The sequence below is a fragment of the Rhinoraja longicauda genome, chromosome 6 (genome assembly GCF_053455715.1).
Source record: "Rhinoraja longicauda isolate Sanriku21f chromosome 6, sRhiLon1.1, whole genome shotgun sequence".
NCBI lineage: Eukaryota > Metazoa > Chordata > Chondrichthyes > Rajiformes > Arhynchobatidae > Rhinoraja > Rhinoraja longicauda.
This window is the reverse complement of record NC_135958.1, coordinates 30,700,100-30,988,457: the sequence shown is the minus strand read 5'-3', so window position 1 is coordinate 30,988,457 and position 288,358 is coordinate 30,700,100. Positions and strand designations below refer to the sequence as shown.

Sequence of the window (288,358 nt, the reverse complement as noted above, 5' to 3'; positions counted from 1 at the left end):
CAGGTCACGGGGAGAACATACAAACTCCTTACAGTGCAGCACCCGTAGTCAGGACTTTCAGACTTGCCGTCCTTACAAACTTGCAAAGAATTCATGATCCCTTCGAAAACTGCTGATGCAATATTTATTCTAGCAGTTCCAGCCTGATTTCTTGTATGTGGTCTAGACTGGAATGATAATTGCAGATAAGCAAACAAAAACCTATTAGGGATATATTGCATGAGGACTTGTACTATCTCCCTGCAGCTTGAATGTTTTACACAACAGATCCATGTGTTCAAAGTTATATTAATTCCTTTCCGTGTTATCAGGTTCCAGTCATGTTTAGCAAACTTGCACTGCAGTTCAATCGTGATGCATAAACCATTTGTATTTGTATTTAGATTATTGCTTTTAAACAGTCGGAACGATGAGAGATATCAAGTCAAGAGTGTTTTATTGTCCTATGACCCATACAGAACAATGAAATTCTTACTTGCAACAGCACAACAGAATATGTAAACATAGAACTCTTTAATCAATATTATAAACGAGACAAAAAAATTCAGTATGTATATCTCTATCTCTCTCTCTCTCTCTCTCTCTCTCTCTCTCTCTCTCTCTCTCTCTCTCTCTCTCTCTCTCTCTCTCTCTCTCTCTCTCTCTCGCTCTCTTTTTTTTCTTTTTTTTTTTCTTTTTTTTTTTTTTCCCTTTATTCAGCACAATCACATGATACATCACATCAAAACCACATTCAGAGGTTACAAAACATCAAGTAATCATTATAATACAATGTTGCCTTCATTATTTACAATGCTCTCAACCCCCCGTGGTGACCAGCGCCCATGGAAGGCCTCCAGAGTCCCCATGGTCACCGCGTGTTCCCTCTCTAGGGACACACGCGCACGGACGTAGGCCCGGAAGAGGGGAAGGCAGCCGACTCTGGCAAGACCATCGACCGCCCGCTGCCTGGACCCGCGAATGGCCAACTTGGCCAGGCCCAAGAGCAAACCGACAGGGAGGTCCCACCCCCCCGAACGACCCTCCCCACCCCCTGCCTTGTGTCCAAACACTAGAATCGTAGGACTGGTGTAACCAAAACTTGAGGAACAACCCCTTCAGATATTGGTACAGGGGCAGTAACCTCTCACACTCCATATACACGTGGAACACGGTCTCTTCGTCACCGCAGAAAATACAGGCGGTCGACGAGCCCGTGAACCGACTCAATAGTTTATTACACACCTCCGCTCTGTGCAACACTCTCCACCCCAGGTCCCCGATGTAAAGGGGAACGACTCCCTTGTAGAGAGACCCCCACTGAGGACCGTCCCCGTCTTCAGGTGGTAACACAGACTGCCAAGATGTGTCAGGACGGTGTACGAAGACAAGGAGGTGTAGAATGTGCAGGAGCATTCTGTACAGTGTGCGTCTCTTCGCATCACGAAACGGCACGCTGGGCATCTCGGAAAGGCGGCTCAAGTTGTGCGGAGCCGGCGCCCGAGAGAAATCCCGGAGCCTAGGCCCGATGAGCAAATCTGACGGAGCGGGGGTAAGCTCAGTCAGAACCACTCTAGGCACACGCCTCTCCTCGACACCCGCCATGACAGGGTGAGGACCGGCTACTCCCGCAGCCACGACGTCCCCCTCCCCTTGTGGAGCAACACGTCGGCTGAAAACAACCAAATTCCTCACTCTAAGCACGTCCCGATAGAAACTAGGCAGACCCCGTAAGGCGGGTCGACTGATGCCCGCCACCGGCAGCCGCGAAACCCCCCCGTAGGCAACAACCCCGACGAAAAAAATACGTGGCCAGAGCGTGCCACCTGGGGGGGTTCTCCGTGTACATGTACCTCCGCAGAGTCCTGAGACGTAGAGCCGCCACCTGGGTACGCACGCATACCAAGGACTGGCACCCTCCTCTAACGGGAGACTCAGGACTGCTGCGGAAACCCAATGCTTCCTATTTCCCCAGAAGAAGTCCACCAGCTTCTTCTGTAAAGTAGTTGCAAAGATGGAGGGCGGGACAAGAGTAGCCAGCCGGTACCACAACATGGAGGCCACCAGCTGGTTTAAGACCAGCACCCTCCCCTGAAAAGAAAGGACTCCAAGCAGGCCTGACCAGCGCCCCAGCCGGGCGACGACTTTCATCTCCAGCTCCTGCCAGTTCGCCGGCCAAGCATCCTCAGTGGGACTCAGGTACACCCCCAGATAGAGGAGGTGCGTGGTGCTCCACGCATACAACGCCATCTCCTCCGGCAGGGAGTCTACCTGCCACTGACCCACTAATAGTCCAGAACATTTACTCCAGTTAATCCTGGCGGATGATGCAGCCGAGAAAATCCTCTGGCAGTCACGCATCCTCCGCAGGTCACCAGGGTCAGTGAACGTAAGGAGCACATCATCGGCATAAGTTGAAAAAACCACTTCCACCCCCGGACCTGGTAGAGCCAGGCCTGTCAACCTCCTCCGAAGAAGACACAGGAATGGCTCTACACAGACCGAGTACAACTGACCAGACATGGGGCACCCGTGACGAACCCCCCTCCCAAAATGAATGGGAGCCAACAACACACCATTAACCTTCACAAGGCACTCCACTGCAGCGTACAAGAGCCGGACCCTGGCTACAAAATGCGGTCCAAATCCGAACGCTTGCAGCGTCCCGAGTAGGTAGTCGTGATCTACCCTGTCAAAAGCCTTCTCCTGATCAAGAGACAGAAAGGCAGCTGACTGACCAGTGCCCTGAGATAGATGAATCAGGTCCCTAACCAGGTGGATGTTATCCTGAATGGACCGACCAGGGACTGTATAGGACTGGTCAGGGTGAATCAGTTGAGACAGCACAGAGCCCAGGCGATTTGCCATCGCCCATGCAAAGACTTTGTACTCTGTACAGAGGAGAGAGACCGGGCGCCAGTTCTTCAACAGGCGGAGTTCGCCCTTCTTGGGCAGCAGGACAACGACTGCCCTGCGCCATGAGAGGGGCATCTCCCCGGTCGCCAGGCTCTCCCCCAGAACCTTCATGTAATCATCCCCCAGGACATCCCAGAAGGCTCTAACAAATTCTACCGTCAACCCATCCAGCCCAGGGGACTTGCCCCTCCTGAGCTGGTGCAGGGCACGTGTCAACTCCTCCAATGATAAGGAGTCATCCAGAAGATCGGACACTTCCCTATCTACAGTCGGTAGACCCTCCCACAGGACCCGCTGAGCCTCCCCGCTGCAACCATCTGCGGAGAACAGGGTCCCATAAAAGGAACGGACTAAAGCACTGATCCTCTCTGGATCTGTGACAGAGGAGCCATCATCCGCGAGCAGCTCTACGAGCTGTTTGTGGGCTCCCCGCCCCTTCTCCAGAGAGAGAAAGAAAGGTGACGCTCGGTCCAAATCGTGCAGCATTTGGACCCGCGACCTCACGTAAGCACCTCGGGACCGCTCAAACAGCAGGTTCCTCAAGGCTTCCTTCTTCCCCTGAAACTCTCCCCATTCACAGGAGTCCTCACCAATCCGACCCAGGCGAGACTCCGCCCCCGATAGCTCCCTCTCGAGCCTCTCAACCGCTGAGTCCCGCCTTCCGGTCGACCCCCACGTATATTCCTTACAAAAGAGACGGATGTGAGCTTTCCCCACATCCCACCACTGCCTAAGTGAAGAAAAGCTCCCCTGCCTCCCTCTCCACTTCACCCAACCCCGTCTGAATGACTCCCGGAAACACAGATCCTCCAGCAGCCTGTTATTGAAATGCCAGTAAGCAGACCCAGCCCGTGTGCGCCCCGGATTGAAGTCCACACGCACCAGACAGTGGTCCGAGCATGGCACCAGCCGCATTGAGGCCGCTGAGACACGGGAGACAAACGCACCGGAGATATACATACGATCAATGCGGGAACCGCCCCCCTCAGACCTCCGCGAGAATGCGTTTGAGTCAGGGTGGAGGTTCCGCCATGCATCCACTAGCTCAAAGGAATCAATCAAGCCTCTCAGTTTCTTTGCTACAGCAGGGGCACACTGAGTACCAGAACGATCTCGCACCTCAAGTGTGCAGTTGAAATCTCCCCCCAGAAAGACACACTCTTCTCTTTCAATAGTGCTCAACAGAGCAGTCACCTCCTGAAGTAGGCAGGCCTGCATCGTGCCACTGCTGGGGGCATACACGTTAACAAAATGCAACGGCATGCCATCCAGACTCACGGCCAGATAGAGCAAACGACCTGGCACAACTTCCTGCACCTTCAGGATCTCTGGCTGAAAAGTCGGGGCCAACAGAAAAGCCACCCCACTCGAATTTGTGCTGAGGTGGCTCATGTAAACTCATGAGTCGATCCCAGTAACTGATCTGGTAGCACCTGCGGAAGGTCCCTGAACCAGAGGCCCATCCTCCGGCCCATAAGTCACCAGTCCGTGGTCACCGACCTCATCAGGGGTGGAAGGTCTCGAAATATCCGTCCCCCTTAATTTGGGCCCACGCTCCTGCTCTTCCTCGCCAAGCGCACGCCTTCTTTTTGTCCCGGTGACATGCGGAGGTACGGTGACCTCCATAAAGGAAGGGTCCTCCGCCTCCACACCACCCGCTTCCCCCTTTCTACCCCCATGTTTGCCCCCTCCTGCCCCCTTCCGGTTCACCTCAGCTCCTTGCTGAGCCACACCAGGTGCGTCCTGGACCTCACTGGGCCCAACAGGCACCCACCCCTTGGGTGGTCTCAGGTCTAGGGAAGAGCCCATCCGCTTTTGATTGACTCCCTTGGAGGGGCTTCTTCTTATTCTTATCCCTAATCTTATTCCTCCCCTTCTGCTTCTCCCAACCTTCCTCCCTCCCTTCGCCCTTCCCCTGCGCCTCGCCATCGACCACCTCCACAGGTTCAGGGCGTAGGGGGCGGGGGCCCTCACTGCTCCGGGTCACCAAGGTAATAATTACAGCCTCTGATCGATTGGCAGTGCCGTCCCGGGTCACCGAGGCGGAGCTAGCAGCCCCAGCCGAGTCAGCAGTTCCACCCCGGGCCACCGAGGCATGGCGGGCCGCCCCGGATGGGCCAGCATTACATTCCTGGGCCCCTGCGTTAGAATTTCTCGCAGCGGCCCGGCTCTTAGGACACTCTCTATGGAGATGTCCAAACTCCTTGCACACATGACGCTGTGCCTCTCCCCAGCTCCAATACACGCGATTGGAGAGACCCTTATGCTCCACAGCGAAGCTCCCCTCAGCACCCAACCCCGCTTCCACCTTCATGAACACACGCCTCTTGAAGCTCAGGACCCCTTTTTCATACGGGTCATTCCCGGGGTGCATAAGCCTAGTAAGCTTAGACCGCACCTCCCCAATCTTCACCAAGTGTGGAAGGAGTTTTGCATCCCGGAGAAACGTGGGACAATTCCGCAGGAGAACCGATTTCACGTTGGACACCCACGGTTCCACCTGTAGATGGACTCCCTCCACCGTCAGCCCCTCCTCCAACACTTGGGCCACTTCCTCCCGGGACTTTAGTATCAACTGAACCTTCCCTCCTGCACTCTCAGAAGAGGCAATGACATCCCTCTTGAACAGATCGTGCAAGCCCTTTGCAATTGCAGCCCTGCTCCACACGAACCCGGTTTGAACCGAGATCCCGTAAATATCCCAGTCCAAGTCAACATGAGGCTCATCCACGAGTGGCCTCGAAGCCGCCGTCGAAGCCACCACTGCGTAGCTCTGAACCTTAGGCCGAGCCCCCGCCATCTTGACAGTGGCACACCCCAGCTCCAGGGACAGCAGCACCTCAGCTCAAAAGCGATCCTCAAAGACAGTCACAATCTGGATAAGCAGCAGAAGCAGTTTCCTCCAGCCGAAGAAAGGAAAGTCCCCAAGCTCACCTCCACAGTCCAGAGCAGCTTTTGGAAGGCTCTTCAAAGCCCTGACGGAAGCAAAAGGTACCCTCTTCCCATTAAGCCCAGGCAACAGCACTGTGCAAAACGGTATTGGGGCAGAGAGTCGGTGCTATAAATGTCAAAGACACCGAAAACATTCCTACCCACGATCTCCAGGCACTCTTGGCAATCCGCCAGCCACAGCCGCTCCCACCGTGGTGCAGAAGAACTCAGGAATTCCAGACTAAATGGAGAAATCCTTAAACAAAGGAAAGTTTCCGCAGTCCGACGTTCGGTCAAACTATGAAATCTCACTGCAACTGTTCCTCCTCCTTTGACAAGAACCTTGAAAGGTTGCTTCAAAACTTCTCAGTCGCCGGAGCAGAGAGAAACACAATCTCTCTCTCTCTCCCTCCCTCTCCCTCCCTCTCCCTCTCCCTCCCCCTCCCTCCCTCCCTCTCCCTCCCTCCCTCCCTCCCTCCCTCCCTCCCTCCCGCCCTCTCTCCCTCCCTCTCTCCCTCCCTCTCTCCCTCCCTCTCTCCCTCCCTCTCTCCCTCCCTCTCTCCCTCCCTCTCTCCCTCCCTCTCTCCCTCCCTCCCTCTCTCCCTCCCTCCCTCCCTCTCTCCCTCCCTCTCTCTCTCCCTCTCTCTCTCCCTCTCTCTCTCCCTCTCTCTCTCTCTCTCTCTCCCTCTCTCTCTCCCTCTCCCCCTATCTACCTATCTACCTATCTACCTATCTACCTATCTATCTACCTATCTACCTACCTATCTACCTACCTATCTACCTACCTATCTACAAACCTAAATAACTGCAGATGCTGGTTCAAATTGAAGGTAGACACAAAATGCTGGAGTAACTCAGCGGGTCAGGCAGCATCTCAGGAGAGAAGGAATGGGTGACGTTTCGGGTCAAGACCCAAGAAGGGTCCACTCCCCATTTATACACTTCTACAAACAGCCATCATTACCCCCACAACCCCTGTGGCCAACCTGACTCTTTATTGTCAAGCCCTCTGCTATCTTCTAGGTGATGTTTTGGGTTGAGACCCTTCCTTTGACTGATTGTTGGGGGGGGGGGGGGGGGGGGGGGGGGGGGGGGGAGCAGAAGAAAGCTGGACCCCAAAATGTTCAAGAAAGAGGCGATATCTGACTAGAATGTCCTGGCTACAATTGCCACCTGTCCAAATTTAACCCCAACTAAATTCAATAAAAAGCAGATGAAAAACATGCAGGTGGCCAATCAGCTCCTGAAAGGTAAAAAGGTGATGTACTTTTTGGGCCTGACTCTTAATCTGAACTGCATTTCACCCCCTTGATGAAGAGTTCCATTCACACCATTAATCTGTCTTCTTGCTGCCAGATATTGAGAATTCATGTGTGTCAATGACTGGGAATTGTTTAACATTTAAAATGGTGTTCGCTAATTGGGGTGGCATACTGTATACTTGTAAAGATTAGGTTTTGCTTAACAAGTGGATTTTCAAGGAAATGCTGGTACATGTTTTTTAATATAAAGGCTTGTATTTATTATGCACTTTTTGCAAAATTTCCACGCTGCTTCACACACAATGAATTGTAGTCATCGGAGGCACTTTGCAGAGAGCCACAGATACAAACTAGCTGTGTGATTATAACTATTCACCTTAATTGAGGGATAAATATTTTCAATACACCAGGTTTAACTACAGTTTCATTTGTGATGGCGCCTGTTAAAAGTTAAAAGCTAGATTTCTAAATGTTTAGATTTTTTAACATTACATAGAACATTGAACAAGAACAGGCCCTTCAGCCCACAATGGCCAAGCCATATGTGATACCAGGTTAAGATATTCTCTTCTGCCTGCTTGTGATCCATATCCCTCCATTTCCTGAGAGAAGGAATCGGTGACGTTTTGGGTCGAGCCCCTTCAGTCTGAAGAAGGGTCTCGACCTGAAACATCACCCATTCCTTCTCTCCAGAGATGCGGCCTGTCCCACTGAGTTACTCCAGCATTTTGTGTCTACCTTAGGTGTAAACCAGTATCTGCATTTTCTTCCAACACATTCCCTCCATTTCCTCCCTGTCTAAAAGCCTCTTCAATGCCCCTATCGTATCCACCTCTGACCTTAAAGCTATGCACTCTAGAGTACGACATTTCCAGCCTGGGAAAAATGTTCTGATTGTTTACTCTATCTATGCTTCCCAAAAATCTATCAGGTCTCCCTTCAACCTCCAACGTTCCACAGAAAATAATTTGAGTTTGTTCACCCTCTTCTTGTAGCTAATACCTTTTAATCTAGGCGGCATTCTGGTAAAACTCTTCTGCATCCTTTCAAAAGCTTCCACATCCATCTTGTAATGGATTGACCATAACTGTATAAAGACTACAAAAAGATTATGGTTATAAAATTAAAATGTATTAATTAAATTAGGCAGTCAGGTAAGGCTGACAGCTTAAGCAGTTCACAGGACAGCTTACACCATTGACACCAACAGCAATATGTGAATCGGCACCTTTTTACCCACAAAAAACTCATTGCTTCTCTTTGTTGAAGAAACATCAAGGAATCTTTTGCAACAGGCTGAGAATGCAGTGCTCAGTGTAATTTTGGACTTTAGAGACAGAAACAGGCCCTTCAGTCCACCGAGCCCGTGCTGACCAACGATCACCATGCACACACTAGGGATAATTTTTACAATATTACTAAAGCCAATTAAACTTTAAACCTGCACATCTTTGGAGTGTGGGAGGAAACCGGAGCACCTGGGAAAAATCCCTGCAGTCACAGGGAGAGCGTACAAACTCCATACAGACAGCACCTGTCGTCAGGATCGAACTCATGTCTCTGGTAAGGCAGCAACTCTACCACTGCGCCACCAGTGACTTCAACATCAAACCATGTTTGTACCACACTGAGGTGGCAGTCTAACCTTTAAGCCCAAGTCACTGTAGGTTGAGTTGAACCAACAACTTTCTTACTTTCTCTTACAACTGAATTATCACTGACATAAATTAACAACTGAAAGTCTTGAAAAGACTCACTAGGTCAGACAGCATCTATGGAGAGAGAAATATTAAAAGAACTTCTGAGGACAGAACTTTTTGATAGAACTCCAAAGACAGGAGATATAACAACTTTTAATCTATACAGAAGTGGGGAATATGGAGAGAAAATGGAGGAATCAAATGAATGTCTGATGTAGATGGAAGAAATAAAAGATGAAAAAGAATGATGGTGAAGGTAAATAAAAGAGATTAGTAATGGAATAAGTAAAGATCCAAAATATAGGGTAGGGGATTTGTTAATCAAAACAGGAAAGCTATTATTTGAAATTGTTATTTCTGAACAAGGGTAATTTAGGAGCAATGGATATTGCTTTCATGGATATCTACGATTTTGATAAAATCATACTTTAAGATGTTGTTAAAATTTTAGATATTAAAGAAATTGTGGGCAAATGAACAATATGATCTCAGAAGTAAGATAACACAATGAAGGGTTTTTTTAAATATTAAAAGTGGCTGGTGATTAAACTGTCTCTTTTGATTTAAATTGTGAGAATTATTTTAACTCAGAAGGAGAAAAATGATGAATAAGGATTTTGATATTTGTTTCCTTGATCTGATAAGGGGGGATTTAAAAAAAACCTGAAAGAGTGCAGGAGGTCAAAGACAAGTGGAGAAAATGGATAAATACAGTGTTCTCCTTTGACAGTACACACATGTACAGCGTACCAACATCTCTAAAATGCTAAACGTCATTATTTCCTTTTCTGGTCGTGTGACATGTAGGTTCATGAAAGGTGCTTAGCAGCACTTTGTGTCTACAATTAAAATAGTGGGTAAATACACTAACACAGTTCAAAGCAGAGAGAAGGGAAGTCGTGAATCTTGAAAAAAAAGATTATGCATGAATAATTTTAGTAGTCTTAACCGAAATAGCTAGAGGTACACATGTATGGATCTTTAAAGATGGAAATTAACAGAAATGCTGAGAAGAGGGTAACCATAATTTCTGATAGACACAAAATGCTGGAGTAACTCAGCAGACCAGGCAGCATCGGGTGGCAAATCAGCGATGGCAGCATCACCAACGGTCTGCTGTCTTTTTGTCTTTTTTGTTATTTTTAGCGTGTTTTAAAAAGTATGTGTTAATGTTCTCTGGTTTGTTTTATGTGGGGGGTGGGGGATCAGAGGAAACTTTTTAAAATCTTTTACCTTGCCGGAGATGCGATTGTTTTCCGGATTATATCTCAGGTCGCTCTGCGGCCTAACATCATGGAGCTGGTGGCCTTGCTCGAGACTGACGTGGAACCCCACTGCGGGGCAGTGGACTTACCATCAAAGTCTGCGATCCCTTGCCTGGGATCGACGCTCCAACTGCGGCCTGCGGATTTCACCATCGAGGAGCTCGCAGTCTCGAGTGGAGACTGATGTCAGGAAGCTTCAAAGTCGCAAGAGGTTCGACTAGCCCCGACCCGGGTTCAGATCGCCCGGCGCGGGGGAACTGAGATTCCCCCGATGCGGGAACTTGATAGCTCCCTGATGCGGAGGGCCCAACCGCAGGCTACGAGAGCTACGATCGTCCCGTCAACGGAAGGCTCGAGGTCCCCGACCGCGGGAGGACAAAGAAGGGACGAGATTTAACTTTTTTTTCGCCTTCCATCACAGTGAGGAATGTGGAGGAGTCACTGTGGTGGATGTTTATGTTAAAATGTATTTTGTGCGTTTTATTACTTTTTATTGGTATGACTGTACGGGAAATCAAATTCCTCGTATGTTGCAAACCATACTTGGCTAATAAAGTAAGATTATGATTATGATCTCTGGATAGACGGAATGGGTGACGTTTTGGGTCAAGACCCTTCTTCAGACCCTTCATCAGAATATTGACTTCTCTAACTGTAACCTTTGCCTTTCCTCTCTCTCTATCCCTCCCCCTTCCCAGTTCTCGGACTAGTCTGACTGTCCTCATTTACGTTTTATCTCTACTTTGTTGTTACCTTCTCCTAGCGAACAATGACCTATCCTACATTTTCCTTGAACTTCATCCCCTTTGTCTCATTTTCACATCTTACATCTCCTTGTCTCTGCATCTCCCTCTCCCCTGATTCAGTCTGAAGAACGGTCTCAACCCAAAATGTCACCCATTCCTTCTATCCAGAGATGCTGTCTGTCCCGTTGAGTTACACCAGCATTTTGTGTCTATCCGGTTTAAACCAGCATCTGCAGTTCTTTCCTAAACTGGTTAGGTCTGTTTTATGCTATTATGTGGAATTTAAGGCACACTCTTGCAGGGAGAAGAAATGGAAACATAAAAAATTCACAAGAATCACATTACAAATGAAGGAATGCAATTATGAATACAATATGGAAGGAGTGCGCTTTATGTTAGCATCTAAGGTTTAGAGTATACAGGATATGAGATCTGATGCTGAACATTTGAGGCCATAATCCAGGATCTATATTGGCCTATATTGTGGCAGGCTGGATTATTGTGGATGCCAATTTAAAAATAGGGCTATGAGACTATTAAGTATCTCAATGTAAAAGGCCTCACCAGTTCTTTATAAATATGAGTAATGGAGATTTTATTCTGAATTTATTTCTTCATAGGACATGGACAAACGTAGATGGGTTGGTTAGTAAGTTTGCTGATGACACCAAGATTGCTGGACTCACGGACTCTCTAAATTACCCCAGGTAATCGTGGCCGGCATGGACTCGGTGGGCCAAAGGTCCTGTTTCCATGCTGTATCTCTAAGCTAAACTAAACTAAACTAAGTTTAACTGAACTAAACATCTTCTTTTCAGGATGTTTGATGAAATGATTGATGTGGCATTTTTGTTTAGTTTAATTTAGAGATACAACATGGAAACAGGCCCTTTGACGCAACAAATCCATGCAGACCATTGATCACCTGTTCACACTCATTCTATGTTATCTAGCATTCCCACTCTCTATACACTAGGGCCAATTTACGGAGGCCAATTAACCTACAAAACCGCACGTCGATTGGATATGGGAGGAAACCGGAGCGCCCGGAGTAAACTCGCAGCCACACAGACAGCATCTGAGGTCAGGATTGAACCCGGGTCTCTGGCACTGTGAGGCAGCAGCTCTACCAGCTGGGCCACTGGGGTTGAGGGGTTGTTCTGGGGTTGTTTCAGCTTCTATGGTTTTGGTCCAGGATTGAACCTGGGTCTCTGGCACTGGGAGGCATTTTCTCATCGGCTCGCCGACTGATCTCCAAACAAATTGGTTACATCGGCCCTGAACCAAAAACGGCTTTCGGCACTGAGCAACACCATTCTGCAGTCCTCATGTCCAATCTTTATATTTTAAGGCCCACTTATATCTTCTCTTCTTCATCATAGCCATTAGAAAGTGTTTTTGCACATGTCTCCTGGCTCTACGACCGACTTCAATGAGGCGCCAGCTCATGGTACGAGCTTATCGAGACTCCTGTTGCCTCCAAATCTTTCTTCAGCTTGTCTTTATCAGATCCATCTTCCAGTTGTTGTTGTTGTAACAGTACAACGCTTACTAATTCTTTCTCATTTCACTGGGATAATGCAATATTGCATCGTTCCTCCAACTGAAGGCAGATTTCACAGAAATCACTGGAAATGAATACCAGGAGAATGAAAAAAAAAGGCCAGAATTTTTTTATGAATATGAATGTATGAATATGAATGTTTATTGGCCAAGTATGCATATACAAGATTTACAGAGTTTCAGGAAAATCTGAGGACAAGTGGTGGACATAGAAATTATATGAAAAAAATTGCAAAATCAGCTTATTGTTCAATTAATTTGCACAAGGATATATTGATATGCTCCAGGATGTTATAGATTCCTCCCCTGAACTCACTACCTTCCATGTCCTTTTCTGTGGTAAATACAGACAAAAGTATTTGTTTAAGACTTCACCCATTTCCCATGGCTCCACATAAGGATTACCACACTGATTTTTAGGTGTCTTACTCTCTCTCTCTCTCTAGTTATCCTTTTATACTGCTTCTTGTCATCCTTTTTAATTCTTAAAAGTTAACATTGAGACAAGTTACCATTTTTATCATAAAATAAATTGAATGAATACAGAACTCCAAACAATCCAGTTACTTGAAGTGCCTCCAGAAATACAAAAGACTCCCAAAACATTCATCATATTCTGTTTGTATTGAACAAGTAAATAATTATTGAATACAGGATGTTATTTGTGTGGCATGGATGCTTGGCTCACATCAAGCATATCATAAAGAATAACAATAGACAATAGACAATAGACAATAGACAATAGGTGCAGGAGTAGGCCATTCAGCCCTTCGAGCCAGCACCGCCATTCAATGCGATCATGGCTGATCACTATCAATCAGTACCCCGTTCCTGCCTTCTCCCCATACCCCCTCACTCCGCTATCCTTAAGAGCTCTATCCAGCTCTCTCTTGAAAGCATCCAACGAACTGGCCTCCACTGCCTTCTGAGGCAGAGAATTCCACACCTTCACCACCCTCTGACTGAAAAAGTTCTTCCTCATCTCCGTTCTAAATGGCCTACCCCTTATTCTCAAACTGTGGCCCCTTGTTCTGGACTCCCCCAACATTGGGAACATGTTATCTGCCTCTAATGTGTCCAATCCCCTAATTATCTTATATGTTTCAATAAGATCCCCCCTCATCCTTCTAAATTCCAGTGTATACAAGCCCAATCGCTCCAGCCTTTCAACATACGACAGTCCCGCCATTCCGGGAATTAATCTAGTGAACCTACGCTGCACGCCCTCCATAGCAAGAATATCCTTCCTCAAATTTGGAGACCAAAACTGCACACAGTACTCCAGGTGCGGTCTCACCAGGGCCCGGTACAACTGTAGAAGGACCTCTTTGCTCCTATACTCAACTCCTCTTGTTACGAAGGCCAACATTCCATTGGCTTTCTTCACTGCCTGCTGAACCTGCATGCTTCCTTTCATTGACTGATGCACTAGGACACCCAGATCTCGTTGAACTCCCCCTCCTCCTAACTTGACACCATTCAGATAATAATCTGCCTTTCTATTCTTACTTCCAAAGTGAATAACCTCACACTTATCTACATTAAACTGCATCTGCCATGTATCCGCCCACTCACACAACCTGTCCAGGTCACCCTGCAGCCTTATTGCATCTTCCTCACAATTCACACTACCCCCCAACTTAGTATCATCTGCAAATTTGCTAATGGTACTTTTAATCCCTTCGTCTAAGTCATTAATGTATATCGTAAATAGCTGGGGTCCCAGCACCGAACCTTGCGGTACCCCACTGGTCACTGCCTGCCATTCCGAAAGGGACCCATTTATCCCCACTCTTTGCTTTCTGTCTGTTAACCAATTTTCTATCCATGTCAGTACCCTACCCCCAATACCATGTGCCCTAATTTTGCCCACTAATCTCCTATGTGGGACCTTGTCGAAGGCTTTCTGAAAGTCGAGGTACACCACATCCACTGACTCTCCCTTGTCAATTTTCCTAGTTACATCCTCAAAAAATTCCAGTAGATTTGTCAAGCATGATTTCCCCTTCGTAAATCCATGCTGACTCGGAACGATCCCGTTACTGCTATCCAAATGTTCAGCAATTTCGTCTTTTATAATTGACTCCAGCATTTTCCCCACCACTGATGTCAGACTAACTGGTCTATAATTACCCGTTTTCTCTCTCCCTCCTTTCTTAAAAAGTGGGATAACATTTGCTATTCTCCAATCCACAGGAACTGATCCTGAATCTATAGAACATTGAAAAATGATCTCCAATGCTTCCACTATTTCTAGAGCCACCTCCTTAAGTACTCTGGGATGCAGACCATCAGGCCCTGGGGATTTATCAGCCTTCAGTCCCATCAGTCTACCCAAAACCATTTCCTGCCTAATGTGGATTTCCTTCAGTTCCTCCATCACCCTAGGTTCTCCAGCCCCTAGAACATTTGGGAGATTGTGTGTATCTTCCTCAGTGAAGACAGATCCAAAGTAACGGTTTAACTCGTCTGCCATTTCTTTGTTCCCCATAATAAATTCCCCTGCTTCTGTCTTCAAGGGACCCACATTTGCCTTGACTATTTTTTTCCTCTTCACGTACCTAAAAAAACTTTTGCTATCCTCCTTTATATTATTGGCTAGTTTACCCTCGTACCTCATCTTTTCTCCTCGTATTGCCTTTTTAGTTAACTTTTGTTGCTCTTTAAAAGAGTCCCAATCCTCTGTCTTCCCACTCTTCTTTGCTATGTTATACTTCCTCTCCTTAATTTTTATGCTGTCCCTGACTTCCCTTGTCAGCCACAGGTGTCTCTTACTCCCCTTAGAGTCTTTCCACCTCTTTGGAATAAATTGATCCTGCAACCTCTGCATTATTCCCAGGAATACCTGCCATTGCTGTTCTACCGTCTTCCCTGCTAGGGCCTCCTTCCAATCAATTTTGGCCAGCTCCCGCCTCATGCCTCTGTAATCCCCTTTGCTATACTGTAATACCGACACTTCCGATTTTCCCTTCTGCCTTTCCATTTGCAGAGTAAAACTTATCATGTTGTGATCACTGCCTCCTAATGGCTCTTTTACCTCTAGTCCCCTTATCAGATCAGGATCATTACACAACACTAAATCCAGAATTGCCTTCTCCCTGGTAGGCTCCAGTACAAGCTGTTCTAAGAATCCATCTCGAAGGCACTCTACAAACTCTCTTTCCTGGGGTCCGTTTCCAACCTGATTTTCCCAGTCTACCTGCATGTTGAAATCTCCCATAACCACCGTAGCATTACATTTTTGACACGCCAATTTTATCTCCTGATTTAACTTGCACCCTAAGTCGAGGCTACTGTTTGGGGGCCTATAGATAACTCCCATTAGGGTCTTTTTACCCTTACAATTTCTCATTTCTATCCATACTGATTCAACATCTCCTGATTCTATGTCACCCCTTGCAAGGGAATGAATATCATTCCTTACCATCAGAGCAACCCCACCCCCTCTGCCCACCTGTCTGTCTTTTCTATACGTTGTGTACCCCTGAATATTCAGTTCCCAGCCCTGGTCCTCTTGTAGCCATGTCTCAGTGATCCCTACAACATCATACTTGCCCATGACTAACTGAGCCTCAAGCTCATCCACTTTATTTTTTATACTACGCGCATTTAAGTACAACACTTTAACTTCTGTATTTACCTCCCCTCTCACATCGTTCACAATTGGCCCTGCCCTTAATTTCTTTTCCGCTCTAGAACTTCTGTTCCCATTCTTCCGAGAGTCTTTTGCAATATCTCCTGTATTCCCTTTTACCTCATCTTCATATTCACAATTTGTTAACCCCTCCCCCCCACTACTTAGTTTAAAGCCACAGGTGTCACACTAGCAAACCTGCCTGCCAGAATGTTTGTCCCCCTGCTGTTAAGATGCAACCCGTCCCTTTTGTACAAGTCACCCCTAGCCCAGAAGAGATCCCAGTGGTCCAGAAATCTAAATCCCTGCTCTCTGCACCAGTCCCTCAGCCATAAATTCATACCCTCTATCTCTCTGTTCCTGGCCTCACCAGCACGAGGTACCGGTAGCAGTCCAGAGATAACTACCTTCGACGTCCTACTTCTCAGCGTTTTTCCCAACTCTCTAAACTCCCGCTGTAGCACCTCCTTCCTCTTCCGCCCGACGTCATTCGTGCCCACGTGCACAACGACTTCAGGTTGATCGCCTTCCCTCGCTAGGATTTTCTGAAGCCGGTCTGTGATGTGTTGAACCCTGGCACCAGGGAGGCAACAGACCATCCTCAAGTCCCTCCTGCTGCCACAGAATCTTCTGTCCGTCCCTCGGACTATGGAGTCACCGACCACTACGGCTCTTCCAGACTTCGGTCTCCCCTGTCGTGTATCCTTGCCAACAGGTCCGCCACTCGGACTGGAAACGTCTTCTGCCCCGACAGTTCCCAAGAGGGTATACCTATTTGCAATAGGCACAGCCACCGGGGTCTCCTGTAGTCCACGTCCACTCCTCCCTGAAACAGTCTCCCACCTTCGCTCGACCTGGACCCTTGGCGTGACAGCCTCACAATAGGTCCTGTCGAGGAAACTCTCGCATTCCCGGATGGCCCTGAGGTCATCCAACTGCCTCTCCAACTCCACCACACGTCCCTTCAGGAGCTGCACCTGGACACAGTTCTTGCAGGTGTAGCTCCCAGAAGCTCCCGCGACGTCCCTGTCTTCCCACATCCTGCAGGAAACACACCGCACCAACTTTTCCGCCATCACCTTGTGCCTATAACCAGCTCTGGCTTAAAACAATGGTTCTCACTTAAACTGCCTGTTGAACTGTGATTAGCACTTACTTTACTGCTCAGCCAACGGGCGTCCTTGCTCTGCTCCCGGACTTTTCAAATTGACTACTGCTTCCTTTTGGCGCTCTTTTTAAACTGCCTGTTCAACTGTGATTAGCACTTACTTTACTGCTCAGCCAACGGGCGTCCTTGCTCTGCTCCCGGACTTTTCAAATTGACTACTACTTCCTTTTGGCGCTCTTTTTAAACTGCCTGTTCAACTGTGATTAGCACTTACTTTACTGCTCAGCCAACGGGCGTCCTTGCTCTGCTCCCGGACTTTTCAAATTGACTACTACTTCCTTTTGGCGCTCTTTTTAAACTGCCTGTTCAACTGTGATTAGCACTTACTTTACTGCTCAGCCAACGGGCGTCCTTGCTCTGCTCCCGGACTTTTCAAATTGACTACTACTTCCTTTTGGCGCTCTTTTTAAACTGCCTGTTCAACTGTGATTAGCACTTACTTTACTGCTCAGCCAACGGGCGTGCTTGCTCTGCTCCCGGACTTTTCAAATTGACTACTACTTCCTTTTGGCGCTCTTTTTAAACTGCCTGTTCAACTGTGATTAGCACTTACTTTACTGCTCAGCCAACGGGCGTCCTTGCTCTGCTCCCGGACTTTTCAAATTGACTACTACTTCCTTTTGGCGCTCTTTTTAAACTGCCTGTTCAACTGTGATTAGCACTTACTTTACTGCTCAGCCAACGGGCGTCCTTGCTCTGCTCCCGGACTTTTCAAATTGACTACTACTTCCTTTTGGCGCTCTTTTTAAACTGCCTGTTCAACTGTGATTAGCACTTACTTTACTGCTCAGCCAACGGGCGTCCTTGCTCTGCTCCCGGACTTTTCATTAACCACTTGAAAGTTAATGTAATATTAAACAGATCGCTGTATTCACATTTTTATTTATGTCTGATGTCACATTGTATTTTCTGCCATTGATCCCAAGTCTGCAAGATAATGATTAGTCTTAAACCTCAAAATATACAATATATTCCACTGTTCCTGGAAAATGTTCCACAAAGGCATAGAGTATCTATCCTCTTTGGAATGAAAGAGACAATACTGCAAAGTAATGGGTGGTCAGTTAGGATAGGAAGAGTTTAGAGGGCTATGGGCCAAATGGATGCAAATGGGACCAGACCATTATGCCAACGTAGTCGACATGGACAAGATGGACTGAAGGGCCTATTTCCATGCTGTATATCTCATGTTATAACATTTATCCGGAAGATGCATATCAAGTTGGATCATCGAACATTAAGGGACCACAAGAGAGTCAGGGGGTGGGTGGTAGTGGGGAGAATTAGGGAGGTTATATATAGTCATTAAAATGAAATATGTTTCGGAATTATAACAGTATTTTAATATAGCTACGGATTCATGCGTACCTGTAGATTGAATACCATGACATGAAAAAGGATGTGTGATCTCTGTAAACCTCTCCGCTGCCTCCCTCCATTCAGTCTATGTAATGGGAGAGTGTCAAAATGCAAAAGTTAGACTCATAAAAAGGTAACCAAAATATGGGCCAGGTTAAGTCAACTGTTCTTCACCAATTAGCATTATTCCATTATTGATTGTACCTGTCCACGTAGGTCACGGCACTGATTATGAGTCCGATGTAAAGACAAACATGATTCCACAGTACCTGCCAATGAGTGGGCACCATCTCAATGGGGGTATTTATTTGAAGGAAACATTTTCTTAGACAGTATTTCATTCACTATACATCTGCAGTGTTTATCTTGCAACAGAAGGAACTTTGTGCTTTCTATGGGTGTTACCATTAAGAGCATTCCACTGTCAGAATGAAGATCAAATGGAAAATTATAAAATGTTAAATGTGGCTCACTGAAAATGTATAAAGCATTCGGCTGTTTTCTATTAGTAACAATGGCAATCCTCTGTTTAAAATTAAGTTATTGTTTATTTTGGAGTATATATGTTTGGCCTAGTAAAATCTCAAGCCCGAGCAAGGGTTGGAAAGCAAAAAGCCCATCTTGCATGAAGACCACTGTTATGTCTATTTGTGTGTTGGTTCATCCTTGTGGTGTATGGCATTACATTGTGTACCCACAGACATTCCTTTAATGGGCAGTTCAGGAAATTTTATCTATCTCATGTCTGAAAACGTAGCCAATTTTGATCGCCCAATGTCAAACGTTCCAAACAAAGCAGGAATGAATAGCACTGTTGGTTCCCCTCACTCACCCTGACACTCTGGCAGAGCACCAATAGAATCTTTCACACTACTTCACTCAACCAAATACATTATTTGGAATTTTGGGTGAAGTTCAACCAAGTCGCTTCCCTCTAAAAGAATTTCAAGGAATGATAGATCTGAATCAGACTCATCTTTCAAATAAAGATGCAAGGCGCTGGAGTAACTCAGCAGGTCAGGCAGCATCTCTGGAGAGCATGAGCAGGTGGCATTTCGGGTCGGGACCCTTCTCCAGAATTTACCATCCAGAGTTATGCTGTAGGGACATAGGGATTGGCCAGGTAATAGAACCCTCGGATTGGGTTACGGTCACGGGGTGAGGAAGCGCGGGGTATTTAAATGCTTGGCGCCAAACGAGAGATTAGAGATTAGATTAGTGAGTGAAGTTAGTGTTTGTCCAGAAAGAAGTCTGTCGCGTTTGTTACGGGTTTTATACTAATAAAGGATTTAGATAATACCACTCGTCTGGACTCACTACATTGGTGACCTCGAACGTAGGAAGAAAGCAGCAGCATGTCGCAGGCGGGAGCGAGCGCGGGCGAAATCCATCTACCGCCGTTCTGGGCCCATCAGCCGCACCTGTGGTTTGTGCAGGCAGAATCACAGTTCCATCTCAAAAAGGTGGAGGAAGACCAGGAGAAGTACCATCATGTGGTGAGCTGTCTGCAGGCGGAGGTGGCTGCGCGGGTCAGCCGATACCTGACCAGTCCACCCCAAACGGACTAGTACGTGGGGCTCAAGAAGCTCCTGCTCCGGACCTTCGGCTGGGCCCAGAGCCAGCGGGCTCTGAAGCTCCTCCATTTGCCAGACCTGGGGCAGCGGCTGCCGTCGGAGCTGATGTCCGAGATGCTGGCTTTGGCGGGCGACCATCAGCCGTGCATGATATTCGAGGCGGCCTTCCGGGAGAAGCTACCTGGGGACGTCAGGTTGGTGTTGGCGGACGTCCCTTTTGAAGAGCCGGTAGCGTTCGCCGAGAAGGCAGACACGTTCGTGAGGGAACGCAACGCCCGAGACGGCTCCGTTAACCGGGTCTCGAGGCCCAGCGGCAGTCGGGAGTGCGGCCGGGAGAGCGACGCATCGGCCGCTATTGCGCAGCCGGCCCGCCAAGAGAGGGCGGTGGCGCCTGTTCATTGGCAGCGGGCTCGACCAACAGAGCCGGATAGGCGTGGCTGGTGCTCTTTCCATCGGCGGTGGGGCAGCGAGGCACGAAGCTGTAGATCCCCGTGTTCATTTCCGGGAAACGCCTGGGCCGATCGACTGTAGAGGCAGTCTCGGTTGGCCGTAACCACCGCCTCTACGCTACGGATCAGAGTACCGGGATCGTTTTCCTGGTGGATACGGGAGCGGTCGTAAGTATTGTGCCCCCCTATGACTGTGAAGTTCGAGTGGGGGAAAAGGGCCCGCCCCTAATTGCAGTGAATGGTAGCACCATCCGTACATACGGTAAAAGGACCATGTCCCTGTCCTTCGAGTCCAGGACTTACCGTTGGGAATTCATCGTTGCGGATGTGGGCCAGGCAATATTGGGGGCAGATTTCCTATGGGCGTTTTCCTTGGTCGCAGACGTCCGAGGGAGGGGCCTACAACCCTCGGCTGATGTACGGCCTCGGGATACTGGGCCAGAGGCTTCTACAAGCGCCGCCCCACCCAGCCTAGTCATCCAGTCCATTACCACGGCTCCTGGTCAGTTCGATGCGGTCCTGGCCGACTTCCCGCAGCTCCTCGTCCAGCGTTTTGATTCACCTTCGGAGAAGCACGGGGTCGTCCATTTTATTCCAACCGAAGGGCCGCCGGTTTTTGCCCGGGCACGGCGCCTCCCGCCCGACAAGCTGGCCAGGGCGCGAGAGGAGTTCCTAAACTTGGAGAGGTTGGGAATTATTCGGCCTTCGAGTAGTCCGTGGGCCTCCCCCTTGCACATGGTTTCCAAAGCATCTGGGGGGTGGAGACCATGTGGTGACTTCCGTCGACTCAACGCGGCAACACGGCCGGACCGCTACCCGATTCCACACATTCAGGACTTTTCAGCTAGCCTGGAGGGGGCGACAATATTTTCAAAAATTGATTTGGTGCGGGGATACCATCAGATTCCGGTCCACCCGCCGGATATTCCGAAAACAGCGACCATCACCCCGTTCGGACTGTTTGAGTGGTTGCATATGCCTTTCGGCCTTAAAAATGCAGCTCAGGCATTCCAGCGTCTGATGGACCGGGTGGGTCGAGGGTTGCCGTTTGTCTTTATTTATCTAGACGATATTTTGATTGCCAGCCGTTCGGTCCAGGAGCACTTGGTCCACCTCCGCACCGTGTTCCAGAGGCTGCAAGACCATGGCCTGATTCTCCATCCGGACAAGTGCCAATTTGGCCTGTCTGCGGTGGATTTTTTGGGTCACCGGGTTACTCCGGCCGGTGCCACTCACTTACCAGCTAAGTTGGACGCGGTCCGCTCTTTTCCCCGCCCGACTACCATCAAGGGCTTGCAGGAATTTGTGGGCATGGTCAATTTTTATCATCGGTTCGTGCCTGCAGCAGCTCGGGTTATGCGTCCCCTTTTTCAATGTCTCGCAAGTAACCCCGCGGAGTTGGTATGGTCCGTAGCTGCGGAGACGGCTTTTGTTGCGGTCAAACAGGCCCTCGCCAATGCCACCATGCTGGTGCACCCGCGCTCCTCCGCCCCCACAGCTCTGACGGTGGACGCCTCAGACGTGGCGGTGGGTGGGGTTTTGGAGCAGCAGGTTGACGGTGAATGGCAGCCTCTTGCGTTTTTCAGCAGGAAGCTCTCTCGAGCGGAGCTCAAGTACAGTGCGTTCGATAGGGAGCTCCTGGCCCTTTATTTAGCAGTCCGGCACTTCCGTTACTTTTTAGAAGGCCGTTCTTTCGTGGCCTACACGGATCACAAACCTTTGACATTCGCTTTTGCTAAGGTTTCTGATCCGTGGTCGGCTCGCCAGCAGCGGCACCTAACCCTCATTTCGGAGTTTACGACCGATGTCCGTCATATTGCGGGTAGGCTGAATGCCGTTGCTGATGCCCTGTCCCGGCCGGCCATTCCCTCCGTAGCCGTGGTTGGTAAACATGTGGATTTCCAGGAGCTAGCGGAGGCTCAGCGCCTGGAAGGAACTGCCGCGGTGTACGCCTCCACAACCTCGGGACTGCGTTTAGAGCAGGTGGCGTGTGGCCCCACAGGTACCAAGTTGTGGTGCGACGTTACTCTCCCACGCCCTCGCCCGGTGGTGCCTGCCGCTCTGCGGCGTAAGGTTTTTGAGGCCATTCATGGCCTGGCACATCCGTCCATCAGGGCGACTTCAGCCATGGTGGCCGACCGGTTTGTCTGGCATGGCCTGCGAAAGCAGGTGGCAGCCTGGGCACGCGCCTGCATTCCGTGCCAGACCTCCAAAGTCCATCGTCATGTCCAGCCCCCGCACCAGACATTCGAGGTTCCCCCCGCCCGTTTTTTCCACATCCATGTGGATTTGGTGGGTCCATTGCCCTATTCTAGGGGTTTCACTCATCTACTGACGGTGGTTGATCGGTTCACTCGTTGGCCGGAGGCGCTCCCGTTGTCGGACACCTCGGCGGCCTCCTGTGCACGGGCCCTGGCGTTGCATTGGGTGGCTCGTTTCGGGGTCCCGGCTATCATCACTACAGATCGGGGAGCCCAGTTCACCTCGTCTCTTTGGGCCATGCTGGCGCAGCTTTATGGTGCTCGTTTACAGCAGACCACCGCCTATCATCCCCAAGCCAACGGGATGGTTGAGCGTTTCCATCGGCAGCTGAAGGCGTCCCTCTGTGCTCGCCTGACTGGCTACGATTGGGCTGACCAGCTGCCTTGGGTCCTCCTCGGCATCCGTACGGCCCCGCGGGCTGAGCTGGGCACATCTTCGGCCGAGCTCGTCTACGGTTCGCCCCTGCGGGTGCCGGGCGATATTCTCCCTTCCACTCCCGCTTTGCCGCCATCCGTCACGTCAGTCTTGGGCTCCCTCCGGGAACGGGTGGGTTCTCTGGCTCCAGTCCCCACCTCTAGTCACGGAAGTTCACGTTCCTTCGGAATTGCGGAGCTGTGATTTCGTGTTTCTTCGGAAAGATTGCCACCGTCCCCCTCTTCAGCCGGTTTACCAGGGCCCGTTCCAGGTGCTCAAAAGAGGGACTGTAACCTTCACCTTGCAGGTAGGAAATCGTCAGAAGCTGGTTTCAGTGTCCCGTCTCAAGCCGGCCCATTTAGACCAGGACCTCCCCGTGTCGGTGGCTCAGCCGCCGCGCCGGGGCCGGCCTGTGGCTGCTCGACTGGTCCCGTCAGCGGCGCCCAGTTTACCACCTCTTGGGCCTCTGCCGCCTATGGTTGGTCCCGGGCTGCCGTTGGTCATCAAGTGCCCCACGTCACCTGCACCCTCCGCTCCAGTGGACCCCCCATCGCCTCCAGCGGCGGCGTTCCCCCCGCCTCCTGTCACGCTGGGGGTATCGGTTTCCCCCATCCGTACACGTTCTGGGCGGGAGGTTCGGCCGCCCGTGAGGTATGGTTTCGAGGGTTCTGGGGGGGGTCATGTAGGGACATAGGGATTGGCCAGGTAATAGAACCCTCGGATTGGGTTACGGTCACGGGGTGAGGAAGCGCGGGGTATTTAAATGCTTGGCGCCAAACGAGAGATTAGAGATTAGATTAGTGAGTGAAGTTAGTGTTTGTCCAGAAAGAAGTCTGTCGCGTTTGTTACGGGTTTTATACTAATAAAGGATTTAGATAATACCACTCGTCTGGACTCACTACAATGCAATGATTGCCACAGAGCAATAAATATCTGTGAGCTGGGTGCATAATGCATTCATCAAGGTGTATGGGGGTGGAAAGCCAATTATGCTGGATGTTTTTAAGCTTCTAGACAGACAAAATCAATCTTAAGGCAAACTGGGAAACACCTACAGTGAATGGAAGACTGCCAAGAAGGAAAATTATGGAATTGCACAACCAGGATTCCAGCTGCTTTATGGTGCAGTAGTGCTCCATTTCAATTGCCAACATCTATGACAGGACACCCGTTAGGTGTGGAATGCTTGGAAGGAATAGGTGACTTTTATAAGTTCATAAGTTCATAAGTGATAGGAGCAGAATTGGGCCATTCGGCCCATCAAGTCTACTCTGCCATTCAATTATGGCAAATCTATATTTCCCTCTCGACCTCATTCTCCTGCCCTCTCTCTTTAATTCCTGACTTTAGATTTTTCTTTTCAAAAGCTTTCCACGTCTGCATTTCTACGTCTTGCACTGCTGTGAGTTAATTGAATTGTTATCGATAGCTGTGTTTAGGCAATTGTTCACTTTGAGGTGTGTTATACCTGCATGTCAGAAGGCAGATCTCATGACTCTGCCCTTTCAGCTTTTCCCATCTTCCTGGGCTTGGTTCCTTCAGCAGTCACCAAGGTTAACAACTTCATGTAAGTTCTCATAGCGTTGGCACATCCCCAGCACTTAAAATTAAACTTTAAAAACCCATTTGTTGTTACAGTCAGATAGAAAGAATCTGGGAAAGAAAAGGCAAACATCCAGGGATTTCTGGCCCCAGTGGGCTGTACAGCCCCGTACAATAACCTACACACACTAGAGACAATTTTACAATTTACCGAAGCCAACTAACCTACAAACCTGTATGTCTTTGGAGTGTGGGAAGAAACCGGAGCACCCGGAGAAATCCCAAGTGATCACAGTGAGAACGTACAAACTCGGTACGGAAAGCACCCATAGTCAGGATCAAACCTGGGTCTCTGGTGCTGTAAGGCAGCATCTCTACCATTGTGCCACTGTGCCACCCCAACATTTGATATTCCAAACCTGGGAAAAAGACTTTGCCTGTTTACCCCATCTATGGCTCTCATCATTTTATTCTATCAGGTCTCCCCTCAGCCTTCGACGCTCCAGAGAAAACAATTCAAGTTCGTCCAACCTCTTCTTATGTATGTCTGCTAAATACCGAATGCTTTTGATTAGTGTCACCTTGACATTTCTGACTTAGCTGCTTCTGTTTAATTCTGGCTATAAAATTTGATTGAACAAGTCTCAAGCATGTTCTCAATATTCCCTTCACCACTTGTAAGTGGTTATCTACATACTGATCAATACCTGTTCAACATTTCAAATGAAGATAAACACTAAAAGCTGGAGTAACTCAGCGGGACAAGCAGCATCTCTGGAGAGAAGGAATGGGTGACGTTTCGGGTGGAGACCCTTCTTCAGACTGCTTTTTGTGTCTATCTTCTGGTTTAAACCAGCATCTGCAGTACCTTCCTCAACATTTCAATCTATGTCCGCAGATATTAATCAACACAGGTCTTGTGTGAGTTCAGAAGCAATGACTGCCATGCCATTGATTGTATTTAACAATTGATGATATTTACCATCCAGAGTTATGCAATGATTGCCACAGAGCAATAAATATCTGTGAGCTGGGTGCATAATACATTCATCAAGGTGTATGGGGGTGGAAAGCCAATTCTGCTGGATGTTTTTAAGCTTCTAGACAGACAAGATCAATCTTAAGGCAAACTGGGAAACACCTACAGTGAATGGAAGACTGCCAAGAAGGAAAATTATGGAATTGCACAACCAGGATTCCAGCTGCTTTATGGTCAAGTCGAGTCAAGTCAAGTCAATTTTATTTGTATAGCACATTTAAAAACAACCCACGTTGACCAAAGTGCTGTACATCTGATTAGGTTCCAATGGGAAAAAAAATGAAACATACAGTAGCACGCAAACAGTTCACAGCGCCTCCTCAATGAGCCTCAAACGCTAGGGAGTAGAAATAGGTTTTGAGCCTGGACTTAAAGGATTCAATGGAGGGGGCAGTTCTGATGGGGAGAGGGATGCTGTTCCACAGTCTAGGAGCTGCAACCGCAAAAGCGCGGTCACCCCTGAGCTTAAGCGTAGACCGTGGGATAGTGAGTAGCCCCAAGTCGGCCGACCTGAGGGACCTGGAGTTAGAGAGGGGGGTTAGAAGATTTTTGATGTAGGGGGGGGAGTGTCCATTTAGGGCTTTATACGTGAATAGGAGGAGCTTGAAGTTGATTCTGTACCGTACAGGGAGCCAGTGGAGAGAGGCCAGAATCGGGGTGATGTGGTCCCTTTTACGGGTACCCGTCAGGAGTCTCGCTGCGGCGTTTTGGACCAGTTGCAGGCGGGACAGGGAAGATTGGCTGATCCCAGTGTATAGGGAGTTGCAGTAGTCTAGGCGGGAGGAAATGAAAGCGTGAATGATTTTTTCTGTGTCGTCGAATTGGAGGAAAGGTTTGATTTTAGCTATGGTTCGAAGTTGGAAGAAGCTGGCTTTTACCACAGCGTTGACTTGCTTATCAAATTTTAATGCAGAGTCAAATATCATGCCGAGGTTTTTGACATGCGGTTTGACTAGGCAGGATAGACTTCCAAGACTGCCTGTTATCAATTTGATGGAGTCGGGGGGGGCCGAATAGGATGATCTCAGACTTGCTCTCATTTAATTGGAGGAAGTTCTGTGCCATCCAACATTTTATGTCCTCAAGGCAGTGTAAGAGGCTGTTTAAATTTGACTGGTTGTTGGGTTTCAGGGGGAGGTAAAGCTGAGTGTCATCGGCATAGCAGTGGAAAGAAATGCCGTGCCTTTGAATGATTTGGCCAAGGGGGAGCATGTATAGAGAGAAGAGAATGGGGCCTAGGATGGAGCCTTGTGGGACTCCGCAGGAGAGGCTAGCTGGAGCAGAGGAATAACTGCCTATGTTGATGGCGAAACTCCTATCTTTGAGGTACGAAGCGAACCAGCTCAGGGCAGTGCCATCAATGCCAACCGCGTACCGGAGACGGTCAATAAGGATGGTGTGGTCCACTGTATCGAACGCTGCGCTGAGGTCGAGAAGGAGCAGGATTGCACAGTCGCCGGTGTCGATGGCGAGAAGCAGGTCGTTGTGTACCTTCAACAAGGCAGACTCTGTGCTGTGGTGGGCTCTGAAACCTGACTGGAAACTTTCCAGGATGGTGTTTTGGTGCAGGTAGGGCACTAATTGGTTTAGGATTGCCTTTTCAAGGACTTTTGACAGGAATGGCAGTTTGGAAATGGGTCTGTAGTTGCTAGGCAAGGTGGGGTCTAGGTTAGGTTTTTTCAGTAGGGGCTGGACCACCGCGTGCTTGAAGCTGGTTGGAACAGTGCCATTGGCCAGAGAACTGTTGATAATAGAGAGGATGCTGGGACCGGCTATTGCAATGACATCCTTCAGAAGGGCAGTGGGGGCAGGATCAAGGGGGCAGGTTGCAGGTTTCATAGCGGAGACAAGCTTTGCAAGGGAGGATAGAGTGACGGGTTGGAAGCAGTCCAATTTAGATGAACAGACTAGTGAGACAGCTAGGTCACGGGTGGAAGGGGAAATGTTCATTCTAATGTTCTCAACTTTGGTGCAGTAGTGCTCCATTTCAATTGCCAACATCTATGACAGGACACCCGTTAGGTGTGGCATGCTTGGAAGGAATAGGTGACTTTTATAAGTTCATAAGTTCATAAGTGATAGGAGCAGAATTGGGCCATTCGGCCCATCAAGTCTACTATGCCATTCAATTATGGCAAATCTATATTTCCCTCTCGACCTCATTCTCCTGCCCTCTCTCTGTAATTCCTGACTTTGGATTTTTCTTTTCAAAAGCTTTCCACGTCTGCATTTCTACGTCTTGCACTGCTGTGAGTTAATTGGATTGTTATTGATAGCTGTGTTTAGGCAATTGTTCACTTTGAGGTGTGTTATACCTGCATGTCAGAAGGCAGATCTCATGACTCTGCCCTTTCAGCTTTTCCCATCTTCCTGGGCTTGGTTCCTTCAGCAGTCACCAAGGTTAACAACTTCGTGTAAGTTCTCATAGCGTTGGCACATCCCCAGCACTTAAAATTAAACTTTAAAAACCCATTTGTTGTTACAGTCAGATAGAAAGAATCTGGGAAAGAAAAGGCAAACATCCAGGGATTTCTGGCCATAAATATCAGAATGACAGAAAATGAAAATATAAGTGCCTCATTGAATTTCCTGCCTCTGCCCTGGTTCGATTTTGTTCAAATAATATTGCATCAAGATACTTTTATTGAAATTATTGCAACATTGGGATTGAGTGCTGCCATTGTTTTTTCTGATGATGCACAATTCATTTTGGAAGAAATTTCAATCTCAAGATGCAATCTAACATTCTAGCATGCCTCATACCAGTCATCAAATGAATTGTGCTAATCCATGCAATTGAAAGTATGCAGAGTGGGCAGGTAATGATGCCAATTTTGCTGCAATGCTGAGTTGACACTTTTCCTGACAAACTGAGACATATAAATTCATCATTGTACTGTTATTGGTAATCCTAGTCATAGAGCCAAAGAATCATATGGTATTGAAGCAGGCCTTATATACTGCTTCTATATAAGACCATTCTCATTGCCTCGCTGTTGACCATCGATGACCCATTCACACTAGTCCCATCTGCCAGCACTCGGTGTGTAGCATCCTATGCTTTGCAATGTAAGTGCTTGTTGAAATACTTCCCAGTCTCCATCTTCGCATGTCCATTTCACCACAACTCATGAAGTAAGGTACAGCCTAACCAACACATTTCACCTCTCGGGGTTCCTAGGTCAGCTACAGAAGACACCCTGGCACATGGGAGTGGAGTGGTGGCTACGGCAGGTGCAGGACTATCAAGGTGTGCATATTAGTATAGATCAATGAGGTGAACCTGGGTGTTGGCGGCCAATGGCCAATGGTACAGGGTAATGACCATCTGCATTTTGTATTCCTGTTTTGTTTTGAGCCAGATTGAAGTCTTGTCAAGTAGCAGTGAACTGAGCAGAGCAGTGGAGGTTCCATCATTAGTACAGGGCATTCAGAAAGTATTCAGACCCCTTCACTTTTTCCACATTTTGTTACGTTACAGCCTTATTTTAAAATGGATTAAAACATTTTTTTATCATCAATCTACACACCCATAATAAAAAAGCAAAGACAGGTGTTTAGAAATGTTTCCACATGCAGCTCCTGAATGGACGTGTGGTGGAGTTGTAGAAGCAGTTGGGTGACCTCAGGGCCATCCGGGAATGTGAGAGTTTCCTGAACAGGACCTACTGTGAGGCTGTCACGCCAAGGGTCCAGGTCGAGCGAAGGTGGGAGACTGTTTCAGGAGTGAGTGAACGTAGACTCCAGGAGACCCCGATGGCTGTGCCTATTGCAAACAGGTACACCCTCTTGGGAGCTGTCGGGGCAGAAGACGCTCCCAGTCCGAGCGGCGGACTGGTTGGTGGCTCTAATCCAGGCAAGGAGACTCGACCGGGGAGGCCGAAGTCGGGAAGAGCCATAGTAGTGGGTGACTCCATTGTCCGAGGTACGGACAGTAGATTCTGTGGCCGCAGGCGGGACTTGAGGATGGTCTGTTGCCTCCCTGGTGCCAGGGTTCAAGACATCACGGACCGGCTTCAGAACATCCTAGCGAAGGAAGGTGATCAACCGGAAGTAGTTGTGCACGTAGGCACGAACGACATCGGGAGGAAGAGGAAGGAGATACTGCAACATGAGTTTAGAGAGTTAGGAAGAAGACTGAGAAGTAGGACGTTGAAGGTCGAAGGTTGTCTCTGGACTGCTACCTGTACCTCGTGCTGGTGAGGGCAGGAACAGAGAGATTGGGGATATGAATGTATGGCTGAGGGGCTGGTGCAGGGAGCAGGGATTTAGATTTCTAGACCACTGGGATCTCTTCTGAGGTAGGGGTGACCTGTACAAGAGGGACGGGTTGCACCTTAACAGCAGGGGGACCAACATTCTGGCAGGCAGGTTTGCCAGTGCTACACGTGTGGCTTTAAACTAAGTAGTGGGGGGGAGGGGTTGACAAATTGGGAATATGAAGATGGAGTTAAAGGGGAAGCGAATACAGGAGAAAATGCAAAGGACGCTCAAATAAACGGGAAGGGAAGTTCCAGAAGGGATAAGAGAGTAAGGTCAGGGCCAATAGTGAGCGGTGTGAGAGGGAAGATGAATACCGAAATTAAAGTGTTGTATTTAAATGCGCAAAGTATAAAAAATAAAGTGGATGAGCTTGAGGCTCAGTTAGACATTGGCAAATATGATGTTGTGGGAATCACTGAGACATAGCTACAAGAGGACCAGGGCTGGGAACTGAATACTCAGGGGTACACAATGTATAGAAAAGACAGACAGGTGGGCAGAGGGGGTGGGGTTGCTCTGTTGGTGAGGAATGATATTCACTCCCTTGCAAGGGGTGACATAGAATCAGGAGATGTAGAATCAGTATGGATAGAAATGAGGAATTGTAAGGGTAAAAAGACCCTAATGGGAGTTATCTACAGGCCCCCAAACAGTAGCCTCGACATAGGGTGCAAGTTGAATCAGGAGCTAAAATTGGCATGTCGCAAATGTAATGCTACGGTGGTTATGGGAGATTTCAACATGCAGGTAGACTGGGAAAATCAGGTTGGTAATGGACCCCAGGAAACAGAGTTTGTGGAGTGCCTCCGAGATGGATTCTTAGAACAGCTTGTACTGGAGCCTACTAGGGAGAAGGCAATTCTGGATTTAGTGTTGTGTAATGAACCTGATCTGATAAGGGGACTCGAGGTAAAAGAGCCATTAGGAGGCAGTGATCACAATTTGATAAGTTTTACTCTACAAATTGAGAGGGAGAAGGGAAAATCGGAAGTGTCAGTATTACAGTATAGCAAAGGGGATTCAGAGGCATGAGGCAGGAGCTGGCCAGGATTGACTGGAAGGAGGCTCTAGCAGGGAAGACAGTGGAACAGTAATGGCAGGTATTCCTGGGAATAATGCAGAAGTTGCAGGATCAATTTATCCCAAAGAGGAGGAAAGATTCTAAGAGGCACCCGTGGCTGACAAGGGAAGTCAAGGACAGCATAAAAATAAAAGAGAAGAAGTACAACAAAGCAAAGAAGAGCGTGAAGCCAGAGGATTGGGACTCTTTTAAAGAGCAACAGAAGATGACTAAGAAGGCAATACGGGGAGAAAAGATGAGGTACGAGGGTAAACTAGCCAATAACACAAAGGAGGATAGTAAAAGCTTTTTTAGGTATGTAAAGAGGAAAAAAATAGTCAAGGCAAATGTGGGTCCCTTGAAGACAGAAGCAGGGGAATTTATTATGGGGAACAAGGAAATGGCAGACGAGTTGAACCAGTACTTTGGATCTGTCTTCACTAAGGAAGATACAAGCAATCTCCCAGATGTTCTAGTGGCAAGAGGTCCTAGGGTGACGGAGGAACTGAAGGAAATCCACATTAGGCAGGAAATGGTGTTGGGTAGACTGATGGGACTGAAGGCTGTTAAATCCCGAGGCCCTGATGGTCTGCATCCCAGGGTACTTAAGGAGGTGGTGCTAGAAATTGTGGATGCATTGGTGATCATTTTCCAATGTTCCATAGATTTAGGATCAGTTCCTGTGGATTGGAGGGTAGCTAATGTTGTCCCACTTTTTAAGAAAGGAGGGAGAGAGAAAACGGGAAATTATAGACCAGTTAGTCTTACATCAGTGGTGGGGAAGATGCTGGAGTCAATTATAAAAGACGAAATTGCGGAGCATTTGGATAGTAGTAACAGGATCGTTCCGAGTCAGCATGGATTTACGAAAGGGAAATCATGCTTGACTAATCTTCTGGAATTTTTTGAGGATGTAACTATGAAAATTGACAGAGGAGAGCCGGTGGAAGTGGTGTACCTCGACTTTCAGAAAGCCTTCGACAAGATCCCAAGTAGGAGATTAGTGGGCAAAATTAGAGCACATGGTATTGGGGGTAGGGTACTAACATGGATAGAAAATTGGTTGACAGACAGAAAGCAAAGAGGGGATAAATGGGTCCCTTTCAGAATGGCAGGCAGTAACTAGTGGGGTACCACAAGGCTCGGTGCTGGGACCGCAGCTATTTACAATATACATTAATGACTTGGATGAAGGGATTAAAAGTACCATTAGCAAATTTGCAGATGATACAAAGCTGGGTGGTAGTGTGAACTATGAGGAAGATGCTATGAGGTTGCAGGGTGACTTGGACAGGTTGTGTGTGTGGGCGGATGCATGGCAGATGCAGTTTAATGTGGATAAGTGTGAGGTTATCCACTTTGGTAGTAAGAATAGGAAGGCAGAGTATTATCTGAATGGTGTCAAGTTAGGAAAAGAGGATGTACAACGAGATCTGGGTGTCGTAGTGCATCAGTCACTGAAAGGAAGCATGCAGGTACAGCAGGCAGTGAAGAAAGCCAATGGAATGTTGGCCTTTATAACAAGAGGAGTTGAGTATAGGAGCAAAGAGGTCCTTCTGCAGTTGTACAGGGCCCTAGTGAGACCGTACCTGGAGTATTGTGTGCAGTTTTGATCTCCAAATTTGAGGAAGGTTATTCTTGCTATTGACGGCGTGCAGCGTAGGTTTACTAGGTTATTTCCCGGAATGGCGGGACTGTCATATGTTGAAAGACTGGAGCGACTAGGCTTGTATACACTGGAATTTAGAAGGATGAGAGGGGATCTTATCGAAACGTATAAGATTATTAAGGGGTTGGACACGTTAGAGGCAGGAAACATGTTCCCAATGTTGGGGGAGTCCAGAACCAGGGGCCACAGTTTAAGAATAAGGGGTAGGCCATTTAGAACGGAGATGAGGAAAAACCTTTTCAGTCAGAGAGTTGTGAATCTGTGGAATTCTCTGCCTCAGAGGGCAGTGGAGGCCAATTCTCTGAATGCATTCAAGAGAGGGCTAGGTAGAGCTCTTAAGGATAGCGGAGTCAGGGGGTATGGGGAGAAGGCAGGAACGGGGTACTGATTGAGAATGATCAGCCATGATCACATTAAATGGCAGTGCTGGCTCGAACGGCCGAATGGCCTACTCCTGCACCTATTGTCTATTGTCTATTGTGATTATGGCTGATCATCCACATATCATGATTATAGACAGCCTCAGCAACTTCCTCCTTTGACCCCTGCCACTTCCTGCAAACATGAGGCCTAGCTATGGGCACTCGCATGGGCCCTAGCTATGCCTGCCTCTTTGTCGGGTATGTCGAATAATCCCTGTTCCATTCGTACACTGGCCCCATCCCCGAACTCTACCTCCTCTACATTGACTACTGCATTGGTGCTACCTCTTGTACCCATGCAGAACTTACTGACCATACATTTCACCACTAATTTCCATCCTGCACTTAAATATACTTGGACTATTTCCGACATCTCCCTACCGTTTCTGGATCTCACCATCTCCATCACAGGAGACAGACTAGTGACTGACATCTACTACAAACCCACTGACTTCCACAGCTATCTAGACTACACTTCTTCCCACCCTGTGTCCTGCAAAAAGTCTATCCTCTACTCCCAATTCCTCCGTCTACGCCGCATCTGCACCCAGGATGAGGTGTTTCACACTTGGGCATCAGAGATATCCTCATTCTTTAGGAAACGGGGCTTCGCCTCTTCCATTATAGATGAGGCTTTCACCAAGGCCTCCTCTATATCCCGCAGCTCCACACTTGCTCCCCCTTCTCCCATTCGTAACTAGGACAGAGTCCCCCTTGTCCTCACCTTCCACCCCATCAGCCAGCGTATCCAACAAATTATCCTCCAACATTTCCGTCACCTCCAACGGGATTCCACTACTGGCCACATCTTCCCATCTCCTCCCCTTTCTGCTTTCCGCAGAGACCGTTCCCTCCGTAACTCCCTGATCTACTTGTCACTTCCGACCCAAACTACCCCCTCCCCAGACACTTTCCCCTGCAACCGCAGGAGATGCAACCCCTGTCCCTTTACCTCCCCCCTCGACTCAAGGACCCAAACAGTCTTTTCAGGTGAGGCAGAGGTTCACCTGCAGCTCCTCCAACCTCATCGATTGTATCCGCTGTTCCAGATGTCAACTTCTCTACATCGGTGAGACCAAACACAGGCTCGGCGATCGTTTCGCTCAACACCTTCGCTCAGTCCGCCTTAACCAACCTGATCTCCTGGTGGCTGAGCACTTCAACTCCCCCTCCCACTCCCAGTCTGACCTGTCATGGGCGTCTCCAGTGTCATAGTGAGGCCCACCACAAATTGGAGGAACAGCACCTCATACTTCGCTTGGGCAGCTTACAGCCCAGCGGTATGAACATTGACTTCTCAACTTTAGATAGTACCTCTGTCCCTCTCTTCCCCTCCCCCTTCCCAGTTGTCCCACTGTCTTCCTGTCTCCACCTATATCCTTTCCTTGTCCTCCTGACATCAGTCTGAAGAAGGGTCTTGACCCGAAACGTCACCCATTCTCTCCAGAGATGCTGCCTGACCCGCTGAGTTACTCCAGCATTTTGTGATACCTGATGATCATAGACAGAGTAAATATGCCCATGGCCACATCTTCAGTGACAAAATACATCAGATTTGGAAGCTTCCATGATCTCAGCCACAGTAGAGCAAAATAACTTACCTGAAGGTGTCTGATGCTGGTTTGAGCTCAGCCAAATAACATACGTCATTGTCCCACATTTGGATAATGCATACGTGAACATCTCATGGTAATGTCAGTTTACAAACCACATCTCTGGAGCAATTTTCTATTGTGGGCCAGTAGTTTCTGCTCTGTAAGACAGTACAGTTTGGTTACAAAGCTACCTTTTTAATTTCAAAACTGATTACCTCTTATGGTATACATTTGAACAGGTGCATTTGAAGATTACTTCTTGTTTTTATTAATGAATGTAGCCACATAAATCCTTATCTCTGAAATAATCCCGAACAGTGGGGTCGTATACCCAGCCAGTATCTCCAGCTGTACCAGGTGCTCTGCTGGGAGAATTCATACAAAGTTATTTTAAGTTACTTTGATGGCTGTTGTACATTGCCTGAATCAAATCAGTCTGAATAAGAGTCCCAAACTGAATCAACACCTATCCATGTTCTCCAGAGATGCTGTCTGACCAGTTGGGTTCATCCAACACTTTGTGCCTTTCTTTGGTAAACCAGCATCTACAGTTCCTTGTTCTTGTATATTGCCTTGTTTGGGACTGGACAAATGGGGAAATCCTTAAAGGCTGCCCTGTAACAATCTTAGATAAATCAGTACTCTTCCCTTTGAAGTAAGGGAAATCCTTTACCATGAAGGATTGTTCACAGTCAGCATGGGTGGTGATTTTGGGCCCATGTCAGAAACAGTGTTAAACTGCTGATGAAGTTTCAATTACATTTTAATTGTTATGTGGTTGCCAAGGAAAACATCTTTAATTCCACTCAAGGTGTATTCCTTGACAACTATATAGTATTGACTGAAAGTTGTATAACCTGCATGTTAGAATCAATTAGGAACTATTTTTTGCACAGATATTTAGTTTTTGGGTGCATCAGCAAAAATAAGAGGGACAGGTAATGTTTTGCATCAAGGTGGTCATGTCAATGACTAGAAGGCATAGTTTAAAAGTAAGGGGAGTTGACAGGAGATGTGCAGGACATGATTTATACACAGAGGGTGATCAGGCCTGGAATGTGCTTCCAGGGGTGGTGGTGGTGGCAGAAATGATAGTGCTGTTTAAGAAGCTTTTCAATACGATTAGGATTTGGTTTTAACCCTAATCCTAATTCATATGGATTTGTAGGGGATGAAGAGAAATGGATCATTGGTAAGTATGGGAGAATATTATTTTGTGCATGATATTATTTGCTATTATTTTATACATTAGACATTGTTACGGCATTATTTTATACATTGTTGTTTAAGGTTTGTAACTGCTTAGGCATTAGGCGCCTCTCTGTAACTAATTAAGGCGCTCTAGACATCCCGTACCCTTGACACGTCTCTGTAACATAACACTCCTTTGCTTTAGCTTGTACCTTTGCTTTAGCCTAGATGATAAGGGTAGCAGAATCCGAAGGGATGCGGACATTCATCAATGAGTAGGATTTAATGGTGGCAAGAGAAGAGATAAGGAAAAACATAGGCCTTGGGGGGATGGATGGATGTGAGGGATGAACTAGCAGGAAATAAGGGAGGCGAAATATGAAGGGATGTGAGCATTGAGATAAGGATATATTACTAAATGGGATTTAATGGTGGCGGGACAAACAGGTACTACAAAGCAATGAAGGACTGAAGAAAGGGAGTGTGGGAGAAAGGGAGTGTGGGTATGAGGTAATGCAAAGGAGATAAGGTTTAGAATAACCCTATAAAAATAGGCTGCCCGGTGTACTAAGTGGGCAGTCAGATGGTTGACATCCTGATTGTTCCAGCCGTTGTTTGCAAATAAAGGCTTTTAACTTCTTGAAGAATTCTCCGTGTCATCTGCTTCATTTCGAACACCGGTAACCACGACATAAGCAGGTGGTAGTTTATCTTGGTCTCATGTGCGTCATAGATATTGTGGGCCAAAGGCCTGCTCCTGGACCGTACTTTTCCATGTTCTATGTTCCATGTCTTTAGATTTTAGACTTCAGCGTTACAGTGCAGAAACATACCCTTTGGCTCACCAAGTCCGTGCTGACTGACGATCACCTGTACAATAGCACTATCTGAGGGACACTTTACAATTTTTACCGAAGCCTAATTAACCTATAAACCTGTATGCCTTTGGAATGTGGGAGTAAACCGGAGCACCAGGAGAAAACCCACGCGGTCACAGCGAGAAAGTACAAACACCGTACAGGCAGCACCCATAGTCAGGATTGAACCCAGGTCTCTGGAGCTGTAAGGCAGCAGCTCGACTGCTGTGCCACTGTGCCGTCCTTATGTTCTATGTCCCTTCTTCAGTCTGAATAACGCCCCTGACCTGAAACGTCAACTGTTCATCCATTCCCTCCCCGGTTGCTGACTGACTCACTGAATACCTTCAGCACTTTGTGTTTTGCTCAAGATTCCAGTACCTGCAGAGTGTTGTGAGAGCAAAAATGAGATACCTTGTTGGTTCCACATTTTCCAATTATAGAAGCAGTCTATCAGGTGTCGTACAAACGTCACCATGTCTTCATGTTTATGAATCAAAATCTGCTTCTGGATCTAATGGCATAGAATTGTGGATGTTGTAACAAATTTTAAAATTGCTGGAAATACTCACTGGTCATGCAGCAATTGTGCAAGGGGTTCATGTTTCAGGGTGATAAAGGATTCATTAGAAACTTCAACAAAAATTCTTTAACTATAATTTAAAATATAATTTCACTTTTCAACCATGCTTGTTGAGTGATAACTCCCAATGCTTCATTTAATTCTGCCATCATTGTTCCTGTGAAATGTGAACCTCGATCACTATTGCCTGTAGATCACCTCAGTCAATAGCAAACATTTGAGAGTTTGTGTTTCAACGCATTTACAGTGGTACATTTGCTAATAATCACTCAGCATCAACAACATGTGGCATTAAGTCCTCAGTGCTTTGTGGGAGGGAGGGGAGTGATGAAGCTGAAGTGAAAAAGGCATTGCTGTGAAATAGGAAGGACTATGCTGCTGACATCATAAGCAACATCAACAATATACTTTAACCTACTATTTCTCATCGAGCCACCAGGCACATTACTCATTATTTGATGTTATCGTGGCTGAAACTTGGCTGCCTGGAAGACAAGGATATGTAACATTTCAGGTTGGGACCCTTCTTCAGACCGGGTCCCGACCTGAAACATCATCTATTCATGTCTTCCAGAGATGTTGCATGACCCACTGGGTTACTCCAGCACCTTGTGTTTATTTTGTAACCCAGCATCCGCGCTTCCTTGTGTCTGAAAGATATTTCATATCTATTATTATTTTCGTACAACATTGAAGGAGTCCATTCTGCCCAGCAAGTTTGTGTCAGCTCTCAGAGCAATGTTATCAGTGCTGTTCTTCCACTTACTTCCCTCTAACATTCTAGATCACATGCCAATCAGCTCCTACCCCTCAACACTCCTTTAATCCAATCTTCCCAACTACAGCACCCTCATTGTTCAGAGGTCTTAATTTTATGGTGAAATCTATCAGAGCTTCCAGTTCTAATCTGCATTATCTTATATTAGGTTTCATGTTCCTTTCCCAGCCTAAGCTAACCAAAATTTCAGCTTGATCAATACCACCACCTACTTGTGATAGATGCATGTCCGACTCCATTTTGAATTTTAATCTGTCATATAGGAACAATTTGAATTATATTTCAAGTGAGAAAATCCAGGATTTCACCAGAATGGGTTTGAACTTCAGAGAGGAAACCACAAATTCAGAATCAGTATTGCTTCAGAAGGGAATACATAAAATCTAAGACATCTCACTAACTTTCTCTTTTCGTTGAATCACTGCTTTTGTTCGGATTTTTGCTGTTGCTATAACTTGAGTTAACTAGACAGTTGTTATTGACAAAATACCATTCTGTAAACCTACAAACTAGTCCTGGAGAAACGGTAGATCTCTACTTAATGTAGCTCTCTGCTGGTGCTTTCAAGTCAGGACGGCACAGTGGTGCACTAGAGACCAGGGTTCAATCCTGCCTGCGGGTGCTGTCTGTGTGGAGTTTTCACGTTTTTCCTGTGACCCTGTGGGTTTTCTCTGGTTTCCATCCACATTCCAAAGATATGCAGGTCTGCAGGTTAATTGGCTTCAGTAAATTGTATTCCCCTAGTGTATAGGATGCTAACGTGGGATAACATAGGTGATCGATGAATAGCATCAACTTGGTGGGCCAAAGAGCCTGTTTCTAAACTGTATCTCTAATCTCTAAACTCTAAAGAGTCAAACATATACCATATCCAAAGGCCACTAGTACGTATTGAAACATGTTGGAACCTTGGTTGTTACTTTACTGTGAATTTCTAAGTGTTGGCGGATAGTCAAATCATAAGGTTAGGTCGGGAAAAAATGGTTAACAACATCAAACAAGTCTTTTTCTTCTAATAGCCTATTAGTTCTTTCATGGCAACCCGGGTGTTACGTTTTGGTCAATTTCGAGTTATATCGGCCACAAGCCACTTGACTCATTACTATAATAATAATAATAATAATAATAATAAACATTTATTTTTTATAACGCTTTTCCAAATGCTCAAAGACGCTTTACAAAAACAGTCAAGACATAAAAACAAACAGACAAACTATCCTGACGGAGAAGCGGCGAACAAATAGCGCCAGCGTCCTCTCACGTCAGGGTCCGGCAGTAGACAATAAAGAACACAAGACATACAATTACAATTTTTAACACAAACAGCCATCACAGTGATTGCTCCAGGCACACCCTCACTGTGATGGAAGGCAAAGAAAAGTCTTATCTCCTCCTCATTCTTCTCCCGTGGTGCCACGAGGCGATCGAGGCTCCCGACTTTTGAAGCCCCCACCGGGCGATGGAAAGTCCCAGGGCCGAGCCAAGCAGGCCGATGAAGGTCCTGAGCCCCCACCGGGCGATGGAAAGTGCCGCGGCCGAGCCACGCAGGGCGATGAGGGGCCTGCGAGCGGGTCAATCAAACCTCGCGCTTCGGGGTGGTCGAAGCTGCTACGGCTGGAGCTCCCGAAAGCCGGTCGCCAGCCAGGGACCTGCGAGCTCCCGATGTTGCGGTCTGCAGGGCCCACGGCCGAAGCCTCCGAGATGGTAAGTCCAGGCCCTGCGACCGGAGTCTTCAAGGTCGATCCCAGCTGGAGGCCGCCGACTCCACGGTGTTAGGCCGTAGCACGAACGAGGAGGAGATTGGAAAAAAAGGTTTCCCCCACCCCCCACACATAGAGTTAAAAATAAATCAAAAGAAACATTTAAACGATAACAAAGACAAAAACAAAAAAAAGACAGAGAGACTGCTGGTGAGCCGCAGCTGCAGAACGCAGCCATGCCCTCCAATAGGCGCAATTTGTCTTGTTCTTGTTGGTGTGGCAACACACCCCAAATATTTTCTCTTGTAAAGCTCTGCTGATGCAAACAAAAGGAAGATTTGTGGCAAAAATATATTCTGCAAGTGGTTTGTTGATTTATAATTGCCAATAATTAAATTTTACAGCGTGCTCTTAATTCAACAATGTTTTACAATCTTTTTACAAGGTCACACATCTTTTTTGAATTATGACTCTACTTAACTGTTTATTATTGTAGATGTATTATTTTTTTTGTTCAAATATAGACCAAATTATCAAACTTTATTAGGAGTATTTTGAAAAAAAGTATATCAAATCACCTAATTCTGTCAATACATTTTCATGGCTAGTTTTATTTTGAAGGTTTTATTATGTGAATAAAATTATGTCATTGGAATGGATGACTCTAATCAGAAACAACATTTCTGAATTTGTTGAGACAAGATATACAAATGCGGGAATCTGTTGTAAAACAAATGGAGAGCAGCTGGAAAAACGCAATGAGTCAGGCAGCTGTGATGTGCAGATGAAGGATCTCAACCTGAAATGTTGACTGGCTATTTCCATACACAGAGGCTGCTTGCATCATTGAATTCCTCCAGCGGCTCTCTGTTTATTTACTTTCTGAATTTATTATCAGTTAGAGACTAATTTTCCCCATTTGGTCAGCAACTGTCCAGTCGTCATAGCTTTAGCTGTTTTGGCTGGTTACTAAATGTTTGGGCACATATTACATCTTGCGACAATTTTTTTTAATGTATTTTTTCCTGTTATTGTGAAGTGGTGGGAAATCCCAGCCAGCGCTCACTTATAATCCGTACATGCATCTTGTCCACGATAGCATTGAATTTACTGAGCATGTGGAGATGAAGACCCAATTTCCAATGTTTGCAAATATCCTAAATGGGAAAGACTTTATAGAGTCATAGCACAGCATATACCACAAAGAAACATGCACTTCAGCCCAACTTGTCCATGTAAACAAAGGTGGCCTATCTAAGCTAGGCCCATTTTCCCACCTTAGAAAAGACTTGACAGCTAAAACTGGGTATCCATGATCAGTAGAATCAGTAGACTATCCATCTGGCTTAATGAGGAAAGAAAAAGGAGTTACATTGGGTATACCTAAATATAATGAGGTACAGTATTAACCTAGTGGAGCACTCCTTCCAGCTGAGACAGAGGATCAAGGGCACCTTCTCTAACCTCATCTGCATCATGCTAATGAAGAGTGAAAAACTGATGCATTATCACAGATGGGTGACTCACAGGAGCTGGCTAGTTCTGATATAGACAGGGAGAGCCAGTTACCTGAACGTGCCATATTTGATTCAGAGTTCAGATAGCCAGATCATGCATAAACTGTAATTGAAGTGCAGTTCCTGAAACGTATAGTGGGTCTTGTTATTCTTGTCAGGATCTTATTGGGCGACATGGTGGCACAGTGGTAGAGTTGCTGCCTTACTGTGCTAGAGATCCGGGTTCAATCCGGACAATGAGTGCTGTCGGTATGGAGTTAGTATGTTCTCCCCATGATCGTGTGGGTTTTCCCCAGGTGCTCTGGTTTCCTTCCACACATGTACAGGTTGGTAGGTTAATTGGCTTTGGTAAAAAATTTAAATTGTCCCTACTCTGTAGGATAGTGCTACGGATCGATGCACGAACTTGGTGGGCCAAAGGGCCTGCTTCTGCACCGTATCTCTAAACTAAACTAAAAAAACGTATGACAGTACAGGAGGCCACAGGTCAATGGTCAAATGTCCATAATCCCCTGTGACGCAGAAGGAGGTAATTCTGCCCATTGAGTCTATTCTGGTTCTGGTGAAGGAGGTAAAATGATAGATTTCACATCTGCTGCCGTTGCAAGGGAAGGTGCCTCAGATGGGAAGTGGTTGGTGGGGTTGGAAGAATCGGTCAAGGACATGCAAAGGAAATGGTCACTTTGACGTGTAGAAAGGGAAGGACAAGATGTGTTTGGTGTCTGGAATCTCGCGAAAACAAGTGGGATATTGCAAAGGTTGACAGGTTGACTGTGGAGGCTGGTGGGGTAGAACATGAGAACCAGGGAACTATGACCTTGCTCAGTCCAGGAAGAGAGTGGGTGAGACTGAGGTGTGGAAAATGGGTCAAGTGTGGTGAAGGGTTACATTAACAATGGCAGTTTGGGGGCCATAGTTCTGGAAGAACAGCCACATTACATAGGAACCTATTTGGAATTTCAGGTAATAGGAGCAGATTGAACAGAGACAGAAAAACTGGGAGAATGGAATTGAATTCCTTACAGGATAAATGTTTGGAAGAAACATGGTAGAGATAGCTGTGGCAACTGGATAAACATCCAAAGACAATGTGGGTGACCCACTCAACCACTTCCCATTAAGGAGTTGAGGTTGCCACAAGATTTCCAGGGCAACTAGCATGCCAACTATATTTGTATTTATGTTTACAATGTGAACTTTCCAGCTATATTGCCTCAATATTATTACACCCTCATAGATCCTTGTAGAAAGAAGTAACTGGAGATGTTGGTTTACACAAAAAGACAGAAAGTGCTGGAGTAATTCAGCGGTCAGGCTGCCTCTCCAGTAACATGGATAGGCGACGTTTCGGCTCAGGACCGCTCTCAACCCGAAATGTCACCCATCGATGTTCTCCAGAGATGCTGTCTGACCTGCTGAGTTACTCCAGCACTTTCTGTCCTTTTGTGTATTAATCAACATTTGCAGTTCTTTGTTTCTGAAATATTGACCTTACCTGGCCAGTCTTTTTTACGACTTGACACCTACCGTACCGTAATTAATTTTTCAACGCCCCCATAAACATTCAGTTCAAAGGGAGGTTCATGGTGGGTAGTAAATACATTATTGGGAGGGGTCTCTTCCATTTCTGGCCACATGGAAACTTCTTGTACCATTTACTGCCTTGCATAAACCTGTTCATATTCTTTTAAAAACTATTTTACTGTTCAAGATTAATAACTTGCTGGATTAAAGTTAAGCTTGCTGGGGTACCTAACATTTTCAATAACAAGGATATTCAATATGTGTGCAATGGCTTGACCTTCGAATGGCATTTATTTACTGTGCTGCCTTCATGCTTTGATATAATCGCCGATAAGGTTATTAATATCAGTCACAAGGTCTGTGAGCTCTTGGTTCATGCACCCAGTGGAGAAAGAGAAAGCCACCAATTTCTTACAGTTAAAGCGCTGTACAGCATAGAAAAGGGCCCTGCAGCGCACTCACCCACACCCCCTCGACTTTCTATACATCTACAATATTTGCCTGCATTAGGACTATATCCTTCTATGCCTCGCCTATTTAAATGCAATTGTATCTGATTCCTCTACTTGCAGTGCATTCCAGATATCAGCCACAGTCTTGTCACAAAAAATCTCATATCCCCTCTCAGACTCCATCCTCTCACCTTAAATCTATAGCCACTCAGTTTCAATATCAACATTGGAAAAAAATAACTATCTATGCCCCTCATAATCTTACATACTGCCATTAGGCCCCCCTCAGCCTTCTTCAGTCCAGGAAAAAACAAGGCAACAGTAGAGTTGCTGCATCGCAGCGCCAGATACCCGGGTTCGATCCTGACTACGGGTACTGCCTGTACGGTGTTTGTACGTTCTCCTTGTGACCACATAGGTTTTCTCTGGTTTCCTCCTACATTTCAAAGACTTACAGGTTTGTTGGTTAATTGGCATTGGTAAGTTGTAAAATTATCCCTAGTGTGTAGGATAGTGCTACTGCACTGGGTAATCACTGGTCAGCGCGTACTAGGTAGGCCGAGGTGCTGTATCTAAAGTCTGAAGTAAAGTCTAAATCTAATCTCTATAATTGAAGTCCCCCAATTCAGGTGACATGCTGGTGAATCTCTTTTGTACTTTCTCCAGGCAACACGCATCTTTTCCATAAAGCAATGACCTGACCCGCATGCAATGCTCCAAACGTGGTCTAACTAACATATTGTAAAGATGCAACATATTATATTTTATATCCTAACCTATGAAGGTATGTCGTCCTCACCGCCTCATTTACCCTTGTTCCCACTGAGGTCATAATCTGTCACAAAGAGGCCATAATGAGTTATTTGAAATCACTATAAACATCAGTGCTAAATCATAATTGGTTACTTGCAATTGAAGCTTGTCATTACCTTTCGAATAAACATGAATAATTTGTTCTTGTGTAATACAGGAAATACAAGTCAGCCACAGACATGTGATAGAATGTCAAAAGGTCCATTAGCATTGGACTGACCTATTAGTCAGTGTTGGGAACTTACAAAGTCAAGATTTTATACATTGTTTCCATTTCATTGGTAATGGCCATATGTAAATGTGATCCAAAATTTACAAGTTAAAACACACTACACAAAAAAAAAAGGCAGAAAGTGTTGGAGCAACTCAGCGTCTCCTTCAAATGTTCCCCCTCTAACCTCTGGTCATTTCCCCCCCCGAGGAGAAATGTTCTGACTGTCTATCCCTTCTATGCCTCTTCCAATTTGGAAAGACCTCCAGCGGTTGAGCTGCTGCTCCAGTGAGCCAGAACAAAGGGGGACTCGGCGTGGGGGGGGGGGGCACCAAGAACAAAGGGGGACCCAGCATGTGTGGGGGGGGGGCATCGAGAACAAAGGAGAACCTAGCGTGGGGGTGGGGGTTGGGGTGGGGGGGCCTGGAGAGAGATGCTGCCTGTCCTACTGAGTTACTCCAGCATTTTGTGTCTACCTTCGATTTAAACCAGCATCTGCAGTTCTTTCCAACACACAAGAGAATTTTGTTTTGTTTTGCACACAATCCAGTAAAATCATACTATAGATAAGCACAATCATAGATAAGTACAAAAGTGTAACAATTGTAGTATAATAGTAGACTATTAATATGTGTATAATAGTAGACCAAGACAGCACATTCAGTTTGTGAGTGGTGACCAAAAAACAAGCAGGTTATCCTAAAATTAAAACCATTTCCCAACTTCCAACAATAAGTCTGTTCCTCAATTTTCATCCTTGCATGTCTTTGGTTACGATAGATGTTGATTGAGATAGATGATGTGGATTGAGATTTGACATTGGTATTTTCTCGTTTTAAGCTTTTTAAGAGCAATCAAAATCATAGTATGAAAATCAAAACAAAAAAACTTTATATGCTGGAAATCTGAAATAAAAACAGAAAATACAGGAAATACTCAGCAGGTAAGGCAGCAACTGCGAAAACAAAGTTAATATTTCAGGTGAAAGATACTTCATCAGAACACTGTACAGTACAGGTGTCAGAGGTTATGGGGAGAAGGCAGGAGAATTGGGTTAGGAGGGAGAGATAGATCAGATTGAATGATGGAGTAGACTTGAAAGGCCAAATGGCCTAATTCTGTTCCTATCACTTATGATCTTATGAACTGGGAATGTGAGAAAACCAGTTTAATTTCAATTGTAAAGAGGGTGGGAAACAATCAATGAGACAAAAGGTATGTCTTTATGAAGGTGAGACTAAGGTTGTGTTGCAATATACCACACATGAAATATCCGCTATAATGATGGGGTTAGTTAGAGAGAAAGAAAACAAAGGGAATTATAGAAGCTATGAAATACAGATAAGAGCTCTGCAGCAAACAGAAACTATTAGAATCTGGAGAAGAGTCTTGACCAGAATCATCACCTACCCATGTTTAGTTTAATTTAGAAATACAGCACGGAAACAAGCTCTTCGGCCCACTGAGTCCATGCCGACCAACGATCATCGCGCATTAACACTATCCTACACACACTATGGACAATTTACAATTTAGCAAGCAAATTAACCTACAAACCTGTACAACTTTGGAAACCAGAGCTCCCGGAAAAAACCCACGCAGGTCATGGGAGGAACGTACAATGGGGATGTAAGGCTGCAACTCTACCGCTGCGCCACCATGCGACTGTTCCTGTTCTCCAGGGATAGACACAAAGTACTGGAGTAACTCAGCGAGTCAGCCGGCATCTCTGGAGAAAAAAGGATGGGTGATGTTTCGGGTCCCTTCTCCAGGGATGCTGCCTGACCTGCTGAGTTACTCCAGCATTTTATGCTATTTTTTTTGTAAACCAGCATCTGCACTTCCTTGTTTCTACAACCAGAGAGAGAATGGTGGAAATGGTTAGGTAGTCTCTGTGGAGAGAGAAGAACATAGTTAATATTATAGATGGATATACTAAGAGTAAAACTGGGTAGTTCAGATACAGAGAAAATGTGATACTGGAGAGTGTTAAATGCCCAGGAAGGGGATGAGATGCTGTTCCTTAGCTTACATTGGGCACTGATGAGACTGTGAGACAATTGTGTCTGATTGGAAGTCAGGCGAAGAATTAAAGTGACAGCGACTAGAAGCCTCTTATTTGGCGGCACGGTAGCGCAGCGGTAGAGTTGCTGCTTTACAGCGAATGCAGCGCCGGAGACTCAGGTTCGATCCTGACTACGGGTGCTGCACTGTAAGGAGCTTGTACGTTCTCCCCGTGACCTGCGTGGGTTTTCTCCGAGATCTTCGGTTTCCTCCCACACTCCAAAGACGTACAGGTATGTAGGTTAATTGGCTGGGTAAATGTAAAAAATTGTCCCTAGTGGGTGTAGGATAGTGTTAATGTGCGGGGATCACTGGGCGGCACTGACTTGGAGGGCCGATAAAGGCCTGTTTCCGGCTGTATATATATGATATGATATGATATTGTGGGTGCACTGCAAAACCACAATCGTAGTTCTGTTTTATCCAATATAGAGGAGACCATGCCATGAGCATCTTAAGACTTTATATCAACCTTCATTTTCAGTTAACATGCTTTCACTGTTTGTACAGAACTCACCTTTTCTGTTGTAAATTTTCTCTCTGCACCTGGTCTGTGGCTATGTGATTGTGGCTTTAAAGAAAGCAGTGACAAGGATGGTGGACAGGATGCTGTACCTCTGAACTAATCTAGACGACATGTTCCTAACTTTCCTCATTAGATGACTCAATAAAGTCCCGGTGAATACGAGGAATAATCTCTTGCAACCAAAGCTAACCATGTCTGAGATATTCTCTGTTCTATAAAACATCCCCCCCCCCTCCCCTTCCATCTCTGAAACGTAAAATTAACTTTTATACTCGGCATATCAGATCTGACAAAGTATCTATGACTTGAAACGTTAACTTTTGTAGAAACAACAAACTGCTGATGCTGGTTAATGCACAAAAGGACACAATGTGCTGGAATAACTCAGCAGATCAGGTAGTATCTCTGGAGAACATGGATAGATGATGTTTCGGGTCATGTGGGGTGTGGACTCGAAACGTCACTTATCTATATTCTCCAGAGATGCTATGTTAACTTTATTTCCCTTTCCAGATATGAATTGCTCTGTTGAGTGTTTGAGCATTTTCTGTTTCCGTACCACACAGCAATACTAAAGCGTGGTTGGAAGTCTGTGCTCACCACCAGTATGTGAACACAACAGTCAGAGAGTCATACAGCATAAATATAGGTCCTACGGCCCAACTTGCCCACGCTGACCAACATATCTCATCTACACTAGTCCCACCTGCCTGCGTTTGACCCATATCCCTCAAAACCTGTCCTATCCATGTACCTGTCTAAATGTTTCTTAAACATTCCAATAGTCTGCACCTGCCTCAACTACCTCCTCCAGCAGCTCGCTCCATTCAACCATCGCGCTTTGTGTGAAAAAGTTACCCCTAGCACGAGGATAATCTTCCAGCACTGGTGCATTTGCTTATGTCATAGGCATCTGTCTATGCCAACGGAATCAAGGATTCCAGGTAGACTTTGCTTGGTGGATGATCTGTAGATGGGAAGGGACAGCTGCCCTAGTTTAGTTTAACTTAGTTTAATATCATGTGTACTAAGGTACAGTGAAAGGCTTTTTGCGCTCTATCCAGTCGGCAGAAAGACTATACATGATTACAATCCAGCCGTCCACAGTGTACAGATACAGGATAAAGGGTATAATGTTTAGTGCAAGGTAAAGTCCAGTAAAGTCCAATTAATGATAGTCCGAGGATTTCCAATGAGGTGGATGATAGGTTATGACCATTTTCTAGTTGGTGATAGGATGGTTCAGTTGCCTGATAACAGCTGGGAAGAGACTGTCCCTGAATCTGGAGGTGTGAACCCCAAGTTCCAGACAGTTTAGTTCAGTTTAGTTTAGTTTAGTTTAGTTTAGAGATAAAGCGTGAAAACAGGTCCTTCGGCCCACCGAGTCCACATGGACCAGCGATCCCTGTACACTTATGCTATCCTACACACACTAGGGACAATTTACAATTATACCAAGCCAATTAACCTACAAACCTGTACATCTTTGGGTGTGGGAGGAAACCAGAGTTCCCCGATAAAACCCATGCAGGTCACGGGGAAAACGTACAAACTCCGTACAAGCACCAGACCAAAAAAAGGGCAGACACAATATATCTGCCAAATCTTCATGGAGATTACTTTCGTTTTAAAGGAATAGGCACTCCCTAATATTTGTAAAGGGTCCAAAAGACTCAGCATATTTGTAACCATATAATTAATAAATTTGTAATATAAATATTATTATTAATTTGTAACTATATAAATTGAAATATTTTGTAGTGATTTTTGGTAATAAATTTTGCAGTATATTTAAAAAGTGGCATCTTTGAGTTAACAATTCAATAGTACAATTAATTGTGCTTAGGATTTTTATTCACATCTTCCCACGGAAAACAGCTCTTAATGAAGATGTGATGTTTTCAGTGATGTGGCTGACATGTTGACATTTCCCAAAGGGACAAGTACATTAACCAAGATTCTATCTGACCTTCGTTAGATACAAACAAATGAGCAAACAAGCAATGCATTCCAAGACGTATCAGTTATTTTGTTAAAATAAACCTACTACAGACATTAGCACTTGTTGAGATTGCATCTTAAAATCATACTGCCCACTGTTACATGATCATTCAGAATACATGCAAACATGCACGTAACACACACATGTAATGATAGACAATAGACAATAGACAGTGATGAAACATGTGCATGTACGAATTAAGAAAGAATGCCAACACAGTGTGTGAAATGCCTATACATAGAACATAGAACAGTACAGCCCAGGAACAGGCCCTTCAGCCCACAATGTCCATGTCGAACATGATGCCAAGTTGAACAAATCTCCTCTGCCTGCATATGATCCATATCCCTCCACTCCTTGTATACCTAAGTGCCTATCTAAAATCCACTTCAAAGCCATTATTCAATCTGCCTCCACCACTACCACTGGCACCACCACTATGTCCTTTTGTCTTTGACATTTCCACCTTTGGATAAAGGTTCCCAGACTCTACCCTTTCTACATTATGTCTCTCTTATTTTATACACTTCTACAAGATCTCCCCTCAACATCCAATATTCCAGATAAAGCAATCGGTTTGTCCAAACCCTCCGTATAATTAATGCCCACTAATCCAGGCAGCATTCTGGTAAACCTCTTCTGCACCTATATGCATGTACACAATCTGTGTAGATTATATATGCAGGTATTATACGTGTTGGCGCTAGTTCAAAAAACATCTTATCCTGTTTGATTTGTTTAGTTTCGAGATACAACACTGAAACTGGGCCTCTGGCCCACTGTGTCTGCACTGACCAGCGATCTTAATACACTCGCACTATTCCACTCCCTAGTGACAATTCACAATCTTCACCAGAGCCAATTAACCTACAAACCTGTACATCTTTGGAGTGTGGGAGGAAATCAGTGCACCCAGGGAAAACCTTTGCAGTCACGGGGAGAGCGTACAAACTCTGCACAGACAGCACCTGTAGTCAGAATCGATCCCGGGTCACTGACACTGTAAGGCATTGACTCGACCGCTACGCCACCATGCTGCCCTTAATGTCAGAAGTAATGCATATCCGATCTATTAAATGCTTGCTTGAGATTCCATTTGATAATTTAGATTTTAGATTTAGAGATACAGCACAGAAACAGGCCCTTCGGCCCACCGGGTCCGCGCCGCCCAGCGATCCCCGCACATTAACACTACCCTACACCCACTAGGGACAATTTTTACATTTGCCCAGCCAATTAACCTACGTACAACCTACATACCTGCACGTCTTTGGAGTGTGGGAGGAAACCGAAGATCTCAGAGAAAACCCACGCAGGTCACGGGGAGAACGTACAAACTCCGTACAGATGGCGCCCGTAGTCAGGATCGAACTTGAGTCTCCGGCGCCGCATTCGCTGTAAGGCAGCAACTCTACCGCTGCGCCACCATGCCGCCATTTAGGCCACCATGTCACAATCCGAGTATTACTTCCAGTACAAAATAGGTCGGAGCATCTGTCATATCACTATTGATGAAGTGTTGAAGTTTGTATTCATTCAAGGGATGTGGAATTTGCAGGCTGAACCAACATTTAATTGCCCTTGAGATGGTGGTGTTGAGCTGCCTTCTTGAACCGCTGCAGTCCTTGAGGTGTGTGTATACCACAACGCTGTTAGGAAGAAAGTTCCATGATTTTAACCCAGCGACTGAAGGAACAGTAATATATTTCCAAGCCAGGATGATCTGTGACTTGAAGGTCCCATGCCCTTGCTGCCCGTGTACTTCCAGCAGGTAAAGGTTGGAAGGGATTATGAAGATACGGTCTAATAAATCTTGTTGAGTTGTTACAGCGATTCCTGCAGATGGCACAACCCTCCTATCTGTGCATCATGGTGAAGTAGTGAAGGGATGAGGTGCTTTTCAATTAGACTCGAATGCCCTGTGTGCATTTCAAACTTCTTGAGAGTTATTGAAGCTACTATGATCCAGGCAAATGAAGACTATTTCATTACACTTCTTGTAGTTGGTGGACAAGCATTGGAGAGTTAGGAGGTATGTTGCTTGCTGCATTCCTAGCCTTTGTCCTGCTTGTGTAGCCACATTGTGTATATGGCTGCTCCAGTCAGTTTTTGCTGAATGGTAGCCCCGGGATATTGCCAGTAAGGGATTCAGTGATGGCGATGCCATTGAATGCCAGGGCTGGATTTTCCTTTGTTGGATATCATCATTACTCTGCACTTGTGTAAAGCAGCGATAGAGTTGCTGCTTTACAACGACAGAGACCCGGGTTCGATCCTGACTTCGGGTGCTGTCTGTAAGGAGTTTGTATGTTCTCCCCATGACCACATGGGTTTTCCCCGGCTGTGAATGTTACTTACCATCTATTAAGTCAGAAAACCCATGTGGTCACAGGGAGAAAGTGCAGACTCCGTATAGGCAACACCCGTAGTCAGGATTGAACCTGGGTCTCTGGCTCTGTAAGGCAAAAGCTCTACCGCTGCACCACTGTGGAAAAGATAGATCAACCATGATTGAATGGGGAGACGACTGGACCGAATTACCTAAATTCAGCTCCTATGACTTATGAACTTGTGACTGTGACCACCAGGAGCACTCATCTCCTGGGTATGTTCTGTTCTGAGACAGTATATAGAGTAGCCTGCGGGATGTCCAGAACCAGGGGCCACAGTTTAAGAATAAGGGGTTGGCCATTTTGGACTGCGATGTGGAAAAAACCTTTCACCCAGAGAGTTGTGAATCTGTGGAATTCTCTGCCACAGAAGGCAATGGAGGGCAATTCATTGGATGTATTCAAGGGAGAGTTAGTTATAGCTCTTAGGGCTAATGGAATCAAGGGATATGCGGAGAAAGCAGGGACAGGGTACGAATTCTGGAGGATCAGCCATGATCATATTGAAGTGTAAGAAAATAACTGCAGATGCTGGTACAAATCGAAGGTATTTATTCACAAAATGCTGGAGTAACTCAGCAGGTCAGGCAGCATCTCAGGAGAGAAGGAATGGGTGACGTTTCCGGTCGAGGCCCTTCTTCAGATGATCATATTGAATGTCGATACTGGCTCGAAGGGCCGAATGACCAACTCCTGCACCGATTTTCTCTGTTTCTCTACCCAGGGATGGAGGTGGTGGATTTTTTTTTTTTTTTACCAAATACGTAAAAACGCAACGTACAATAACCGTATAAAGAGTACAAGAGAAAATAACTGCAGATGCTGGTACAAATCGATTTATTCACAAAATGCTGGAGTAACTCAGCAGGTCAGGCAGCATCTCAGGAGAGAAGGAATGGGTGACGAGTCTGAAACTTCTTCAGTCTGAAGAAGGGTCTCGACCCGAAACGTCACCCATTCCTTCTCTCCCGAGATGCTGCCTGACCTGCTGAGTTACTCCAGCATTTTGTGAATAAACCATATAAAGAAACATGCGGGGAAATAACTGCGGAGGATGCTGGTTCAAATTGAAGGTAGAGACACGAAACGCTGGAGTAACTCAGCGGGTCAGACCCGAAAAGTCACCCATTCATTCCTTCTCTCCTGAGATGCTGCCTGACCCGCTGAGTTACTCCAGCATATTTGCGTACCCCTTAAAGAAACACGCAGACAAGTTGTTGATTCCTTCTCATTGTGAATGTCTTTTAAAAGGGGAGTGACTAACCACGACACTGAAAGCCAATGCAACGCACCTGACTTGACTTGACTGACGAGTCCCCGCCCGGTGCGTGTACACTCAATGCCAAGATCGCAGAAGGGGAACTTCTCTCCTGAGATGCTGCCTGACCTGCCGAGTTACTACAGCGTTTTGTGAACAAACCTTGGAGATGATCTATCTGCTGTCGATCGCCGCGGCATTCCTTTGCATCTACCTGGTGAAGTTAGTGGTGAGGAGGGAGGCCGAGCCTCTGAACGGTCACTATGCGGTCCGGGGTCGCTTCCACACGCTGAAGAAGCTGGTGATCCTGTGCCTTTACCATTACCGACTGTTCCGAGCCAGGAAGCGCGCAACCTCCTCCCCGGCTGACCAGGAGCGACGGAGGATGGGGCTGGGAAGTCTCAAAGTGGACACCCCGAAGGAGATGAGCGTTGGCGGAGGACTCGACAAAAGTTCTCGGTCCACCGATGAAGAAATGGAAAGCGTGCAGGAGTTGACAAGGGACCCCAATGTAAGTTACGCTTCATGGGAATCAATCGCACATGTAACAATCATCTGGATCAGTTTGGAATAACGTCTCACTGCTGCAGTAACTGGTGCATCTGTGCAGCGCGTAGACAGGTTAACGCGCATGAAAGCTTTGCACTCTGCCTCTGTGGGCTTGACAACGAACCAAACTCACGGGCAGGCGACATGTCGGGGGGGGGGGGGGGGGGGGGTGGGGGGTGGTGTCGGGACCCTTCTTCAAACTCGGCATGTCGCTTACCCATGTCCTCCAGAGATGCTGTCAGACCCGCTGAGTCCGCGTTGTGTTTTAGACAACAGACAATAGGTGCAGGAGGAGGCCATTCTGCCCTTCGAGCCAGCACCGCCATTCAACGTGATTCAATTGCTATTGAGGGCGTGCAGTGTAGGTTTACTAGGTTAATTCCCGGAATGGCGGGACTGTCATATGTTGAAATACTGGAGCGACTAGGCTTGTATACACTGGAATTTAGAAGGATGAGAGGAGATCTTATCGAAACGTATAAAATTATTAAGGGGTTGGACACGTTAGAGGCAGGAAACATGTTCCCAATGTTGGGGGAGTCCAGAACAAGGGGCCACAGTTTAAGAATAAGGGGTAAGCCATTTAGAACAGAGATGAGGAAAAGCCTTTTCAGTCAGAGAGTTAGTTGTGAATCTGTGGAATTCTCTGCCTCAGAAGGCAGTGGAGGCTAATTCTCTGAATGCATTCAAGAGAGAGCTAGATGGAGCTCTTAAGGATAGTGGAGTCAGGGGGTATGGGGAGAAGGCAGGAACGGGGTACTGATTGAGAATGATCAGCCATGATCACATTGAATGGTGGTGCTGGCTCGAAGGGCCGAATGGCCTCCTCATGCACCTATTGTCTATTGATCGTGGCTGATCATTCTCAATCAGTACCCCTTGGTTTTGCTGGGAATTCCAGCATCTCCGGTTTCTTGCACAAACAAGGAACGACAGAGGCTGGGGGGGGGGGGGTTAACGAGAAAAAAAAGCACTTTGTATTTTGCTGAAGATTCCAGGATTCGCCGGTTTATCCAAAACGACACAAAGCGCCAGAGTAACACAGCGAGTCGGGCAGCATCTCCGGAGAACATGGATGTTCCGGGTAGGGTCTGAAGAAAGAAAGGTCCTGACCCGAACCGTTGTCCGTGTTCTCCAGAGATGTTGCCCGACCCGCTGAATTACTCCAGCACCTTGTGTGTGTTTTATTTGCGATTCCTTGTTTCTCTGGAACATCTCCTTCGATATTGCCCGCGGCGTGATTTACATGTTTTTAGTTGACTGTATGGCGAGTCCGAAACTTGTTGGTTGTAGAAGAAGTTTATTGCAGCCGCAATATTCGAATACAGAGTTAAACAACAAGGTAAAGGACAACCATTACAAACTTACTGTCTTCCTTGAAGACTTCGCCGAACTACTAAATCGGGCGCCAAACGCGCACATGACATCGCTGGCCAATCAGCGATGTCGCTCCCTGGACCAATCCCCATGGTCGCGTTCCCACGTGACCTCGCTGGCCAATCCGAGGGTTCGACGACCTGGACCATTCTCTATGGTCGCTACATGACCCCCCCCAGAACCCGAGGTGCGGAACCTAACAGGGAGCCGGATTTCGCGACCATAACGGGTACGGAGAGGGACAGCCTGAACCACAGGAGCCGGAGGTTCCGGACTTGGCGGAACAGCCGGGACGGGAGGTTCTGGAGGAACTACCGGAACGGGGGGTCCAGGAGGAACTGCCGGAATGGAGGGTCCTGGAGGAACTGTCGGAACGGGGGGTCCTGGACTGAGCGGAACTAACGGAGGTCGGCCTCTCCTAGGGGTTTGACCGACCAGGACTGGTTGATCCGGATCCAAATGGGCAGGTTTGAGCCGGGACACCGAGACGAGCTCACTCTTGCCGCACATGTCTAAGGTGAAGGTAGCCGTTCCCTTACGCAAAACCCGGAACGGCCCTTGATAGACCCTCTGCAACGGGGCGCGATGGGCATCTTAACGCAAAAAAACAAACTCACAGTCCTTCAGGGAAGACGGTTCATGTACCATGGGACACCCATGACGTGAAGTCGGAACTGGAGCCAGGGAGCCCACCCGTTCCCGGAGAGATGCTAACACTGATGGGATGGTAGGCAGCTGGTCTGAAGGGTCAGGAAACAGATCTCCGGGTACTCGAAGTGTCGAGCCATATACTAGCTCTGCGGACGACGCACCGAGATCTAGCTTAGGAGCAGTCCGGATGCCCAAAAGAACCCAAGGGAGTTGGTCTACCCAGTCCGGGCCTTCAAGCCTTGCACTGAGGGACGCCTTAAGTTGGCGGTGGAACCTTTCTACGAGTCCATTTGCCTGGGGGTGATAAGCAGTCGTGGGTTGTAACTTGGACCCGTACAGTTCTGCCAGCGCGGCCCAGAGGGACGAAGTGAACTGTGGCCCTCTGTCAGTGGTAATAACTGCCGGGACCCCGAAACGAGCTACCCAATGAAGGGCCAAAGCCCTAGCACAAGACGCGGACGAAATATCAAACAATGGGAAAGCCTCTGGCCACCGGGTGAACCGATCCACCACCGTGAGGAGGTGGGTGTAGCCCCGGGAGGAAGGTAAAGGCCCGACCAAATCCACGTGGATGTGGAAAAAACGAACAGCCGGGACCTCGAAATCCTGTACGGGGGGTTGGACGTGGCGCTGGACTTTAGCGGTCTGACAGGGCACGCAGGAACGTGCCCACCCCGCTACCTGTTTCCGCAGGCCATGCCAGACAAACCTCGCTGCTACCAAGGCAGAGGTGGAGCAGATAGACGGGTGCGCCAGCCCATGAATGGCATCGAAAACCCGGCGCTGAAGGGAGGGCGGTACTACCGGCCTGGGACGGGGAAGAGAAACATCGCACCAGACTTTCGTGCCCTCCGACCCACAAGCTACCTGGGCCAACTTCAATCCCGAAGTGGTGGACCGGTAAGTCGAAACGGTATCCGCTAGGAGCTGTGCCTCCGCAAGCTCCTGGGGATCCACCTCGCAGTCCACCGCCGAAATAGGGGAAAAAGCAGGTCTAGACAGGGCGTCAGCAACGGCATTAAGCTTACCCGCGACATGACGGACATCGGTGGTAAATTCGGAGATAGCAGTCAGATGCCGCTGCTGGCGGGCCGACCATGGGTCAGACAATTTCAAAAAAGCAAATGTTAATGGCTTGTGGTCCGTAAATGCCACAAATGGGCGGCCCTCGAGGAAGTACCTGAAATGACGAACAGCTAAATAGAGAGCCAGAAGCTCTCGGTCAAATGCGCTATACTTCAGCTCGGCCGAATTTAGTTGCCGGCTGAAAAACGCTAAAGGCTGCCAACGTCCACCGACCTGCTGCTCCAGAACCCCGCCCACCGCCACGTCAGAGGCGTCAACCGTCAGGGCCGTGGGGGCGGAGGGGCTCGGATGGACCAACATGGTGGCGTCTGCCAAGGCTGCCTTAGCTGCTGTAAAAGCCGACTCAGCGGTCGGGGACCACAACAACTCTACCGGATTCCCTGCAAGGCATTGGAAGAGTGGGCGCATGACTCGTGCAGCTGCCGGAACGAACCTATGGTAGAAATTAACCATGCCTACGAACTCCTGTAGCCCTTTTACTGTGGTGGGCCTAGGAAATGCCCGGATAGCCTCCACCTTTTCGGGCAAAGGGGAGGCGCCGGCAGGGGTAATTCTGTGCCCTAGAAAATCAAGAGCAGGAAGGCCGAATTGACATTTGGAGGGTTGGATTATGAGCCCGTGGTCTTGGAGCCGCTGGAACACGGTCCGCAAATGGGGCTGGTGTTCCTGCACGGAGGGGCTGGCGACCAGGATGTCGTCTAAATAAATAAACACAAACGGTAAACCCCGGCCCACGCGGTCCATCAGCCGCTGGAAAGCCTGTGCCGCGTTCTTTAAACCGAAAGGCATACGCAACCATTCAAACAACCCGAACGGAGTAATTGTTGCAGTTTTCTGTATGTCCTCCGGTCGCACCGGAATCTGATGGTATCCTCGCACCAAATCGATTTTGGAAAACACCACCGCTCCTTCCAGCCCAGATGAAAAATCCTGTAGGTGCGGTATGGGGTAGCGATCAGCCGTGGTGACAGCATTGAGACGCCGATAATCGCCACATGGTCTCCACCCCCCAGATGCCTTGGAGACCATGTGTAACGGCGAGGCCCACGGGCTGTCAGACTGACGGACAATTCCCATTTCCTCCATTTTCCTGAACTCCGCCCTTGCCACCACCAGTTTGTCTGGCGGTAGTCTCCTGGCCCGAGCGAAAACGGGAGGGCCTTCGGTGCGGATGTGATGGACCACACCGTGCTTAGCCGAAGGCGTGTCAAAACGTTGGACGAGCAGCTCCGGAAACTCTGCCAGAATCGCAGCATACGAGTCGGGGGCCGCGACGACGGCCTGGACAGTAGGGCTGGGCGAGGAGGCGATTGTCGGAGCGACGTGCTCATCTTCGGCTGAGGGTCGGAGGTCGTTACCGCGGACATCAGGAACCAGTGAAAAAGCCCAGAGAATATCTGCGCCCAGGATCGCTTGTTTGACGTCGGCTATGATGAATGGCCATTCGTACGTGCGGAGGCCTAACACAAGGGACATCTTCCGTGTACCGAAAGTGCGAATTGGGCTGCCATTAACCGCGATGAGGGTGGGACCTGTCTTACCCGATCTGGTTTCGAGGTCGGTCGGCGGCACTATGCTGACGATGGCTCCCGTGTCTACCAAAAATTCTGTGTCCGTGAATCGATCATGGACATAGAGGCGCCGGTTCTGGCCAATCGTAACTGCCCCTATGTACGATCGGCCGAGGCATTTCCCGCGAAGGTACAAGGCAAACGGCAGTTGCGGGCTTCGTTACCCCATCGTAGGTGATAATAGCACCAGCCGCGCTTGTGCGGATCTTTTTGGCGGGCTTTTGGAGAATTGGCGGGAGACGTGGCGCCATCTTGCCGTCGCTGTGGCGTGGTCACTGATGTCGAGACTTTGTTGATCGAACCACTTGCCTTGTTTTTTGCCGCTATGAGCGCGTCCGCTTTCGCTGCATATGCTTCGGGGTCCTTAAAAGAACAATCCGTGAGCAGCAGTCGGACATCCTCGGGAAGTTTCTCGCGGAATGCCTGTTCGAACATAGGGCAATCCGTATGCTCACCGGCTAGCATCATCATTTCGGCCATGAGGACGGAAGGCAGTTGGTCTCCAAGATCTGGTAGGTGCAGAAGTTTTGCCGCACCACCATGCTTATTAAACCCGAAGGTTCGCAGTAATACTTTCTTCATGGCCTCGTACTTGTTTTCCGCAGGTGGATCCACGATGAACCGCATCACGCGCTTGGTTGTGTCCGGCGATAGAGCGCTGACGAGGTAGTAGTACTTCGTGGATTCGTCCGACACCTTCTTTATATGAAATTGAGCCTCGGTGTGGATAAACCAAGCTTGCGGTGCGTGCGTCCAAAACAACGGAAGATGAACGCTTCCGGCGCTTGACTCCGGTGTGCCCGGCTCGGTCATCGTCAACGAGGCGTCGGGTTCCTGCTCAGTCGGTGATCGTCCAGATCACGTCGGGGTCACCAATATGGCGAGTCCGAAACTTGTTGGTTGTAGAAGAAGTTTATTGCAGCCGCAATATTCGAATACAGAGTTAAACAACAAGGTAAAGGACAACCATTACAAACTTACTGTCTTCCTTGAAGACTTCGCCGAACTACTAAATCGGGCGCCAAACGCGCACATGACATCGCTGGCCAATCAGCGATGTCGCTCCCTGGACCAATCCCCATGGTCGCGTTCCCACGTGACCTCGCTGGCCAATCCGAGGGTTCGACGACCTGGACCATTCTCTATGGTCGCTACAACTGTGTGAATTTTGTCTGCAGTGATAGTTGTGGTCGCTGAACGACACGAATCGGGCCCTTCGGCCCAACTTGTTCTTCAGATTGCTGAAGAAGGGTCCCGACCCGAAAGGTCATCCATTCTTTCTCTCCTCAGATGGTGACTGACCCGCTGAGTGACTCCAGCACTTTGTGCCTATTATCTTCGGCACATACCCGCATTTGCAATTCCTTTCTACACACTGTTCATACGACAGTCCTGAAGATTGCTGCTGCTGTATCTGTAGATATCTAAGCCCCAGGAACCTGACTGGATCAGCCTGGAGGAAATGTCAGAGAGAGGGTGTGTGCATGGTGTGTCAAATTACTCACTTCCTGATATAGGAAGACTTATTGTCACTGATGAAGAACAAATCAGTACTGTGATAAACTTCCCACCACCAGTCAAGATGTTTGGGGCCCAAACAATATCCAGGAAGGACAAGATATAGAAGCAGAATTAGGTAATTCAGCCCATCAGGCTGCTCCATCATGAGATCACGGTTGTCCTAATTTTTCCTCTCAACCCCATTCTCCTTCCTTCTCCCCCTAACCTTTGATGCCCTTACTAATCAAGAACCTATACATTTTTGCTTTAAAAATATGCAACTCGTGCATATGAACAATTGTTTGGGTGATCGACAGTTTGAATCTGCAGCCACATTTCTGACTTCCAATCTGTACGGGTTATGAACAGTTCACAGATATGAAACCTGGAGAGAACCTGTACTATCTTTTGTACAAATTCTAAGTTTGTGGAAGGAAGTCAGAACAAACTATACTGAACCATTCTACATTTCCTTCATCATTGTCCCTGCATATCCATGTTTTGTTTAGTTTAGTTTAGTTTATTGTCATGTGTACTGAGGTACAGTGAAAAGCCTTCTTGTTGCATGCTCTCCAATCAGCAGAAAGACTATATATGATTACAATCAAGCCATCCACAGTGTATAGATATAGGATAAAGGGAATAATGTTTAGTGCAAGATAAAGTCCTGTAAAGTCCAATTAAAGATGGTCCAAGGGTCCCACTGAGGTAGATGGCAGGTCAGGATTACTCTCTAGTTAGTGATAAGAAGGACCATCTAAAAGTCTCCTAATTGCTACAATCTTATCTGATTCCGCCATTACCTTTGGAAGAATATTCCAGACACTATCTACAGTACTCTGTGTAAAAAAAACTTGCCCCTCACATCTCCTTTAAACTTTCCTTCTCTGCTCTTAAAACAATGGCCTCTAGTTTTTGATATTTCCGCTCTTGGAAAAAGGTTCTGACTCTCCATCTTATCAATTACTCTCATAGATGTATTTACTTCAGTAAAGGCCTCTTCTCAAACTCTGTTGCTCCAGAGAAACAATCCAAGTATGTCTAACCTCTCTTTAGAGCTAGTATCTTCAAACCAGGCAGCATTCTGGCGAGCATCTTTAGTACCCTCTCCAAAGCTTCCACATCCTTCCTGTAATGGGGTGACCAGAAATACACTTAAAATGTCAAACGCGGTCAACCAAAGATTGTAAAGCTGCAGCATAGCTTCCTGACTCGTGTACTCAATCCCCTGACCAATTAACGCACCTGACCGTACGCCTTCCTTACCACTCTATCTACTTGTGTTGCTACCTCTGCGATCCATGCGCATGGATCCCAAGATCCGTGTGTTTCTCGGTGCTGTGAAGAGCCTTGTACTAACAGTATACTTTCCCCTTACATTTGACCTCGCAAAGTACTACTCATCACACTTGCTTGGATTAAATTCTTGTCAGCTATTTCTCTGTCCATATCTGAGTCTGATGCATATAATACTGTATCCTTTGGTAGCCTTTCTTACTGTCCATAACTTCTCCAATTTGAAGGCTTCTGTAAATTTCCCAATCAACCCATCTACATTTATGTCCAAGTCATTTATACTTATATAACACATATAACAGAAGTTCCAGCACAGATGCCAAGATCTAAGTGGGACCTGGCATGGGGGAGGGAGGGTCACTGAGATCTAAGGGTGACCCGTTGGGGGGGTCGCGGAGATCGAAGGGGGCCTTGGCATCCGCAGGCCTGGTTCTCCACTGCACGGAAATATAGACTGTTCGATGGACTTTTTGTAACTTTGTTGGCACCAGAAATGTGGTGACTCTTTGTTTACTGCCTAGTTGAGGTCTGCTGTATGATTCTACTGGAAAAACAAAGAATGTGACAATAAAGTATAATTGAAGATCCTTGATCCCTGCAAAACACCACTGGTCACAGACTTCCAGCTAGAATAACACTCTTCCACCACTACCCAGTGTTTTCTATGGGTAAGCCAGTTGTGAATCCATAATACCAAATCCCTGTGCATCCCATGCATATTAATCTTCTGGATTAGCCTACTTAATCAAATGCCTTATTAAGATACTTGTGGACAATATCCACTGCTCCACTCTCATCAATCAAGCATGCTAAGGTTTGGGAGAAATTATGGGATTGGAATCACAGAATGATTACATAAAGGAAAGAAGCCAAAATAATCTTTAAGTTTAAAATCAGAAATCTTAGAGGTGTAACTGGCTTTGGTCTCGGCTTATAAACTGTCCAAATGCTTCATGCTTCTGTTATTCACAGAGGAAACATGAGTGACATTATAAATAGAACATATCAATTTGATGGAGATGAATGTAGAAACGACACCAAGCGTTTCTACGACGTATTGAAGGCTGTGTATGGACCCCAGTCCTCTGGCTTCTCTGCCCTCCTCAGTGCAGACGGGACCCAGTTGCTGACAGAGAAGAAGCAGATTCTGGAGAGATGGGCTGAACATTTCAACTAGGTCCTCAATCGCCCTGCTAATATCAACGACGAGGCCATCACTCACCTACCTCAGATGGAGATCAACCAGGGCCTTGACAACCTCCCGATAGAAGAAGACGTCACAAAGACCATCAAGCAACTTTCCTGTGGCAAAGCACCAGGATCAGATGCAATTCCTGCTGAAGTGTATAAAGCAGGAGGCCCTGTCATGATGCAGAAGCCGACTGAACTCTTCCAGTCCATGTGGAATGAAGGGAAGGTCCCACAACAGCTGAAAGATGCCAGCATAGTCCACATCTACAAGAGGAAAGGCAACCGCCAGTCTTGCGACAATCATCGAGGCATCTCCCTCCTGTCCATAGCTGGGAAGATCTTGGCTCGCATCCTGCTCAACCGTCTCATTCAACACCTTGAGCAGGGTCTCCTTCCAGAAAGCCAGTGCGGATTCCGTGCTGGACGTGGAACTGTCGACATGATATTTGCTGCACGCCAACTCCAGGAAAAATGCCAAGAGCAGCACAGCGACCTGTTCGTGACCTTCGTCGATCTGACAAAGGCCTTCGGCACTGTCAGCAGAGATGGCTTGTGGAATGATTATGCAGAAGTTTGGCTGTCCCAGCAAGTTCATCACGATTGTCCGGCAGTTCCTTGACGGCATGATGGTGAAAGCAGTAGATGATGGAGACGAGTCGGAAGCCTTTCCAGTGACAAACGGCGTGAAGCAAGGTTGTGTTCTTGCCCCTACACTCTGCAGCATGGTCTTCTCTGCCATGCTGACTGATGCCTACCGTGACTGCCAGGATGGAATACACATCAGGTACAGGACTGACAGCAGGCTGTTCAACCTCAGGCGCCTGCAAGCTGTTACAAAGGTGAAGGAGACCATCATCAGAGATTTTTTGTTTGCTGATGACTGGAGAGGACTCAGCCTTACCACCAAGCTGAAGGTCTACCGTGCAGTGGTACTCACCACTCTTCTCTATGCCAGTGAGACCTGGTCTGTCTACAGCAGACATGCCAAACAGCTCAACCACTTTCACTTGAGCTGCCTACGCAGACTCCTTCACATCAGGTGGCAGGACAAAATTCCCGACACAGAGGTCTTGGAACGGGCCGGAATCCCTAGCGTCCACACCCTCCTACGGAAAGCCCAAGCCAGATGGGCAGGCCATGTCGTCAGAATGCCCAAGAGTCGACTGCCAAAACAGCTTCTGTATGGAGAACTGTGTCAGGGCAAGCGCTCAGTAGGAGAACAGAAGAAACGGTTTAAGTACTGCCTCAAAGTGTCCCTCAAATACTTGGACATCAACCGCAGCACTTGGGAGTCTCTTGCTCTGGACCATCCAACCTGGCGTAGCAAGCTCACCACAGGAGCCCATGCAGCAGAGAACAGACGCACTGCAGAGGCCCAGAGGAAACGCACCGGGCGCAAGGCCCGGGCTAACTCCACTTCCACTGCAGCACCCATCCACTTGTGTCCTACAGGTGGGCGTGCCTTCCGGGCCCAGATTGGCCTCACCAGTCACTTCCGGACCCACAGTCACCAATCCTCCAACTGAAAGTGAAGTCATGGTCATCTTCGAACCCGAAGGACGAACAACAACAAAACATCAATTTGATGGAGATGAATGTAGAAAGAGACCTCCTCTGTTTGCATTTCCTGTGCTTATTTTTCATGAATAAAGAATATATTTTAAAAATGGAAAGTGACCATTTTCCTTTTCAATAGTGCCTCAGCTCCGTGTAAGAACAAACTAATTGGAACCTACGATCCCCTCCCAAAAAGAACCGCCACCATTTTCCCATGAACCTAGAAATTCATTCATTTTGGATAGTTATTGAGCTCCATTTTAAGTGGACTGCAGGAATCTTGTGCACTTGGGAATTTGGTTTGTGGCCCCATTTCCGATTTGCGAACTGGGTTTGGGTTCCGACCAGAAACGTCACCCATCCCTTTTTTCCTGAGATGCTGCCGGGTCCATTGAGTTACTCCAGCGCTTTGTGTCTATCACAGGAACAGAACCCCGCTGTAACTTGTGGATGACCCGAAGTTTGTGGTAATACACCAGTAAATTCAGGTTACAGGAAAAACGTCTTTGCTTCACCAATTTTCAAGAAGCACACAAGCAATGCCTGTTGTTTCCCCCCACTCTAAATATCTTCCACACCCAATGATATTGTGAGGCCTCAAATTAAATCCATGTGCTGCAATGTTCTGATAAGGAATGTTAAACGGCTTGGCTTCCTCTGACTTAATTTTCTTGGAGGAGTTATTCTTCGGAACAGAAGCATGTTAATTTTCTTTCTATTTAAAGAAATATTTTTGTGCAAGCGATATCTCAATAGACAATAGACAATAGGTGCAGGAGTAGGCCGTTCGGCCCTTCGAGCCAGCGCCGCCATTCAACGTGACCATGGCTGATCATTCACAATCAGTACCCCGTTCCTGACCTCTCCCCATACCCACTGACTCCGCTATCATTAAACGCTCTATATAACTCTCTCTTGAAAGCATCCAGAGAATTGGCTCCACTGCCTTCTGAGGCACAGAATTCCACAGATTTACAAATCTCTGAGTGAAAAAGTTTTTCCTCATCTCCATTCTAAATGGCCTACCCCTTATTCTTAAACTGTGGCCCCTGGTTCTGGACTCCCCCAACATTGGGAACATGTTTCCTGCCTCTGGCGTGTCCAATCCCTTAATAATCTTATATGTTTCAATATGATCCCCTCTCATCCTTCTAAATTCCAGTGTATAGAAGCCTAATCGCTCCAGTCTTTCAACATATGACAGTCCCGCCATTCCGGTTGCCATTCCGCCCTCAATAGCAAGAATGTCCTTCCTCAAATTTGGAGACCAAAACTGCACACAGTACTCCAGGTGCGGTCTCACTAGGGCCCTGTACAACTGCAGAAGGACCTCTTTGCTCCTGTACTCAACTCCTCTTGTCATAAAGGCCAACATGCCATTAGCTTTCTTCATTGCCTGCTGTACCTGCATGCTAACGTTAAGTGACTGATGAACAAGGACACCCAGATCTCTTTGTACTTCCCCATTTCCTAACTTGACACCATTCAGGTAATAATCAGCGCCACGGTGGCGCAGCGGTAGAGTTGCTGCCTTACAGCGAATGCAGCGCCGGAGACTCAGGTTCGATCCTGACTACGGGCGCCGTCTGTACGGAGTTTGTACGTTCTCCCCGTCACCTGCGTGGGTTTTCTCCGAGATCTTCGGTTTCCTCCCACACTCCACAGACGTTCAGGTATGTAGGTTAATTGGCTGGGCAAATGTAAAAATTGTCCCTAGTGGGTGTAGGATAGTGTTAATGTGCGGAGATCGCTGGGTGGCGCGGACCCGGTGGGCCGAAGGGCCTGTTTCAGCGCTGTATCTCTAAATCTAAAAAAAATCTTAAACAGATCTGCCTTCCTGTTCTTACCACCAAAGTGGATAACCTCACATTTATCCACATTAAACTACATCTGCCCACTCACTCAATCTGTCCAAGTCACCCCGCATCCTCATGTCATCCTCCTCACCGTTTACACTGCCACCCAGCTTAGTGTAATTTGCAAATTTGCTAATGTTACTTTTAATCCCTTCATATAAGTCATTAATGTATATGGTAAATTGCTGCGGTCTGAGCACCGAGCCTTGCGGTACACCACTAGTCACTGCCTGCCATTCTGAAAGGGACCCGTTAATCCCTACTCTTTGTATCCATGTCAGTACCCTACCCCCAATACCATGTGCTCTAATTTTGTCCACTAATCTCCTATGCGGGACCTTGTCAAAGGCTTTCTGAAAGTCCAGGTACACTGCATCCACTGGCTCTCCCTTGTCCATCTTTCTAGTTACATCCTCAAAAAATTCCAGAAGATTAGTCAAGCATGATTTCCCCTTCATGAATCCATGCTGACTCGGAATGATCCTGTTATTGCTATCCAAATGTTTCGCAATTTCGTCTTTTATAATTGACTCCAGCATCTTCTCCACCATTGATGTCAGACTAACTGGTCTATAATTTTATGTTTTCTCCCTTGCTCCTTTCTTAAAAAGTGGGATCTCATTAGCTACCCTCCAATCCACGGGAATTGATCCTGAATCTATTGCACATTGGAAAATGATCACCAATGCGTCCACGATTTCTAGAGCTACTTCCTTAAGTACCCTGGGATGCAGACCATCAGGCCCTGGGGATTTATCAGCCTTCAGTCCCATCAGTCTACCCAAAACCATTTCCTGCCTAATATGAATAACTCCCATTCGGGTCTTTTTACCCATTACAATTCCTCAGTTCTGTCCATACTGATTCTACATCTCCTGATTCTATGTCCCCCCCTTGCAAGGGACTGAATATCATTCCTTACCAACAGATCGATCCCACCCCCTCTGCTCACCTGTCTGTCTTTTAGATAGGCCGTATATCCCTGAATATTCAGCTCCCAGCCCTGGTCCTCGTGCAGCCATGTCTCTGTAATTCCCACAACATCATACTTTCCAATATCTAACTGAGCCTCAAGCTCATCCACTTTATTTTTTTATACTTCGCGCATTCAAATACAACACTTTAACTGTGGTATTCACCTCCTTTCTCACACCGGTCACTATTGGCCCTGACCTTACTTTCTTATCCCTTCTCAAACTTTCCTTCCCATTCTCGTTCTCCAGTTTCTAAAATAAAATTGAGCTACAGTGCAGGAGCATCTTCAGATAATGTTATGAAATGAAATACAACATATGTTTTCTTGGAAAATAAATAACAAAAAGTTTCCGATATTCAGTTCTTTCTGAAACCTTAGACTCTTCCCAAATCACAGTGACTCTTCATGAAGCAGATGTTATACAATGATTCTGTAAGGGGTTTCTGCACCGAGTTTTCGCCCGACAATGGAATGTTGGCCTTCATAACAAGAGGAGTTGAGTATAGGAGCAAAGAGGTCCTTCTACAGTTGTACCGGGCCCTGGTGAGACCGCACCTGGAGTACTGTGTGCAGTTTTGGTCTCCAAATTTGAGGAAGGGTATTCTTGCTATGGAGGGCGTGCAGCGTAGGTTCACTAGGTTAATTCCCGGAATGGCGGGACTGTCGTATGTTGAAAGGCTGGAGCGATTGGGCTTATATACACTGGAATTTAGAAGGATGAGGGGGGATCTTATTGAAACATATAAGATAATTAGGGGATTGGACACATTAGAGGCAGGAAACATGTTCCCAATGTTGGGGGAGTCCAGAACAAGGGGCCACAGTGTAAGAATAAGGAGTAGGCCATTTAGAACGGAGATGAGGAAGAACTTTTTCAGTCAGAGAGTGGTGAAGGTGTGGAATTCTCTGCCTCAGAAGGCAGTGGAGGCCAGTTCGTTTCAAGAGAGAGCTGGATAGAGCTCTTAAGGATAGCGGAGTGAGGGAGTATGGGGAGAAGGCAGGAACGGGGTACTGATTGAGAGTGATCAGCCATGATCGCATTGAATGGCGGTGCTGGCTCGAAGGGCTGAATGGCCTACTCCTGCACCTATTGTCTATTGTCTATTGACCTAATCGCTTTGCTCTGATCCCTTGACCAGGCCGCGCACACTGGTTCCCCGTGAGTGGTTCGACCCACTCACCCCTTACGGTTCTAGACACTGGACTTAGATGCAGGAGCGTTTATAGTGCAGAAAAATTCAACCAGACCAGATTTGAAGACCAGGATTTAAATGGAAAAGGCTTTTATTGAGCGCTTGGGACTATTGTCCATGAATACTTATACAGTTCTATAAGACATATCTATAAGACACATACCGAATTACATGAATACTTTTGACTATGAATCATAAGACGCACAGTTCTACAAGACATATACATGAATACCTTTTACTCTGAATTCTAAAACGCACAGTTCTACAAGACATATACACGACTGTAAGATGGGGAACGTACGACACATCGCAAAATTGACCAACACATATTCCTTTACACACCCACGTTTATTCAAACCACCCTCCCCTCTACACTAAACTATGTCCAGGATATGCAGGATCGAGGTACATGCTCACCATGGGGCTATTACTGGGGTTACTGGCTGTTCGTGCTGCTTCTCCGCTGCTTTCCGTGAGGGTCGTGCTTGTCCCCTGAGTTTCTTCCTTCCGTTTCTTGCATTCCTTGCAGGTTTTCTTGCAGTATTTCTTCTCGAGTTGCGTGCCGGTTCCTCTCTCTTGCACTTCGCTTCTTCTTGCCTGTCTTTTCTTCCTCCTGCATCCGTTTGACTTCCTTCTTGCGTGAGTTTCTGGCATTCCTTTAAAACCCAAAGGTCGTGGCCAGTTATACTATTCTGACCCGTCCTATCTCCCGCCAGATCTTGGGATCTCTTTGTTTAAAAAGATATGTATGAGTTTTCTCTCTGATCTGCGCTTATGTCCGGGGGTACCGGGGATGGCCAGATGGTGTTAATTGGTATTTCGTTGCGAGGTGATGGGTTTAACTGGTTTCCCATCACCTACCAGGTAGTTTTCTATGGGCTATTGTGCCCCCTTAACGAGATTAACTGTGTAGGTAGGCTTGGGGCATTGTGAGTATGCTGATGTCAGCGCCCCAGTGTCTGGACTTCGACCTGGTTTCGCAGGTTTCTGCTTGGCCAATACCCATCTATTGTTCTGGCCGTGGCTTTGCAGAAACCTAGAGACTGGGCTGTAAGGTTTTTGCTTTTGTGGCTGGTCCCTTGGAAAACTGACCGCAGCCTTTCTCCGCTATCAGCCCCAGTCTCCCGTTTAAAATGTCCAAACTGCAGCTCTTTGGTTTTTTGTTGCTTTCAGAATGAGGGAAAACTTCTCAAATCTTACAATTCGGACTCCCAAAAAGGATGGTTTTATTCAGTTATATTTGCAGATTTGCAATGTTTTTAATCATGAGTTAGGATCAGCCTTTTCATCAGTGTAGTTTATTTCTTCTGAGTTTCTGAAACCCAGATTGATACGGTAATATTAAAATAACTATTATCCAAACATTAGTTGTTTTTCAACCTTAATTGTTACAACTGAGGAAATGTGGGAATGGCTGCCAAATAATCGCTCTGCTTGAGTTAATATAAACCAGCAATACTGTTATTCGAGTATAACCGCAAAGCATTTTCAAACTGATCATGCTTGAATTGCTAAACCCAGCAGCGGGGCATAAGCTATCCTTGAATCTGGTGGTACACACAAGCTTTCAATCCTTTTTCCAGTGGGAGAGTGGAGAAGAGAGAGGGTGTGAGTGGTCGTTGATTATGTTAGCAGCTTTCCTGAGGCAGTGTAAAGTGTAGATGGTGTCAATGAGGGAGCCTAGTTTGCGTGATTGACTTGGCATTGTCCACAACTCTCTGCAATTTCTCGTAGATGTGTCTGGGCAGATTTTTTTGTCACTTGCTGTGCAAGCTGAGATGCCTCGTGATAGGATGCTTTCCATTGTACACCCGTAGATATAGGTAAGAGTGCTGGAGACATGCCGAATTTTCGTAGTCTTTTGAGGAGTTATTGGTGTGCTTTCTTGATCGTTGTGTCGATGTGGTTGAACCAGGTCAAATTATTGGTGATATTCAAACCTAGGAACGAGAAGCCCTCAACCTTTTCCTCTTCAGTACCATTGATGCCGACTGAAGTGTGTACTCCCAGCCCACTTCCTGAAGTAGATGACTAGTTCCTTCATTTTGCTGACATTGAGGGAGCGTTTGTTATTTTGACCCCATGCTGCTCAGCTCTCCATCTCCTCCCTTAAGTATAATAAATTAAACCTAACTCAACACAATTTTGTAAATAGGTGAATTATTTTTAAAGTATTTACATTGCATAGTTTGTGTTTGCCTCCTAGAGTTTGATTTCCAGACCATATAAAGGGCTGTGAATAGCATCTGGGCAGATTTTTCTCTCTGTGGGTATTTATTAACAAGTTTCATCCACTGATTTTTAGCCACCAGCTCAAGCATACTATTTTTACTATGTATTTCACAATGTTTTCATAACAGTCCCCTGTTTAGAACAAAAGGATAAAGCACATGGGTGTAAATAATCTGACTCCTTTCCTTTTGGGAGGTAAAGTTTCTTAAGAACTAAATGAGACAAATGCACAAAATTAGGGATTAACTTTATCTGCAGCTTTATTTCAATGTCAGGGAACATATAGTTTGTTTCAGGAACTTCAAATGCATCTGAAGTATAAACGATAAAAATTAGAAAATGGGAACCAGGAACACAGGGCAGTTAGTATGAAGCATATAACAGTTGTCACTTTGTAGGTGACCCTGAAATATTTTTTTCTGGAGACTTTCAATATTAGATTTACACAAATTACACAAAAATATCTCCTTTGTTATAAATGACACAAAATGCTGTGCTGTGAGGAGATTAAAGAATAATGGATGGAACATTTCATTAAACACCATGGAAAGAAAATCAATGATGACCAATAACTGCTGCAGCCCTTCAATGGTTCAATGGTACTTTATTGTCATGTACACCTAAGTGTAATGAAATTCTTTTTTTTGCATACTGTTATAAATACTGTGACAGTCATGCTATACGTTAGTTACAATCACACTAAGTATAAGAGTGTAAGATAGGAGACCGCACTGAGACGTACACAAGAGACACCAGGTTTTAGGCTCCATTTTGTGCCCTTCAGGTCTGAATTTCCCTTCATAGGGTCTAGCTTTCAAATCACAGGAGGCAATCCTAAATAATGTAAAAATATCTAAGTTTAAGAGATTTACTTGTTTACTAAATTATGTTGTGTTACGTGGAAACTTATGCAAGTTATTGCACAGTTTCTCTCATTACATGTTTTCAAGTACAAACATTGCACTGTATGTCAGATTTCCACAGGCGCAGCCAGGTCCCCCGACACCGGTGAACATCCAGGGAATGGACATTGGGAGGGTGGACTCTTATAAGTACCTGGGTGTTTACCTCAATAATAAATTGGACTGGACCAAAAACACCGATGCGCTATACAGAAAGGGCCAGAGCAGACTTTATCTGCTAAGGAGACTCAGGTCCTTCAGAGTGCAGGGGGCACTCATAAGGACCTTCCACAAAACAGTGGTTGCATCGGCCATTTTCTATGGAGTGGTCTGCTGGAGCAGCAGCATCTCAGCAGCGGAAGGGAAGAGACTTGACAAGCTGGTCAGGAAGGCCAGCTCTGTCCTGGGTTTGCCCCTCGACTCAGTGCAGGTGGTGGGAGAGAAGAGGAAAGTTAACATCGCTGCTGGACAACGACTCCCACCCCATGCAGGACACTGTCACTGCACTGAGTAGCTCCTTCAGTGACAGACTCCTTCACCCCAAGTGCGTGAAGGAGAGATATAGGAGGTCCTTCCTTCCCGATGCTGTGAGACTGCACAACCAGCACTGCTCCCAGCAGACGAGTCAACAGTAACAGCTAAGGAATACAATTTATCCTTGTCTTTACTTTTATTTATAATGAATGATCTCTTGCTATCCACTTTGCTGCTGTAACACTGTAAATTTCCCCGGTGTGGGACAAATAAAGGAATATATTATTATTATTATTATCACCTTGTTTCGAAGTTCTAACTTTACTGGGATATCCACTTTTATCCACTTTTATATTTTTGAAGGCTATCGACTCTGTTTATTTTATGGGATTCACGCAAACGGATGAAACCTTCTTCATTGTCCGTGTTTGTCGGAAGCAAAATGGCTTGTGTGAAATGTGGGTGCTGCTTCGTGTTGATGGAGTTGGATGTTTCCAGGTATGTTTTGGTGGTTTGGGACACGTGCAACTGTTGAAATAATTCACTTTTTTTCCTGAGTATTTTATCCCCCTCTACAAAATCAGCTGCAGTCATTTCATTTTAAACCAGAAGATCAATATGTCAATATGTCATAAAGAACAAGATTGTGAAAGCTACCATCGTGGCAGTCAGGAAGGGGTTAATACAATGATACAGCCCTCTTGGGTGATTTTGTACACTGGAATGTCATCAAGTATGGAATGATTTACTTTAATTGCGACCAGAACCAGCTTTGCAAATAATTTGGCAACTGAGAACTCCCCAGGGGAACTAATTGTTGATTGTGAAGTAGAAGATTTGACTAAGATTTGTTTCACAGTTCCAATGAATTGGCTCGATCTAGATCTCAGATGATCTCATGTTGAGGTCACACAGTATCTCTGTAATCATGTCAATTATCCTCAGTGATTCAGGTCTCACCCACCTCCCCTCAATCTTCCAAAGGTTAATTGCTTTCTGTAAATTATCCATTAGTGCTGCTGAATGGCAAAAGGATCAAAGGGGAGTTAAATGGATTGGAAAGAGTTATGTACATGGCTACAAGAAAATAAGTAGAGGGGGAATGGGACTGAGGGATTACTTTGCCAGGAGTCAGAACTAACTTGATGGGTTAAATCTCCTCCATCTTTAGATTTTAGAGATACAGCATGCAAACACGCCCACTGAGTCCACACCGACCAGCGACCACTTTGTACACTAAAAAAATGTTAAAATGTAAAAAACCTTTATTGTCACTGCACAAAGTACAGCGAAATTAAAGCAGTCCAGACAATGCAATCACACACAGCAGACAGTACAAAGGATAAACCTTTATCCATAACAAGCTAAATAAACCTAATCTACTGAATTAAACAAACTGACCTCTAATACAATATAGACAAAACAATTACAATACGGTCAAGGCAGTGTACAGTGCAATCAAGACAGCTAGTTATTGCACAGCAATGAGAGCTAACATATTGCAAATGCATCGATAGTGCCGTTTTTTAAAAAAATGAAAGAAATAATGTAATTAAATATAAGGTGTGGTCGGGTGTAACATGTAATAAGTTTAGCAAATGTTAAGCAATATAAGTGCAGTAGGATGTAAACATGTATTAAATTGAGGCTTATGTTTTCTGACAAGTAGCTGACAGTGTTCCGATCAGTTCCGTTCCTTCCATTCAGTTTTATGTGAGTGTCTGGCAGTGTTCAGCTCACGTATGACGCTGGGGTAGAAGCTGTTCTTGAGTCTATTAGTCCGTGATGTAATGGACCTGAACCGACTACCAGGGGGCAGCAGTTGGAGCAGCTGATGACCAGGGTGGGAAGGATGCCTCAGGATGTTGGCTGCTCTGTTGAGGCAGCGGACGGGAGTAAAGTTCCTCTAGAGAGGGCAGTGGGCAACCAATGATTTTCTTTGCAGAGTTGATGACCCTCTGAAGGGCTTTCTTGTTTGCCTCTGAGCTGCTGGTGTACCACATAGAAATACAGTACGTCAGCACACTCTCAATGGTGCAATGGTAGAAAGTCACTAGCAGCTGCTCTTGCAGGTTGTTCTTCCTGAGGATCCTCAGAAAGTAGAGCCGCTGCTGTGCCTTTTTGACTGCCGCTATGGTGTTTGTGGTCCAGGAGAGATCCTCAGCAATATGCGTGCCCAGGAACCTGAAGGCAGGGACCCTTTCCACACAAACCCCGCTGATATGCAGTGGTGTGTAGACCGGATTGTGTCTTCGGAAATCTATTATGAGTTCTTTTGTCTTGGAAGGATTCAGAGCCAGATTGTTTTCCACACACCATTCTATCAGTTTTTGGACTTCATCTCTGTAGGCTGTCTCGTCATCTCCTGAGATGAGTCCAACCACAGTCGTGTCATCCGCAAACTTGATGATGGTGTTGGTAGGATGAGTGGGGGTGCAGTCATGGGTGTAGAGGGCGTAGAGAAGGGGGCTCAACACACATCCTTGTGGGCAGCCGGTGCTGATTGTGAGAGTGGAGGATGTGTGGGGGCCTAATCTGACCATCTGGGGCCGATTGGTCAGGAAGTCCTTAATCCAGTTACAGATAGATTGGGAGAGTCCTAAATCAGTTAGTTTAGAAACCAGTCTGTCCGTGATGACCGTGTTAAATGCTGAACTATAATCTATGAAGAGCATCCTCACGTAACTGCCCTGCCGCTCAAGATGGGTCAGTGCGGTGTGTAGGGCAGTAGTAATGGCGTCCTCTGTAGACCTGTTTGATCTGTAAGCGAATTGGTGTGGGTCGATAGTGGCTGAGAGGCTGGCTTTGATGTGCTGCTGGACCAGCTTCTCAAAGCACTTCATAATGACCGGGGTTAGTGCAACAGGACGGTAGCAGTATTCTACACACTAGGAACAACTTACAATTTTACCAAAGCCAATTATCCCACAAACCTGCACATCTTTGGAATGTGGGAGGAAACTGGAGCATCCGGAGAAAACCAAGCAGTCACAGGGAGAACATGCAAATTCCGACCGGGCAGCACCCGTATCAGGATTGAACCTGGGTCCCTGGCGCTGTAAGGCAACAACTCTACCACTGTGCCACTGTGCTGCCCTCTCTGCTGGATTTGATGAGTTAAGAACAAAGACAATGTCTAACAATATAACATAGAACAGTACAGCACAGATACTGGCCCTTCAGCCCACAATTCCCGTGCTGAATATGATGCCATGTTAAACTAATCTCTGCCTGCACGTGATCCACACCCCTCCATTCCTTGCATATCCATGTGCCTCTGCCAGACTCACTCTCCAGCCTTAGAAACATAGAAACATAGAAAAAAGTTGCAGGAGTAGGCCATTCGGCCCTTCGAGCCTGCACCGCCATTCAATATGATCATGGCTGATCATCCAACTCAGTATCCCGTACCTGCCTTCTCTCCATACCCCCTGATCCCTTTAGCCACAAGGGCCACATCTAACTCCCTCTTAAACATAGCCAATGAACTGGCCTCAACTACCTTCTGTGGCAGAGAATTCCACAGATTCACCACTCTCTGTGTGAAAAAAAACTTTCTCATCTCGGTCCTAAAAGACTTCCCCCTTATCCTTAAACTGTGACCCCTTGTTCTGGACTTCACCAACATCGGGAACAATCTTCCCGCATCTAGCCTGTCCAACCCCTTAAGAATTTTGTAAGTTTCTATAAGATCCCCCCTCAATCTTCTAAATTCCAGCGAGTACAAGTCGAGTCTATCCAGTCTTTCTTCATATGAAAGTCCTGCCATCCCAGGAATCAATCTGGTGAACCTTCTCTGTACTCCCTCTATGGCAAGAATGTCTTTCCTCAGATTAGGAGACCAAAACTGTATGCAATACTCCAGGTGTGGTCTCACCCATGCCCTGTACAACTGCAGCAGAACCTCCCTGCTCCTATACTCAAATCCCCTCGCTATGAATGCCAACATACCATTCACTTTCTTCACTGCCTGCTGCACCTGCATGCCTACTTTCAATGACTGGTGTACCACGACACCCAGGTCTCGTTGCATCTCCCCTTCTCCTAATCGGCCACCATTCAGGTAATAGTCTGCTTTCCTGTTCTTGCCACCAAAGTGGATAATCTCACATTTATCCACATTATACTGCATCTGCCATGCATTTTCCCACTCACCTAACCTATCCAAGTCACGTTGCAGCCTCCTAGCATCCTACTCACAGCTAACACTGCCCCCCAGCTTCGTGTCGTCTGCAAACTTGGAGATGTTGCATTCAATTCCCTCGTCCAAATCATTAATATATATTGTAAATAGCTGGGGTTCCAACACTGAGCCTTGCGTTACCCCTTGTTATGTAATTTGTAGATGTAGGCAGTGCTACCAAAGGTAAGATTTGTTTCCCATCCGTAATTGTCATTGAACCAACTGGCTTCCACTACGAAGGACAATAAATAATCAAATTGTGTCTACAGTCACAGATAGAGCAATCCTATTCTGAACAGTGGATCTGCATCCTAATAGACCTTGCAAATGTTGATTTCTTGTCAGTTGTCTTGGTTTTAGTTTTACTATTAGCTATGCTGTTATATTTTATTTAATTTACTTTAAATTCCCTCAGTGTGTGGTGGGATCCAAACTCAAGGTCTCTGGGAGTGCAGAAGCCTAACAACTACTATGGTGACATGTGCTGGCTGATACCTTGCTCAGTCATGTCTTAAACTGACGTGAAATACAACCAAGAGAGATAGAAAAAAAAACCTTGTTCACATTTCACTTTAATAGTATTCTTAATTATGTTGTAAATTCCATCAAACTGATGTATTGCATGCAATGAATCTGGTTAAAATATATATTGGGAACACCAGATGTTTAATTGATTTCTGCAATTATGAGACACTCATGTTTGGTATGCAAAGTGTGTTCATTGGTTATACAGTACGTTGGGAGTTTGCATTCCCAGGATGTGAGGATGGTGAATGCAAATGACTGGGGCTGTGACATCACCATTTGCCCTGAGGAATAGAAAGCTCTGCCAACATCTAATGATGAAATTCTGTGAGAGATTTGCTCCAGTATTCAATAGACAATAGGTGCAGGAGGAGGCCATTCGGCCCTCCGAGCCAGCACCGCCATTCAATGTGATCATGGCTGATCATTCTCAATCAGTACCCCTTCTCCCCATACCCCCTGACTCCGCTATCCTTAAGAGCTCTATCTAGCTTTGAAAAATTAAATATTGCCTGAAGAGCTCAGAATCAGTTCAGAAAAAGTTCTATGATGAGAGCAAATAGGGACAAGATTAAAGTCAAGTCAAGTAGAGTTTATGCACAAGCAGGGAGAGGTTCTGGTACAATGAAAATCTTGCTTGCAACAGCACCACAGGCACATCGATTCAGGCAACACACAAAAATATAAATCGTATACATAAATCACACATACATTCGGTAAAAAGAATGAGACTGTGCAAAAAATAAGATATTAATGCAATACCCAACTACAAATGTTAGTCCATGGTAGTGCAAGAGGTGGCCATTACTGTTCTGCTGCAGACGTTATGTTAGGGTTATGCAGGGCAGTTCAAAAACTTGGTGGTTAGAGGAAAGTAGCACCCAGGTGATGTGGGACTTAAGGTTTCTGTACCTTCAGCTTGAAGGTAACAGTGATAAGATAGCATAGCCAGGTTGTTGGAGGTCTTTGATGATAGATCCTCTTTTCTCACTGCCCTGTACTCTGCAGGGTTCACAGTCTAGGGATCATGGAGTTAAAGGGAGAGTTGCTATTCCCTATACTAATACCCACCTCCAGTTTAAATTCCATTTAGAATATTTTGGAGGACCAAGAACCAAGAATGCTATTCCCTATGTTGCTTTGCCAATTTGGAGTTATTTCAATAGGAAATTAGATCTAAAATGAACAAAGCATCAATTTATTTGATGGTTTTCATTAAATCCTTATTCTATATTTGGAATACCACCATTCAGAATGGTAACTGAATTATTTACTAGTAGCAAAGTTATGGGTTGCTCTCAATATTCTGGTAAAATGCTTCTTTCAGCATCCCATCCATCCAGAAACAAATTATTCCTTGGACAATCCGAACACCTGGAGTGGAGGTGGCTTAAAATTGGAATGTCTGGAACCACATCGGAGATGGCGAATTTTCTTTAATGGACTTCTAAGGTTAGTATCAAAGGTACAATAAATATCATGTTGCTAACAGTGAACAACATCCCTTGGCACTCAATCCAATGCAGAGCTGAAGCAACACTTATGTATGAGAAAGATTGCATACTCTAAGTAGTCTTGAAAGCTCAAATGCCAATTACTTTTACTTTAGACTTTAGACTATAGAAATACAGCGAGGGAACAGGCCTCTCAGTCCCCTGTCAGTGCCGACCAGCGATCGATCATTCCTTTTTTAAAAAATATTATTTTTATTGCTTTTTTGAACAGCATACAAAAACATTTAACATAACATAACAAGCGAATGGTATGTTAGCATTCATAGCAAGAGGATTTGAGTATAGGAGCAGGGAGGTTATGCTGCAGTTGTACAGGGCCTTGGTGAGACCGCACCTGGAGTATTGTGTACAGTTTTGGTCTCCTAATCTGAGGAAAGACATTCTAGCCTTAGAGGGAGTACAGAGAAGGTTCACCAGATTGATCCCTGGGATGGCAGGACTTTCATATGAAGAAAGACTGGATAGACTGGGCTTATACTCGCTGGATGACCCCTGTTGTCCCCCTCCCCAGTCTCAGACCCCGCCACCATTCTCTCTCCCCCAGACACACTCTTAAGGTCCGGGGGGGGGGGGGATAGCGGGGAGAGGGTCTCCCGGGAGTGGGAGAGAGGAGAGAAGCAAGGGGAGAGAGGAGAGGGGAGCCCATACGCACAGACGCACCACGCTGAAAGCCTTCAATAAATCAGTAGGAGGGGGGTTGGGGGTTGGAACATGCATATGTGGGTTGCGCCCATGAAAAATCTGCCAAATCTTCTCTGCCAATGCCAAACAGCTTATTCTGCCATTGACTCTTGTTCGGTGTTGTTTGGTGGATTGGATGATTGAAGTCTGAAGAAACAAGACATATTGGAAATTTAACAATTTATTCATTTAATAAACAGGAGCCTCAGTAGTGTGTGGAAGAACCATACACAGCCACAACAGCCTGGCACCTCCTCCTCATGCTGGTCACCAGCCTGGTCACACACTGTTGTGGGATGGCATCCCATTCTTCAACCAGCATTTGTCGCAAGTCAGCCAACGTGGTTGTATTGGTCACTCTGGCACGAACAGCACGCCCAAGCTGATCCCACAAGTGTTCAATGGGGTTGAGGTAGGGCTGCTGGCAGGCCATTTCATCCTCTCCACTCCCAAATTCTGGAGGTAGTCTCTGAGAAACCCTGCTCTGTGGGGGCGAGCATTGTCATCTTGGAGGATAGAGTTCGGTCCCAGACTGTGGAGATATGGGATTGCCACTGGTTGCAGAATCTCATCTCGATATCTCTCTGCATTGAGATTGCCTCCAATGATGACAAGCCTCATTTTTCCAGTGAGGGAGATGCCGCCCCACACCATCACACTGCCTCCACCAAAAGATGTTACTCTATCGATGCAGCAATCAGCATAGCGTTCTCCGCGTCTTCTCCACACTTTGACCCCATGATCCAACTGCCGTAGGCAGAATCTGGACTCATCGCTGAACATAACGTTCCTCCACATGTTCAGGTTCCAGTGCACGTGTTGCCGACACCAGCGCAAACGGGCCTGACGGTGAAGGGCAGTCATGTCAGGCCTCCTGGCAGCCCTATGAGACCGGAGATCGGCTGCGTGCAGTCTGTTCCGAATTGTCTGGGCAGAGAGCCGTCGGCCATATCGTCCTGCAAACCTTGACTGCATTTCTGTAGAAGACAGCCTACGGTTCCTAAGTGCTGACAGGGTGAGGAAACGGTCTTCTTCGGGTGTCGTCTTCTTGGGACGCCCACTTCGCGGCCTGTCTCTGACATCCCCCGTTATATGGAACTTGGCCTTCACTTTGGAGATGGTACTAGGGCTCACTCCAAATAATGCCGCAACTTGGTTTTGCGGAACACCAGCTTGAAGTTGCCCTATCGCACGGGCCCTATCCAGATCAGTCAAACGTGGCATGCCGATTCTTGGAGCAGACACCTACTGACCGCTGTAGCAGGGCCCATGCTCACAGATGCTGCCAATCAGGTGCCAATCAGGCACCTGATTGTCAGCATCTGGGGGTACCAGAAGCTCAAAACAAGAGTCAATAGCAACGGCAGAATAAGCTGTTTGGCATTGGCAGAGAAGATTTGGCAAATTTTTCATGGGCGTAACCCATATACTCAGCTCTGCTGCTCATCCCACAAATGCATGTTCCTTACAAATGTGGCACCATTTAAAAGAGAAATAAACAGGCTTTCCAACAGTATAAGATTTATTGCCAAGAAGCATTGTTACAACAAAGAAATAATCTACCAAACACAAATTTCCTTACTTTTTGTGCTATGTTTATATATATACATACATATATACATACATATACATACACATACAAACTGCTCCCACCCTTAATAACCTAACCAGACAATAATCACAATGAAAATAAAGACAGTCAGCAGTCCACGACAAGGCCTCAGTAAAATCTTGCTCCTCCAGAAATTTCATAAACGAGCCCCAAATCAGCGATCATTCCATGCACTAGCACTATCCTACATACTTGGGACAAGTTACAATTTACAAAAGCCAAATAACCTGCAAACCTTTATGTCTTTGGAGTGCAGGAGGAAACCGGAGCACCTGGAGAAAACCCACGTGGTCACAGGGAGGACGTCCATCCCCGTACAGACAGCACCCACTAGTCAGATCGAACCCGGGTTTCTGGCACTGTCAGGCAGCAACTTTCCCACCACGCCACCATGCTGCCCCTCATGAGAGTCATGGGAAATTAAACAGGATAATTTAATGGGAGTAGATATCTCAATATTTGGTGACGTGGGAGGGACATGTTGTCTACAATCAATGTTTGGACGTCTTTCTTGATAAAATATACACTGTAATTTGTCACGGAATGGTTGGCAATTCAACTGTAAAAGCACATACTATTGCACCGCGGTGCAGAATAAATAATTCGGCCACTGGTAGGATCCCTTTAAGTATGCCTGGTTGGAGGGTCTTTCAATTCGGTCAAGTCATTATGTGGTGTTAAAACTGACCAGTGTCGTTTGCAAGATTGGCCCTACATCCATATTGTGCACTGATTTGCGTGACTCAACTGTTTGGAATAGTGACCATTCATTTTTCATTTCTGAAGCTGTCTACATACTATAAGTTGTAGGAAGGAACTGCAGATGCTGGTTCAAGGCGAAGATAGACAAAAAATGCTTGAGTAACTCAGCAGGACAGACAACATCTCTGGATAGAAGGAATGAGTGCCATTACGGGTCGGGACAACTTCCTCAGACTCTGAGGAAGGGTCCCAACCCGAAACGTCACCCATTCCTTCTATCCAGAGATGCTGTCTGCCCCGCTGAGTTACTCCTGCATTCTGCGTCTATCTTCTACATACTGTAAGTAATTAGCTTCCCCTTTTAGTCTTCATTTTGGTGCTTCAACTCATTGAGTCATGCTTGGGAAATGGGCCAATATCATCGTCACAGTCGAGGTAAGAATATTTAGTTTTGGAACGTATGTCAGAATTTTTTTAAGACCAAATTTGCAAATAGAATTTTCTGAGACATACTCGTAGAAGTCTACGGAGTCTGGATTTTTTAGCAGTTAATGGACCAATATAATTCTTATGCCTTATAACGAGTGCATTTTCTTCTCTTTTTTAAATTCTCCAGTGTCGTAACCGCCAGAAATCTCTTTGCCATCCCATTTCTGATCCCGTGTATCCAGGCTCAATATCAATGGCTGGTACATGTGCTTTCTGCTTCCTCGAGCTTGGGAGTTCTATGCCTGAGCTTTCCCAACTCTATATTTCCTTGAAACGTGTCTCTTGACTGGCTGTGTCCTAACATCTCTCTCTGTGCCTCAGTGCCAACCTTTCTAACATGCCTAATATTTCTTCTAAGCATCATAGGACGTTTCACTTACACTGCAGTTGTACACATGCATTTATTATAATTTCTGTATCCATCTTTAATGATTCACGATATAACTTGGACAAATATATAACTCTATTTTGTTTTAGGTCACAGTTGTAATAGGTTAATGTGTTTGGAAAACTTTCCCAGAAATGGAAAATACTTCTGTTTGCTACAATTTTTATAACTCAAGTTATCTAAATTGGCAACCTATCTATCGGAAGCATAATCTGTTAATAAAGATCACACAGGGCGTCACAGTGGTGCAGTGGTAGAGATGCTGCCTAACAGCGCTTGCAGCCCCAGAGACTCGGGTTCGATCCCAACAACGGGTGTTGCCTGTACGGCGTTTGTACGTTCTCTCCGTGACCACGTGGGTTTTCGCCGAGATCTTCGGTTTCCTCCCACACTCTGAAGATGTATAGGTTTGTAGGCTAATTGGCTTGGTATGAATGCAAAATTGTCCCTGGTGTGTGCAGGATAGTGTGCTGATCAGTGCGGGCTCGGTGGGCGAATGGGCCCGTTTCCGCACTGTATCTTTAAACTAAACTAAACTAAAGCATGGATCTCCGCGGTACATCTAAATAAAGGCACACTGATTTTTCATTGCCATTATATATTCTGTCACATCATGGATTCTTTGGGAGAATAGATCTTAGAGGGGATGACAGCAGGAATGTCCTTTCTCATCTCAAATAGTCCCTGAATGAAACCATGTTGCTAAGGCAGTTAAAAAGCACAGGCTCCCTAAGATTTCACTTTCATAAACTCACTTATCGCACTTTATGCTTGTATTTTATAGAAAGGGACCATACAGGGACAAATGGACAGAGGAAGATGGCGAGCTTCTGCATGTCAAGATGGCTTTTATGTAAGTTTGGTAAATTCATAGAAAGGAACATGGACTCGAAACTGCATGGTAAATAATGTAGACACAAGGAACTGAAGACGTTGGCTTACAAAAGAAGACACAAAGTGCTGGATGATCTCAACAGGTTAAGCAACATCTCTGTAAGACATGGAAACCTGAAGTTTTTTCTGAAATGTTGCCAATTCATGTACTCCAGAGATGCTGTCTGACCTGCTGAGATACTCAAGCATTTTATGGTTTTTTTTTAACTTGGTATACAAACTAGGCACGATGTCTTCAATTTACAGCCTGAACTCATTGAACAATTATCAAAGAAGTCTGTGAGGTTTATGTGGTGGCTTTTTCATTTAGGCACTCAATTTTAAAATCTGGGCATCACTACTCTTGAACCCAAGGTCTGACTTGGTTATCTACCTCATGGGTTAGGTCAAGAAATGCGTTGGCTAGACCAGGCAAGGGCAGTAATGAATCCTTTAGACTTCTGCACAATTCTGTAGTTTTGTGGTAATTAGTAATCATAATTTAAAAAACATAAAAACTTGAAGATAATAATTCAATTTGGTATAGTGGGATGGTGAACTAGCCTGGTAATTTAATCACTTTGTAACTTCTGTATCCTGTAGGGAATCCTAATCCACAAAGACCAAGTTTTGATTTTTGATGCAAGCTGAATTAATTTATCATACATCAAAACCAAGCTGTTGTTGAAAATCTAACACCTATGTCGATGAGGGATAGAAAAGGGCCATTTCTTGGTCCTGATGGCTTCTGAATGAAAACGGTTACATTGGGACTTCTGAGAAAAGCAGTGCCAAGGGTTGCATTTTGAGAGTATATTTTGCAACCCTCTCAGGAGCTGCCTAAGAATCGCCCAGTCGGTGGAGTAGTTATAGAGTGAAGTAACTGGTTGCATAGGACATGATGCATAGCCTTACCCTGTCTGAGACTATTAGATCCTCTCCCCCAAACTAAGAATGGATTGCAAAAGACAAAGCAAACTAAAGAAATCACTAAGGTCTTGGACTTCGGATTCATTTTAATGTATCCAAAGAGCCTTTGAGTGCTACCACTAAACTACCACAAAATGGATACACCCCCCCCTCCCCCCACCTGCCATGGTTTGTCCTGCTCTCCTCTCCCAGCTGTCTCCCCCCCCCCCCACACCACCACCACAATTAGTCTGAAGAAGGGTTCTGACCCGAAATGTCACCAATCCATGTTCTCCAGGGATGCTGCCTGACCCATTGAGTCAATTCAGCACCTTGTGTTCTTTCTTGGATGTGAATGTATTTGTCATGATTAGTCACTTTGTTGATGACACCAAATTTGGAGGTGAGGTATGTATTGAAGAAGGTTGCCCAAGGTTACAGCAATATCTAAATCAACCGGGAAAGTGGGCAAAATAATTTAACTCAAACAAGTGGCAGGTGATGCATTTTGCTAAGTTAAACCAGGGCAGGGCGGACACAGTAAATGAAAGAGCTCTGGGGAGTGTCGTACAACAGAGACTTATGTGCATCAGTACACACTAGTTCCCTGAAAGTGACAATACAGATAGTAGAGGTGGTGAACAAGTCATTAGGCCCATTTGCCTTCATCTGTCAGGCATTTAATACAGATTATTCTGTGATAACTTAACATCCAATGAAGAAGTTATTGCCACTGATCACAACGCGAGCTTAAAATTGTGTTGTCTCACTTTTACCGTATTGGTAAATTGCTCAGAAAATAAACTCGATTGACTGGAAACCCTAGGACATCATGTCTGTGTTATTTCTCCTTGTTAAATCCCCTTGAAAAAGAAACTTTCCACTTAACACATTTAAAAATTACCTGCTAATTGTTATAAAATCAAATCCTACAAGTCTGTTTGTGCTGACGATGGGTTAATCTAGTTTTTGGAATGTTGCCCTTTGGATGATTGTTTGCCAAAACTATGAGTTCCCTCGGTTCTCTTCAGTGAATGGCGCACAGCCTGTGCAAACCATTATTTAGGAGGAAAAAAAACATTATTTTATGGCCTCAGTGACATATTTGTTGAAATACATCACTTTCTTACATGCAGGCTGGAGCATAAACATAAACTGTGAGTTTAAGTAATGGAGTGAGGTTTCCTGCTCATAGTATCTCACTGAAGGCCAAGAATATAATTAAAATATCTTCATAAGTTGATATTTATTTCACAAAATGCTGGAGTAACTCAGCAGGTCAGGCAACATCTCAGGAGAGAAGGAATGGGTGACGATTCGGGTCGAGACCCTTCTTCAGTCTGAAACTTCTTCAGTCTGAAGAAGGGTCTCGACCCGAAACGTCACCCAGTCCTTCTCTCCTGAGATGCTGCCTGACCTGCTGAGTTACTCCAGCATTTTGTGAAATAAATACCTTCGATTTGTACCAGCATCTGCAGTTATTTTCTTACACTTCATAAGTTGATATGTCATAGGAGTAGTAGTAGGCCATTCGGCCCATCGAGTCTACTCTGCCATTCAATCGTGGCTGGTCGATCTTTCCCTTCAATCCCATTCTCCTGCCTTCTCCCCAAACTCTTGATACCCATACCAATCAAGTATCGGTCAATCTCCGCCTGAAATATACCCAATGACTTTGCCTCCACAGCCATCTGTGGCAATGAATTCCATTGATTCACCACCCTCTTACCAAAGAAATTCCTCTTTATCTCCTTTCTAAAGCTACATCATTTTATTCTGAAGCCTTGGAAGGGTGTGTAGATCAAATAAATGATCTTAGTCCTTGATAGGAAGCACTTAGTTCACTTTTATGGCACTGACAAAATTATTCTTGTCTTGTTTCCTGGATAGATGGACCTCATTTTCCACCATCTTTAATTTTGACACTGATGTTCACCCAAGTGCCATCGCTGAGAGTATTGCCAAAGAAAAATGGAGTTTAAAGTTCTTTAAAGACCTACAAAAGTGAGTAGAAATGGTTTCAAGTTCGTGATAATTTCAAATTATAAATGAGTATCGCAAACATTATGTGTAGAAAGGAACTGCAGATCCTGGTTTATACTGAAGATAGACACACAATGCTGGAATAACTCAGCGGGTCAGGTAGCATCTCTGGAGAAGAGGAATAGGTGATATTTCGAATCGAGACCCTTCTTCAGACTGAGAGTCAGGGGAAAGGGAAACGAGGGAAACTAATTTAATATTCCTTCTCCCCATTCTTTCTCTCCAGAGATGCTGCCTGTCTCGCTGAGTTAATCCAGCATTTTGTGTCTACCATATAACCATATAACCATATAACAATTACAGCATGGAAACAGGCCCGTTCGGCCCTACCAGTCCACGTCGACCACTTTCTCTGACCTAGTCTCATCTACCTGCTCTCAGACCATAACCCTCCAATCCCCTCCTATCCATATACCTATCCAATTTACTCTTAAATAATAAAATCGAGCCTGCCTCCACCACTTCCACCGGAAGCTCATTCCACACAGCCACCACCCTCTGAGTAAAGAAGTTACCCCTCATGTTACCCCTAAACTTTTGTCCCTTAATTCTGAAGTTATGTCCCCTTGTTGGAATCTTCCCCACTCTCAAAGGGAAAAGCCTACCCACGTCAACTCTGTCCGTCCCTCTTAAAATTTTAAAAACCTCTATCAAGTCCCCCCTCAACCTTCTACGCTCCAAAGAATAAAGACCCAACCTGTTCAACCTCTCTCTGTAGCCTAAGTGCTGAAACCCAGGCAACATTCTAGTAAATCTCCTCTGTACCCTCTCCATTTTGTCGACATCCTTCCTATAATTTGGCGACCAGAACTGCACACCATACTCCAGATTCGGCCTCACCAATGCCCTGTACAATTTCAACATTACATCCCAACTTCTATATTCGATGCTCTGATTTATAAAGGCAAGCATACCAAACGCCTTCTTCACCACCCTATCCACATGAGATTCCACCTTCAGGGAACAATGCACAGTTATTCCCAGATCCCTCTGTTCCACTGTATTCCTCAATTCCCTACCATTTACCCTGTACGCCCTATTTTGATTTGTCCTACCAAAATGCAGCACCTCACACTTATCAGCATTAAACTCCATCTGCCATCTTTCAGCCCACCCTTCCAAAAGGCCCAAGTCTCTCTGTAGACTTTGAAAATCTACTTCATTATTAACTACACCACCTATCTTAGTATCATCTGCATACTTACTAATCCAATTTGCCACACCATCATCCAGATCATTAATGTAAATGACAAACAACAGTGGACCCAACACAGATCCCTGGGGCACTCCACTAGATGCTGGCCTCCAACCTGACATACAGTTGTCAACCTTTACCCTCTGGTATCTCCCATTCAGCCATTGTTGAATCCATCTTGCAACCTCACTATTAATACCCAACGATTTAACCTTCTTAATCAACCTTCCATGTGGAACCTTGTTACCTTTGAAACTAATTTAATATTGGCACATTAAATTTGTTTAGTACAATTTGTTCCAGTGTTTACTTTTTCTTCTGTGGTTAATTCACTGCTGCAGGCGTGCCAGCAAGTGGCAGGGACTTGACCACATGCTCAGGTCCTTAAACCCACCTTGTCCATGCCAACTGGCAATGAATAATTTACCAGCAATTTGTCAGTAGCCTTCTAAGCCTTGACAAAAGTCATCCAGATGAAGTATCAATTTGCTTCCACCTCCTCCAATTTGTCTGTCATATTGGATGCTCACAACATGGTTTCTTCTACATTGGATACCACTATCAGATTGAAGTCCCACTTTGCCAAACTTCTCCATTCACTGTGTAAGAATACCATGCACTACTTTCGATATATTTTTTGGCTTACTTGACATAATTTTGAAATGAACAATTTCACTTTGAAGGACTGCGCAGCCTTTTCCAGTGGTTAGAGTTAGCATCCAGTTCAAAGTCAGTGGTCTCTAAGACGTCCATTCAAGACCACACAGGCCAGAGAGACCTGCTGCCTGTGCCGAGTTCACGTTCCCGGTCAGTTGGTTGATAATAATCAGCGTCGGCACAGACTTCACTTATTCGTAGTTTATTAGAGATCTCGTAGACAGGTTTCTAAAAGCACACACAGAGTTGCGGACTCCGGGGCCAGTGGAAACGTGTCTCACCAGCTCCTAGAATTAAGCCCACTTTATTCCCAAAAACCGCAAAATTTGCAGTTATTACAACCAATCAATATTGGAACAAAGTCAGTTTTCCCTTATAAGGCCGAGTATTGGAACATAGTCAGTTTTCCCATGTAAGGCCCGAACATGCTATTATTCAAGGTTTAGCCAGCGTCTGTTTACTGTTTTTTGTTCTTATACATTGTGTTTTTCTCCTCTGAAGACGAGCTGGAACATTCTGCGGATTGGGCTACTGATTACTACTAGCTTTAGCAAGTTCAGCATTTTTGTGATTACGTAGCCTCAAGCAGGTGAGAGAGAGAGAGAGAGAGCCTCAAGCATGTGCTTTAACCTAGCACACAAGGTTGCAAAGCCCATGACAAGTCCAGTGGCCCAAGCAAACAAATAAGATAGATCTGGCTCTGCGTTCCTCATCTCCACACCTGTGGATCACATGTTAGACTATTTGGCAGGAAAATACATTAATTTTCAATGTGTTCACTAGGAAGGCTTTCTTCGTTTTTTCTTTAAAACATAGAACAGTCAATGATGCAGCACAAGGGCAGGCCCACATGTTCAGGCCGAACACGATGCCATGATAAACTAATCCCCTCTGCCTGCACATGACCCATATCCTTCCAGATCCTGCATATCGATATGCCAATCTAAAAGCCTCTTAAATGCCACGATTGTAACCGCCTCCACCATCACCCCTGGCAATAATTGTTTAGTGTAGCTATTGTCACGTGTAACAAGGTGCAGTGAAAAGCTTTTGTTGCATGCTAAATAGTCAGCGGAAATGGATGGAAGGTTTGTTTTGTGTCATGACCTGGGTTGCATCCACAATTCTCTGTAATTTCTTGTGGTCTTGGAAGGAGTTGTTCCCAAACCATGCTGTGATGCATCCCAATAAAATGCTTTCTACGGCGCATCGGTAAAGGTTGGTGAGAGTTGTTGGGGACATGCCGAACCTCCGAAGCATCCTAAGGAAGTAAAGGCATTAATAATAGTTCACATGGAGCTTACCAATGGTCTCACTGACATTGAAGTCTGAAATTTGCAAATGAGACCAAGAATCCACTGAACATTGAAATCAAGAATGGTTGTTTTATTGCTCAGTGTTTTATGATCCTACGTTAATTGCTCTTTCCCCCCCCCCCCCCCCCCCCCCCAGGTACAATGATCAACAGACGCATTATGAGCAGTGGGGTCAGTTTGTTGGAGAAATTGAAATTGAGGGATATGAAAGAAAGGAACTTCTTCTCTGTGGGCTCAGGGACCACTCCTATGGTGATGACAATTGTGCTTTCTAACATTGTTGATGAATGTGAAACTCTTTGGCTAATTGATATCTACTGTCCACTGTTGTGTGTTGATATCTAATTCAATCTCAATTTTTTTTTCACATGCTGGAGGAACTCAATTGGTTGGGCAGTATCTGGGGAGGAATGGATAGGCAACATTTCCGGTCGGGGCCCCTCTTCAGATTGATAGGAGTAAGGGGATAAAGCTGGAAAAAAGAGGTGGGGGTGGGCAAAGCCTGGCAAGTGATAGATAGTCTCTGCTCCTCTTAATTGTACACACCTCTAAAAGATGGCTATTTAGTCTCTCTCCTACACTCCAACAAACACAGTCCTAGCCTGCCAAACCTCTCCATGTAACTCAGTCCCTCCAGTCCTGGAAACATCCTAATAAATCTTTTCTGCACTCTCTCCTTTTTAGTGGCATCTTTGCTAAAGCAGGATAATGAAAACTAAGCAATACTCCAAGTGCACCATCGTCTTAAACAACCGCAAAATAACACCCCAGCTTTTTCCTCCAATGGGCTTGCTGAGCATTTCCACCGTTTTCTGTCTTTGTTTCAGATTTTCATCATCTGCGGTTTATTGCTTTTACGCTTATTAACACTGGCTGCTAAATGGAAGTGGCACTTCTGTGTCAATATAGTGTGTCTTGAGAGCAGTTGTACATGCTTATAATGCAGCTACACATGGATAAAAGGGTGGGTCAGAATAACAGTGAAGTCCGTTGCTGTACAACATATGACCAAAGTTGCTGTTATTAAATTCTACTGTAGTCTAGTCAGAGTTCCTGCCCAGAACAACGATGCTTTAGAGTCATAGAGTCATAAAGGTGTACTGGTCAGAAATGGCCCCAACTCTTCCATGTTAACTGTGATGCATATCGACAATATTCCCATTTGCCCACATTAAATCTGTATTGCTCTGCTCCTTTCCTATCCAAGTACCTGTCCAAAATAATTTCTATCCAAATGTATCCTCAAATAAGCAAGGAGCACTCTTATGGTGATGACACTGTTATTTGACCTTCTGCATTTCTGATGTAAATCTTGAAATGACCGTAGAGAGGAAATGAATGTCTGGTTCATTCAGTTGCCCTATGTATAGTAATTGTGAAATCCTATCCACTGCATTGTCAGCCACCGTGTAATCTCGGAGGGCGAGTAAACTAGATCACAAACTGTAACAAAATATATGCAGAATTCAAAGATTTGTACCAATGAATGGAGAAACCACATCCTGAAGAGCACAAATAACTATTTACTAAAGCAAAATACAAGTAAAATACAGACAAACTATTAATAAAGTAACAATACAAAATAATGGGTCTCATGCCCCTCTGCATATTCAAGCCTCCTGTCTACACTGGCTGGCACCAGCAAACACCATGGTTCAAGCTCTCGCCCAACCCCCCTCTAGGTTAGGTCCTTCTCTCTCTCACCCCGAAGGTGAAGCTCCCCTCTCTCTCCCCAAATGTGAAGCTCTACTCCAATGGTGGAAGCATACACATATATAATAACTTTAACTCTAAGAACAGGTGACTAGCTATCCTCCGTTGTACCATAATGGCGTGAGTTCTGAAGAAGGGTCTCGACACGAAACATCACCAATTTCTTCTCTCCAGAGATGCTGACAGTCCCGCTGAGTTACTCCAGCATTTTGGGTCTATCTTCAGGGTAAACCAGCATCTGCAGTTCCTTCCTACACATGGTGTGAGTTATGAATCCTATCAGACGCCGAGCTAGTCTAGGAAGTTTCTAGGAAGGCAAAGCTTATTTTAGTGACCTCCCAGGTGTCCTCATGATTTTTTGGTCCGTTCAAGTTAGCCTAAGCATTCTTCCAAAACATCTACTTGTTTTCCTAAATAGGCTTTGAAATGTGGTGCTGCTTATTTAGCTGACAACATTTTAAGTGACATAGTCTGTTTAGCCCCCACATTACACAAACCCAACCATTACCGATATTCTTCGCAGTGAATTCATGACAGATAAACTACATAATTATAAAATGGATTGTAACCTTGCTAATTATTTGTTTTCACTCTAGGTATCAGGAATTGGGCAGATATGTATCGATATGTTTTGATTTTTGCACATTTTGAGGTAATCTGATTTCATTTACATCATTGTCTTTAATGATGGAACAATTTAAAGGATCAGAATTCATATAATTTACTGAGAATGGAGATTATTCACAAGCTGGTTAATTTATTGATTGAGGGTAATCAGTTCAAACAGTAGCTCGAGGATTTTAAATTTAAGTAATTAAATGCAGCTATAATTTTAACTGAAGTTGACTGTAAAACTACACCTCTGGTCAAAATTGATGTTCTATTTGTATTGCTGATGTGACAGAAATTACTAATGCCAATAATTCTTCCATGGTTTCTATATGTTAAATTGACCTTCATAACAAGTGCAGTTGAGTACAGGAGCAAAAAGGTATTTCTGCAGTTGTACAGAGCCCTGGTGGGACCACACCTGGAGTATTATGTGCAGTTTTGGTCTCCAAATTTGAGGAAGGACATTCTAGCTATTGAGGGGGTGCAGCGTAGGTTCACGAGGTTAATTCCCGGGATGGCATGACTGTCATATGTTGAAAGAATTAAGTGACTGGGCTTGTATACACTGGAATTTAGAAGGATGAGAGGGGATCTTATTGAAACATATAAGATTATTAAGGGATTGGACACGCTAGAGGCAGGAAACATGTTCCCGATGTTGGGAGAGTGCAGAACCAGGGATCACAGTTTAAGAATAAGGGGTAGGCTATTTAGAACGGAGATGAGGAAAAACTTTTTCACCCAGAGAGTTGTGAATCTGTGGAATTCTCTGCCTCAGAATGCAGTGGAGGCTGATTCTCTGGATGCTTTCAAGAGAGTTAGATAGAGCTCTTAAAGATAGCGGAGTCAAGGGATATGGGGAGAATGCAGGAACGAGGTACTGATTGTGGATGATCAGCCATGATCACAGTGAATGGCGCTGCTGGCTCGAAGGACCGAATGGCCTACTCCTGCACCTATTGTCCATTGTCTATTGATGTTGTTTCATATTATAGGCTAATGTCAAGAATTATGAATTTTACCAGTAAAGCTGTCCTTAACATATCAGATTATTATTAATTGTATTTCCTAAAGTTGACTCAGAAAGAAGAAACTATATCCATATGTAATTAATGGTTGAAAGACCATCTTGAATTAATTTTACAACAGAATTACTGAGCTTGACTTGACAATTACAAGATTGCAGCAGATTGAGATGTTGTACCCCAATCAGCATTTTGTTTTGTCATCAATTAATTTTATGACACACAGTAAATATTTGGTAATTGCTTTCACTTTAATTTTCAGTGACATTTATAGGTGAGCACCTCCAAATCCTCATTTTTATTTTGTGAAATAATATTTTTATTCTTGTTATTTCTGGGAACATGGATATTGCTATAAATTTTACTATTTATTTCCTATCCATTGTTGCCCTTGATAAGATACTGAGGAAGCAGCATTCTCAAATTTGAGATTATGTTGATTATTTCTGGCCCAATTGTAAGTTAGAATTTAGTTCTGTGAATTTCATAATTTGTCACAATGACTTGGAACTGTATGCTGAAACAAAAATTAGTATTAATACGACCAATTGATATAATTAATGTACTAGATTGACCATCCATGATCTGGGTTGCTGATAGCTAGCCAAAGGTATTGTCATTTGTTCTTGCTGATATCATGCACCAATCATTTACCATATCTTTTTCTTCGGTAGAATGGATTATCCGTGAATTTAATGGCACTATCCATTTCTGCAACGACCACAAAGTAAGTTGAGTGCACTGGCATTTTCTGGACAGATTTGCATTGAAAGATTTACAGAGGACATAGGTTCAAGGTGAAGGGGAAAAGATTTAATAGGAATCCGAGGGGTTATTTTTTCACACAGAGGGGTAGTGGGTGTATGGAACAAGCTGCCAGAGGAGGTAGTTGAGGCTGGGACTATCCCATCGTTTAAGAAGCGGTTCGACAGGTATATGGATAGGACAGGTTTGGAGGATTATGGACCAAGAGCAGGCAAGTGGGACTACGGTAGCTGGGACATTGTTGGCCGTTGTGGGCGAGTTGGGCCGAAGGGCCTGTTTCCACACTTTCCACACTGTATCATCTATGACTCTATGACTCTATGAAAGCCAGTTTGGCAGATTTCAAAATGCTTGATGAATGATTATACTTTATGATGATTCTATATTGTCACATGTACCTAGGTGCTGTGAAATGCTTTGTTTTGCATATATCGCGGTAGAATCATGTAGCAGCCCAGTTCAGGAGATTAAATACTATAGACTCTTAAACCAAACAGGACCAAGTGGATCAATCACCATACTCTCCACTACAAGGATTCAAATCAGGTTGTGTTTATTGTATAAGAAAATAACTGCAGATGCTGGTACAAATCGATTTATTCACAAAATGCTGGAGTAACTCAGCAGGTCAGGCAGCATCTCGGGAGAGAAGGAATGGGTGACGTTTCGGGTCGAGACCCTTCTGCGTTTATTGTCATATGCACAAGTATGGGGAGGTACAGGTGCAATTAAAATCTTGCCAGCAGCAGATTTACGGCCACATAGCCTCAGACAGCATGCAAAATATAGACTATACTTTCATTATACATTCTATGAAAGAACGACATTAGTGCAAAACACAATTTGAAATCAAGTCCATAGTAGTGCAAGAGATGGTCTGCAGTGTTCCATTGCGTAAGATTAGGGTTGTGCAGGTTGGTTGAAACTAATGGTTATAGGAAACATTCTGAAGCTGATGGTGTGGGACTTCAGGTGACTGATGGTAGCAATGAGAAGAGAAAAGGGCCTCACTGATGGTAGATGTCGCCTTCTCGAGGCAGAGCACTATGTAGATGCTTTTGACGGTGGGGAGGGCTATGCCTATCGTAGACCAGGCTGAGCGCATGACTTTCTGTCACCTCTTGCATTCCTGTGCATTGGAATTGGCCTTTGAGGCCACGATGAAACCAGTCAGGATTCCTACTGTAGTGCATGTGCAGAAGTTTGTTACAGTAGTTGGTGACATCTGAATCTCTTTAAACGTCTAAGAAAGTAGAGGCCTTCTTCATGGCTACATCTATTGTGCTGGGCCCAGGACAGGTCATCTGAGACGTTAATGCCCTGGAATTTGAAGCTGCTAACTCTCTCCATTGTTAACCCACTAATGAAGTCTGATGTGTGGTCTGCTGGATTCCCCTTTTTGAAGTGAACAATTAATTGCTCGGTTTTCTTGACGTTGAGTAAGAGTTTGTTGTTACAGAACCACTCAAACAGTGTTGCACCTTTCCCCTGTATGCTGACTCATCACCAACTGTGATTCGGCCAACAACAGAGGTGTGTCAGCGAATTTATAGATAACATTGAGCTTGTATTTAGCTACTCAGTCATGAGTGTAAAGAGAGTAGAGCAGGGGGTTAAGCATGCAGCCTTGAGGAGTACTGGTGTTGATGGTCAGTGAGGAGCAGATGCTGTTACTAATCTGAATCGATTGAGGTTTGTCGATGAGGAAGTCGAAGATCCAGTTGCAAAGGGAGGTGCATTTAATATTATATATGGATAAAAAGGGTTTAGAGGGCTAGGAGGCAAATGGGTCAAACCTAGAATGTCAACTCTGTCAGCAGGGACGAGTTAGGTCAAAGGACCTGTTTCTATGTGATATAACTTAGTGACTATACGATTCCACAAAGGCCCAAGTCTTGGATGTTGGTGATGAGTTTGGAGGGGATTATAGCATGGAACCAGTATACTGGATGCCATTTTGAAGCAGGTAGGAGGTTGCAGATGTCTTTGAATACTCCAGTCAGTTTTTCCGCGCACGTCTTCAGTACTTGGGCAGATACTTATTTCATCTGGGGCCAGACTCTTTGTACGGGTTTGTCATCTTGAAGGATGCTCTGATGTTGGCCTCAGAGACTAAGATCCCAGGCTTTCTAGGGACTGCAGAAGCTTGGGATGAGTGTCAGTGTTTTCTTTTTTAAAGTGTGCACAAAAGGCACATCAAATGATTTTGCCTCAGAATTTACAGGCAATTGCCAAGGAATAATATTTAATTACACATGCCGATGTCTAGGAACCTCTTTCTGAATATAGCCTAGCAATTTATAGATAAATAAAGAACACAAACATGGGATTAATGGAAGGGCAATGAGTCTGGTGGGGCAGAAAAAAATGCCTTTCCTCACGAGTACTGACTTGTGCACTGATATTAGCCCTTGTTGGACTTGGGCACTTTCCAGTCAATCCTAACATTTTTAGCAGCGTTCACTTGTCTGTGATTGGTAATAATTGCAAGTGCATCTCTGTTGTGTCTTTTGATGCTACATTTTACAGCAAGCCACCATTTCTAAATGAAAGTCAGTCTTTGTAGTGTATGATCTATTGTTAATTTATGTCTTTAGAACATGGAACAGTTCAGGTAGGGAACAGGCCCTCAGTTCACAATGTCCATGCTGAACATGATGCTAAAGTAAACTAATCTCATTTGCTTGCACATGTTCTACACCCCTCTGTTCCCTGCATATCCAAGAGGCTATCTGACAACCTCTTAAACACCATTATTGTATCTGCCTCCACCACCACCCACTGGCAGCAGTTCAAGGTACCCCCATTGTATTAAAAAAAAACTTGCCTAGCACATCTCCTTTAAACGTTACCCCTTTTACCTTAAAGCTGTCCTCTCTAGTCTTTTACATATCTATCCTGGGGAAAAAAAGGTTCTGACTCTCTACCCTATCTAATTCCACTTTTCCCATTCCATTATAATCTTACAGTAAATAGCTGCACCTGAATCACTGAAAGTATAAAGAGACAGCAACAAAGTAAATAAATATTTGCACGGCAGGTTAATATGATATTTTGGAATATTTTTCTAAAATTTGTCTAGGCTTAACATGAAATTTTCTTGAGACTGTAAGTTACAATTTCATAAAGAAAGCACATTAGAATTGCATTTTTGGATGTTGCGTAATCGGCCCATTAATAGTATACTTCCTTTTCAATCAAAGCAGAAATCAGAATGGTTTATTTTGTATAATGCCTTGCATGTTGAAAAGCTGCCTTAGGTAGTTAAGCTGGTTCCAATTAAGAAAAATTGTAACTATCTTCCAGTATGAAAATCGGCTTTGTGATGTTTCCTGATGGGAGAAAGGCAGGCATTGACTGGTCAGATATCTCTTTGGCGGACATGGCTGATGATGGTGTCATTGGTGACCTGTACAGGGTCAGCTTTACAGCAGGTGAGTTAAGACGAGTCGTTAATGCAAGGGTGGCAGAGCGGCGCAGCTGGTAGAGCTGCCTCTTCACAGTGCCAGAGACCTGGGTTCGATCCTGATCTCGGGTGCTATCTGCGGGGAGTTTGCACGCTCTCCCAGTGACTGCTTGGGTTTCGTCCAGGTGCTCTGATTTCTTCTCACAATTCAAAAACGCGCATGTTTGTAGGTTAATTAGCCTCAGTAAATTGCCCCTCGTGTGTTGGGAGTGGATGAGAAAGTTGGGGTGATGTAGAACCAATATGAGCAGGTGATCAATGGTCAGTGTGGATTCAGTAGGCCAAAGGGCCTGTTTCTATGCTGTGTCTCTAAACTAAACTGAACAAGGGTCCGTTGTTAATTGTGCTTCCTCAGTGATGAATGGGGTAGGAACATGAGAAAGTTGAATCTGTGAATGAGTGGGCAACTACTGTTTGCGTTTAATTGTTTGTGACTGCATAATCTTGAAGAAAATAATTATCAGTTTCTTCTGTAAACAGCCAAGCTTTTTGGAAATTTTTTGAATAACATTTCTGTTGGTGCATTTTTATTAAGTCTTCATTATATCAGCTTAAAGGAACACAGGATAATTCTATTTCCAATACTGTAGAATAAGAAAGATACCATTTTCAATAGGATATTAATAACACACAACTGGGTTTGCTGAGCATTGGTGTAGGTACAAACCTGTCGTATCTGTGAATGATACAGCCGTCACAGTTGTCCTGGGATAACACAGCAATTGAATTACCATTGGAGCAGAGTTGGCTCACTCAGGCGAGAGGAATTAGAGTGAACACCCATCATTTCATCATTTGTGCGATGGATACAGTGTGACAACATATTTTTATGAAGCAGTGACACACCTAGATACTAAAAACACTTTCATTTTCAGGCTGACAGGACCATTAGGGTGGAAATACAAATCAGGATTTGTATGCAAGATAAGGAACTGCTGATGCTGGTTTACATAAAAAGACACAAAGTGCTGGAGTAACTTAGTGGGTCAGGCAGCAGCAAGGAGCCTTCAGGAGTCTGAAGAAGGGTCCTGGCCTGTAATGTCACCGATTCAGGTTCTTCAGAGATGATGCCTGAATGGTCCTGTCAGCCTGAAACTGAAAATGAAAGTGTTTTTAGCATCTAGGTGTGTCATTGTTTCATAAAAATATGTTTTCAGACTGTATCCTTCGCACGAATGATGAAATGATGGGTGTTCTCTCTAACTACCACATTTTGTGTCCTGATTTCTATGCAATTAGTTTAACTTTACAATAATTAGGCCATGGAATGTCATTAGATGTTAAAATGTTGCTGCTTCCTATCACGTGTTCTTTTTTCTCCATGATAGCGAACCAGCTGTTTAACCTGCAAGTGTGCATTGATAAAAATGCTTCCCCAGTGATGTATGGGGGTCTAAAATGGGAAAGTCAAATCCATGAGTGTGTGGCTACCTTCCGTTTGGACTTAACTGTTCGTGGCTGGGGGATAGTTGAGTTCCATTATAGGTAGGTCTCCTGCGAAAAGAAAATCAATATCGTTACTGGGCACTTTTTAAAGTTGAGGGATTCATGTTTTGTTTTCTTTCCTGAGTTAGGAATGAAAGTGGGCGGCAGGCGCCAGACTCAGTAGCAGCTGAAAGATCCCAGGAGCCTGAGGTGCCGAACAGGTCTAGGCTGGTGCTGCCATTGTCTGATGAGGCGTGCCAATGTACTGCACTAGTGGGTGGCAAAGGAGCTCAGCTGGCACAGCTGACAGAAATGCACAAACGCTTTGGAATGCAGGTGAGTAAAATAGCAACAACGCAACTGGAATATTGCAAACATGCCTGATTGGCAGATGAAAAAACTCTTATCATGAGTTCTCCAATCAAGAACTGTTCAAGTAGGGTAACCAAAATAAAAGCTGCAGCTGAGATTCTCTCCACATAAATATACTGAAATAGATTGATATATTCTTGTGGTATTATGAGGATGAGATTTAAGTCAGATGCCTATCTGGCAGGGGAGAATCGGTGGTCAGGATGGCTGATCTCCCAGGACCAGGCTATCCCATTGCACTTTGGGTGTGCTGACACCAGCGATGTCCCCAACTGCAGGATCTCAACCGCAAAATTTGTGGTAGTAGGGGACTGTGTTCGCAAATAAATACATTTTTTTTAAAAGGGGGCACAGCGGTAGAGCGGTAAAGTTGCTGCCTCACGGTGCTTGCAGTGCCGGAGATTTGCAGGTTCGATCCCGACTATAGGTGCTGCCTGTACGGAGATTGTACGTTGTCCCCGTGACCTGTGTGGGTTTTCTCCGAGATCTTCGGTTTCCTTCCACTCTCCAAACACATACAGGTATGTAGGTTATTTGGCTTGGTATTTTTACGTGTAAATTGTCCCTAGTGAGCAGGACAGTGTTAATGTGTGGGGATCACTGGTCGGTGCGGACTCGGTGGGCCGAAGGGCCTGTTTCCACGCTGTATCTCTAAAACTAAAACTTTAAAACTTTTACTAGTTTGAATAATCTATTCACGAAAAGTTAATTTTATCGACTCCTGCACGTATTGCAAATTATGTTGAAATTTGTAAGTACAGTTTCTGATTGAATGTTGAAAGTGGAAGTTCAGGAAGCAGAGGTTATGTCTCGACCCTAAACGTCACCTATTCCTTTTCTCCAGAGATGTTGACTGACCCGCTGAGTTACACCACCATTTTGTATCTATCTTCCAATTCGAAAGGCTTGGCTTCGTCTTGTGAATTGGAATGCATAGAGCCAATTTTATCCATCTGCTGCTACCTTCAGAGATCTATGCTCTCCAAGATCCCTCTGTGCCCTACACTTCTTGCTGTGCCAGATCTATACTCGTTTTCTTTACCTTCCTGACCTCCGCAGTTCATTTCACTTCATTTTATCAGAAATAATTGCATTTGCTGCTTTTGTTCTCATTTAGCCTGTCCATGACATCTTCCTGTAGATCACAACTTTTTGGCCCACGCTTTATATGTTAATGAGCAGTGGATCACATTTAGACATCTCCAGACATTAAAAAAATTAATGCACCGATAAAAACGCAGCCAGGTGGGACTAATGGAGAAGTGGTCGGTGTGGGCAAGTTGGGCTGAAGAGCCTCTTTCCATGCTTTATGACTCTTTGCTTCTGTGACGCTGAAAACATTTGGACAGGTACATGGGTAGGATCGGTTTAGAATGATACGCGCCAAATGCAGGCGGATGGGACTAGGGTTGATGGACCATGTTGGTCGGTGTGGCCATGTTAGGCCGAATGGCCTGTTTCCATGCTCTATGATTCAATGCTTCTATAACTGTGGCGCTTGGAAACTTGGAAATGGTTACTTCCATCACTATTAGGATTCCCTTTGAATGATAGGCAAGCTCGGATTGTTCCAAAACCTGACTAACGTTTGCTATTTTAACCAATCAGTTGTAACAGAAAGATAGCAAGTATTCCATTATAGATCTAGAGAACACGGGCTCCTTCATTGTGCTTAGGAAACAGTTAAGAGTGATTAGTACATGTTCATGGTAATAGTCCAGAAGAAAAATAGCATCTGTGCAGAGTAAGAAGGAGTTGTATTTCAGCTCGATGATCTTTCATGAGAGCAGTTCCACTGAAATATCATCAGACTGAAACATATTCCCTTATACAAGAATAAATATATTCTTATATCTTAGAGTTATTGGTTCCATTAATTACTTGAAAATATCAGGTAATGATGCTTAAAGTGATAAATAATGCTCGTTCATCCAAAATGAAGTGATGTGCTTTGTCTTTTTCTCTGCCAGTTTACTGTACCTACAGGTCTCTGCATCACCACTACAGGCCTGGAACACCACATGAAAATGAATAGTCATCTCCAGCAAGCCGTGGTGGAAATCAATGATGTGGCATGGTATAGTTCTTCCCTTAATTAGTAAACTCCTTAAAACATTGCGAAACAATTCATCTTCGATTCTAACACCCTTTCAAGAATTAGAACATACAGACATTAAGGCCCACAATGTATGTGCCAGTCATGATGCCAAGGTAAACTAATGCCCACTGCGTCTCCCATATCCGAAAGCCTCCATCACCACCCTGGCAGTGAGTTCTAAACATTCACTATGCTCTGTGTAAAAAGCACTTACACTGGTCATCTCCTTTAAACTTTGCCCCTCTCACTTTCAAGCCCTATTCTCTAGAGATTGACAAATCCACCCGGGCAAAACTGTTTTGTCTGTCCATCCTACCTACGCCTCGCATAATTTTATATACTTCTATCAGGTCTCCCGTCAGCCTCCAACGCTGCAGAGAAAAACAATTCAAGTGTGTCCAACCTCTGTTTGTCGCTGATACCCAGGTAGCGTTCTGGTAAACCTCTTCTACACCCTCTTCAAAACCTCCACATCCTTTCTGTAAGCATGCAGGTACAGCAAGCAGTGAAGAAAGCTAATGGCATGTTGGCCTTCATATCGGGAGGATTTGAGTACAGGAGCAAATAAGTCCTTCTGCAGTTGTATAGGGCCCTGGTGAGACCACATCTGGAGTATTGTGTGCAGTTTTGGTCTCCTAATTTGAGGAAGGACGTCCTTGTTATTGAGGCAGTGCAGCGTAGGTTCACGAGGTTAATCCCTGGGATGGAGGGACTGCCATCTGAGGAAAGATTGGAAAGACTAGGCTTGTATTCACTGGAGTTTAGAAGGATGAGAGGGGATCTAATAGAGACGTATAAAATCATAAAAGGACGAGACAAGCTAGATGCAGGAAAAATGTTCCCATTGTTGGGGGAGTTCAGAACCAGGGGACACAGCCTAAGAATAAAGGGGAGGCCATTTAAAACTGAGGTGAGAAGAAACGTTTTCACCCAGAGAGTTGTGAATTTGTGGAATTCTCTGCCACAGAAGGCAGTGGAGGCAAATTCACTGGATGAATTTAAAAGAGAGTTAGATAGAGCTCTAGGGGCTAGTGGAATTAAGGGATATGAGGAGAAGGGATGCACAGGTTACTGATTGTAGATGATCGGCCATGATCACAATGAATGGTGGTGCTGGCTCGAAGGGCCAAATGGCCTCCTCCTGCATCTATTTTCTATGTTTCTATGTAATAAAGCGTGCAGCACTGCACACAATACTCCAAATGCGGCCAAATGCCTCTTTTCCGTCAGGATAGTTTGTCTGTTTGTCTCTATGTTAAATGTATTTGTAAAGCGCTTTGAGCATGTGATAAGGCGCTATATAAAATAAATATATTATTATTATTATTATTATTAAACTAAGTCCTACGAGTTCTTGGCCCTTATACTCAATGCTCTATTGATAGCCCACTAAAATACATTTCCAGTAACATATTAGCATTCATGTTATGTGCCATCTCCAATCACCTCCTAAATTTTAATTGTGGTTTTCTCTGTTTCAACAGCACTCGCAAAACTGGACATCTTGGTGAACTGTGCACAAGGTAAAAACAATCTAACTATTTCTCCTTTGGAATATGATTTTTATATCATTCATATTTCTGGGAATGGTTTGACAAACTGGAATATTTTATAAACTGCAATGCCAAAATTATTCCAATTAAAAGTAATTTATCAGCACTGGAACATCTCCCAAGTTCTGACTAATTAGTAGGAGGACAAGGGTCGATGCTGTAGTCAGAGTCTAAGGGTCGGAAATTACAAACTTTGAAGGAGACCAAAATGACTAATTAGTAGGAGGACAAGGGTCGATGCTGTAGTCAGAGTCTAAGGGTCGGAAATTACAAACATTGAAGGAGACCAAAATGAAAGTTAAAACAAGGATGAGAATTTCGGAATGAAGGTATTTCTCAGCTGGATACCAATTCAGGTCAGATGCAGAACTTGATGGGTAAGTGAGGTGTGTGGAGCTGACAGGGATTACATACGATGATGCCAAATGAGGATGAAGAGGGGGAAACCGGTCATCAGAAATATTCTGAGTCACAAGGGACTGCTAAGCAAGTCTGGAATCTTAAGCAAAAAACCATCTGCTGGAGAAACTCAGTGGGCCAGGCAGCATCTATGGAGGGAATGTGTCATTCAGAGTAAAGCTGTGAAAACCAATTGAGTTAAAAATATGGACACAAAGAACTGCAGATGCTCGTTTATCAAAAATGACACAAGTGCTGAAGTAACTCAGCAGGTCAGGCGGCATCTCTGGAGCCTGAAAAGGGTCCCCATCTAAAATGTAATTTATCCATATTCTCCAGAGATGCTCCCTGACCTGCTGTGTCACTCCAGCACTTTATGTCCTTTTTGAGTTTGAAATTCTGTTTATGTGAAGTTTTCAACTGCAAATTATTATATGTTTAGGCTCCAGGCTACTTATTAAATAAGCATCACAGCGTCAGGGAACGGGGTACAATGCTGACCTCAGGTGCTGGCTGTGTGGGTTTGCATGTTCTCCCTGTGACTGCGCAAGGTTTCCTTCCGGGTGCTCTGCTTCACCCCCACATCCCAAGGGCATGCGGGTTTCTAGGTTAATTGGCCTCTGTAAATTCAACTTAGTGTGAAGGGAGTGAACGAGAAAGTGGGATAACATCAAATTGGTGTGATTGATGGTCAGCGTGGACTCGGTGGACTGAAGGGCCTGTTTCCATACTGTATCTCTAAACTCTAAACTAGGGTTGCTCCATGCCTTGTGATTAACAGCTTTCAATGAGACTTTGGATTATGAAAGAATGCTATGAATGGGCTCTGGTGCCTCAAGAATGTGTAGTTTTGAGCTGTTGAGGGAACCTTTTGGAACGATTGCAAATACATGGTAAAATAGATGTGAAAAAAAGCAATCAGGCAACCCTTAAACATCTGAGAAATGCATCGTAAATAACTTTATTTATATGGAACATGAATTGTCTTTCAATATTCCCTAGATGCGTGGATTTGTTTAGAAACACTAGACTCGCTCCAGAGATAGAAAGTGCCATCCATGATCAGCTAGCTGAGTTGAACCTGCTGGGAACAGGAGACCGATTAGCTGTCAGATCTAGTGCAATTGGGGAGGACACCGAGAATTTCTCTGCTGCTGGACAGCTCAGCACCGAACTGGGATTGAAAGACTTTGAACAGGTGAGAAGATACAATATGGATTTATATCGGCATGATGGTGAAAAGAAGAATCATGGAAAAAATTCTGTAATTAAATTTACCTCTGTCCAGAAGGTTATAATTTTTGCTAATAGTTTGGATTAAGTGATTAATGCAATAGAGTCACAATAAGACATTTAAAATAAAATGCTTTAAAAGACCATTTGTATTCAACAGCTTTGAGTTAATACCTGAACTGCACATCAGTAAAATATGTTCTTGACATGAATATGCTTGGGATAGATTCACTTTCAAATTCAAAGCACCATCTGAGTGAAAAAACAACCTTTGAATTTCCTATCCCTTAAGTTAAATGCACATCACCACAAGGTGCACATCACCATTTATTGATGCGGCTGATATGAAGTAGAGCTAATAGGACTTGATGTTTCAATCCCTGTGGAAAGTTGGCACTCTTGATGTTAGCATTGGGATTGGAGTGGTGAAAGGGAGGGTAGGTACACCATCAGGGTCATCAGGTGGGCACCCTCCTTCTTTGATGTTTCATTGATAAGCCCACAACGTCTTCAGAGGGCTCAACGGTGATACCTGGGATCCCAGGTACACCCCCCTCAGTTCCATACCCTCCTGTCTTCATCTTGCAGCCCGGTTGTTGTCCTTCCTCTTAATCCAAAGCCAATTGCTGCTTTTTTTCTGCTGCATTTGACAAGGACTAGATTGCTAGTGGAGTGAGTGACCCCTCACTCCCCATTTTCTTTATAAATGGGAGGTGAAAAATGGCCAGAACAAATCAGGGTCAGCAACAGATGACTTCAGGAAGGGTGAAGCCCATGATGTTCCAGTATTGGCTGGGGAAGGTGTGATGACAAGAATGCAACAGAGGACCTAGTAGGACGATTCAGGTGGAGGAGATGGTGAGAGGGGGAAGAAATGCAGGAGTTACTTAATATTAGAGATATCAACGTTCAATCAAGGGGTTGTAAGCTGCCTCTGTTTCTGTGCTGTATCTCGCCGTGTCACACACAGAATTTATAGAACCATGGTTCTTCTTTGCATTTTCTTAATTTAACAAGAAATCATCCTAGCTGTGCATCTTACAGTTGAAAACACTAATGGCTTGTATAACTTAGATTTTTTTTAAATGTGATGTCTACACTACAGCGCTTTATTCCCCCAGGTGTGTGATGCTGTGCAGAAATGCTGGGCCTCTCTCTACTCTTTCCAAGCCGTGCAATATCGCAGGCAGAGGGGACAACCAGTGGCGTCGAACATGGGTGTGGTCATCCAGCAGATGGTGGAAGCCCAGACTGCCGGTAAGGATGCCAATTCCATTCAGGAAAACTAACTCGAAGCAATACTCAAGCAAGCGATAAAGATATTCTAAGTTGTTTAGTGGAATGGAAGTGTACTGAATAAATGTAGGAAGGATCTGCAGATGCTGGTTTACATCGAAGATAGACACAACATGCTGGAGTAAACAGCATATCTGGAGAACATGGATAGGTGTTGTTTCGGGTTGGGACCCTTCTTCAGAATGATTATGGTGGGAGGGAGAAAGCTGGAAGGGAGATGGAGGCAGAACAAAACCTGGCAAGTGATAGGTGAGTATATATGTGTGGAGGGAGGGAGGGAGGGGGTTGATTGGCAGAGGGTTGGATCAAGGCTTTAGATCAAAAGACAAATCATGTGAGATTAGGAGATAGTCATAGAGTGATACAGTGTGGAAACAAACCCTTCAGCCCAACCTACCCACACCGGTCAACATGTCCCAGCTATACTAGTCCCACCTCCCTGGTTTTGGTCCATATCCCTCCAAATCTGTCCTATCCATGTACCTGTCTAACAGTTTCTTAAACATTGGGACAATCTCAAACATTGGGGGGGATGGGAATGGGAGAAAGGGCTGTGCATCCCGATGAGGCGCCGGGAAGAGATGAAGATAAAATTTGGGGGGAAAGCAGTAAAGTCATCTACCGATGTTCACCAGAGGTGCTGTCTGACCCACTGAGTTACTCCAGCACTTAGTGTCTATATTCACACTGTGTCTCTAAACTAAACTAAACTAAACTAAACTAAACTAAACACAATTTCATGTTAACATCAAATCTAAAGGAAGGCACTTGTGCCAATGTTGCACTGTGGATATCACTCAGCATTAATCTCCTAGACACATCTATAAGCAATCTGCATAAATAATTGTAGAACACACTCATTGAATCATAAAATTAATTTGCACAATTGCGAAAGCAGAAGAGTAATTAGAAAGAGGGAGTTCGGTGAGAAAAACTTGGAAAACATCATGTATTTGGAGGTGATACTGATTCTCTGATACCTTAATTGGCATGTAGCTGTCAGTTTAGATATCATTGCCTCGTTGTTGTGCAGTTAAGGGGTGCTCCATCTCCACGACTATCAACTCTTCAAGAAAATACGTGTAATAATGCCAAACGAATTTGGTAACAAACATTTTCCCACTCAATTCTATTACATACTCTCATGCACATGAAGTGCTCCTGCAAATATTCTATTGTTATTTTTAGGATGTGAATCATGTTTCTCAGACTGATACAGGTTATTGAGCCACATAGACGCACACAGGCACAATCTGAAATCTCAGCACCAGGCGCAAACAAATCAGAGGAGGGTGAGAGTTACTACCCTGAATCAATACATTGACTACGCTGAAGTTTTAACACAACTTCTTTACTTTTCAAATACAACCAGAAAACACTTGAAGTAACTAGCAGATGTCTGGAGAAAGGATAAAAGGTCACAAAGTACTGGAGTAATTCAGCAGGTCAGGCAGCATCTCTGGAGAACATGGATAGGCAACATTTCGGGTCAGAATTCTTCTTCAGACTTGTATTCTGCAGTGAATGTAAGAGTCTGAGGAGGGGTTCTGACCCAAAATGTCACTTATTCATTTTCTCCAGAGACGCTGCCTGACCTGCTGTGTTACTCCAGCACTCTGTGTCCGTTCGTGTAAACCAGCACCTGCAGTTCCTTGTTTCTACATTACGATAGAAGGTCATAATCTTGAACCATATAAATGCTTTTGGTGGGAGTGGGGGAAGTGATTATATTCCATGGAGCACAGTGAAGTGCAGTTTTAAAATTGGATAAGAAGGCAGCTGGGAAAAGTGGAACATAATTGAACAAGTACAATGTTTAACTCTAAGGATGTATCTGTTAACAATGTTACAGGTGTGTTGTTTACGTGTGATCCTGTCACGGGACATTTGGGCAGAATGGTAATCAATGCAAACTATGGTCTAGGAGAGGTGAGATGCTACAACTTTGTTTCTAAAATATACTTCTATTCCTCATTTTTTACCAGTCTATCTTGTACTCTATTAACAATAATTTATTTTCCACAAAACTATTCAGGCATAAATTTATTTAACTGGAGACATGCATACCCATCCAAGAGCAATTTTGCACCAAATATACACACTATATATTTTTTGCATACATAGACAAAATCATAAATATATGACTTCTTAAATTGTTGCAACAGACCAAGTAATTATATCCATTGTTATCTAGAACTGCCTTTGAGTTTAGCTTTAAATATTGTGTGCAACAAATTGCACTGGGCTAGTAATTGCCCAGCAGGTGAACCAAAACATCCATGGAGTGAGTGAAAAAGACAAGTCAAAGAGTATTTGTGGAATTTACCTAAAATTACAGAATTCTACATTCATACCGTTGGGTTGTACACCATGTGAAATAGTCCTGTTTTATCTAATAAGCTATTTAGAATTAAATGTATAAAAGGCTAAAAAAAGAAAGAAGATTACACTGCGTTACATATTATCCCTTTAGAACAGCCTGCCTAGGTCAGGCCGCAAGATCGAAGTGGATCTGAAAGTGAGACAGTTGTGGACAGATTAATGCTGTATTTTCTGTGCTTTGTTGCAGTCTGTGGTGCATGGCGATGCTGAGCCTGACACCATCACACTCTCGTGCAGCCTGAAAGGGCAGTGTCACATCCTCAAGCAGGAGGTGGGAACAAAGCAGATGCATGTCCGGCAAGCAGGTAAGTGTTTAGTTTAGTTTAGTTTAGAGATACAGCGCGGAAACAAGTCCTTTGGCCCACCGAGTCCGTACCGACCAGCGATCCACGCACATTAACACTATCCTACACACACTGGGGACAATTTACACATACTCCAAGCCAATTAACCGACATACCTGTACGTCTTTTGGAGTGTGGGAGGAAACCGAAGATCTCAGAGAAAACCCACGCGGTCACCGGGAAAACGTACAAACTCCGTACAGACTAGCACCCGTAGTCGGGATCGAACCCAGGTCTCCGGCGCTGCAAGCTCTGTGAGGCAGCGACTCCATTGTGCTGCCCACAGTTGTAGCAAACCAGCACCAGTTGTTTGGTAAAAGTTTGGGAGATGGGGTGCGGGGGAGGGGAGCTCAGTTGGTGGAATTTAAAAAGCTAAAAATGTCAAAGCTGAACCCAAGCCCTTTGGGAACTGCAAAGTCCCAATTTAACAAAGATACAATTCAGGCATCACAGCAAGAAATGGCACTGCTAAACTTCATTCCCAACAAGCTCTCTGTATATCATCCACCCACCCATCCATAATCTCCTAAAGTAACAACCACATCAGCAATTAGCACACCCTGTTAGCAATGAGCCATAATTCCCCTGTGATAAACCACAACCCATCACAATCCCCCATGACTTCTCCCACATTCACCTCTCACTCCATTGCGATCACCTTCATACTCTCAACTGCATGTCACCCCTGAACCGCACACTGTGATCCACACAAAATCTCTCTAACTGCTAACTAAATCACATTAAAGCACCTCGCAATCCCTTCTCAGCCCCGATTCACCAAAAGGTCACATCCAAACCCCCTGCAAAACACTCCCAACTTTGCCCCCTCCCCACAACACGAATAAACAATGGAACCAAAGCTTGAACCTGAATTAAAATGAGATAACGAGAAGTATTCTTCACAACACTGACCAGGGTATTTTCGTAATTGCAGATGAAGGTGGAGTTATGGTTGAAATTACGCTAGTTTCAGATGCTTCAAAATGCTGCCTGGCAGAGAATATGATTCTAAGATTAGGACAAGTGGCCTTTCAGGTTTGTATTGTTGCACACAGAATATTTGGAATTGGTTAACATAGAACATGGAACCAGTACGACACAGGAACAGGCACTTTGGCCCGCCATATCATATCATATCATATCATATCATATATATACAGCCGGAAACAGGCCTTTTCGGCCCTCCAAGTCCGTGCCGCCCAGTGATCCCCGTACATTAACACTATCCTACACCCACTAGGGACAATTTTTTTTACATTTACCCAGCCAATTAACCTACATACCTGTACGTCTTTGGAGTGTGGGAGGAAACCGAAGATCTCGGAGAAATCCCACGCAGGTCACGGGGAGAACGTACAAACTCCTTACAGTGCAGCACCCGTAGTCAGGATCGAACCTGAGTCTCCGGCGCTGCATTCGCTGTAAAGCAGCAACTCTACCGCTGCGCTACCGTGCCGCCATGTTTGCCAATCAAACTAATCTCATCTGCCTGAACATGGTCCACATCCAGTGAATCTTTACCTGCTCATGTGCCTGTCCAACCACCCATTAAACACTCCATTTGTATCTATTTGTACCACCTCCCCTCGCCAGGCATCCATACACTTACCACTCTCTTTGCACATCTTCTTTAAAATTTTCACCTCTCATTTTAAAACTATATCCTCTAATATTTGACATTTCGACTTTCTCCGACTCTAACTATCTACCCAATCTATGCCTCCCATCGTTTTAGACAATTAGCTTCCATTAATTATGATTTAATCATAGGCAGTGACATTGATCATTTGGCCAAACCAGACAGTGACAGAGTTTAAGCTGCATATTTCTACATTGCGTTTGCTCGGGAAGGAATTTTGGAATAATAGAGCAAAGATAAATACACCAGTGGTAGGACTAAGGAGCAGTCGTTAACGCTCCAGGGCCCAACTTCCTCTGACGTTGGAAGTGATTCAGCATGTCGCTGGATACTCTCATTGAACTTGTACCGTGGAGGGCATACTGACTGGTGGAATCACAGTCTGGTTTGGTAATTCTAACGCTCACAAATAAAGGAGGCTGCAGAAGGTGGTGGATATCACCCAGTCCATCACAGATCTACAGGATGCACTGCCTCAAGAAGGCAACTACTGTCACCAAAGACCCTCACCTCCCTGGACAAGCCTTCTTCTCACTGTTGCCATCGGGAAGAACAGTGACCATAGAACAGTACAGCACAGGAACAGGCATTACGACCCATGATGTCTTTGCCAAACATGACGCAAAACTAAACAAATCCCCTCTGCCTACACCGACTCTGTATCTCTCCATTGCCGACATGATCATGTACTTATCTAAAAGCCTCTTCAACACCACCATCATATCTGCTGCCTCCACCACACTTGGCAGCATTTTCCAGGCACCTACCACTCTCCTATTTAAAAAACTTTCTCCGCCATCTCTTTCAAACTTCCCACCTTAAAGCCACGTCCTCTAGTCTTTGACATTTAAACCTTGCGAAAAGTTTTGAATTCACTAATCTATCTCTGTCTCTCGTAAGGTTCTGTGCTGATATCAGGTTTGCCCTCAGCCCTGGGCACTCCAGAAAAAAACAATCCAAATTTGCCCAACATCTCCTTATGAATTTCTTCTGCACTCTCTCCAAAGCTTAGTGTTGGAGGAACTCAGCAGGTCAGGCAGCAGGTCAGGCAGCATCTGTGGAGGGAATGGACAGGTAACGTTTCAGGATCCTTCTTCAGACGGGGAATCCGAAGAAGAAAGGTGCCAATCTGAAAAGTTCTCCTTCCACAGGTGCTGTCTGACCTGCTGAGTTTCTCTAGCACTATGCTTTTTTGCTCAAGATTCCAGCATCTGCAGTTTCTTGTGTCTAAATAAATATCAGATTCATTTGGTGAAAAATCATGAAGATTTTGTATGTTTTTTTAATACCAGGTGCAAAAAATGTACAGAACCCCGAGAGATATTGAGTGGGCAGTAAAAGGAGCACGCATTTATTTATTGCAGGTAAGATGTTTTATTTTGAAATAAAACGACGGCAGAAAACACACCTTGTTCAGTCTGAAAGGATTTTATTCCCCACCTCAGCATATCTTGCACACGGAGCACAGAGCAGCAATTTAAGAGCGCCACATTTCCTGAACCCGAGCTTTTCCATAACATCTCCCAAGCTGTTCTGCGAGTTGGCACTGAACAGTTTATAATTCCATGGAGTAATCAGAACAATTTTTGAAATCAAGTCTTGTTTCATTGATGGTGATTCTTCGAAGCACATCATGGCTCATGATTGTGAATTGTTTGTTATTTATGATTATTATCAGAGGAAAATTTATTTGGAGGACTTTGATCCTCCTTAGTATTTAGTCGGCAAAATATATTTTGGCTTTCATTGTCTTACTTGTAGGTACCCTGTATGTACATTCATTTAGCTGCTCTCTGATTCATAGAGCTAATATTAAACAGTGGGATGAGGCTCTATTTTTGAATGTGTCAAGTCAAGTTTATTTGTCACATACACATACAAGATGTGCAGTGAAATGAAAGGTCACCCACAGTCCGGCAATAGAGCAATTAAAAAAAAAAAATTCACACACAATCACAACCAACACAAAAAAAAAAAAAGAAACATCCATCACAGTGAGCCTCCTCCAGTCACCTTCTCACTGTGATGGAAGGCCAGAATGTCTTTTCTCTTCCCCTGCCGTCTTCTCTCGCGGTCAGGCTGTGGAACTTGCCACGTTCCCGGCCACGCCGGACGGTGAAAGATCCACAGCGGGCCGACCCAAGCCCCGCGATCCGGGATTCGGTCCAACCAGTCCAGAGCATGTATATTCCATTTGGCTGTAGATTAATGTCAAATGTCCAAATCATTTTATTGACTTAAAAAAAAAATCTATTTTGAATCACGACTTCAGTTCTTCCAGGCAGAATAAACCAGTTGGGTTGCAATACTTCCTCCCACTCCCAACTGTTCTGGTTTTATACTTTGTGGGTTAATTGTTTCTACAGACCAGGAAGATTTCTTGCCAGGTAGTGGGCTGGACTTGATGAAATAACAGTAGGAGCTGTGGCAAGATTAGCCCAAGTAATCAGACCAGATTTGCACACACTTGATCACTGTCCTGGTGAAAGTGTGAGTGCCACGGCAGCTGCAGCACTTCTGTCCCTTTGCCAAGGCTCAATCAGTAATGAGAGTCTCTTGCAAGAGATACCAGGAAAACATTGTGGGTGTGAGCCCAGAATTAGAAGGAACCGATTCCAAGCATCGGTCAAAATGAGACATGAGGGACTACAGATGCTAGAAAATACAGTGAAAAACAAACTGCTGGAGTAACTAAGTTAAAGCAGCCTTTATGGGGGAAAAGAAAGTCATGCCGTAGAATCTCAATCTGATGTTATGTACCCAACTATTCCTTTTCTACAGTGCTACCTAATCTGCTGAGTTCTCCCAGCAATTGGTTTAATTTTGGTCCAAGTATTGATCACTATCTTTGGAAGAAGAGGAATAAGTATGTCTGATGATTACACAGACAAAAATTATATCAATGGGAATGGGTTACATAGTTGGGAAATAGATGGGGTGTGGATGGACACAAAAAACAAGACCACAGTAGGTAGTGGATTTTTTCACAGGTATCTATTGACCCAGTCCCTGTCCAAAAGATAATATGATTAACAAAGTTGGCTTCCAAACAGATGGTGGGCACTTAAGGGGAGGACAAAGTAATAAATAGGTCTAATCCATGACCTTGGTACAATGTTCCAATATTGGGTTTGGTTGTTTGATCCTGGATTGGGGGCCAATATGCGTGGGTTTAGTAGTTTGATGGGTGAGAGCTTAAAAGGCCACTAAACAAAAGAAGATTATCTCTAAACTTGGTCTTAGTACCTCCACCTGCAACTAGCTTCTGGATTTCATTACCGGACAACCTTTCAGTCACGATGCATGTTTAGTGTGAAGGGGGGGGGGGGGTGGGGGGGGGGAGATTTAATAAGAACCTGAGTGGCAACTTTTTTCACAAAGGGTGATAGGTATATGGAACAAGCTACCAGAAGAGGTAGTTGAGGCAGGTACTATTACAATGTTTAAAAAACATTTGGGCAAGTACATGGATAACATAGGTTTAGCGGGATTTAGGCCAATCGCAGGCAGGTGGGACCAGTGTATGGGCCTGTTTCCACACTGTATGACTCTATGTCTGTGCTGCCTGGCCTGCTGAGTTCCTCCAACACTTTGTTTTTTGGTGTTAAAATCCAGCACTAAATGATTCTGAGAAGAACAATCAGGAATTTTGATTTGTTCAAAGTTATTAGTTATTTCCCCAAATAATTGGACCTGAAATGTTTTGCAAAAATGAAATCACGCTTTATCACAGAAGTGCTGACAAATCCTTCACCACAATGTCTGGAAAGTTAGCTCATCACAAACCCCTCGCTGCAAGAAAGTCCTTTACTCACCTTGCAAATCCTCACATTGATGGGTTTGCATTTGTTCTCAGTTAGTCTATAACAGCTACAGAAGGTAGTCAAAACAATATATCAGATGTGATATATGCTACACTATGAAGTTAAACAATTTGTTTATTTCAGTCACTACTGCACTGTGGGTTGACAGTATGTGATGGAATTTATTGGCTGAGAACATGGATTGCATTGTACCATGTCTTTGTTTTGGTATTATATCCTTGAGTTTCAATGTTTTTTTGTGTATCAATTGTGTCCTGCTGTGTCAAATGTTAAACTCACGCTGGCTCGTCTAGCTGTAGGAAGCACTCACACATATTGGATTTGTCATATTTTACGGCTTTGGGAAATTATGGGATTCTCACTGGCAACGCATGTTTTTATGTTGTAATATTAACAGCAAGAAGGTTATTAAAGGGTGTGAATAATCAATTGGCACTTCTGCAGTCTGAGATCATGTCCAGTACTTGGGGGGGGGGGGGCAGTCAGAAGGTACCGGAAATTTATCATAGCATATTTGGGTAAAATGCATTAATGGAATTTTCCCATTTATCAGCAATTGAACCTCAGAGTTCTCGTGCTAAAGTTTTAAATTGTGTTGAAAACAACACTGAGATGGAATAACAGAATAATGGAATAAACCCCTCATTGGACCAGGTGTAAATGTTTCCTGTGAAGAATTGCAGAAAGACAGAATTATTTTCACATCTGCGTCCCTGTAACACATAAGGATAATTTCCACTCTGATCGCCAAACTCTGGTCCTTCAGAATAAAATACTTAACCCATGCTTGTGTCACAGCACAGTGGTGCACCATTAATCCATGCAATCAGAGACTTTGCGGGTTGGTTAGGTGACAACACTGTTTCGTTCAGCAGAACAGTTCTTATGCCAAACAGTTTACAAGTATGGAAATGCAACTGCACACGGCAGAAGGTGCTTACAGAGGTTGGTTGTCCATTAGGATTAGCAGCCCCAAAGAAGCATTTTAAATCTAGTTTTGCCATTCTTATTAATAAAGCTTATATTAACAAATTTAACTGAGCCTACAGTATCTCAGCCTGATAAAGATAGTCTTTTAAAATGTTTTACTGCATAATACTATTAAAATGGGAAAAAAAGACACTGCTGCTGGTCCAGACAGTATCACTCTGGATTTGAGTCACAAAATGAACGTCAATGTGTTAGCTAAAATTATTCTTCCTGGGTTCAATGTGGCAGGATTGCAGCTCATGTCAAGATAGTTGCCTGAAGCCCCACAACAGCCAGCAAATCCATCCCACATTCTCTCAAACCTTCATTCGTATGTACAGGCTCTAGGGAAGTCGGGTGTTCATATACTGTATATTTACCCTGTATATTTTTTTCAATGCTTTTCACACAGAGGGTGGTGGGTATATAGAATCAGCTGCGAGAGGGGGAAGTTGAGGCCGGTACTATAACAATATTTAAAAGATATTTGGGCAATTACATGGATAGGTAGGAAAGGTTTAGACACACATGGGTCAAACGCAGACAAGTGGGACTAGTGTAGATGGAGCATCTTGGTCGGCATGGGCATGTTGGGCTGAAGAGCTTGTTTCCATGCTGTATGACTCTATGACTTTACGTTATGATTTGGATGTAACGAGTAAACCAAACCAAATTTTACCCAAACCAAATTGCCCTGAGGGAAAAAAGTGCTGGAGTAAACCAGCAGATTAGGCAGCATCCCTGGAGAACATGGATGGGTGACGTTTCGGGTTGAAACTCTTCTTCAGACTGGTGTTAGAGTCTGAAGAATGGTCTCGCCCTGAAACTTCACCTGTCCATGTTCTCCAAAGATGCTGCCTGACCTGCTGAGTTCCTTCAGCACTTTGTGTCCTTTTGTGTATTAACTTGCATTTGCACTTCCTTGTTTCCACAAATTGCTCTGATTTTGATTCAATTGTGTGGTTTTCTAGTCTCTTCAGAGGACGCCTCCAATAATGAGAGTGCAGGGCTGGAATCACGAATAATTCAGACAAGGTGGTGTGGCAACATCTTCCTTGGCCCGTCAGTGAAGGAGTCCTTTTTTAACAGAGCAATCATATGGTTTCATGCTCACGTTTACAAATATCGGTTATTTCCAGATTTTGAAATTCATTAACTTCCATTTTGTTTTTAAGTTTAAATTTATTCATGGGGATCTTGGCACTGCTCATTACCCTTGAGAAAGTGGTGAGAAGCCTCTGTGATTTTTACGACTTAAGTTGTGTAACCACTTATTGTGCAATTAGGATTTTGTCCGTTTTTGTTGTGCTGCATGAGTAAGGAATGTTTCTGCAGGTGACAAGATCAGGGAATTGTTGGAGCACAGGGGGCCATCCAGCTCATTAAGATGAAGCTGGCTTCTGTTCGAGGAATCATGCTAACCCTATTCCCCTGATCTTTCTCCAGACTCCTGCAAGCTCTCAAGTCTCACCTAACTATCTGATTTCTATTTTTAGAAACACTAATTAAATCTCCACCATGCTGTGTCTGTGTCTGATTATCTAAATATCACATGCAGACATAACATCATTAAACAGGCGTGGAGGCTGCTTCTGATGGTTGTGGTTGGGACCCGACTCCTTACATACATGGTGTCCAGGTCTATCCATTGGCAAAGCTTGGGTCTTGAGACTCAACAGATTAAGCTGGATCTGGGATTTATGGAAACGCGAACTAAAGATGCACAGCCTGGAAATAGGGCCAGAGGGGTGGTACAGTGTGCAGCGGTAGAGTTGTTGCCATACAGTGTCAGACACCCAGGTTCAATCCTGACTACAGGTGCTGTCTATATGGAACTTGTTCTCCCTGTAACCGCTGGGTTTTCTCCGGGTGCACTGGTTTCCTCCTCCTCGCCAAAGACGTGTAGGTTTGTAAGTTAATTGGCTTTGGTAAATTGTAAATTATCCCTGGTGTGTAGGATAGTGCTAGTGTACGGGGTGGTCACTGTTTGGCGTGGACATGGTGAGCCGGTGGACCTGTTTCCATGCTGTATCTTTAAAGTCTAGTCAGAGATAAGAAGCCCAGGGACTATAATGGGTTAAATCTGATTTTCTGTGACTGGGAGCAGATCCAGGTCAAAAATCAGTGGGAGCCTCTTGTTTCAATTAACGCCAGATGATCTTTTGCATCGTTAGGGAACCTTCCCTCAAACCTCTTTGGCTTTGTACCTAAGGGAACCACCCCACTGTAATATTGGTTGTGGGTTGCAAATTGTTGCTCTTGCGCTGGCCCCTCTTTAAGGATTGTGTCAGGTTTGCAACACTGTTTATACAAAGTTCCAAAGTTAGCCTGTGAATATACCTTGAATGAACCACACATGGTTTGTTTGAACTCCTTGTGTGTACACTCTAAATTGGACAATGATTAAGAACTCAGTGAGAACACATATACTTTGCATCCTATACTGGCAAATGAAGAGGCAGGCAAAGTATCGCAGCTATCTGAAGCAAAATGTCATGAAGGACATTGAGTCATTGCTTGGCTACATTGATAGGATGAATCTACAAAGCTTGTGATTTACCAAAAAAAAGTACACATCCAGGAAATTTGAAATCAAATCAGAAAATGCTAGAAACTCTTAGCAGGTGAGGCAGTATCTGTGGGAAAAAGAGACAGCCAACATTTCAGGCTGAAGACCTTTCAACAGCAATATGAGAGAGGAAACAGTTTAGTGGATAGCAGCGATGTGGAAGAGGGGGATAGACAATAGACAATGGGTGCAGGAGGAGGCCATTCGGCCCATCGAGCCAGCACTGCCATTCAATGTGATCATGGCTGATCATTCTCAATCAGTACCCCGTTCCTGCCTTCTCCCCATACCCCCTGACTCCACTATCCTTAAGAGCTCTATCTAGCTCTCTCTTGAATGCATTCAGAGAATTGGCCTCCACCGCCTCCACTGCCTTCTGAGGCAGAGAATTGCACAGATTTACAACTCTCTGACCGAAAAGGTTTTTACTCATCTCAGTTCTAAATGGCCTACCCCTTATTCTTAAACTGTGGCCCCTTGTTCTGGACTCCCCCAACATTGGGAACATGTTTCCTGCCTCTAACGTGTCCAACCCCTTAATAATCTTATATGTTTCAATAAGATCCCCTCTCATCCTTCTAAATTCCAGTGTATACAAGCCTAGTCGCTCCAATCTTTCAACATATGACAGTCCCGCCATTCCGGGAATTAACCTAGTAAACCCACGCTGCATACCCTCAATAGCAAGAATATCCTTCCTCAAATTTGGAGACCAAAACTGCACACAGTACTCCAGGTGCGGTCTCACTAGGGTCCTGTACAACTGCAGAAGGACCTCTTTGCTCTTATACTCAACTCCCCTTGTTATGAAGACCAACATTCCATTGGCTTTCTTCACTGCCTGCTGTACCTGCATGCTTTCTTTCAGTGACTGATGCACTAGGATACCCAGATCTTGTTGTATGTCCTCTTTTCCTAACTTGACACCATTCAGATAATACTCTGCCTTCCTATTCTTACCACCAAAGTGGATAACCTCACACTTATCCACATCAAACTGCATCTGCCATGCATCCGCCCACTCACACAACCTGTCCAAGTCACCCTGCAACCTCATAGCATCTTCCTCACAGTTCACACTACCACCCAGCTTTGTATCATCTGCAAATTTGCTAATGGTACTTTTAATCCCTTCATCCAAGTCATTAATGTATATTTTAAATAGCTGCTGTCCCAGCACCAAGCCTTGCGGTACCCCACTAGTTACTGCCTGCCATTCTGAAAGGGACCCATTTATCCCCACTCTTTGCTTTCTGCCTGTCAACCAATTTTCCATGTCAGTACCCTACCTCCAATACCATGTGCTCTAATTTTGCCCTCTAATCTCCTATGTGGAACCTTGTCGAAAGCTTTCTGAAAGTCGAGGTACACCACATCCACTGACTCTCCCCTGTCAATTTTCCTAGTAACATTCTCAAAGAATTCCAGAAGATTAGTCAAGCACGATTTCTCTTCATAAATCCATGCTGACTCGGAACGATCCTGTTACTGCTATCCAAATGCTCCGCAATTTCTTCTTTTATAATTGACTCCAGCATCTTCCCCACCACTGATGTAAGACTAACTAGTCTATAATTCCCTGTTTTCTCTCTCCCTCCTTTTTTAAAAAGTGGGACAGCATTAGCTACCCTACAATCCACAGGAACTGATCCTGAATCTATAGAACATTGGAAAATGATCACCAATGTGTCCACAATTTCTAGCGCTACCTCCTTAAGGACTCTGGGATGCAGACCATCAGGCCCTGGGGATTTATCAGCCTTGAGTCCCATAAGTCTACCCAACACCACTTCCTGCCTAATGTGGATTTCCTTTAGTTCCTCCGTCACTCTAGGATCTCTTGCCACTAGAACATCTGGGAGCTTGCTTGTATCTTCCTTAGTGAAGACAGTTCCAAAGTACCGGTTCAACTCGTCTGCCATTTCCTTGTTCCCCATAATAAATTCCCCAGCTTCTGTCTTCAAAGGACCCATTTGACTATTTCTTGACTATTTCTTTCCTCTTTACATACCTAAAAAAGTTTTTACTATCCTCCTTTATAGGTTGAGTAAAGGCAGATCTGTAACACTGTGAGAACGGGTGGCAGATAAGGAGCAGAAAGACCAGATCAAGCATCTTTGTCAAATGTGTTCCGAATGTCAAAGTTGTTGAGGTGCACTTTAGACTACTTGGAAAAAAATTGAGCCAAAATGATAACAGGCATAAATATCCAGTTTGAATACACACGGAAAAGGGAGTGACCATGAGTTGAAGAATTTAACATTGAGTCTTGTAGGATGTAATGAGCCCAGGTTGAAAATGAGATGCTGTTCCGCATCTACCGTCTTTAATGTGTTCATAGAAATAGGACTAAATGCTAATACAGTTTTGGCAAACTTGTTTGTGCCTTGTGGGGTGATCAAAGTCCTGTTTAATAAGGTAATAAAAATATTGCAAGGCCATTTTAGCCCAGCTTTACAAGAGTTTCTGGAGAGTTACGGATAGTGTTGCAGATAATATAGTGGGATTTAAGTGGCTCTTAGAACAGATAGAATAATGATGTTTAATAGGCTTTTAGACAGGCACATAGGCATGCAGGGAATGAAGGGATATGGATCACGTGCAGGCAGAGGAGATTAACTTGGCATGATGTTCGGCACAGACATTGTGGGCCAAAGGGCCTGTTTCTGTGCTGTACTGTTCTATGCTCTTTATAAGTGGACTGGTAATCTGAGATCAGGAGAGATGATTAGCAAAGACAAAGCCATTCTAAAATATCTGTCCTGGTGTTGCATTCTTAGATTGCATGCTCTGAGATAGATTTGTATGTGGATAGATGATGAGCCTCTAAATATGCGAATGAATTCTGCCAACACAGTACATGTGTGTAAATGCAGCATTTGGATCAAGGGCAGCAGCTTTGTCCTCAGCTGGTTTATTGAGAGCATGACTGGTAAATGTGGTGAATTGTCTGTCTTTCCCATTTAGCACTACCTGTTGTACGCATGTATGGTTTGATTGCACTGATGTATGGTGCATACATACGGCGGCACGGTAGCGCAGCGGTAGAGTTGCTGCTTTACAGCGAATGCAGCGCCGGAGACTCAGGTTCGATCCTGACTACGGGTGCTGCACTGTAAGGAGTTTGTACGTTCTCCCCGTGACCTGCGTGGGTTTTCTCCGAGATCTTCGGTTTCCTCCCACACTCCAAAGACGTACAGGTATGTAGGTTAATTGGCTGGGTTAATGTAAAAAATTGTCCCTAGTGGGTGTAGGATAGTGTTAATGTACGGGGATCGCTGGGCGGCACGGACTTGGAGGGCCGAAAAGGCCTGTTTCCGGCTGTATATATATGATATGATGATATGATATGGTATAAAAAGACATCTGTTATTACTGCTATCTACTTTCTGCCTTTGAGATGATTTCCTATTCACGCTCCTATTGACCCTTTAATTCCTTGGGCCTCAATTTCAATAATCAACTTTGTAGTGTTATCTAACATCTGAATGTACACGTAGATGGCATTAGCTTTGTTTTAGTTTTAGAGATACAGTGTGGAAACAGGACCCTCGGCCCACCTAGTCCGCACCAACCAGCGATCTCCACACGCCAGGACTATCCTGCACACTAGGGTCAATTTACAATCTTTGCCGAAGCCAATTAACCTACAAACCTGTACGTCTTTGGAGTGTGGGGGGAAATCAGAGCAGCCGGGGAAAAACCACACGGTCACGGGGAGAACGTACAATCTCCGTACAGGCAGCACCCGTAGTCAGGATCGAACCCAGCTCCCTGGTGCTCTAAGGCAGCAAATCTACTGCCGTGCTGCCCTTTTAGACATCTAGTGCCTCCCCTTCATCAACCCTTATATTATTTCATCAAAAGGTTCAACGCGGTTGATCATTTACAATGTGTTACAAGCCTACAGGTGGTGCAACTTCATTCAGTTTATGATGGTCAGCATCGATTTTTGAACAGGAGGTCTGATATCCTAAGTGAGTTAAACTAGGAGTATTAAAAGGAAACCTAAAAGGTGAAAAGTATGAAAACTCATTAGAACCTTGAGGTGCTGTTATTGGTTTATTATTGTCACGTGCACCAAGGTAGAGTGAAAACTTTATTTTGTGTGCTATCCAGGCAAATCACACCATACTTCAGTACATCAGGTAAAACAAAAGATAAAATAAACAGAGTGCAGAAGATAGTGTGACAACTGCAGAGAAGGTGCCGATATAAAATGTAAGGGCCACTGCAGCGGAGATTGGGAATACATCTTTAACAGATGAAAGATCGGTTCAGGAGTCTGATAAAAGTGGGAAAGCAGCTTTTCTTGTATCTTTTGCGACACACTTTCGAGCTTTTCTATCTTCCGCCCATTAGGAGAGGGGAGGAGAATATGACTGTGGTGAGAGTGATCCTTGATTCTGTCGGCTGCATTCCCAATGCAGCATGAAATATAAAGGGAGTCAAAGGGGTGGCTGTTTGGTGGAGTCCTATCAGAGATGCATGCTGGCAAAACAGGCAAGCACATTCATTTAGGAAGGAGAGATGACATGAGGGACCTTTTTTAAATTTAGATTTAGATTTTTAGAGATACAGAGCAGAAACAGGCCCTTTGGCCCACCGGGTCCGCGCCGCCCAGCGATCCCCGCACACTAACACTATCCTACACCCACTAGGGATCATTTTTACATTTGTCCAGCCAATTAACCTACATACCTGTACGTCTTTGGAGTGTGGGAGGAAATCGAAGATCTCGGAGAAAACCCACGCAGGTCACAGGGAGAACGTAAAAACTCCGTACAGATGGCGCCCGTAGTCAGGATCAAACCTGAGTCTCCGGCGCTGCATTCGCTGTAAGGCAGCAACTCTACCGCTGCGCCACCGTGCCGCCCTTAAGCACACAGGCAAGCACAGCCAATTCTGTGAGATCAAATAGTCAATTTTGTTATGCATCACACTGATGGTCATTGTGCTTAACTTTTCAGGCGAGACCAATAACGACATTTGACACCGTGTCAGAGTTTGAGTTGATGCATGAGTTTGATTCAGCCTTGACAACGGACTATGAATGGATGACTACTTCAAATGTAGGGTAGGGAACTTTAATCCAGTTTCCCTTCTTGACAAGTTGTTAATGTATTTATATAGGCCATTGTAATTTATTTTGCTTAACCAGTTTGGAGAGGTGAGTAATTATTTCACATCCATCATTCAGATTTATATCTAAGTGTTCATTTCTCAATGGATTGAGTTCTCTTCTTGTAAAACACACCCAGTAATTGTGTTGCAAGACATTTCAGAGATATGGGGAGGTACTTGTCAATGGCTGTCAACCACTAAACGCTTGTACTAAACTGAAACTGCCATTAATACTGCCGGATGTACTTACTTTCCAATATTCATTTCCACAGAAGTGAAACAATAAACACAAAGAACAACATTTTTACTCCCTTTTGATAGTGTTTAAGGAAGTGACACCTAATCAGTTCCTTCCTCTCTCTACCTTTTGCAAGTTGTCTTTGAAATTCGTCTGACATAAACAGGCATCAACCTGTATTAATTGATGGTTTCAGGTAATTTGATCTGTGTAGATTCAGGTTGTGTTTGTAAGTATGTCAGATTGGAACAGAGAGGGGATCTCCAGAGTCTATGGTAAGACAAATAGACTTGGATACTGCTAATCTTTCAGGATTCATACAAGTGAAATCGAAAATTTAAGACACGGGATTCATAGATAAAAATATGTTTTACAAATATTGCCCCATTGCATACGTGGTCGCAATCATTAACAAACACAGATAGAACCTATTCCTAAACTTTAAACTCAAGCTATCTCAAGTGTTCAGCTGTAAATAACACAACTTTGTTACAAATGAGCTAAATGACTATAAGCAAGTTGATGGGTCATGTTCCCGCACACACTACACTAGAGTTGCTGCCTTACAGTGCCAGAGACTGTTAGTGTGGAGTTTGCACATTGTCCCTGTGACCACTAGGCTTTCTCTGGGTGCTCCGGTTTCCTCCCACATCCGAAAGACATGCGGGTTGATTGGCTTTTGTAAAATTGCCTCTTGTGTGTAAGATGCAAAACTGGTGTAACATAAAACTAGTGTACAGGTGATCGTTGGTCGGAGCGAGGGGCCGAAGGGCCTGTTTCCAAGCTGTATCTCTAAACTAAACTAAACTAAACTAAACCATGTGCTGAGTTTGGCTGTGTTTCAGTGACTTGCACCTACATGCTGCCGTGCCAAATGTGAGTCAGGACAACCATTACACAAGAAGCACAATTTCTGGAAAACACAATCAAAGCCAGTGAAGTGAGATAGTTCAGAACTCACAAAGAAATCAATTGTCTCAGTTTGATAAGAAAGCCCGCTCCTCTTTCTTGGGAATCACATAACCCAATCAAAAATCATTCTCCCTCTTTTCCTGCAATTAGGATAACCAGCAGAATTCCATTACACAAAAGAAAAGGGATACAAAGCTGGGTGGTAGTGTGAACTGAGGAAGATGCTATGAGGTTGCAGGGTAACTTGGACAGGTTGTGTGAGTGGGCGGATGCATGGTAGATGCAGTTTAATGTGGATAAGTGTGAGGTTATCCACTTTGGTGGTAAGAATAGGAAGACAGATTATTATCTGAATGGTGTCAAGTTAGGAAAAGGGGACGTACAACGAGATTTGGGTGTCCTAACGCATCAGTCACTGAAAGGAAGCATGCAGGTACAGCAGGCAGTGAAGAAAGCCAATGGAATGTTGGCCTTCATAACAAGAGGAGTTGAGAAAAGGAGCAAAGAGGTCCTTCTGCAGTTGTACAGGGCCCTAGTGAGACCGCACCTGGAGTACTGTGTGCAGTTTTGGTTTCCAAATTTGAGGAAGGATATTCTTGCTATTGAGGGCGTGCAGCATAGGTTCACTAGGTTAATTCCCGGAATGGCGGGACTATCGTCTGGAGCGACTAGGCTTGTATACACTGGAATTTAGAAGGATAAGAGGGGATCTTATTGAAACATATAAGATTATTAAGGGGCTAGACACGTTAGAGGCAGGAAACATGATCCCAATGTTGGGGAAGTCCAGAACCGGGGCCACAGTTTAAGAATAAGGGGTAGGCCATTTAGAACGGAGATGAGGAAAACAAATTTCAGTCAGAGAGTTGTAAATCTGTGGAATTCTCTGCCACAGAAGGCAGTGGAGGCCGTTTCTCTGAATGCTTTCAAGAGAGAGCTAGATAGAGCTCTTAAGGATAGCGGAGTCAGGGGGTATGGGGAGAAAGCAGGAACGGGGGTACGGGGTACTGATTGAGAATGATCAGCCGTGATCACATTGAATGATGGTGCTGGCTCGAAGGGCCAAATGCCTACTCCTGCACCGATTGTCTATTGTCTATTGTCTATAACTTGCATTCAGTACCCTCAAATCTGCAGCTGCTCCATCGTCTGCCCTTTGGGCCTCTGATTCTCTCCCCACAAGTAGATGAGCTCTTGACCTGATAGACCTTCTTGCATGCCCATTACATCTGGAAGGAGTTGCCTCACAGTTCCTTGTAGGCTGTTGATCTGACAGGCCGCCAGGTAATCTCAAAGCTCCTAGATCCACGCGAGGTTCTCTCCTTGGTGCTCACATAGCACCCACAGTAGGAGGAAGCAATGCACAATGGAATTTTGACACGAACTTAATGTCCATGAAACAAGAATTAATGTTTCAGGAGGGTGCTTCCTTCTAAATTGAAAACCAAACACAGAAGCAGGAATATTTAGTTTAGTCTTTTGAGGCTTTTATGTCTGACATTGACCACGATGAAGGGCTTTGAAAGATTGGGAACGGCCCACGTTCCACAAATCTTCTGGACTATTTAGACATTTGGATACAGGAAAAATCAGTCTTCAATGCTCTTGCACTACATTGAGCCCTGGATCACCTTGACAATAAGAACTACCTGTGTCATTGACCACATTTCAGGTCTTCAACACAAAATACCGAATTAACTCATCCATAAGCTTCTGGATCTTCTTGGCCTTGTGGTCTCCATCTGCAACTGGCTTCTGGACTTCTTGACCAGCAGATCTTTATCTGTTAGAATTGGTCACAACAATGCCACCACCTTGACCCTTAACATTGGTCCCCTCCCTCTGGGTTGTGCACTCAGTCTCTTGCTCTGCTCCTGGTACCCCCATGGCTGTGTGGCCAAGTACTAGGCCGGCTCAAACGTTAAGTTCGCCATGATACTGCTGTCAGCAGCCAGATCTACAACAATGATGGGGTGAAGTACAGGAAAGAGATCGATAACCTAGAGTCATGATGTTTGGAGAATAACCTAGCGCTTAATGAAAGCAAGACAGGAAGATTTTGTTGTTGACCTAAGGAAATGAGGGGGTGAACACAACCCTATCCTCATAAATGGAGGTAGTGTAGACATGTTAACTGTTAAATATTTTAAAAATTCATAAAGATTTGTCAAGTACATTTTTGTTCATTTAAAAAAAAGATGTTTTTTTCTACATTACTGATCAGCACAGTAATATATTGCTATTGTGTGGTGATGTAGAACTGTTGAATTCTTGGACTGTGGACATTAAATCTAGACCATCCCAAGAGGACAAGTAAGTAGTACGATTGCTATTCTTAATATCTGGCCATTTTTAATCCCCTAAAAACATCATAAGACATGGTTAGAAACAAGGAACTGATTTACAAAAGCTGTGCTAGCCAATTTTTACTATGAACAGTTTGAAAAATAAATTAAAAAACATCAAAAAAATAGCTTTACAAAACTTTACATTCTATCAAGTTCGGTGTTCCCAGCGTTCAATATTCTGGCCAAGGGACATCAGTACTTCTAGAGTCCAGAAATGAATATTTTGTTTTAAGTCCAACTTGTTTTTAAGCCACAGGAAATATTATCTCATTTCTGCTTTGGATTTTGCACATATTTTTCTGAACATGGCCGTGCTGTCCATTTAGTCCAGTTGGGCTCCAAGCAAGAGCAAACCAACTTGTCCAATATTCTTGCGTAGGAAGGATCTGCAAATACTGGTTCACACCCGAAGTTAGACATAAAATTCTAGAGTAACTCAGCGGAACAGGCAGCAGAGATTTCGGGTTGAGTCTGAAGAAGGGTGTCTTTGACATTTTGTGTCTATCTTTAATTGGACTTTGTCAGACTTCTATGTGATATCTTGCACTAAATGTTGTACAATCTTTCCTTTATCTGTGCACTGTGGATGACTTGATTATATTTGTGTATAGCCTTTTTTTTTTTACTGGATAGCATGCAAAAAAAAACTTTTCACTGTATCTAAGTACACATGATAACAATAAACTAAACTAAACAAAACTATCCAGCAAGAAACATATTTATCAGGGAAGATAGAAGATCTATTTTATCAGGGAAGATAGAAGATAGAGGAACTATTTTGGAACATCCTTGCCCCTATTGCCCCCTAACTATTGCTGATATGGTTTATATTTGATCAGTTAAAAACACCATCCTGCCTCCGTGCTCTCTGCCATTATCAGTCCTCTGACCTTTGCTCATCTCTAAAAGGTTACTGCAATATTGCTCATCGAGCCCCTTCCCATTAATTGGCAACTAGTAGTGTAATCTATTGTTTATCATTCCTGAATAGATGTTATCCTTGATTATTCCGGGACATCCCCTCTCTCCAACACAGCAATTTTTTTTTCTTAATCAATACTGTCTCCTTCCTTTCTTCACTCCCTGTGCACTTTATGTCCTTGTCAATTTGAAACTTCTTATTCAATTTCAACTCAATCGCTGTTATTACCATGACTGTAATCCCATGAGGTTAATTACATCTGCACATCACCAGCCTTGTATCTTAAGCATCTTGTATCATAAGCATCTTGTATTTATATATATGCTTTGTATACCAGCCAATGACTATCCTGTATTCTCTCTTTGTCTGAACTTGTCTAAAAATCTTTGTTTCTTTCCAGGTACTTTTTATGTCTCCCATTCCTTGTCTTCTCCACCCCTTCCTGCATTTAAATACCTGCTAGATTATTTTAACCCAGCCTACATTAAGTGAATGTTTCCATGAAGACTTTGCTGAGGTGCAATTCATGTGATCTCCACAGCCCTTCTGACCAGCAGTCACCCCATACACAAGCACTATCCTACACACAAGGTACAATTTTTGCCGAAGCCAATTAACCTACAAACCTGCACGTATTTGGAGCTTGCGAGGAAACCGGAGCACCCGGAGAAACCCTTGCGGTCATGGTGAAAACGTACAAACTCCATACAGACAGCACCCATTGTCAGAATCAAACCCGGGTCTCTGACGTTGTAAGGCAGCAACTATACCGCTGCACCGCCTATGGTTTTGGCTCTGGCTGTTGGGTATTCCCCAAGGGAAACCTCTACTCCGGCAACACCTAGAACAGAACCGGTTGGGATACAAGGTACCTTAAGGGCTCATCTCAACAACCTTCCCTGAATGGAAATCACTGCGCCTCTCTGCCGATCTCTCTTGTCCTCAGGGATGAAAACCTTCTGAAGCATGTTAACCGTGAAGCGTTCAGCCGCAAAGAGGGATTGTGGTGGCATCAGATGTTGCATAAGATCCAAAACCTGGAGCTTGATCTCCTCTAGCTGATGGCATTTACTGAACATGTGGCTGGCCCAGGACATTGCCATCACCCTAGAATTTCCTCAACACAAAGGATGTGCCGTCAAGTGTTCCTCCATGGTCTGCTAATGAAATTAATTCAATGAACAGAAAAACAAATTATAAAATAGATTACTTACTGTTTAATCTACCTTTAGGATATCCTTTTAATTCCATTGCTCCTGATTAGGTGCTGTTCCTGTGCTGTTTTATACACAATATATTTCATTCAAGCACAACCCAAACATTTGCGATATCTTCCATTATCGTACAGAGTAGCTTTCGCGAAGTCATGATAGTCTGTTGCTTTTAGAACAGCATATTGAGTCATATTTTGGTTGTTGCAGTGAAATGATGCCTGGAGCTGTTACACCTCTGACCATGAGCACCTTTGCGAAAGCCATTGAATATGCATTACAGGTGAGTAGGGTTGAGGTATATTTGTTGAGGTATTTGATTTCATTTTTATAAGTTACACTCTCATAATTATATTTCAACCAAAGTACAAATGTGATCATCATCTTTAAAAGCATAAGATCATAACCGATTTTTAAAAGCCACGTCATGTATAATAATGCATTCTGAGTAGTTTTGTCCCGTATCCCGTATCCCGTATCCCGTATCACTGTATCTGTATCGCAATTTTCTGTAATACAAAGCTGCATCATTTATACGCATCAAGAAACACAAAAAATGAAAAAAAAGAAATGTGCTCTTTTACATAAATTCTGTGAAAACAAATTTTATCCCAAATCTGAAATATTTGCGTGGTGATTTATGAATTCTGTAAGAACGAATTTTCATCACCTAAACAGATGTAAAATAGGATTCACCTCCAACCCCTCCAGCAAATTTTAAAGATTAGAGGTGTACGATATGTGAACATAGTGACAATAAAATAGTATTAGGTTATTGTGGTGACTTTGCAATTATTATCTCTGCAAAATTTTGGCCACATCTTTTGAAATATCTTCAATCCCATCAGAACTTTTAAAGTGCCTGAATTACCCTGTAATCCTACTGAACCATTTGGCCCAGATTTAAAGCATTACTTTACACATCGTTGGACATAGCTGTGTGTTTTGTTCAACACATGGTCTCGTGCTATTTACTAGTTCCACCAGGAACTTGGAAATGTGCTTCATCTAGATTGCAGGACTTTATTAAGCTGCGGAAATACTGCTGGCCAAGTGAGCTATTCCCAAATCAGTCAAAAATTCCAACCGTTGAATTCTCAGTTCTCCATTTCTGCTTTCTCAGGAGTAGTGTAAGAAAATAACTGCAGATGCTGGTACAAATCGAAGGTATTTATTCACAAAATGCTGGAGTAACTCAGCAGGTCAGGCAACATCTCAGGAGAGAATGAATGGGCGACGTTTCGGATCAAGACGTCTCGACCTGAAACGTCGCCCATTCCTTCTCTCCTGAGATGCTGCCTGACTTGCTGAGTTACTCCAGCATTTTGTGAATAAATACCTTCTCAGGAGTAGGAATGGTTGACTTGGAGAAGGATGGTGATGCAGTTATTGACTAGTTTGATAGGCTTCACAGCAACAAAGTTTAAAAGACAGAAACTAAGGAGCTCACTAACACTACTGGCGGAGTGTTTGGCTCCTTAAAAACTCCCTGCACTCTATGAGTTTAGAGATGGGAAATTTATTTAGTCAGAGGGTGGTGAATCTGTATCATTCATTGCCACAGAAGGCTGTGGAGACCAAGACAATGGATATTTTGAAAGGCAGAGATTGCCAGATTCTTGATTAGTACGGGTGTCAGAGGTTATGGGGTGAAGGCAGGAGAATGGGGTTGAGAGGGAAAGATAGATCAGCCATGAGTGAATGGAGAAGTAATCTTGATGGGCCAAATGGCCTTAAGCTGCTCCTAGAATGGACAAACTTATGAACTTACTTTAATAGAGTGGATTCATTGGATCTGGGCCATTGGTGATGAGCTGCAGATCAAGTGTGAGGAGTGTGGTGCAGAGTTACAAAGACTGGTCAAATGTCAGTTAAAACAAAAGCAATTCTGCCATTAGACAGATATCTAAAATCTGCACGTTTTATTTGCTTACCTTCTTCAACTAAAATAGACAATAGACAATAGGTGCAGGAGGAGGCCATTCAGCCCTTCGAGCCAGCACCGCCATTCAATGCGATCATGGCTGATCACTCTCAATCAGTACCCCGTTCCTGCCTTCTCCCCATACCCCCTCACTCCGCTATCCTTAAGAGCTCTATCCAGCCCTCTCTTGAAAGCATCCAACGAACTGGCCTCCACTGCCTTCTGAGGCAGAGAATTCCACACCTTCACCACTCTCTGACTGAAAAAGTTCTTCCTCATCTCCGTTCTAAATGGCCTACCCCTTATTCTTAAACTGTGGCCCCTTGTTCTGGACTCCCCCAACATTGGGAACATGTTTCCTGCCTCTAATGTGTCCAATCCCCTAATTATCTTATATGTTTCAATAAGATCCCCCTCATCCTTCTAAATTCCAGTGTATACAAGCCTAATTGCTCCAGCCTTTCAACATACGACAGTCCCACCATTCCGGGAATTAACCTAGTGAACCTACGCTGCACGCCCTCAATAGCAAGAATATCCTTCCTCAAATTTGGAGACCAAAACTGCACACAGTACTCCAGGTGCGGTCTCACCAGGGCCCGGTACAACTGTAGAAGGACCTCTTTGCTCCTATACTCAACTCCTCTTGTTATGAAGGCCAACATTCCATTGGCTTTCTTCACTGCCTGCTGTACCTGCATGCTTCCTTTCAGTGACTGATGCACTAGGACACCCAGATCTCGTTGAACATTCCCTCTTCCTAACTTGACACCATTCAGATAATAATCTGCCTTTCTATTCTTACTTCCAAAGTGAATAACCTCACACTTATCTACATTAAACTGCATCTGCCATGTATCCGCCCACTCACACAATCTGTCCAAGTCACCCTGCAGCCTTATTGCATCTTCCTCACAATTCACACTACCCCCCAGCTTAGTATCATCTGCAAATTTGCTAATGGTACTTTTAATCCCTTCATCTAAGTCATTAATGTGTAAAATAAAATGGTAACAATGACTGCACGAGTTTTAATATAAATTCAGACAGCTAAGTGGGAATTTCAAACTTGTATGTGCACCACATTTTGCAGCAAGGTTTGTGAGGTTTGATTTGAGAATTCTTTATGTGTTCATGTTTATTTTTAAAGCTGTGCTGTTTGTTGAAGAATGTTTACATATATCATCAATGTCATTCAACCAGGAAATGTCCATGAAGGCTGGAGGAATTCCCTGCTTTTCACCTTATAACCACAAATACTTGGGCATCTGTTGTTCCCACTTGTTTTTTAATCTAATGGTAAGTTTAAGGTAAAAGTACTTATTACATATTCTCACTTCACATATATTTAAGAAGATGGTGGTCCTATTTAGATTTAAGTTTAGGTTTATTAATTTCTTGTGTACCGAGGTATAGTGAAAAGTTTTTGTTTGCATGCTCTCCAATAAAATTAGATCATACTGTGAAGATAAAAGAACTAGAGTGCAGAATATAGTTTCTCAGCATTAGAAACATAGAAACATAGAAAATAGGTGCAGGAGTAGGCCATTCGGCCCTTCGAGCCTGCACCGCCATTCAATATGATCATGGCTGATCATTCAGCTCAGTAGCCTGTACCTGCCTTCTCTCCGTACCCCCTGATCCCTTTAGCAAAAAGGGCCACATCTAACTCCCTCTTAAATATAGCCAATGAACTGGCCTGAACTACCTTCTGTGGCAGAGAATTCCACAGACTCACCACTCTCTGTGTGAAGAAATGTTTTCTCATCTCGGTCCTAAAAGACTTCCCCCTTATCCTTAAGCTGTGACCCCTGGTTCTGGACTCCCCCAACATCGGGAACAATCTTCCCGCATCTAGCCTCTCCAACCCCTTAAGAATTTTATATGTTTCTATAAGATCCCCTCTCAGTCTTCTAAATTCCAGCGAGTACAAGCCCAGTCTATCTAGTCTTTCCTCATATGTAAGTCCCGCCATCCCAGGAATCATTCCAGAGAACAAGTCTAATGCCCGCAATGACATTGGTTGGATAATTGGGACTGTACCCTAGCTTATGGAAGGACCGTTCAGAAGTCTGATGACACAGGAGAAGAAGCTGTTGCTAAGGCTGGTGGTGCGCGCCTTCAAGCTTCTGTATCTTCTGCTCCAAGCGAGCAGGGAGAAGAAGAAATGATTGTGGTGGAAACGGTCCTTGATTATGATGGCTGCTTTCCCAAGAGGATGTGGATGAGGTCCTAAATTAATACTTTTTTTGTGCATTCACCAAGGATAAAGATATAGAGATGGTGAGATCAGGGAGGGGTAACGTTGATAGTCTGGAGTATGTCAGTATAAAGAAGGGGGAGATTGAATGGAATGCATAAGAGTTGAATATATCCCAGAAAAATACGAGAGGCAAATGAGGAGATAGGTGGGGCCCTAACTGAAATTTATGCATCTTTGTTGGAAACAACTGAAAGATTGGAGGAGACTAATGGTGTTCCTTTATTTAAGAAGAGTAACAGGGACAAAACACGTAACTACTGGCGGGTGTGCTCTATGTAAGAGTTAGGGAAATTATTAGAGAAAATGTTAATAGACAGGATTGATGTACATTTGGAAAGGCAAAGGGGTAATTAGGATAGTCAGCATGGCTTTGTGGAGGAGAACTGCTGTCTCAATAATCTGACAGATTTCTTTGAGAAGGTAACATTGATGAAAGCAGAGCAGTAGATGTGTCTAATAAACTCTGGTGAGGCATTTGGGAAGATTCTGCATGGTAGGCCAGTCCAGAAGATTAAAGGGCCTGTCCCACAGGCGATTTTAAGGCGTCTGCCGGCGATTAGGATGTCGCCGGGGTGTCGCGGGCATGACCGTGAGGAGTCTAGTGAAATTTCTCGGCGACAGCTGGCTTGTCGCCAGGTATCGTTGCTTATTGCGGGCGCTGTCGCATGCTGTCCCCAGGTTTGCTAGGTTCTCTTAGATGCATTTAGAAGCACATAATATTAAAATAAGTAAAGTCATTTCAAGATACCATAAAATACTTGTGTTTAACCAATTTATTTACCGTCAGGACATTTGACAGGTAGATTGAAGGCGACAGTTTGATGGTCAGGTAAGCGTGGGAATTTTCTCAATGTTTATGGCCATCAGCGATTACATTTAAAGTAGGCTCCCCACCCAGATATGCAACCCAGAAACCAGATATGCATCTCCCGTACATTTTCGAAGCATGCCCACATACTTTTCACAAAAATCCATTTAATCACTTTTAAAATTAAATTTCTTAATACTGCTATTAGTAAACTGGGACAGGCTCTCAAAAGGCACATGGGACGAGCTGGTTAATTGGATCCAAAATTGACCTGATGATAGGAGGCAGATGATGTTGATGGAAGGAGTCTGAAGAAGGGTCCTGGCAGAAATGTCACCTATCCATTTTCTCCAGAAATGCTGCCTTACTCTAGCACTTTTGATGGAACGATCGCTTTTTGATTGGAAATCTGTGTCCACAGGGACTCTTATTGGTTGCAATATACATCAACGACTTGGATGAAAACGTAACATGTATGATTAGTAAGTTTGCGGATGACACAAACAATTGTGATATTGCTATTGAAGTTGTCTAAGGGTACAGCAGGTTATATATCTAATAGAAAGTTGGGCAGAGCATTGACAGATGGAATTTAATCCCAACAAATTTGGGTGATAATACATTTTGGGAAGTCAAATAAGGATTGGATATATATGGTAAATGGTAGAGCACTAAGAGAGCCCATTGTTCCCTGAAAGTGACACAGGTAGACAGTGTCTTGAAAAAGATACATGGCAAATTACCTTGATAGGCCATGGTTTCCTAACCTATGTCATGCTTTAATTTACAAAGTGCTGGTTGAATGGCACTTGATGTATTACATGCAGTTTGGGCCACCATGGTTTAAAATGTATGCGGTCACTCTGGTGAGCGTGCAGTAGAAATTCACCAGGGTTTTGCCTGTGTTGGAGGACTTGAGTTATAATGACATTGGACTTTTTCCCCGAGCAAAGGAGGCCGAAGGATTACCTCATAAAGGTATACAAAATCATGAGAGATCAGGTAGATAATCAGAATCTGTTTTCCATGGTAAGAGTATCAAAAACAAGAGGGCATCAGTTTAAAGCGACTGGAAGGTATTATAATGGGGATATAAGATTTTTTTTTGAGTATGAGTTTTTTTAAGAGTATCTGGAACTCGCTACCAGACAAGATGGCGGAATCAGATACTGACTATATTTAAGCGATATTGAGATGAGCACTTGAATAGACAAGGCATAGAACCCAATGGTGGAGGGTGGGGGGGGGGGGGGGGGGAATTGAATTAGTAAATATAGGCAAAAAGGTAAGGATGGATAGAGTGGACTGAAAGGCTGTTTCTATGCTGTACAACACTATGATTCTATAATATCAAGCTCTGTCCTCTGCTTCATGATGCACACATTGACAGAACATCAAGAATGGCACAGAGGTGCAGCGAGTAGACCTGCTGACTCACAGCACTGGGACCCGGATTCAATCCTGACCTCAGCTGTTGTCTGTGTGGAGTTTGCACATTCTCCCTGTGACTGAGTGGGTTTCCTCTGGGCGCTCCAGTTCCCTCCCACACCCTAAAGACGTGCGGGTTTGTAGGTTAAGCGGCCTCTGTTAATTGCCTCTAATGTGCAGGGATTGGATGAGGAAATGGAATAAGGTTTCAAGGTCAGTTTATTGTCACATGTACCAATTAAGGTACAGTGAAATTTGAGTTACCATACAGCTAAGTGAAAAGCAACAAGACACACAATCACATAAAGGCTAACATAAACATCCATCACAGTGGATTCCACATTCCTCCCTGTGATGGAAGGCAATAAAGTTCAATCTTCCTCTTTGTTTTCCCGCGTCGGGGCAGTCAAACCATCCGCAGTCGGGGCGACCAAAGCCCCAGCAGCCGAAGATCAAAGCCCCCCGTCGGCGTGATCGAAACCCCCGCGTCGGGGCGGTTGAAACTCTCTTCGCTGCATGGTGCTTCCGAGTCGGCCTCTTCTTACCAGAGACTGCGGGCTTCACGATGTTAAAGCCCGCAGGCCCTGCGGTTTGAGCTTCGATCCCCAGCAAAGGGATCGTAAGCTCCGCGATGTTAAAGTCCCGCAGACTCCCACGGCTTGGAGCGCCGGTCGGTCTCCAGGAAAGGCCGCCAACTCCACGATGTTAGGCAGCAGTAGGGACGGAGATACGATACGGAAAAAAACCACATCTCTGTCGAGGTAAGAGATTGACAAAAGAAAGTTTCCCCCAACCTCCCCCCCCCACCCCCCACGTAAAACAAACCAAGGAACACTTTTTAACACATACTAAAAATCACAAAAAGAAGAAAGGACAGACAGTTGGTGAGGCAAAGAACAAATAAAGAACTAGTGTGGAGGAAAGAACTGCAGATGCTGGTTTAAATCGAAGGTAGGCACAAAATGCTGGAGGGGGCAGGACAAAGATAGAATGTTGTCAGGGACAGTAGGACTAGTGGGAGAACTGGGAAGGAGGAGGGGATAGAGAGGGAAAGCAAGGGCTATCTGAAGTTAGAGAAGTCAATGTTCTCTATTTGTGTGAATGGGTGATCAATGGCTGGTTTGAACTCAGTGGGCTGAAGGGCTTGTTTATATGTTGTATCTCTAAACACAAATCCGTTAGCTGTAACATTTCAGAAGCAGAATTTTCCTGTGTGTGTTGAATAATAAATATTGTGAACAAAATGTGCAATGAACTAAGTTGATGTTCTTGGAATGAGTGGCAACAATTCAAACGGTATGGCCGTATAAATATTTGGGACTTGGATCCTAACCAATAAAATGAAAAAGAGAACATTCTCTTGTTTGTGAAAGATTAGTAATTAGGGGCTATGGGGAACTGACACAGAAGAGGAGTTGAGGTCGGGGCCGATCATATTGAATGGCAGGGCAGGTTTGTGAGATCAGGATGCCTACCGCTGTTCCTATTTTCTTGTGGTGTTGTGCTTGGAAAACTTATTTTATTTCTCAGGTCAAATGATCTAAATGTGTCAACGATAACTGTCAGCCATGCAGAATTTACACTTCACTTTGATTTAAGAGTGATGTACAAGATTTTATACTTTAAGAACGATATTTAAAGTTTCAAATTCAGTTTTTGGATGAGTAACAATCCCCTATGTTTGTGGTCGATGGTGTAGTTGTTATAACCTGGTAGAAGGCAGTACATCATTGGTGACATGACTTTACATGTGCACATTGATTAAGTGCTTATTTCAATTCAGTTGCTCTTTCCAAAACAAAGGGCGGCATGGTGGCGCAACAGTAGAGTTGCTGCCTTACAGCGAATGCAGCGCCGGAGACTCAGGTTCGATCCTGACTACGGGTGCTGTACTGTAAGGAGTTTGTACGTTCTCCCCGTGACCTGCGTGGGTTTTCTCCGAGATCCTCGGTTTCCTCCCACACTCCAAAGACGTACAGTTAATTGACTGGGTAAATGTAAAAAATTGTCCCTCGTGTGTGTAGGATAGTGTTAATGTGCGGGGATCGCTGGGCGGCGCGGACTTGGTGGGCCGAAAAGGCCTGTTTCCGCGCTGTATCTGAAATATGAAAAAAAAAAGATATTGCATCATTTGACTGAAGAACCAAAGATTTGAAGCACGCAGCTTTCGTTTTTTATATCTAAAACATGCTTAAATTGTATTTTACCATCGGTATTAATATGTTTATACCCAGTTCCACCCATCACAAAACGAGGCCTGGCCCAGTTTCAAGTGTAGCTGCTTTTTATCTATCATGCACATGAAGATATCATCAATGTGCACGGAACTCGTACGTGGTTTTACAGGTAGAGTTGGTGGCCTAGTGGTACAGCTGCTGCCTTACAGCGTCAGAGACCCAGGTTCGATCCTGACTATGAGTGCTGTCTGTCTATGTGTAGTTTGAACATTCCCCTAGTGACCATGTGGGCAACTCTAGGTGCTCAGGTTTCCTGCCACATTCCAAAGACGTGCAGGTTTGTAGGTTATTGGCCATCTGTAAATAGTCTTAGTGTGTAGGATAGAACTAGTGTATGAGAGATTGCTGGTCCGTGCGGACATCGGTGGGCCGATGGGGCCCACTTCATGCTGTATCTCTAAACTAAAGTAAAAGCATGTCCTATGACCTTTGATTTGGCATTGAGTTGGTCGGCAGATTTGAATGGGAGCCCACTAGTATGGCAATATGCTGCACAATACTTCACACAACCCACACTGTACATTCCCCTCACGGTATTCCTGTTGCATCACTTACCTTCTGCAGCCACAGGTTTTACAGTGTCCTACTGGCATTATTGCGGTGGCTGTTCCAAGAGGTTGAAATATTTGAGAGAGTTTGCAAGACTGAGAAACAGAGAAAGGAAATCCATGATCTTGGAACCATAACACATTCACAAATTGTGAGGCAATTAAATTCAGGCCTGGAGAAGGGGGCCAACACTGGGCAGAACCCATACCATGGAGGACTGTTGGAGTGGAGGAGATAAAATGGGATAAAATTGAAGAGGAATTTGAAAGGAACAATGATAATTTCAAAATTGACGCACTGCTTAACTGAACCAGTGCAGCTTAACAAGCAGTGGGTTAATGGGTCACAGGCTGCAAGGGCAGCGCAGTGGCACAGCAATAGAGTTGCTGCCCTACAGCACCTGAAACCCTGGTTCGATCCTGACCACAGGTGCTGTCTGTAAGGAGTTTGTACGTTATCCCTATGACTGCATGGGTTTTCTCTGGGAGCGCTGGTTTCCTCCCACACTCCAGAGAGATATAGGTTTGTAGGTTAGTTGGCTCACAGTGGATAGCAAAGCTCAATCTGTGGACCACCATGATGATTCTCAGTCAAAGGTCTTTCCCAAATTTCATAAATGACTTTGATTTTGAAACATTTGAAAGGTTTTAAATCATTAAGAAAATAGAAAACTGTTTAAAAAAGTAAATTCATACCATTTCAACATGTAAACTAATTAAAAAGTATATAAATAAAATTGAATTTTAGAAAATCATAATACTGCCTATCTTTCGCTGAAGGATGGAAATCCTGTTTAAATGACTGGCAGGCAAAGGGAAGACCATCTGGTCCCTCAGCTCAGGCCAAGTCCAAGGATGAAGTAGGAGGTTAGAGGGTCTGTGCGGGAGCAACTTCCTCATTTTTAGGTTTATTATTATCATATGTACTGAGGTACAGTGAAAAGCTTTGATTTGCATGTCATCTAATCAAATCAGATAATACTATAAACATTAATAGTACAGGCATTCCCCAACTTACGTAATAGGTGACTTCGGTAAATGCGCTGCTACATAAGCAGTTCTTTAGTGGTTTCTGCGTCGGAGCTCCCATGTAATATCTGCGTTGGAGCTCCCACTAGTCCCCACGATGGAGCTCCCACTAGTCCCCACGATGGAGCTTCCCACGTGGTCTCCATGATGGAGCTCCCCACTTAGTCTCCACAATGCTCCCACATGGTCTCTACCTCGGAGCTCCCACGAGGTCTCCGCTTTGGAGCCCCCGCATTGTCTCCACGTTGAATCGTAAATTTACGCATGTGAGGTAGCACTTCCGTGTTTCAGTGACCTGCATAACATCTGACTTGTGCATGTGTCTGTGGGACATAACCCTTACCTAAGTCAGGGAGCGTCTGTATTATATAATCAGATTTATAATACTATAGTGCTTTATAGTGCACAAGAATGGAAGTCCGTAACATGCTGGAACCCGCACTGCCGTGCTCATGTTCACTCACTCAACCAACCCAAATTATATTGGAGGCTTTTCCAAGCTCACGTGCAAAACCTGCTGTGAGTTATCTACAAACTTGGATATCTTACGTTTCGTTGCGACATCATATTTCACCAGTTACTGATGTAAAATCCTACAATTTCCAATACATCTCAGGAGGGATAAAGAACTTTTGCATTTTTTAATATTTCAGCTACAAACCTCCCCCACATGTGGACATGTGCAGTTACCAGTTCCAACAAGTCTTGAACAAGGGAAATGCTTGTTTGGGACAGTGATTGTATTGTTCAAATTGAGGTGATGCCCTCGAACCCTGGCAAGAAAACATAATTATTTTCAGTAATCAGTGGGGGATATATATAAAGAAAATTGAGTTCAGAATATGAACTTTGATGGATGACTTCCAAGATAAAACACTGCTTAGCTCCTCCATGGCAATCTGGGATCTGGACTCAAAATAACATACATCATTTCCAAATTTCCCAATGGGTCTCCATCCTTCTCCATTACAACTATGTGAAACTGAACTAGACTATTCCCAGTGCCTGGGTCCAGAACCAGGGGCCACAGTTTAAGAATAAGGGGTAGGCTATTTAGAACGGAGATGAGGAAAAACGTTTTCATTCAGTGTTGTAAATCTGTGGAATTCTCTGCCTCAGAAGGCAGTGGAGGCCAATTCTCTGGATGCTTTCAAGAGACAGATAGAGCTTTTAATGATAGCGGAGTCAGGGGGTATGGGGAGAGAGCAGGAACGGGGTACTGATTGTGGATGATCAGCCATGATCACATTGAATGGCAGTGCTGGCTCGAAGGGCCGAATGGCCTACTCCTGCACCTATTGTCTATTGTTCTGTTTAATGCTGAACTGACCTTCAAATCTTATTTTTATGCCACTTTTAAATTTATTTCCCTGTCCAAAATAATACCTGTTTTCATCTCTAACCTTGCCTTACCTGCTACTGAAATCCTCACTGGTGTCTTTACCCCAAAATGATTTTGTCAGTGCTTTTCTGACTGCTCTATGCAGCCGCTACCCTCTCTCTGTCTCACACTCATATACACACTCACGCATTCTAATCACTCTCAACAAATGTAAATAAATCAAATCTGGGTACCCTTCTCCTTTCTCATAACCTTTAGAATTTAGAGTGTGGAATCATGCTCTTCGGCCCACCGAGCCCGTGCTATCCTACTTACTGGGGACAATTTGTACCTCCGGTTCTTGGGGGGGGTCCTGTGGCGGATCAGGCCACTCCTTGGGTCAGCCCCCTCGTTACGTGACGGACAGGCGAAAGGGGTTAAAAGCCAGGCCAAGGGAAGGCGTATCTTATCCCTAGGAGAACTACGCTGTGGGCAGGAGCTCACAGCCTAATAAAAGAATCTAACTAAACACTGCCTGGCGTCTTGCCTTTTCTCTGGCCTCCGCCAGGCCACTACACAATGATAATTTCAAAATTGACGCACTGCTTAACTGAACCAGTGCAGCTTAACAAGCAGTGGGTTAATGGGTCACAGGCTGCAAGGGCAGCGCAGTGGCACAGCAATAGAGTTGCTGCCCTACAGCACCTGAAACCCTGGTTCGATCCTGACCACAGGTGCTGTCTGTAAGGAGTTTGTACGTTATCCCTATGACTGCATGGGTTTTCTCTGGGAGCGCTGGTTTCCTCCCACACTCCAGAGAGATATAGGTTTGTAGGTTAGTTGGCTTCTGTAAACGGACAGGAGGGCGCACGAGGCGACCAGCCCGGGTGCGCACCATGACCGGCGCAGTGACCGGCGACTGACCGACAGGTGGAGGGGTCGTAGCAGACACTGGAGGGGGTAGCTTGGACGGGGGGCGACCGCGCGGGCGGGGCTGTGCAACCGGCACCGGCCGATCAATGTCCACGTGTGCCGGCTTCAGCCGTGCGACCGAAACAGTCTCTCTGCGACCCCCCATGTCCAGAACGAATGTGGCCGAGCCGTGTTGCAGGACCCGGAAGGGGCCCTCGTACGGCCGCTGGAGAAGTGATCGGTGTGCGTCCCTGCGCAGGAACACAAACTGGCAGTCCTCCAGAGCGGCAGGGACGTGTGGCTGGAATGTCCCATGACGTGACGTGGGCACAGGTGCCAGCCTGCCCACCGTCTGCCGAAGACGTCGCAGGGCGTCAGAAGGCTGCTCCACTCGACCCTGCGCTGGTGGGATGAACTCCCCGGGAACCGTCAAGGGGGCCCCGTACACCAACTCGGCGGAGGAGGAGGCCAAGTCCTCCTTGGGTGCGGTGCGGATCCCCAGCAAAACCCACGGCAGGGCGTCCACCCAGTCTGGGCCCGTGAGCCGAGCCTTCAGGGCAGCTTTCAGCTGGCGGTGAAAACGTTCCACCAACCCGTTCGACTGTGGATGGTACGCCGTAGTGTGGTGTAGGCTGACACCCAAGAGTCTTGCCATGGCCGACCACAGTTCCGAAGTGAACTGTGGCCCCCGGTCGGATGTAATGTCCAGTGGCACCCCGAACCGGGCGATCCAGTGCGCCGCCAAGGCCCGCGCGCAGGTGGCCGTCGAGGTGTCTGACAGCGGAATGGCCTCCGGCCACCGCGTGAAGCGATCTACCACAGTGAAGAGGTGGGTCATGCCCCGGGACGGCGGCAGCGGCCCCACGATGTCCACATGAATGTGGTCGAAGCGCTGCCGAGGGACACGAAACTCTTGCAGAGGCGCACGCACGTGTCGCTGGATTTTTGAAGTTTGGCACGGGATGCAGGTGCGTGCCCAGTGTGCGACCTGCTTACGCAGCCCGTGCCACATGAAACGGGAGGATACAAGGGCCACCGTCGCCCGAATGGAGGGGTGAGACAGCCCGTGGAGCACCTCGAATACCCTGCGACGCCAGACGACAGGGACGATGGGCCGAGGCAGGCCAGTGGAGGTGTCGCACAACAGTGTTGTATCCCCGGGGCCACAGACAATGTCCTCCAGCTGCAGGCCGGACACGGCTGTACAATAGGCGGCCATCTCCTCGTCCCCCAGCTGTGCGGCTGCTAGGGCGGAATAGTCGATCCCCCCGGCCATTTGTAGGACGGCGTGGATCGCGGGTCTAGACAGGGCGTCGGCCACCCTGTTGTTTTTTCCCTCCACGAACCGAATTGAGGTGGTGTATTCCGACACATAAGCCAATTGTCTCTGTTGCCGCGCAGACCACGGATCCGAAACCTTGGCGAACGCAAAGGTGAGTGGCTTGTGGTCTGTGAACGCGGTGAAGGGTCTCCCCTCTAGGAAGTACCGAAAGTGGCGTACCGCGAGGTAGAGGGCGAGGAGCTCCCGGTCGAACACGCTGTAATGCCGTTGGGCCCCGCTGAGGTGCCTGCTAAAGAAGGCGAGTGGCCGCCAACACCCGTCGATGTGCTGCTCTAGCACCGCACCGACCGCCACCTCAGAAGCGTCCACGGTCAGGGCGGTTGGGGCATCCTCCTTAGGATGGACGAGCATCGTGGCCCTGGCTAGGGCCTCCTTAGCCTGCTCAAAGGCCGCTCCTGCTTCGTCGTCCCACTCGACCTCCTTGCGGCGACCAGCCATGAGGTGGAAGAGTGGGCGCATAGTTCTGGCCACCGACGGCAGGAAGCGGTGATAGAACGAGACCATCCCAACGAATTCCTGCAGGCCCTTGACAGTGGTCGGTCGGGGGAAACGGCGGACAGCTTCGACCCTGTCCGGAAGAGGTACCACCCCTTGTGGGGTCACCCGATGGCCGAGGAAATCGATGGCCGTCACCCCAAAACGGCACTTGGAAGTATTGATTGACAACCCATACTCGCTGAGGCGTTTACACAGCTGGCGGAGGTGGGTGCAGTGCTCCTGCTTCGAGCGGCTGGCCACGAGTACGTCGTCCAAGTACACAAAGACGAATTCCAGGCCACGGCACACACAGTCCATAAGCCGTTGGAAGGCCTGTGCGGCGTTCTTCAACCCGAACGGCATCCGTAGGAACTCGAATAGGCCGAACGGGGTGATGATGGCAGTCTTGGGGATGTCATCGGGGTGGACCGGGATTTGATTATATCCGCGCACAAGGTCCACCTTGGAGAACACGGATGCTCCGGCCAGGTGGGCATTAAAGTCCTGGATGTGCGGAACCGGGTACCTGTCGGGAACGGTCGCGTCATTTAAGCGCCGATAGTCCCCGCACGGTCGCCAACCCCCGTCCGCCTTGGGGACCAAGTGGAGTGGTGACGCCCACGGGCTATCGGAAGGGCGCACGATGCCCATTGACTCCATCTGACGAAACTCCTCTCGAGCTAGACGGAGCTTGTCTGGAGCGAGACGCGGCGCTCGGGCATGCACGGGTGGGCCGGTGGTGGGGATGTGATGTTGCACCCCGTGCTTGAGAGCGGAGGAGGAGAAGTGGGTTTCCACAATGTCCGGGAAGTCCGCCAGGATGAGCGCGTACGTCGCATCCACGGACGACAGGTGTTCGACGTTGGGGGAGACCGGCCTCAGCGTGCTGGAGTGCACCAGGCGCTGCCGCCTGACATCCACGAGCATGGAATGCGCCCGCAGGAAGTCGGCGCCCAGCAGCGGCTGGGAAACATCGGCAATGATGAACCGCCACGTGAACCAGCTGTCGCCGAAGTTAAGGGCGAGCTGGCAGACCCCGTAAGTGTTGATGGGGCTACCGTTCGCCGCAGTGAGGAGGGGGCCGCGTTTGCCCGTATGGATATCGGCGGTGGAAGGAGGTAGGACGCTCACCTCTGCTCCAGTGTCGACGAGGAACCGACCCCCGGTGCAGCGATCCCGGGCGAACACACGATGGATCTGGCCGGCCGCCGAAGGGATCACTGACGGCCGGCCCTTGCGTTTCCCGGAAAGGCACAGGGTAGGCGACATTGCTTGGCGTTCGGTCCCCAACGACGGTGATAATAGCACCAGCCTTTGCTGGTGTCCGGTGGTGGTGCAGACTGGGATGCCCACCAGCGACCTCCGGTGGTCTCCAGCGGTATTGGAGGTGGTGCTGCTTGGGCCGACCACCAGCGACCTCTGGTGGCGTCTGGCTGAATTGTCGGCGGGCCGTGCGAGAAGGGCGTGCCGGCACCGGGGTGCCCGATGGCGGCCGGATTTCGCCGCGGGGGTCGCCCTGAAACGGGGTCGACGGCGGCCCCAGCTTGCTGTTGGCCTTCCGACGCCGCGGAAAAGACGGCTAGGGCTGCCAGGTCCTCCCGACGGGACATCCAGATTTGATCAGCGCGCTCGCCCAGCCGCTGCGTGTCGGTGAAGGGGTCCTCAGCGAGCTGAGAACGGAGGTCGACGGGGAGCTGCCGCAGGTAGGCCTGCTTGAATAAGAAACAGGGCGGGTGGTCGCCCATAAGGACGAGCATGTCCTCCAGAAGGGCCGACGGCCGTCGGTCCCCGAGCCCCCCCCTGGCTCATAACGCGAGTTGCCCTCTCGGCGTCGCTGAGGCCGAACCTCCTGATAAGGAGTTCTTTAAGGCCCTTATATTTGTCATCCGCGGGGGGGTCATTAAGGTAAGGCTTTACTCGCCTTGCTGTCGCCTGGTCCAGGGCGCCGACGACATAAAAGTACTTCGTCAAGTCGACGGTTACCCCTCGCACAGCAAACTGTGCCTCTGCCTGCTGAAACCAGACCTCAGGCTCTTCGGTCCACAGGGTCGGGAGTTTGAGGGAGACGGCCTCGAGGTCGGCAGGACCGAGGGCGGCAGGACCGGGTTGCATATTATCGTTTGACATCACTACGTGTGATGTCCGTCGAGGTCACCAATGTAGTGGCCTGGCGGAGGCCAGAGAAAAGGCAAGACGCCAGGCAGTGTTTAGTTAGATTCTTTTATTAGGCTGTGAGCTCCTGCCCACAGCGTAGTTCTCCTAGGGATAAGATACGCCTTCCCTTGGCCTGGCTTTTAACCCCTTTCACCTGTCCGTCACGTAACGAGGGGGCTGACCCAAGGAGTGGCCTGATCCGCCACAATTGTTCCTTTCAAATTCCTCTTCAATTTTATCCCATTTTATCTCCTCCACTCCAACAGTCCTCCATGGTATGGGTTCTGCCCAGTGTTGGCCCCTTCTCCAGGCCTGAATTTAATTGCCTCACCATTTGTGAATGTGTTATGGTTCCAAGATCATGGATTTCCTTTCTCTGTTTCTCAGTCTTGCAAACTCTCTCAAATATTTCAAAATAAACCTAGCTATTTGTCCACGCTCTTGATCAACTATTCTAATAACCTAGGTAGACACAAGATTGGACAGAATCACTAGCAAGAATGCGTCTATTTTTCTATTTCCCCCAGTAAATGTGAATCACACCACATTTTTCCATGTTGTATCCCATCTACCATTGTTTGTGTCAACTTATTTTAACCTCTCGATACCATTTTGCAGAGCGGTGCATCTTCCTTACAGTTCCCATCCTCATGAGGAGGATCAGAACTGTGAAGGTGATGCAATCATCTGCAAAATGGTACAGATAGATTATGTTGTTAAGTTATTAGCAAACTCGTTTATATTTCTTCTAATACAGGTATGCCCATCTAAGTAGTTAATATGAAAAAGAACCAGTCCTTTTGATGACCTACATGTAACATCCCACATTCTGAAAATGATCCATGTATTCCTACTGGAAAATACTCCCTCTCCCCCGACTCTCAGTCTGAAGAAGGGTATCAACCCAAAACATTATCTATTTCTTTTCTCTAGAGATCTTGCCTGACCCACTGAGTTATGCCAGCATTTTGTGCCTAACATTGGTGTAAACTGGCATCTGAAGTTCCTTCCTACACATGTGTCCCTACTGATGTTTTCATTTAACCCATAACCTTTTTTGATTTAACCAAACAAGTTAATCATAACCAATCCCAACTCTCTTCACACCACCTAAGTCTTCCCAACCTCATACCCTATGAGTTTGATTTATGATCTACGCAATTAGATTGAGAAATGCTACTTGGCATGTGTGGGTTTGCTTTTGGAACAATGGTTGTTGACTTGATTTATTGCTCTTTCATGATTCATTAATTACTGACCAAAACTTTGTCACTCGCAGCATGAGCTTATACAACCTTCTCCATCTAATGCATTATAATTTAATTAATTAGTCGGGGCAACAATAAACTTAATTTCAAAAGAAAGACAAGGGCAAAATTCCAAACTAAAAATGTTGATATATTTGTGTTTTTTTCCAGAGCATAAACACCAACATGGAACAGAACAACCTAATCACTAGGAAGAAGATGAATGACTTTGAACTGCTAGGAAGGGTACTTTATGATTTATTTACAGTGCAAACAAAAAGTGCTTTGAGATGCAAACAGTTTGAAGTTCCAGTTTCAAGTTCCAGTTCCAGTGCAGTATTCACATTAACCATCAGTTAATAAATGCTGGCCTTGCAAGCAAAGCCCAAATAGCAAAAATATATTTTTTATAATCAGTTTTTTAATGCAGAGTTGGCCTTTTAGCTCTTTCATATACAAGCAAATCATACACGTTTTATTTATGAATTTTTGAAATAACACGAGTTTAATTAACACCAAAACCTAATTTATGTGCTGTATTTTTGAAAGAACGGACTCAAATTTATGGGTGTGTAAATATTTAAATAATTCTAATTACTTTATGCGTTTTTGAAATACATGCTGCCTTTCAGCTATGTAATCCCTTGGTGCATCACGAGGTGCCTGCCTGTACAGTGTTGATGCAACGTATGTCTGTTTGTTTAAATAAGTCTAAAAGATTCACAGCACTAATTGAGACATGACTTCTGCTGCTGTCTTACTGTAAATTCTTAGGTCAACTATCATCACCAAACTATCTATTTATCACATTTACTTCAGTGCGAAACCTTCTAAGGCATGACTTCAAGTGAGGTTTGTACCTCCTCAGCTGAAAAGCCCAAGATTTTCAAAATGTTCTTCATAACTCAGCCTCATGATATTATGGATCATCCTCATAGCGCCTCTTTGAATTCAGTTTATATGTCTTGCTTAGATCTCACTGGTTAAAATCAGATATCTTATGGCTTAGTAAGTCATTGAACACTTTGATTACAACTTTTGATTTACAATCTAATGATTGAGCTATATATTCATTACAATGAGTCGGACAGAGCACTGTTCTTGACAATAGTCCTTGGGGAATCGAATAATCTACTTTTCTGTCACTTCTGCTTGGAACACCTATAACCAGCATCTGTTGAACAGCTCTGACCTTAATTAGACAGATATCACAAAGAGTTGGTACAACCAAGAAGACCTTGTATTGTGAAGTACTGTTCCACGGTTCTTGATTCAGCTGATTTTTTACCCTTGGATATTTAATTCTTCATTCTCTCTGTTTGACTAATAGATGAACCATATAGCACTTTCTAGGGTGTCTTTTAAAGGATTAAGCACACCCTGTTTACAGTGTTTTCTCAGAAACGTGATGGTCTGGGTGATCTTTGGGGAATGATGGAGGCTGTCCTTCCCACCACAAATAGCAGGAGAGCCTTAGTCAATAAATATTTTCAGTGTCAGGCCAGACAGGTATATGAAGTGCAGAGAGCGAGGGATATGGAAACCAGCCAGAATTGTGGAGAAATGATTTTATTGAATGATAGACTAGGCTAAGATCTTGCCGACTCCTACCGCTATCTCTTCCATTCCTCTCTGAAGTTTTGTTTCATTGATAGGTGCTGAATGAATTATCATTACATGATATTGTACTAATTTATGGGAAATCACCTTTATGGAAGAGAGTTGTCAATGCAATTACATTTCTACAGGTAAGTTTATTTATGTTGTATTTTGTACAAATGAGTAATTTCTGATAGGTTTTAAACTGAGATTGTAGTTGCTATCTAGAAAAAAGTAGACAAAGAGTTGTAATATCACTAGCATGATGTTCTTGGAAAAAGCTTTGCTTTACTTCGCCCGCTATTAAACTCAGTTTTTAACCCAGATGCAATTCATTGTTGCACATGGATTAATACCTCTGATAAAATAAAAATATGTGATTGCCCAGAGCTTGAATATGAGGAAAATTTGTAAAGTTTAAAAATTAATGAAAACTTTAAAGTACTAATTTAAGAAAAATGCAAAGCGCTAGAGGGACTCAATGGGCCAGGCAACGTCTGTGGACTAGACAGACTCAGAACATAATTGAGCAGCAGGAATCACAGAAGGAGAACAGTTAGAGTAGTTATCACAGAACCCCAGTTGAGAGTAGGAGAACTTTAAAGTGGGCATTCTTTGAAGGGCTTTTGCTGTGGAGAAGTAAAATGGAGACACAAGAAACTGCAGATGCTGGAACCCTGAGCAAAAGACAAAATGCTGGGGAACCCATTTCCTCCAGCACTTTACTTTCCTCAAGATTCCAGCATCTTCAGTTCCTTGTGTCTCCAATTATTAATAATAATAATAAGCATTTATTTTATATAGCGCCTTATCACATGCTCAAAGCGCTTTACAAAAACAATCAACATAAAAACAAACAGACAAACTATCCTAACGGAAAAGCGGCGAATAAACAACGCCAGCGTCCTCTCACGTCAGGGTCCGGCAGTAGACAACAAAAAGCACAGGACACACAGATACAATTTTTACACAAACAGCCATCACAGTGATTGCTCCAGGCATACCCTCACTGTGATGGAAGGCAAAGTCTTATCTCCTCCTCATTCTTCTCCCGTGGTGCCACGAGGTGATCGAGGCTCCCAACTTTTTGAAGCCCCCACCGGGCGATGGAAAGTCCCAGGGCCGAGCCGAGCAGGCCGATGAAACTCCTGAGCCCCCACTGGGCGATGGAAAGTCCCAGGGCCGAGCCGAGCAGGCCGATGAAAGTCCTGAGCCCCCACCGGGCGATGGAAAGTGCTGCGGCCGAGCAACGCAGGGTGATGAAGGGCCTGTGAGCGGGTCGATCGTACCTCGCGCTTCGGGGCGGTCGAAGCTGCTACGGCTGGAGCTCCCAAAAACCGGTCGCCAGCCAGGGACCTGCGAACTCCCGATGTTGCGGTCTGCAGGGCCCACGGCCGAAGCCTCCGGGATGGTAAGTCCAGGCCCTGCGACCGGAGTCTTTGAGGTCGATCCCAGCTGGAGGCCGCCGACTCCACGGTGTTAGGCCGTAGCGCGAACGGAGATACGACACGGTAAAGGTCGCATCTCCGTTGAGGAAGAGATTAGAAAAAAGGTTTCCCCCAACCCCCCCACCACCCCCCCACATACACAGAGTTAAAAATAGAACAAAACGTACATTAAACGATGACAATAGACAAAAAACAAAAAAAAGACAGAGAGACTGCCGGTGAGCCGCAGCTGCAGAACACAGCCACGCCCCTTGGCTTGATCGAACATATACTTTTATGATTCTTATAAATGTTCTGCAATATAGGTGTGGAGTGAGGAATGTTGCCAACATGATGGCAAAAGTTTTAAACTTTAGACTTTAGAGATACGGCGTGGAAACAGGCCCTCTGGCCCACCGAGTTCATGCTGACCACCGATCACCACCTACACTAGCACTATCCCACACACTAGGGACAATTTACAATCTTTATTGAAGCCAATTTACCTACAAGCCTGTACATCTTTGGAGTGTTGGAGGAAACCAGAACACCTGGAGACCACCCCAAGCGTTCACGGGGAGAACGTACAAACTCCGTACAGACAACATCCATTGTCAGGATCGATCTCGGGTCTCTGGCGCTGTGGCAGCAACTCCACTACTTTCCCACAGCGCCAACCAAAGGTTACCTACAAGTATTTTTTAAATTAAACAGATAATAATTTAATAAAGGTAAGAGTAACAGAAAATAAAAAAATACACAGATTTTAGAAATCTGAAATGTAAAAAAAAAATGCTGGAGACATTCAGTAGGTCAGACACAACAACGGAAAGAGAAATGGAGTTAACATTTCAGGTTGAAGATCCTTTATCAAAATTTAGAAAGAGAGAAATGTTATTTTTAAGTTACCAGGAATAAGGATGGATGGTACATGAGAAATATCTCTGGAATTGTGAGGCTAGCATTACCTTGGTGATACACTGTTTACAAAGTTGTCTGGTGGATCGTTTGATGAGGAGAGAGATAGTGAGAAAGAGAGAGAAAAAAACAACAAAGGGATATGTAAAAGCTGTGAAATGTAAATCAGAGCAACAGCATAGAATGGAATCCAAAAGAAAAACGTCTGTATGTTCTCCCTGTGACCACATAGGTTTTCTCCAGGTGCTCCAGTTTTCTCCCACATTCCATAGACATGTGGGTTTGTAGGTTGTAGATAGACTCAAAGTGCTGGAGTAATTCAGCTGGTCCGGCAGAATGTCTGGAGAAAATGGATGGGTGACGTTTCGGGTCAGGACCCTTCTTCTTCTCCATTGTTTCTCCAGAGATGCTGCCTGACCCGTTGAGTTACACCAGCACTTTGTGTCTATCTTCGTTATATACCAGCAGCTGCAGTTCCTTTCTACACAAGATTGTAGGTTAATTGGCCACTGTGAACTAGCCCTAGTGAGTAGGATAGAACTAGTGTACAGATGATCGCTGGTCAGCGTGGACTCAGTGGGCCAAAACACCTGTTTCCATGCTGCATCTCTGACCTAAACTGAACTAAAATATTGCAACTGTTCAACAAATAAGACAGTATTTGTTGCCAGAGATAAACTGAAGTAATATTGGGGATGGATAACCCACAACAGCTCAGGCCAATTTTGATACAGAGAAAGACGAGTAGGTGAAATTGTTTTAAGCAATATTAATAAAGTGATGCATCTTTGACCTCATGCCTTCCCATCATCCAGGGACCCAATCATTAGTGGCAGCTGAAGCAGCAAATTCAGCTACACTATCTAATCGACTGTATTACATTTGGTGTTCACTATATGGTTTCCTCTATATTTGGGGAATTAAGTGTAGACTGGATGACCACTTGAGTCCACAGACACGAGCTGCCACTTTAATTCTCCATCCTACTCCCATTATGATCTATCTGTCTGTGACCTCTTGCACTGTTTCAATGAGGCCTTCATCTGGGCACATTGAGGTCTTCAGCGTTCAACATCAAATTCAACCATTCCAGGTAACATTTTTTTGCTGAAGAACAGTACGAGAGAGTCTAGTAACTTAATAATCAGTCTGCCGTATAAACTAAACATATGGAATCTTGTAATTTATCCATTTATTTCAGGTCAGGGAAAATATTGCAGCTTATTTTAGTTTTCATCCCAATATTGATGAAATACACCAAACCACCTTAATTATCGTAACTGATCCATCATTTATGTTACAAGATTTAGCCCCATTCATGTAACAGAATGTTAAGTGCGTACATGCCTAGTGCATGCGTGTTAAGCCTACATGCCTAGTGCATGCGTGTTAAGCCTACATGCCTACCATGCAGTAAATTTGCTTCACTTCCAGTACTTGCGAACTGCGGGGTCACAGGCAAATATTTTAATGAAGAAGATGACGACTTACCAGATTCAACCTGCAAGCAACGTGCAAAAGTATTACCACAACATAGATATGCAACTGCGTGACTATTTTGAGGTAGATATCTTGATTGACTCAGATGGGAACAATGTGATGTGGTATTTTAAATCTGCTTGCGAAGGATTATCATAAGGATTATTAATAGTAAAGAAATAATTGGAAAAACTGAGTACCTTCAGGACAAGATATGTTGCCAAGATGGAGAAACAATGTATAACAGGGCTTAGAAAAGCTCAAAAATAATCTCAGTACATGATTCATGTACCGAGCACATCAGTACATGAATCATGTACTGAGATTATTTTTTGATGTACTGAGATTATTTCAGTACATGATTCATCCAGAACCAATGGACTCTGATAAGAAGTACTTTGTGTTCAAAGTACATCTAATGGGGACTAAAGATAGACACAAAATGCTGGAGTAATTCAGCTGGACAGGCAGCATCTCTGGTTGGAAGGAATGGGTGATGTTTCGGGTCAGACCTGGAGAAGGGTCATCACCCATTCCTTCCATTCAGAGATGCTGCCTGTCCCGCTGAATTACTCCAGCATTTTGTGTCTATCTTCGGTGTAAATCAGCATCTGTAGTTCCTTCCTACACATCTAATGGGGACTGCATGATACATCAGCTGTTATCTGATGCTGAAAATTTAACAATGTGAAATGAAGAAAGTAGAAAATAGTTTTTAGATTAATGGAGAGACAAGTGCCTTTATGGGGAATATATTTGGAGTTCGCCTCCAGCAGCAGTAATGTTGGCCTTTTCTTTTTGTTATCTGTAGGCCTGGACTACATCAGTGTCAAAATCCAGTAGTTCTGGAATGTGGAATGCAGTTCTTGTCTCAGTTTTGTCAGGAGGGAAAACAGGTATGTAACACCCATTTGCCGGGTGCCTCTTTGCAGTTGGTTGGATGGTCACTAAATGCTCTACCATATACAACATTCAATCCAAAGGTTCACCCATTATATGGTCATGCACAAAATGGTCTGAATTGTGCGGGAACCTTTGCTATTTTCCATTATTAACAGATGAGGAACAAGATGGTACCCAAACCCTCTTGTAGAAACCAGACAATAACAAATCATTTGGGTCAGTTTATTAGTTCTTGCGATTCATTCTGTAACAATAAGCTCCTGCACGTTGGAGGTTGATTGATTGAATTGAACGAATACATCATGGAAACTGACCCTTTGTCCTATCTAGTCCACCCTGACTATTGAGCACCTGTTCTCAACAGTTCTATGTTAACTCAGTTTCACATTCACTCTTTACACAATAAGGTCAATTTACAGAGGCCAATTAACTTACAAACCCACACATCATTAGGATGTTGAAGAAAACCCGAGCAGTCCGTGGAAACCAGCGCAGTCACAGGAGAACATGCAAACTCCACACAGAGAGCACTCAAATGTCAGGATCGAACCTGATCTCTGGCACTATGAGACAGCATCTCTATCAGCTGCCTCACAGAATATCACATTTATCCTATTTATTCTGGTCCCAGCCCATTGCAAAAAGTTGCTGCCTGCAATCGCTTCCCATGTCCAACAAACTGACTTTCTTCACACAACGGTGGAGGTTAGGTGGAACAGACTCCAAGCAGTGAGTAAGCCTTGATCTGTTGTGGACTAACCGCATTGACACAACAGCCAAGAAGGCACACCAACTACTTCCTCTACTTCCGCAGGAGACAGAGGAAGTTTGGCATGTCTTCAATGACTCTTACAAATTTCTACATATGCACAGTCGAAAGCTTACTGTTGATTACATCACAGCTTGGTTTGGCTATACTCTGCTTAAGACCGCTAGAAATTGCAGAGCGTAGAAGATCTAGCCCAGCCCAGTGTTGTTCCTCCAGTTTGTGTGTGGCCTCACTTTGGCAATGGAGGAGGCCCGGGATATAAAGTTCAGTATGGGAATGGGAAGGAGAGTTAAAATGGTTAGCAACTGGGAGATCAAGCAGGCCTTGGCATACCGAGCACGCGTTTGGCTAAACGGTTGTATAGTCTACGTTTGGTCTCGCTAATGTAAAGGGGCCACATTGGGAACCACTAGATGCAATAGATGAGCTTAATACAATGTTCATCTGCCTTTTTCATGGTACCATTGAAAAGGTTTTGGTGTGGATGACTACCCTCAAGCATTTAGAAAGTTACGTAGAAGCAAAAATGATTGTGTGTTAAGAAGATTTACCAAAATGAAGATACAGTAATGGTGCCAAAACATTGATATAGTTTGCTAACATAATCTACTGAATTCTCACATTTCTTCGAATATTTATTTGGCAGAGTGGACTTCTGAGCTTTTAGCAGACATTGCCATATTGTACAGCACCTGTTCAGATATTGTGTCTGCTGATATTCCAGTATTTGTGGAGGTAAGACAAATCTATATTGCTCCTTTTATTAAAATGTAAGAATGAATCAATTCCAATATCTGAGGATGTTTGGTGAGGTTGCAATGGAAGTGTGGAGCTTATTATAATGAAACACATTGAATAAATGACTCTTATTGCTGTTATTTCTATGCCAGTGATAAAGAGGATGGAACCAGAAGACATAAGACCTATTTGCAGACAGAAAGCTAAGATCTATAGTTTAATTCACTGTTGTCTCACAGTACCAGAGACCCAGGTTTGATCGTATCCTTAGGTGTAATGTGCGTAGTTTGCACATTCTTCCTCTGACCACATGAGATTCCTCTGGGTGCTTCAGCTTCCACAAACATCCTCAAAGACATGTGGGTTTGTAGGTTAATTGGCCTCTGTAAATAGTTCTATAGGGATTGTGCAGGGATTGGATGAAAAAGTGTGATAACGGAATTTGTACGAATGGATAATTGATGGTCAATGTGGACTTGGTGCAGCAAAGGGCCGGTTTACACATTGTATCTTTATTTTTAACCCAAACTAATTTGTCAATGAACTTTTCACAGCACAATTTAGATTGTACTTTACTGGAACCTTTTGAGGATACAAGGGGATTATTAGATAGGAAATGCTGGGAGGAGTTTGTCGTCCATCCATATGCCATTTTATTTGGTCAAATGTTAGGAAAGCCAATTCTGGGTTGCTATCTTCTGGGTCACACAGAGATGTACAACAGCTGCTGGACTAGAAAAGATATTGGATGCCTTAAACATAGACATTTGAGTTTTAGCATCGTTTTTGGACACCAAAGAAACATTGTTCGGCTTCTGTCTTTACTTTAGGCAATCGTTGAAACCATTCGAGCCCAAAGAAAAAGTACAGAGTTTCTCAAGCTGGATCCAGAGGTAAAGAGCAATTCTGGGCACCAGATAATATGAAGCTTGTGGATGTGCGGTGTTTAACAACAACTGTACCTTGGTAACATCACTTCAGAGCTGGTTGGTTTGTTGTTTAGTGGTTTGTGGGATGGTTTGTTGTTTAGATGATACCAAAACTTACTTTACTGGGCAATTAAAAAAATAATTGAAAATGATAATTGCATGCATGCATAACAAATGGTTGATTTACTGTGGTTGGTTTTGCATCACCCGAAGCTGAATTTTACTCCTGTGATGTTTTCAAGTTGTGAACCCACTTTCTGAAATAAGAGGTATTTATTTCACAAAATGCTGGAGTAACTCAGCAGGTCAGGCAACATCTCGGGAGAGAAGGAATGGGTGACGTTTCGGGTCGAGACCCTTCTTCAGAAATAAGAGTGTTATTGTAAACCAAGCAGAGTTTTCCAGAGAACACTTTCTATGCACCTCATCCCAAGAATAAGTCATATTTTCCATAACTGGAAATAAGCTTGAAAAAAAAATTAAAGTGACATTATCATCTGTGTAATCTGACCAATGGTCCATAATTAAAGGGACCACAAATGCTGCTGGTGTAATAAGATTTGCTTAAGTATATTTTACATGTGGATATCTTTGAAAATCAGCATTAATTCCCCATCCTCTTGGAAGGCGGCACAGTGACCCAGGTTCATGTGGAATTTGCACCTTCTCCTTGTCACTGCATGGGTTTCCTCCAGATGCTCCAGTTTCCTCCCACATCCCAAAGGCTTTCAGGTTTGTAGGTTATTTGGGATCTGTAAATTGCCCCTGGTGTGTAGGGGGTGGATGCGAAAATGGGATAACATAGAACTAATGTGAATGGATGATTGATGGTCAGCATGGATTCATAGAAAACATAGAAAATAGGTGCAGGAGGAGGCCATTTGGCCCTTCGAGCCAGCACCACCATTCATTGTGATCATGGCTGATCATTCACAATCAGTATCCTGTGCCTGCCTTTTCCCCATATCCCTTGATTCCACTAGCCCCTAGAGCTCTAACTCTCTTTTAAATACATCCAGTGAATTGGCCTCCACTGCCTTCTGTGGCAGAGAATTCCATCAATTCACAACTCTCTGGGTAAAAAGGTTTCTTCTCACCTCAGTTTTAAATGGTCTCCCCTTTATTCTTAGACTGTGGTTCCTGGTTCTGAGCTCCCCCAACATTGGGAACAGTTTTCCTGCATCTAGCTTGTCCAGTCCTTTCATAATTTTATACGTCTCTATAAGATCCCCTCTCATCCTTTTAAACTCCAGTGAATACAAGCCCAGTCTTTCCAAGCTTTCCTCATATGACCGTCCCGCCATCCCGGAGATTAACCTCGTGAACCTACGCTGCACTGCCTCAATAGCAAGGATGTCCTTCCTCAAATTAGGAGACCAAAACTGCACACAATACTCCAGATGTGGTCTCACCAGGGCCCTATACAACTGCCGAAGGACCTCTTTACTCCTAAACTAAAATCCTCTTGTTATGAAGGCCAACATGCCATTAGCTTTCTTCACTGCCTGCATGCTTACTTTCAGTGACTGGTGGACAAGGACACCCAGGTCTCGTTGCACTTTCCCTGACACCATTGAGATGATAATGGGATGAAGGACCTATTTCCATGGTGTATCATCAATCAATCAATCAATCAATCAATCAAGATCACAAAAATTAGGCCCAGGACTAGGCCATTTTACCTTTATGAAACAACTGCATTTTTTATTATCATGGTATTTCTACCTCAGCTCAAATTTTCTGCTCTATGTCTGTTTCGGTTGATTCTCTTAATATCAAGAAGCCAATCAATCTCCAATTTCAGTGAAAGCAATGACTGATTCACTACAGAGAATCCCAAAATGTAACTTCCTGCTGAATTAAGAAATGTCTCCTCATTTCATTCCTAAATTGTTTACTCTTTATACTGAGACTGTGACCCCTGGTTCTAGTCTCCTCAGCCAAGGGATTCTTTCTGCACCCACCCAGTTGAATCCTGTAAAAACTTTGTTAGTTTCACTGAGAATATTATTTGCTCTATGAACCACCCAAAGGAATTGCCTAATGGTTTTTTTTTGGATTCCTGCAAGAGTGCAATACAAAATGTCCTTAATCGTTTCTCAACACTGCTGAATCGCAAACATGGTAAAATAATCAAACTTTTATGGAATCACAGCCCTTTAGAACATCATAATCTAGAAATAAGGTACAGAGCATTTTACTTTTTAAGTATAAAATTAATACCTAAGTTGAACGTGTTAAATAGTTCCAAAGCCATCCAACTATGTGGATTTATTTGCATTTTGCAAAGAACTTTTACCCCCAATTTAATTTTACTTTTTAATTTCTGGTAGTCCTTTTACCACAACACACCACACCATTGAAGTTGGATAAACAACAGTTAAGAATTTATTACGCAGGACAGAATAGACTACAGAGAACTAAATTGGAGGTGGCATTAATTGGAAATCTCCAATTTATTTATTTATAAAATAAGACACAAAGTGCTGGAACAATTCAGCGGATCTGGCAGCATCTCTGAGGAACATGGATAGGTGACGTTTCATAATCTATTTTATCATATGTCAAATGGCTTCTCTGATGTATACATAATAATATATTATAATTATTTATAATAATTTATAATATAAGAATAATATAATACTAGACCAAGTGGACCCAAACCTCTCCTGCTTTGGTTCAGCACCCTATCCTCCACCCCTACCCCTCCCTCCCTCCTTTCCCTTCCCCCCACTCCATCCCCCTCAGCCCCCCCTTATCCTCCCTCCCTCCCTAGGAGATAGATTTAAATGTTAAAATATGAATAACTTAAAAAATATAACATCAATTTCACTGAAACTTCTTCCATTAGTACCAAAGGGACGATGGTGAGAAAGGTGGGCCTAAAATTGTCACACTATCGTATATTGTTTTGGCTGTAGTTCAGGAACAAACAAACAAGAGTTTTAGTATATAGATAGATGAGAATGTAACGTTTAGGTATGTTGCAGATGGGAAATTTGGACAACAAATTTGTTGCAATCTTTCTTTTAACCAGGCAGCAATATTTTGGCTGCTATCCCAGGAGAGTGGTGAAACTGGTGAGAAATTCCAGAAATTTCTACAGAAGCATGGCTTCCGCTGCCTCAGAGAGGTAAGTATTGTAGTACAATCCAAACAATGTGGACGAGTTGACCATGCTTGATTTTATAGCATTTAGAAAATTAAATATGCAAGAAATCCATTGTCACAGCACATTTTTCTATGCCCTATTTTGTAATTGGGATTTTTTTTTAAGTGCAAACAGATTATTCAGTATAACATTTGGATTGGTCCAAATATAAATAGTTTCAGGTAGCTGATAATTAAACCAGCTGGTCTACAAGATCTCATAACGCACTTTTATTTTGTACTAGACCAAGTGGACCCATTGGGCCCAAACCTGCATTGGTGCAACACCCTCTCCTCCCCCACTCCCCCCTCCCTTCTCCCCCTTCCCACCTCCCCTACTCTCCCACACACTCCTCCCCCTCCATCCCTCCTCCCTCCCTCCCTCCCTCCCTTACCCTTCTCCTCCCCTCCCCCTCTCCCCTACCCTCCTCCTCCCCTCCTCCTCCCACCTCCCTCCCCTCCCTCTCAACCCCTTCCCCTCCCTCCTCCTCCCTCTTCTCTCCTCCCCTCCCTTCTCCCTCCCCTTCCCCTCCCTCCTCCTCCCCCTTCTCTCCTCCCCTCCCTTCTCCCTCCTCCCTCCACCCCTCTCCTTCCCCCTTCCCGTCCACCCCACTCCATCCCCCTAAACCCCCCTTATTCTCCCTCCTCCCCCTCTCTCCCTAGGAGATAGATTTAAACTTTAAAATGTGAATAACTTAAAAAATATAACACCAATTTCAATGAAAATTCTTCCATTAGCACCAAATGGAAGATGGTGAGTAAGGTGGGCCTAAAATTGTTGCGCTATCGTGTACCGTTTTGGCTGTAGTTCAGGAACAAACAAACAAACAAATGAGAGTTTTAGTATATGAGAGTTTTCCGTTCCTGCTGCGGCCTACCATCGGCCCAACTCCTGGAGCTGGCGGCCTCCAGGGCTCTGGTTCGCAGAGCCCGCGGATCGGACTTACCATCAGCAGAGCCGGCCGTCTTCGGAGGCTGCGGGAGCAGCTGCGACTCGCCTTAGGCTCGGGCCGCGTGGATGCCGACATCGGGAGCTCCGGCAGCGGCAGCGGCAGCGTGTTCGCCCGCCCCGGATCGCGGGGCTTGGGTCGCGGACATTTCACCGTCCGGCGCGGCCTAAAATAGGCCGCGGGATTATTCTCTGCTGGGCGGGGCTTCAATGTCGGGAGCCACGACCGCCCCGACGTGCAGCAACAGCGGCAGCGTGTTCGCCCGCCCCGGATCGCGGGGTTTGGGTCGGCCCGCTGCGGACCGCCTCCACAACAACCACAACAACCTGACCGCGGGAGAAGACGGCAGGGGAAGGGAAAAGACATTGTGGCCTTCCATCACAGTGAGGAGAGGATTGGAGGAGACTCACTGTGATGGATGTTTCTTTGATGGATGTTTCTTTTTTTGTGTGTTTTTGGGGTTGTGTAATTTGCCTATTTTAATGCTTTATTGTGTAATCTGCCTATTTTAATGCTTTTGTTGTTGGACTGTGGGTGACTGAATTTCGTCCAATTTGGATGACAAATAAAGCTATCTTGAATCTTGAATCTTGAATATGGATAAGTGATTTAGGCGAAGGCTTTAAAGGTATGGTTGGTGAATTAGTTGATGATGCAAGAAGGTGGGAATGTAACTTATGAAGAGGACACAAGGAAACAAAGAGATGTAAATTATTATTGGAAGGAAGACACAAAATGCTGGAGTAACTCAGCCGGACAGGCAGCATCTCTGGAGAGAAGGAATGGGTGATGTTTCGGGTCGAGACTGATGTCAGGGGAGTGGGCAGTACAGAGATTAAATGTAGTCGGAGACAGTAAGACTGGTAGAACTGGGAAGGGGGCGGGGGTGGAGTGAGAGAGAAAGCAAGTGCTACTTGAAGTTAGAGAAGTCAATGTTCATACCGCTGGGGTGCAAGCTCCCCAAGCAAAATATGAGGTGCTGTTCCTCCAATTTGTGCTGGACCTCTCTCTGACAATGGAGGAGGCCCAGGACAGAAAGGTCAGTGTGGGAATGGGAGGGGGAGTTAAAGTGTTGAACAACTGGGAGATCAGGTAGGCAGACCGAGCAGAGGTGTTCAGCGAAATGATCGCTGAGCCTGAGCTTGGTCTCGCCTAAGTGCACAGGCGAAGTTCTGGCACATGAGGTTTACTGCAGGAAAATGAGGAATTGTTCATCTTGACAGGTAAAATGAAACGCAAAAAGCGTATTATTTAAATGGTGAGGAGGATGCTTTGTGTGATGGACTGGGCTACAACCACAGCTCACAACTCTGCAGTTAATTGCTGTCTTCGGTAGAGGTTATGTTAAACCAAGTTGTGATGCTTCCCAATAGGATGCTCTCCACAATGCTTAGCAAGTTCCACATTCCAACCACACAATGACATCTCAGCAGATCGTGACTTTAACTATATTCTCGACATTTTTTTGCAGGCTGAACTGCATGAAAAATCATGGAGGAATGATCCAAAAAAATTACTACCAGCAATCCAGGCAACTTTGCAGAGTTCCAAGCCCGCCTTTAAAAAAGCAGTGTGGTCTCCAGAGGAAGCCATTGGTTCCTTGAAGTCTAAAGTTACATGGATTAGAAAGTATGTGAAATGAGTTAGCAGACATTGCTGAAACATATTGGTCTTGAATTACTGGAGATGTACCTTGGGTGGATTTTCATTATGGGAGTGAAGTGAATCTTCTTGAAGGAAAGAACAGATTGATTACTGTCAGTGCGTGGTGATATCCTCCAAAGAAGAATGCAAGAACTTTGCTCAGAATTTCTCATCTTAAAAGTTATGATAATCACTTCTCTAAGTGGCTTGATAATGCTCCAGTGCAGCATTTTGGGATAAACATAATGTACATGTGCACTTTGTCATTGTAGGATCATGCTGCGCTTGGTGCTGCCAAAGGCAAGGAAGGCTGTTGCTGATAGAGAACTACTGAAGGCCGAAGTGATCAAAATGAATGATGTCTTTAAGACTGCCTATTGGAAGCTGGCCAACCTTATGGTACAGGAGGTGAGGATTCTTACTCATTTATACGTGTCTTTTGTTCAACAAAACAAACTTTCATTTTATATCTGTGCAGATTATGAGCAATGGATAACCAAAGAATTCTAAATTTATGTACATTAAATCCTTTTCTGTCTACCAAGAAATAACTGAACTATTCACTTCCATGACACATATGCAAAGGTTTAACATTTCATATATTCTGCTGTATACTTTCACAGTCCACAACCTCAGAAATCTTGGTGTCATCTGCAAACTTACTAACCAACCTGTCTATGTTACATGCAGTATAAGAAAATAACTGCAGATGCTGGTACAAATCGATTTATTCACAAAATGCTGGAGTAACTCAGCAGGTGAGGCAGCATCTCGGGAGAGGAGGAATGGGTGGCGTTTCGGGTCGAGACCCTTCTTCAGACTGATGTCAGGGGGTGGGACAAAGGAAGGATATAGGTGGAGACAGGAAGATAGAGGGAGATCTGGGAAGGAGGAGGGGAAGAGAGGGACAGAGGAGCTATCTGAAGTTGGAGAAGTCGACGTTCATACCACCGGGCCGCAAACTGCCCAGGCGAAATATGAGGTGCTGCTCCTCCAATTTCCGGCGGGCCTCACTATGGCACTGGAGGAGGCCCATGACAGAGAGGTCAGACTGGGAATGGGAGGGGGAGTTAAAGTGCTGGGCCACCGGGAGATCAGTTGCGTTAATGCGGACCGAGCGCAGGTGTTCAGCGAAGCGATCGCCGAGCCTGCGCTTGGTTTCGCCGATATAAATAAGTTGACATCTAGAGCAGCGGATGCAATAGATGAGGTTGGAGGAGGTGCAGGTGAACCTCTGTCTCACCTGGAAAGACTGTTTGGGTCCTTTGATGGAGTTGAGGGGGGAGGTGAAGGGACAGGTGTTGCATCTCGTGCGGTTGCAAGGGAAAGTGCCCGGGTTAGGGTGGTTTGGGTAGGAAGGGACGAGTGGACCAGGGAGTTGCGGAGGGAACGGTCTCTGCGGAACGCAGAGAGGGGAGGGGATGGGAAGATATGGCCAGTGGTGGGGTCCTGTTGTAGGTGACGGAAATGTTGGTGGATGATATGTTGGATCCGCTGGCTGGTGGGGTGGAAGGTGAGAACGAGGGGGATCCTGTCCTTGTTGCGAGTGGGGGGAGGGGGAGCAAGAGCGGAGCTGCGGGATGTAGAAGAGACCCTAGTGAGAGCCTCATCTATAATAGAGGAGGGGAAGCCCCTTTTCTGAAAAACGAGGACATCTCGGAAGCCCTAGTCTGAAACACCTCATCCCGGGCGCAGATGCGCCGTAGACGGAGGAATTGGGAGTAGGGGATAGACATTTTGCAGGGGACCGGGTGGGAAGAAGTGTAGTCCAGGTAGCTGTGCGAGTCGGTGGGCTTGTAGAAAATGTCCGTCACTAGTTTTTCTCCTGTGATGGAGATGGTGAGGTCCAAAAATGGGAGGGAGATGTCAGAGATAGTCCAGGTATATTTAAGGGCAGGATGGAAATTGGAGGTGAAGTGTATGAAGTCAGTGAGTTCTGCATGGGTGCAAGAGGTAGCACCAATGCAGTCGTTGATGTAGCGGAGGTAGAGTTCGGGGATGCGGCCAGTGTACGTCTGGAACAGGGATTGTTCGACGTACCCGACAAAGAGGCAGGCGTAGCTAGGGCCCATGCGAGTGCCCATAGCTACGCCTCTGGTTTGTGGGAAGTGGGAGGAGTCAAAGGAGAAGTTGTTGAGGGTAAGAACCAGCTCTGCTAGGCGGAGGAGAGTGTTGGTCGATGGGGATTGGCTGGTTCTATGGTCGAGGAAGAAACGGAGGGCTTCGAGACCATCCTTGTGGAGGATGGAAGTGTAGAGTGACTGGACATCCATGGTGAAAATGAGGGAGTGGGGGCCTGGGAACCGGAAGTTATCCAAGAGATGGAGAGCGTGTGAGGTGTCTTGGACATAGGTGGGGAGGGATTTAACCAGGGGGGATAGGATGGAGTCGAGGTAGGTAGAGAAGTTCGGTGGGGCATGAGCAGGCAGAGACAATGGGTCTGCCGGGACAGTTGTGTTTGTGGATTTTGTGTAGGAGGTAGAATCGGGCCGTGCGGGGCTGGGGAACTATGAGATTGGAGGCACTGAGGGGTAGATCGCCGGAGTTGGTGAGGTCGGTGATGGTGCTGCTGATGAAGGTCTGGTGTTTATCGGTGGGGTCATGGTCCAGGGATAGGTAGGAAGAGGTGTCTGATAGTTATCGTCTGGCCTCGGTGCGGTAGAGGTCAGCACGCCAGACTACCACAGCCCCTCCCTTGTCAGCGGGTTTAATTATTAAGTCCGGGTTGTTGCGGATATGTTACATGCAAATGTTACATGCAAATCATTTATACTTATATATATATATATATATATATATATATATATATATATATATATCTCAATGTGTAGGAAAGAACTGCAGATGCTGGTTTAAATCGAAGGTGGACACAAAATGCTGAAGTAGTCTGAAGAAGGGTCTCGACCCGAAACGTCACATATTCCTTCTCTCCATAGATGCTGCATGTCCAGCATTTTGTGTCCACCTTATATCTCAATGGTTCTTTATTATCACATGTACCATTGGTGAAATTCCTTTTTGCATACTAATCGGTAAGATTATTGCCATACATAAGATTGCCGTACGATTCCTGCCATACATTCCTCCCATGCTCCAAAGACGTACAGGTAGGTTAATTTACATAAAACGGTAAATTTTTAGGTGTTTGCTGGTAGGCGTTGACTCGGTGGGCCAAAGGGCCTGTTTCCACCCTGTATTTCTAAACTAAACATAACTGGAGAGAAAGCAAGAACGGGGTACTGATTTTGGATGATCAGCCATGATCATATTGAATGGCGGTGCTGACTCGAAAGGCCAAATGGCCTACTCCTGCACCTATTTTTGACGTCTATGTTTCTAACTAAACAGAGTGTCATTGAGCAAAGAAATGGACCCTTCAGCCCATCACATTTACGGCATCGACATTCATCCCATGTGCCCACATTAGGACCATATCCTTCAATACCTCGCCAATTCAAATGCCTGTCTACAAGCCGCTTAAATGTGGTGATCGTATCCAATTCCATCATCTTCCCTGACAATGTGTTCCAGATATTAACTAATCTGGGTTTTATTTTTAACTTTCCCCTCAAATCTCCTTTTAAAACTCCTTGCTGTCTCCTTAAATTTGTGCTCTCTTGGTTTTGATACCTCTACTATGGAGAAAAAAAGATCTTGACGATCTATGGATCTATGCCTCTCATAATTTTAAATATAATAATAATAATAATAAACATTTTTATTTAAACATTTATTTAAATATCTCCATCAGGTCATTCTTGAGCCTCTTAGGGAAAACAATCCCAGTCTATTCAATATATTCCCATAAGTCATGGTGGTGAATCCTCCAAACACATTGACTGCTCATAAAAGTTGTTCTTCAAAAACGGATTATGGCACATAATATATAGAGCACCAACTTCTACTGGTTGCTTGCCCCCCAGACAGGAGTTGTGTATTCAACTCCTTTATCCAACCAGGCTGATTTCAATGGGAACATCCAGCTACTGCAGGGCACAACAATTTTATGTGCTACATGGTTCAATTTTATCAAAAACTCAAATGTTATGTGAAATGATGGTATGCTGCTGGAAATGTGTTCTGATTCCAACATACATTTGATGTCTAGCGCACTTCTAGGTCACCTGAAGGAAATTCTGCATGTGACCCAATTGTAATAGTCTTTTGTATACATTACATTATTATAATTGGCATAGCGCACACAAAACATCAGGAATGAAGGCCTGTTAGTTTTGGAAGTCATTTATCCTGTGGCCGTTCTGTGAGATCCAGGAAAATATGCTGCCTTCAAAGAAAACATTTTGGTCTAATCAGAAGTGTATACTTTTAATTTACAGTATTACCAATTTGTCAGTAAAGGCAATAAGTGCATTAATATGCTAGGAAATGTGTCAAAACTGGCCACTCACTTGTTATTCTTGCCGCAAATGTTTGATCATTTAAAAGGTCTGTTTACCATTTCATTTCCTTGGATATATTCCACCATTCAATTAGTTTAGTTTAGTTTAGTTTAGAGATACAGCACGGAAACAGGCCCTTCGGCCCACCGAGTCTGCACCGACCAGCGATCCCCGCACATTAACACTATCCTACACACACTAGGGACAATTTACACATACACCAAGTCAATTAACCTACAAACCTGTATGTCTATGGAGTGTGGGAGGAAAATGAAGATCTCGGAGAAAAAACACGCAGGTCACGGGGAGAAGGTACAAACTCCGTACAGACCGCACCCGTAGCCTGGATCGAACCCGGGTCTCTGACGTTGCAAGCACTGTTGTGCATCAACTCTACCGCTGCGCCACCGTGACTGCCCTGTTCTTCAACCTAATTTACCAGCCTTAGCTCCACACTTCTTCAAACTGAAATCCATTGCCTTTCATTTTTTAGAGTTCCCGTTCTTTCAACAGTCCCAATTGTTGGGATATTAAACATTTCCTTAAAATTTCAGGGTTATTTGCCAGATGAGGATTTGCTGTTCTTCTTAACACACTCTGAAATTGGACATGTTCTTCAGCAGAGATCAGCAACGATGATCACCAGGTGAGGCACAGATCGATTCATGTTATTTAGTCAATGTTAGAGTCATAGAGTATTACAGCACAAAATAAATGATTAAGCACTCATTAACATTAATCCAGCAGTCCCATCAAATTCCCCGAGATTCTGTCATGCATCTTCATGCAAGGAACAATTGTCATTACCAATTAACCTCCCAACTTGCTTGTCTTTGGCATGTGGGAGGAAATAATAGCAGCTTTAATGAAACCCATGGGGTTGCAAGGAGACAGTACCAGAGATCAAGACTGAACCCAGGTCACTGGAGTTGTGAGGCAGATACACCACCATGCTGCCGAGTCGCGGTTGCACCTTTTTGCTTAAACACTGACTACCCTTTCAGTAATTTCCATGTTAATGATCATCTTACACATGTGTTCTCTTGTTAATGCAGAGCCCAGCTTCGAAGAAAATTACTGCGGAAACAAATGGATCTCCGGTTTCAGGAAATGAACATCAGTAAACCTCAGCCGATTGAACAATGTCAAAGTGAGACAAACGGAGCAAAGATCATACTGAAAGGTAGGCAGCGATTTGTGTTGTTAATTAGGGAAGGTGGCAAGTTGAATTGAATTTATCCCATCAGTCTTAGTGCAAATTTGTAATCAGATTTTAAGATTTAAAATACTTTATATAACAGGAGTTTGTAGTGAGAATCTGGAATACCTTCTGTTTTTTGGGGTCTGGAGCAATAAGGCACAAAGCTTTTGCCTTAATTGCTTCTCCTTGTTTTTTTTGTTTAAAAACTCAGACATGGGTAATTCTGCCCACGATGTGTTCATCTACTTTACACTGAGTTTTGTATTCAAAGCCTTCATTCTTCACTGCCAATGACACAAAATTGAATGGAATTGTTATTTAGAGAAAAAAAGTAGATACAGCATTGGAAACAGGCCTGTTGGCCCATCAAGTCCACTCTGACAATCAACCACCCACTTACACTAATCCCATACTCATCCAATCCAAATTTATTCTCTCCAAAGTGCCATCAATTCCTCACCCACCTCCCTCCACAGATTCTAATGCTCAAAGGCCAATTTACACGAACGTGCAAACTCCATACAGATAGCACCCGAGGTCAGCTAACATTACAAGGCAGCAGTTGCACAAGTTGTACCACTGTGCCACCCCAGTGCCTTATTTCGATATGATTGTTGCTCAAGTCACATCAATGAACAGATGTTATGCTGTCTGGCAATCATCCAAGTGTGTCACTTTTGGTTTGAGCCCAGCTTGTTAAAACAAACCTCAGGGAACTCTTGTAGCTTCCACATACTGGTGGTTTTCTTTTGCCCCATGGCTGAATTCTCTTCTGAATTAAAATCTAGCCATATAATCTGTATTTCCAAAAACGAGAACAAAAAATATAATTAGAAACAGCAGTGTCCTCCCTCCAAAAGAAATCTGAGATCCCCTTTGAGCACCACTAGAAGTTACTTTTTGTCAAATTTAGGTCAATAAAGAGCATCTATCTCAAACAACCCGTTTCCTCCATCTGCCTCTCATCCAAATATAATCTCATACCTGCAGAAAAGCATATTTTATTCAGATAATAGATTGCAGAGGAAGTTTCATGGTTTGCTACAGAAGTGTCATGTTATCTTGTTTGCACCTCAGTATTTTTGGTATTGGTTTACTCTTGTCACGTGTACCGAGATACAGTGAAATCCAAGCCAATCATATCATATGTAAGAACCGAGATAGATACAAAGTGCTGGAGTAACTCAGCAGGTCAGGCAGCATCTCCGGAGAAAAAGGATAGATGACGTTTCAAGACATAACCCTTCTTCAGACTCCTTGAAACTGAAGAAGGGTTCTGACCCAAAATGTCACCCATCCGTTTTCTCCAAAGATGCTCATTGACCTACTCGAGTAACTCTAACACTTTGTGTCTATCTTCGGTATAAAGCAGCATCTGCAGTTCCTTCCTATTCACAGGCAAGAACGTCAGCTAATGCAAAAGAGAAAATAAGCAGAGTGCGGAATATAGTGATACAGAGAAAGTACAGATAGAAAGAAAGTGCAAGGGCAACAACAAGATAGATTATATATATTCATGGGTTTGATAACCCAGGGGAGAGAAACCGGTCTTAAATCTGGTTTTAAGCTTTTGAATCTTCTTCCCAACAGGGGAGGGGAGAAGAGAGATTGGCTGGGGTGTGAGTAGTCGGTTTATGCAGCAGCATGAAGTTTATTGGAAGGGGGCAGGCTAGTTTGTATGATGGACTGGGCTGCATTCGCAACTGTCTAAATGATTTATTGCTGTTTTGGCAGAGCAGTTGCCGAACCAGGCATCTGGATCGGTCTGCACTGGTCTGTTCTGAATTGTGAGCTGATTGTATTCAGAGTTCTACAACATTGGAATCCCTCTCTGAGTTATTACAGAGGGAATAAGATGAAAAGACTGGATTGGAAACTCTTCAATGGAGAGTGAAGATCTCAGAAGGCAGACCTTCCCCACATCAGTAGATTCTGCAGCTTTAGACTTGTTTGATATTTGTTGTAGGTATGACGGTGAGCCAGGGGCTTGTGAAGGGGACAGCTCGTGTTGTGAAAACCATTCTGGACGCTGCCTGCATCAAAGAAGGGGATATTTTAATTACAACAAGCACAGACATAGGCTGGAGCCCATACTACCCTCTGCTCAAAGGGATGGTCACTGAGATCGGAGGACTGCTATCACATGGTAAGATCGGCAAACTATACCTTCTTTAACATTGACTGTCCCCAGAAATATTCAAAAAGGAACTGAACATTTTGAAGCATCAGCGAACATAGAACGGTGCAGCATGGGACAGGCTCTTCAGCCTGAATTGTCTGTGCCGAACCTATATAAACTAATCTGATCCGCCATTTTCTGCACATCCGTGTCCCTAACTAAAACCCTCTTAAATGTCAATATCGTATCTGCCTCGACCACCACCCCTGGCTACAGGTTCCAGGTAATGACCACTCTCTGTAAAAAAACGTACCTTGTTTAAACCCTGCCCTTTTCACCTTAAAGATATGGTGTCCAGTCTTTGACATTTCTGCCTGAGAGCGAGGTTCGGACTGCCTCTCTTTGTCTCTCATAACCTATATCAACTCTGTTATTCTAGAGAAGACAATCCAAGACTGTCTAACCCCATGGAGCCAATATTCTGGTAAACCTCTTCAGACTGCTCTCCAGATCCCCACATCTTTAATTTATTCTAAGGATCTGCAATGTATTCTCGGAAACAAGCTGTATTTGAGGTCTAGATGTATAGAAAAAGTATGGTTTTTTTCAGTCAGTACAAGTAAGTTGTATGGACTAATTTATTAAATCCATCTGTTCAAAATGAAATTAAACTTTAACCTCTGATCCAACAGTTAGTGCATTCTACTAAATAAAAAATAAAAGCTTGAAGCTTATAAATACATGTGTTAATAGAATAACAAGACCACACTCAGTGTGGATTATGCTTTAAGTCTGCATTCCCCAAAGGTCATCAATCTATAATCCCAAGCTTGGGAACTTGGCCATTGCAAATTAGTTCTGTCTCTTGACAGAAAGGAGGGGTGTCACAGTGGCGCAGCGGTACAGTTGCTGCCTTATAGCCCCTAAGACCCAGGTTTGATACTGACTACTGGTGCTATCTGTACGGAGTTTGCACAATCTCCATGTGACCACGTGGGTTTTCCCCTGCACTCCAAAAACGTACAGGTGTATAGGTTCATTGGCTTTGGTCAAATTGTACATTGTCCCTGGTGTGTAGTATAGTGCAAGTGATCACTGGTCAGCGTGGACTCGGTGGGCCGAAGGGCCTGTTTCTGCGCTGTATCACTAAAGCCTGACGGAGATGAGGTGCTTAAAGATTTCAGGTGGGAAAACAAGGACTTTGAGTTTTTCATTCATCAAAAACTCTATAGTTAGCGCTGTGCTGCTGAGCCCATGGTGTTGTGCTTAAAGTTGTGTAGATTCCTGGCACATGATGAGATGTATCCCAGGCTGCAATAAAAGATAAGGAAAGATATATATATTTTTTAGATACAGCGCAGAAACAGGCCCTTCGGCCCACCGGGTCCGCACCGCCCAGCGATCCCTGCACACTAACACTATCCTACACCCACTAGGGACAATTTTTACATTTGCCCAGCCAATTAACCTACATACCTGTACGTCTTTGGAATGTGGGAGGAAACCAAAGATCTCGGAGAAAACCCACGCAGGTCACGGGGAGAACGTACAAACTCCGTACAGACGGCACCCGTGGTCAGGATTGTAAGGCAGCAACTCTACCACTGCGCCACTGTGCCGCCATATCTGGGGGTCACCTTTGCAATATCATATACCTCAGGGATCAGTTAAGGACACTTGCTTTTTGTTGGATACATTTAACAACTGCATCCAAATGCATGGCCATGGTTCGCAGATGACATTGACTTTAGCGGTATTGTTAAAAAGGTGTGCAGTCTTTGGCCTAGATTCACCAGGGTGAGTTGATAAAATGGCAGGACTATGGTGGATGGAATTTAATCCTGAAAACATGAGAAGATTATGACTATGGGTTCTGTCTGACCTCTCCTTGTAGCCAATGCTAATTATGGGTGCCGTGGTATGGAGTTTACACTATCTCCCCGTGACCATGTGGGTTTTCTCCGGGTGCTCCGGTTTTCTCCCACATTCCAAAGACATGCCAGTTTGTAGGTTAATTGGCTTTTGCAAAATTGCCCCTCGTGTGTAGGATGCAATACTGAGAAAACCGAGAACTAATTTGCAGGTAGACACAGAAAACTGGAGTAACTCAGCGGGTAAAACAGCACCTCTGGAGAAAAGGAATAGGTGGCGTTTCAAGACCCATCCTCGGACTGAAGAATGACCCGCTGAGTTACTCCAGCTTTTTGTGCCTATCCTCAGTTTAAACCAGTATCTGCAGTTCCTTCCTACACGAGTGTACGGATAATCATTGATTGGCACGGACACTGTGGGCCAAAGGGCCTGTTTCCATGCAGTATCGCTAAAAAACGAAAACTAAAGTATCTCTTATTATACCATTCAAAGGTATTTATTCACAAAATGTTGGAGTAACTCAGCAGGTCAGGCAGCATCTCAGGAGAGAAGGCATGGGTGATGTTTCGGGTCGAGACCATGAACAATTATAAATTTAGCAGATATTCAGAATAATGATTTGGAGCCCAATGACATGCTAGGTCATTTATATTTTAAATAAATCATTTGCTTTTCTTTTCCTATCAGGTGCTGTTGTTGCACGAGAATATGGGATGCCCTGTATTGTAAGCTGTAGAAATGCAACAAGTCTGTTTGCATCAGGTAGGCAAAATACGTGGCATTTTAAAATTGATTTTTTCACTTTAGCAAAAAGAAACACCTGAAGACCCGAGGGCCAGAAACTCAACCATACAATTTCCGTTCCTTTGTGGCTGATGTGCTTGGGGAAGGCTCACTTGCCCACGTTTATGGCTGAGAAGATTGGTTCTACTGAGAAGAAAAGTAATGATTGCTAGCAGCAGAGTATTTTGAATAAGTTGTCCATTTGGAGTTCTCAACCTACTTCACCTGCTAACATTCTAAAAACTAGTCCACCCTTGTCAACAAACGTAGAAAAGGTTTGCAGTTATGGCTCCCATTCACATACAGCACTTGGGACATGAACGAAAACAACTAATGGAAAAACTCAGCTAATCAAGCAGCATCTGTGGAAAGAGAAGCCAGTTAAAGTTACAAGTCAGTGACTCTTCTTCAGAACTGGGGGAAGAGTGACAGCAAATCCTAAAATGACCCATATATTCCAAATGTCCCTTTTCTGTTAGTTAGTTAATCCATTTTCCATGCTAATATGTTAAGGTCAATCTGATCTTTTAAGTGATATTTCATCAAATGGAAGTACCGGTTCCCACTTTTTTCCCCCTTTCTCCTTTATCTGACTTGTTTCTAACCTCCTCAAAGAATGCTAGGAAATTTGACAAACATGATTTTCGTTCCATAACACCATATTGAATCTTATAAATATTTACTGAATTTCATAAATACACATACACACACATCATACGCACCAAACGTGTAGGAAAGAACTGCAGATGTTGGTTTAAACCGAAGATAGACACAAAATGCTGGAGTATCTCAGCGGGACAGACAGCATCTCTGGAGAGAGGTAATGAGTGACGTTTCGGGTCGAGACCCTTCTTCAGACATACACACCAACGCATGCACCCACACACACAAAACCAAACAAACAATAAAAGTGCAAAAAGATAACCTGGAATCACAGTTTTCAGGCTCCTTGATGGCAGGTGTGAAATGAGTGTGTGGCCAGGGTGGTTTGATTGTTCTCAAGTGTGGTATGATTTTCTGGAATTGCACACTTTTTTTAATGTGCACACAAAAGAAAACTGCTTACTTTATCTCGGTACATATGACGCTACTAAACGAATGCCATTACTCCAATCTTCTGGAACATCACTAACCCAGCAAACTTTGGCACATTATAGCCAGTACAACCACTTTCACTCAAGAGCCCAGAATGCAGGTGACATGTTGGTCTCGGTCCGGTTAATTTGCCTAGTACTTTTTTTCCGGTGATGAGGATTGTTTATCTTTCTGTTTGTACACCCCATTGATTATCTATACCAATAGTCATGTTTGTAATTTATTGTACTCTGAAGACCAATGCAAAATAATACGAGGCACAAAAATTTGCAGATGTTGGAATCTGTAGCGAAAATACTGTATGCAATATCTCTGCCATTTCTCTCAACTCAAGTAGTTGTGATCGATCACCCATTGCCCTGTGCTGACTGACCTACATTGACATCCTCTGAAGAATTGCCTTGATATTAAAATTTGCATCCTTTTTTCCAAATCCTCTGTGATGCCACTCTGAGGTCACTGCACTTTTCCAATTGTCCCCTCAAGCACAGCCCCCCACACCCCCTAACCCCAAATTCAATTGATCGATAAATATAAAAAGTAAGCAACTGCAGATGTTGGAGTTCTGAAATTTTTAAAAAAGCACAATGTTGTAAACACTCAGCAGTTCAGGCATCAGCTGTGGAAAAAGAAGCAGAATTGTTATTGTTCTATTTGCATAGAATATTTGCACAGAATGTGGAGTTTAACCCGAGCAAGTGTGAGATGTTGCATTTGGGTGGTTGGCTGCAAGGAGAGTCTATACAGTTAATGGCAAGACCTTTAACAGCATTGATGTGCAGAGGGATCTTGGAGTCCAAGTTCATGGCTCACTAAAGGTGGCAGCACAAGTAGATAGGATGGAAAACAAAATGTATGATATGCCCGCCCTCATTGCCCAGGGCATTGAAAATAAGGGGTATTGAAAATAAGAGTCAGGAAGTCATGATGTAGCCCCACCCAACCACATTTGGTTCGGCCACATTTGGGGTATTTCATGCAGTTGTGGTTGCCCCATTACAGGAAAGATATGGAGACTTTGGAGAGGGTGCAGAAGAGATTTACCAGAATGCTGCCTGGGTTAGAGTGTTCCAGATACAGAGTTGGATGGTGGATAGACTTGGATTGATTTCTCTGGAAACATAAGTGGTTGTGTGGAGACTTGAACGAAGTGTATAAAACTATGAGAGGCGTAGATGGGGTAGACAGTCAGAACCTTTTTCCCCAGAGTGGAAATGTCCAGAACTTGAGGGCATACCTATAAGGTGAGAAGGGAAAGTTGAATGGAGATGTGCAGGGCAAGCTTTCTTTCACCGAGAGTGGTGAGGGTCTGGAACACATTGCCAGAGGAGCTGCAGGAGGCAGGTATGATAGATGTTTAAGAGCTTTTAGATAGGCACATGGAAGTGCAGGGAATAGAGGGATATGGATCATGTATAGGCAGATGAGATCACTTTAACTGGGCATCATGTTCGACACAAACATTGTGAGGTGAAAGGACCATTCCTGTGCTGAAATGTTTTATGTTAATTATTGCCTCCGGTTGTTAACCTTCCACTGAGTTGAGACATTAACTCCTGTTTCTCTTCACACAGATCTGCTGAATATTTATCATTTTTATTTTACCTGATACAAGCCTTCAACTCTGGAATTTCCCTCCAAAATCTCACAATCCCCTTACCTCCCATTCCTTTAAAATGTGGCTTAAAACCTCCCCATAACCAAACTTTTGTCATCTGCCCTAATATTTCTTCTTGGAGTTCCATCATTTCGCTTTTGTTAATGCTTACATGAAACCCTCCGTATGTTCATATTATATTGTCACTGTAAGTTACGTTTATAACAATGCAAATACTTTAAATAGGGGTAATCCTGAGGAATTTCAAGCTTTATTAAAAAATTCATCTTGACACCTTGTAATAAAATATATATTTTTAATGATTGTATTTCCAATGTACAGTTACAGCACATTGATAAGTTTGGGAATACTCTCTTGTTTCATTAAATAGTCTTTTTTTCTGTTCACAGGTAATACTGTGATTCTTAATGGAATGAAGGGAACTGTGGAGAAAGTTGATGAGAACTAAAAAGCTGGCACCCACTCTCCGCAAGTAAATGGAAACAGGAAAATATAGAACAAGGGGAATTGTGTGCACTCTATAACTAACCTGCCGATATCGACATGCCTGAGGGATACATATTATTATCTATATACTAGAAATTTGAGGAGCATTTGTGTAGACAGGAGCATGCTTTCGACGAGACAGGGCATTATCTGAGACCCGGTCATTGTCGATTCCCTTCGCTACACTGCAAACAACCACATAGCAACAAGCAATGGAAGTTTCACGGAATTAAAAAAAAATGGAACAATTAAACACCATAGTAAACGAGCAGCGACATTTACGATAAAAGAACGAAAAAGTGCAAAAAGGTTTTGACTTACCAATGATTCCAAGCCAAAAAGAGTGACTTCAGACCATGGCGTAAGCACGGGGACACTATCTCTTGCACTGATTTTCCAGCCTGCAGAAAAAAATATCGGCAGGTAACCAACCACAAGGCACGAAGTTCACATCAGGATCATTACAGCCTCGTTGTTTTCTTTTTCTTTAAATCGCGGACAGTGCAAATACAGACACTATAGCGTTAACCATGTTAGACAACGGGGGGGACTCCAAAATGAGACATCGGTGAGCAAATTGGATATTTAGTTTATGATTTTTTCTATTCATTCTTAAATATTTCAATGGAAAGCTTAAACAAAAATCATATACAATTTAACTCCCCCCAAGAAATATAAAAAATGGTTACTCAGCTTTTAACTCACATATTTCACACCTAATGAAAGGGACACGACTTGGGGCATCAGAAAACCATCTCATCGGGTGATAAATGATAAAATCATATGCATACTCGGAATTTGTCTTATATTGAGTTATTTAATTGCAAAAATTAATGTAATCTTTCTAGTATAAATTAGCCCGAATCCTGATGAAATCCTGTTTGAAAAATGTTACAATAAACGGCAAGAAAACACAACTGATATTTTTCTTTGTCACAGCAGGTTTATTTATTTTTGCTTCATCTCATTATTTTGTTTTGGCTATACACCATGATCTATATTACTTAAAATACAGGATATGAAACAATGGGAATATTACATTAAAAAAACAGAAAATAACTTGGACGTTTGGCGACCTTTAGTTTCACTACTGAGTGCTGTATTTAAGGAGATACCCACATCGGTTGATGAGTGACTGAGAGAAGAACCTACAGATAGTGGTCTTTCCACTCTCTTGTTCTTGCCTGCAGCAGCCTGGGGTTTACCTGGGTCGTGGACGCTCCAGTTGTTCCAACATATAGAGCGGACATTGAACTGGTTATTTTTTTTCGTAAACGGCGCTAAATATAGTGCCTGTGCACATGTGGTTGTGCAAAAGAATTTCACTGTGTTGTGCATAGGTGACAATGAAGAACCATTGAACTATTGATAGTAGATGTTACAGCTTGATGCTATCAGAGTACCCTAGTGAGTAAGCATGGTGCAATGTGTAATGGTACACGCAGCAGTGTGGTGGAAATGAATGGTGAGGATCAAGTCCCAGTCAAGTGTCTGCTTAGTCTTGGATGGTGTCAAGACTGTTGCTGGAGCTGCTCCTAACTTGTGCTTTGTAGATGGTGCCAGGAGAGAGTCAGTCACTGCAGCATACCCAGCTAATACCTGCTTTTGTATTTATCTTATTGAGTTTTTGACTAATAGTGACTCCCAGGATATTAATGGCAGGGACTCAATAATGGTCATGCCATTTACTACCAAGGATTGACTGTTTAACTTTCTTGCAGGAGATGGAGTATTTCTGGCACTCTTACGGCATAAATGTCACTTGCCAATTATCAGATCATCTCCAAATGTTATCTTGGAGTTGTAACATGCAGATGTGGACTATTTCATTTGCTGAAGAATCGCAAATGGAGTTGAATGTTGTATTGTCATCGGTGAACATCCCCACTTCTGATTCTGTGATGGAAGGACGACCACTGATACAACTATTGGCTGTGCCCAGCACATTGCCCTGAGGAATTCTTGCGGTATTGTCCTGGGGCTGGGGTGATTGAATTACAGCAACAGCGACCGTCTTCCTTGCCCAAGATACAACCAGTGAGATTTGTGACGCCTGAATCCTGAAAGGTGAATAATAAAAGTAAAAATTCACCGCCAAGGCATTAGTGCAAGTCTTTCTTAGGGTAATGTCATTGGCCCAATCATCATATAGTCCTGAATGAGGACTTAATTAGGATTTATGGTGATTATTACAGATTACAGAACAATACGTTAAGCCAGAGTTCTTTTGGGAATATTTGAAGAAACATGCAACTTCAGATGTTGGTTTATACCAGGGGTAGCCAAACCACGGCTCGCGAGCTACATGCAGCTCTTTGACCTTTAATATGCGGCTCGTGGAAATATGTTGGCTGTGCTCCTTTTTTCATCACAGTTAATATAAAAGGTTAATAAGAAAAAATTTCAAGCTTTATAATTATTTACTGGGTATGAATTGAGACCCCATTGGAATAAAACGTAAGTTTAATGTTCATGGTTAGTAAAAATATTTAAGTTCATGTCTTGCGGCTCTTTTGTTCATGTCTTGCGGCTCTCAAACATCTGAACTTTATCGTATGTGGCTCTTACATTAAGCAAGTTTGGCCACTCCTGGTTTATACCAAAGAAAGACACAAGGTGCTGGAGTAACTCAGTGGGTCAGGCAGAGATGCTGCATGAGCCACCGAGTTACTCCAACACCTTGTGTCTATGTTTTGGAATATTATGTCATATCTCATGACAATTTTTAAATAGGCATCTTAAACACACAATGCTGCTGTATGCATTGCTAGCACCAATATGCTGGTAATATATTGGTAATAACACCATATTACCGAATATTATTAATGGTAATATTTAGGATTGACTATTACTAATACCATTAGGAATTGGTAGTTTTAAGAGGCTAAACATATACATATATAATATACTGTATATATTTCAACTCCTGACTTCCCATAGCCATTTTAGCATCTACAAAGCACAAGTCAAGCATTCAACAGTAACTTGCAAACCATCTTTCATGTATTTTGTGTTTTATGACTATTGGCAGATCAATTTCCCTCCTCGGATAAATAAAGTTCTATCGTATCATATCTGGGTGCTGCAGTAACAACAACATTAAGGAAATTTAAAACCATTCAGGTCAAAGCTGCCCATGGCTTGGTCCGGCATCCACGGGACTAACTATTAATTCCCTCCATTACCCATCACGACCGCAGTGTGCACCACGTACAAATATACTACTTTTTATTCGACAAGGTTGCTCAGAACAACGTCACATGAAGTTCCCCCCACAAATCACTTGCAGTTCCCACCCACAAATCTTGCAAAAATACTACCACTGGGTAATAATCTCCCAACAGTCTACCCCTCAGATCTTAGGGGGTAAGGAGTGTGGGAGGTACCTTCACCACTTATTACGGTACAACTTCGAAAAGATAGCTTACGATCGCCATCTACAGGGCAGATAGGGATGCATAACCAATGCTGGGCATGGCCGCATTCAAATTAAAAGGTCTCATCATTATTTATCCCTTCTATGCCATAGTTAATTGCAAAGGATTATTGTACTATTCATTATTATAACTTATGGTTTTTGCTTATTACTCGTATAATTTATCCACACTTATTCTTACTAAGATCATATCAAAACTGAAATGAACCTGAAATGTTTTATTTTTCATAGTAAAAGATTATTATTCTCATGCTCATATTATTGTATCAAATAAAACTGCTGCAGCATCCATGGATTGTTTGAGAGTGTTTGGCAGCGACTGAAGAAGTACATTCTCATCATTACCTCTATGAATAGCAAATCATCTTATGAATGGTGAAATATCGGGGCAATGGAGGTGTAGAGGGATTTGGATGTCCATGTACGCTGTATCATTCAACAAACAGTAACAAACAGCACATACAGTAACAAAAAAAGGTAATGAATGGTAGGGGGAAGAAATTAATCCTAGCGCTAAATGTATACGAGCAATGTGTGTGGGTGGACTAACCCTTCGTGATGGATTCAGGAGTGAGCACAGCATTAACTCCACATAGGAGTTCAGTGCCAGAGACTAAAAATGAATTGTCACCCCTCATTTTTTTTCCGAGGGTGGCTGGAGTACAAACATGTGCAATCTACCATTAGTTGTGCAATGGTCGGAGTCTATCTAGAGCACCGTGATCAGTTTTGGACACCGGCAACATAGAAATTCACTGTTGCACAAACGTGCATGAATGATGCCAAGGATTAACAGACTGAGTGAGGATGGACTACATAAAATGACTTGCGTTTACTTCTGTTTCTAAGGTTTCAGATAATTGATCAGTTTGGAAATATAAAGGGATTTGATAGAGCTTGTACAAGTCTGACTTACTCTGGAAAAAAGCACAAAGCAAAACTGACTTAGCGGGTCAGGCAACATCTCTGGTAGATATGGATAGGTGACATTTCGGGTTAGGATGCTTTTTCAGGCTAATTGTACTCGGGGGGGGGGGGGAGGGTGGAAGGAGACAGGTGGAAAATATGTGCGGGCGGGAGAAATCCTGGCGTGATAGTTGAACACTGGTCGGTGGGGGGGTGACAGATGGGAAAATAAAGGGCAAAGGTGGAAAGAGGACAAGCTGTCTGGTAAGGAGAGGAGGAGTGAAATATGAAGCCGTAGAAAGGGAAATAGGTGGAAGGGGATGGGGGCAGGGGAAAAGGGGGGTGGGATTGTAAGAGAAATGGGTACATATGTAGGTTAGGCATAGGGAAGAGATGAAGAGAAAAAGGGATGGGGTAGAGGGTTGTTACCTAAAATTGGAGAATTCAATGTTCATACTGTATAGGATCTTCACACTGTGTACTCCAGCTTTTTGTGTCTATCAATGCTCATATTTGATTGTCGAATACCCAAGCAAAATATGAGGTGGTGTGTCCACATTTGGGTTATCCTGTCTTCATAATACCTGACCTATTGCTGTCTTGTGTTAAACTTCCTGAGAATCGTTTCTTGGGAGCTTGCTTTAGGCTTTAGACTTTAGAGATACAGTGCGGAAACAGGCCCTTCAGCTCTCCGAGTCTGCGTCAACCAGCGATCACCCCGTACACTAGCACTATCCTACACACTAGGGACGACTCACACCTTCTACCGAAGCCAATTAACCTACGAACCTGAGATAGACACAAAAGGTTGGAGTAACTCAGCGGGTCAGGCAGCATCTCCTATAAACCTGTACGTCTTTGGAGCGTGGGAGTAAACCAGAGCACCCAGAGAAAACACACACGATCACAGGGAGAACATACAAACTCCATACAGACAGTACCTGTAGTCGGGATTGAACCTGGGTGTCTGGCACTCTGAGGCAGCAACTCTACCGTTGTGCCACTGTGCCACCCACTGCTATCGAGTTGCTGAAGAACTTTGACTTTCTTGTCTTAGTGCACAAATAGATGTATTGATGATTGCAGCGAATACCCTATACCCCATAAAGATGTTGCCTTTGCTCCTGAAATAATCTTTCAATTTTCAATTGCAGCTTGATTCGCTTAACTTTCCTCTTCCTTGATGTGTTATCGAATAAAAGAACTAGAATAGCAGGCAACTAGAAGCTAAGCTGTCCAACAGACTGAAAGAGGTTAGACACAAAATGCTGGAGTAACACAGCGGGACAGGCAGCATCTCTGGAGAGAAGGAATGGGTGACGCTTTGGGTCTAGACTCAAAACGTCACCCATTCCTTCTCTCCAGAGATGCTGCCTGTCCCGCTGAGTTACTCAAGCATTCTATGTCTGTCTTTGATATAATCCAGCATCTGCAGTTGCTTCCTACACCAACTGAAAGAGGTGTTCATCAAATTAGTTACTCCCAACATCCACATCTAGTTTTGCCGCTGTGGTGCAGACTACCTTGTGAACACTGTATGTGAAACATCCATTTGGAAGAAGTGCAATGAAACACTCCAGCAGTTTGGTTTCTGCTCCAGATCTCAGCATCTGCAGTCTCTTGTGTCTGCATAAATATTCTGCTGTCGGGAGGATCTGCAGCCCCATCTAATGGCAGAGGTTGGCAGTTACAATAAAGGTCCATGCTGTTGAGAGATTCACTGTTACATTACCCTGGACTGTGTGGGAGAGTCAAACGAAGAATAGAAAATGTAATTATTATTAATCAATCTCCATGTGGGATACTGAACATAAGGGAAGGTTTTCAGAAAAAGCAGGTGCGCTGGGAAACGAGGCCTGAAAATATCGCTATAATTCAAATTTCTATGTATTTTTAAAATAACCTTTTGATTTGACATTACCGACAATTGATCCAGTATTATGTGAAGTGTGAAAACCAAAATATTTATCTGAGACAGATATAATTAGGTTAATGACTTAGACGAAGGGATTAAAAGTACCATTAGCAAATTTGCAGATGATACTAAGTTGGGGGGTAGTGTGAATTGTGAGGAAGATGCAATAAGGCTGCAGGGTGACTTGGACAGGTTGTGTGAGTGGGCGGATACATGGCAGATGCAGTTTAATGTAGATAAGTGTGAGGTTATTCACTTTGGAAGTAAGAATAGAAAGGCAGATTATTATCTGAATGGTGTCAAGTTAGGAGGAGGGGGAGTTCAACGAGATCTGGGTGTCCTAGTGCATCAGTCAATGAAAGGAAGCATGCAGGTTCAGCAGGCAGTGAAGAAAGCCAATGGAATGTTGGCCTTCGTAACAAGAGGAGTTGAGTATAGGAGCAAAGAGGTCCTTCTACAGTTGTACCGGGCCCTGGTGAGACCGCACCTGGAGTACTGTGTGCAGTTTTGGTCTCCAAATTTGAGGAAGGATGTTCTTGCTATGGAGGGCGTGCAGCGTAGGTTCACTAGGTTAATTCCCGGAATGGCGGGACTGTCGTATGTTGAAAGGCTGGAGCGATTGGGCTTGTATACACTGGAATTTAGAAGGATGAGGGGGGATCTTATTGAAACATATAAGATAATTAGGGGATTGGACACATTAGAGGCAGATAACATGTTCCCAATGTTGGGGGAGTCCAGAACAAGGGGCCACAGTTTGAGAATAAGGGGTAGGCCATTTAGAACGGAGATGAGGAAGAACTTTTTCAGTCAGAGGGTGGTGAAGGTGTGGAATTCTCTGCCTCAGAAGGCAGTGGAGGCCAGTTCGTTGGATGCTTTCAAGAGAGAGCTGGATAGAGCTCTTAAGGATAGCGGAGTGAGGGGGTATGGGGAGAAGGCAGGAACGGGGTACTGATTGAGAGTGATCAGCCATGATCGCATTGAATGGCGGTGCTGGCTCGAAGGGCTGAATGGCCTACTCCTGCACCTATTGTCTATTGTCTATTGTCTATAAATCACACTGGTGGAGTTTAAATCTCAATTTACATTTGATCCTTGGAGACAAGGAACTGCAGATGCAACTTGACCAAAAAAAGACACAAATTGCTGGAGTAACTCAGCGGGTCAGGTAACATCTCTGGAGAACATGGATTGTTGATGTTTCGGGTCAGGACCCTTTCTCAGGCTGACGTTCGGGTCATGACCCTTCTTCAGACATGTTTTGGATCGGGACCCTTCTTCAGACTGACGTTTCGAGTCAGGACACCAAAGCTGCCACAGATGTTAGAAAGTAAAGTGGTGAAAAATATGTGATTCCCATTTTCTGAACTGCTGTCTACTGCACCCCTCAGCAACCAAAGACCAAGGTTCTCCTGGTCTGAAACCTCTAGTATGAAATGAGAGTTGCTTACAGCAAAATAAATAACTGGGCACCTGGGATGTGTAAAATTCCCAACAGAAATAATTGTGAATCCAGAGGCCCAGCTATTATCAAGTGGGGAATCTCTCAAAACGCACGAAGACAAGCTTAACACCCACTCTCGCTGAATAATCTAGAACCAGGTGGCACATCCTCAAGATGGGCGGCACAGTTGGTAGCAGTAGAGTTGCTGCCTTACAACACCAGATACCCAGGTTTGATCCAGACCTTAGGTGCTGTCTGTATGGAGTTTGCACATTTTCCTTGTGATGGTGTGGATTTTCTCCGGGTGCCCCGGTTTCCTCCGACGTTTCAAAGACATGCTGGTGTGTAGGTTAGTAGGCCTCTGTAAATTGTCCCTCGTGTGTAGGATAGAACTAGTGTACAGGTGATCTCTGTTTTGGCGTGGACTCGGTGGGCTGAATGGCCCTTTTCCACCCTGTATCTCTAAACCTTAAACTAAAATCTAAGATAAAGGCTTGGACACTGAACACTGAAATGAGAAGAAATGTCTTTACTCGGGGAGTTATGAAACTTTGGAAGTTTATGTGGAGACCCAGCCACTGTATTTATTTTGGGGAAAAGACTATGTGACGATTGGGCTCTTAAGAGAGGATTTGGGGATCAAGTGGTAAAATGGACGAGTGAGATACCATTGAAACAGGCTCAAGGAGTTTTATGTCTACTCCAGGTCTATCCCACCTATTCAAATGTTTGCAACAATTCATCATTGTCACTGCATCAGGACAGGCCGGAAATTTGAGCTAGATGGAATGATCCACATCCAAGCGCAAATTTTAAACAAGACCCAAAAGGAAGTTGAGATAGTTTTGTAGTAAGTTAAATACAAGAAGGCAGTTCTGGCAGTACGTTTGGAAGAAAAGTTGAGGAAAATAGGATGCTTGATAGTTCTTTAACTCAGTCATCATAGACACAATAGACCAAATGATCTCATTCCACATTGAACAATCGAATGATGAACAGCTATATAGTGGTGTATACATTAACCTATTTCCCAAGCACTTCAGGGAATGAAACTATATTCTAAAGAATAAATTCGAATCCGACTACAATAGTTCAAGAATCTGAATTTCAATTGATATATATTTTAAAATCTGCAACTGTTACATGTTCTGTTAAACATCTACTGGTTCTCTAATGCCGTCTGCCATCTTTACTTCAGCCCAACATCAACCTCGATACCCTCTCAATGACAACTAGGGTTGAACAATAGATCCCTGCCTTGCCTTTGATATCCACAACTGGCAAATTAATATATAATTTATTAATAGATATAACATATGCTTTATAGTTCTGAATTGAATTCAAATTGGTAATTAGAACACAAGTATAAACAAACCAGCCTCCAATTTAGACACAAAATGCTGGAATAATTCAACGGGTCAGGCAGCATCTCTGGAGAAAATGGATAGGTGACATTTCGGCTTAGACTCCTGACCCACTGAGTTACTCCAGCATATTGTGTCTATTTTTGGTGTAAACCAGCATCTTCAGTTCCTTGATAGTACAGCCTCCAATTTACATTTGTAGTCAGAATAGATCCATAAAAATAAATCCATCATAAACTCGGTGAAATAGTTGATTATAAATGGAAAGTACAGCAAATTGTGGCTATTCTTTATTTTGCCTTTACTATCACTTGTAGCTCCAGTGAATTCCCGATGGGGGCGCTGCTGACTTGCGCTGAATGCATTAAGGATATATTGATACTGAAAAACAAACTGCTGGAGGAACACGATGATCAGGAGGCATCTGAAAAGGTAAAGAGATAGTCAACGTTTCTGCATCAGGTCTGAAGCTGAGTGTCAACCTGAAACGCCAACTATCCAGTTGCCTCCACAGATACTGTCTGACCAGCCAAATTCCTCAGGCAGTTTAGTTTAGATTAATTTAGTTTAGAGATACAGCACAGAAACAGGCCCTTCAGCCCACCAAGTCCTCACCGACCAGTGATCCCCACACATTAACACTATTCGACACACACTAGGGACAATCTGCATTTATACCCAAGCCAATTAACCTACAAACCTGTACGTCTTTGGAATGTGGGGGGAAACCAGAGATCTTGGAGAAAAACCACGGTCACAGGGAGAACGTACAAACCGTAGTCAGCACCCGTAGTCAGGATCGGACCCGGGTCTACTGACGCTGTAAGACAGCAACTCTACCGCAGTGCCACCGTGCCACCCCAGTTAGTTTTTTGATCCAGATTACACCATCTGCAGTATCAATGTCCAAATGCTTGAATCTTTGCACAGAAATAATAAAAAGTAAAGAGTTTCAGTGCTAAAACATAATCATTTGTCCGTCAAATAGTGGATTGTACCCTCGAAGGTCAGTATATTGGACAGGTTGGAAAGAATCACATTCACAACAATCAAATGGAAAATCTCATTTAGCCCTATGGCTCTGTACTCCTCAAACCTACCGTGCTGCAAACCATCAAAATCACCCCACCTATGACTACCGTCACACCAGCGGCCCCCACTCCACGTGGGTTTCTGGTTCCACGGCAGGCAAACCAGGCCAGCTGTCGGGGGTATGGGGTGTAAATGCAAATTGTCACTAGTGTGTAGGATAGTGTTAGTGTGCGGCGTGATCACTGGTCGGCGCAGACTTGGGGCGCTGAAGGGCCCATTTCCGCGCTGTATCTGAAACTAAACTAAACTAAAGATGGTGTACTGCAGTCCCCACCATGTGATGCAAGGCTTGAGGGGGGTTACATTGAAAGTTGATGGATATCTGGATACTCCCAACATTCCTCCTTACCCACAAGACTGCAACTCAGCCGATCCTGGCATGAAGCTCAGGAAATTCACTGAAGCCTCTTCCCACTAGTTACATGTTCTCTGCCAGAGGGAAGAATAAGGATAAAGATTTCCTGAGGTTCCCATAGCTAATAATTTCTGAAATTCTTTCTGGCATTCTTAATGTTCTGATTTGAAGTTCACAATTAACAGAGGTCAGGATGAGGGTAATTCATCAACGGCTTCTGATGAAACTTGCCAAAGATCTTGCAAATGCATGTCCTCTGCCTGAAGAATATTTTCACTGGCATCATTCCAAGTTATGCCCTTCAGAACCCTCAGCTTCAACTGCGAACCCACAGAGATGCCTGAAGTGCTCAGATCTCAGATAATGGAACTACACAACCAGACATTGCCTGGATGTCAGAGCAAATTTAAACCGTATTTTATATATATTTTTTAAAAACACACGCACAACGAAATACCACATGATCCACCATGCGTCACCCTAATAGTATTCCAACTCATACAGGCAAACACTGGCTAGGTTTTAACACACAGTGTCTCTTGCCCTGAGTGGGGGATTTGAAAACGGGAGGACATAGATTTAAGGTGAGGGGAGAAACATTTAATAGGAACCTGAGGAGTAACTTTTTCACACAAAGGGTGGTGGGTATATGGAACGAGCTTCCGGAGGAGGTAGTTGAGGCAGGGACTATCACAGCTTTTAAGAAACATTTATACAGGTACATGGATAGGACAAGTTTAGAGGGATATGGCAGGTGGGACCAGTGTAGATGGGACATGTTGCAAGTTGGGCCATGTATAACTTTATGACTCTATGACTATAACTTTGACTCTACATTGTGGATTATCCCAGTTCTTATTACCTCTGGCCATATATGTTCCTTCAGTATTTCACCATACATGTTTGTCATGGTGGAAATGCTTTTGCAAATTTGGATTAAAAAGTAAATTATTAATTATTAAAGTCAATCGATAGCAAACTATGAGAACCTTATATTTTATCATTTCCATTCACTAATTGTCTCCACATTTCTGTTTGTTGTGCACTCATTCACCATTGCCAACTCATTCTTATTTGGTTTCACCTATGGCCACTTCTGGATACCGAGTCTCAACCGCGATCTCCCGCTTGCCAAACATTTTAACTTTCCTTCCCATTTCCATACTGACCTTTCTGTCCTGGACCTCCTCTGCTGTTAATATGAGGCAAATTGGAGGAACAGCCCCTCATATTTTGCTTGGGCAGCTTACAACCCAGCGGCATGAACGTTGATTTCTCTAATGTCAAGTAATAACGACATGGTACCTTTCACAACTTTGGGACACTACATCATGCCACAGACCTAATAGTATCATCACTATTGTAGAAAAAATGGCATCTAATCCATTTACAACACGTTAGACACAGATACTAGATACAGTGAGATGTTGCTCAGGTAAATTTAGTTCCCTTTAGAATTGTGCCATTAGAACTTCTTTCGCATCCATCTGAGTCCAAATAGGGAAATTGTTTAAGTTCTTATCTGAAAAACACTGCCTCAGTGGAAAAACAGTGGAGCATTCTCCAAAACATAAGAAAATAACTGCAGATGCTGGTAAATCGAAGGTATTTATTCACAAAATGCTGGAGTAACTCAGCAGGTCAGGCAGCATCTCAGGAGAGAAGGAATGGGTGATGTTTCGGGTCGAGACCCTTCTTCAGACTGATGTCAGGGGGACGGGACAAAGGAAGGATATAGGTGGAGACAGGAAGATAGAGGGAGATCTGGGAAGGAGGAGGGGAAGAGAGGGACAGAGGAACTATCTAAAGTTGGAGAAGTCGATGTTCATACCACTGCCCAGGCGAAATATGAGGTGCTGTTCCTCCAATTTCCGGTGGGCCTCACTATGGCACTGGAGGAGGCCCATGACAGAAAGGTCAGACTGGGAATGGGAGGGGAGTTGAAGTGCTCGGCCACCGGGAGATCAGTTTGGCCAACGAGGACCGAGCGCAGGTGTTGAGCGAAGCGATCGCCAAGCCTGCGCTTGGTTTCGTTGATGCAAATAAGTTGACATCTAGAGCAGTGGATGCAATAGATGAGGTTGATTATTTCATATTTTGCCTAGGCAGCTTGCAGCCCAGTGGTATGAACATCGACTTCTCCAACTTTAGATAGTTCCTCTGTCCCTCTCTTACCCTCCTCCTTCTCAGATCTCCCTCTATCTTCTGTCTCCACCTATATCCTTCCTTTGTCCCACCCCCCTGACATCAGTCTGAAGAAGGGTCTCAACCCGAAACGTCACCCATTCCTTCTCTCCTGAGATGCTGCCTGACCTGCTGAGTTACTCCAGCATTTTGTGAATAAATTCTCTAAAACATAAGCTGTATAAGTGAACCAGGCTGCAAGCACTCTTTCCCCAGTTATGATCACGTACAATTATGAGAGGCATAGATAAGGGTAAGTGGTCTCTAGCTTTCAACAGAGCTTTATTTGTCATTCGGTACCAAGGTATCGAACGAAACTACATAGCAGTCACACACAAAAAAAAACACAAGACACATGACCCCAACACAAACGTCCATCACAGTGACTCCAAACACCCCCTCACTGTGATGGAGGCAACAAAACTTCCACTCTCTTCCCCACGCCCACGGACAGACAGCTCGTCCCCGACCGACCCGCACAGTCCCCGCAAGGGGATGGAAGTCCCCGCGGCCGAGTCGCACCGGGCGCTGAGACGTCTCGCGGCCGAACCGGGCGATGGAGAACCAGGGGAGAAAGGTTAACTATTGGAGGGCATAATTTTAAGGTGAGGGGTGGGGGGTGGGGAGTTTAAAAGGCAAGGCAAGAATTCAAAAATATATGTACACTGAAAATGTTTGGATTACTCTGTCAATGGAGCTGGTGAAACCAGGTAGGGTAGTAATGTTAAAGTGATCTGAATTGGCACTTGAATTGGGAAGGAATAGATGGATAGAGACCATGTGTAGGGAGATTAGATTAACTTAGATTGGTATCATGGTCAGTGCAGAAATGGTGAGCCGAGGGGCTTGTTTCTATGCTGTACTGTAATATCAAACGAAAATTTATAGACCATTGGCCTTAGTATCAGCGTTAATTGGATTATTCTGTGCATTTTTAACTCGGCCTCGGATAGCTTCTCCTTTTGTAGAATGAATATACTTTACCTGGGTGAATAAGGGGAAATAAAACGCTCTACCTGTACAGGTGGTGGGAACAAAATCAATCGGGGCTTTCAAAAGGAAATTGGATGGACATTAAGGGAAAATAATTGTCAGTCCTTTTGGAAAAGAATGAGATGGAAGGAAGTTATCTACTAAGAACTAGAATCTGTGCCTCAATTTTTCTACAAATGTAATGTCATGAACCAATTCTGTTTTCTCCCAAAAACACTTCTTCCTCCATTTTGTTGATAGTACAATGCAATCTCAATACAATGAGAAAGTTGCAGGATAACCGACCGACCGACCGACCGACCGACCGACCGACCGACCGACCGACCGACCGACCGACCGACCGACCGACCGACCGACCGACCGACCGACCGACCGACCGACCGACCGACCGACCGACCGACCGACCGACCGGTTGGTTGGTTGATTGATTGATTGATTGATTGATTGATTGATTGATTGACTGACTGACTGACTGACTGACTGACTGACTGACTGACTGACTGACTGACTGACTGACTGACTGACTGACTGACTGACTGACTGACTGACTGACTGATTGACCGGCCGGTTGGTTGGTTGGTTGATTGATTGATTGATTGATTGATTGATTGATTGACTGATTGACTGATTGACTGATTGACTGATTGACTGATTGATTGATTGAGTAATTGAAAGGTATAGCATGGAAACAGGGGGCTTTGATCTACTAAGCCCATGCTGACCACTGATCACCCGTTTACATGTTACAGAGGCTAATTAGCCAACAAACCTGCACGTTTGTAGGGTGTGGGAGGAAACCGGAGCACCCGGAGGAAACCCATGCTGTCACAGCGAGAATGTCATAAGGAAAATGTGCAAACTCCAACAGACAAAACTTGAGGTTAGGATCAAACCTGGTTCTCTGTCTCTGTGAGGCAGCCGCTCTGCCAACTGTGCCACCCGTATCATATCCATCTTATAATAGAAACAAATGTTTACCTAATTCCTGTGTTGGGGTCACGAAAATAGCCAGTCTATCCAAAACCACAATATCATGTGCATGAGATCATGGTTGCACTGTTTTCCCGATTCTACTCATTTTATTTATTTATTTTTGTCATTTGTTTTATTTCCAGTTGTTTGACAGCACAGTGGCACTGCGAGAGAGTTGCTGCCTTACAGCACCATGGACCCGGGTTTAATCCTGACCACAGGTGCTGTCAGTACAGTGTATGTACGTTCTCCCTGTGACTGCGTGGGTTTTCTTCGGATACTCCAGTTTCCTCCCACAATCCACAGGCGTACAACCCCACAATTTCCTCCCACATTCCACAGCCAATTAGGTTAATTGTAGTGCGTAGGATAGTGCCAGCTAGTGATCACTGGTTGGAGCGGACTCGGTGGGCCGAATGGCCTGTTTCCACGTGGCAGCTCTGAAGTCTAAAGTCTCCAGTGGCAATCTGAAATTGGCTTCCAGTTGCAAACAATTTCAAAAGTCTGGTTTGTTAGTTAAATGAGGCAGAAAATTCAGACACCTAAATTCAGGCATATCCAAGACATGACCAGGGTAACTTTTGACAAGTGTTTGCAGGGCTGAAGTGAAAGCACTGCCATTGAGTGAGTTATCTCATCGACAGGTCCGATGGCTTGATTGCACTCTGACAACTTAATCTGTCGTTGGCCTCTCTGGGTCACTCACTCATAATTACCAACAGACTTAATTTATAAACTTGCTGAACCCTTCATACATTACAATTTAAACCTTTGCCAAATCGAACACAATATCAATAGTCGCTGAGCCGAGTCCAAGATTTAATCAGAAAATACAATTATTTATTGGTTTATATTTCGCAAAATCAAAGCATATTTCCCAATTAATTGAAGTTACTCAAAATGTTAACACTTTCAAATGTAGATTTGGAGCAACTGTTGCAGTTGCACCTCCATCTAGAACTAAAAGGTTTTATAGTATCAGCTAAACCACAAGAACTTAATGTAAATGTTGACAGTCAAAAGTCACGTGTGCTTTATTGTCATCTGTCCCGAAGCAGAACCATGAAATTAGTATTTTTTTAATGAAGGAACAATAAAGTTGCATGGCAGAGAGGATTAGACATTAGATTTTGAGAAGTCATTCCATTTAGCTCTACTTGATGGGTACGTCTAGTCTATCAGACGTTGACACATTGAAAGCCAAGGAAAGATAAATTGCAGATGAAGAAGTTTGATTCAATCTTGCTTTACAGTCAAAGCCGGGAAGTGCCAGTGAATTTATTCAGTCTGATCACATTAACCAAAGCCAAGGGGAGGTTGATTTTTTCTTTCTGCAAATATCTGCCTCATTTATCAGCAGTTTGGTTTGAGAATCCATGACATGGACATTTGGGAGGATGAAATATTACCTAAGGGTCGGAGTTCACCTGAGTGACTGGGGCTAACTGAATGCACGAGCATTAGCTTCCAATATCCTTCTATGCACACTCTTAAGGATAGCGGAGTCAGGGGGTATGGGGAGAAGGCAGGAACGGGGTACTGATTGAGAATGATCAGCCATGATCACATTGAATGGCAGTGCTGGCTCGAAGGGCCGAATGGCCTCCTCCTGCACCTATTGTCTATTGTCTATTAAAATGATAAGAAAGGTAAGAGCGGTCCATGCAACCACTCACTTTGCTGTACTTGAAGTGGTTCTGACAGCAATGGAGCAACACAGCACAAAAGTAGGTCCTTCAGCCCAACTTGTCCGTGGCCATCAACATTAGCCACCAGTCAGTCAGTCTCAACTTCTGCCGACCCTCATTACTACTCATTGTGCGTGGCAGGCCATATTTCTCCAATTTTCTCTTCAGTGGTGTGAAGGAAACTGTGTGGCAAGAGTTTAAATTAGTTCTTCTGTTTCCTTTCATGTTTCAGCATCATGAAGTAATAGTGAGGTGATGGCTAAATACCCAGGACCCCAAATCTACAATTGTTCTCCCTTGGAAATCGTTGTGGGAACCCATGCACCGGCAGTTTCTGCTGATCAGTTTCTGCTGATCCTCTGCATGTTCCTGGTTGCCCTATTAGCTGGACTACGTTAGATATATACTAATCATGCAATATAATGTGTTTGCCAGTGAGAGGTTTTCAGCCTTGGCATTTGTTCTGAGCAAGAGGTTTAAACAATTCACAGATCCAGTAATAATCCAGGCTTGAATATCAAGTTTCATCTCCAGAGATAGATACAAAATGTTGGAGTAATTCAGCGGGTCAGCCAGCATCTTTGAAGAAAAGGAATACGTCACGTTTCGGGTCGGAACTCTTCTTCAGACTGGAGATGGCTTTCTGACCCGAAATGTCACCTATTCCTTTTCTCCAGAGATGCTGCCTGACCTGCTGAGTTATTCCAGCATTTTGTGTCTATCTTCGGTATAAATCAGCATCTGCAGGTCCTTCCTACACACGCTTCATCCACAAATCTTCTGAAATCTCAAGAGCCCAGAGATTACAAACATGACAGCTGATAAATGACTTTATTACCTGTTAATGGTATTAACGCAACATTGTGCGCCACTAAAACATGGTTTTTTAAATCCCTGATGTCTTCCATTGAGAGTATCGTGAGGCAACATTGCCAGTTTTCGTGTGGAACTCTGCATTGCTCCAATTTCAGTACAGTGCAAGTCAAAGTCATACAGCCGCACGGCACAGAAACAGCCCCTCAGTTCCCTATTAAATCTTTTTACTCTCACCTTTAACCTATGTCCTCTAGTTCTGGATTCCCCCCTGGGTGAAAGACTCTGTGCATTCACCCTGTCAGTACCCCTCATGGATTTTATACAGCTCGACATGATCACTCCACAGCCTCCTGCGCTCCCAAGAAATAAAATATTCGCCTGCCTAACCTTTTGTAAACCAGCATCTGCAGTTGTGGGATAAAGTCCTTCTTCTCCTGGAGCTGCAATTCAATTGGCAGAAGGTAACAGAAAGTGGTGAGGTAAGGCAGAGGTCATTATCCGAGGCATTGGCTGCTGCCTGAAATAGCCTGAGCGAGGGCAGCATTGACCCTTCCCCTGTCATCAGCAACACAGTCAAGGCCCAGGGAGAGGCTGTCTAGAGTAATACAGCTATTCAGCAAGGAAACTGGCTCACCTGGCCATGGTAACAAAGATAGTATTCTGGGTTAGTGCCATTGCCTACGTTTGGCCCATATTCCCTCTGAACCCTTCCTATCCAAACGTCCAAATCACCATGAATCTGCAATTCGGTCCAGAGAAAGTGTTCAAGTAAAATGAAAAGATCAGTCTGAAGAAGGGTCCCAACACGAAACGTCGCCTATCCATGTTCTCCTGCGACGCTGCCTGACCCGCTGAGTTGCTCCAGCGTTTTGCGTCTTTCCTTGGTAAACCAGCATCTGCAGTTCCTTGTTTCTTCAGGTAAACTTCAGCAGCTTGTGTTCCCACCACAGAGCTCCACTCCACGGGACTGCCGATCACATTGGCGGCCTACACAAATTTTCCATCCATTAATTTTAATGAATGCTGAAGTATAATGCCCACAGACCTGCCGAGGGATCACTGAACTTCACAGCTGGGTAATTTCTACATTCCTCACGTAGAAAGACACCATTAGATACGCTAATGGCTAACAACTAGAGTCTCAGCTGACCTCCTGACCATTCAGTCAGCCTGGCTCCTGTAGGCAAGTGGCCTGAATTGTGCCACTTACATTTCTCGGGTAATTCAGTACAGACGTTCTAGAATCTGCAGCACAAAGATTATTTCCGCCTCAATAATATCATCCAGCCTATCACCTGTTAAAAGTTTCACACTTCTCCGGAAAATACTATTTGCTACTTTTTTCCTATATCCCTCCCATTTTTTATTGCCTGTGAAGTTAAACAAATCCAAACCCATGCAGCCAATATTCCAGCAATAAGCAGATATCAGCTTCACTCCTGTGCTCAGCAATATTCGGCCCTCAATAAATAGGCAAAGACGAGCGAGCATATGTTCAAAGCTGTACAACCTTTAGCAATAGTTCCTGCTGTTTTTAAATTCCATGGAAACATTTGCTAGATTTTCCATCAGTTATCACTCTGACCTCTGTTGGAACTTTCTGCACACAACTTGCTCTGGCATTGTTTTTTTAGTTTTAGTTTTAGAGATATAGCACAGAGACAGGCCCTTCAGCCCACTGAGTCCATATTGACCAAATAACCACCCATGCATACTCATCCTATGTTAGCCCACTTTCTCATCCGCTCTCTACATACTGGGGACAATTTACAGAGACCAATCAAACTATGTCTTTGTTAAAAAGTGCTTTTAGAGTTTCTGAAAAGTGTGAGAAAGGCAAGTATAACTGTAGATTTTTCCTGGCCATGTCTATGACCATGTTCACAATGTCTGATTCTCACCTTGGTCCAATTTGAAATTGTACGTAGATGGCTCCATACTTCTAAGGAGTAGGAGGATAGCTTGAACCATAAAACACGTCTTTGACCCACAATTGAAATATTGGTGGGACCATTTTAAAATTATTATTGGCTTGTTAACTAATGTTTACAGCAAAGTTTTAATCCAACAATGACCTCTGCTGCCAATAGTTCAGCACATTAAACTTTGATGGTGTTATCTATATTAAAAGGAAACGGGAGGCATTAATCTTTCACAACAGCTCTGTGGAAACATATCACTTCTTTACTCTAAGCCCAATAGAATAATTTTGTCAATTATTTTAATTGTCCAATTTCTGATTTATTTGCTATCAAATGGAATTGCAGCCAAACATAATCTGACTTTAATTCACTCTGGGTAATCTAACTGGGCATATTTTATTTTGTTTCCGATTTGATATTGTAGCAAACCCTTGACTGAACAGCAGGAAACCAAATGTTGTGACCAGCAATCTCAGAGAAACAGCAGCTGGGACTTTTAAAGTGGATAAAGGTTTGTAACGTTAATTAATTCAAAATTGGCCTTTTAGAATGATTGTTATCAGATGCTGGTGTCACCAAGAACAGTCGCCTACATCGATGCTGCAATCAATGGTTCATTTCTAAGTTATACAACTGCCGAACTCCACAGAATCTGTATGGAATTTTCAATGGCAGCAGCACCAAGTTTATAAAAGGTAATATTTTAAAGCGGAAGAATAATTGGACTAAAGTTATCAGATGTATTAAGAAAGACACAAAAGGATTATTTTTCAATATGCCCCAAGATTGGTGGGAGTTGGATTTCCCACAAGAACAATAGTTATAGCCAAATCAACATAAACTTCTCAAAATAAGTTTAGTTTAGTTTAGTTTGGAGATACAGCGCGGAAACAGGCCCTTCAGCCCACCGAGTCCCAGCCAACCAGCGATCCCCGCATACTAACACTACCTTACACACACTCGGGATAATTTTACATTAGTGCAATTATACAAAGCCAATTAGCCTACAAACCTGTATGTCTTTGGATTGTGGGAGGAAACCGAGAAAACCCACGTAGGTCACGGGGAGAACGGACAAAGTCATGACAGATAGAACCCGTAGTTTAGGATCGAACTAGGGTCTCTGGCGCTATAAAGCAATAGCTCTACCACTGCGCAACTATGCTGACCTTAATACAGTTTTTTTCTTTCTTTGTGGGCGGCACGGTAGGGCAGCGGTAGAGTTGCTGCTTTACAGCGAATGCAGCGCCGGAGACTCAGGTTCGATCCTGACTACGGGTGCTGCACTGTAAGGAGTTTGTACGTTCTCCCCGTGACCTGCGTGGGTTTTCTCCGAGATCTTCGGTTTCCTCCCACACTCCAAAGACGTACAGGTATGTAGGTTAATTGGCTGGGTAAATGTAAAAATTGTCCCTAGTGGGTGTAGGATAGTGTTAATGTGCGGGGATCGCTGGGCGGCACGGACTTGGAGGGCCGAAAAGGCCTGTTTCCGGCTGTATATATATGATATGATATGATAATAAACAAAAGAATGGAACCAAGAGCAAACAGGTAGCAAAATTTTCTCATTCCAGATATATAACCCATCATTCCAACTGTTAGATGTGTGAAGTATTGCCCCCAATGACAAAATAATTAGATTGCCTGATCTCCTTGGCACTCTGTCCAGTGCAACCCCATCCGTCCTTCCTATGTTGTGACAACCAGAACTGCACACAATACTCCAAATGTGGTCTAACCAGTGTTTGTGGGTAAAGCTTTATTTGAGAGAGCTGCAGAGTTTAAAATCTTCAAATATATTTAAGATCAACACTGACACATGTGTGGACTGGGGGACATGGAGAACAGGCAAGGGATAGTATGAAGAAGGGTCTTCAATATGAAGAAGGGTCTCGACCTGAAACATCACCTATTCCTTTTCTCCAGAGATACTGTCTGACCCGCTGAGTTACTCCAGTTTTTTTGTGTCTATCATCGGTTCAAACCAGCATCTGCAGTTCCTTTCTACACAAGTAATAGTTAAGTTCAGACCTGCCATGGTCATATTAAGAACAGAGCAGGCTCACTGTGCTGGTCCAAAACCCATTCCTTGCAAACTTTTGAATTATTTAATGACTATTCATTTCTTTATACCAAACACCATTTTTACTGAATTTAGCAATTGCAATTGGCTAAACTATTAGCATTTCTTTTGCCAAGGTGTGTATTGTAACCCTCTGAATTGACAGATTTCTACCTTTGTGTGGGTGTGCCTTCAGCCACCGTCAGACAGAGTGACGAGGAAACAAAAGGCTTGTTTATGGCTGAGTGTCCACCACCATTTGACATCCTGCTCTAGTCTTAGCATGCAGCTTTAGGGAGATTATACAGAGATAACTACAGCGGTTGCAGGTCCCACCTTTAAGAAATGTTGAAAGAATCTTTCTGCCAACTTAAAATGACAAACTCTTCAAACAGCGATTGTTGATAATTGTCAATGCTCCATTTGAGTTTCTTACCCCCAATTATTATCAGGTGGATGCTACTGTTGCTAACTTTATTGTAAATAACACCTTTATAAATACTTTCTTGCTGTTTTAATAATTCTTTACCCCAAGATACTATGGGGGGGAAAAAACGACCTGTACATGTTACAAACTCAGGGTCAGTTTCTGTCCTCTTTAGACTTTAGAGAAACAGCAGGGGAAACAGGCCCCACAGCCCACCAAGTCCGTGCCGACCAGCGATCACACTAGCACTATCCTACACACACTGGGGACAATTTACAAATTTACCAAAGCATCCAATTAACCAACAAACCTACACACCTTTGGAGTGTGGGAGGAGACTGGAGCACCCGGCGAAAACCCGGTTTCAGGGAGAACGTACAAACCCCGTGCAGGCAGCACCTGCAGTCAGGATCGAACCCGAGGTTCTGCCGCTGTAAGGCAGCAGCTCTATTGTTGCGCCACTATGCCACCCCTCCTCCTGTCTCATTTTAAATGGTTCTTATAAAAAGTCTACCTGAGATGTTCACTTTTGGGGGTTTTTCTCCGCATATATGTTTTGACCTCCTGAGCATTATTTGTTATTGCAGATTTCCACCATTTTGCTTTATTTTTAAAAAGTAATTACTCTAACTTTTAAAAGCTAATCAAATTAAAGTGCTTGAAAAATCAGTTATGGTCAAGGAAACATAAAATAAAATCTCAAAAAACACTAAATTATTTTAATAACCTGATTTCTGAAACTAGGCCATAGAGCATCGTATCTGGATGGATGATAGCTTGGATTAGCATCTGCTCTGCCCAAGACCACATGGAATTGCAGAGGTTTGTGGATGCAGCCCAGTGCGCCACACAAACTAGCTTCCACACCACACCATCCACCCCATGTCACCCACATTAATTCCATGTACACTTCTCACTGCCTCGGGAAAATAGCCAACATAGTCAAGGACCACTGGCACTCTGGTCATTCTCCCATCTCCCTTCTTCCTGCAAAGGGTACAAAAGTTTGAAAGTATGTACCATTAGATTCAAGAACAGCCTCTTCGCCGTTATCAGACTCTTGAATGAAACTCTTATAAACTAAGGTAGACACAAAATGCTGGAGTAACTCAGCGGGTCAGGCAGCATCTCAGGAGAGAAGGAATGGGAGACGTTTCGGGTCGAGACACTTCTTCAGACGAGTTATAAAGTAAGGATGCCTTTCACATTTCACAAATTACCTCTTTGCAGTTCTTAACTTTAAACTTTTTTACTTTCTCTATACTATAACACTACATTCTGCACTCTCTTTACTTTCTCTTTTTGGATTACCTGTCATACTCTTGTTTGGTTTGATTGTACAAATGAATTATCTGTTTTTCTAGATAGCATGCAGAGAGCAATGTTTTTCCATTTTATCTCAGCACACACGGCAATAATAAACCAATACCAGTTTAAGAAAGGACACCAATCCACAACATGAACTCTGCTTTATTTCTACTTATGCTGTCTGGCCCATTGACGACTTTTGCATTCACTGTGTCCACTCCTCTGCCCCTCTCTGACCCCCACCCTTGTCGTGTTTTCACCATCCCCCTGACCTCCCCCTGTCTGAACAGCCTATCCTTTGTTAAGCCTCACCTTTATTCCCCTCCCCCCACCTGAACGAGTTCCATGACGTAAAGCTTTTCTTCCTTTGCTATAGGGAAGGGTCTGGACCTGAAATGTGACATGTTCCTTTTTTCCAGAGATGCTGCCTGATCTGCTGTTACTACAACATTTTGTGTCAATCTTCCACAATTACTGTGTTTTATTTTGCTTCTGTATGTGCATATGATTAGAAATTGGCCATCTCAACAATTGCTCTAGCTCTGCACGTTGGACCAACAAATTCATTATTCTAAAGGACACAAAGTGCTGGAGTAATTCAGCAGGTCAGGAAACATCTCTGGAGACTTCAGTCTGAAGAAGGCTCGACCCAAAACATCACCTCTCTATGTTCTCCAGGGATGCTTCATGACCTGCTGAAACAACAGCGCTTTGTGTCCTTTTTGTATTAATCTTTATCTGCTGTTCTTTGTTTCTAAATCCATTATTATGCTATTTACAAGGCCCAGTGCCTCAACAATTTCAATAGGTACAGAAAGCAGGGACGAGTATTTTAGTTTTTTTTACTGGGGATGGAAATGGTATGGCTCACAGAGTCAGAGACACAAGGAACTGAAGATGATGGAATCTTGAGCAAAGCACTGGAGGAGCTCAATGGGTCAGACAACATCTGTGGGGGGAATGGATTGGTGACATTTCAGGTTGTGACCCTTAATAGGGCTCCAGCTTGCAGCGCCACTGCCTCACAGTTCGAGAGACCTAGGAACACTCCTGACATCAGGTCCAGTCTGGGTGGAGTTTGCACCTTCTCCTCTGCTTGCACGTTTACCTCCACATCCCAAAGGCATGTGAGGTGATAGGTTAATTGCCGACTGTAAATTGACCCCAGTGTATGGGTGAGTGGTGGAACCTGAGAATAAAATGGGATTAATAGAGGATGGGTGTAAATGAGTGGTTGATGCTCAGTGCAGACTCAGTATTCTGAAGGGACTGTTTGCATGTGTATCTCTCTGTGACTTGATGTCCAACAAGTGGCAGCAGGTAATTTTATTTCTCTAACTCTGCACGCAATGACCTCAGTCTTTCCTCTTGAGTATTTATGAGCACAGTGGCGCAGCGATAGAGCTGCTGCCTCACAGCGTCAGAGATCTGGGTTCGATCCTGACTACGGGTGCTGTCTGTGCAGAGTTTGTACGTTCTCCCTATGACCACATGAGTTTTCTTCAGGAGCCCAGATTTCCTCCCACATCCCAAAGATGTGCGGGTTTGTAGGTTAATTGGCTTCTGTGAATTGTGCCCAGGCTGTAGGATTGAACTAGTGTACAGTTGATCATTGGTCAGTGCTAACCCGGTGGGCCAAAGGGCCTGTTTCCATGCTGTAAATCTAAACTAAACGAAACTAAACTAAACTAAACTAATTCTACTTACATTGAATTTACTCCATTTAAAAGAGCTAATATTAATTTCCACACGCTTGTGGCAAACAGAGGTGAATTTTTATCAGTTTTTTCAAACAAATCTGTCCACAAGAGCTGGAAGATGGATACACCAATTTGATAGACTAGGGTGGTATTTTAGGAGGGTACTTGCTCTTGGAATGGAGCTGGCTGGAAGAATGCAGTGATGTGTAATGGTTTCTGCAGCGTTCTGCTATCAGGCACCAAATGAGGTAAAAGATTGCCATGGTAGGAAAACATTGATGGCTCAGTTTAAACGTTAGACATTTGACTTTGCACTGTTGAGCCGCAACTAGTGTGAAGTTAAACTTATAACGTGGAACCAAGCCAATTGGTGTAACAGCCTTGATTATATGTTTGACTTCCATGGGAGAAAATGTTTCTAATCACATTTTCCCACTTCTTTCTTCGACCACTTATTTTTCATACCTCATGCAATCTCTTGAATACTGTCATAAATATCATACTCCATCTGTGCAAAATTTCTCCTGCCCACGGTTCTTTTGCTTTTGCATGTTATCACGTCCCATGAGCGCTTTTTCATGAGTTATCGATGAAAGGGCAAGACTTGCCTGTTACCTCCATTCAAGTATCCCAGTGCAACCAGTGAAGTACCTTGAAAACATAGTTGACTCATTTGTTCAAGGTCAAGGATCCGCACATCATTGGCAAGATCATTTATTACCCTTCCCAAATTGCCCCGTGAAATGATCGGCTTGCAAGGTAAGGCAACCTTAATAGATGCAACAGAAATTAAGATAAATGATTACTGGGCGGTTTCGGGGACAACAGCGTTTTAAGGAATTTTAAGTGACCGTTTGGGAAATTAAGTAAATTGCACGAATTCTAAGTAAACCACTGAATGAATGAATTATTCACGTCTTGAGTTACAATGCAAAAATATCACAGATAGACGTTATGCTAAACAACACTCCATTCCTGTCCTTGCTCTTAATTCCAAGCAAAAATAATGAACCAGAACGAGCCACTTACTTTAGCCTTTGAACCATAAACTAACTAATCTAACTCGTTGCGGTCTTTGCACATTTTATTTGGGTTTAGTTTATTGTCACGTGTACCGAGGTACAGTGAAAAGCTTTTGTTGCATGCTAACCAATCAGCAGAAAGACAATACATAATCTCCACTTGTAAAGGAAGGAACTGCAGATGTTAGTTTACACCAAAGATAGACAATCCTGGAGTAACTCAGCGGGACAGGCAGCTTCTCTGGATAGAAGGAATGGGTGACATTTTGGGTCGAGACCCTTCTTCAGACTCAGACATAATCTCCACTTTCTGTGTAGCTGTAAGGTTATGTCCTGTACTCTGCTTGTTTTCTCCTTTGCCCAACCCCTATTGTACTCGTGAATGATATGATTTGCCCAAGTAGCATACAAAAATGTACCTCAGTAAATTTGGCAATATTGCAATGGTACCAAGTTTGGACATGACTTACGTAGTTCTTTCAATGGAAATGTGCATGCCTTTCTGCAGTGGAGACACAAAAGACTGCAGATGCTGGAATTCTCGAACAACAAAAACCCCTCAAAGTGCTGGAGGGACTCAACGGGTCAGACAGCATCTGTGGAGGGAATGAATAGTCAATAGTTTGGATCGGGAGCCTCCTTGCATTTAGAGTCACAGAGTCATACAGTATGTAAACAGGCCCTTCAGCCCAACTTGCCGACATCGACCAAGATTTGGAGATACAACTCCACAGTGGCGCAGCGATAGAGTTGCTGCCTTACAGCGAATGCAGCGCCGGAGACTCAGGTTCGATCCTGACTAAGGGGGCCGTCTGTATGGAGTTTGTACGTTCTCCCCGTGACCTGCGTGGGTTTTCTCCGAGATCTTCGGTTTCCTCCCACACTCCAAAGACGTACAGGTATGTAGGTTAATTGGCTGGGCAAATGTAAAAATTGTCCCTACTGGGTGTAGGATAGTGTTAATGTGCGGGGATCGCTGGGCGGCGTGGGCCTGTTTCTGCGCTGTACTCTAAATCTTTAAAAAAATCTAAAACTCAGAAACAAGCCCTTTGGCTGACCGAGTCCACGCCATCCGGGCGATCACCCCGTACATTAACATTGTCCTGCACACCAGGGACAATTTACAATTTTTATTTTGCCAAAGCCAATTAACCTGTAAACCTGGAACCAGAGTACCCGGTCAAAAACCACGTGGTCACAGGGAGGATGTACAAACTCCATAAAGACAACACCTGTAGTCAGGATCGAACCCAGGTCTCTGGCACTGTAAGCAGCAACTCTACCACTGCGCCTACAAGATGTCCAATCTGCACTAATCCCACATAACTACGTTTGACCCATTTCCTTCTAAACCTTTCCTATCCATGAACCTGTCCAAATGTTACTTCTGCCATGTAAAGTAAATGAAAAGTGGGCAGGGCAGAAAAAAAGCAGAAAACAGCAGAAGAAACAGCAGGTAATGCAAAGAGATAAATACCTGATAAATACCTGCCAGTGAGACCACACACTCTGCCAGCTTTCAATGTTATCCAAAACATTGAAAATGTTGCAATGCTTCTAACATGCAAACACATCTTGTAAAACCATTTAAATTATTAGCGTACTTAAAAAATAAAAAAACTTAAGATTTTGTTTCAGAAGGAATCTAAACCCCAGTCCCCTGCGGCTAATCCCATCTATGGGAATCGATGGTGGAGCAACTCTGTCCCAGAAACATGGAAGAGACTGCAGATGTTAGACTCTTCAGCAAAACATCAAGCGCTGAAAGAACTCAACAGGTCAATGGACAGGTGACGTGTCGGTGAGCCTGAAGAAGGGTCTGGACCTGAAATGTTGCCTGTCCATTCCCCCCCCAGGTGCTGCCTGACCCACCGTGTTCCTCCAACACTTTGTGTTTAGCTATTCTAGGTACAGCCCGCTGCTGACATTGGAGACAAGTTCACAATGTATGTCGAGGGTGTAGTGTTGAAGCTGCTGTCTCCACAGTGGACTGCAGGAGGCAGTATGTACCAGGATACAGTCTTGACACCATCGCAAGCGAGTTGTCTGCAGCTTTTGGAGTTGCACAAAGTTGCAAAGCAATTGCTCGTTCATCGCCCCACCTCACCCCCATAACATCGGGCATTCAATTCCATGTCCTTTATTAGGTAATGTTTATAAACGGTTGTTAACTTGACTCTCACGTTATGCTGAATTTCACAGCTTTGTTAGAGACTTAATTAACCCACAGTTCCTTAACGAAGAAAGTTGTGCGGCTTGGATTGATTCTCAGTCAATGAGCTGCATTTTATTGCAGAAATTCCCAACGATCATCCCAAAACAGAATAACAGTGGTAACACGATAGCCTCTCTTAAAATAACAGCTACTGCATGGAGGAACATACTGTACCTACTTTTTCCATGGGATTAAATTTTTAAAAGAGAACTTTCTCTTCTTGGGTGTGGCTTTGCTTTAATTTCAGGATGCAGACCATCTTGACAAGTAAATTTAACTTACCCAAAGCACTGAACAGCTGAATTATCTAGACAAGCAGGGAAAAGAACTATAGAACAATTCAACCATATGAACGTTGAATTCTCTAATTTTAAGTAATTGTCATCGTCTAGAGTAACACAGCTTGGAAATATGCCCTTCAGCCCAACTTGCCCACACCGACCAACTACACTAGCCCCACCTGCCTGCGTTTGGCTCATATACCTCTAAACCTATCCCATCTATATACCTGTCTAAATGTTTCTTAAACGTTTTTCAACTACCTCCTCTGGGAACTCGATCCATGCACCCACCACCCTTTGTGTAAAAAATATACCCCTCAGGTTCCTATTAAATCTCTCTCCCCTCACATTAAACCTATGTCCTCTGGTTCTTGATTCCCCTACTCTGGGCAATACTCCCCTTCCCTTACCCCTTATACTCACCCACCTCTCCACCCCTGGCAGTGCATTCCAGGCACACATCACTCTCAGTGTAAAATACTTGCCCTATACATCTCCTTTAAACTTTGTCCCTCTCACCTTAATGTTACGCTCTCTAGCCTTTGATGTTTCCAAAATTTCTGACTGTCTACTTTTTTCCCTAGACTTTCTTTGTAACTGTAACTGTGTCTTTTACGCAGAGAGTGGCACGTGGATAGGCAGGGAATGGAGCGTTGTGGATCACGTACAGGCAGAGGAGATTAGTTTAACTTGGCATCATCGCCCTCTGACCAAAGAAACTCCTCCTCATCTCCTTCCTAAAAGAACGTCCTTTAATTCTGAGGCTATGACCTCTAGTCCTAGACACTCCCACCAGTGGAAACATCCTCTCCACATCCACTCTGTTCAAGCCGTTCACTATTCTGTATGTTTCAATGAGGTCCCCACTCATTCTTCTAAACTCCAGCGAATATAGGCCCAGTGTCATCAAATGCTCATCGTATGTTAACCTACTCATTCCTGGATTCATTCTTGTAAACCTCCTCTGGACCGTTTCCAGAGCCAGCACATCCTTTCTCAGATATGGTGCCCAAAATGACTCTCAATATTCCAAATGCGGCCTGACCAGTGCCTTATAGAGCCTCAGCATTGCATCCCTGTTTTTGTATAAAAGCCCTCTCGAAATAAATGCTAGGATTGGATTTGGTTTCTTTACTACTGATTCGACGTGCAGATTAACTTTTTGGGAATCCTGCATCAGCACTCCCAAGTCACTTTGCACCTCCGATTTTTTGGATTCTCTCCCCATTTAGAAAATAACCTATACCTGACGTTAAGTCCTGGCATTTTTATTCATGTGTCCTCATGACCCTGTCGGTGGCAAAACACGTGAGTGGAGGTTTTCCATTGCCGTAAAAGTTGTCACATAAAAGTTGCTTTGAAAATGCCGACGACTCTGTCTAAACTTCTGCAACCTTGTTTGAAGAACAATTAATGTTTTACATCGCTTGGCTTGCAAGAATGTTGTGTGGCTTTAAAGTATGAATGTTTGCATGACTTCCATTGCCCACTCAGTTAGGTTGATGACCAATTTAAATACAGTCTGAAGAAGGGTCGTAAATCAAAATGGTGCCTATCCATGTCCTCCAGAGATGCCACCTGACCAGCTGAATTACTCCAGCACTTTGTATCTTTTTTTAAAAACGAGCATTGTGCCTCTGTATTACTGCTGCATCGGGAATTCTCCTCAAAGTATGCCTACTTTGAAGAAGTTCTCCTCCAGTATGAAGAAGGACCCTGACCTGAAACGTCACCTTAGTTTAGTTTAATTTAGTTTAGTTTAGTTACACATGTACCGAGGTACAATTAAAAGTTTTTTGTTGCATGCTAACCAGTCAGCAGTAAGACTGCACATGATTATAACTGAGCCATTCAATGAGGGATTAACGTTTAGTGCAAGATTAAGTCCAGTATAGTCCAATTAAAGATAGTCTGAGGATCTTCAATGAGGTAGATCGTAGCTCAGGACTATTCTCCAGTTGTTGATCAAATGGTTCAGTTGCCTGATAACAGCTGGGAAGAAACTGTCTCTGAATCTGGAGGATAGAAACATAGAAACATAGAAAATAGGTGCAGGAGTAGGCCATTCGGCCCTTCGAGCCTGCACCGCCATTCAATATGATCATGGCTGATCATCCAGCTCAGTAACCTGTACCTGCCTTCTCTCCATACCCCCGATCCTTTAGCCACAAGGGCCACATCTAACTCCCTCTTAAATATAGCCAATGAACTGGCCTCAACTACCTTCTGTGGCAGAGAATTCCACAGATTCACCACTCTCTGTGTGAAGAAATGTTTTCTCATCTCGGTCCTAAAAGACTTCCCCCTTATCCTTAAGCTGTGACCCCTGGTTCTGGACTTCCCCAATATCGGGAACAATCTTCCCGCATCTAGCATCTCCAACCCCTTAAGAATTTTATATGTTTCAATAAGATCCCCCATCAGTCTTCTAAATTCCAGCGAGTATAAGCCTAGTCTATCCAGTCTTTCTTCATATGAAAGTCCTGCCATCCCAGGGATCAATCTGGTGAACCTTCTCTGTACTCCCTCTAAGGCTAGAATGTCTTTCCTCAGATTAGGAGACCAATCTGGATCCTATCCATGTTCCTCAGAGATGCTGTCTGACCCATTGAGTTACTCCAGTACTTTGTGTTCCATGCAAGATTCCAACATCTGCAGTTCCTTGTGACTCCAATTTAAATATTGTAATAACTGAATCACCCATATATGACAGCGGAATTGCTTGGTCTTTGTATTTTATAGAGCCATACAACATGGAAACAGGCCCTTCGGCCCAACTTCCCATGCTGAGCAAATTGCCCCATCTGTACTGGTCCCACGTGCCTGCATTTGGCCCATATCCCTCTAATCCCTGAAGTGGCGGCGCCTAACGGCTGCGGCTCGCTAGCAGTCTGTTCGTCTTTTTTCTTTTTTTTTGTTGTGTGTCGGTGTTGGGATGGTTTTTGTATTTTTTTTTGGTTGTGTATGTGTGAGGGGTGGTGGTGTGGGTGGGGGGTTGGTGGGGGGGGTGGGGGAAACTTTTCTCTTCCTCACGGCGCGGGGTGCGGCTCGGCTGCGGGACCTAACATCGCCCGGTGCGGCTCGGCCACTGGACTTTACATCGCCCGGTGCGGCTTGGCCGCTGGACTTTTACATCGCCCGGTGCGGCTTGGCCGCTGGACTTTACATCGCCCGGTGCGGCTTGGCCGCTGGACTTAACAGTGCCCGGTGCGGCTCGGCCGCGGGACTTTTCATCGCCCGGTGCGGCTTGGCCGCGGGACTTTACATCGCTGGTGCGGCTCGGCCGCTGGACTTAACAGTGCCCGGTGCAGTTCGGCTGTGGGGCCTAACATCGCTCGGTGCGGCTCGGCCGCAGGACTTTACATCGCCCGGTGCAGCTCGGCCGCGGGACTTTTCATCGCTGGTGCGGCTCGGCCGCGGGACTTAACATCGCCCGGTGCGGCTCGGCCACGGGACTTAGCTGTGCAAGGCTTGGTCGCGGGGCCTTTCATCGCCCGGCTCGGCCGCGAGACGTTTCAGCGCCCGGTGCGATTCGGCCGCGGGGACTGTGCGGGTCGGTCGGGGACGAGCTGTCTGTCCGTGGGCGTGGGGAAGAGAGTGGAAGTTTTGTTGCCTCCATCACAGTGAGGGGGTGTTTGGAGTCACTGTGATGGACGTTTGTGTTGGGGTCATGTGTCTTGTGTTCTTTTTTTTATGACTGCTATGTAGTTTCGTTCGGTACCTCGGTACCGAATGACAAATAAAGCTCTGTTATACTGTTATACTGTTATCTTTCCTATCCATGTCCATATGTCTTTTTAATGATGTTACAGTACCAGCATCAATTACCTCCTGAAATCTTGGAATCTGCATCTTGTTCCTTCGACCCACCACCGTCAGTGCGAAAAGGTTGTTCCACAGGTTCCTATTAAATCTTTCCCCCGTCAACTTAAACTTATATCCTCTGGTTCTTGATTCCCCTATTCTGGGTAAAAAACTGTGCATTCACCCTATCTATTCCACTCATAATCTTATACACCTCAATAAGAGAGAGCAGTTATATTTATTGAGAAGTTATTTATGAAGAAGTTATACCCTTATCCCTAAAGACTGGTGTGAGTAGTCTCCAGTACAGATATGCTGTAGATTGCAAGTTTTTTAGTTTATTTAGTGAGGGCAGCACAGTGGCTCAGCAGTAAAGTTGATGCCTTGCAGCGCCAGAGACCTGAGTTTAATCCTGACTACAGATGCTGTCCGGAGTTTGTATGTTCTCCCTGTGACCACACGGGATTACTGCAAAGGCTCTGGTGTCCTCCCACACTCCAAAGACTTACAGGTGTGTAGGTTAATTGGCTTTGGCAAGTTGTAAAATTGTCCCTGGTATGTCCGGATAGTGTTAGTGTACGGGGTGATCGCTGTTCGGTACAGACTCGGTGGGCCAGATGGCCTGTTTCCACGCTGTATGTCTAAAGTCTCAAAAGTCTTAAGGCACGAGTAATGTGCAGTGGAAGTGCTTTGCCAGTGCGTAGGAAGGAACTGCAGATGCTGATTTAAACTGTAGATAGGCACAAAAAGCTGGATTAATGCTGTGTTACACCAGCTTTTTGTGTCGAACTACTGTGTCAGGTAAAAATAGCTACAAGAAATTACCGTCTCTGCACAGATTTTCCTTTCTACCTCAAAGTGGAAGCCAGAGAACGACAGGGAAGCAGAAATACAGCACTCAGAGAGTTAACTATTGCCCCATATAAACTGAAGGTTGAAATCATTATAGTACACAGTGAACATATTGTTGCTATAATTTAACACACGGCCTTTTCCTGTTTAGTCTGGCGCTACCTCGCAATTAATTTGCTTTTCAGCTGAAAAGCACTTTGGGAATTGTAGTTTTATTCAATCTGGGTCAATTGGGTTTTGTAATTGAGAGTTATAGTGGCCAGCAGTTTTTTGTTGAAATGTTTAATTGTGGTTAAAGGATTGTGTTTTATGATATTCATCTAATGTCTAGATGACTGATTAAAAAGTATATATATATATATGTGTGACACCTATCTTACCCACCTGCTCAGTTAATGTCATGTGGAAAAAAATTAAAATAACAATGACTCCAATGGACAGTAAGTAAAAAAGAATAGTTCATACACCAGAAACAACTAGATCTTTAACAGTCAAATAAGACTGAGACATTCAAGTAAGGGTAGACACAAAATGCTCGACTAACTCAATGGCTCAGGCAGCATCTCTGGATAGAAGGAATGGGTGACGTTTCGGGTCAAAGAACGGACTCGACCCGAAACGTCACCCAACCCTTCTATCCAGAGATGCTGCTTGTCCCGCTGAGTTACTCCAGTATGTTGTGTCTTTCTTTGGTGTAAACCAGCAACTGCAGTTCCTTCCCAAACGTTCTAATAAGGGTGTACTTTGAAAAGACCCACAATAGTCCGGAATCCACTGTTATTGTGAATGTGCATCTACTCTTTATGAAGACAAGGCTTCATGTGATGCATCTTAGGCTGAATAGCTTGTTAAATTGTAGCCTGGCAAGATACCAAAGACATGGAAACTGATGCCAGAGGAACTTCATGACATGAATAACTAAAAAAAATGGAAACCATTTCTCAGTGGCAGAGAAAGGGAGGATGAGCCTGACTAACAAAGTGATGTAGCTAGTGAAATGGCTGCCTCACGGCACCTGAGACTTGTAGGGTTAACTTATAGTGCTGTGTGTGTGTGTGTGTGTGAAGATTGCATATTCGTTTTTTTCCAGCTGCACTGGCTTTCTCAAATATTCCTGAAACATGTGCATTGGGAGATCAGATGGCCACTGTAAATTGTCTCAGATTTATACTAAGTGGTATAAGTACAGGGTGTTGATGAGAATGTGTGAGAAAAACAAATGAGACTAATATAGAAATAAGTGTGTGCTTAGTAATTGGATGAACATGGTGTCCCAAAGAACCCGTTTCAGCAAAAACAAACTGCTGTAGAAATTCAGTGGGTCAGGCAGCATTTTTGGAAAGAAATGGCAGAATCATTTTGCACCATTCTTTGAGACTGAGCAAAATAAAAAAAATGCTAGAGGAACTCAATGGTTCAGGAGGGAGAGAGAGGAGGAGAACTTCTTCAAAATGGCCATACTTTGAAGAGATTTTGCAATGGAACAGCAAAGAGGAGGAGAATTTCTTCAAAGTTTCTGTTTCCATGTTGTTTCTCCTTGAATTTGTGAGAACAGAAGTGAATATGTGTAGGAATGAGCTGCAGGTGCTGGTTTAAACCGAAAATGGACACGAAAAACTGGAGTAACTCAGTGGGTCAGACAGCATCTCTGGAGAAAAAGAAGAGGTGACATTTCGGGTCTGTGACAGGATGGCGTCCAGGAGAGACTTGGAGACACAAATAATAGTGGTGCCAGCTGAAAGAAGGTGTTAACGGAGTGACAGGAAGAAATAGACACAGACCCAAGTGAAACCTTAAATACCAGCAGGAGAAAAAAACAAAACCCTAGCAATGTGAGATACAAAACTGGGATGGCAGGTTATCTGAATGTTGAATTCAACGATGAGCTGAGAAGGCTTTACTGTGATTACATTGAAAAAGTGCTGCTGTTCCTAAAAGAGGGCAGTAGGCCCAAAACAGGGAGTTCAGAGTGGGAATGGGATGGAGAACTAAATTGAGAGAATCAGGTCCTGCAAAGCAGTTGCAGATCTGGTCGCCCCACTACAGGAAGGATGTGCAGGCTTCAGAAAGCGTGCAGAGCGGGTTTATCAGAATGATGCCTGGATTAGGGGGTTTGAGCTACAAGGAGGGGTTGGACAGGCTTGGATTGTTTTCTGTAGAGTGCCGGGGGTTGAGAGGAGACCAGATTGATATTATTATCAGAAGCATAAATAAGGTGGACATTCAGAAGCTTCTTCCCAGGAAGGAAATATCAAATACTAGAGGGTACAGCCTTCTCATGAAAGGAGCAAAGTTTAAAGGAGATTTGCAGGCAGGTTTACTTTTTACACAGAGGGTGGTGACCGCCTTGAACATGCTGCCTGGGGAGGTGGTGAAGACAGATATGATAGTGGTATTTAAGAGACTTTCGGATGGGTACTGTACATGGATATGCAGGAAATAGAGGGAATATGGATCACATGCAAGCAGATAAGAGTTGGTTTTGGCTTCATGTTCGGCATAGACATTGTGGGCTGAAGGGCCTGTTCCTCTGCTGTCCAGGTTAGAACATACAACATAGAAAGGTACAGCAAAAGAACAGGCCCCTCGGCCCACAATGTTTGTGCCAAACATGATGCCAATATCCCTCCATTCCCTGCACATCAATCTCCCTATCTAAAATTCTCTGAAATACCACAATTGTATCTGTTCTATGTTCTATGTGTTTGTTTTCTCCAGTGGAATACCATGAGAATCAATTGAAATAAACTAATTTGGAAAATATAGATTTGGATTGCAGATTCTACAGAATGGCTGGCTGAAGGGATAGCGCAGTGGATTTGCTATCACATAGCTCCAGTAATCCATTTTCAATCCTGACCTATATTATCTCCGTCGAGTTTGCGTAGTTTCTCTATGGTAGGTTTCCTCCAGCTGCAGATTGATCAGCTGATTGATCGCCACAAACTGCACCTAACGTGTTGGGAGAATAAAATGGGATTAGTGCAAAATGTGTGCAAATGGATCGATGTGGACTTGCTGTGTCTTAGACTTTTTCAACTTTTTGAGTTCCAGCATGGAAACAGGACCTTCGGCCCCCCTGAGTTCGCACCGACCAGCGATTCCCATACACTAACACTATCCTACTACACACGAGGGACAATGTACATTTTTACCAAGCCAATTGACCTACAAACCTGTACGTCTTTGGAGTGTGGGAGGAAACCGGAGCTCCCAGAGAAAACACACACAGGTCACGAGGAGAACATCCAAACTCTGTACGGACACACCCGTGGTCAGGATTGAACCTGGGTCTCTTGTGCTGTAAGGCAGCAACTCCGCCACTGCAGCACATTTTGCCTTTTATTGATATTGTGGCAGTGGGGATGTTGAGTTCGGCAAACACCACATCGACACTCACAGTAAGGTTAACTCACATGATGTATTGTATTTACAGTGGTTAGAAAGTCTGGACTGCCTGGGGGCAATATGTTAAAGCATTATTGCTTCAACTCCCTTGGTGCAATTTACAGAGACCAATTGTTGAATATGAGAAATGGGAGAAGGAGTAGACTATATAGCTCCTTCAGCACTCTGCATCTTTTAATAAGATCTATGCCTCATCTTACTTGAATAATTTTTAAAACTTTGGATTCCCATAGCTTCTGAGAAATCTCTCCATTAAATATAATCATTGCTGAAGTTTCAGGGGGAGATAATTGCAAAGATTTACAGATTTGTGACAGATACAAAGGCACATGCAAACTTTATTTCTCATCTGTCCTAAATGGGAGCCTCTCATCCTGAGACTCTGCTCTGTGGCTCTCTAAACTTCCAGCTATAGAAAGCTGCCCCTGGGCATCTACCCTGATAATCCTCTCAGAATCCTGTATGTCTTAATGACAGACAATGCATAACATTATTACCTCACATTCTCCATCAGACAATTTTACTCAATCTCTCTTCCTGAGACAGCCAACTCATCATAAAATCATACCAATCAATCTATGCCGCACTGACTTCAAATCAAGACTATCCTGCTCAAGATAAAGAGGGTAAAAGTACTCCAGCCTTACAAAGTAGAGTACAATCCCAAGCAAAACATCTGGACTCTTGTACGTCCACCACCGATACCATCCATCTGAAGAAGAGTCTCGACCTGAATCGTCACCCATTCCTTCCATCCAGAGATGGTGCCTGTCCCGCTGAGTTACTCCAGCATTTTGTGTCCATCTTCGGTGTAAACCAGCATCTGCTGTTTCTTCCTGCAGCATGCTCAATTAATGCTGTATTATAACAATGAAATGTGCGCTTAAAAGTCAAGGGGAAACACGGATTAGATTTGTCCAACTGAATTTCCTATGATATCCAAATTCAACTTAATGCATAAATAACTTAATAGAAGCTGAGGTTGTTGCAGAGTAGGGGAAAACATGGAAGTATTTTTGGTAAACTAATTGTTTTCAGACAAAGCAGGAAATTCAATTAACAGCAGCCGGTGTGGTATATCACAAGGTAAAATAAAACCCGCATAACATCAGAAAGGTGCACTGTGGATTTACAAGATAACACCATGTGAAAGGTTAACTTGATTATCTAGTTGCACATTTCTCTCAGTTCACGTGTGTTAAATATCAATAGATATCTTATTTTAATATTATTTATTCACTCATTTTTGACCAGTGTGTGAATTATTCTATCCTATTCTTCTGGAGTCACTGCTACCACTGGGCAGGTGGTACCAAAGCCTGAAGTCTATATCACCTGCTACATTCCTACAACTTTAGTTTACTTTAGTTTTGAGATACAGCGCAAAAACAGGCCCTTCAGCCGACCGATTCCCCGCCAACAAGCGATCACCCCTACACACTAGGGAAAATTTACAATTTTATCAAAGCCAATTAATCTACAAACCTCTAAATTTACAATTTAATGTAAATTAACCTACAAACCTGTACGTCTTTGAAGTGTGCGGGAAAACCAGAGTACCGGGGAAAACCCGTAGAGTCACAGGGAGAATGTACAAACTCCATACAGACATCACCTATAGTCGGGATTGAACCTGGGTCTCTGGCGCTGTAAGGCAGCAACTCTAGCGCTGCGCCACCGTACCATTTCTTGAACCAACCTGAACAACCCTAATCCTATCTGAACAATGGAACACCATGGTCAAACTGTTGCATTGCCATGGACATTTTTGTTCCTAATTGTGTTTTTCACTCCTTTTTTTTTTCACAGCCTTCTTTCGTTTAGAAATTTTACGTATAATTTATTGATAATTTGTTTTTGTGTGTTTATCTGTGTCTATGTGCCAGTGATGCGTACCCCTACACTAGTTCTATCCTACACACGAGGGACAATTTACAGAAGCCAATTAATGTACAAACCTGCATGTCTTTGGAATGTGGAATGAAACCGGAGCATCCAGAGAAAATTAACGGTGGACCCAGCTGGGGGAGGGGGGAGGGGGGGTGGCAGGGCGGCAGGGCGGCAGGTAGGGGGGGGGGGGCAGGGCAGGGGGGGGGCAGGGGGCAGGGGGCAGGCAGCAGATAGGACGTTTTGGTGAAATGTTGTAACTTTGACAGTGTCAAATGTGGCAACACTTATGTAGTGCCTAGGTGAGGTCTGCTGCATGATTTTAGCTGGTTGCATGCAAAACAAGGCATTCCACGGTAGCTAGGTACATGTGACAATAAAGTTTCTGAGGATCGAACCCGGGTCTCTGGAGCTGTAAGGCACCAATTCTACCGTTGTACCATTGTACCTACTGCCTGTAAACCACCTGTTGACCCCACCTGGTCCTTTTAGTAGACATAAAATATCCCATCGTTATACTTTATAGGCCTTACCCTGATGTCATGCGTGATAATTAACCTTTAATCAACTTTTCTGATGCAGATTCTTACATCACAATATTGCCTGTTGGAAGTTACTGTATATAAATGAATAGTTCTACTTCCTATATTACAATAGTTAACACACATCAAATAAATATTTCTTCTTTGATTGTAAGACACGGTGAATCGTCTTGACATCATGAAAAGTGTGGATTCAGCTGAGAATTGGCTGAGAAGGCGCAGTGGTGCAGCGGTAGAGTTGCTGCCTTACAGTGCCAGAGACCCAGGTTCAATCCTGACTATGGGTGCCATTTGTACGGAACTTGTACGTTCTCCCTGTGACCATGTGGGTTTTCTCCGGGTGCTCCGGTTTCCTCCCACATTCCAAAGACGTGCAGGATTATAGGTTAATCGGCTTCAGTAAATAGTCCCCTAGTATGTAGGATAGAACTCGTGCATGGATGATCATTGGTCAGCGTGGACTTAGTGGGCCAAAGGGTCTGTTTCCATGCTGTATCTCTAAAACTAAAACTAAGCAGTGGAGGACATCAGTAGCATCACCTGCCTAGGTCAACTTAGATTTTTAGATTTAGATTTAGAGATACAGCGCGGAAACAGGCCCTTCGGCCCACCGAGTCCGCGCCGCCCAGCGATCCCCCTACACTAACACTATCCTACACACACTAGGGACAATTTTTACATTTTACCCAGTCAATTAACCTACATACCTCTACGTCTTTGGAGTGTGGGAGGAAACCGAAGATCTTGGAGAAAACCCACGCAGGTCACGGGGAGAACGTACAAAATCCATACAGACGGCGCCCGTAGTCAGGATCGAACCTGAGTCTCCGGCGCTGCATTCGCTGTAAGGCAGCAACTCTACCGCTGCGCCACCGTGCCTCCCTTCTGCAACACTGACCTGGTGCTGCCACCAGGACAACTTTGAAACTTCAAGGACACAAGATAGTGCTGGAAACATGGCAGCTCTTTGTACACTGCCTCAGTGCAATCAACTATACTGAGACTACAATCATTTCACTCTTGTACTATCTATAATTGCGATTAAGAATAACATGATCTTACTGAACTCAACGCAAAACCCTAGAATTTTACTCTTTCTAAGTACATGTGGCAATAAAGTATCATTGACCATCGACACCGTTCTTTCTGTAGTTTGCAACTTTAAAATGAAGGTAACCAGAAAAGTGGCATTATTAATATGTTATACAGCATAGAACAAATATCAGCAAAGCAGTACTTCAAGTTCTATTACTACAGTAGGCCTAAACCAAAGATGTTTATATTAGTGAAAGGCAAATTAGCAGCTTTTTTATGAAACCATGCTTTATGCAAAGAATGTGCAATAGATGGATTGAACTCTTCACAGCTGCTGCTTGACTTGTTGTGTATTTCCAGAATAGAATGAGTAGAGTGGGAGAGATTGTGCAGAGCTGGATCCTGAGCTGAGGGGACATTGTGGAAGGTCCAAGAGGGTTCCCTCCTCCACACCTGCTCTGCAATCATCTGCGGAGTATGAAGCGGAGAACATCGATGGACTAAGGTCGCAAGGTACTGCCAACAAATGAACTGACAGAGACTCAATTGAATGGTTGATCTATAGAAATATAATTCAAACGGGAAACATTGGGGAGGAACAACTCCATCGGACAAAGAAACGGCAATCACTTGAGCTTGCAGGATACCAGTTATCAATGTTCTAATTGGAAGAAAATGACAATTATTAATAATGTTAAACATCCCAAAGCTTCAGTGAACTTTACCAGACAGAATTTGACAAGAAGCAAGAAACCATAAAAGTATTTATTGAATATCCTTAGGAAGGTTTTAAGGAGCACCTTAAAATTGGATAAAGCAGTGGGAATGTGGAAATATTTAGGGAGGGAATTCCGAAGGTTAAGAGCCAACGGCTGAAGTCACCTGCTAATGGTAGAGTGATGAAAATCAAGGAACTCGCTTTGTTTATTGATGTACAGGATGACAGATTCTGGTCTGAAATCTAAATAGCTTTACTGTATTTAAGTTCAATCCCCCGAGGGGAAGGAGATGAAGCAACACTTCCTGGAGGTGTTTTAAGTTACAGTTTCCTGATATGAATAAATTTCAATCTGTGCAGCTGCTTTCTTGACTCCCTCCTGTAACGTTTTGCTGAGGATCCTTAGATTGTGCACATATTGCCATGGTGCGTAGGATTTTGACAAAAGGTAACGACAGGATAGAGCTGGGGATATGTCTTGGATGGTCTCGACAAGAAGTACCATCGCCATATTCAGCGGCTGAATCATACAATGTTGGGATTCAGAAGTGGGAATTGCACAAGAGGGGTGCAATCAGATTTCGACAATAGCACGAGGGAATGTAACAGAGGGACCATGGTTATGAGATACTATCCAGCCAAGTAGGTCCAAAAGCAGTCGCTTGACTCCCTTGGCTTTTATGGAGTGATGATTTTGATAGCTCTGAATGGCATGGCATATTGGTATTATGAAGAAGAGTTGCTTCCAGCCAACTTGGAACTCACTACTCTGATTCTTACTGGTCTCCTCAATAGCATTACCTCTGGATCTACCAAGTGAAATAACTTATGGAATTCACAATGGACTGCATATCAATGTATCACCGCTTGTCAAAGCATTAACATGATTCGTGAGCGTGGTACTATCTTGAGTGCCATCCTTAAGATGAAATAATTCAAGGTGAGAAGGGGAAGATTTAATAGGAACCTGAGGGGCAACATTTTCTCAAGGGTGGCGATACATGGAATGAGTTGCTAAAGGAAGTAGTTGAGGCAGGTACTTTTTCAACATTCAAAAGACATTTGGATAGGTACTTGGATAGGAAATTTCAGGAGTTCCAGGCACCTACTACTCTGTGTAAAATCAAACTTGCTTCGTACATCTACTCTAAATTTTCCCCTTCTTACCTTAAATGCATACACTCCCATATTTGACATTTTCAACTGGGAAAAATACTCTAACTATCTACCTGTGTGTAGGAAGGAACTGCAGATGCTGGTTTAAACCGAAGATAGACTCAAAAATCTGGAGTAACTCAGCAGGATAAGCAGCATCTCTGGAGAGAAGGAATGGGTGACGTTTCGGGTCTGAAGAAGGGTCTCGACCCGAATCATCATCCATTCCTTCTCTCCAGAGATGCTGCTTGTCCCGCTGAGTTACTCCAGCTTTTTTTGTGTCTATCTGCCTTATCTTTTACTCTTATAATTCTATCAGGTTTCTCTTCAGCCTCTGATGCCCCTCAGAAAACAACCCAATTGTGTCCAACTTCTAATATTCTTTAATCTCTCCAACCTATAATAAGCATTTGAAAGAAAAGAATGATATGATGATGGTGAATGAGGGGAGGGATGAGTGGACCTATTAAAGCTCTGACGGTCATGATGGGATGAGAGATGTCATTCAGTGTTGCAGCATCTTGTGGTCCTAACTTAATGCCTTAAATTTACCCAAACATCTCAACATACCTTAGGAGATCATTAAGAAAATGAGCTGAAGGTTAGGATAGGAAATGATAAGAACAATCAATGTTGTCGGCACAAAGGAAGATCTTAAGGGAGATAAATAGATAGAAAGTGGGCGAGGAAAAAGGTTGAGTGGAAATTAAGCAACTTTGAGTGGTAAAGGCAGAAAGAGAGTGGTGAAGCACAGGCTATAACCTGGAGATAAATTCCCCCACAGGCTTCGACAATGTTTTTCTGGAAGATTGGGTTGCAGGGTTCCCTGTGGCATACACCTTTGTGGAAGAGAACTTTCATTCCACTTCTGTTGGAGCATTTCACCACTCGCATTGATACCCACCCAGTTAAGCAGTGATTACAATATGACTCATCTTCATTCTGACACCTTCTTTAACTTCAGTAATGAACGATGAAAGATTTCCCCATTCACACCTAATGACAGATACCTATCTCTTTTGCTTGGTTCTTAGTCAGACACAAAGAGTGCTGTGAAAGAAGTATTTCTGCTAACTCTGCTCAATTGAGAGGTGAACTTTTGCCAAAGGATTTGCAATTATTCTACACCCTATTTTGACAATGATTCTTGTGTCATTTTGATCTCGTAGAATATAGAACATATAACAGTACAGTACAGGAATAGAGCTTTCGGCCCTCAATGGCCATGTTGAACACGATGACAGGTTAAACTAATCCCCTCTGCCTGCACCTGCAAATCCATGTGCTGATCTGAAAGCTTCTTAAATGCCACTACCATATTGGCCCCCACCATCATCCCTGACAGCGCATTCCAGCCACCCACTATCTCTGTGTAAAAGAGTTATCCCGTATATCTCCTTTAAATTTTGCCCCTCATTGTCTCCTGAACATTGTCCTGATTTTGTTGAGTTTGTTAGCAGAATACAGCAATCAAATCAATTTGTCCAATCCTCATTAAAATTTGACTGGATCTAAATAAACCTTTTCTAATTCAAATTGAGAGTTCCGTCAAAGACCAGTCATTTCTGGTGTCCTGGAAGATTAAATGTTTAAAAGGTTTGACTCCAAATAGATATCAAAGGGGAAAAAAACAAGTTGTTGGAATTCTGACTCACACCAAGAAAGATACTGCAGTTGTGGTTATCATTAAACTGTAAAGGTTGCAGAAAGATGTCATTAAATTGGAAACATTGCAGAAAGGATTCACTGGTATGATATCGGGATTTGAGTACGAAGAAGAGTCCTGACCCGAAACGCCACAGGTCCATGTTCTCCAGAGATGCTGCCTGACCCGCTGAGTTACTCTGGCACTTTGTTTCCTTTTCCGAGACTTGAGGACATGAGAGAGTGGATAGGCTGGAGATTTTCTACCTGGAGCGTAAAAGACAGAGGGTTGACCTCAAAGAGGTATACAAACGCATGAGGGTCAGGGCTCAGATAAGGTGAGTAGTCGCAGTCTTTTTCCCAGGAAAAGAGAGTATGAAATTAAAGGGCATAGATTTTCCGTGAGAGAGGAAAGATTTAAAGGGGAACTCGAGGGGCAACGTCACCAGGTAAGGGGAATGTGCTACCAGAGGAAGTGGTAGAGGCAGGTACAATTAAAACATTCAACAACATTGTTTATTTTAGTTTAGAGATACCGCACGGAAACAGACCCTTCGGCCCACCAAGTCCACACTGACCAGTGATCTCCGTACACAAGCACCATCCTACACAGTAGGGACGATTTACAACAGAAGCTAATTAACTTACAAACCTGTACGTCTTTGGAATGTGGGAAGATGCCGGAGCACCCAGGGAAATCCATGCAGTCACGAAGAGAAAGTCCAAACTCCATGCAGACATTGCACCCTTAGTCAGTATCAAATCCAGGTCTCTGGCATTGTAAGGGGGCAACTCTACCACTGCGCCACCATGTTGCCCCAGGTTGGACAGATACATGGATAGAGACGCTTCTATGAGCTAAACACACGGGACTGGGTCAGATAGGCCAACGTGGCCAGCATGGGCGCTGAAGGGCCTGTTTCCATGCTGTATGAATCAATGACTCTATGGTCATGGTCCCAGGACATCACTGCAGGTGTTCTTCAAGGTAGTGGCCCAAGCCACAATCTTCGGTTGCTTCATCAATGAATGTCATTCCTGCAGAAGATCAGAGGTGGGGTTGCTCAGTGATGAATGCACCATGTTCAATCCCAACATAACTCCTCATTGAACAAAGCAATACTTAATTTCAAGCGACAAAAGTTAGACAACAATTTGGTGTCGGCTGATAAGTGTCTGGCAACAACCATCGCCAACAAGAAAGGAGCTAACCAATTCCTGTTGAGATTCAATGACATGACCATCAGCACCACCAACAGGTCAGGAGTCACCATTGTCTTGAAACGTGACTGCACCATCCAAATAATTACAATGGTTACGGGCGGCACAGTGGCACAACTTGCTGCCTCACAGTGACAGAGACATGGGCTGATCATGACCTCAGGTGCAATCTATGTTTTGGTTTAGTTTAGTTTAGTTTAATTCATTATTGTCACATGCTACGAGGTACAATGAATAGCTTTTTTGTTACATGCTATCTGATCAGTTTGCACATTCTCCCATTTGCAAAATGCACAGTTTAGTTTAGTTTAGTTTATTCAGTTTAGTTTAGAGATACAGTGGGAAAACAGGCCATCCAGTCAACCAAGTCCACGCCGACCAGCGATCCCCATACACTAACACTATTTTACACACTAGGGACAATTTACAATTGTTATCAAAGGCAATTAACTTACAAACCTGTACGTCTTTGGAGTGTGGGAAGAAGCACCCAGAGAAAACCACGTGGTCATGGGGAGAATGTACAAACTCAATACAGGCAGTACCCATAGTCAGGATCAAACCCTGATCAAGAGTCAAAAGTCAAGAGTGTTTTATTGTCATATGAAATTCTTACTTGCTGCAGCACAACAGATTATGTAAACATTGTGCACTGTAAACAATATAATAAACGAGAGAGAAAAAAAAAGATCAGTGTGTGTATATACACACACTCACAAGTACACACACACACACAGATAGATAGATAGATAGATAGATAGATAGATAGATAGATAGATAGATAGATAGATAGATAGATAGATAGATAGATAGATAGATAGATAGATAGATAGATAGATAGATAGATAGATAGATAGATAGATAGATAGATAGATAGATAGATAGATAGATAGACAGATAGACAGATAGACAGATAGACAGATAGACAGATTGACAGATTGACAGATAGACAGATAGACAGATAGACAGATAGACAGATAGACAGATAGACAGATAGACAGATAGACAGATAGATAGATAGATAGATAGATAGATAGATAGATAGATAGATAGATAGATAGATAGATAGATAGATAGATAGATAGATAGATAGATAGATAGATAGATAGATAGATAGATAGATAGATAGATAGATAGATACTGTATATACTCTTCGGATCGTTTACCTTGTTGTGGTGAAGAGGCTTGCGTGCCCCATATGATTCCGAGAGCGATGCTGTCGGAAACACTAGCTTCTGGTAGGGCCACCCATGGCAGTAAGGTCGAGGATGAGGGTCCGGACTACGATCCAACCTACAAGACCTCAACGGCGGACCAGGCGGACAATGTTATCTTGAACTCAATGGCTGTGAAGGTGGGTGAAGGCTGCAACAGATCCATCAGCTCCAATGGTCTTGGTTCCCTTGCCATTGGAATTAGTTGATTGATTTGTGAAGGACCGTGTGCATCTTGGAGTGCAATATGAAGTACACGTTAAACAAACACACGCACAGGGGTCTTCATTCTGTGAGCAGCACAACATTTAAGACTTTTGGCGATGGGGAAGGGCGACGGGAGCAGGGTACGTGATGGCTGGAAGCTCCTAGTCAACAACGAGCACGGAAGCGGTGAATACTTGATTCAACGGAACATAGACCATCATCCTCGACCTCAAGGAATAGCCACGACCCCGTTGACTGTATATACACACATATATACATATATATACACATACACATACACACACACACGTACACACAATAAACAAACAATAGTAGAATAATAATAATAATAATAATAATAATAATAATAATAATAATAATAATAATAATAATAATAATAATAATAATAATAATAATAATAATAATAATAATAATAATAATAATAATAATAATAATAATAATAATAATAATAATAATAGCCTATTGTAGTTCAGAGCTTATTTGAGGTTGCAGTGTTTAATAGCCTGATGGCTGCAGGGAAGAAACTTCCTGAACCTGGACGTTACAGTTTTCAGGCTCCTGTACCTTCTTCCTGATGGCAGGGGTGAAATGAGTGTGTGGCCAGGATGGTGTGGGTCTCTGATGATGCTGGCTGCCTTTTTGAGGCAGCAATTCAAAAATGTATTTGCCGTTGTAAGGCAGCAACTCTACCGCTGCACCACCAGGCCGCCCTTGTCTACATAATTTGTCTCGGCTACTCCAACAGCAAGTACCAAGTACCAAGTATTAGCTGTTGCAGTTTTTTTTCTAAGTTACACTATGTCTTGACTATGAAATATATCACCATTCTAAATACTGAAGTTTTCTATCCAACAGTATTGTGAGACACAAAAAGCTGGAGTCACTCAGCGGGTCATGCAGCATCTCTGGAGAAAAGGAATAGGTGATGTTTTGGGTCGAGACCCTTCTTCAGAGTATTTTCATGGAAAGAGTTCAAGGAGTCTCAGCATCACTTTCTCAATTAGTGGTTAAGAAGGCTTTCGGAACACTGGCCCTCATCAGTCAGGGTATTGAGTATAGCAGTTTGTAAATGTGCTGGGGTGGGATATGGAAACTGGCCTTGCAGATCAGGTGGTCTGACCAGCACAACTGTGGATCATGACCTCAGGATAGACACTAAATGCTGGAGTAACTCAGTGGGACAGGTAGCACCTTTGGAGAGAAGGAATGGGTGATGTTTCGGGTCGAGACCCTTCTTCAGACTGATCCACTAGCATGACCTCAGTTCTGACCAAACGGGCACTGTCCAGAACCTCCAGGTTTTGTCTCCCTGTACTGCCATTTGACACCCAAGAGTGTCTGCAGAGATCTCATGTGGATCGCTTGTACATCTTGCCAAACATCTAATCCAACCCAATACACTGTTCTAATCAAGTCGACTTGCACAGATCTCTTGCCCAGAGTGGGGGAATTGAGAATCATGGCATAGATTTAAGGTGAAGGGGGAAAGATTTTATAGGAATCTGAGGGTAACTTTTTCACACGTAGGGTGGTGGGTGTATGGAACGAGCTGCCAGAGGAGGTAGTTGAGGCAGGGTCTATCGCAATGTTTGGGAAGCAGTTAGACAGGTACATGGATAAGGTTTAGAGGGACATGGGCCAAATGTAGGCAAGTGGGACGAGTGTAGATGGGACATGTTGGTCGGTGTGGACTTTGGGCCGAAGGGCCTGTTTCCACACTGAATGACTCTATGACTTTATTCAAGTCAAGTCAAGAAAAACCATGGAAAATAATAGTGGAATATAATCATCATTTTACATCTTACAACTGAATATGAAATAAATGTAATACCGCCAACAACATCTCTTTCAGCTCAGTTCTTTATTTGATCAAGTGTGAATTGATTGTAGAAGTGGATGGAAGTTAATACTTCACATCAATTGATATTTCTTTCCATTTACTGAGACTGTATTCTCAATATCATTGGCGAGTGCAATGTTTAAAGAGACGCCCAAACAGAACTCCAAGCCCTGGTAATCAGCTTTGTGTGGAAACAGAGAAATTGACTAGGATACGAACAAATTATAGAAGCCACATGGCAGTAATCACATATATTAATTAATTGGATTGCAGTACTGGGAATTCTGAATAGCATTTCTAACACATTAAAATAATTTAATTGGTTGTGAGCCCTTTGGGCATCGTAAGGTCGTGAGAGATTCCAAAGAAATTCAAGCCAGATCTAGAGATAACAAAAAATAGTGGCACAGGCTAATAAAACCATACTTAGGCAGACCAGGCAATGGGGTAAGGCGAGAAGCAGATGCGTCTTGTTAAGTTTGTAAAAAAATGATGTTCAGTCTTACTTAGAATACTGTGCATGGTTCTAATGTCCTTGTTTTACAGGGTGCACAGGTATTAATGTGAATACTCACAGAACAATATCAGAATTAGGTGGTTATAAATAGCAAGTGAAGCTGAACAGGCCGTAGCTCTTTGGAAAACGTGGGAAACCTGAGGGGTAACCCCATCTCCTTCATGAGGTTAGGTTATTGTCCGCATAACCCAGCTCTTTGGTCATCTCTCCTAATGGACCCAATTGTTTGCAATGGCGATCACAGTTACGGAAGTGAATGCCAGAATTTCGTCAGAAGATGGAATCGTCGTTGGAAACACAAGTAGATGCTTGACCCGCTCACTACTAAAGCAGGTCCTTCACCATCGTGACAGGTGGGAGGGGGAAAATGTACTGGGAACCCGAGGGGCAACTTTTTCACTCAGAGAGTGTTGGGTACATGGAACGAGTTGCCAGAGGAGGTAGTTGAAGCAGATACTATAACAGTATTTAAAGACACTTGGACAGGTAGATGCCTAAGTAAGGTTTATAGGTCCTAATCTTTTTCTCCAGAGTTGCTGCCTGACCCGCTGAGTTACTCCAGCATTTTGTCTATCTTAGGTTTAGAGGGATATGGGCCAAACCCTGGCAAATGGAATTAGCTTAGATGGGGCATGTTGGTCGCCATGGACGAGTTGGGCCGAGGTGCCTGTTTCTGTGCACTATGATTCTATAACAGTTGCTGTAGCTTGTGTCCAAGTTGTGGTCAGGTATCAGTGCACCTGTTCTGCTGTGAAGGTGGAAGCCTGTATGTTTGAGGGTGTACCTTTAGGTTGATGTCAATAGCTTGTGTAAGAGCCATTTCCATGATCTTCCACTAGCACCAGTGAGATGACCATGGTGCGAGATTCACTGGTTAATGAGTTTGCCAATGGTCCATTGGAACCAGAAAAGCTTTGCAGCCATTACTGTCATGTAAGAAGCAACAATAGGTTAGATATTTCAGTAAACATCTCTTAGTGTGTTTTCCTTTTAAATGTTGTGAAATGCCTTGGGATTGTAATCCACTTTAATGGTGCTAAACACATAAACTTGTTACAAAATTGCTACTAAGATGCTGATTGCAAATGTCCATCACTGCTGTATTTTCCACAACAATCAATACTTCGCGACTGGGTCAGTATCTTCTGCTTGGTGGTCTCGATGTGAACTTTTCAGTTGACATCTGTAAGAATTTTGTTGTTAGTCACCTATCAACAGTAACATACTTATTGATAACGTTGTATCAGCCCATGGAGCACTCAGAGAAAACCCACACGGTCACAGGAAGAACATACCAACTCCGTATAAACAGCACCTGCAGTCAGAATCGAACCACGGTCTCTGGCACTGTCAGGCAGCAACTCTACCGCTGCGCCACTGTGCAGCCCTATTTCTCTGATGGATAGGTGAACACTGAATGCTGAGCACTATATTGGAAGAAATGTGAGTAAATCACAGGTTCACCTGGAAAGACTGTTCGAGTCCTTGAGACCTGAACCTACTTATGTGAGTTCTTGCAGCTAGTAGAATTGGAACGTAAATCTATAGCTCCCAATAATGTTATCACCAGGGTGGATTCATCAGGTATTGCCCAGTTACATCCACTCTAGTTTGTTGTAAGATTTTTGTTGTTAGTCACCTGTCTAGTTTGCTGTAGCATTGTAACTCAATGAAAATTTAAACTAATAGACTTCAAATTCTGCAGCGGAAAATTTGTGAAATGTTATTCATAGGCACTTTCTTGTTATCTTGCCATATCTAGTTAATGGTCCTCTTGACAGCTTCAATTATAAAATAGATACATTTTAATGGTAGCACTTGATCAGAAACGGGCAGACACACAATTGAACACACACCCAACCCCTCGATCAGCTAACGAGTGTTACAAACAGCTGCATCTTGCACGTACGTTCACTTCAGTCTAACTATCCTTAAAATACTTTTGAAAACTTAGGATAAACTTATCATCGCCCCTCAATAACTTTATTTTGGGTTTTTATTCGACTTCAGGCAGTATTTTTTTTTTGTGTGTTTTTAGCGCTGGGGAATCTGTTTTCACTTAGACATTTTCACCAAGTGATAACCGCAGGAATTAGTATCAGATTGTGTTTACATTTTGGAAATTGGCTTCCTGAGTCATAGCAATTTAGTAAAACCTGCTGGTGAAATCTTGATCCCGCTAAAGAAAGTTAATAATCTCCCAACAGTGGAAAGTAAAGGAAAATCTCTCATCTCCAACTAAGTAAGAGAAAGTTACACAAATAGTTTCATTTAGCTTACAAAAAGCCTCATGATTTCCATGAAAACATTACATTCCCATTACATTCCCTTCCAATGCTCAATGTGGCTTATATTGCAAGTGTGCTACCCCCCAAGTTATACTTACTACCCTTTGTGTTTGGCTTGCTCTAACTTACTGCACTCAGCACAAATTTACCTCAGTTTCCATGAAAATGGGTGGCTGTGTGCAATTCAATTTATCCTGGCATGCAACAAACTGGATTGAATTAATTATTGTAACCTTGTTGAATTCATTTTAACTCCACAGTCTGAAATGGGCATCAAAATATTTCCAAATCATCTCTTTGAGGGACATCCTACAAGCACTGCTGTCAGGTGCCTCAAAGTGTCACTGGAATTTTAATAAGATAGGCGGGGGAATTATTGTTACCAAAGAAGACGATCGTACTGTATATTCCTAACTATTAGAAATCAGTAAAACGTATTTCCATACCTTTGGTGTCTCAGCATGTCACTAAACAACATATGAAAATTTTAGAGTTTAGAGATACAGCGTGGAAACAAGCCCTTTGGCCCACCGAGTCTACGCCGACCATCGATCACCCATGTACTAGTTCTATCCTACAAACTGGGCAATTTGCAGAAGCCAATTAACGTACAAACCTGTACATCTGTGGAATGTGGGAGGAAACCGGAGCATATGGAGAAAACCCACACTGTCACATGGAGAATGTACTAACTCCATACCGACAGCACATGCAGTCTGGATCTAACAGGATATTCCATCATATCCTCCCACACACCATAAAAACATAGAACATCGCACAATACAGCATTGAAACAATAGACAATAGACAATAGGTGCAGGAGTAGGCCATTCGGCCTTTTGAGCCAGTACCGCCATTCACCCAGGGCCGTTTTTACAGCATTATGGGCCCCCGGGCAAAGCAGTGTACTGGGGCCCCTACCGTTACTCTCCCCCACCCCCCTTTCCCTACCAGCCCCCCTCTGTCGTGCCGGCAAAAAGCACTTACCGAAAAGCACTTAGCGATGGACTTAGGGTGCTACATTGTTGCAAAAAGCACTTACAGATCGTTGTGAGAAGCACTTAGTGACCTAAAATGTTGCGAAAAAAGCACTTATTGAACCTACATTTTTAAAATAGTATTTATTTATTGCAAGTCACTTAACATACACAGATCAGCATGGGGCCCCTATGCTCGTGGGCCCCCGGGCAAGTGCCCATCAGGCCCATGCATTAAGACGGCCCTGCATTCACCGTGATCATGGCTGATCATGCACAATCAGTACCCTGTTCCTGCCTTCTCCCCATATCCCCTGACTCCGCTATCATTAAGAGCTCTATCTAACTCTCTCTTGAAAGCATCCAGAGAATTGGCCTCCACTGCTTCCTGAGGCAGAGAATTCCACAGATTTACAACTCTGAGTGAAAAAGTTCTTCCTCATCTCCGTTCTAAATGGCCTACCCCTTATTCTTAAACTGTGGCCCCTGGTTCGCGACTCCCCTCACATCGGGAACATGTTTCCTGCCTCTAGCGTGTCCAATCCCTTAATAATCTTATATGTTTCAATAAGATCCCCTCTCATCCTTCTAAATTCCAGAGTATACAAGCCCAGTCGCTCCAGTCTTTCAACGTACGACAGTCCCGCCATTCCGGGCCCTTAAACCCTCAACATCTGTGCTGAACATGATGCTAAGACCTACATATCTATGCCTTTCATAATTTTATACACTTCTATTAGGTCTCCCCTCAATCTCCGTCGGTCTCGAGAAAACAATCAGAATCTCTCCAACCTCTCCTTGTAGCTAATATTGCCTAATCCAGGCATTATTTTGGCAAATCTCCTCTGCACCCTTTCCAAAACAACCACATCCTTCCTGAATTGGGACAACCACAATCACATGCAATGCTCCAAAGGCGGCCCAACCAAAGTGCCATAAAGTTGCATCATGACCTCCTGTCTCTTACACTCATTGTCGTAATTCAGATACTCTACGTGCTTCAGACCCACATCTCTCAACTTCAGCACACTGACCAGCTACTTGCTCATGACATGCAACTTCCAATGCATCAGAAGCAGAAGATACCAGTGAGAGTGCACAGCACTTCTGAATAGGCTTAAGAATATCATTTCATAACCACAATTCGTCCTTTAACGAGTACTCAGATTGCAAGCACTGCAGGCATATGTTTTTTTTTGCAACAGTGTCTCTGTGGAACATGAACCCGGTATCATCTCTTGGGAAGACACCATTCATGGGGCAACACTGTGGAGCAGCAGTGGAACGGCTGCCTTACAGCCTCGAGACTCGGGTTTGATCCTGACAATGGCTGCTGTCTGTACAGAGCTTGTACGTTCTCCTTATGACCGCGTGGGTTTTCTCCAGGTGCTCTGGTTTCCTTCCACACTTCAAAGACATACAGGTTTATAGGTTAATTGTAAATGTTCCCTTGTGTAGGATAGAACTAGTGTACGGAGTAATCCCTGTTCGGCGCGGACTCGGTGGGCCAAAGGGCCTGTTGCTGCACTGAGTCATTCTGAAGCTGAGCCTTGTATGCCCAGAAGTGTTTAAAGCATTCTGAAGGAATATCTCTTCCACTGACTTCCACCAGCCACAAAACCTCCACCAGTCACTGGGGAAGCAACTGAATCATAAAGACCCGCTGAATAGACCCTTCTTTCCCAGGACTCTCCCCATTCTTCTTTACTTGAGCTACTTCCATGTCTGTTGCTCCCAGGTCACAGCTGAAGTTTCCAGTGGGTGGTGTTTCTGCCGAGCATCACTCTCGAGCAAACTCAACAGCCACTCAATTTCCCGACAAACCTACAAGCACTTGAGTATCCCTTTAAAATAGTTCGGATATAATGGCTTTGGGAGAGAGCCCTTTCATAGTGCTAAATAGCAGAATTTCAGCTTATGCTTCAACAGTGTGCTAGCTGCATTAGCAAGATTGGAACCAAACCAATTTCAAAACCCTGGCTTCAACTCAACATTATATGAAGATTTAACTTACAATCTCTCTTCTCTGCATATTTCCACAATGTGCACATGGCATATGTATTGCCACCCCATCAAATTTGCTGGGCATTGAGACACTTATTGATTAATTCGAGGGATGTGACATGCCAGCACTTAGTGTCTATTCCCCACTGCTTCTGCACTGAGGAGGCTGTCAATGGTCACATTAGTGGTCAGGAGTCTCAGAGTAGAAGGCCAGATCAAATAAAGAAGACAGATTTGCCTCCTTGAATGATGTTCGTGAAGTAGCCAGGATTTTACAATAAGAGAGTAGTTTTAAGATTACTGTTACCAGCTAGTTTATATGAAATTGCAGATTTTCAAACTTATACCTTTATATTCATTTTTGGAATCTAGATGTTGCTGGCAAGGTCATTGCTAATTAAAGTCATGGAGTTATAGCATCATACAGTGGGGAAAGAGGCCCTTCGGCCCAATATGCCCACGCCGACCATTATGTCCCATCTACTTTAGCCCACCTGCCTGTGTTTGGCCCATATCCCTCTAAACCTATCCTGTCCATGTACCTGTCTAACTGTTTCTCAAATGTTGCGATAGTAGCTGCCTCAACTACATCCTCTGGCAGCTTGTTCCATACACCCACCGCCCTTTGTTTAAAAAAGTTACCCCTCAGGTTCCTATTAAATTCTCAATGAGGGGCTGGTGATATATTTCCAAATCAGAACGCTGTGCCATTGAAAGGAACTTACAACTGATGGTGTCCCAATACACCTCCTGTCCTTTTCCTCTCGGTGATAGAGGTCTTTAGCTGCAAAAGTGCTGTCAATGGAGCCTTGGCAAAGCATTTTGTAGCTGACACATACAAAAGCCAATGTGTGTCATTGAAGTGGAAATTTTTTAAGTGTCCCCCCCCCCAGTCGTGGTTGGCATTTAGCTCCCTACCTCTTTCCTCTATAAAGTTCAAAGAAATCTAGAAGATAGAGAAAATGAATTATCAAGGAATAGTTCAAGCCAATGATTCATAAGTTCATAAATTCTAGGAGCAGAATTAGGCCGTTCGGCCCATCAAGTCTGCTCTGCCATTCAATCATGGCTGATCTATCTTTCCCTCTCAACCCCATTCTCCTGCCTTCTCCCCCATAATCCCTGAAGCCCCAGAGCAGACATTATTCTTAAAATAAGTAGAATCAGTGAAAGAGGAGTTTCAATCTTTTGGATTGAAAGTTTGATTGAATAGAAACATCTGACGTCAACTGAAATTTGGGTTAATTTCTGCAGTAATTCAAACCTGAAATTAATGACAATTTGCATGACGGACAGCATTCTGTACAATCTGCAATTATCTGTACACTTCAGGGCTAACCATTTTATCTGGTACTGCATTGTTTAACATTTTTATAGAATTTTTTCATGGAGTCATTATCCAATTTAGAATAAATGTGATGATGTTAAGTGGTGCATTGCCAGTGGAAAAGGATGCTCCTTAATGTTAAATCAATGTTTTTTCTTAGTTTTCCAGGTTGAGACTGAAAACCACAAAATCTGTAGACCTTTTTCAAGGTAGTTCAGCTGAATTCTGATATTCATCCAGGAGGGGGAAGGAAATGCACATTATTAGAACAATTAGCAAAGGAGAACAATCTGATATCTGTGCAGAGTGTATGGAGTGCAACATTATTGTAAGTATCATCTTGCAGAGGAGAAAGTAAAGTCACCTAACAAATGCTAGCAGCACTCAGGCAGCATCAGTGGGGAGGGAAACTGAGTCGACATTTTGGGTCACGGACTCTTCATCAAAAGTGGAAGCGTGAGAGGACAAGTGTGGTTCACGTAACAGCGAGGAGGAATGTGGGGACAAAAAACAAATCTCCATGATAGGGAGCAGATCCAAGTTGTCAAGGTAACAATTACTTTCAAAACTTGGAGTTGGAGGCAGAAAAGAAAAATGTAACAGGAAGGTAAAGCATCTGTGGATATCTGGCACCTGAAGTTTTTTTTGTTTGAACAAAATCGATTGAAAGAACGAGCATAGAAACAGGCCCTATGGCCCACCATCTAAGTCGATCATCGGCCACTCGTCTATACTACTTCTATGTCATCCCACTATGTAATCCACTCCCAACACACGAGGGGCGGTTTACAGAGACTAATTAACCTACAAACCCACATGTTCTTTGGATGTGGAGGAAACCGGAGCACCCAGAGGAAATCCACATGGTCGCAGGGACAACTTGCAAATTCAACACAGACAGCACCCGGGGTCAGGATCGAACCTGACTTTCTGGCACTGTGAGGCAGCAGTTCTTCCAGGTGTGCCAGCCTTGCAACATATACTAAATCATGCTCTATTTGCCATTCAAACAGGCATCATTTAAAGAAGATAGACATAAAGTGCTGGAGTAACTCAACGGGTCAGGCAGGAACTCTAGAAAAAAAGGATGGGTGACGTTTCGGGTCAGAACCCTTCTTTAGACTCCAGGGTTCCAACCCATAATATCCAGTCTGAAGAAGGGTTCTGATTCACAACATCACCCATCCTTTTTCTCCAGAGATGCTGTCTGACTCGCTGAGTTACTCCAGCACTCTGTGTCTATCTTCAGTATAAACCAACGTCTGCAGTTCCTTTCTACTCATTTAAGGAAGAGATTTCTTCTAGTACCTTGGATGACATACCACTCTCAAGCACTACCAGAAGAGTTTCATTAATCTCATTTATTCTTTTTTTTCATTGTATATGGGATTTTGCTGTTCCAAAACATTTTTTTTCCCCTTTTACGACAATAGTGATTACTCTTCAATATTAATTGGCCATGGTGTCTTTCTGGATGACCAATGGATCTAGAAGTGCTGTACAAAAATATGGTGAATCCAAAAGATCCCCTCTTACCCTTCTAAATTCCAATGAATATAAGCCCAGCTGACCATTCTTTCATCATAGGTCAGTCCCGCCATCCCTGGTATTAACCTGGTGAACCTATGCTGCATAGCTCAATAGCAAGAATGTCCTTCCTCAAATTAGGAGGCCAAAACTGCACACAATACTCTAGGTGGTCTCACCAGGACCCCGTACAACTGCAGTAAGACCTCCTTACTCAAATCCTCTCGCTATAAACACCATTTGCTTTCTTCACTGCCTGCTATACCTGCATGCGCACTTAATTGGACATATGTCAAGGTTGTAAATCTCCTTCTAGGAAGTCAGGAAGTGGTTGGTTGAAAATTTGGAATAACAGGAAGTGGTCATTAGTGCGTTTCAGTCTGGAAAATATTGCTTGCAATTAAGTTTCTTGGCAAATAACTATTTGATTTAGGTCTCAGTTATTTCAAAGAAGAGCAGGGAGTATTCTTAAAGCTCTATGCAATTTCCGTGGCGCAGTCAACGTCACTTTAAGACTGATTATCTCATCAGTATTACATTGCTGGGTTTGGAAGTGTCAGCCAAGACTCTCTCTCATCTCTGAGTCAGAAGGTTGTGTGACCGAGGTTTTGAACAAAGAACCCAGTGTGACAGTCCCATGTAGTACAAACCTGTCGGCAGGATGAGAAGTTAATGTGAAGCTTGTCTTTTGCTAAGGTGGAGGTCTAGGCCTGGTACTATTTTGATGATAAGTAGGTGAGATATCTCTGCTTTCTTGGCAATCATTATCCCTCAAACAACATTACAGATTAAAAAATGTCTACTGTTCATCTGCTTGCCATTTATCGGGACGTACTGTGTGAACAATGGCTGCCTGGTCACCTCTTTAGAACAGTGACATTACTTGTAAATTACTCCACTGGCTTTAGACTATTAGACTTTAGACTTTAGAGAAACGGCATGGGAACAGGCCCTTCGACCCACCAAGTCTGCACCAGCCAGCGACCCCCTACACTAACACAATCCTACACACTAGGGACAATTTTTACAATTTTACCAAAGCTAATTAACCTACAAACCTAAACATCTTTGAAGTGCAGGAGGATACCGGAGCACCCAGAGAAAACCCATGTGGTCACAGGGAGAATGTACAAACTCAGTACAGACAGCTCCTGTAGTCAGGATTGAACCACGGCGCTGTAAGGCAGCAGCTCTACCGCTGTGCCACTGTGCCGCCCTGCTTCTGAGCTTATTGGAGTGAAGAGCTTTTCAATGATAAGTCCCACCATGATTTGTGGCACACATTATCGACAATCACCTTGGCTTCACCCACCCGTCAATGCTATCGGATGGCCTCAGTTTAAAACATAAATCAAACTTTCTTCATGTATATAAACATTAATTAAATTATGAAGTGTTTAAAAATACCGGAAAGCAGTTGTAGGGGAGCCAAGCAGATCTGGTTCTCCAGGTCTGGAATAATTGACTGGGATCTGCCAATGCCTGCACTAACCTTGCCTGGGTCTGGGGGCGGGGGGGGGGGGGGAGGGAGGAGGCATCTTGGTCACCCCCCCCCCTTCCCCCGCCCCCCCCCTTCCCCCGCCCCCCCCCCTCACACTGCTAACACAAATTGTCCTCATTATGTTGGATGGTTCTCGTTTACAGGGTGATCGCTGGTCGGCATGAACTTGGTGGGCTGAAGTGCCTGTTTCCGCGCTGTATCCCGAAAGTCTAAAGTAAAGTCTCAAGTAGTGACCATGTGGAAGTCCCCACAGGGAGATTCACTCATCACCAGCCGATGTTGCAGGCAGCAAGTTGCCCTGTGGAAATCCCAGGCCACTATCACGGAAAAGGTTCCACAACCGTTAGGAATGAACAATAATACATTTCAAGAGTAGGCATTCCAAGACAATCTGGTGAAATTCTTTCCTCTACAGGCATACCAATCAGTGGAAAATAATTCAAATTACACTGATGAAAATACCTTCTCACTCCAGTTACTTGATTTAATTACCACATATCGCATAAACTGCTATTTTAATGAGGACTTTTGCAGGTTTATTAAAATAGTTGTGTATAATCTTCTTGTCTTGAAAATATACCAGATACAGATAAAATTGCAGGTGCACAATTTTTAGCATTAGAGTATTCAGAAGAGTTAAGTCTTCTCTCCAATGCTGCATAAATTAAGTATTTTAAAAGAGCCATTTTGATATCTAATGCGCTGTGGAAAAGTTAGTGAAGGTGAAAATGAGCATCAGCCATATTTTTTAATTGGCACTCAGGTATAGAGATGTTACCATGGGTTATCACCCTGTTATAGAAACAGTCCAACTAAAGCAACAGAAATAACATTCTGGGGAGACAAAAGACTGCAGATGCTGAAGCGAACTGCTGGAGGAACTCAGTGGGTCAGGCAGCATCTGTGGAGGGAAATGGACAGACGACATTTCGGTTTGGCACCATTCTTCAGACTGATGGAGTAGAGGGGAGAAAGAGGTGAGGGGAAGGGGTGGGGCAAGATGTTGTAGCTAATTCTAACAATGTCTAGTTCACAATGCTAAGGCAGAAGTTTGAATGTGTGCCCTATCATTAATTTTAATGCTCATTTGGGGGTTTTAGTTCTTTAAACATTTAACACATAGAATTGCAATTTATTCACTGGCCATGTTTTGTAACAGTATATCAACAACAAGATTGTACATCATTTTATTAACACTTACTCCTTGTATTTGAACATTGTTATTAATTGTTGAGGCTTTCCTGTTTTGTAATATTAAGCTGCCATTGCATTACTACCACTATCATGGTTTGTCCAGTTGTAAAAGTAAACTAACAATAAATATTTTCTCAACCAGATATTATTGACTATCCTGTGATATATTTGTGGTGTTCATCCCCAGCATACAGTGTCAGTTTAGAAATCTGCCCTGTTTTGCAAATAGTGTTTTATATGATGGAGTTTCCATTCATAAATGTGTAATTGATATAAATACTTTAATTCATATTGAACTTTTACATCTCTTTCAGAAAATCTCAAAACACTTTATGGACATGAAATACTCTTTTACTGCATTATCACCATTATGATGGAGAAAATAGCAGTCAATTTGTGCAGAGCAAGCTTCCGCAAACATTAATGTGATAACAGACATAATCTATTTTGGCAATGATTGTTAAATACTGAGGTTAATTTATCTGTTCTTCTTCAAAAATTTACCGAGAATCTTTTACATTTACCTGAAAATGGGGGAATTTGATTTGCATTGCCTCTGTAGGATGACAAATGTGTGTTTACAGGATTCCCTTAATTGTGTGATATCAGATTTTTATGTTCAATACTCTGTCCTTTGAGTTGGATCCATGCTTCCTGACTCAGGAGTAAAACTGTTTGCTAATCACTGAGCAGTAACGGACAGCATTGTAGGCAAGGAAGAACAATAGACGATGACTTGCATGGATGTCAAATGTGCCATGGTGCACCTCAAAGGAACTGAACCTTTACCAGTTGTCTTAGTGACCTCACACCAAGCTATCAACTGAACAAAGACAGAAGAAACTGCAGATGCTGGAATCTGGAGTAACAAATAATCAGCTGGAGGAACTCACTAGGTCGCACAATGTCCATGGGGGGAAAGGTATGTTGAAGTTACAGGTTGAAATGGGCTGATGCAAGGTTTTGATCCATAATGTGGACAGTTCTTTTCCCCCCACAGATGTTTCTTGACCTAATGAGTTCCTCCAGCTGATTATTTGCTGCATCATATTGGTTCCCAGTTTACCTCAGTTCCATTTATTAGATGTTATTGTGTGGGACATGTCAACCTTTTTTCACCTGCACAGCAATGACTGGGATTTGAACAATCTGAAGTCAGAACCAATACTATAAAACTACCGTATGCTGAGATGCCATTTAGATACAAATCCTTAATTTTATTAAATGGAGAATTTATGGACATGTCTGAAGAAAGGTTTGAACCCAAAACGTCACCTGTAAGTCTGAAGAAGGATCTCGACCCGGAACGTCGCCTATCCATGTTCTCCATAGATGTTGCCTGACTTGCTGAGTTACTCCTGCACGTTGTGTTAATTTACGGACATGTAGGTTTAGAAGCATGTCAACATTTCTGAAATGTACTCTTGGATTTGAAACACAGAACAGAAAAACAGTCGTACGTCTGAAGAAGAGTCTGAAGAAGACTCACAACCTGAAATGACATCTATCCATATTTTTCAGAGGTGCTGCCTGACCCGTTGAGTTACTCCAACACTTTGTGTCCTTTTGTGTAAATCAACACATGCAATTCCTTGTTTCTGTGACCAGTCTTAAGCCTTGTCTTAATCGACCAGATGATAACCATGGCACCGGGACACATGGTGTATAGATTTAATGGTGTCAAAAATTGAAGAATAATTAGGGATACATTATCAACTTAATGCCTGGATGTACAATCTCAACTGAAATAAAATTAAACAGGTTGTTCACTGGACATCCAACCTACAACTCCAGCTTATTGGGAGCAGATTAAAAAAATCACTGAATTAAGGTCTTTCTCTGAGGAAAATGAATAGGTTGGGTTCAATCTATTCAGAGAAAATTTATGATCTCTTCCAGGAATAAGCAGGAAGGGCTCAATTGGCCTTGCTAATTCTACACATCTCCCAAAGTTTTCTTAAATGACATCTTCATTATTGCACAGCTGTCTGGTTCTCTTCAGCAGACAGGAAGAAGGTTTTCCTCTAGTGACTCAATTGGTAAAAGTCCCACCCAGTATGGAACTGAGTCATGCACAACAGCAATGGACCAGATTCAATGATCTGCTAGACAGGCTGATCACAGCCAAGGTACAAGTGGAGGTGTTGCAATTGGCCCCAGCACTTTTGGGATAGTGAGTGGAAAATATTTGTCTCGATTCCCACTCCTCATGGTTATCTGGCTTACGCCTGGAAATGCCTGTGTGTGGCTTTGCATGAGTTATTAATTATTTACAGCACAAAGCAGACCACTTGGCTCAACAAGTGCATGCCAGCACTTATGTTTTGTACAAGCCTTCTTCCATCCCTCTTTACCTAATCCCATCAACATATCCAACTTCTTTCTTGCTTAAGTGTTTCTGACTTATCCTTAAATGTTACTTGCCGTAACTATTCCCTTGAACAATTATTCACCATTTCACATCTCTGGGTAAAGACGTTTATGTACAATTTCTGCAGATTTATTAATAATTCTATTTAATTGAAAGCCCTTTCATAAGGTTCTGCCCGCAATGTGAAATATCTTTTTTGTAGCAAGTCTATGAAACAGATTATCTTTGATCGGACTTTACTCGACTTTATCTTGCACTGAACATTATTCGCGTTATTCCCTTTATTATGTAACGATATACTGTGGATGGCTCTATTGTAATCATGTATAATCTTTCCGCTGACTGGATAGCGCGCAACAAAATATTTTCACTGTACATCGGTGCGCGTAACAATAAACTAAACTCAACTCAACTCGACTCAAACATTTCAAGAGCACTATCAGATCAAACCTCAAACCATTCAGCCGTTCTGGCTTAAAATGCATTGATGTTATTTATTCACTTCATTGCAAGGCAGCCTGGCTATCTGTTGGTACTGCACACCATGTGGTCAAAGGCAGGGTACCCATTAGATGGAAAGCTGGGCTCGCATCAAAGGTCAACTTTCCAATTGCCTTCTTAATCACTTGCTTTATCTATATGCCAGTCTTTTGTTCTTGAAGCAAAGGATTACCAGATCCTTCTGTACCACAACATTTTCTAGCTTATATCTAAATACTAGTTTGCTTTGTCTTCTTCCTTCTGACATGGTCAAGCTCACACTTTCCCACGTTATACTTCATCAGCCAACGTCTTGCCAAGTAACTGGAGCTATGTAAGTCCCCTTCACAGACATTTTCAGTCCTCCTCACAACCTGTTAACCCACCTATCTTTGTACCTCCAAAACATTTGGTCACAGTACACTCAATCCCATCATTCATCATCAATATAAATTGTAACTAGCGAAGGCCCCAGCACTGATCACCATAAAACCCTGTTATCTTATTACCTTCTTTTCCGTTCATTAGCTAACCAACGCCCCATCCTAGGCAATGTTACCACCATCACTTGTGCAGCAAACTTTGATGAGCTGCCTGGTTAAATGCCTCAAAGTTCTCAACCAAATCTGTCAAATACATTCTCTTTTTCTTGAAACAATGCTGCCTGATTGCCTTATGATTTACTAAAAGTCCCATTAACACCTCATTTTTTTTGTTGGATTCCAGCACTTTGTGTAAAACTCCAGCATGAAGGCTATCAGGTCTGGGGGACTTAATGGCCTCTTGTCTGGTATTTATCATCTGGTTATTGTTTTAATTATGTCCCTCCCAAATTATCTGTAATTTTTGGGATGACTCCCGCTCCAAAGTCTGATACAGAATAAGTATTTCCAATCTCTGCCATTTCCAATTGTGAGTTCCACAGAATTATTCTTAAAGGAACCAATGTTTTCCATAACTATTCTCTTCCTTATCATATAACTGTGGAGCTTTTCACTGTCTGTTTTATATAATTAACTAATTTTACTCTCCAAGTTTGCCTTCTCCCACTTTAAAGCATTGTCATAGTCATCTTTGGATATCCAAACATTTCGGTAGGCTCTGATCCATCATTAAACTTTGCAACATTGTATGCTTTTCCTTCTATTTTAATTCTTAATTCCTTCAGTTAGTCAAGGATGGAGTATCTTTTTAACAAAGCTTCTCTTCCTCCCTGGAATATACTGAGAATGAAATTTCATAAGGCATCACGGAAACAGGCCCTTTGGCCCAACTTATCCATGCTGACCAAGTTGCCCATTTAAAGTTAGTTCCAGTTACCTGCATTTGGCTCATATCTCTCGAGACCTTTTTTTGCCCATGCACGTGTCTAAATGTTTTATTTTAATGTTGTCACAGTGCCTGCCTCAATTACCTCTTCTGGTAAGTTCCATTTACCCACCTCCCTCTGATGCCTCTCAGGTTCCTATTAAATCTTCCCCTTTCACTTAAGTAAAAATTGTTTGTACTGTATAGGTAAGTGTATTTCTGGAGACTGAATCTCAATTAACTTTCCAAATATCATGAAATATCTCCTTAAATGTCCGCAACTGTTGAAGTTGCTACTTATACCTTTAATCTACTTTCCCAGCCAATTTTAACTACCACTATTCTCATACCATTATAATAGCATTTATTTAAGTTTAGGATATTAGTTTCAGACCAAGTTTTTTAACCTCAAGCTGAATTTGAGGTACTGTCATTCTACGATGACTCTTTTCTTGTGGATCTGTTTCTTAATGCTGATCATTCAGACTTTAGCCTTTGGAGATACAGCACGGAAACAAGCCCTTTGGCGCACAAAGTCCACGCCGACCAGCGATCGCCCGGTATACTAGCAGCATCCTACAACCAGGGACAATTTGGAATTTTTACCAAAGCTAATTGACCTACAAACCTGTACGTCTTTGGAGTGTGGGTTGGAAACTGGAGCATCTGGGGGAAAACCCTCGTGGTTACAGAGAGAATGTACAAACGCCGTACAGACAGCACCTGAGGTCAGATTGAACCCAGGTCTCCGGTGCTGTAAGGCAGCAACTCTACCATGGAGCCACTGTGTCACCCATATTAATTAATTAATCCAAATTTCACTAATTCATGTCAGATTTAAAATAGCATATTCCTTGATTGGATTCTCAATGCACTGCTCAAAGGATCCAGCCTGAATACACTCAGTGAGGCCTATTGAGATCTATGTCAGGTGAGTGTGGTGGAAAGTCGGAATGTTGTGCTGTGTCCTGCGAGATTTGGCTCATTATTTATCTGACAAGGTACTTATTTACACCGAAGAAAATAAAAGCCTTTTACTGCATTTACAAATAATCCAAATCATGAATCAGAGAAATTCAAATGCAATTGTAATATTTGTCCATGTTCAGAAATTTACCAGCAAATTGTGTGTGCTAAATTTGCTATGTTGATAAATAAACATATTGTACTTTGCCTCCAAAATTCACTTTGTTTAAGTCAATAAAATGGTCAATTATTTCAAAATATCTGTCCCCAAATAATTTAAAGATGTTTGTACGTGGTTTTAAGTCTGAGGATTTCTGCTTAAGACATAATATTTGCTTTATACACACTTTGACGTATTGATTTCATGTAGCCAGTTCTTAACATATTACACACACTTTGAGTGTGCATGTAATATGTTAAGGATTCAATGCATGAAATCAGTAACTGCTAAATTTAGTTTTGGCACTAGGTGGTATCCTTGTACATAGTTACTGAAACTCAGAATCATTGAACAAATGTCTTTTTAGATTTCTAAATGGATGCAAGTTAATCCACTCCTTTACGAACTTGTGTTGACTATCTGTTTCCTCGTGAGCTGTGTCGGTTTCAGAAAATGACAGCAAACTGAAGCATGTCGAAACTGCCCCTTGCAGGTGGCTGTTGTCGATTGTGGCAGCTGTCTCTTCAGGCAGACACGTTTCCCCCTTCCAATTCCTTGGCATTTCCTGCACATTCTTTCCAAGGTAGGTGAAGTAGAACTGTTCCTGCTAAACTGATGGCTGCATCTTTCTTTCCTCGCACACACCAGTGCACAACAATGAGTTGCTTGTAAGACACAATCAGGATCTTTCCCCCACATTGTTCACACCACACAGACTGCAAACACCCTGAAATGGTTGCCTGGCAATCAACGTCATTGTTGCTGGGGTTGGAAGCAATTCATGTGGTGCCTGCAGAAGTGTTTGAACTGACTAACAGCAAGTTTGTTGACATTTCAAACTGTTGTCCAGATTTCTCTGATGGATTTTGGTGATGGATGATGAAAATGATTTATCAGTAACATGGGGATCACAAAAAAATGATGTGAAAAGACTATTTTTGCAGATGATACTGCCAGTTCTCACCTTTCAGTTTAGAAACATTGATTTGTGTGCATTGTTGTAAATTTATTGGTATTTTGGTATTGTCACATTATTTTTGGATAGTCGTGTGCTATGAGCACTTTGTGTACAGAAAGTCGAGGTGACTGGGTTATTAAAAGTATTCTTTCAACCCAAATTCACTTTGCAATAGTCTCTTGTTTTATTTGGCTGATTGGATTAATTGGTTGAATTAAACTAGCTTATTTTTGTAATGTTATAAAATAATAAAATCTAATTGCCTCTCATTAGATCAAACATTTGTGTCTTTAAGCTGCAGTATATTTCCATTTTGCAGGTCAGTGTCAGGGTTTTCAAGTTTAACTATCTGTGATCTTTGTACACTTGGCTAAATTTGAAAGTGGAATCTCTAGTTAATGAGCTTCAGGTCTACAATAAATAGTGTAAAAGCTTTTCAAAGGAAGAGGAAAGTTGCAGTTAAATAACAGTGTTAAAGAAAGAATAAAACAATCACCAGCATATGGGAATGGATTTGGGTGAATTTACGAGTTAGGTGTCTGAAAAATTCCTATCCCCAAATTATTTTCAATTTGCTGCAATATTTTATGTGACTTAATATATTATTAGCAAGTATTTGATATTATTTTGTTGTAAGCTCGGGTTTCAAGTTAATTTTAGTACATTCAGTTAATGGTAATTCAAACACCACTAATGAATATATTGAGGAATTAGCACTGATGTCTTTAAATGAGAGGGGTAATATTGACTTTGACTGATAGATTTAAGTGAGTGAAAATTAGACAAGATCTGATGTGATGTTACTACTTAATACTAACCCCTCAAACTTGAAGCAACTATCAAACTTACTCATTTATACCGTGCGTTAAAAGTCACAGGACAAAAGATGATAATTTAATCCACAATAATGATGCTTGTTCATTAAAGACAGCTGTGTGTTCTGACTTCTTTACATCCTATCTTTACACAATATCATTTTATATTACATTTTTTCTAAGCGTTTCAGGAATTCTCTCTTGAATAAGATTACCTTCTTTGTTTCAATAACCTGTTGAAGCTTGCCGGAGATATAACTTTGTCCATGCTAACATGCTAAATGGCTGACATTGTAGCATTGAACTCACTTCTGAATTTCAGCCTTACTGAAACCCCCAGAGATACATTTCAGAAGAGGAGCACAATGTACATTTAGTGATTGTAATCAAATACACACCCAGATGTAATTTAGTAAAATGTGGACACATAATTTACATATCATGAATTATACAGATCTTCATTGACATCTGGGCAAACATCATAATCATTTTAAATAATTATATATATGGACAGAGAGAAATGCGATTAATAACCTTTCAAATCAATGCTCTGTAGGTGCCAAATCAATGGGCTAGGCACTGGAAAATCTATTGAAATAGTGCCACACATCTTTAATAGTCTCTGCTGGACCAAGTATTAAATATTTCATTTGGAGTAGAGCATCTATATTAATGCCCAGAACCGAAACGTTGACTATTGATTTTGAGCTGAAGTTCTAAACTGCGGCTTGAATGATGTCAAACAAGTAAAATGATTAGTTTTCTTTCTGACAAATGTGTTTATCTAATTAGATCCTTTTATAATGAAACCTTGGTGAACTCCTTTGAAAGCGCAAGAAAAGTTCAGAAGCAAGTTAGAATACATATACAGATTGTCAAACAGTAACACAATCATTTAAAATCAGATTAACCATGTTCTTTACTGAAGGTGCTGAGTTTCCAAGAAAACTATAACCATTTAGCTTTATTTTTAAGATAAATTTTATTTTCATTTAATCCAGAAAATATATTGGATTCATTACATTTAGTCCTGAGCAAAATCATTGCTCTACAGAAGAATATACTTGAGTGAACAGGGGATAAATATAGAAAAACTAAAAGCAATCAAGTGGAGTGTGCATTAGCCAGCTATTCTCAAAGTTGAAGCAACAGGAGAGGTGTTTTAAATAGTTAATGATATTGAAATGGAATACAATTTTGTATTTTGTAAAAACAATTTTCATCAAATGAACAATGCTCCTTACTGAAGCAAGTTTTAATGAGTTAAAAGGGTCAGATTTAGTTGTTAAATGACCCAGGCCATATATGATACTTCTCTGGATTTCCATAATTACTATACCGCATTTAAAAATAAAGATTTTCCTAAGAATGTGCAAGAATAGAAGTGAGCCATTTCTGAATAAGCCTTTTCACTTCACATTGAGGATCACTGGGCTTATTGGTCTAATATTTGCAATGTATTTATTTCTATGGCAGTACTCGCAAAAACAGTTAGTTGTGTTTTTAGTCATCCACGTGACCTGCTTAAAGATTCGCATCATGCCTCGCATGCTGTGAGAAAACAAAACCTTCCTAAGTTTGCAGAGAAAATATTTCATCACTATATTTCTAAGTTACCCTGTGGAGAATTCTTATAATATTGAAAAATGCTTTTTCCTTGAAGTCATCTTTTTTTTAACTTAATTTAATTTAATTTGGTTTACTATTGTCACGTGTACTGTGAGGTACAGTGAAAAGCTTTTATTTGCATGCTATCCCGTCAAAAGAAAAAACTCTACATGCTGTCCACAGCTTCAATGTCCAGAGTCCACAGTGCAGAGATAAAGGATAAAGAATATCCAACTCTCTGAACATGAATGTTGCTTTGCAAATTATATAAATAATACACCTTTTGCTATCCTTTTGCAATGAGGCTCGTCAGTAAAATTTCACAAAAAAGGGTGACTGAAACAAAGTTAGCAATATCGTTCAGACAAAACCAGGGATATTAAAAACTGACAACTTACAAGCTTGTTGTAGTCGAACAAATTTTCAAAAGAAACTCCGCTAGGAAACTGTGATGAATCTTCAGCATCTATTTGTCATCATCATGATTTAGGGCACAGAATTCACATTACTTCACTCAAAATACTTAATCTTATTTTTGATAAAAACAATTTGTGGGTTTGTGCTGCCAAACTTGCCTTTGTACAACATGGTTAGTAACAAGTGATCTTCTGAGAGGGAAGTGCATTCAAGATTATTTGAGCTGAATCATTTGAAATATTTAGTCAACATAATAAACAGATGACAACTTCAAAGATAACTGCACATCAGCCAAATGCCACACACAGCGTGTGGGTCCCAGCAATATGGGAATTGGGGATATGGAAGAGAGATCACAAAGAAACAAAACGGAGTCTTAAATGCACTAAATTGGTTGTGGGTTCCTATTTAAGAATGAAACTCTCATAGATTTTCCGTAAAATAGCTTCTGGTAAATGAATGGTCTGAGAAGATATTCAAATAGATTACAAGCAGCTCCACAATTGCTTTTTAACATCCCATCTGTTAATTTGTTTTGAACTCCACTTAAGTGTGCAGATTTAAAAACAGTGAAAAATAGCTAGAACACTTATGCAAATCCCCCAGCATCTTACAAGAAGACAGAAAGGAAAAAAAAAATCAGACAAGGGTCTGAAGTCCTGAACTTGTTGCCAGAGAAAACGTTTAGAGTTTATTTGAAGATTCCACTATCTCAAGGGAGGAGATGTTTCCCCAAGCCTCAGTTCCACGATTATAAATTGTTTCTTCTTTTCACTCCTCATTTCTCCTGCAGTTTTTGGAACTTGCTCAGTCAGGGCTACTTTTAATGATGATTTTGGTTATGCACCCGTTGTTCAGAGGTGCTAAAAGAATTATTAGCATGTGTACTTTTAATTAATCTTTACATGACAATTGAGATCTTGAGGAGGGGCAGAAAAGGAGAAAAATGGTGGATGATAACATCAGTGTAAAAAAATGAACGATAGTAACAGCTTCAGTTCAATCCCAGTCAAAGTATTACGGAAAAAAATGAAACATGTATCGACAAGCTGGTCTACAATAATAATTCCTTTGGATCTTGGGCTCATTGCAATCCTCTATTACTGTAAGAGGCTTTATGTGAGGATTGGAATTCTGCAGTACATTTGAAACAGGCCTTAAGTAATGTTGTCAGGTAAAGCAATAGGAAGCTTCAATTTACACGGCATCTATGATGTAATCAATTGCTTAGGGCAGGTATGTTCTCAAACCATTCTTGACATTGTCAAAATTCATCACCTTACAGGAAAAAAACCCAATTTACCATCTCAAGCATTTTTCTCAAAGACTTAACAGACTTTTGGCAATAGCTTGCAGTAAATTTTCCTATTCTAATTGTAAAGAATGAAACAAATGTTGGACACCTTTGCCTAATTCCCTTATCATGGCTGATAATTGAATGTCTCATTTTTGGATGAGATATCAGACTGAAGTTCCTATCAAAAGAAACATTCCATGCCACTGTTAAAAGATTAGGTATAGATACTATAATATATATTATGGAACTTTGCAGTATGTGAAAATTTACTGTGGCATTTGATCACATAATAATAGTAACTGTTTTTAAAAAGCATTTTTTCCTGTAATGAGTGCTTAATGATATCTTGAGGATGTGTGAAATACGTTCAAGATGCATTCTTTCTTTGAAGTTTTTCATCTGAAATATATGTAAATATACATTTGTCACAAAATATAGCAAGCATGTCTTTAATTGCTTTAAAGAAGATTAATGAGTACTTTGTGGAATCATAAATGTTTTTGCAATGTACACCATTAACCTTTCGCCAGTAGTACCAGTGTGAACATAGTGATAATGTTGCAACATTTACTGACCAGAGCTATTCTTTCCCCACTGGGCTTATAATTGGTGGTGTGAGGGGTGTGGAACTGGGAGAGGGTAGATTTATTGCTTGTTTGTTTCTCTGATCAGCTCAGAAAAATCAAGCCATATGGTCAACATGTAATGGTAGGACTTTGATGTAAAAAAGGAGTAGGTTGTTTGCTCAGAGTGGGAATTGTTTTCTTTTCTTAGACTAATTGCTGCTGCAACTTTTGTTCAATTCTCCCATCAAAGTACATGACGTCATCGTTTATGGCCAGCATTTGTTTCCACCTAACACCTCGAATGTCTGCCTGATGAATCTTAATTAATCTCAAGTGAATTAGAGACTTCAGCTAAAATCCTGTAGGAAGGATCTGCAGATGTTGATTTAAACCAAAGATAGACACAAAATACTGGAGTAACCCAGTGGGACAGGCGGCATCTTTGGAGAGAAAGAATGGGTGACGTTTCGGGTCGAGACCCTTCTTCAGACTGGTCACCCAATATCCTTCTCTCCAGAGATGCTGCCTGTCCTGCTGAGTTGCTCCAGCATTTTGTGTCTATCTTCAGCTAAAATCCCGTCTGCCTCCATTCAAGAAATACACATACTTGGATAACTTAGTTAACATGAAGGAATGGTATTATTGAACCAGGAAACTTGGGACTAACTTTGTTTTTTGACATACTGTACATATTTTCTTTTTAGAATAATTGAATTGCTTTGGACAAATTTCACATTTATCTCGAGTGATATCATAAACTATTAACGTTGGATCTTTAATGACCAACATTAATGGTGATATCAATAAAAACAACTTGTTTTTATGTTGGTCTTTAAATATAAGAAAGCATCCCAGCCAAGCTCCTTTCTAAGCAAATTAACCTGTTCCCTTCCTCTTTGATTTGCCACTGCTATGTTTCCTTGGAAACTCTTTGAAATAATGTGAATTGCTTTAGAAAGGTAACTAACTGATTGATCAGATTCCTTGTTTTGCTGGATTTTTTTGTTAGTCTGTGAAATTGTTCCATTTTAGTTTCAGGAGCTGTTAATAGGCAGAGGATAAAATGACAGTGCAAAAGGTGAATCCAAGAAACAAAGCTTCTGGGTCATTCAGGAGTCCATTCTATAATTCAAAGCACATGGTCTTGCAATATGACCTCCTCTCCTCCCCTTTCACCTATCCCATTGCAAAGGTCCCATGGGCAGTCTGAAAGAGTGTTGCATATTATCATAGATAATCAGTCTTTAATGAACTGTTCAATAATATAGCTAACTCTTTCCTACCTCTGGAGTGTATAAAGTTTCTGTTATTTAAGGGTGTATTCAATTGCAATAGCTCAATGCTGCCATCTTTGGCAGTCTCTAACTAAATATCGTTTCCTCCTAACACATAATAAAAGCAGTAGATATTGATTATTTTTGGTGCACCAATGATCCAGAAGCTAATTCCATGAAGACTCATTCAATTCCCACCAGATCAATGGGGGCAGGTGGGTAAATTCAATGAATGAAATAAATCTGAGGCAATATAAATTAGCATAAAAAGATACAACGTGCCGGAGTAACTCAGTGGGTCTGAAGACCTGAAACATAACCCATTCAATTTCTCCAGAGATGATGCCTGACCCACTGAGTTACTCCGGCACTATGTGTTTTTTGTTTTGTAAACCAGCATCTGCGGTTCCTCGTGTCTAATTGAATCAGTATGATGGTTAAAAAGTTGCTTTATGTTCATCAAAACCAAACGATTTCACCAATATCCTTATGGGAGTAAAGCATTGTAACTATGGTACTCTGTTCCCCAAATTGACAGCAGTGCAGATACACCTTAACAGTCCTTTGAAATGGTTCAACAGCCCATTAAATTCAGAAATGTCAAGGATGAATTGTAAATGCTGGCCCTGCCAGTGCTGCCTGCATTTAGTGAATGAATAGAGCAAATCTCAGTAGAGTAAGTTCAGTCTTAAGAAAGGTCCTGACCCAAATCGTCACCCATCTTTTTTCTCCAGAGATGCTGCCTGACCTGCTGAGTTACTCCAGCACTTAGTGTCCATCTTTGGTATAAACCAGCATCTGAAGTTCCTTTCCACACACTCCCTCAAGACAGGTTCACAAACTTCTTTAAGTTTTTAACTTGTATAACAAACAGAAATATTTGCATTGAGGCGAAACAAAGATTAAATAAATCCATAGATCAGGTTGTTGTTTTCAGCTTAATGAAGGTGACCATGAAAAACATTACATACGTTTGTTTTTGTTGGAGTTCTTGTATTGTATTATGAGCACAGAATGTTCACAGTGGAAGCTTGGAGGAGGTGGGTGATAGGTCCCTTTGTTGGGTAACAAGGTAGACAATGTTTGTCTTGGAATTTCGACGTGAGATCAATGAGGTCATGGGTTTATAAAATTGCTGCTTTCTTTGCAAGCTACTTGCTGTGAAAAGAAAGCACACACTTACTGAAAAGATGCCATGGTCCAAGAATGTGAGTCACAGCTGATCTAAGTCGAGGGCAGCGCCGCTGTTTCACATTTTCCTTCATTTAAGATTGCTGTCTTTCACTAGAAAACCACAAACACTTTGACAGCCTTGAAGGGCACAAAGCAGGAACATGATTCCAGCCTGCAGTGCTGAAATACGAAATAATCCGAGCAAGAATGGGGTGAGGTACTTAAAGCCTCATGTGTGGTCTGAGAACTGTGGATATATTTTTCATATCGCCACGTTTGTAGGGTCATAAAAACAAAAAAGAAATTTCCAAAAATACAGTTTAATACACGTTTATAAATAGAATGTGTCCCAGGCAGCAAAGAGAGGTGAGAGATCTCTCCACTCTCACTGCCCATGTAGTTCCCTCATAAAGCAGTTTTATCTGCCTGTCCACATTATGGAGATAGTTATCACATTTTCTGTGTAAATTCCAACAAAATAAAAAAATCTATATGTTTTATTAATGTTAGACTTTTAGACTTTAGAGATACAGCGTGGAAACAGCCCCTTTGGCCCATCGAGTCCACGCCGACCAGCGACCCCCCCATACGCTAACACTATCCTACACACTAGGAACAATTTACAATTTACAAAAGCCAATTAACCTAAGAACCTGCACATCTTGGGGATGTGGAAGGAAACCGGAGCACCCAGATAAAATCCAAGTGGGTGACAGGGAGAGAGTACAAACTCCATACAGACCAGCACTCATGGTCAGGATTGAACCCGGGTCTCTGACGCTGTAAGGCAGCAACTCTACCGCTGCATCACTGTGCTGCCTGGAACTGATACACATCTAATCCTCTCAATTACTCCAATTGACAAAAGATATGTTGTTACACACAAATATTTTAATGATACACATTCATTTGATGTAATGTGTGGTGCATTGCTGAGTGTGCATTAACAGAGGCATCACAGTCAAGAATACAAGAGGGTTTAATTGTTATATGCACCAACCACAGAACAAGTACATTCCCACTTGACTTCTCCAACTTGACTTCTCCACATTGACTTCTCCAACTTTAGATAGTCCCTCTGTCCCTCTCTTCCCCTCCCCCTTCCCAGATCTCCCACTTTCTTCCTGTCTTCACCTATATCCTTCCTTTGTCCCGCCCCCCTGACATCAGTCTGAAGATGGGTCTGGACCCAAAACGTCACCCATTCCTTCTCTCCTGAGATGTTGCCTGACCTGCTGAGTTACTCCAGCATTTTGTGAATAAATACCTTTGATTTGTACCAACATCTGCAGTTATTTTCTTACATTCCCACTTGCAGTAGTTTAACAGGACCATAAATGCAATACATGCAGATAATATATAATTTTCTAAAAATGGATTACATTAATAGCCGTAGTGCTATGCAAAGTCTTGAGTGCAAACCAAAATCAATCCATAGTAGTTAATAGTTGCTGAGGTTAGTGTTATGTACTGTTCAAGAGCTTGATGTTTGTTGGGATGTAGCTATTCTTGAACCTGGTGGTCCTGATTTTCAGGCTCCTGTATCTTCTTCCCAATGGTAGGAGTGAAATTAGAGCATGGCCAGGGTTGTGAGGGTCTTTGATGATATATGCTGCCGTTTTGAGGCAGTGCTTCCATTAGATCCCTTGAGTGGTGGGGAGGTCAGTGCCAATGATAGGCCGGACAGTGTCTACCACTCTCTATAAATTTCCTTTATCCCTAGGCATTTGAATTTCCGAAATAGGCTGTGAAGCGGCCAGTCATTATGCTCTGAAGAAGTTCAATCAGAGTATCTGTTGACATATCATATCTCCTCAATCTTCTAAGGAAGCAGAGCTGCATTTCCATAGTATATGCTTCCTAATGTGTAAGTAATGAGCTATATGAGAGGCTATTGAGAATCACTGTCATTTCTCTGAAACTGACAGAATTGGCAGGATTTTTATGCATGAATGGTTGAATATGGAAATTGCAATGATATTGTGAGAGATTACATACACTATTACATGTTTGCAGCTTTCTCCAAAGTCTAGGCAAATCATTTATATTAATGGGAATTAAAACTATTTATGGACGAGTGTTTCTATATACCCTGAAAATCCGTTGCTTGCATGTTGTTGATGAATTTTTAAATAGCGTGCTAAGACTACTTAGCATACTCTTTGGCATGAAAATATATCATTTTATTGTAATTCTCTTGCATAAATAACTGCTAGAACCTTGAGCTATTGACCCAGAGTAATGAATCTCATCATGATAACTTGCAAGATTAAATTCAAATAAATTAGAAACACCATCAGTGATGGTCACCATCCTTAAAATCCCATCGGATTTAATAACGTCCTTGAGGGGAAGGAAATCTGCCATCCTCACCCCTTCCCGTTCATATATGACTGCTTGTTCAGCAAAATGTTTGACCCTTAATGGCCTTCTGACATGGCAATAAGAAATTACTTACTGCTGCTGACTTACTGCAGTGGATTCTATAATTGAGGTATATTACAGCCACTATGCATTAGTGGTGTAGGAAATAAGTGGGGTTGCGGGGAGGGGGGGGGGGGGTTGGGGGTGGGGTTTGGGGGGGAGATTTAGAAAGGATACCAATTAAGTGGGTTGATTTTTCTTTAATAATATCAAGCTTCTTAAGATTCCGCTCATTTCCAACCTCCCTCACTTGAATCTCCAATTTCCGTTTTATCCCCAGTCTTTTCCCTCTATCCTATACCCTTCCATCCATATCCCTACATTTGACACCTCCTCTTCCTTCCTTATCTGCGGGCCACTTCCCTCCATTTCATCTCTAACCTTTGTTACTATCTCCACCCTTCTGCCAATCATCTCTCCTCACCCACTTCCACCTATTATTTGCCAGGAAGATAGACACAGAATGCTAGTGTGACTCAGTGGGACAGGCAGTATCTCTGGAGTTGTGTCTATCTTCGATGTAAACCAGCATCTACAGTTCTTTCCTACATCATACTTGCCAGGCTTTGCCCCACTCCTACATCAAGTTTTCTAATTTTCTCCCTACTGCTCCATCATCTGAAGAAGGGTCCTGACTGGAAAAAGTCATCATGCCATTTCCCTCCACAGATGCTGTCCGACCCACTGGATTCCTCAAGCACATTTTTTTTTTGCTTCTTGAGACTGGATAGAGTTGCGCCCTTACAGGAAAATGGGAAGTATTCCATCACCCTCGGCAGACGGTGGAAGGAATTTGGTGTTTCTGGAGATGAATGACTTGCCTCAAGATGCACAGCTCTAACTTGATCTTGCAGCCTCAGTGTGTACGTGGTGCGTCCATTTGAGTGTCTAGGAACTCCAACTATGTTGATGGACAGGGACTTGGACCAGTGTTGCAGTGCTAATTTTTTAGGTGCCGGAGCTTTCACTGGTGCCAGAGAGGCCGCTGTTAAATTCCCCGCTTGTTAAAATTCCCCGCTGTATATTTCGGTTGTGCTCCGGCAGCACTGTGGCCCTGATTTGGATACTATTAATAGTTATCAATTGTCAAGGGGATTTGGTTGGATTCTCTCTTGTTGGGACTAGTCATTGCTTGGTGCTCTGCTGCCATAAATATTGCGAGGCACCGGCTAGCCCATTTCCAGAATGTTGCTTAGATCTTTAGACTTTAGAGTTTAGACTTTGGAGAAACAATGCAGAAACAACCCTTTGGCCCACCGAGTCACGCCGACCAGCGATCACCCCGTATACTAGCACAATCCTACATGCTGGGGACAATTTACAATTTTACCGAAGCCAATTAATGTACAAACCTGTATGTCTTTGGAGTGTGGGAGGAATCCAGAGACACCATGTAGTCACATGAGAACGTACAAACTCTCTACAGACAGCACCCATAGTCAGGATCAAACCAAGCTTTTTGGTGATGTAAGCCAATAACTCTACTGCTGCGCCACTGTGCCAACCCATCTTGTTGCATGTATGCGTGGACTGGTTCATTTCATGAGGAATTGCAAATGGAACAGAATATTATGTAATCATCAACTAACGCCCATAGTTTTCAGCTGAAATATAATTGATTTTTTATGAATGTTAAATTAAGAACCTTTTTTTAATCTATTTTAAAATCCTCATCTTGCTTTTTAAATCCTTTCACAATCTCACTCTACTTTTTCTCTGTGGCCCATTCAAGCCTTAAAAATATGAAAGGTAGATTTGGTTTCCCAATTCTGGACTATTCCACATCCCTAGATCTAATCTACATATCATCAGCTGTTGTTCCTCCGACTCCATACTATCTGACAGCTCTGCCCAAAAAACATTCTCTCTAGTTATCATCTTTATAATACAATCAACCATTTTGACCAGGCCTTAGTAATTTTCTTATTTTTAACTCTTCATATGGCTTATCATTAATATATTTATGTTTGCTAATGCTCCTGTGAAACTCCTTAGGCTAACTTTGCCCTGTTGGAATTCTCTGCCTCAGAAGGTAGTGGAGGCCAATTCTCTGAGTGCATTCAAGAGAGAGCTAGATAGAGCTCTTAAGGATAGCGGAGTCAGGGGGTATGGGGAGAAGGCAGGAACGGGGTACTGATTGAGAATGATCAGCCATGATCACATTGAATGGTGGTGCTGGCTCAAAGGGCTGAATGGCCTACTCCTACACCTATTGTCTATTGTCTATTGTCTATTGTTAAAGGCACTACAGTATATAAATGGAAGTTGCTGCTGCTAACATTATTGCTAAACAATAGCAGCACGAGCTGAATCCCTCATTACATATTAGTGGTAATGAACTGATATTCAGAATTAAAGGACGTTCTTTTAGGAAGGAGATGAGGAGAAATTTCTTTAGTCAGAGGGTGGTGAATCTGTGGATTTACTTGCAACAGAAGGTCGTGGAGGTCGTCAGTTGATATTTTTAAGGTAGAGATATATAGATTCTTGATTAGTACAGGTGTCAGAGGTTATGGGGAGAAGACAGGAGAATGGGGTTAGGAGGAGAGATAGATTAGCCATGATTGAATGACAGAGTAGACTGGATGGGCCGAATGGCCTAATTCCACTCCTATTCCATATGACCTTATGATATTGGAGATTCTTGAAATGAAATGTCGTCAGGTCTTCTTGATGTCTGTTCCATTTTGGACAGGGAATCACTACAGAAAGATGAAAATATTTTAATTTTTCTATTTAGAACGAAAGAAAGAACATGCACCTCAACAATATATTTCCAACATTAGGACAGCAGGGTAAATATTGATGAGAAATTGCAGTTGTAATATAGGGATCTCTATTGTTAATCTACACACCACATGCTCCTGCAAACTTTCGTGTGAAAACAGATAATCTGTTGAAGTGATGTTGATGGAAGGGACATCAAGGAAAACATCCCTTCACTTCATCTCGAGAATGCACCATGTAAGACCTGCAATGTTGTTGTTTGACAGTTAGATGATTCTTTTTGATCCCAGAACATTTGACCTAGATAAATAAGCACATTGTTTCATCAGTAGCAGGTTCACTCTTTACTGTGGTGAATCATTTTTATTGACAAAAACATATCATTCATGTGTGGCCCTCAAAGATAATTTGGATTGTCAATCAGGACCTGCCTTCAAAACAAATACTGTGTACTTCTGCTTTAGTTGAAACCATTGTGTGAACAGCCATATTGACATTGAATCTGAAAGACTAATAATAATAATAATAATAATAATATTCATTTATTGTCATTGCAACGAGTACAACGAAATTAAAAAACAGCCAATCCTGACGGTGCGTACAAACATATATGCAATAAATGCAAAAACAAATAAATACATAAATACAATTAAATTAAGTACAAGATTTTTTAACGGTGTTGCCTAGTGCACAGGTAGTGTTCAGTTCTCGTATGGCCCTGGGGTAAAAACTGTTCTTAAGTCTGTTTGTTCGGGATTTGATTGACCTGAAACGTCGACCAGAGGGCAGATGAACAAACAGACGGTGGCCGGGGTGGGATGGATCTTTTATTATTTTGCCTGCTCTACTGAGGCAGCGCAGGCTGAACAGGTGCTCCAGGGAGGGCAGTGAGCAGCCGATGATTTTCTGGGCCGTCGTGATGACCCTCTGAAGGGCCTTCCTGTCCTTTTCTGAGCAGCTGGCATACCATGTGGTTATACAGTATGCCAGCACACTCTCGATGGAGCAGCGATAGAAGGACAACATGAGCTTCTCCTGCAGGTTGGTTTTCCTGAGGATCCTCAGGAAGTGGAGTCTCTGCTGTGCCTTCTTTACTGTGGTGATGGTGTTGGTAGACCAGGTGAGATCCTCTGCGATGTGCGTACCCAGGAACCTGAAAGCTGGTACCCTTTCCACGCAGACCCCATTGATGTAGAGTGGGTCGTAATCTCCACTGGTTTTTCTAAAGTCAATTATAAGTTCCTTTGTTTTGGAGGAGTTCAGGACCAGATTGTTCACTGAACACCATGCTGCCAGCCTTTGGATTTCATCCCTATAGGCTGTCTCATCTCCTTCTGAGATAAGTCCAACCACAGTCGTGTCATCCGCGAACTTGATGATGGTGTTGGTGGGATGGGTGGGGGCGCAGTCGTGAGTGTAGAGGGAGTAAAGGATGGGGCTCAACACACAGCCCTGTGGTGAGCCGGTGCTCAGTGTAATGGTGGAGGAGAGGTGAGGGCCTATTTTGACTGTCTGGGGGCGGTTGGTCAGGAAGTCCTTGATCCATTTGCAGATGGTTAGGGAAAATCCCAGGTCGGAAAGTTTGGTGACCAGTCTGCTCGGGATGACCGTGTTAAAGGCAGAGCTGAAGTCGAGAAAGAGCATCCTCACATAGCTCCCCTGGTGTTCAAGGTGGGTCAGTGCAGTGTGAAGAGCAGTGTCGATGGCATCCCCTGTAGACCTATTTGCTCTGTAGGCAAACTGGTATGGGTCGAAGGTGGGTGGGAGGCTGGCTTTGATGTGCTGCAGGACCAGTCTCTCGAAGCACTTTGTGATGACCGGTGTGAGTGCTACCGGACGGTAGTCGTTAAGACCGCTGATGACAGGCTTTTTCGGCAGTGGGATGATTATGGCGGACTTCAGGCAGGGAGGGATGGTGGATTTTAAAAGGGACAGGTTGAAGATTTTTGTGAAGACCTCAGATAATTGGTCTGCACATTCCCTCAGCACTCTGCCCGTCACACCATCGGGGCCTGCAGCTTTCCTGGGATTCACTGCTCTGAGCACTCGCTTAACGTCATACTCCTGCACAGTGAAGGTGTTGCTCTCAGGTGCTGGAGAGGGTGTAATGTCTGCCACTGTAGCTTTCACCTCGAAACGAGCAAAGAAACAGTTAAGTTCCTCAGCCAACGAGGCGTCGCCGTCGGCAGTCGTGCGGTTGCTGGTCTTGTAATTGGTGATGTGCTGGATGCCTTGCCATACCCGCCGTGGGTCATTGTTGGAAAAGTGGTCCTCAATCTTCCTCTTGTAGGACGCTTTGGCATCCTTGATGCCTCTCTTCAGGTTGGTTCTAGCAGCACTGTATAGAGCTCTGTCACTAGACCTGAAGGCGGTGTTACGGTCCTTGAGGAGAGACCTGACATCCTTTGTCATCCAGGGTTTTTGATTGGGGTACAACCGGATGCGTTTGTCGACGGTGACATTGTCAACGCAGTTTTTGATGTAGCAAAGTACAGTTGATGTGTACTCCTCCAAGTCCTGATCCTCAAAAATATCCCAGTTGGTCCTTTCGAAGCAATCCTGCAGCTGCGAGGAAGCTCCTTCAGGCCATGTCTTTACAGTCTTTATGGTGACTGGAGCTTTCCTCCTGAGTGGGGTGTATGCTGGGGTTAGGAATATGGACAGGTGATCTGACTGCCCCAGGTGTGGTAGTGGTGCTGACCTGAACCCCTTCTTAATATTTGAGTAAACCTTGTCTAGTGTGTTTTTCCCCCTTCCAGCACACATGAAATAGAAGCAAAGTACACCAAACACCACTCTAAGCCTTTTTCACCATTTACTAAACTGATGATAGTAAATGATTCTGTCTCTTCCCATGCATCCCTTGATTCCCCTGGTGATCTGGAAATATACTGATCTCGGGCTTGGATGTTCTCAATGACCATATGCACAGTCTGCTGGAAGAAAGAATTCCAGTTTTACAATCCTCTGTGCCTCTTTTTCTTCTCTCCACTTCATGATTAACCTCTCAATCTGAGATTCTGACCCATAGTGTGACACTAAGCAGGCTAAGGTAACAGGTTAATCTAAAGTTATTCTTCTTAAGATAATATCTCAGTCTCATTTCATTTCTACCAGTACAGGCTATCTTCCATATCCTCGGAAGCAATCCAAGGACTCTCTCCCGTGTGGAATCCAAGGAAAATATATTGTTTCCTGGTGCATCAGCCCAGATTTGAGGGCTGAAGTATCTGGGGTAGGTTTTTAAAGAAGCGGTAGAAAGAGACTTAACTGTTCAGATCCACCAACCTTTGCCCTTCAAGTGGAGTAGGTAACATCACGTTGAAAAGGCCTCTGCCGTTCTCAGCTTTATTAATAGAATCACCTATTAAGAAAGCAAAAGATTGAATGGAATCCATCTTACAATTCAATGACTTGTTTGTAGGTGGCCAACATCCCTGTCAAGGGGAAAGGGTTTTAAGTGCTGGTGTACAGAGGGGATGTTACCCTCAGGCCTTCTCACCATCTTATGGACAGACATCTTTGGATGAAGAGAACACTTGGACAAAAAAGTCAGCTCTGCTATTCAATAAAATCATGCCTAGTCTGATTACAACCTGAACTCTGTATTCCTGTCCACCCATATTAACTCATTACCCCTTTATTTATTATCTGCCTATTAAAATATTCATATAATCTATGTCTACCACCCTTCGGGGAAGAGAATTCCAAGTTTCGTGACCATTTGAGAGAGAAAAAATCACCTCACCTTTGACTTATGTGGATAACCTCTTATTTTTAAACAGTGACTCTGTGCTCTGCATTTCCCCACATGGGAAAACATCCTCACTAGGCCCACTCTGTCAAGACCGCTCAAGTACATGCGTGTTTCAATCCTCTTTGCAAATACTCTTCATTCTGCTGCTGACCTGACAAATGTTACACTGGAAGGGAAAGTTCTGCCCACAGAAAGTACAAAAATGTACCTCAACGTAGCCACTTATAAATTCTCAGTTCCTTCCAAGGAGCTTTCCATCGCTGAACTACTTTTGATATTTTGCCATTGTTGTTCCATAAATAAGCGCAGCAGTCAGTTTGCACGCAACTTGGCACTGCCAACTTGAAAAGACAAATGACCGGTTCCTTTTACTGGTGTTGATTGAGGGATCGAGTTTGGAAAGTGCAGATCTTTTTTCGATTCGTGTTAAAGATTTTTCTTTACATCCACCTGTGTAGCCAGACAATATTCCAATGGATCTTTTCCTCAAGGAAGAAAACACACCTCTTACAACATGGTCGGCCAAATAAAGGTCAACCTATATTACTGGGAAGTGAGACTAAACCCAATACTTCAGCCTCAGAGAATAGAGTACGACCATCGAGCCAAGGCTAACACCTAATCCCAGGCTGCCTGGACAAGGCTGTGAATTTATTTTAATCCTTTCTGTCCACAAAACGTGCAGTTCATTGTGAGCTGAGAAATTCATTACATATGACTGCAGTTTGAACTTGGCCAACTGTGAGGTTCTATAATGGTACTTTCCTGTGTGCCTTCACTTTAAAGAAAAAACTTGTTTAAAGTAACTATATTTTGACCGCGAGCAACAATTAAGGATTGTCATTCAGTTAGCATTTCAGTGGCAGTATCATGACATTCTGTGGTTTTAAGTGCAGAAACTGTTAAAAAAAATGTAACCAGTCTTGTGTGAGTGTAACGTTTTTGTACACTGTCAAATTAGTGGATGGAAAAATAATCAGTGCCTTTATCATTGTGCTTGTAACATCATTCCAAAATGTATTACAAAATGAATGTGACCAGGGTCTAACTTCCAAATAAACAAATATCTGTATTCTGTAAATACCATGATTGCCCGCAACAAATATCCATGGGTGATGAAGACAACAAAGGCATTAAATGTGCACAAACCTTCATTTTCGTTCTCTTAAAAAGAGTGGAACACTTTGTTCTCATTAGCTCCCTGCAGGTTGTTTTACAGCTGGGCCTCTTCCCAATATTTTCAGTCAGCTTCCTGAACTCGTTGACAGAGCAGTCTGGACATCACTGGCTTACATTCCAATGAATCCTTGCTCTTATTTGAGTTATTGAGCTGAATCTCAAACAAACACAGATGGACCACCGGAATACTGAACTCAACATGGGACTGGCTCCATACACCTTGGAGATATTCCCACCATTCTGTTTTGGGTATTACCACAGATGTAGCACTAGGGGATTTGTCAATCATGTTTTCCCGACTCGCTCCCATGACACTCCGGGTCATATCCACTGGGGTCGCTGCCACATTTCAAAACCTATGTGGATCAGTAATAAAATCCTTACTGTGACCCAGACCTCGAGCTAAAAGCCACATAGGATCGAAGCCAAGGAACGTTAGAAGTTCATGTTCATTGTTCACAGTGTCCGTGTGGTGCTGGCGCCTATGTTTGCATTACTTCAGGCTTGATGCTGTGAAGTGAGGCTCAAAAAGAGTATCTGATGTTCCCTTTGCTCCCACACCAATTACAACACCAACCCATTTGCACATTCGCCACCAAAGCTTGAAGTGAACTATTTATAAAATTAAAATGAAAGAAGATTATTAACCTCGGTTTGTTGGTTTTAAGAGGGGAGAAAATGCTTTGCAGTACATTATTCAGCCCCAGCATTATCAAAGGCCATCTGGGCATATTGCCGAGTAAGTTAATTTTGAAGTGAAGTCATTCATCTGGAGGTTAGTGTGATTAGAACAATGTTATTCCGACCAGATATACAATAAATCACCAAATAATCAGCTCCTTATTCTGGTACACAGGATATAAATGCTACAGACACTAAGAACTTCTGATGCGGTATTTTTGCAGAGAACACAAAGTGTTGGAGTAACTCAATTGGGTCAGGCCTATAGAATCATAGTCATACAGTGTGGAAATAGGTCCTTCGGCCCAACTTGCTCACACCGACCAACATGTTCCATCTACATTAGTCCCACCTGCCTGCGTTTGGCCCATATTCCTCTAAATCTGTCCTATCTATGTACAGTATCTGTCTAAATGTTTCTTAAATGTTGCGATAGTGCCTGCCTCAACTACCTCCTCCGGCAGCTCGTTCCATACACGCACCACCTTTTGTGTGAAAAAGTTACCCCTTAGGTTCCTATTAAATCTTTCCCCCCTCACTTTAAATCTATGTCCTCTGGTTCCCAATTCCTCTACTCTGGGCAAGAGACTCTCTGTCAAGCCGATGTATTCCTCTCATGATTTTGTACACCTCTTTCAGATCACCCCTCTGGCCTATCTCTGATGGACATGGATATGCAGTGTATTGGGTCGGGACCCTTCTTCAGATTTTGCTGTTGTATTTAGTTAAGATATAGATTCTATACAATCAGATTCACTAGCAAGTGTACACCTGTTCAAATCCTCATTCAAAAAGGCAATGCCTCAAATATCCTCCCAACGCCCACTGTACTGCACCAGAATATCAACCCTGATTATATCTTAATCATTTGCATAGTGTCAGAAGTTATAATCACAATTATAATTATAAAAAGAACACTCTGACATGGTGAGTTCTTGAGACTTGGAAGTGGAATTTTTATTTCCATGTGTCAAATAAAACAGCACCCTGCTACCATAAAAACTTCCCCTCTGTATGGTTGACGGTGCATTCAGTCTTGCTCTGATTTCACTGGATTAGGACCTGTTCAGCCACATCAAGGAACATTTTAAGTTTGAAATTCAACGCCATTGTTACCATTTTGAATGTAGAAGAAAGTCACAATGATGGGTTTAGTAGCGATTAATTTCGCAATTGCTGATGAATTTTAACATGACTTGAATTCTTCAGAATGAAGATCCTGCTCCTAATTTTTGGACAGCCTTGTGAATTTGCAATGTGCAAATTCTGAGATTTTATTTGGCCGTGGAGCAGCCTAACTGGTTATCTTTAAAGGAAACACTGAAGACTCTGGAAGAAACACACAGGTGTTTTTAACAGACTACTATGTGGGGATGGGGCCACCAGGAGTACCTCACAGTTGGATTGCATTCCTGAACATGAACCCTCCGCTCCCTCATCTCTTTCTCCTCCTCCTCCTCCTCCTCCTCCTCCTCCTCCTCCTCCTCCTCCTCCTCCTCCTCCTCCTCCTCCTCCTCCTCCTCCTCCTCCTCCTCCTCCTCCTCCTCCTCCTCCTCCTCCTCCTCCTCCTCCTCCTCCTCCTCCTCCTCCTCCTCCTCCTCCTCCTCCTCCTCCTCCTCCTCCCCCTCCTCCCCCTCCTCCCCCTCCTCCCCCTCCTCCCCCTCCTCCCCCTCCTCCTCCTCCTATTCCTCCTCCTCCTCCTCCTCTTTTCATTTATCATCTCTTGCCTCCATTTTTCTCTTCCAAATCCCCCCATCCTCTCCTGTATCCTCTCCTGTCCTCCCACCTTTCTTCCTCAGAACTCCTCCCTGTCTTCCTTACTTCTCCCTCCCTCCCCTTCCTTCTGTTTCCTTTCCCTTCTCATCCCTCATCTTCCCCCTTCTCTATCTCTCTCGTCACTCCTCCTCTCCTCCACTTCTCTCATTTCCTCTTCCTCTTCCCACAATGGCTCAATTGACAAACTTCATTAGGGTGCCTTATTAGTGGCTGCAGTTCACTATAATGATTCTGCGATGAGTTCTGAGGATGGTCACTGTATCATCCCTTTAGATTCATTTCACTTGTGGCTGATTTCAGGCAACTACACATTGAGAAGATTAGCATTGTGTAGGTCAATTCAAAACCTGGTGGTTGTAAGAAGATTTGCCAGGGATCGACCTCTGAGCTCTACCGCTGGAGCCTGTGGACTTTAACATTGTGGAGCTCACGGTCTCTGGTCAGAGACCGACTTCGGGAACTCCAAGCTGCAGGAGCTTCGACCACCCCGACGCGGGATCTTTGATCGCACCGACGCGGGAGCTTCGATCGCCTCGACTGCGGGAGCTTCGATCACCCCGACCGTGAATGGTTCGACTGCCCCAACCACGGGAGAATAAAGAGAAAGAAGATTGGACTTTATTGCCTTCCATCACAGTGAGGAACATGGGGAATCCGCTGTGGTGGATGTTTATGTTAACTTGTTGCTTTTTTTTTAGATGGCTGTATGGTAAATCGAATTTCACTGTACCTTAGTTGGTACATGTGACAATAAACTGACCTTAACCTTGACCTTGACCTTGTCCGATGGTAGCAGAGAGAAGAGAGCAAGGGCCGGAGAGTGTGGAGCCTTGATGATAGATGTTGCCTTCTCCAGGCAATGTTTTATGTAGCTTTCAATAGTGGGGACGTCAATGTCATGGATGCACCAGGCTGACCAATGACCCACATTGACAGCAATCATGGACAGATTCAGGAAACGTAAGAGGAGACTTCCTCCCTTCCTAATGTTCCTAAGCTGTGCCTAGCTCAGCTGTCATGAAAAGAAGTCTTGTGGGATTAGCATTTTGGTCCATCGGGAAATTGTTTATAAATGAAGCAGCGCTAAGCACAGGTGAAGCTCATATGATAGTCAGCACTATCAGGTACCCTGTAATTGCTTTGAGTTGATGAAGAGTCTCGACCTGAAACGTCACCTATTCCTTTTTCCCTGAGATGCTGTCTGACCCGCTGAGTTACTCTAGCTTTTTGTGTCTATCTTTGGTTTCAACCAGCATCTACAGTTCCTTCCTACACATTTTGTCTGCTTTGCTTCCAAATTGACAGTTTGGATCATAGTCATTCAAGATTCAAAATGGTACACAATTCAGTTTCTCTGATTATCCCAATTATTTTAGGTTGAAATTCCACTAAATATAGCTTTACATCTCATTTAGTTTCGTTTATTGTCAAGTGTACCAAAAGTACAGTGAAAAGCTTTTGTAGCATGCTAACCAGAAAGACAATAGACAATAGACAATAGACAATAGACAATAGGTGCAGGAGTAGGCCATCCGGCCCTTCGAGCCAGCACCACCATTCAATGTGATCATGGCTGATCATTCTCAATCAGTACCCCTTTCCTGCCTTCTCCCCATACCCCCTGACTCCTCTATCCTTAAGAGCTCTATCTAGCTCTCTCTTGAATGCATTCAGAGAATTGGCCTCCCCTGCCTTCTGAGGCAGAGAATTCCACAGATTTACAACTTGTACACAGATGTACAAGTTTTTCCTCATCTCCATTCTAAATAGCTTACACCTTATTCTTAAACTGTGGCCCCTGGTTCTGGACTCCCCCAACATTAGGAACATGTTCCCTGCCTCTAACGTGTCCAACCCCTTAATAATCTTATATGTTTCGATAAGATCCCCTCTCATCCTTCTAAATTCCAGTGTATACAAGCCTAGTCACTCCAGTCTTTCAACATATGACAGTCCCGCCATTCCGGAATTAACCTAGTAAATCTACACTACACGCCCTCAATAGCAAGAATATCCTTCCTCAAATTTGGAGACCAAAACTGCACATAGTACTCCAGGTGCGGTCTCACTAGGGCCCTGTACAACCTCAGAAGGGCCTCTTTGCTCCTATACTTAACTCCTCTTGTTATGAAGGCCAACATTCCATTGGCTTTCTTCACTGCCTGCTGTACCTGCATGCTTCTTTTCAGTGACTGTTGCACTAGGACACCCAGATCTCGTTGTACGTCCCCTTTTCCTAACTTGACAATACATGATTTCAATCGAACCATCCGCAGTGTACAGAAACATTATAAAGGGAATAACATTTAATAATAATAAAGGGAATAAAGGGAATATAGGTAATATAGGGAATAAGATAAAGTCCAGTAAGTCCGATTAAAGATAGTCCGAGGGTCTCCAATGTGGGTTTCCAATTTTTGCTATAGCAAATCTGATTTATGTCACTCAACAATCGCAACTTGTACGTACATCGTGCCTTTAAGATAGATAAACATGTTTCGAGAGGCTTAAGCAAAGAAATGGTGCCAAGTCACAGAGGGAGTTATTAGTGTGAGCCTCCTTAGTCAATAAGGTTTAAGCAGTTTTAGCAGACTGGGTGGTAGAGGAGAGGAAGAGAGATTTAGAAAGAGGATATCACTGCATGGAGCCTTGATGAGTAATGGTACAACCATCCAGTGTGGAACAAAGGAAGGGTTTGAGAAAGATCGGTCACTGTTACTGGCTGAATAATGTTTCAGAAAGAAGGCTAGAAGGGGTTGGGGAGAGTTCTTAAAGAGAAATAAATATGAAGATGAAAATTTTAAGGAGGCATGGCAAGGTCAAAATTCAATGTAAATTGGTGTGCAAGAAAAGATTGTCGAGAAGGACATGCAAAAAATCATTGGAAATTTATTATCTTGAGTTAGCAAAGGCATGGAAAAGAGTTTCATCAGCAGGGGCAGAGGTCGGCAATGCTACAGCTGGAAGCAACCAGGCTTATGATGATGAAAATGTGGGTGGAATCGCATGTAATGTTTGTGCACAAGAGCCCTCAACCTGATGTAGTGTTGAGGCAAGATAGTGGCTTCAGTACAGATAACAAATTTTGAAATGGGAAGCACAGGTATGTCCAAAATTTAGATGGTGAAATTAGTGGGTCATTCAAGACTCGACAATCTGACAACACAGATGCATTGAAACACAAAGAGCTGGAGTAACTCAACAGGTCAAGCAGCATCTGTGGAGGGAATGGGTATGTGAAGTTTTGGGTCGGGACTCTTCTTCAAAGTGAAGAAAACTGTGAGGGTTTATGAGACAGAGCAGGTAGAATTACAATCATCAGCATTCATATGGAAGATGACTATAATTTCTTGTTGTAGGAACACAGAACTGCAGATGCTGGTTTATACTAAAGATAGACACAAAGTGCTGGAGTAACTCAGTGGGTCAGGCAGCATGTCTGGAGGAAAAGCATAGGCAATGTTTCGGGTTGGAAGAAGGGATCTGACCCAAAATGTCATCTATCCTTTTTCTCCAGAGATGCTGGCTGTCACACTGAGTTACTCCAGGACTATGTGTCCATCTTTGTCCAATTTCTTGTTAATGTTTCTAACGTATGATATTAGGCTGCAAATGGACTTAAAAAGAAACAATACATTTTTCTGATCCTTAGCGGCTATCAGACCCTATGATAATAATGCCATGGAAATTTATTTAGATGATACTTAGTCCATCTTGTGATGATGTTTAGTTCTTCTTTCTGCTGTTATGCACTCCTTGTCATATTTATTGTTGTGTTTATCATTGCTGTAGTATAGTCTTATACCATTCCAGTTTCAAATACAAATCCATAAACAGATCTGCCCTGGCAGACCCATTGTATCTGCTTGCTCCTGTCCCACTGAATTAATTTCCACATACCTCGACTCCATCCTATCCCCCCGGTCCAATCCCTCCCCACCTATGTCCAAGACACCTCACATGCCCTTCGTCTCTTCAATGACTTCCGTTTTCCAGGCCCCTACTCCCTCATCTAAGCTAAAAGTCTGAAGAAGGGTCTCGACCCGAATCGTCACCAATTATTTTACCTACCCAGTATTCGGAACAAACAAACATGTAGAGTATCTTGAGATTCCTGTGCTTTGCCTTGTGTTGGAATGCGTTGAATAGTGAAGCGTGCTGTCAATGGACAAGGGCACGGATGGGATTCTGCAGAGGCACGGATTGCTCAGCTCCAAGAGGCATGTCAGCTGCTGATTGATGTTTTGTGGTTTGAAAAATGCAGCGGATGCAGAGCCTCTTTATTTGGCCTGATTTGGCATTGTGATCATTCCCCGAAGTCCAGCCATCCTTACATGGTCACTGCTCCCATGAACATGAAGCCATCTGTGACTGCAGACCATCGAATGCTAATGGAGGCTCATGCTGTCATTCAGCATTGCTGCAGGGAGCCAGTGACCCTGGTCTTCTGCCCCACTGCCATCGTGAAACCAGCCTCTGCACAATAGCAACCTTGACAACAAAAGACTGTCATTGAAAACATTGGGAGTTCATGAGTTCATTAGTCACAAAAGATATTTAGTCTTTAGAAGGCATTGTTCTTTGAATAAATATGCCAAAGCAGTGCTGTGCCAATTAACTACTGAATAGATGTTTGTCCTGAGCAAAATGTAACAATATTTCAGGTTAAAATTTTGATAAATAGAAAAGACCTTTGTGAGTTCAGTAACAAATGGATAATTATAGTTAACCCATAATGTGCCTGGTGCTTTTATGAAACACTTTTATGAAATGTGTTGCTCTCACTCATCATCAAACTTCTTTTGATATTTGTTCGTATAGTTTATTGTGGTGTTTACAAATGACTTGTGATACTTGCTAGTCATTTACTAAATTACTGAAGTACAGAATGATTTAAATATTTCCGCACACAGAAGGAGGCCGATTAGCTCATCTCATCTGCGTCAGCTCCATGCAGCAGGAGAGAAAACACACTCCCCCACCCCTTCCCTACAGCTCTGCGACTTCTTTCCGTTCAGATGCCTATCCCATTTGCACATGACAGAGTGACTTCCCTCTATGTTCAATGGTAGACTGATGGGACTGAGGACTGATAAATCCCCAGGGCCTGTTGGTCTGCATCCCAGGGTACATAAGGAGGTGGCTCTAGAAATCGTGGTGATCATTTTCCAATGTTCTATAGATTCAGGATCAGTTCCTGTGGATTGGTGGGTAGCTAATGTTATCCCACTTTTTAAGAAAGGAGGGAGAGAGAAAACAGACCAGTTAGCCTGACATCGGTGATGGAGAAGATGCTGGAGTCAATTATAAAAGAAGGAATAGCGGCCCATTTGGATAGCAGTAACAGGATCGGTCCGAGTAAGCATGGATTTACGAAGGGGAAATCATGCTTGACTAATCTTCCAGAATTTTTTGAGGGTGTAACTAGGAAAATGGACAATGGAGAGCCAGTGGATGTAGAGTACCTGGACTTTCAGAAAGCCTTCGATAAGGTCCCACATAGGAGATTAGTGGGCAAAATTAGAGCACATGGTATTGGGGGTAGGGTACTGATATGGATAGAAAATTGGTTGGCAGACAGGAAACAAAGAGTAGGGATTAACGGGTCTCTTTCAGAATGGCAGGCAGTGACTCGTGGGGTACCGCAAGGCACGGTGCTGGGACCGCAGCTATTTACAATATACATTAATGATTTAGATGAAGGGATTAAAAATAACATTAGCAAATTTGCTGATGACACAAAGCTGGGTGGCAGTGTGAACTGTGAAGATGATGCTAAAAGAATGCAGGGTGACTTGGACAGGTTGAGTGAGTTGGCAGATGCATGGCAGATGCAATTTAATGTGGATAAATGTGAGGTTATCCACTTTGGTGGCAAGAACAGGAAGGCAGTTTATTATCTGAATGGTGTCAAGTTAGGAAAAAGGAAAGTACAAAGAGAACTGGGTGTCCTAGTGCATCAGTCACTGAAAGTAAGCATGCAGGTAAAGCAGGCAGTGAAGAAAGCCAATGGCATGTTGGCCTTCATAATGAGAGAAGTTGAGTATAGGAGCAAAGAGGTCCATCTGCAATTGTACAGGGCCCTGGTGAGACCACGCTTGGACTATTGTGCGCAGTTTTGGTCTCCAAATTTGAAGAAGGACATTCTTGCTATTGAGGGAGTGCAACGTAGGTTCACAAGGTTAATACCTGGGATGGCAGGACTGTCATATGTTGAAAGAATGGAGCGACTGGGCTTGTATACACTGGAATTTAGAAGGATGAGAGGGGATCTTATTGAAACATATAAGATTATTAAGGGATTGGACACAATAGAGGCAGGAAACATGTTCCCGATGTTGGGGGAGTCCGGAACCAGGGGCCACAGTTTAAGAATAAGGAGTAGGCCATTTAGAACGGAAATGAGGAAAAACTTTTTCATCCAGAGAGTTGTAAATCTGTGGATTTCTCTGCCTCAGAGGGCAATGGAGGCCGATTCTCTGGTTGCTTTCAAGAGAGAGTTAGATAGAGCTCTTAAAGATAGCGGAGTCAAGGGATATGGGGAGAAGGCGGGAACGAGGTACTGATTGTGGATGATCAGCCATGATCACAGTTAATGGCAGTGCTGGCATGAAGGGCCGAATGGCCTACTTCTACACCTATTGTCTTTTGTCTATTTATTGTCACTTGTGCACTGCACAGTGAAATTCCTTTTGCTCAGCATGCGCGAGTTGCCATATTTTGGAGCCAGTTACAAAAGCTCCAAAACTCCACGTGCTCAACGTCGCTGGAGCAGCTCCCGATCCAGGTACGCGCCAGGCTGCTGCAGGCCCTCCTCCGCCCCCCCCATCACCGCCTTGGCCCATGAACCGACGTCTCTCTCCACGCCTGACTGTCTTTGTAAACTGGCGATGCCTCCTGCAACAGGCCTTGAAGGCACACGGCAATCCCCCAGTCCCTCTCCCACCGGCCACTCCTTTCCGGGCCGAGCTCGGCTGCTTCCAAGATCCCCCCCTGCAGGCAGCGGCCCGCCTGGGTACCTCTTCACGGAACCTAGTCACTGAGCACCAGATTAACACAGATTACCACATTGCCGCTCCTGGGTGCCCCTGTTCTGCACAGCCACAGATGCAACTGATGGTGCCCGAGAGGCTCGCAGGCATCTACCTCTACCCCTGGAAGGGCAGTCCTGACTCTAACCCCACACTGAGTTATAATATATTCTAACATCACTATGATCCTCTCATGTTCTATTTGCTCGGTCTCAATTTTTCAGCATTTTAACGACCCCCTCAGATCCCCTGTAATCCTCTTCCAGAAAGAACAACCCAACAAGGTGGTGCCACAGTAGAGTTGCCGCCTTACAACACTAGAGACCCGGGTTTGATCCTGACTATGGGTGCTGTCCGTACAGAGTTTGGACATTCTCCCTGTGATTGCACAGATTTTCTCCAGGTGCTCCGGCTCCTCCCAAACTCAAAAGACAGGTTTGTAGATTAATTGGCTTTGGTAAAAATTGTAAATGATCTCGTAGTGTGTGGTGCGTGCTCATGTAATGGGGATCGCTGGTCGGCATGGACTCAGTGGACCGAAGGGCCTGTTTCCACGCTATAATCTCTAAACTGAACTAAAGTAAACTGAACTAAACTGAACGAAACCAAACCCCAATTTAGCCAATTTATCCACACAGCAAATGCCCACGATCCCTGGAATAATTCTGGTAATTTTTTTTCCGCAGCTTCTATAAAGCTTTCACACCTTTTCTAAAATACGATGTCCAGAATTGAGCACAATACTCCAGTTGTTTTTCTTAATGCCGGCTTCCACAGCCAAGAGTGTTTAATTGTCATATGAACCAGGGCCAGAACAATGAAACTTTTACATGCTGCAGCTTGACAGGCACATTAAATCTAACAACACAACAAATAAATATATTCTAATTTACCACCAAATTAGGTAAACTAGAACACAAAACATAGAACTGTGTGGCACAGAAACAAGCACTTTCAGCCCACAATATCTGTGGCGAACACAATGCCTCATTAAACTAATCTCCTCATTCTGCACATGATCCACATCGCTCCATTCCCTACATATCTATGAGACTATCTACAAGCATCCTAAATGCCACTAACTTATGTGGGTTCACCACACCCTCAGCAGTGCATTCCAGGCACCTACCACAAGTAAAAAACTTGCCCCTGCACTTCTCCTTTAAACTTTGCCCCTCTTAACTTAATGCTATGCCCTCTAGTATTGGACATTTCCTCTCTGGGAAAGAGGTTCTAACTGTCTACCCTCTCTCTGCGTCTTAGAATTGTATGTACTTCTATCAGGTTTCTCCTTAATGCTCAATGCTCCAGAGAAATCCATCTTTGCCCACCCCCTCCGAAAAGCGAATACCCTCTGATCCAGGCAGCATCTTGGTAAACACAAAATGCTGGAGTAACTCAGCGGGTCAGGCAGCATCTCAGGAGAGAAGGAATGTGTGACGTTTTGGGTCGAGACCCTTCTTCAGACTGAAGTAGGGTCTCGACCCAAAACATCACACATTCCTTCCCTCCTGAGATGCTGCCTGACCCGCTGAGTTAACCTCTTGATAACGGATATTGGTTTATAGTGGATGGACCTGCCGGCCTTCACCGCCAGGCCAGGCTGCCGATGCCACCCCTAGTCTGCACCGCCACCCCGCCGCGTCTAGGCCGGGCCTGCCACTGCCACAGCTGACCTTTACCTGGGCTTGGGCCACCCACAGGCCGTGATCAATAGCTCTGCCGATCCTTACCTCTCCCCTGGCCGTTAGCAGACCGGGGCCATTAACACCCAGATTCCAGCCCCAGTTCCAGCCTCAGAGTCTGATGAAGCGTCTCGACCCGAAACAACACCTGTCCATATTCTCCAGAGATGCTGCCTGACCTGCTGAGTTACCTCAGCACTTTGTGTCCTTTTGTGTATTAACCCGCATCTGTAGTCAGTTTCTAGTTTAGTTTAGAGATACAGAGCGGAAACAGGCCCTTCGGCCCACCAAGTCCGCACCGACCAGCGATCCCCGCACATTAACACTATCCTACACAGACTAGGGAATAATCTACACATAAACCAAGCCAATTAACCTACAAACTTGTACATCTTTGTAGTGTGGGAGGAACCCGAAGATCTCGGAGAAAACCCACACGGTCACGGGGAGAACGTACATACTCCGTACAGACAGCACTCATAGTCGGGATTGAACCCGAATCTCCGGCGCTGCATGCACTGTAAGGCAGCAACTCTACCGCTTCGCCATCGTGGCACCCTTATTTGTTTCTTTGTTTCTACTACCTGTACAATGATACTCTAATACACGATATTCCCTTACTCGGTTATAGTGGACAAAAGGCAATAATGGACTCCATTCACCCTCTATGCTCTGTTATAATGAGGGCTTACTGTATCTAGTCTCATGTCTTGTTCTAGTCTCTAGTTGTTGTTCGGAAAATATCTAAAACATTGCTCACTTTATGTACTTTGGATGGATATCGTTCAAACCTGTTTTATTCACAGGTGGTTGCTTTTATCATGTTGACTCAGGAGCAGATGTTTATTCATGGGATAGTGAATTCACCATACAAATAATTCAGACCGAAAACCACAATGGTTGGGCGGAAAGGACGGTTAAACAAATCACTTACCGGTTATTTGCAGTATGTTGAACAGAAGAATATGTGGTGTTCCATTGATGCCACAGAAATGTGGGCAAAGACACGCACTTGATTCAAAAGAAGAATTTCGCCATGCACTTTTACAAAGTTAAAACAATAATATCTCCCAGGGTTCAGTTAAAGAAGTGTTACTGTTGAGGAATGTTACAAAGTTCTGGAGTAACTCTGTGGGTCTGGCAACATCTCTGGAGAACACGGATAGGCGACGTTTCGGGTCAGGACTCTTCTTCAGACTAACTGTGGGCTGTGGAGGGGGGATGGCATAATATACTCTACCTTGGAAATGCAATCATGTGTCAGTTTTTGGACATTATTACTGGGAAATTAGAATTTGTAGAAGCCAAGATTAGATCAGATGACGAGAAACCATTACAGATAATTCCCTAACCATGAATCCATGGATGGATCCAGGGGAGTGCAGTGGTGTCCAGGTGATTGAGAGAGGATAGTAGAAACAAGTAACTGCAGATGATGGTTTACACAATAGCGCACAAAGTACTGGAGTAACTCAGCGGGTTAACTCTGGGGGAGTCAGCGTTTTGGGTCAGGACCCTTCTTCAGGGTTGAGGTTGAGAGTTAATTATTGCATCTTAAATTCAACAGTTGAGAGATTCAGTGTGAACAACTGTGTCAAAGGTTGCAGGTTGTTCAAGCAGAATGAGCAGAATGAGGAGAAACAGATTAGCACCATTACAGAATATGAACACTTGCATTGTAGCTTTGATAGAGATGTCACAATTAGCCATGTAAGACAAATTCATCCTTGTCACCAAATATTTAAACTAAAGAGAAATAAATAACACAAAGTGCGGAGTAACTCAGCAGAGTCTTGAGTCTGAGGAAGGGTCTCGACCTGAAACATTGCCTATCTGTGTCTTCCAGGGATGCTACCCTCCCCAACTCCATTAGTCCAGCACATTATTTACTACACAGGATTCTCTCGTTTGTCATCCCTTGCATTCCTAAAGGGCCTGTCCCACTTAGGCGATTTTAAGGCGACTGCCGGCGACCAGGCTGTCGCCGACAGTTCGCCGAGGTGTCGTGGGCATGATCGTGAGGAGTCTTCAAAGAATCATAGTGGATCTCAGCGCGTCGCTGAGAAATCAACCGGTATGAAATGTCTCGGCGACAGCTGGCTTGTCGCCAGGTATCGTTGCTTATTGCGGGCGCTGTCGCCTGCTGTCCCCAGGTTTGCTAGGTTCTCTTAGATGCATTTAGAAGCACATAATATTAAAATAAGTGAAGTCATTTGATGATACCATAAAATATTTGTGTTTAACCAATTTATTTACAGTCAGGACATTTGACAGTAGATTGGAGGCGACAGTTTAACGGTCAGGTAAGCGTGGGAATTTTCGCGATGTTTATGGCCAACAGCGATTACATTTAAAGTAGGTTCCCAACCCAGATATGCAACCCAGAAACCAGATATGCATCTCCCGTACATTTTCAAAAATGCCCACACACCGCACAATAATCCATTTAACCACTTTTAAAATTAAATTTCTTAATACTGCTATTAGTAAACTGGAAGTCAATCCAGTTTATGCCTTGTTACCGTGAAGCTTGGTTTTCAAGTAACCCGGTCAAGATGTTATATTTCAAAACTCTCATGTACTTACAGACTTGTCAGTGATTTCAGCGAAAATTAGGACGCCGGAGAAGCATTGACAGCATGGGAATTTTGCGATGTTTCCGAAGGCGGTATAATAATAATAATAATAATAATAATAATAATGATAATAATAATAATAATAATAATAATAATAATAATAATAATATATTCCTTTATTCGTCCCACACGGGGAAATTTACAGTGTTACAGCAGCAAAGTGGATAGCAAGAGATCATTCATTATAAATAAAAGATATATAAATTGTCATCAGTTTTCTTTGTGTTCTTAGCTGTTATTGTTGACTCATCTGCTGGGAGCAATGCTGGTTGTGCAGTCTCACAGCAGCGGGAAGGAAGGACCTCCTATATCTCTCCTTCACGCACTTGGGGTGAAGGAGTCTGTCACTGAAGGAGTTACTCAGTGCAGTGACAGTGTCCTGCATGGGGTGGGAGTCGTTGTCCAGCAGCGATGTTAACTTTGCCATCATCCTCCTCTCTCCCACCATCTGCACTGAGTCGAGGGGGCAACCCAGGACAGAGCTGGCCTTCACGACCAGCTTGTCGAGTCGCTTCCCTTCCGCCGCTGAGATACAAACTTATTATATAGGGCGGCACGGTGGCACAGCAGTAGATATACTGCCTCACAGCACCAGAGACCCGGGTTTGATCCTGACTACGGGTGCTTATCTGTACAGAATTTGTACAATCTCCCCCTGTGGGTTTTCTCCGAGATCTTTGGTTTCTTCCCACACTCCAAAGACGTACTGATTTGTAGGTTAATTGGCTTGGTATGAGTGTTAATTGTCCCTAGTGTGCCTAGGATAGTGGAAGTGTGCAGGGATCGCTGGTTGGTGCGGGCTCAGTGGGCCGAAGGGCCTGTTTGCGTGTTGTATCGCTAAACAAAACTCCAGTAAATACTGCAGTCTCTGACAAAGCAATTAAAATGAGACAATTAGTTTTTTAGTTTAGTTTAGAGATACAGCGCGGAAACAAGCCCTTCAGCTCACTGGGTCCGCATCGACCTGCGATCCGCGCATATTAACACTATCCGACACCCACTGGGGACGATTTTTACATTTACAAAGCCAATTAACCAACAAACCTGTACGTCTTTGGAATCTATTTCTATGATATAGTTTGAGGGATAAGCATTGATCAGAACACAGGGATAACGTCCTTCTTCTTCAAAACACAGATCAAAGACCAGACACCAGCTCGACTGTAATCCAAATACCATAGGCACACCTTCCATTAGCAGTGTGGACTGTTTTCCTCAAATCTCTAGAACTGTCAGACTAGAAGCAAACATCTGAGCCACAGCGAAAGCATCACTCAGTCTGAAAAACTTTGTTTATTTAGCAGTTTATTCTATTGTCCATACTCTCGGCACTTACAAAAATTCCCAACAAAATTCAGGCAGTGACAAAATGCGACCCATGCCTTAATGTGGTTAGCAAAATCAGTTGTTTTTTTAGCTATCAAGGTGACTATCTTAATGATGGCTATAAAAGGAATTAACTTGTGCCATTACGTTGAATGCACCTTAGGTTGAATGCATCTTAGCATTCTGCTGACAGCTGGTTAAGATAAAGGACCTCATTGCACTTGTATGGCAAATATAATTCCCACCACAATCATGATTTTATTTCAGAAGCAATACAGTCCATTTATCTAGGATATGGTAATCAAGAACTAGAGGCAAAAGTTTAAGGTGTGAGGGGAAAGATTTAATAGGAATCTGAGGGGCAACTTTTTCCACACAGATGGTGGTGGATATATGGAATGAGCTGCCAGGGGAGCTATATTGTAATGGCATTTAAAAGATAATTCGACAGCTACATGGATTGGAAAGGTTTGAGGGAAGTGGACCAAACGTGGGCAAAAGGGGTATCTCGGTAGGCATGTCTAGTTGGCCCCAAGGGCGTGCAACCATTTACGACTCTACGACTCTGCAAAAAAGGCCCAAGAAAATGTGCAAGAACGAATGACAAATCTATGTGTTATTTCATTTAACAGACAGCTGGGGGGGGGGGGGGGGGGGGGGGGGGGGGGGGGGGAAAGACCTGTGGGCCAATTTGGATGATTGAAAAAAGATGAAGATGCCATTTTGATTTACTGTAAAGCAGCAACAGTGCAAAGAAACAGCTGGTCCACTTGTTAAAATACAATGTTGCAAAACTTTCACACGGTCTGTGATTTTTACAATCAGTGCTCAATTCTGAACCAAAGAGTCTCATGAAATGTTACAGCCATGATTTCGTTTGCTATTTTCAGTGAGGACAACTCAGGCAGCATGCAGCTGCACTGAGCCACACCTGGACACACCTGTCTGTGTCTGTTGAAGCAGATTATGTAAACTGGACAGATATACTTATTAGTAGACTCAAAATGCTGGAGTAACTCAGCGGGACAGGCAGCATCTCTGGAGAGAAGGAATGGGTGACGTTTTGGATCGAGACCAGACTCATTGTATGAGATATACTCATTGTCTCTTGATATGTTTAATACTGAACACATTGATACAGCACTTTGTTAATCCTGAGAGACAATTAATACCCATTGTGTGAACCCATTTCCGACTTTCATTTCCAAAAGCAGAAATCCTTTGATGTCGATCCCTGAATGCAGTAGTCACAAAAGATAGGTATTGATTATTTGGTTTAGTTTAATTTGGAGACACAGCATGGAAACAGGCCCTTTGGCCCATCGAGCCCTGCCAACCATCGGTCACCCGTTCACACTAGTTCTATGTTATCTCACTTTCGCATCCATTCCCCACACACTATGGGCAATTTTCAGAGGCTAATTAACCTATAAACCTGCACATCTTTGGGATATGGGTGGAAACCGGAGCATTGGGAGGAAACCCAGGAGGTCACAGGGAGAACATGCAAACTCCACACAAACAACACCCGAGGTCAGGATCGAACCCGGGTCTCTGGCACAGGGAAGGATCCAATATCCCTCCCAACTTCCGTGACACCCGTATGCCTCTTTACTGCCTTTTCCATATACAATTTGGGCAAGACTCTACACGGTCTCTGAGGTTTAAATCTGGGCATCATTCCAAATGGCACTTGTTTTAGCATAAAACATTGAAACAGTGTGCATTCTTAGCTCAAATTACAACCACTCATGCTCCTCCGCTCCCAGGAAAACATCAATGTTCTCGATAATTTTTTTAGCATTTGGCTATAAACTTGGGGTGGCACTATGGCACGGGGTGACACTGTGGTGCAGCGGTAGAGCTGCTGCCTTACAGCGCCAGAGACCCGGGTTTACTCCTGACTACGGGTGCCGTATGTACGTAGTTTTTATCGTATCCGTGTGGGTTTTCTGTGGGTGCTCCATTTACCTCCCACACTCCAAAGACGTGCAGGTTTGTAGGTTAATTGGCTTTTAGTGTGTAGGATAGAACTAGTGCATGGGAGATTGAAGGTCAGGTGTGGGACTCGGTGAGCTGAAGGTATTCCATGCTGTATCTCTTTAACTAAACTAAACAAAAATTTATAGTTAGCATGATTCATGTGTTGCACCTTTTTTCACCCTTCATTGTGAGCTGTGGAACTACCAACTCTCCTTGGGCATTGAGAAGGAAGGCATTTCCCCCCACAGTCTACTGTCATTTCCAATTTTAATGTTGGCTATTAATGACGCAAAGCAAAATATTTGTCTATGTTCACTGTGATCTTGACAAGGCAGCCATTTCCCTCTGTAGCAAGTGTTGCAATAATTTACACCAGACGTGAGTGACTATCAACCTGTAGCTACTTTATTAGTAACAACTTGACAAGGCAGCCATTTCCCTCCATGGCAAGTAAGCAAGCATCTGTTCAGTTTCCTGGGGCTTTTGACCCTGATGTTGGCCCCTCCCTTTTTCGTCGGTAATCTAAAGGTTCAATGGTTCATGTATTTGATAGGTTTTTTTTATTGTCATGCGTACAGATGGTTTCTTCATTATCCCGTGTACAGTGCAATGCTTGTACTGCATGCTTTTCATCAAATCACACCACACATTCGTACAATAGATCCTCTTCTGAAACAGCACGCGGAGAGTCGCTATGTTCCAGCACCATCTTCCAACTTCCAAGACTCTGAAATGTCCTAGCTTAGTTTATTTTAGACATACAGCGCGGAAACAGGCCCATCGGCCCGCCGAGTCCGTACTGACCGGCAATCCCCGCAGATTAACACTATCCTACATGCACTCGGGTCACTTTACATTTATACCGAGCCAATTAACCTACAAACCTGTACGCCTTTGGAGTGTGGGAGAAAAATGAAGATCTCAGAGAAAACCCACGCGGTCACCGGGAGAACATACAAACTCCGTACATACAGCACCCGTAGTCAGGATCGAACCCAGGTCTTTGGCGCTGTAAGTGCTGCAAGGCAACAACTCTACCGCTGCACCACTGTGCCGCCCCTCTCTAGGCATGAGGAGATGTGCGATTCTTATATATCTCTATTTAAGGCCCGGTGTCCTGGCGGCACTTGATGGATGAAGAAGGCCTGGATCCAGCACAATAAACACCGGCTCCTCCACTGCAGCTCCATGTTGTTGTCACAAGCCTCTCATGGCTGTAGGACCTCCCATGGCTGTAGGACCTCCCATGGCTGTAGGGCCTCCCATGGTTGTAGGACCTCCCATGGCTGTAGGGCCTCCCATGGATGTAGGGCCTCCCATGGCTGTAGAACCTCCCATGGCTGTAGGACCTCCCATGGCTGTAGGACCTCCCATGGTTGTAGGACCTCCCATGGCTGTAGGACCTCCCATGGCTGTAGGGTCTCCCATGGCTGCATCTACCAGCACCACAGTGAATATGCATCTAACTCCATGCAAGCTATGTTAAGTAGACAGCTATGTTGAGTATACAGCTGATCATTACTATAAAATAACTGCGCAACCAAGCAGGTTCCTTAGTAATTCAGATCAGGCAGGGAGTCTGTAGGAAGCACAACTTGTTTTTGCAAGTGGTGTTTTTACAACATTCATGAGCAAGTTCGGAACTAAACGGGAGTTCTGAATATTCAAATGTTGGATTCAATAACAAATTTTCAATGGTTCGATGGCTCTTTTTATGATCCCATGTACCAATGTACAGTGATATTTTTTTTTCGCATACAGACCAATAAGATTATTGTCATACATAAGTATAATCCCTGATTAAGCACCAAATGCATAGACACAGCCTACTGAGACCATATGCAAGAGACGCCAGGTTTTGGCTCCATTTTCAAAGTCCCAGCTACAGGTGGCCATAGAGGCCTGTTGCAGCCATCGCCTCCGTCCAGATCGCCAGTGAACAGTCGTTCTTCTCCTCGCCTGGCTACCTTCAACCTTTCCTGCCCTGGGGTGCCTCCTGCAGCTGACTTTAATGGTGCAGAAGGTAAGACCCCCCCGGTTCTCCTTACTGACCCTTTGTCCTGTGTTCGCAGCCGTCGCTGACTCCGACGCTTTTCTGGTTTCTGGTCTTCGGGTCAGGCAGGAGATGAGCTTCGGACAAGGCCCCCACTCCAGATAGGTTCAGCGGTTCTGTGGAAGGGGAACCAGTGCCTTCCTTCAATAACCAAAGTCTGTAGTCTCTTTTTTGCTCTGGTTTATTTTCACCCACATGTTTAGACCGTAATGGTGTTTCATTGTTTTGATGTGTTTATTCTTAATTGTTAACTGTATGTTTGTGTTGTCATTTGTGAGCGGAGCACCAAGGCACATTCCTTGTATATGCACATACTTGGCCAATAAACTTATTCATATTGTGTTTTGTGCTTCAGGTGTTTCGGGAGCTTATATATAACAAAGCTGTCACACTATATTAATGACTATCCAAATAAAATTGAATAATTATGCCATGTGCATTCCTGACATAACAATAGACAATAGACAATAGGTGCAGGAGGAGGCCATTTGGCCCTTCGAGCCAGCACCGCCATTCAATGTGATCATGGCTGATCATTCTCAATCAGTACCCCGTTCCTGCCTTCTCCCCATACCCCCTGACTCCGCTATCCTTAAGAGCTCTATCTAGCTCTCTCTTGAATGTATTCAGAGAATTGGCCTCCACTGCCTTCTGATGCAGAGAATTCCACAGATTCACAATGAGACATTGCGTTATCATAATAGGGGCAGCATAGTGGGTCAGTGGTAGAGTTGCTGCCTTACAGCGCAAGACACCTGGGTGTGATCCTGACTACGGATGCTGCCTTTATGGAGTTTGTAGGTTCTCCCCATGACCTGCGTGGGTTTTCTCCGGGTGCTCCCACACTCCAAGGTCATACAGGTATGTAGGTTGTTTGGCTTCGGTAAAAAAATTATAAATTGTCCCTCGTATAGGATAGTGTTAGTGTGCGGGGATCGCTGGTCGTCAGAGACTCGGTGGGCCGATGGGCCTGTTTCCGCGCTGTATCTCTAAAGTAAACTAAACAAACCTAACTGTAACAGGGCAATCAAACATGTAGTCTCTGGCTTTTCAATTGCTGTCATCGGGTAAATAGTTGATTTTCAGGAACACAACACAAAAGATTAAAAGCAGAGCCCAAATAATTGGCCTATATTAATCATATTATTTATTTTCTTCATTTATTATTTTCTCCTGCACTTCCACTTTAAAAAATGTAGTGTACAGCACAGCACAGCGACAATAAATGTCAGAGGTGCGGAGTGTGCTTGGCAAAAAACAGCTCCTGGTCGGCTGATTAAACACCTCTGCCTGTAGCCCAGCATTTATTCAGGATAAGGAGAAGTTGTTTACGGTCCTGTATACTTGGGGCCTCTGATATTGTAGCACATCGTAAAAATACCAGTGCTTCATTGAAAAACCCCAGTTGTTGGAGTGTTGTCGTTAGGGAGGAAAGTCGTTTATGTTGGATGTCTCGAGTTGACTAGGCAGGCGTGAGATGAGTTTCACAGTGCGTCCTCTGCCCTGTAAAGGTCAGAGCTCGTTGGACGTACGGTAAGGGCACTTCTGGGGGGGATAACACCATCTGTCACCATGAGGCAAGTGCCCCTCCTGCATTGGAGATACACGGAAGAAAACTCAATGCGATACCTCCACGAATGGTTCAACTGGATCAGAAATAGGGTGGCAAGGTTTTGTTAGCTCGAATGGGGCATGATTCAAAATTATTGTATATCAATATGCTTTGCAATGAATCTACTCGGCATTCACCCTCTGTAGGAGGCATCACAGTTGAAAAGGAAAACGAAATATGCCAGAAGATTTTTAAAAACATTTTGTAGGGCAGTACAGTGTCGAAAATGCAGAACTGCTGCCATACAGTGCCAGCAAACCAGGTTCCATCCTGACTACGGAGTGCTCAGGTGCTGTCTGTATGGAGTTTGTATGTTCTCCCTGTAACCGTGTGGGTTTTCTCCGGGTGCTCCGATTTCTTCCCACACTCCAAAGACATACTGATTTGCAAGTTAATTGGCTTCTGTAAAATTGTTAATTATTCCTAGTGTGTAGGATAATGCTAGAGTACAGGGTGATCACTGGTCGGCATGGACTCGGTGGGCCGAAGGGCCTGTTTCTGAGCAGTATCTGTAAAGTCAAAAGTCTAAAGTCTAAAGTAAAGTTTAAATAGTTGAGGATGGATTGATTGTAACTGTTTTAGCTGTTTATTTACAGTATGTTGCACCTTCCTTTTAAATAACATTATTTTGCCATGTCTTAAACATCCTGTTTATACTATTCAAAAACAACAGTCTTGATATAATTTTAAAGTCATAGAGTCATACAGCATGGAAAATGGCCCTTCTACCCAACTTGCCCCCACTGATAAAGAAGCCATTTTATATTAGTTGCACCAGCCTGCGTTTGGCCTATATCCTTCTATACCTTTCAATTTTAATTATAATCTTACATAATATCACAACACAATCTAGAAAATAAAACCTGTAGGTACATTCCAGTATTAAGCAACTTTAACAAAATGTGTGTCAGCTTGGACAAATTATGTACTGCAGAAACCAAACTTGTGCAATATATTGATTTTTTAGATAATTCTACTTGAATTATTCATAAAATGCCATTTTATTCCATTCAATGTTTAGGAGCATCACTCAAATTTTCCAGCAGAGTCAACAAATTATCGTCCCATTTTCCTGGATAGAAAGTTTGTTTATTCTTGTAACTTGTTCCTAAAGCTAACCTTACGCATACTGATTTGATCCAGTTATTGTACGTACATATATATGTGTGTGTGTGTGTATATTTAACAGGCCTGTATGGTCAGCTGCAGCTTGGACTTTGAAAATGGCGCCATAACCTGGCGATTCTTGTATTTGGTCTCAGTGTGCTATTTCTATACACTTTCTTCTTAATCTGGGATTGTGTTAATGCATAGTAATAATTGACAGATCTGTTCGCAAAACAAAAATTCACTGTACCTTACTACATGCGATAATAAAGAGCCATTGGCCTTTGACCATGTATGCTATCAAATTTTGTTGATTGTTATTAATTTGTTTTGAGCCATTCAGATAGGTTAGTAATGTGAAAAACAACTCAAAGCCGAGGATTTGAATGAGGCTAGTGCATTTGATGTGGATATGGAATTTCAATAGGTGCTTGGTTACGAATTGGATACAATATTGGATAAGCAAATGAAATCAGTGTTCTGTTTTGAGAGCATGGAAAGTATACAATGGATTTTCCCAAGGTTCAGTACTTTAGTTTAGTTTAGTTTAGAGATACAACCCGAATCTCCGGCGCAGTACGCAGTACGCTGTAAGGCAGCAACTCTAACGCTGCATCACCGTACCACCCAAGCTTGTTGGGTTATAATGACCTAGATGTGAAGAAATAAGTGCAGAATTTTGAACTTTGATTGCAAAACTTGAAAGGGAGGAAAATAGTAATACAGCACAACAGAAGATAAGCTGACTCATGGCTGATGAAGTTCAATCGCGCAAAGTGAAACAAGAGGGGAGTCAATATAAACCAAATGGTGTCATTATAATGGGCTTGTAAGAGGAGAGTATAATACACAGAAAATGGTCCTAAATCTAAATAAAAGACCAATTGATCTTAAATGCTGCATTGTGTTTATTTCTGGACACTATCTATATATTAAAACTCTTGTTTGTTTGTTTGTTGTTCCTGAACTACAGCCAAAACGGTACACGATAGCGCGACAATTTTAGGCCCACCTTACTCACCGTCGTCCCTTTGGTGCTAATGGAAGAAGTTTCATTGAAATCGGTGTAATGTTTTTTGTTATTCACATTTTAAAGTTTAAATCTATCTCCTAGGAAGGGAGGGGGTGGAGGGAGGGAGGGGAGGGCGTGGAGGGGGGAGGGAGGGAGGAGGGAGGATAAGGGGGGAGGGAGGGAGGAGGGAGGAAGAGGGGGAGGGGAGGAGGGAGGGAGGGGAGGGGAGGGGAGGGGAGGGGGGGAGAGGAGAGGGTGCTGCACCAATGCAGGAGGTTTGGGCCCAACAGGTCCACTTGGTCTAGTTCTTTATAAAAGAGCAACTAAAGAAGAGATCTGCTACAACTGTTTCCCCCCCATTTTTTCCCTTCTCTTCAGTGTGCCCCACTTAAACACGCACCCATTTTCCCTTCCCCCTCCCCTTTTACCTACATTCCTTCCTCTGGCTTCACAATTCGTAACTCTTCTATCCTTATCTCCCAACTTTTTGTCTTTTCGTCTCTGACCTTTATCCAACCATCTACCTATCAAAAACCTCTCTCACCTCCATCTATCTAGCATTTGCCAGGCTTTGACCTGTGCCTCCTCTCTTCCACCTTTCTCCCCCCCCCCCCGCCCCCTCCTCACTACAATCAGTCTGAAGAATGGACCTGACCGAAAACTTCCCCCATCCATGTTCTGCCCGACCTGTTGAGTTACTCCAGCGTTTTGTGTCTTTTTAAAAATTAAGAATTCAAGTTAACTCCCATGAACTCCAAAACATCATCCAAGTGATTTTCTTTAACACATCTACCTGAGGGAGCATACTGGACTTCAAGCTTAATACCTCATCTAATAAACAGGACTTTATCTCAAACTTGAGTGGCATCAAGAGAGAGTTAGATTTAGCTCTTAGGACTAAGGGAATCAAGGGATATGGTGAAAAATCCGGAACGGGGTACTCATTTTGGATGATCAGCCATGATCATATTGAATGGCGGTGCTAGCTCGAAGGGCCGAAGGGCCTACTTCTGCACCTATTTTCTATGTTTCTATGTTTCTCACTTCCCGTCCCCCATGTCTGACCTGTATAGATTGCTGTATATTCCCAAACATGAGCGAGCTGAGAGAGACTCCAACCCATTGCTGAGACTCCAACCCATAGCTCACATTTTGTGAGAATTATTTTGATCAGCACATTTTAAGTGACTGACTGTGCTGTTTTTTCGAGAAAGATTGAATGATTGAAAGATTGAAAGATACACCTATGGAAACAGACCTTCGCCCCTCCTAGTGCACGCCAACCTTCGATCACCCATTCGCACCAGTTCTATGTTAAGCCACTTTCGCGTCCACCTCCTACACATTAGCGACAATTTCACGAGGCCAATTAGCCTACAAACCTGCATGTCGTTGGGAAGTGGGAGGACACTGGAGCTCCTGAAGGAAACCCACGTGGGCCAATGTGTAAACTCCGCACAGAAAGTAGCCGAGGTCAGGGTTGAACCTGGGCCACTAGCACTGTGAAGCAACAGCTCTACTAGCTGCGCCACTGTGCCTGAGAGTGAAAAGTGCAAAACATTCTTTCTTGTGAGGCGCTGAAGTTTATTTCATTACTTGCATGTGACCATATAATAATAATAATAATAATAATAATAATATTCATTTATTGTCATTGCAACGAGTACAACGAAATTAAAAAATAGCCAATCCTGACGGTGCGTACAAACATATATGCAATAAATGCAAAAACAAATAAATACATAAATACAATTAAATACAATTATATGACCGATTTTTTAACGGTGTTGCCTAGTGCAAGGTAGTGTTCAGTTCTCGTATGGCCCTGGGGTAAAAACTGTTCTTAAGTCTGTTTGTTCGGGATTTGATCGACCTGAAACGTCGACCAGAGGGCAGATGAACAAACAGACGGTGGCCGGGGTGGGATGGATCTTTTATTATTTTGCCTGCTCTACTGAGGCAGCGTAGGCTGAACAGGTGCTCCAGGGAGGGCAGTGAGCAGCCGATGATTTTCTGGGCCGTCGTGATGACGCTCTGAAGGGCCTTCCTGTCCTTTTCTGAGCAGCTGGCATACCATGTGGTTATACAGTATGCCAGCACACTCTCGATGGAGCAGCGATAGAAGGACAACATGAGCTTCTCCTGCAGGTTGGTTTTCCTGAGGATCCTCAGGAAGTGGAGTCTCTGCTGTGCCTTCTTTACTGTGGTGATGGTGTTGGTAGACCAGGTGAGATCCTCTGCGATGTGGGCCAATATAATAATCCAGCTGGTTCATTATTTTGCTTTCAGCCTTTGGTTCTCTCGCTTGTTTTTATCTCCACGCCCACAAACATGTGGAATCCGGGACTGACATATGATGAAAGAATGGATCGACTGGGCTTATATTCACTTGTTCTCACCAGAATTTAGAAGGATGAGAGGGGATCTTATAGAACCATATAAAATTCTTAAGGGATAGGACAGGCTAGGTGCAGGAAAAATGTTCCCGGTGTTGGGGGAGTCCAGAACCAGGGGTCACAGTTTAACAATAAGGGGTAAACCATTTAGGACTGAGATGAGGGAAAAAAATTTCACCCAGAGAGTTGTGAATCTGTGGAATTCTCTGCCGCAGAAGGCAGTGGAGGCCAATTCATTGGATGTTTTCAAGAGAGAGTTAGATTTAGCTCTTGGGGCTAGCAGAATCAAGGGATATGTGGAGAAAGCAGGAACGGGGTACTGATTTTGGATGATCAGCCGTGATAATATTGAAAGGTGGTGCTGGCTTGAAGGGCCAAATGGCCTACTCCTGCACCTATTTTCTATGTTTCTAACATGGTCAACTCATATATTGTTCCTTAAATTAGCAGCATTCAGGATGGTTAATTCGTGGCATTACTAGCTTTGTCTGCATAAGGGTAAGTAAATAAATGATGTAAAAGTCAATTCTTTGGGATTTTTTTTATCTGGTGATAAAGTACTTTTAGTTTAGTTTAGTTTAGAAATACAGCATGGAAACAGGCCCTCTGGTTCATCGAACCCATACACTCATTCTATGTTATCCCACTTTCACATCCTACATTCCAGGGGCTAATTAACCTAATAACCTGCACGTCTTTGGAATGGGGTACTGGCTTTGGATGATCAGCCGTGATAATATTGAAAGGTGGTGCTGGCTTGATGGGCCAAATGGCCTACTCCTTCTACAGAAGTCAATTAACCTAATAACCTGCACGTCTTTGGAATGTGGGAAGTAGCCGGACCACCTGGAGAAAACCCACGCAGTCGCAAGGAACAGGACACCACTCTGTATCGGTCAGGATCGAACCCAGGTCCCTGGCGCTGTGAGGCAGCAGCTCTACCGCTGCCCCACTGTGCTGCCCAAGTGGTAGCATTTCCATTTCAGGAACAACATTACAACAGAGGAAACTATCACAGCCTGAGAGACTCCAGGAATCACAGGCACGCATGACTGTGTCCCAGGTCAGCAGCTGCGGTGAAAGTTAGTTCTCCAACAATATGAGAGTAAGGAAGAGAGAAAATAAAAACAAAACCAAAATCTCAAACTATGGAAGTAAATCTGAATTACTTTTGAAGCTTTCCAGCCCCAGTTTATTAAACTCATTTAATTCTGAGAGCACATGAACATTCATATAATGACAAATAAACCCAAACAATGCCGCACTGTGAAGGGATATTTTACACATATCACTTTGCAATCCCTACATGATATTCCCACTCCATATTTTTCCTTTCCCAGGGCTTCAGGAAAACTATTATTTTTCTTAGATTTAATTGGTTTCCTGTATGTAATTATTGCATATAAAGAAACGTTATTCAGGAGTTTCAAATGTTTCTTCATTATAAAGTGGATTTCTGGATGTTTTCTGGTTGAGGGTACTTTAAGGGACTTATCAGAACTGTAATTCAGGCCCACAGTTAAATTGAATTCTTCAAAATGCAGCCAGAAATATGTACTTATCACTGCTCAATATTTTTGTTACCCTTCATACCCTCTGTTGACAGAAAAATTGATGACTGGGAACAGATTTGGATTTGCATTTTTGGTGCAAGTATCCGCTGTAATGAAATGGGACAAATTTAGATGTAATTATACAACTTTAAATTTATCTAATGAACTCTCTCAGCAGTTCTCCATGTGACCTATCCTGTGCCCTTAAAGGACCAGACAAAGACCTAATTAGCTTGCCATTGAGCAAAGCATCCAAAGGAAATTGCCAAGTACTAAAAAGGCTTACTGTGCAATTGAGATACTCTGGATAATGCGAGGTTAGGAAACGTTCCTCTGAATAATAAAAATCTCAAATCAGAAAGCCAAACATGTTTCCTCTGTTGTGTATTGTTCTGCAATGTTGATTGATGTTTTAAACCATGGCTGCATCCATACCGTAGAAACAGTGAAGACATCTTGTGAAGAATTTATGTTTTTAACTAAGAAAAATGTTCAATTTGTACTAAAATGTAACTGCGGCAGTTAATAAATATTGAACCATTTTTCTGCTAATAAGTGAGCAAACAAGAACGTTGGTGCATAGTATGGACAAGTTTTTCTGGTTCACTTCATAAAAACATTAAAAGCTTAAAGTAGGAGCCACTAGAGATCTAATATTTCATCCACTGTGAGATGCCTGAATTGAGGTAGGGTAAATTATCTCAAAATATAAGTACATTTTTCACTTGACACAAAAGGATTATACTAAAGGTTACTTACGAGGTGACAAGGTTAATCTATGGAGCTCTTGGTTTCCATTGACTAATTAAAATGGAAGTAGATTTCATCCAATTTTTCAATGTTCCCAATTTAAGCAGAAAATGGAAAGGAGGGCTTGGAGAGGAAAGGGAAAAATTGAGTATAAATACATTATTGTTAGTCAGAATCACATTGGGATAGAGCTTAAAGAATGAAAATGGAGAATTAAATGGTTTTAAATCCTTTTTATTAATTTTGCTTATTAACAGTTTACATTGTAAATGGATATTATCCAGCCACAGAGCGCTATTATTACGAGTTACAATTCTTTGTGACTGATATACTAATGTTTGCATCAGAAATCCTGATAAGTAGACCCGGCCAATGTAAGATTGGTTGGAAATATTCCAGTTTAATAAGAAAAGCAGACGCTGATGAACTGCGTAACTGAGTACAAATTACAGCAGACTGACGTGAGAGGATGCACAACCTTGATGGGTATCTTTCACTATTATGCCAAGTGCAACTGAACGCATTTCCATCATGATTTGACTTGGCTTTATCAGCTTCACACATACTCAGTACTATTCAATCAAATGTGTGTTTACCTGAAGCTAAAAAGACTGTTGGAAAATGATGTTAAAATTACAATCTATCTTTAATTTAGACTTTAGTGATACAGCGTGGAAACATGCCCTTCAGCCCACGAGTCCGTGTTGACCAGCGATCCCTGCCCACTAGCACTATCCTACGCCGGAGGGACAATTTACAATTTTACCGAAGCCAATTAACCTACAAACCTGCACGTCTTTGGAGTGTGGGGGGAAACTGGACCAGCCGGAGAAACCCCTAGCAGTCACTGGGAGAATGCACAAACTCCTTATAGACGGCACCCGTAGTCAGGAGCGAACCTGGGTCTCTCGTGCTGTCGGGCAGCAACTCTACCGCTGTGCCATTGTGCGCCCCTTCATTGAGATTTTACTATATAATAATTGAGATTTCTTAAAACCGTGGAACCTTTGAGAGCTCAAATAATTCATCAGTAAGAATGAATGTTGCACATCTTCCAGGAAGTTCTACCACATCCCTGAATCTTTTCCTCTGTGTATCCAGTAATCTTCCCCCATGGCAGAGTCAGAACAGTGTTCAATTGGAATTGAAGTCCAAGCTTGCAGCCATATTGAAACCATTGTATTCCTTCATCTGCCTGATCTTCTTTGTATTAGAAACATTAATCACATATTAATTAGTGTATGAGGGTCCTCCCTGTAACATGCTTTGTTTAGAAACCAGTTTACAATTATGTTAAATATTTGAAACATTTAAATTGAGGCTATAACATAACTTTGATAGAGATTTAATAGTTGGAAGAAGGATCCCAACCAGAAATGTCAGCTATCCATTTTCTCCAGAGATGCTGCCTGACTCGTTGAATTACTCCGCCATTTTGTGTCTATCTTTGGCACGAACCAGCATCTGCAGTTCCTTTTTATTACCTCCTCTGGCAGCTCAGTTCATATATCCACCACCCCCTGAATGAAAGAGTTGCCCCTCAGGTTCCTATTTAAGTTTACCCCTCTCACCTTAAATTGATTGATATCTTCTTCTTAAGCATTCCTTGCGATCGATGATACTTGCACTCATGCTTTGTTGAATTCTGAATTGGTTGGTGTCGGAATCACAGACTCTTCCACAGATAGGCCAGGCATGAGGGCGGGTAGTTAATTGAGCGTAACTAAGGCCACAATACTCAGGATGTTGTCCTGGGAGAGGACACTAAATTTGATTCCTCTTTACCTTCTAATGAATTTGGATGATTCGGAAAGAGAGGGTGGGTGGTGTTTTGGTAGGTGTTGAGATGCCTGCAGTAGGTCATTCAGGCCATGGAAGTGCTGGGATCAGTGCTGCCAGATAAAGCATAAACTTCATGCCAGGTCTAAGGTCTTAGATTACCAACACCTATATTCGCAATCACTCAAAGGCTCTGCTGTTACATGGAACATAGAACATAGAATAGTACAGCACAGGAACAGGCCCTTCAGCCCACTATGGCTGTGCGAACATGATGTCAAGTTAAACAAATCTCCTCTGCCTGCACCTTATCTATATCCCTCCAATCCCTACATATCCATTTGCCTATCTAAAAGTCTCTTAAATGCCACTATCGAATCTGACTCCCATTACTCTGATCTAGGCACCCATTACTCTCTGTTAACTTGCCCCACACATTTCCTTTAAACATTACCCCACTTTCCTTATACTTATGCCCTTTTGTCCTTAATATGTCTACCCTGGAATAAAGGTTCTGACTGTCTACCCTAGTTATGCCTCTCATAAATGTATACATTTATATCAGGTCTTCTCTCAACATCTAACTTTGCAGAGAAAACAATCCAAGTTCGTCCAACCTCTCCTGAAAGCTGAAACTCTCTAATCCATACAGCATTTTGGTAAACCTCTTAAATTCCCACAAGTCAAACGCGGGAAATGTTCCCAATTTACTCCCCCTTGGTGGAACCAAATGTTGGCCAGTGAAATCCAGCTTAGTTTAGTTTAGTTTAGAGATACAGGCCCTTCGGCCCACCGAGTCCATGATGACTAGCAATCCTCGCACACCAACACTAACCTGCACAACTAGGGACAAGTTATAATTTTTACCAGGCCAGTTAACCTACATACTTGTATGACTTTGGGGTGTGGGAGGAAACCGGAGCTCCCGGAGAAAGCCCATGCAGGTCACAGGGAGAACGTACAATCTCCCTGCAGACATAGTCAGGATCGAACCGGTCTTCTCTGGCGCTGTATGGCAGCAACTCTACCGCTGCACCATCATGCCAACTCTTCTCAACCTTTGAGCAAGGGTAACTGGCCACCTGTAAGCTCTTAATGATATAAGGTTGTTGAAATCTCTCTCTGAGGGAAAAATGTCTTTATATTCTAACATAACAACGCCGATTATTTTGCTGTGACCAATTGAGGTCTAAGCTTGTTGTCATATAGGAGCCAATGTGTTCCTTCCTCTGCCTGATCTCTGTACTAGAAATATTAATTGCATTTTAGTTAAGGTCTGAAGGTCCTCCCCAAGACATGCTTTGTTTAGAAACCTGTTTATGATTTTGTTAGATATTTGAAACATTCAAATTGGGTCCATAACCTTTATATCAGAGATGAAATTAATACTAGATTTAAAAGAACATATAAAATTAGGATAGAGGCAGAAAATTCATTCTACAAGCTTCAAAACTAACCAGGGTTCAAGCAATAGGGAATGAACTTACTGGAGGTCATGAGAGACACGTGCATGTCGATTTTCCCTGCGGTATATGGTTCCTCCTGCATAAGGAATCACACCTAGTGGGAACCAGCAAAACAAATCATCACACACATCACTGCCAAGTTTAACTTATATGTTGCCCAATGCTTGAACTCAAATCAGCAACAGAAGAAAACAAGTGCTGGAATGGCTACATTCCCAGTTGTTAATTTAAACCCAATTTAGACCTTCAAATATAATTGAATCATAAACATGATGAAAGGGCTGTCAACTACATATATCAGAAACATCTTGCATACGCCAGCTATAGATTTCTCATGTGATTGCATCACAACATTGCATCCAGTTTGATGCCTGTTTGTTACCTCAACGTGAAAGAAAGTCCATAGATCGTTCAAAATGTATTACAGAGAGAGGACAAATAAAATAAATCTGAAAGACTCTTTAACTGGAAGGCATTTGTGTATTTAAAATATAATTTTGTCATCTGAGCATCAAACTGCAATGCTTTTTTTTCTGTTCACAATGCCTTAACACAAATTGGAAATAACTGTTGTTAAATTACTTGAGGGACTTTTTCATATTCATTGTTTAACAGGTAACTTTGCTGTGTGAATGCATTTGCTTGCAGCTTGCACCCCTTCCCCAAGAGTTGATTTTGCTGTTTGCAAGAACAAAAGAGACAAGTTTGTCTCACAAAAAAATCTTTCCTGAGTAGAAAACAGCAAGACTCAGTATTTTCATTTCCCCACGGACAACAGTTTAGCGCTTACTACGCCTATATGGAAAGTTCCTGTTTCCTCAAAAACAGAAAGCCTGTCTGGTCTGTTCCACCATGGCAAGTCCCTGCCTGTTCAATGGCCCTGCTGTTGTCTCTTCTTGGCTGGCTCCCATTTTCATGTTTCCAGGCAGGAAATATGAATCAAAATAACATGACAGCAAAACATTAATTAGCTTTTGTGTGGGGTTTTGTGCCTTAATGAGGAACAGGATTTAAATAAACCTTTAATCCCCAACGAATGTTCTACTTTGTAAAACATTGATGCCACTATCTGTCCTATCTGATCATCGAAGGCTTTTAAAAATCATTGGGTTTCCTACAAAGAAAACCTCATAAATAGTGGTAACAGCACTAAAGGAATCTTGTTATCAACATTATAAAATTGATTTTATGTAATAAAACACTTATAATGCATATTATGTGGTGTCAGTGATGAGAATATATTTTAAATTACTTTATATTGCTTCAAGTATTAATTTGCCAGTGTGTATATAAACACTTTTTTTCCCACAACAATTGCAATTTTTCCAATTATTGTATTTGAAACATATCAATTTATTCATGATGTTCTTTCTTTCCAAATTTTATATACAACAATGTCAATTATTGGGATCCCAACCATTCAAGATTTTCTTATATTTTTCATGTATCTCATGCAAAGAAAATTGATCTCTCACCTTCCATCCATTAATTCAAGAAAAAAATCAGAATAGTTAATTGAACTTCCCTATATATCACACTCACAGCAATGTGGTGTATATCTGACCTGTAAATCACCAGCTTGTTCCTCACATCATCTCAAGACTGAATCTTGGTGAGGAATTTGAGCTCGATCTAAATTGCACTTTCAATATCGACTATTTGATTTCATTTCTGATATTAATACAACATAGCAGCTCAACATATTTTGTCTGTGCCATCTCTTTGAATGAGCTAGCCAATTATGGATTGCATACACTTTTCTCTGTGGGCAAGTACATTTTTCCCCTTTAATATTTATCCATTGTGCAAGCTTCACTTGAATCTGCGTTCAGACCTTTTCAAACTGTCCTCTGCAGATTGGAACAACTTATTGTTTAAATAAAAATGTTTTCTTTACTTCCCCTGTGTGGATGTATAAAATTAATTCAAACTATTAAATATACTATTAAACTGTTACTCTACATTTGGGTATCACAAATTATATTGAAGATGCAGGCAAGCTACTCACAGCTAATTCTATAGGCACATAAATAACATTTTTCATGACTAATACTTTTTATAAAGATGGCTTACCTGAAAACATATTGAATAACTTTCTGCACTCAGACTGAGAAATCAATGAGTAGTTATTGTACAGGGAAGCTAACATTTAAACCGTGCTCTAAAACCAAGTATAACAAAGTCACAAGAGAGCTGAGAAATCTCCCAGACCTGTGATTGGCACTTTAATCAACCTGAACCATTAAAGGCAGTTATCACTAACTGAGGAAAGTTCTCTGTATGCAAGAATACACAAGTCCTTGAAGCAAGCAGGGAAACTCAATGAGCTGTTAAAAAAACAATAAAGCTTCCTTGGTTTTTCAAAATAAAGGCACATTCTTGATTAGAACAGGTGTCAGAGGTTATGGGGGAAGCCAGGAGAATGGGGTTAGGAGGGAGAGATAGATCAGCCATGACTGAATGGCGGAGTAAACTTGATGGGCCGAATGGCCTAATTCTACTCCTATCAGTTATGACATAAAATACTAGAAAACCCTCATAGATTATTGGCCTCATAGATTATTAGATAATTGTAACCAATTCTAGACATTCTTTTTGCAATATGTCCATTGTTTTGAGAGATACAGAGATTTACTGGGATGGTAACCAAACAGGCTGCTCA

The 288,358-nt window shown here is 43.7% G+C and overlaps 1 protein-coding gene and 1 non-coding gene across 2 annotated transcripts; both read left to right on the top strand.

Annotated features, from left to right (window-relative positions):
• Positions 1–52,774: 52,774 nt before the first annotated feature.
• On the top strand, positions 52,775–173,295 carry LOC144594854 (rifampicin phosphotransferase-like). The gene is made up of 36 exons (XM_078401767.1): positions 52,775–53,189; positions 71,453–71,587; positions 77,125–77,249; positions 81,968–82,036; positions 84,856–84,969; positions 88,313–88,428; positions 90,486–90,541; positions 92,201–92,253; positions 95,598–95,725; positions 97,086–97,242; positions 97,332–97,518; positions 99,525–99,631; positions 101,137–101,175; positions 102,607–102,802; positions 103,959–104,094; positions 105,986–106,062; positions 106,703–106,820; positions 107,794–107,894; positions 109,791–109,862; positions 120,831–120,937; positions 126,826–126,898; positions 129,743–129,838; positions 144,477–144,551; positions 145,961–146,053; positions 149,684–149,812; positions 150,540–150,624; positions 152,047–152,135; positions 152,969–153,031; positions 156,105–156,200; positions 158,639–158,796; positions 159,084–159,219; positions 163,766–163,857; positions 164,267–164,394; positions 166,379–166,558; positions 169,091–169,165; positions 172,289–173,295. Exons 1-36 carry the CDS (start codon positions 52,848–52,850, stop codon positions 172,345–172,347), a joined length of 4,062 nt encoding a protein of 1,353 aa, XP_078257893.1. The 5' UTR covers positions 52,775–52,847; the 3' UTR covers positions 172,348–173,295.
• Positions 97,724–97,894, top strand: LOC144594995 (U1 spliceosomal RNA). The gene has a single exon (XR_013547450.1). It is a non-coding gene; the product is annotated as a U1 spliceosomal RNA (small nuclear RNA).
• Positions 173,296–288,358: the final 115,063 nt, after the last annotated feature.

What these genes read in the sequence shown, in the direction of transcription:
- LOC144594854 (XM_078401767.1), top strand. Translation starts at nt 52,848, where the DNA reads ATGATCTATCTGCTGTCGATCGCCGCGGCATTCCTTTGCATCTACCTG. An exon ending in ACAAACGCTTTGGAATGCAG is followed by an intron (nt 97,519 to 99,524) that starts GTGAGTAAAATA and finishes TTTCTCTGCCAG; the next exon opens with TTTACTGTACCTACAGGTCT. An exon ending in ACTTTGAACTGCTAGGAAGG is followed by an intron (nt 144,552 to 145,960) that starts GTACTTTATGAT and finishes TTTCATTGATAG; the next exon opens with GTGCTGAATGAATTATCATT.